The following is a 287,083-nucleotide window of genomic DNA, read 5'->3' as shown; positions in this document are numbered from 1 at the left end:
GGGTGAAGGGAATAGTGGGGGGGACGCTGCGCTCAGACTATGACAGACTAGTTGGCGCATTCCTCAATGTGGAACAATTAAGGACACTGCATGGAGGCCTCTGTTAAGACGTACTTTGAGCTGTGACAACATTGTTCAGGTTCACGTCACAAATGAAGTCAACATGATCAGGTCTGATTGACCGAATAAGTAAATGTCTTATTGGGAAACCAAGATCTCTTGGAAACAGATCTGTTCATGTTGACTTCCATACTGTGCTCACTTTGGACAGATGCTACACACAGTACCCAGCAGAAGGCTACTTTAGTGCAAAATGGAGTGCGAGCGACAAGAACAGTCCGATTTCAGAGCAGGTGGAGACAACTCTTTCTACCCACTTTCTTGTGTTAATTGCTGGAACCTGTGTGTGGTGCATCCTGGGTGTTTGCTGCCCCCTGTCCATCATCTTTAGAACTGCAACCACAAGCTCTTCATTCACACAGGATTTTAACTGTTACTACTACACAGTTGTGCTTGAATTATGACCTTTTGAATCATGAACTTTTCTGAGAACTGTTTGGGCTGGAATAAATATTCAAATGGTGCACCAAAATGTCGCTGGATTTTCCGACAGCGATTTCAAATATTAGGCACTGATTTAAGATTTTGAGGGGGCGCGGAGGCACGGTGGGTTTGGCCTGTGTCCGCTTTTTGGCGGGTCTGGGGTTCGAGTCTTGCTTGGGGTGCCTTGCGATGGACTGGCCTTCCGTCCTTGGTGTGTCCCCTCCTCCTCCAGCCTTGCGCCCTGTGTTGCCGGGTTAGGCTCCTGCTTGCTGCGACCCCGCTCGGGACAAGCAGTTTCAGGCAGTGTGTGTGAGATGTGAGATTTTCATAAGGTGCAAAAAAAAAAACGATCAAAAGGTCAAGAAGCTGTCGATAATCCTATTCACTCTACATCTGCAGGTTTTGAGACAGTGACACACTCCCTCTCTGTCATCCTCCACTTCCACTAAGAACCTCTAGTTATCCTTATGCGTAGTTGTTGTCTGCACTTTAAGGTAAATAACATACGGTACATCTTGCATTTTTACTGTATTTCCTGTAATTATACCTTTATTTCTTATTATCATGTTTTTTTATGTGGGGTATTGGTGAATTTTGTGTATTCTGTGGAGCCAAAAAAGGGAACAAGGACCCATCGCTCATCACCAATACCCTGACCTAAGGTTCTTTACAGGAATTTTTCTTTACACCCTGTTGTAAATGCTGCTGCCAGGAGTAGCAAACTCCTCTTGCCAATTAAGTTCATAAGTCAATAACCAACTATCCCGTTACTGTGCTTATTTGTTTTTTTTGTTTTTTTTGCCTTAATACATCCAGGATACAATCAAAGATATTCTGTCCAGTTTATAAATCATATTTACCCAGTTTTTGAAAATATGTTTTAAGAATGAGTAAAATACCGAGCACTCTAGAAATCTGGGTATTTTGATGATGCAGAAATTGTTAAATTCATAGCTCATTTTAAAAAAGAAAAAAAAAAAAAAAAAGGTCCCTATTTGGGATCTGACCCAGCAATTTTTGGTCACAAGCTTGGCAACTTTGCCACTGTGCCCCCTGCTGTCCAGTTGTGTTTCTAGATGTTTACTCAAGCGGTGCAGCTGATAACACAATATGTACCACTGCTGCCTTTGGATCTGTAGGTGCAGGTTAAAATCCCACCAACTGCTGTATTGCCCTTGAACAAAGTACTTGCCCTCAGTAGCAGCAATAAAAATTACCCAGCTGTATACTGTAAATGGGTAAATAATTGTAAGTAGCTCTACATTGTACTTTGGAGAAAAGTGCAAGCTAAGTGAGTAAAGGAAAATGTCATTGGTGCCCTGGTCACTGTGAAGATTTATGCTCCAAATGGACTCTGTAAATGATGAAGCCAGCTGCTGTTCCATTACCTCCATGCTTCCATCCCAGAATCACCTTTTCAGGTATGAGCACATTTATACTGGAAAAGATGTAAAAGCATACAGCTGGCAGTCTGGTATATTTACTCAGATATTATACAAATAATTAGGCCAGTGCCAAAATCTACAAAGTAATTAGCCATTTCAGATAATCTCTGTATGCAAACTTTGTGGTTGTAGTGTTAATAGAAAATCACAGCTGAAACACCTATTATGCTGTTATTATAAAAGACCTGTTATACCTATTATGCCTGCAGGGCACGTGGTAGTGCAGTAGTTAGTGCTGCAGCATTATGATCAAAAGGTCACAGGTCTGAAAACCACCTCCAGCTGCAGTACCTTTAGCAAGGTACTTATTTTAATACTGCTCCAGGAAAATTACCCGGTTTCTTAAAAATGGTAAACAATTTCAAGCAGCTCAACATTGTAAGTCACTTTGGAGAAGAGTGTCAGCGAAAAGAATAAATGTAATTACAAGAAGAGAATAATACAGCCAAAGCCCCCTGCATTGCAGGTGTTATCATGTTCTCCTAAATCCTGTGGAAAGGAAAGAGTTAAACACCTGGAGGAGGTGTGTAACTCTTGCATGCATTTATACGCAGTCTGACCGGCACCTAGTCAAACATTCCCATGCTGCACTGGGGCAAAGTGAGTTGAACTGTGAGCTTCTGCGCTGCTTTGCCACCTATATGTCTGCGTGTGTGTGTGTGTTTGTGTGTGTCCATGGAAGGTAATAATTAACAACCATGCCTACTGGTTCCCTTTCTCCCTTCCTTAGAGCTCTGGGAGAAGGAGGCCTTGCTAATCACCTCTCCGTCTTGACTGCCAGAGGAACTCGGGTTCAAACAGGTCGCTTTGGTTTTCCCAGCCTGGTCCCCAAACAGGTAAGTTGGTCACTCTACCTGTCTGTGTTTCCAGCTACTGTGGTAACACAAATCCCAAAACGTGGTTATCGACGAAGAAATGTATGGGCATAGTAGTCCTTTGTTTCTTTTATCTATGATAAAAAAAAATGTTACTGTGAATGGTTTCATTTCATAATGACCAGTTCTGCAAGTCCATCAGTTTCAGGCTTAAAGACCAAAACCGAAAATGTGAAAAGGTATATGAGCAGTAAGAAAGGGGTGTGTTTTGGACTTGTTGTTAAGCGCACTGTACCAGGATCGGTGGTGGAGTCGTAGTTACAGCTGCTGCTTTTGGACCCAATGGGTGCAGGTTCGAATCCTTTCTCAGTATATAATAACCTTGAACAAGCTACTTACCCTAAATTGCTCATCTGTATAAGTGGGTGAATAGTTGCAAGTTGCTTTGGAGAGAAACATCAGATAAATATGTGGTCCGTAAGGATTTCATTAAAATATTCGCATTTTGCTGTACGTAAAGTGTTCATTGAAGTTTTAGCTGAAAGCAGCTTTTGTGGCTGAAGTGAGTGTATCTGTAGTTCCGCCACTAGCCCTTAATTTCTTATGAAATCATCAAGGGTGTTTGTTATTTTCCAGCAGACAACAGCCGCCCTGGCTCTCCGCCTCTGGCCATAGATTCCACACCTTCGTTACCTGAATGACATAAAACAGAGAGCGTTTTCCCCAGATTCTTGAGTCTGTTCTCAAAAATCTGTCTGATCCATAAAGTCTTCTTTAGCGTGAAGCGAAACAGAAATTCGGTTCTGATCGCCTCCCCGGCCCAAGAGCGGTGATCTCACTTCTGTTTTGGCTCCCTGAAGCTGCACATTTGCAGAGTCCAGGTTGTGTTAGTGGTTGTTAAAACACGTTCGGGCTTGGCGGAACACACACTGCTCTGCTGCAACCCAAAAAACAAAATCTGAGTGCAGAAACAGCAGCAAAACAGGAGTGACACGCTGTGAAAATATAATCTCAATTCACAGAGACAATGCCTCATAAACCCGTAAAGTTCTAAGGAGACAAACGGTTCCTTTTTCTATTTTGCAGTGGAAGAACTTGGTGTTTAAATAAAATAAAATAAAATAAAATATGTCCCTTGTCTGAGGACTTCAGACACAATAACCCATCTCAAATCAGCTCCCTACATTTGCATCATTCAAATGTCCATGGGCACAGAATGGACGTTGAAGACCAAGAAGGTGCCTCCTCTGCTCAGGCTGGAGAAAAGCAGACTTGAATATCTTGAATTCTTCTGGCAAAAAGAGGACAAGTCTCAGCACTGCTGGTTCTCATGAGTAATAAATGAGCCATGGGCAGCTACCTGTCACTAATCACATTCGAAACATACTTTTGAAATGAATACGTACTTTTGGATGTCAGGATGTATTAAACCCAGAAAAAAACAGGCATCTGGAGAATAAAAAGACTGCATGTTCTGGTTATTGTAATATTTCAATTGCAGTTCTTACTGAAAAAAAAGCAACAAGTTGTTTTAATGTTATACTTTGTGTTTATAACCTGAGCGTTTTCCATGTTGTTGAGGAAAGGACCACCCTTGGAACGTTTTGTGGGATTTTGTTAAATAAATCATTGCAAAGAACATATTTTCAGTGGTAAGTGTGTTCACCTAAACGGACGGATTGCATTTAATCAAACATCTGTGTTTTAATTTATTTAAAATGATGAGACAGTCCATGGAGTGTGCTTACTTTTACATATCACTGTATAATAATTATAATATGCCGAGTATTGCCACTGTACATATGATTGTGTTCTCTGATAATGGAATGTGTGAAGCCACAGTCCTCGGCCATTGATGGGGATTCCTGAACTTTCGGTCTGTTACAGATGTGTACGGACTGAACGAGCCCAAAAATGAACACGTTATCGCTTGTCCGCATCGGAAACAGGACACTTTCCAGGTACTTGTTAAAACGTTATGGTTTTGGTCACCTTCTGCCCTTATTCAGGCTGAGCTAAATGATCAACCCGATCCAAAGTCAGCTGATGAAGGTTTTTATGCATCTACTCCAGATGAGAACAAGGAGGAGACTCTTCAGTCCTACAATGGCCAGCCTGCCTGATGCAGCTACCGTTTAACAGGCATGGTACAGAACAGGGTGTTTACAAACCTGGGTTTACCTTCAGTCAATTTCACCGCAGCGTAGGCTTTGCTGTGAGGCTCGTACCTAAAGCTATGCATGGATGTCCCTCCTGAAGTAAACCTCTAAAAGCCGTGGAGGTCTCATCGGATTTCTTCCATGATGAAATAGTCACTAGTGAAGCCGAGTGTTGCCATTGTCTTGGAAATAATGAACAAATCATGCGGTTCCATTATGTATGTTAACTTATGTTTGATGAGCACGTTGCATGTACACAATGATATTGCTCTTGAAAAGAGTGAACACAGTAGACTGGGCTGCTGAGCTTCCAGTGACCGCACACTGGCTCCACACGGACTTGTTATTGAGCACGTGGAACAGGAAGCTGTCGAGACGCCGATAAAAAGCCAGATTAAAGGCTTGTATCACAAAGCCTGCTGCGTCCAGGCAAAGTTCAAAGCACGACTCAGTGCTGACCTTTCGGTGCTATTGTCTTGAGCGACACCCAGCCAAAACACAACACTTGCAAAACCTGCGCGATGGAGCATACTCATATGACTTTATTTTTACTGTATTAAAAAATATATATTTGACTGATTGCTAAATATGTTTTCTCTCACCATTAAATTGGGTTCATTCTTCTATTTCTCTCAGGGCCGAGTTTTCGTCTTTGCTCAACACTTATAATTGTTTTCTGAAAGACAAGCCGAACCAGCATCTAACTGTATATGAGGTAACCCATCTGTACAGCAGATGCTCAAGAATGTAGTGTCCAGTTGAGCCGGTTAATGAAAAGGGAAACTGAGATTGATGATATAACCTGTTGTTCCTTGAACAGACAGGACACGACATCAGATTGGATGGGCTTCTGGTCATCTTCTGGGGAATTCGGAGACCTATCCGGCTCAAAATCCAAGATGAAAAGCCAAATCCCTCTCCAAAATCACCAGATCCTACCAGCCCCTTAGGAGGAAAAAGGTGCTGTGTCATTCTTACCTCACACAGGGCAGACGTGTAGATCGAGCCATTAATTTAATTGAATTAATAAAGGCACCAAAGTATCTTTCAACAGAAATTCAACTAAATATACAGCTTAGAAGCAAAAATTAGAACAGCAGCAGCAACAACAATGATAATAAAAATGGCTGAAATAAGATTAAATGGTACGTTTCAGAGGTATGACACGATGGGGTGAATTTGACGACCTGCACCACATTGACGAGATGGAGGAAACAATGCAAGAAATACCAGAGCCACTTGCTAATGACAGCACAGGTTATCATCCTGTTTAAGTCCTATTTCTGTAATACTTTTAAAAGGCCTTTTAATCACATATAAATCAGTTAACTGTAGTGGCTGGAGGGAGGTGTGATGGGTTCCAGTATTGCAGATGTTTATGTATCCCCCCACCAGGCCCCAGGGAGTATGAGAGCAGCACCCTGAGGACTCCGCGGCTGAAGGCGGCACTGGAGGAGGCCTCGAACCTGTTCCGCTCTATGAGTGATGCCTCGCTGGTGAAAAAAAGGGTGAAGAGCAAGACAGCAGCTGAGAGGCAACAGGCCCGTCACCATCGTTTCTCCATCAACGGCCACTTCTACAACCACAAGGTCACACACGTGCACTTTTTGTAGTCCTGTGTAGGTAATTTTGTGTTGTTTCATGTAGCACCATGGTCCTGGAGGAACGTTGTTTCGTTTCAGTGTATACTGTACCAGCTGTAAATGGTTGAAATAACAACAAAACCACTTGGCTTGACTTGACACTCTGGAAGGTGAGGGTCATTTCCAAGGATATTATGCATTTTTCCAGTGGAGGCCAGAGAACAGGGTTCAGCAAGTGCCACTTAGTTGTTGGAATAGCAGGAAGGAGTTCTGTGGTGTCTTGCTAATGTTTGGACTGCATCTAAGGGTTGTGAAAATGTGGATTCAGGTCCACAACAGACTCATGTAATCTGCTGAGGAAAGAATTAAAGTTCCTCTACAGCACAGATATGGATGACTTGTACATGTCATGCTTTATACCAGCACACGATACCGACTTGTCAACTGCCAACAAAATCATTGATTGCAAGACTGGGTCTATAGATGTCTTGTAGCATTCTGCATGGCTGCTGATGAGGTTCAACATATTGTAATCATGTAAAGTTTTTACTTTTCTTTTTTTACCTTCTTTAGACATCTATCTTCACACCATGCTTTGGGACGCCAACCAATGTACGAATCAACAGCAAAATGACAACAAACGAAGTCATAGTGCAGTTACTCAAGAAATTTAAGGTGAACTTTTAAACTAAAATGGTTTTTGCCTTCAGAAATTCAATCAAATCAGCCTTGACCTTAACTGGAAACGTTCTTTCCAATTTTGTGTCTTATTGTATTTTTCAGTTATGATTACAATAATCATCTAGTGGTGCTAGTATTCTTGACCAGAGAACGGGGTACATTTATATTGTTATTGGAGGGAAAATTGAGTTGAACCATATCTTTAGGTGTTTACCAAGTGATTAGCGGCACTGTAGTGCAATGGGTACCCATTTCCATTCCTCCATTGCCTTGAAAGCTACACGGGTGTTCACTATGAGTCAGGCTTGACTCAATGGCAGCAACAAGAACAACAGTGCAGTGGGTAGCACTGGTGCCTTGGAACTCCTGACCTCTGTAGAGTTTGCATGTTCTCCCCATGTTTGCATTTGGTTTCCTCTAGGTGCTTTGATTTCCTCCTGCAGTCCAAAGGTGTGTGTCTGTTGATTTGTTGGCTCTAAATTGCCTTTAGAGTGTGTGTGACTGCTCTGCAATGGACTAGTGTCCCATCCTGGGTGTACCCTACCTCAAACCCTGTTTCCAGGATAGGCTCCAGAGAACTGTGACACTGCAATGCACTGTTATAATGGAGGAAATGGTAGATGCATTGTGATTGGGTGAAGATAAATGATATCACTCTGTCAAAATCCATTCATACTGTGTTTTTGTGCAGGTAGAGAATGACCCCAAGGAATTTGCTCTGTACTGCATTCACCAGAGTGGCGGTAGGTCACTTCTCCCATCATAACCCCATCTGGTGCAGCCTGACTTAAAAAAATCCCAAGTGGTCCCCAGTTCATCAAGCACATTGAGCGATAGAAAAAGTACTGCATGTTTGATTTGTCAAAAATGTACCCTACATTAACGAACAGAACTTTTTTTTTTTTTTAAATTTTGAAGTTGTGTAATGAAGTGGTGCCTGAGAAACATCCATGTCTTGATTTGTACTGATGTTTTTCCATCAGAGAAGAGAAAACTGAGTGACCTTGACTTCCCCTTGTGGGAGCGAGTGCTTCAGGGGCCATCAGAGAACATCATGAGGATGTTTCTGATGGATACAGATGAACAGGAGGTCAGCAACGATGTAAGTAGCAAGCAGGTTGCTAGAGCAATCTGACTAATATAAACTATTCTTTATAAAATTGTGGAGCTGTAATTCTTACTGGTGGCTTGTAGGATCATTTTCCAACAGGAGAACAGTTTTTGTATCTTTTGCTACACTTTAATATAGTAGTCAGATTAAGCTGTATAAAGGGATTGTGTCAGCTATGTATTGTTCAAATCTCTGACTTTCATAAAATTTTATGCCAAACTGCCTTAAGGGGGTTGTTGCTTTTTCTATTTGTTATGAACATTATTAAGTTCCTTATTAGAGTTTTGTGATTTTCATACTATCTTGCCAGTTCAAAGCGCTTAATAATATTTTATTGATCCAACTCAATATATGGAAACAATAAAAAGGTACAACAGCAGATTCCTTCTTCGGAGCAGAACACGAAACCTTTCAGGCCCTTAATATTCATGCATGTAGACTTGGTTTGTAAGTTTCACCCTTGACCACACCTACCCTCCCAGGTGGCTCAATATCTAAACCTGGAGTTGCCCCTTTTGGAGGCTGTTCTGCACAGGCTGGAGGAAGAGGAGGAAAGGGAGATAGCCAGGGTCATTGCAAAGTGAGTTTCCACAATTTATCTTGTACTTTTTTCCAGTTTCCTTATTTGATTTGTTGTAAGCGATTTTAAACACCTTTTTTAAGTTAATGACCAAAAATTTAATTCTACAAAAAAAGGCTGGGACTGATTTACATTACGTTTACATTTTTTCACTTAGCTGACGCTTTTCTCCGAAATGACTTACAGTGTTAGTTATAATTATTTACCCATTTGTGCAGATGGGTAATTTTACTGATTGGGCAAACCTTTCGAATTGTCTGCAAACCACAGGTACAATCAGCAGGAGATTCTCCTGTCGCGATGCCTGAGAAGGATTACACCAAAGACTGAAACAACTGTGTAGCAGAGGAGGGCCACAGCACTGCAAACCCCCAGTGCTTTTTGTATTTATTTTTGAACTCTGTTTTGTTTTATTTTTATTTTTTGAAAAAGCAAGATAAACTGCAGAATAACTTTTTGTAGTTGGTTTTTTAATCAAATCAATTTACCATTAACAATATCAACATAAATCTTTTTTTTCTTTTACAATTTTTACAGTAAGGAGATGTAATATGTAAAATCATGATCAGTAAATGTAAAGAATTATCTTGTTGAAAGTGGGATTATCAGAGATCCAGTTCTTGACTTGACCACTTGGATGTAGAAAGAATTATATAGTGTCTTACTGTTCATTTGATGTAACAGTTACATTATGGAATATTTGCTCTATTCTTCACACATTCCTACATTGCAGTCTGTAAAAACCTAATAAGATTTATGCAATATAAACAGATCTGCATCTTAGAAACGCCCTCAAGCGGTTGACAGGAGTGGTGGATATGCAATGCATTTAGCCACTGAAAAGTAAAAATTCTGCTGTCATCTGTCACAGAAACGCACCGCCCCAGAACGCCTGTGGGCTCATAGAAGAGCTGTGTTACACATCACCAGATGTGGTGCATCCGCTCGCTGCCAGGGGCGTGCTGTTGTACCGAGCACAGGCAGGCGACGCTTATTATCTCAAGCAGGAAACTCGATGTCCTGGAACTGCTGATAAAGGACTTTGACTGGAGTCTACCCATGTTGGCACTCAGAGCTCAAGCACTGGCCACTTATGAGGACATTTGCATTCCCATCCCTACTGGCGCCTTCTTAACCATTTCCAGCCAGCGGTAAAAACTGCTTTCCAGTCTTGTAGGCCAGCGATGATGTAAAGGTTGGAACACCCTAGTTGCTACTGCCATCATACCTAAATATTAGTGTGCTGACAATTCCTAACCACTGTAGCCAGGCCTGCTCTTTAGGATTTAGTACATATTCCAGTGTAAACAAGACTGTATAGAACACATGCATGTATGGATCCGGCTTTGTGAGCATGTGAACCACATACCAACTTGAGTCCTACATTTAAGGGCCATTTTTCTCCAAGTTTGGCTCGCAGTTTCAACTTTTTTTGGGATTTGCTGTATTCGTTGCTGCGAGTGTGGGTTTTTATACTGCAGTGTTGCGGTGAAGAATCAGTCTCAAGGGAAAAGGCGAATAATGTAAACAGGCACAATTGTATAAATCATTTTATTTGTCAATTTTTTTTGGGACACAGCCAAAGACATATGCTTCAAAAGGAGTGTTCTTAGCAATGAAAAAGTGATACGGATGTATGAAGTGTGAATTTTAATGCCCTCCATCGTGCTGGTCTGCTCACTGTCGGGGTTCTTTCCTGCACTCGGAGCTGATCACCTTCCGTATGTCATGTCGAGGATCTAAGGTGACCTCAAATTTGCATAAGTGATACTGCAAAAAATGCAAAAAATGCAATTTATAGGAATCTGTAATACTTGATCAGATTTTTTTCACACATACATTGTCTGAACCGTTTGTCCCATACGGGGTTGCGGGGAGCCAGAGCCTAACCTAGCAACACAGGGCGAAAGACTGTAGGGGGAGGGGACACACCCAGGACAGGACGCCAGTCCATCACAAGGCACCCCAAGCAGGACTTGAACCCTGGACCCACCAGAGAGCAGGACCTGGTCCAACCAACTGCGCCACCATATCAAAAGTGAAGTAGTTGACTATTCTGCACCTTATAATAAGGGTAAGATCAGTTACCTTTTTCCCAAAAGCACAGGACTCTGTGTCGTTGGCCTCAGACTTCATGCATTTTGTCTTTCCAATTCTGGCATCTATCTTGTATGAGATGACATTTGTTACCTAGGAAACCACCACAGAGCATTTTATTCACTATGCAAACACAGCAAAGCAAATAACATGAGTCACTAAATATATATATAGAGAGCAAATAATTACACATGTAAAGAGTACCAAAGTATACAAACCATTTTCTGTGATAAGGAGCAATTCACATTTAAGAATATTTATTTTGTCTGGTGCAGAAAGCACATGGTGCACCAGACAGAATGAGCTTCGATATGAATGTTGACTAAAACCTGACTTGTGATTATTTTAATTAGTTGCACGCAGGAGGAACTGCATCCAATCCAAGGATGTAGCATCCAAGAAGGGTTCAGCTCCGATTAATTGACATGCCTGTTTCGAAACTGAGGTCACGTGATGCAGTCGGAAGAGCTTCTTGGCCTTGGATCTGGAATTGAACACCTGTACGGCCATCTCCGCAGCTTCCTGGACCTCAGGGCTTTGAGGATTCATCGCAACCCATCCGCCAAGTGGCTGTACATATTCTGGAAAAAAAGAGGTTTTCACATGTATCGTTTTTGCTGCACAGACGTATGCTCTACCAGCAATCCAAGACCTCACAAAAGTTTCACACATATTTTTATTTATTCATACAGCTAGATGTATTTGAGAGGTTAAGTTTGAGCACTTCTGCTTTTTAGCTGCAAAAGCTTAGAATTCCAGTGGAATCAGTTTGTCATGCGGCTGAACTCGGTTTCGCCGGCGTGTTCTTTTTCAAGCAACACATTTCATTTCAGTGTGTCGTCCCACCTCAAAGTTACACCCAGTTCCAAATGTAAACATACCTCTTTTAAAGTATATACTAACGGGTGTGGTGAGCCATGTAACATTATGTAAAAGCCAGAGATTGGCAGAGGCACAACGATGACACACTCCATCCCTAAGGGAACTGGCCGCTGTCCATTATGTCTGGCTCAGATTCAGATTGACCAGTATACAAATACATCACATTTAACACATGTAATCGCACATAGACTTGAGGTTAAGCACAAAAAAGCTACTTCCAGCGCAGCAGCAGTGGAAGCGCATATTCAAGAAATGGTTTATAAAGCTAGATGCAACCTCCTCCTTCTATATCCTGTGCGGTATTTCTGATGCTGTTCCGAAAAGAGCCTCCACCTCCACTGTCGCACCACATTCTTCTCCATATGCAAGTAAATTCAGGGTAATATATGTATCCTTTCATCTGTTAATTACCTACTAAAAGCTTGAACAAAAAACCCACCACTCAGCTCTGTCTGGTAATCCAAAAGCTACACCCAATAATCTAACAACGTGAATTAAATATGGTTTAAGAAAAAGTTTAACTCTCTGGATTTTTTTTCCCAGATTTTCCAATCCTTGTCGGATTCTCATAGGGTAAGATCAACGCGGGAATTTATTACAATATGTTTATATCTGACAATCTGCATCCCTGAGATGGATTTAATATTAAAATCCCAAACTTTCCTCCCTCATCCCTCATTGAGCGATAAGAGAGTTTGAGGCCCACTGAAGCTGAGTGGCGGATACCACCACTGTGGATGCGATAGGGTGCAAGGGTTCGACACCCTGCATTGATGAAAGGCACTTTTTCCTTCAGTTTCTTTCCACACCCGTCAGCAAACAGCAGGCTGCAGGAAAAGGAGCATGTTCAGCTTACCGGCTTGGATCAGCGCCTCCTCCTCGGGCTGCTGGCTTCTGGAGAGCGGAGCGGCCGACAGGAGGCAGAGGAGCAGGAGAGCGCACAGAGGAGCCATGGATGCGGCAGCCTGCAAAGTGCTGTAACCAAATGACCACCCCTCCCAGATGATGCAGGCCTCTATTTCAGCTCTGGAATGTTTCTCCCAACCGCGAAATCCACTCCCTTCCTGAAAGGGAGAGGCTGGAGTGGCTGTCTGGAGGCGTGGCTAATGGCACCGACTCCGTCGGCTTCTCTGTGCCAGGTGGAACTGCTCTGTGACCACATGACTCACATCATGGCGAGTCAAAGAAGCCTGTCCTAACCCAATCCTGTAGGGGGGGGGGACACATAATCTCTTCCTTGCCTTAATCTGCTGGTGTGCAGACTGTGGGCAATGAGATTTGCAGTGCTGTTAGCCCAAACAGATAATGAGATTGTTAAACAATTAAATTTAAGATCCGGGTTTAAACACCACACACCCTTTGTAAAGGACCCTCCGGGTTGTGTGACCCGTACAGATACATCATTATTAAGGATGAAAATCATGCCTTGTTAGATTAAGGTGTTTCAGTTCACCCCCCCATCATGGAAGTGCATTTGAGTCTTTTTGACTGATTTGCTCCTTTTGGAATTTCACACTTCATTTTTAGCTGCTTTTAGAACTTATTTCAAAGGGTTTAAAGCATGACATTATTGCAATGCTGTTTGAGAAATCCTATTGAATATAACAGATTATTTTTCCTAAGTTAAAATACGAAAAATGATTTATGGGTCTTACAAAAGAGGAAGAACAACGGCTGCCTGTGCTCACCAGTGCATTTAGGTGTGCTAATTGTTTTATGCACTTAAATGCACACGTTGCAGGCATGGGCCAGACTGGTTTGTAATTTGTTTTCCGAAAGAGACAAGCTACACAGACACTCCCCGCTGGCTTCCTTCTGCTCACAGCCCGTCGGCCGCAAATCCACACGGCAGCGGGAAGCGGGTGAGGAAGGGTGAACGAAGGCAAAAAGTCAGTGGTCATTACAAAACAGAGAATTATGCTTCACTTAAACGACACGCTTCCCTGGAAACCCTTTTAAAGACTTAAGAGATTTAGGCCTACTGTAATGGCCTAACCTCAGATGAATTGGTGTGTACTTATGTTGACTGCTGTTCAATGGACTTTAAAATATATATTAGTAAAGGTAAAAACAGTGGTCTTGACATATCGTTCAACTGAATAAAGGGATCATGATTCAAGCCAGAGCTCTTTGCTATATAACGTAACAGCCCCGACCCAAAAATATGACGGTTGGTGTGGTTCAGTTCAGAAAGAGTATGTTGTTTAATCCAGAAAGACTTTTGTTAGAAGAATATTAAAGGCATGTGCTGTAAATTCTGTAAATGTGCACTATGTATAACGTCCATAGAAGAAAAGGAGATTATACTGTAAATAATGTGTGTTTTGGGACTCTGGCTTCCTCATCATTGAACTTCTACTTGTTTTTGTTGGAGTAGAGCAGCTGATACAGAGGATTCCCGTGACTCAGTCTGGCATTCATACTAGAGGTGCACTGTCAGGCTCGCTCAGGTAAAAACACAGTCAGATCCTGTTTGGTTTAATTACTTGGGTCTGTGACAATCTCTCATTAAAGGAGACCTGTGGCCATTTTTCTGTTTGTCGGTCTTGCAGTCATAGCGCATTTAACCCCAAGTGTCCGAGTTTCTCTCACGGAAAAGGATGGCATGCCCCCTCCAGGAAAGGGGAAAGAATTTCCCCCAGGTGGAGGAGTTTAAGTATCTTGGGGTCTTGTTTACGAGTGTGGGGAAAAGGGAGCGTGAGATCGGCCGCAGACTGGGAGCAGCGGCAACAGTAATGCGGTCGCAGTACCGGACTGTAGTGGTGAAGGGGGAGCTGAGCCATAAAGCAAAGCTCTCTATTTACCGGTCGATCTATGTCCCTACCTTCACCTATGGTCATGAACTCTGGGTAGTGACTGAAAGAATAAGATTGCGGATACAAGCGGATGAAATGAGTTTTCTCCGCAGGGTCTTGGGACTCGCTCTCCGCGAGCAGTTCGGACATCTGGGAGGAACTCAGAGTAGAGCCGCTACTCCTCCACATTGGGAGGAGCCAGTTAACATGGTTCGGGCATCTGATAAGGATGCCCCCTGGGTGCCTCCCTTTGGAGGTATACCAGGCACGGCCAACTGGGATGAGGCCCCGAGGTTGTCCCAGGACCTGCTGGAGGGATTATATCTCACAGATGGCCTGGGAACGGCTGGGGATCCCCCAGGCTGAGCTAGAGGAAGTTGCGGGGGATGAGGCGGCTGAGCCTCTCTGCTCTCCCTGTTGCCACCGCAACCCTAGAAGGACGAGCGGGCAAGAAAATAGATGGATGGATGGATGGATGGATGGATGGTGTCTCAGTTGTGATTACATTAAGATGTTTCATAGGTGTCCTCCAGGCTGCTTACCAGTAACTCTTACCAGCAGCTGGGTATTTAGTTGCATTAAGCAGTTTTTCCACACCTCAGTGCATCCTTCAAATACAGTGCTGCTTGAAAATATGTAAACCCGATAAAAATGGTCATTATTCCAGCATAGAATATTAAAATTAACTTATAATGTCTACATCTTAAATCAAACATATAAAATGAATAAATGATTTACACACCTAATTCTACTTACCTACTTGGTTGAACAAATGCAACTCAGGGTTCACTTACTTTTGCACCTGCACTACTTCTATTTTATATGGTGTTGTTTTTACTTCCGGAGAAACATAAAAACTCTCTGCATCTTGAGCTGGCATCAAACGCCACATCCACCAGGAAACTCTGGATCTATGAGGCTGTACCCGCTATACCACCGTGTCCCCATAAGCCTCTCAGCTGCCTTTATTATCCCTGATCCTTATGACGGAGTGACATAGTTTTATACAATTCTTTTTTTTTTTTTTTTTCTTTCTTTCAGAACCGCTTGTCCCAGACAGGGTCACGGGGAACCGGAGCCAACCCGGTAACACAGGGTGTAAGGCTAGAGGGGGAAGCGGACACACCCAGGATGGGACGCCAGTCCGCCGCAAGGCACCCCAAGCGGGATTCAAACCCCAGACCCACTGGAGAGCAGGACTGTGGTCCAACCCACCGCGCCACCGCACCCCTATCTAGTTTTATACAATTTTACTTTGTAAAACACTGAATCATTGGATGTGGCATTTTGCTTTTATGTTACTAAGCATCACACCATATAATGTCTGAGTGAAAAAAATGCATTTCACCATGGTATTTCAATAGTTGTAATTTTCCACTGACAAATGTGTGGAAAACTGGTAGCATAGTAGTTAGAGCTGCTGCTTTTAGACCTAAAGGGCTCAAGTTTGAACCTCACCTCCAGCTGTAGCACCCTTGAGAAAAGTGCTTACCCTAAAACTTATCCAGTAGGATTACCCAGCTGTATAAAGGAGTAAGTAATTGTAAGTGGCTTTGGAAGAACGTGTCAAATAAATGTGTGAGGAAATAAGCATTCTTTCAATGGAGTGTACTCACTTTCTATGAATGTATTAATCATTTACTCTTTATTATTTACCCAATTTGTAGTACTAATCATATTTTTCATTTATGACTTCTGCATTCTTTGTATTATTACATACACTCACCAGCCACTTTATTAGGTACACCTGTTCAACTGCTCATTAACGCAAATATCTAATCAACCAATCACATGGCAGCATCTCAATGGATTTAGGCATGTAGACACGGTGAAGACGATCTGCTGAAGTTCAAACTGAGCTTCAAAATGGGGAAGAAAGGTGATTTAAGTGACTTTGAATGTGGCATGGTTGTTGGTGCCAGATGGGCTGGTCTAAGTATTTCAGAAACTGCTGATCTACTGGGATTTTCACGCACAGCCATCTCTAGGGTTTACAGAGAATGGTCAGAAAAAGAGAAAATATCCAGTGAGCGGCAGTTCTGTAGATGAAAATACCTTGTTGATGCCAGAGATCAGAGGAGAATGACTGGACTTGTTTGAGCTGTTAGAAAGGCAACAGTACTTCAAATAACCACTTGCTACAACTGAGGTATGCAGAAGAGCATCTCTGAATGCACAACACATCGAATCTTGAAGCAGATGGGCTACAGCAGCAGAAGACCACACCGGGTGCCACTCCTGTCAGCTAAGAACAGGAAACTGAGGCTACAATTTGCACGGGCTCTCCAAAATTGGACAATAGAAGATTGGAAAAACGTTGCCTGGTCTGATGAGTCTGGATTTCTGCTGCAACATTCAGATGGTAGGGTCAGAATTTGGCATAAGCAACACGAAAGCATGGATCCATCTTGCCTTGTTTCAACAATTCAGGCTGGTGGTGGTGGTGTAATGGTGTGGAGGAATTTTCTTGGCACACTTTGGGGCCCTTAGTACCAACTGAGCATCGTTTAAACGCCACAGCCTACCTGAGTATTGCTTCTGACCATGTCCATCCCTTTATGACCACAGTGTACCCATCTTGTGTACCCATGGCTACTTCCAGCAGGATAACATGCCATGTCACAAAGCTCAAATTATCTCAGACTGGTTTTTTTGAACATGAAAATGAGTTCACTATACTCAAATGGCCTCCACAGTCACCAGATCTCAATCCAATAGAGCACCTTTGGGATGTGGTGAAACGGGAGATTCGCATCATGGATGTGCAGCCGACAAATCTGCAGCAACTGCGTGATGTTATCATGTCAATATGGACCAAAATTTCTGAGGAATGTTTCCAGCACCTTGTTGAATCTATGCCACAAAGAATTAAAGCAGTTCTGAAGGCAAAAGGGGGTCCAACCCAGTACTGTACCTAATGAAGTGGCTTGTGAGTGTATATTACTATGAACTGCACATTATGGAAAGTTCTAGAATACAAAGCACCTCTGTAACTTGGTGAATTTCCACACACAGGCTGAAAAGCCTTGAATAGCTTTTGTTTTAAGAAGATACTGAAAAGTAAGTGCCAGGCTGTATTAATAGATGGAATAGAGACACACTAGGAAGCACACAGAACAAGCAGAGCACTCACATGGAGCACAAGGGCACGTCACCATCAACGTGGCTGTACATCCTTTGCGTGTGTACATCAGTGATGGATAACACCTGGCGGAATCCTGCAGTACAGTCATGAAACCCTTCCTTTTGTTCCACCGTGTATCAGCACTGAGAAGAGAAGCTCTCTTTGAATGGATGGAAGAGGACCCATCAGGAGACCAGGTGAAACTAGGTTTGAGATCAATTATGTCTAATAATTCGGGAAAGTGAGGAACTGAAGGTCGATATCAGTCGTGTGCACAAGGAAGACAGATCAGAGCAGCTGTCAGATGGGTAAGTCTACAGAGCGACTTTGTGCAAATAAATTAAAATTTAATTGTCCCTCATCATTTTAAACTGAACTGAACACTGAAAATTAGGCCTTACGTCCCTGTGTGTGTACTTCATGTTCCGTTTTTTCGACCGTTCCACTCACTGTACATCTACCCCCACTTTGTCATTGGTCCATCAATTTCCATGTCACGCCTCATTAGTGATGATGTCGCAGACTTTTTTTTTATTCCTACTTTATTCAATACCATAAGAACAAAAAACTTACAACATTCCACATCACAAACAGAAAACATCCTCACATTTCATAAAATAGGTAGCCTCTTGCCTTGCCCAAGGTGAAATACGCAGGCGGGTGCCTATAACCGTCCATCCCTGCAGGGTCGGGACGCAGACGAACTAAAAAGTGTCTCTGTCCAGTCCAGATGCCCAGAAGGTCCCAGTCTTCCTCATGTCTAGGGAGGACGTCTGCAAAATCCCCCAGGAAGGCTGCCACGATGTCCGCCGACACAAAGGAGTCGAAGACATGGACAGTCACAACTCTTCTATCTGTCCTCCAGAGTGGCTCGATGGAGTAGGGGAGCAGCTTGGAATGCATTGCGCTCACCCTACACATCTCCAACACCCTCCGATAACGTTTGTCAGTTGCCAGCGTGACGTCGAAGGACAACGGTCCATTCCTATGGATGCAGACAATGTCCTCTGCCGGAAGTCCCAGGAGTCCGAAGACGATCTCATGAACAAATGGAATGCGCTCGTGAAATCCAACGACGTCGTCCTAGTTCCTCCAGCAGAAGCGGATGGTATTCTTCAATGCCTGCATCCCGCCAGCAATCGTCCTCACAGTCAGTGATGCTCTCTTGTCTTCCCCAGGTGCAGCTGACGTCTTCAAGGAAAACCTACTCTGGGCAATCTGGTAAAAAATAGCTAAAAACAAAATCTCTGCATCACCCTCCGGGGACGGCGGACAAGCCACCCGAAACCCTGCACCTTAGGCATAGCAGGCTACCCAAAAATAAAATCAAACCCTACAAGGGAGCAGAGCTTCGCCTCAGGAAAGCTGCGGACATACCACACAGAGTCCTGAATATGGCTCCACTCTGCTCCCGCTAAAATCTCCGGTACTACACTTTGATCTTAGCCAAAAGGCTGAGAAGCGATGACGTCACACTCACCCCAGCCAATCATCTCTACCGCGGCAAGTTTAAAAGCCAGATGACGAAACTCGTCAGTGGCTTGTTTGGCTTTGATGGTCAGTTGGTCCTGTTTGCGGGTTGGTTTGTGGGGTTATTTTTATTTAACTATTATTTATAAAAACATCACGAAAAGGTGATCTGAATTGTGTGATTTATTTGGTAACTGTTACCATTTTCTTTGCTGTTTTATGTCTCAGTTTGTGTGCTCTGTAAGTCACTTGTGTTGTGGTTTTGATCGTTTGTGTTCATGAATGTGACCTAGTGTGTGTCTCGATGAGAAAGCGAGCAGGTAAGGCGGTCACGACCCACACCTTATGCACGTACATAGGTGTTTATTTAGACCCACTAGGTTAGGGTCGGTGTCGCCGTTGTTTTTCGGTCTAGTCGGGTCAGGTTTCACTATTAATAATAATCTAGATTTGATATTGTAACGGCGCTGAGGGGGGTTATAACAGCTTAGTGTAAACAGTTGATATTTGTGTGTGTGTTTGATGTGCTGATTGGTTGTCGTTCTATTTATGTTCAGTGTTCAAGAGGGGAATTCTGGGGAGTTCTTGGGGTAGCCCCTTAACCGTGGGGCGCAGCAGGGGTGCTGGGAGCGAGCCAGGGGTATTCTCCGGTGTTCTGTACTGTGTGAAGCGTCGTTGTTAAGACTGCTGGTGAAAGACATGTAGGTGTTGAATAAAGAGAGAAAAGAGGAAAAAAGAGTACATGTTAAAGGAAGAACATGTTTCTTTTACTTTGACTCCCGAGCCGATTTGTAGCTCCATGGGTGGGATGCTACAGTATGTGCCTTCATTTAGTACCGCACATGTTCTTTTCGTGTAACAGTGTTTCATATATATATATATATATAAGGGGGGGGGGTGCGGTGGCGCAGTGGGTTGGACCGGGTCCTGCTCTCTGGTGTGTCTGGGGTTCGAGTCCCGCTTGGGGTGCCTTGCGGCGGACTGGCGTCCCGTCCTGGGTGTGTCCCCTCCGGCCTTACGCCCTGTGTTGCCGGGTAGGCTCCGTGTGTGTATATATATATATATATATATACACACACACACACACATCTTCAGAACCGCTTGTCCCATATGGGGTCACGGGGAACCGGAGCCTACCCGGCAACACAGGGCGTAAGGCCGGAGGGGGAGGGGACACACCCAGGACGGGACGCCAGTCCGTCGCAAGGCACCCCAAGCGGGACTCGAACCCCAGACCCACCGGACAGCAGGACTGTGGTCCAACCCACTGCACCATATATATATATATATATATATATATATATATATATATATATATATATATATGCATGCACACACAATTTCATACTCTCAGACAACTGCCTCCCCCCCCCAAAAAAACAACAACCTGCACTACTCACTTTAAGGATTCTTGTCACCTTCATGCTTGGCTCTTTTTTTAAGGACAAACAAAAAATATTATTCAGTTGAATTGCTCGGGTTGACTCACCTTCATGGTTATGGGACAACACAGTCCTAAACATTGCAATATTTGCTGATCAACATCTCACTGACTCCATACATGATTGCATTTCACTCCCTTTCATGAAGGTTAACTGAGCTATGAAGCATATTTAAGGCTCCGCTCCTTAAATGTCAAAAATCGAAACCATATGTAACTTCTTGATATTTATTACTTTTTGCTGCAGGTAGGTGGTTTGTATGAATTATTCATAAATTTAATTTACATGCTTATGTGTGTATCTGCTTATGGTTTCTATTATAATGTTATGATTCTAGTTAAGGGCTTATTTCAAATCAAAGGGGTGGCTAATATTAACATCTACATTTTTAATTTTAAGCACCGATTGCGAGTGGGGGTTTTGGATGTGGTGGTGCACTACACTTTAAATGTCCTAGCGATAAATTACAAGTGAGAACACTTCGTTTACTGCTTGTGTGTGACCCAGATACTTTTGACCAGGCTGAAAACAGGTTTGGTATAAATCGCCATGCCGCTTGTAAATGTGGGACTAAGAGGTCTGTGTCAGTGTGTGCAAGGAAGTGGCAACTGAGGAGAGTTCCGATGGGTAAAATCTGGAGGGGAATTTAGCCCAAATGAACATGTCAAAGCTCTCTGATTAATCACTGCATCCATAAATAGCAGAGAATAATCTCTAAAAAATGCTGATTCTGATTGAACAAATGATGTGATTGCTTCTCTGTTTTAGGAAGCTTATATTATTGAATTGCGTAACTTTGAGTCGTACTCAGCCTACTTTCGACAAAAGCATGGATGTGTGGAGTTGAGGTTGTTTCTACACCACTCCATCTTTATGCAGTACAAACATAACTGTAGAAATGGTAGTTAGTAGTTTACCAACTACTACAGTTGGGCAATTTATGCAGATACCATGCTGGTTAGTGCTTTACTCAAGGGTACTACAGCGCATGTTGGCTTTCAGACCTTTTGAATACAAGGCAATAGCTCTAATCACTGCAGATGATGCTCTGCAGCATAAATCCCAGAACCCATTTACAGGGCTGCAAGTGATTTCCATCAAGAAACAACCTACTTTCTTCAGTGTTTAGTGTTCTTCTATGCTTTAATAATTCAGTATTTTATCAGCTTGGGGCCCTTACGAGCTGAAGGCCTCTTGTTCCAATGTGTTGGTGCTGTAGTACCCTCAATCAAGAAACCTACCCTGATATAGTAAAACACACTGCTGTATAAAGCACATCACTATAAGCTGCTTATTTAACACTATATTCTTTAGCGTGAAAGCTAATTTCTGACATTAATACAGTTCATTAGATGGCAAAGTAGAAATGCTGTGGTTTTGACTGTGAAGAGTCCCTTTGACCAACATGTAATTAATATTTCGTAAGTGCATTCAGGCAATAAATCATCCCTTATTAGTGCATGTGCAGGAAGAGGCTGTATGTGAAACACTTACTTGGAGTGGTCTCTTCATGGAACACATTTGGCTGAAGGAAGCACCCAGTGGGCAGCCCAGCTGTCCTGTTTTCTGCCCCTTTATGCTGTTTATTCCTGAGCAGAATAGGTCAAAATTATTCTGCCCTTCAAAGTATGTCAGCTAAGTTATGTCGAAGAGCCTAAAGCAACCAATGAGACAAATTACTCCCTTTGTGATACTTGCTCTGAAACTGGAAGTGTTCATGTCCTCAGTTGTTCTTGAAAGATCAGTGTACATCTAATGATTATTTGTGTAATGGTTTTGCTTTGAGGGGGCTGCGGTGGCGCAGTGGGTTGGACCGTGGTCCTGCTATCCGGTGGGTCTGGGGTTCGAGTCCTGCTTGGGGTGTCTTGCGATGGACTGGCGTCCCGTCCTGGGTGTGTCCCCTCCGGCCTTACGCCCTGTGTTGCCGGGTAGGCTCCGGTTCCCCTGTGACCCCGTATGGGACAAGCGGTTCTGAAAATGTGCGTGTGGTTTTGCTTTGGTATTTAAAAATGTGCTGCTTGGTTTCCATGACACTGATGGAAGATTAATGAAATGTTCGTCTTTTACTTGTTAAAATTCATGTTCGTGGAAGTAAACTCAATACAGGAAAACATTTGTCAAGTAACAACTTTAAAACTTTAAAGAACATTGACAGTGTATTGAAGCTGTTTTTGTTTCCCTGACTTTTGTTCTTTTAACATTGTTTTGTGTTTGCTTAATCGTTTATTTTTTTAATATAAATCCAATGGAACACAGCTGTGTGGTTACAGTAGAGATGCTGTACTGCGCCATTACATGTAACACGCATGTGCAGAGGGTTTATCATCACAACAGCGCCATAGTGGCCAGTTTTAGAACTTACTGACTGCACCGCATTGCAATATTTTCCCGACCCCAAGGAAAGGTACTGTATCAAAGATGCCGATAAACTTATTTTAGTTTCTTTTTATACTTTTAAGGTGTGTCTTTCTTAGCTGTTGGTGTTCCCATATTCAGCAGATTTTGTATTGATAATTTGCAAGCCACATCCTTGAAATGATACCTGAGGGTTTCTTTTAGATTGTTAATGTAATGTGAAAAGCGGTGTGAAATTAACCGTTCTTACCCAGAATCACTAATGGAAACAGTGTGAATTCCAGGTGTCCTGAGGCTGTGGCGGCTCGCCCACGTGCGCCCGCACCGCCGCACCGCCGCACCCCCACCTCCCCACCTCCCCGGGTGCAGTTCCCAGCATCCTCCGCTCTGCGCGGAACTCGGGATTTCCACAAAAAAATCTCAACACACATCCAACTGAAGCGAGTAAGAGTTTTGAAACAAATATGGAAGAAGTACGTTTTCCGCGAACGAAATATTATTGGTGTCAAACACACCATTTCAACTTTAATTTCAGCGATCTTACAGATAACACTGCATATATATATCGCAGTACCGACTAAGAAAGGATGCAGAGTCATCGGTCTTATTACTAACATTTTTTTAAACAATCTAATCTTTGGCAAACGACTAACAGTTGAGCTTTGTAATGATTTGCCTACTTAAACAGCAGTCTTACTGTATCCATTCGGAGTAAGTATCTTGATCACAGACAATACAACAGCAGTAGTGATACATGTTCTGTGTTTTTCACGGACCTATTAATTGAGGTGTCGCTGAAAACCTATTTTGTACGGACAGCAGCAGAGGAGGGGAGACCCACTGGTCCTGATGCTTATTTTTGGCCGTCCCCCTTTACGTCTTGAATACGTTACTTCCCTAGATTGGCAGTTATCCTAACCAATCCTAGTGGATCCCCTTTGCCCTTTACCCAATGACAGTCGAGCAGAGGCGGGACTTTGCCCTTCTCTGGCCGGTTCAATAACCACATCTTCATATCCAAGCGCGTCAAGAATGTGAGCGACGTGACGGTGAAGAGGTGAGTCCTTCGTTCACATCCGCGCGTGGTTCGTCCTTACGTTACACCTCGTACTCACATTTGACGTATTCAGCCAAACAAAAGTGTCGTGTGGAATATCTGAGGTCCAGAGGGGCGTTGGGTGTCACCGTGGGCGTGCGGCGAGGCTGCATGAGACGTCATCACAAAGAGAACGGGTGGGATCTGTCGCGCGAGCCCCGATGGGGGGGGGATGGGGGGAGCTGTCATACAGGGACCCCCCCCCGCGCTGGGGTCGGGCTTCGGAGCGAGCCGGCGCGTGACCAAATGCGCAGTCGGTGTAAATAGTTGGTCCAGTAGCGGCTGTAGTGTTAGAAACGGTCTTTATTTTTGTTTCCGCGCTCGTGGCTCGGCCGGAGGAAGGAGCACCGCGCGCCGCACTTTTCGATGCTGAACACGTGAAGATTGGAATCGCTTTGATCTTCCATTCATCGGGTATTGCGATTAATAAAATCCTGTCCACACAGCTCTCCGCCAGTGTTTCACCACGCTGAGTAACGATGATTAGAATAATTCATTATTCATAACCATAAAACACTCCCCAAGGAGCTTGATCAACGCCGATTTTGTTTTTTTCAAAACGATCTCGCCGGCTGAAAAAAAATGTTTATTTCAGTCTTTTTCCTATGAAGAGTACAAGACTGTGTGTCCACGGTCATTTCGTGAACCTCGCAGGACCGTTAATCGACCATCACTGTTGAATAATGTGGTTAAAAACTCCAAACTGGAGTTATTACATTACTTTAGAAATATTAAACATCAGCCAAAGCCGTTAATGCGAGGCAAGACACGTGTATCATCTGAATGTGCGGTGCTGTCTGTTCGAAAACATGGTAATACAGTAATGTGGCCATAAAACCTTATTTGTTGCTCTTGCAGTCATTGGAAATATGACCTTAAATATTCAACTGCAGAGAGACTTATAGCAAGTGTCATGGATCTGATGGATCATAAAGTATTTAAACAAATGGAGAGTTAGTAGTATAGTGTTTACAGCTACTGCTTTTGGACCCAAAGGTTGCAGGTTTGATCCCCACCTCTGGCTGTAGTACCCTTGAGCAAGGTACTTACCCTAGAATTACCCAGCTGTATAAATGGATAAATGATTGTAAGCATGTAATAATTGTGACCTTAACATTGTAAGTTGCTTTGGAGAAAAGTGTCAGAAAAATGTAATTTGGGTTTTAATGCACATTTGTTCTAAAATGTATTTATTTGTTGGACCTCATGACCCTGAAACCCTTTGAAGACTCTATGCTCAGCGATCATTGTCCTTTATATGAATTGCCAGAAAATCAATGTTCTTCTAAAGGTCTGGGTGCATTTAAACAGACCTGACCTCAGACCAGAGTCTCTCTCCTCTCGTCTGTCGGGGTTTCTAACAATATTCTGTTGCAGGACAGAGCTTCTGCCCCCACGCTCATCCGCCTCGAGCCCAGGGTCATGTCTTAGACCTTACTTGGTTTGAAAATCATTCCTTCTTCGAGATCAAACCCAAAGGGTAGCATTTTAAGTGGTTTAAGAAATACTGAGCTTTGCTAGAGGCTGGTAACTTCTGTAAGCCTACCTGTCATCTCCAAGACCTTTGCGTTCCTTTTAATGTTTCTTTTAATGTCGTGGGCTTGTCATTTTTTTTTTTTTTTTTTTTTTTTTTGCCAACCGCAGACGATTCTGATGAAAGGCAGAGGAGAAGAGTCCTTGTACCGCTTGTCAGTTCTGCTTTGCAGTCTTATGATAGATTAGAGACAGTTTTCCCTTTTCCGGATTTAAAAATAAATCACTCTTCTGAAGAATGGGAATATCTGTGTGAAAAGGAATGATGCTCAGTAGGTTGTTGGGTCAATTGTAGAGTCAGAGGTGCAGTGCTTTTTTTTATCTTTTTTTTTTAATTCAGAACTTTTGCGTTAATTTGGCGAGTGTTTATCCTGTTCAGAATCAAAGCTAGGGTGATAATTTAATGTGAAAATGCTTCTTTTTTCACCAACATTATGTTGAAAACTCAGTAGATTTGACTCGAGAATCTCGGATTGAACACTGGATTAGGAAAATAGTCATACCCCCTGACGCAAGATACACCGTTTTAAGGCAGGGGAAGCCTGTGTATAACTTTTCATGTTGGGACACACAATGGCTGCATCAAAGTCATCTGTTATATCCTTGTTTTGCGTTGCACTGCAGCTGACGGAGGGCGTCCGTTCTCACAGGCCATGGCTGAAGGTCTCAGGAATTTGAGGTCGAGCTGGAGTCCCCCTCCCTGAAGCATGGCAGGCCCTCTGAACCTGCTGGCGGAGACGGAGAAGGCCCAGGCGCTGCTGCAGACCTTCAGCACCGCCTCCCTGGTTGCCGGTGCCGGTCTGGGCCTCTTCTGCCTGGTGGCCGATCACGTGCTGCAGCTGCCCCTCCTCCTGCACCACCCCTGGCTGTGGGCAGCGCTGGACAATGGAGCACATGCCATCGTGGGCTTCTGGTCATGGGCCATTGTCATTGGCCTGAGAAAGAGGAGTGACTTCTATGAAGTTGTCCTGGCCGGATTCCTCGCGTCAGTTATTGACCTGGACCATCTCTACCTGGCCGGATCTCTGTGGCCCAAGGTGACCTGCATCCTAATGATGTCATGCTTTCTTTTTTTGCCAGACGATGATGATGATGGTGATGATGATGATGATAATGACAACCATGACCTAGTAAGCCTCTGTATCGTTGGCATGTGGGATATGATGTCTGAAAGTGATAAATTGAAAAAGGAGGATAATATTTAATAGTACATGCATAATAGCGGGGTTTCATATTTAAAAAAAAAAATCATTGCAAAATGTAACAGAAATTTTGTATTCAGTTTTGTTAGTCATACTTTTGACGCTAGTTCATACTACAGTATATGTCAGTTTTTAGAAAAATATTCCATATTCCTGAAATGAGCGAATTTTGGCACCGGATTCCAAGCGCTGAATTTTCCAGTATGTTTTAGGATCTGATGCTTTCTAGAATTAAACATACTTTTGGTGTTAGTTTGTACTTCATGTCAGGTTTTAGAAAAATAATCCACATTTTTGAAATGAGCAAATTCTGGTGAATTTTGGCTCTAGGTTCTAAGCATTGAATATTCCATTACCTTTTAGGATCTGATGCTTTCTAGAATGTTCTCATGCCTTCTAGAATTTTCCAAAGGCTTTAAAAGTGCCAAACTAAAACTGACACTCTAGAAGAACTAGGGGTATTTTTGCAATAAGTAAACTTTAACTTATAATCAATGTAGAAATTGACATAACTAAGGATTTAGAAAAATTTTGTTACATTGTGTTGTCTTTCAAAATGTTTTCTATAAGGTGATGTTTTCTTGATAATTATCAGACATGTTTTCTTCGCCTTCAGTTTGCCTTCATCGAATCACTGCATTTTTACCTTGAGACATTTTATTGTCACCTGGATGGTGCAGAACGGAACATCTTGAGACCATGTAACATGAACATGGCCTCCCACGTCCTTTCTTGGCTCTTTGTTCTACCGATGAGTCAGTAGGTCTACAAGTCACATTTAGTCACAGGGAGTACTTTGTTGGCTCCTTGCATCCGACGCTCCTTCTCTGCACCCGCCTGCGCCCTCCGGGATTTTGACAGCGCCGTTTACACACTGATGATGGGCATGTAATTACAATGTGCTTTAGTAAAGAGTGTTGCAAGGGTTGCGTTGATGCTCAAGACCGAAGGCCATGTCGGTCCCGTTCGACAGCCTGCGGTGATGTAAACCGAGAGCTGAACAAGAAAGCCGTCCTCATAAATACGGTGCAGCTGTCACTTAATCACTTCGTTGGGTAATTTGGGGAACATTTAGCATTTTCTTATTTCCCCATGCGAGAAGATCATTGATGCAGGTCTCAATTTAAGTCCTTTACCTTGCGTTGGAATGTTATGTTTGATCCGAGATGGAGATTTGTACATTTTATATTACTGGGAAGTTGTGCATTATGTTCATTGGAAAAACAGCAACAGGGGATGAACGGTCTTTTATTCCATGCATCATTTATGCGGGGGGTTGGGGGGGGGTTCAGTTTCAGAAATTTAGCGGGAAGTTTAGAAGTTTTTTCTTTCTTTTTTTTTTCAGAAAATAATTTCAGCTAAAGTTCTGAAAATGACCCCCCCCCAAACTGTATAAGTGATGAGTGAGTTTAATTTTGGGATGCTCTTTTACAACTTGAACACTTGTGGCTAAAAAAAACAACTCTGCCTGGTACATTTGAAAAGTATGTGTACATCAGTGAACGCTTGTTTTCCAGGCTACAGCATAAGCAATGGCTATGATTTTGTTGAGGTTAGGAGCCATCTGTCCTGTTCCCAGTGTGCCTCTTTTTATTATGCAATGAAACAAAAATAGCTGGGGGTGCAGTGGCGCAGTGGGTTGGACCACAGTCCTGCTCTCGGGTGGATCTGGGGTTTGAGTCCCGCTTGGGGTGCCTTGTGATGGACTGGCGTCCCGTCCTGGGTGTGTCCCCTCCCCCTCCGGCCTTCCGCCCTGTGTTACCGGGTAGGCTCCGGTTCCCCGTGACCCTGTATGGGACAAGCGGTTCTGAAAATGTGTGTGCAACAAGAATCTTATCCTTACTATTTATTTATTGCTGCATTTTCCATTCAGTTTTAGATTAAACATACTTTTGCTGTTTCTTCTAAATGTCAGTGCAACAGACAGAGGCGGAACCAGGTAGGTACTTTTAGTGCTTGTGCTCTTTTATTCACCCTGGTGCAGGGGAGGTGACACAAGGCGGGGGGGGGGAACGGGGGAACCGGGAACAGGTGTTCGGGGGTAGTGCGTCGGGAACCGCCGCGTCGTCCTGGGACTCGGGATCGAGGGCGGGCTCGCGCACGGGATTTGGGGTCGGTGTTCAGGGGAGCGTCTGTGCCTCTCTCTCTTCTCTCTCCTTTCTCTCTCCCTTCACTGGCGGACCCAGGAGAAAAAATAGAGCCAGCAATTAGTCGCAGCTGTGGGTGTCTGACCTCGGGGCCCGCCCCCTTTCGTCGCCGTCTCAGCGTGTTACAGTCAGTTTCTAGAAAAACATCCACATTCTTGAAATGACCAAATTTTGGCAAATTTTGGCACCAGGTTCCAAGCACTGAAAATTCCAGTACCTTTAAGGATCTGATGCTTTCTAGACTGTTCCTGTGCCTTCTAGAATCTTCCAGTGGCTGTAAAGAAGCAAACTAAAATTGAGTGGTATTTTTGTAGTCAGTAAGTTTTAACTTATAATCAACGGAAAGATCAACATAACTGAGGACTTTGGAAAATTTAGTTGCGTTGCGATCTGATCACTGGATTAAAGGATTTTTTTTTTTTTTGTTTCATCTGTCTCTGTCCTCGCGTGACCCCAGAGCGTTCATCCCTCTGCCCCCTTTCTGACCTCGTGTCTGACTACTTGCGTTGCTCCCCCTGCAGGATGTCCGGGCACTGTCCCAGCGGCCGCCTCTCCACTGTTCCACGCTGATCCCGGCCCTGTGCTTCGCGCTTCGACTCCTCATGTGGGCCCTGCGGCTGAAGGACTCGTGGTGCTCGCTGCCCTGGCTGTTGTTCCTTTCGCTGGCATCTCACCACGTGCGCGACGGGGCTCGGCACGGCCTGTGGGTGTGTCCCCTGGGCAACACCGCGCCCATCTCCTATTGGCTGCACGTCGTCATGACGGCCACGCTGCCCCACCTCTGCTCTGTGCTCATGTACCTGACCGGTACCAGGGACATGATTTCCACTAAGCACGGAGTCGCCATAGACGTGTGAGTAGCCTCCGCATTCCCATAATTCCCTGTTGCAATAACTGGAACCGGGAGATAAGATTTCGCAAGACCGCAGACCTCTCGGTGCCCCCGTTTACCCAGAGCGCCACTTCTGCGCGAATGGAGCCCTCCGCTTCCGGCGTCGCGCAGACCAGCGAGACTGTCCAGAACAAGGCCTCAGTCCGTACCCAGGCTGTCTGGGCTTCTCGTAAATGAGGATGTGCCAACCGGCAGCCCCACCCCTCCTCCTCCTCCAGGCGTGTTTGTGGGAATACTTTGCTTTGGCGATGAGCTGTACGTTGAAGTGTTTCTGAGTTCGGTAGGTTGGTGCTGCGCTCGGTGGTATTCTTTTTTTGAGTACGGCTTCTTCCTTCCTTTCTTTCTTGCTTATTCATTTTATTTTTTTGATTTATTAATTCATATTTATCTATTTATTGATTTATTTATTCATTTTTCATTTATTTCTTAATTTAATTCATTTACTTATTTGGTTACGTTTTAGCTGCTACGAACAGAAAATGACTTAAAACACCTTTTTGTGGAGCTGTTTTTTTTTTTATTCAATACAAGATATGTCTTCGTCACGTCAGCTGCCTTGTTGCATGGGCTCCCGAGTAGAAAAGAGTCAGATTCTGCAATCGATTGTCTGTATGAATCAGAGACTCGGGACTTGATGTAATCAGCCTATTTGAGCTTTAGGTGAAGGATTGATTTCTTCATTTAGGAAAAGGTGACACTCTTGACTGACGTCTTTCGGTTTCCATAGCAATCTCTATTCAGTTTTGTAAAACACGTGTTGCACGTTTAAAAAGAAATCATTGATTTTTTTTTTTTTTTTTTTTAAAAGCTGTGAAATGATTTTCTAGAAAACTGGCAGGAAGACAGATGCCGGCTTCAGCATTTCCTTAGTGCTCCGTAGACGGCGTCAACAAAGCTGCAGGAAGTATTTTCAATATTTTTGCCTTTTAAAGAAATCTTTAATGATTTTTTTTCTGTATTTTTTCTTTTGTTTGTTACAATATGTTTTTTCCATATACTAAAATGTATTTATGATAGCAGTTTTAATTAGATGAAAAGTCCAGGTATAAATGCTTTTTAAATACATTTTAATTGACTTAGAAGCCATTGAACAACCACAGTAGTTCAGTTATTAATTGTATTTACTTTAAAGGTCACACACTTTGAATGTCAGCCCTTTATTTTTTCCTTTCACGATTTGCAGCAAATGTAAAATTTTTTCAGTTGCAGATTGGTTTAAAAAATGTTGCCTTTATTTTTTATGCCCTTGGGTCTCTGTGTCTGTATGATATGAGAAAGTAATACGGTACTGTGAGTGTGGTCTTTATACCAGGTCTTCATGGGGTGTTTTTCTAGTTTTCAGTGTGTGTGTGTGAGGGGGGGGGGGGAATTTAGTCTTTTGTCTTATTTAAATCTACATTCTTATAGGTGTTTCCAGCCACTGCTGACCATAATTTCCTACACTGCACTTGTAGATATTGCAGTATTACAGTAGATGAGTAAAAAGTGTGGAATTTATTAATTCTTTGTGATTGTAATTTAATGCACTGATTTCTGTAAAACTGAGCAGAAAGTTTATACGTCAGCAAAATCACAGAGGGGTTTGTAGGGATTAGTCCTTTTTGGGCAGGTGTCTTTTGAGCGGTTCTCTCCCTGTTGCTTTCCATATCCGAGATCCAAATGCCGTGTGACCACGAGCTCTAAAGAGCGGCACATGTGAAACGCTGGGTAGAGGAACGGGGTCTGTAAGCAAAAATGCCTTCAATATTGATGCTGTCATGTTTTATTCATAGAGCAGGAAACGCAGCCGTTTAGGCAAATTCTGCTCTAATCATGTTTGTTCTATGGTTTGGATTCCTGACACGTTGCGTGAGAAGTAACAGGAAGGTTGAGGGAGAAGGAGACAATGTTTTGACGTAATTAGAAATATACGTCCAATATGGAAATGGAACAACTGAAAATTACAGGGAAGATGCAGATGCTGAGGGTCTGGGCTAAACGCTGGCTGCAAGGTGGACATCGATATTATATTATAGGGCACTACTAAAATACAGTGTATCTGTAGGACTGTAGGTTTTCTTGTTAAAATCCCTGTGCAGCTTTTGAATGCTGAGAAAATGGCTGGAAAGCCAGTTTATGTTTGTTTTGGATGGTGGCCCTCAGGGGTTCTCAGCGTTGCTTATTGAAAGCTATGGAAATATGTGATGCTGCCTCTTCCTTTCACTGTAAATGACAGCATCTTGCCCATGTCCTGTGATTTAAGGTTTACGCCATCCAGCCTAAAGCCGACAAGTATTTCCTGTCTAACAACCACGCGTGTATTGCCCATTTTTCACCCTAATTTTTCAACATTTCCACACACCAAGGGATACTCAGCCTGTTATATGTTGCCTGTTTGTTTGAATGATTATTTTTTTAAGGGGAAAAAATAAAAACGTACGATCAGGTTGTTTCAAGCGCATTGGCATACAATAAAAGCAAGTTGTTAAATCTCTCTGGGGTAAATTATTATTAGACATTTGCATTCCGCACCATATGTTTTAAATCCCACTCCCCTAATGTGGTTGGTCATCTCCTTACTTCAATAATACTGGCCCGAGACCATCCTACACACACTAAGTACTTCCGAAGGAATTTTAAAATTCTCCGTGTGCCAATTTGAACCAAGATATTTAGTCTCTTGATCCTGTATGGATCTTTTTGTAACGGTAGCTGGAATTTTTAAGAAGCCTTTAATACACAAGGGTAACTCATGTGCAGTACACTGTTTTAATGCTATACAGGACCTTGTACCTTGTCACGTACTGGGATAGACTTTTTACAAAGATTACCTCGGCAATAAATGTATGGAGAAACATAAGACTGGTTGCATAAAGTTATGCACCCAGCAGTATTTTATTTATTTATTTGCAACGCTGCCCAGATAATTGATAAAAGAGCGGTAAATGTAAATTTCAACAGCTGCACTTCACCACCGGTGGCAGCAGGTGGCAGCAAAGCAGCACGTGCATTTTGTCGGAGTCGTCGATCTAACCGTCCAACGCGCAGAATTTTTCGCCGATCCAACTGGTACCGGAGAGCTGGGTGTAGCTCATCACTTGCGTTTTCCTCAACAAAATGAGCATCAAAGGTTTCTACAGAACCTAGCGTGGATATATCGAGAGACGTCTGCAAAACCTTGGATATAGCTACAATAAATATTTTATGCATTATGAATAAATACGGGGGGGAGCGCGGTGGCGCAGTGGGTTGGACCGGGTCCTGCTCTCCGGTGGGTCTGGGGTTTGAGTCCTGCTTGGGGTGCCTTGCGATGGACTGGCGTCCCGTCCTGGGTGTGTTCCCTCCCCCTCCAGTCTTATGCCCTGAGTTGCCGGGTTAGGCTCCGGTTCCCCGCGACCCCGTATGGGACAAGCGGTTCAGAAAGTGTGTGTGTGTGTGTGTGAATAAATATATACATTCTGACAACTTAATTATATCAGTTTTTGGCTATACTACTGTTAACAGTTAATGTTTGAAATCACCGAAAATAAAATCATGTCTTCATTGTCTCCTTTTTAGCCTTAGGTTTTGACTCAGTCCAGAAACATGCAACACTTGTCATTTTTTTGCCAGCTGCTTCATTTATTTATTTATTTAAAAAGATGCATGGCAACGGCTTGTCTGCTAACGAACGCCAAAATGCATTAAAAGTGCACTGCCCTTATCGGTTAGTGTGCTTTATTGCCAAGAGAAACGCAAGTTGCTTTGGTCGTGCTGCAGAGTAATTTTTGATGATGAACATTAACACAGCGGTGCAGTGTGTAGTGCCTGGGTTGTGTGATGTAAGTTTAGTCCCTAGCTGCATGGAGTTTTGTGTTTCCAATATATTTGTGTGGATTTCTGGTGGGCACTCTGGTTTCCACCCACAGTCCAAAGATTTGTTTCAGGTGTATTGGTGATGTGACTGAACATTTTAATGTATGGGCAACCCTGCAATGGACTGCCATACCACCCATGGATTGGCCTGTGGTAACTAACCTATTTTTTATAGTTTGTTAGTTTAACTTGCTCAAGGATACTACAGCAGCATGCAGTCAAGCTTTACATTTATTAATTTGAATGATGCTTTTCTCCAAAGCATCCTTTGGAAGTTGCTACTTAAAATTATTTACCCATTTACTCATTATTTATTTGCCTGAGCACTTTTCAGGTTACACTGAGGCCTCATTCTGAAGAAAAACATTTTTGACTAGGGAGCACTTAGGATTTAGTCATTTAGCTTCAAAACAGTTTACTAAGCTACTTACAACTACATTTATGAATTTAGCTGACACTTTTCTGCAAAGTGACTTACATTGTTAAGCTACTTACAGTTATTTAGCCATTTATACAGCTGGGCAATTTTACCAGCACAATTTAAAGTACTTTGCTGAAGGGTATTACAGCAAAGGGTGAGATTCAAACAAACAGGAAACCTTCGGATTGAAAGACAGCAGCTGTAACCACTACATTATTAGCTACCACATTCATAGAGCTGAGTAATTTTCATAAAGCGATTCAGGTTAAGTAACGCTTAGGGGCATTACAGTGGGAGCAGTGATTCAAAGTAGGGTCCTTGTGTGGAGGTGATGGCTCTAACCTCCATGCAACCTACCAGTTTCTAGTGCTTTGTCTTGTGCTTTGCTCAACGCTCTGTGTGAGAAAAGCACTCTATAAAAATAAACTGAATTGAAAACATTCCTTGAACATTCAACATTAAATTAGAGTAAATGTGGTTCAGGTTAGGGGGCACGGTGGTGCAGTGGATTTGTCCAGGGCCTGCTCTCTGGTGGGTCTGGTGTTCGAGTCCTGCTTGGGGTGCCTTGCGATGGACTGGCATCCCGTCCCAGGTGTGTCCCCTCCCGCCCTGTCAAGTTTCGGCTCACCGTGACCCTCCTCTGGACCAGCGGTTTCTGATTGATTGATTGATTGATTGATTTTTTGTGTGTGTGTGTGTGTGTGTGTGTGTGTGTGTGTGAGAGAGAGAGAGAGACTAGTGACCCTGAAGTGTATGTGAGATTGTTTTGTGCTGGACTGGTGTCCTGTTAAGAGTTTCCCTGTTCAACAACCTACGATTACAAGATGGGTTCTACACCACTACAGCCCCCATCGAGCAACCGGTTGATGGCAGTGGATGGATGAATAGATAAAATTTTCATCAGAAGCTGCAATTAATCAAGGTTATTTAACTTAAATAATACCCACTCCCTTTTACATATAAGTGTTATACCTTCAAAAAGCCTTTAAATAGGTCTTAGGCCTCTGTGTGTGCTGTACAGGCATAAGGTTTTCAAGAAAAAAAAAGATTCAAGACTTCAAAAAGTGTCAGAAAACTGCTTAATTTGAGAAGTCCAAGAATTACAGTTTAAAGTGAAATGTTTCTAATTTAACACATACAGCATTTGTTGTATCCACTCAAATCTAATGAAAGTAATTTGATAAAAGCAAGGTACACATGTACATAGTGTCAATATTCAGGTTTCTCTGTTCTTGTGTGGGCAATTTTAAAGAGACTGCAGAATAATTATAAGCCCAAGAAACAGGTAGCATACAGTAAGTTTATCTCAAAGTTTCATTTTCAAAATGTTTTACATTAATCTAAACTCTCACATTTCCAGGTTTTGCTGGGATACTATATGGGGCTGTTTATTTTAGTAGCATCTGAAAAGTAACTGCAATGACAAGTAAACATACCCGCACACAAAAACACCTATTAGCATTTAAAGAACTGGCTCTCTTGCAGATAATATTGGCAACATTTACATTCCACTAAGCAAATCTCTTGTGATGGGGAAAGAAAACAAAACAGAAAATTAGTGATAAAATAGCATTTACTTCACAAAAATAAAAACAGGTATAGAAACAAAACAGCTTATTCGTGATATTGGTGTACAGAAACACATACAATATACTATGTACACGGAAAAGGGGCTTATTGTCTTGTTTTTTTACATTATCCAGCTATTACGGAAAGCACTGCGTGAGGCACTCAGTACACAAATAGAGGGGCACTTGGGATGAGGTGGGACCGCAAGCTTTGTTTTTTAACAAATATTTCAATACCGAGCAAAAAGCGTCCAAGGTGAACGGAGGTAAAAGTAATATACTGTATAATCCAATACAACCACCCAGAAGAACGTAAATATTTTTGAGTCCATTTTATAAAAAAATAATTTCATGTAAGACTATGTACTGTATGTATGATTACACACATGTGCATCAGATGGGCAATCATGCCCTACAACTGCACAATACTTACATGGACTGAGATTGGGCAGTCGTGCCATATTGTGCTATACTGCTCTCCTGTAATTTACCTGAGTAATGAAAGCTATCATTTGAATAGAAAACAGCCTCACTAGTCTTTTGCAGGTAAACATTAACTGCTATTCTAACATGTAGCAAATTAACCACATCTGGAAAAGCCAGCTGTCTTTTTTCCTTAATGTTGGTGCATTACAAAAACCTACAGACCCTATAGCTTTAGCAAAGGATAACTGCCCACTCTCTATCCAACTCTGTGTGCATGTACAGCATGTGTAGTACAATATCTATTATGCAATAACCTATAAAACGTATTGCATATTGCACACAAATTGTGTACATAAACATTTTTAATGGACTTTGTACTTGTGTTGGGCGATTAAAATCCAACACACAAATACCGCATAAAATCACTTCCACAAGGCACTTTGACATTCTTTTACTGAAATGTACCAGACAGAAGGGCAGCATTCTTTAAAATATTATTACTTTTTCTGACACAAAATCTGGTTGAGAGAATGCAACTACAAACTTGTACAGTGCTAGACATGGGCCAGAGATTGGGTGTGGGGTGTCCCTACCCCATCTTTAGCTACTGGAAGATAAAACTGCGGCAGGCCACCCCTGAGACCCAGGCTAATGGTGTGATGTCAAGGGACAGGAAGTTGCAAGGGCCCAGCGATGGCGTGGACGCTGGGTCATTCCTCATATTGCACTGAAGCACGTGGACAACTGCACGCTTCCTGTCTCTGGCGTGTTCTCTGTTCAGCGTGTGCAGACCAGTGGAGCTACCTTCTCGGTCACTCTGAATTCATTTACCGTTGTGGAACTGCACTACCCATGATGCCATGGCCAACGCACATCTGTGAGGGTAAAAACTAGCTTCACACCGACTTGGAAAACAATGTATAGTAAAATGTATTATTTTACATGGTACTAGGCGTTTACATGGAACTCTGACACTTACTCTTGGGACAAAATATAAAAGGTTTTTATGAAGAACTCATGCAGCGTGGGTACTGCACAAGAAGAACAGTAAATGTGTCACATTACCACACATGCACCTTCCACTGTCACCCTCAGGCAAAACCTGCAGTGCCCGGCTGCACAGTCTACTCTTTGGTCTAATCCAAACCTGCAGCTAAAGAATTTCCATTTCTTCCGCTGAGATCTGACAGGGCAGACAGCAGCAAGCTATGGCTTTGCCGACTCACATTCATTACCCATTATCCCTTTCGACAAACACTTTCTTTACTTAAATTAAGCACCTTTAAATCGGTCTTCTTTTCCCGTTGTTTTTTTTTTCTTCCATAAAAGTACACTGTACTCACTTTCATTACAAGACTGCAGTGCTGCTTTCAATGCACTTCTTAAAACCACCAGGTGTTATGAAAATGTTGCCCCAGTGTTACACACAAGACTGGCGGTAGTCCACGGGCAACTACAAGTGTACACATGACTTTAACAAGAGGCCCCATGGCAAGCCTGTACATGCAAATAGGTTCCAGAAAGCAAGGCCCCATCATACAGACACTGAATAAGCAGCAGGGAGTATCTGAGTTGAACATCTTAAAATCGTGAAAAACACACAAAACCTTAAACCACACTTAGGACCTAAAAGTGTTATGTCAGCTTAACGGCACTGTGGCAGGATGTACAAAAAGCAGACGGCTCTCTGGGGTTTTTTTTTTTTCTTTTTTTCTGCATTCGGCAAATCTCTGCACAGTAAACGGCTTACACAAAACTAATATATGCAGTTGGCTAACATACATTACACAATGATAAACTCTGATTAATATAAACTGTGCGAATAGCTAAAAAATAACTACAATGATTGCTGCATTTAGTGTGACTCCTTTTATTCAAGGAGGTTTTCTTTATGAGTGAAATCAGAGATTTGCAGTGCAAAGGCCTGGGGGCAGAGCTCTTGACAAGCGGCCCTAATCACAGATGACATCCAGGTGGTGGTGTTACCCAAAATCGCTCTCTTCAGCCCCAACACTGCCAGGACATGCAAACCCTCCAGAAGTCTGTGTGTCTGCAAACATTGACGTCTGACTGGAAAACTGACTGGCCTTCATGGAAGGGTCTCTTCCTAGGGGACAGAACCCTTTTTCACATTCCTGTCTGAGAAAGTCAACCAACCAGCTGACTGAACATATATGAACCTACTACCAGTTGCAGATTGCAGTGCTGCTCACAGTTTTCATTCTAGCAACCAATCAGGAGAGAAGCAGGAGGCCCAACATCATCCCCAAAACAGCATCTCTATGGGAGGATAGTAGTAGTGGGAGGGAGGTGCAGGAAACACAGAGATCCTCTTCCGTCCTCAATGCCGTCAAGGTGAACACGGTACAGTTTCCCAAAAGGCTCATCGATCCTTTTTTCAAAAAAAGTATTTCAGAAAATATTTCAGTATTTAAAAAAAGAAACCAATCACCTTTAACTTCTTCTGTCAAACAGATAGCAGCAGCCTATTGGAAGCATTCCTTCTCTTGTGACTGATGGGTGTCTTTTTACTCCTGTCTTCATGTGCTCCCCACTGATGCCATTCAGAAATAGAACAAAAAACATGCATGTCCATAATGCCCAAAAAATGCTCACTTGCTGGCAGAGAAGAACCAGGTTCTTTCATGGTGTTTTCAGCAGTTCTGAAAAGCCAAACAGTCCATTCTTCAGACCAAGGAGAAACAACATTTAATGTACCTGGGCCATTGGTTAAGTCCAAAAATTGATACTGTGTCATTTGAATGTGTGCTACAAATATTGCAGAATTACTCATGTATCTGAAATCCACTGAAAAGAATGGGTCAATGAGCAGCAGCCACAAGGCACAGGAATCAGGTGGATTGTGGGAATTGTAGTCCAGTATATTGGCTTGTGGGAGATAATGACACCAGCAGGGCTTCTCCTTTCAAAGTTGATATGCTGTCTGCCAAACAAGACATCTGGGTACATAAGAAAAAGGTAAAAAGACTTTATCAGAACAACATATAGTCATCATCTTTAATTACTGCCTGCAACTAGCGCACATTAAAATGGAGCTCTAACATAAGAGCACAGACAGTTCTGACTCTACAAAGTGAATCTGTTTAGATCTTTGCTGCTCCACTGGGAGAGGGCCAGGCAACTCCAACTCTTTAGAACTTTCCATCTGGACTTTGTTGGTGATGAAGCCAAGCAAGACGCGGCACAAACATGAAAAGACAAATTGACTCAGGGCCAAAACACGGTCTAATTTTCTCCCCACCATCTGGCTACTCCTTGCATTTTGAAATCTTTGTGCTTTTTGTGGGAGAAGCCTCATTAAGCTGGTCTGGAGAAGCCCTTATTGACCAGCAGTTCCTCTGTAGTTCACCAAAATAAACACTGGGTAAACAGAGAAGCAGAGGAGAACAGTCTAGAAATTCAGGGCTGTACTGAGAATATCAGGCAACAGACAGCAAGCATGGCAGTGTCTGACATTTGAGAGTAGGTGATGACAAGGCAACGTTTATACAAAGATCTGACCTAGTGAGAAGATCACAGATAGTCTTTCTACACCTCTCCACTCCCAATAAGGGAGATCAGGTTGCTTCGCGGTTTAGTACATGGACTTGTAACCTTAATGGTGCCAGGTCAAGCTTCACTGCCTGCTACTTCTTTAACACCTTTGAGCAAGGTACCTAACTTCAATTGCTGCAAAAAGTGAGCTGTTTAAGTGCAAACACTGCAAGTAACTTTTGGTGAAAGTGGTACAAACCACAAAGTAATTAACAGTAACTTAAGTTGCTCAGCTGCCTCCACCTAGGAAATTACAAATGCTTATCCATTTCCCCAGTAAGGTATTTTTACAGGAGTAATTCAGACTAAATACCTTGATCAACATCACTAAAACAAGTGCAGGACTTGCATTTGTAAACTTTAGATTACAACACAACAGTCTTAACTGCCACTATACTGCAGGTAAACAAAAAAAAAAAAAAAAAAAGGTGTTAGGATGGTGGTCAGTTGGACAGGACAACAACCGTTTCAGTAAATGTATCTCATCCAAACAGAGGCTTGCATGGGTCTGCTTAAATAACGGCTGATAAGAAGCTGTCCCAGTTTCATCCCCCTTCCTTTCAAAGGAACCATGAATAACTGTCCTTCGGGAGTACATCAGTGAGGGGAAAGTAGTGTTCTAGTGCCAGATCAAACAGGAGCAAATTGTTGAAAGAGCTGATGTCTTTTGACCTTTCAGTTACAGGGGAATTACAATTATGCCACTAAGCGTAGTGGCTGAGAAAGTCATGAACATGTACAAGCTTTTAGGGTCAAGTTCCACGAGAACTATATCCCAGAGAAAGATACCTGTTGAGTTCAACTGTTCAAATGTGGAAAATTAACTTCCTAAAGCACACAACATACCAACTCAAAATTTCTGTTGTTTTCTTAACAGGTCTCTGTAACCATGGCAACTTATGCAATGTTATACACAAGGTGTTTTTCAAAGTTAGCTGTTCCAACTCACTCTAGAGCTGCATAGACTTCATTGTCATCATTGAGGCCAGTTCCTGTTTGGTGCCCATGTCTCGCCTTTTCTGTCTCAGCCTATAAACAAGATACAGCTAATCAGAAAAAAACATCCTTTCATTTTCCACAAACTGTTTAACAGAAAGGAAATTAAAAGTAAACAGAACCAGTGTGAGTGAGCCATTGTCAGCTGGTACAAGTGTCCTTACGGCACCTATGTGACATCAGAAAGTCAGGGCTGTGTAAGTTTTATTCACTAAACATATTCGATTTGTATCGACAATGAAATGTGGTATTAACACTCAAATACACACACACACACACGTACGTACGTCTAAAACTGCTTGACCCAAGCGGGGTCACAGCAAACCGGAGCCTAATCCGGCAACACAGGGCGCAAGGCTGGGTGGGGGGAGGGGATACACCCAGGACGGAACGCCAGTCTGTCGCAAGGCACCCCAAGTGGGACTCGAACCCCAGACCCGCCACAGAGCAGGCCCCGGCCAAACCCGCTGTGCCACCGTGCCCCCCAACACTCAAATATCTGTATTATTAATTGTGACTTTTAGCACTACTGTTAGTTTTATATCCTCCTTACAGTGTAAGTGAAAGACTCTCAGATGCTTCTTAAAGGTGCCATAATCACAACAATTTAGTATTTCAGGATCTGGATCAAACAATTTTGTGAAGTTTGAACATGTCTGCTGGGCAACTGTATCATTTAACAATATACAATAATCCACAGTAACCCTGCATGTTCCCAAATTATTTATCGTATTATCACTATCTGGTAATGACCACTTTGTACAAACTGCAGCATTAAGCTTGAGAGATACAGTAAGACTTGTTGTTTTGCTACTTACTAATGTTCCATATTTTGATACTTGGTGGACAAAATCAAAATGTAACCTCACTGAATACCGTTCACATCTCATCTCAGACTTGTTTTTATCGGCACTGTGTGGAAATAGCGGCTGGTATCTCACCAAAGGAGAATGATTAAGGTGACGAGCATGGCAAGGATGAGTCCTGCAAATAGGCCCAGAGATATTAACACCCCTAAATTCCTGTACTCCGATGGCACTGCACCTGTGTCACAAAAAGAAATGGTGGGATGAGTGACGTGATACAAAACAAACGAATGAGAACGAGGCTGAAAATGATACAGGATGGGATTCTTAACCATCATAGTGAAAACTCAAACACTACATAAGAAATAAAGTATATGGGGGGATATTTCAAAAAACAAAATTTCAATTCCAAAATTTCACCTCCAGTGGAAGAAGTATATGAAAGACACATACAGTACAAACCAATTTTATGCATGAGACTTTATTGAAAATTGGGCAGAATGATTACTCAGGACTTCCAATTTGTGTTCCAATGTGTATCTGTTCATTCCTAGTATCAAATAGTACGTGCTCTGATTTTTACATACACATTTTATACGACACTTTTTTTATAATATGATTAAAAAAAATTACATTTATCATTTAGCTAAATATAATCCATTTGTGGTTGTAGGACATCCCAAGCCATGTTCTGTAAGGGATTAGTTCAACACCATTTTAGGATGATCTGCTATAAACACGGTCTGTTTAAAATGCAGTTTGCATTGTTTCACAAGCATCACATACTAAGCAGTCTGCAGTGTATCAGGTCTTGGAGGCTGTGTTTGTGGTTTGTTACGATAATCCATCTTTAGGTTGTGTTTGAATTAGCTGAGTGTATCCAGTTTGGGGTGTACAAAAAATATTTCCAACTATTAACTATTCTTTCCAACTGTACTAAAAACAGCACAGCCATGTAAGAGTAAAATATTAATTTTACTGAGTGGAAACAATATCTAATCTGAGCTTTATATTTCTGGGTGTAGCTGGGCAAAGTTACATTCAAATCAAAATAACAGTCTGGAACAGAATAGTGACGGAAAGTATGTAAGTTGACTTTCCAAGAAGAAGGAATTTATCACACTGGAACTGGTAACAGAATAGCAGAATGGTGACCATGTTCCTATCACACATTTAACATTTGTTTTCCAAATATTTGGAATGTTGAATGACACATACTGTATATAAATCAGAAACTTTATACTAGAAGTACCAATACAATACTCAGGTCAGTAACAATTGTCCTGTAATATTGACGGACAAAAGAAGTGAGTCAAACTGGCTCAAAACCCAACACCCCAAAACACCCAACCCTGCCACATGAACAGCAATGGAGAACCGAGCGCTCCCCATGGCCTCGAATGGAGCTATCATCAAGTGCATAGCTGTTAACCTGTAAACAGAGGATGACGTTGCTGTGGGGGGTGGCTCAGTGCTGCTCAGCCAAGAGCACCTCTGTTTATAAAAGGGTGAGTCTTCAGAATGAAGATGGCAGCCACCCACCTCCAGGAGAAGGTTAAAAATAGACTTGCTCCTTATGGCCGAGAGCACGCATACTGGCACAATCGACCCTGTTCCACCCACGACGGAATGCAAAAGTTTTCTGTCTCACGCGCCAAAACTGGGACGCGCAGAAAAACACATCTGTACATGTGCAGTCTTACGGACGAGTGCGAACAAGGGAGATATCTGTACTTGGCTTTAACCCAAGCTCAGACCTTGATGAATCTAACCCCTCCAATTCATATCTCATCCGGGCCTCTGCACATGTCGTTCACAATCTGGGTCAGATATTAAGCATGACACAGCAGAATTAGTTCTGAGAAAATAGCACAAATAGTACTTGTCCTGCCAGGAAAGCTGTACAGTAACTGTGGTACAGTCAGCTTCAATTTGTTTCCCCAGTTTGTGATGTATAACAGATCACTTAAGAAGCCAGCTTTACAGAATACAGCACGCAATAAGTAACGCTGTCCTTTTACATGGAAACATTGTCCAGAGGTGCACGCAGAAAAGTTACTCATCTTACAGCTAAACAAGATTCTTAAAACATGTTTCAGGAATGGCTCAAAAAGCCTTTCCTTGTATCATTCCATATGGACATATGGACATCCATTTCCTGCCTGACTGCACAGATTTACAACCACTGCGAATGGGAAAGATCAGTTCGAGCGAGGACTAAGTGAGTCAGACTGGCTCAAACCCCAACTCCCCAAAACCCCCAACCCTGCCACACTAACAGCGATGGGGAACTGCATGCTCCCCTTGGCCTCGAGTGGAACGTGAGGACAGCAGCTGTGCCAGACAGATGTATCGAATTTGGTTGCTGCCAAAACGCAAACATTTTTTCCACAAAAAAAAAAACTCAAATGGATTAGATGTGCATTCAGTAAAATGCTTTTGTCCACTGCCAAGGCAACACATTCACAGCGCTCTGAAGATAAAAAAAAATTACACACATTTCAGAATAATACAAATCACACACATACACACAGATGCAGCTGTGCTTCACATTCTTCAGTCCTACATTAAGGTAGACAGTGCGCTATGCTCCAGGTACCTGGACTTTCTGTGTAACTCTGTTCGGTCTGCAGGTCATACAAATCCTCGATTCCAGTTGGATTAACTTCTTCTTTTACTGGAACTGCAGAGAAACATTTGAAACACATGAATAAAAAAATAAAAAAAAATAAAAAACACACAATTCAGCACCTCCATTGAGAGCTGTTGTGAATTTGAGCAATAAGAATAAATAATAGTAGCAAATCCACAGGTCTGTACATCACTAATGCAGGGGATTAAATTTTCTCCATACTGTCACATGACTGTGTGTCCTACCTCTAACTGGGATTAAAACACATACCCCCCTGGTGAAGGGTATCAGGGCAATTCCTACCCACTACCACTGAGGGACACCAGGAAGCAACACCCCTCACCTGTCCAGGGCATGGCGAGCAGTTCGGGAGTCCAGTCACTCCACTGGCCGAAGCTCAGATCATCTGCAGCCTGCAGCTGGACAGTGTGGAGGTGCCCAGCAAGGGCATCCATGATCATCAGGGTGGTGTTATTGGTCTTTACCTGAGAGAGAAAAGATGCACCCTGCAGTCAGAATGTGAGCTGAAACCCCAACATGCAACTCTCGACCAACTGAAGCCAGTGATATGGGCTAGTTCCTCCCAAAAAAATTTTTTTACACTCTTTCTGATATTAAAATTTTTTCAAAGCTATGGGAATATTTTAATTTTAAAAACACTGTGATGGACTGGCATCCCGTCCAGAGTATATGTCTAGTGATTCCGGGACAGGCTGTGGACTGTCATGACCCAGACAGGACAAGCGATTAGTGAATTTGAGCGAGTGAGTGAAATTGAATTTAAAAACCAATACAGACAAACTTTTCTTTTCAAATGCCTGCTCTAGTCAATACAATCCTCATTTCAATTTACTTTTGTGTGAGAAATAATTTCCCATTTCTGCAAAACACAAAACCAGGCTGAACCAGCATTTAGTGTAAAGCAGCAGGGAATGCAAATATGTTTATGAATTCAGACATGTTCACTCATGAGTATATATAGCAAATTTGCTTTTTTATAAAGCAGCTGCAGTTTGATCATCCAGGGATCAAGATGCTGGATTTCACCCTAAGCATAACGCAAGTGTCTTATCATCAAACCTTTGCAGTTTACTTCTATAATTAAATCTGACACAATAAAATCTTGTAAATTTGTTTTGGAAACAAAGAACAGCAAACACAGAGAGAACTTTCTTGCACTACTACATCTGCAGATGAGAATGGAGTCTGCCAATTAGAATGGAAAAGGATGTTTAACTTCTGGAGAACCAAGTGCGTGCCCCTACCTTTTCAAAGAAAACTTAGTCATTCTATTATATGAGAACACAAAAGCATTCAAAACTTCTAGAAAGAGAAAAAAAAAAAAAGTTCTTCTTGATCCTCTTAATGATTACCCCAGAATTTGAAACAAAAAAGATTTTACTGAAGCATTGTACTGGCAAAACACACTTTGCTAAGTTCAAAAACTGTTGACACCTAAAGGTTCGATGATAGAGAAGTGAAGGTGGTTGGAGGATGTAAAGGACCAAGATGTAGGAATAGTCCCTGAGCCACTTACCTCAGACCAGATGCTGGAGCCCATGGGTCGGTAGCGCAGCTGAAAGCTGAGGGGAAAGGCCCTGCTTTGAGGCCAAGTGCTAGGGTATCTCCAGCTAATTCGAAGCCTAGTGGGCTCACCCTCCACCGCCTTGATCTTCACATCCTCAGGAGGGTCTGGTTTCACTGTACATGCACACACACCCAAAAAAGGTTTGGGGAGGAAGAGAGCAGTGAGTTTGGGTGCATGTCTCTACGACACTAACAAAACAGAGAAGAGATGGTAAAGAGCGGAGAGAAACCCATGAGAGGTGGGCAACATACACAGCTCATGGAACTTCACCAGGAACAGTGTGGTCTCAACCCCCAAAGGATTGATCTCCGTGATGTTGATGGTATGAGAATGGTGCCAGGTGGTGGGGTCTAAGATAGTGCACTCGTTGGGCTTGGAGGGCTCCTGGTGACAGGTCTCAACCTTATTCATCTGGTCTCTGTGAGCAGGCACACACAAACCCACTCAGAAACGAAATAATTTTGTTTCCTAGTGTTTACTCACCACACAACCACAAGCATCCCTAGAATGCCACAGCTAGAGCAGAATCCCTGTGTAGATCAGTGTCGACCATCATAATATTATGAATAAATTAAATAAGCCTCAACTCCTTCTAAAAATATTAAATACATCTCTCATCAGAAAGCAGAGGGCAAAAGGAACAGAAAAAGACCCAAAAAAGGGGAAGAAAAAAAAAAAAAAAAAAAAAAAACCCACATCAAAGCCCTGGGTTCTCCAAAGGTCACATAACATGTGGGAGGATGGGAAGGGTGATGTGATGTCAACAGGTGTGTGGTTTGTTCCAGAGAAAGGCAGAGAGGTCATAAAATGGTAGTTATTCGCACTGCTGTTCGAAATAACAGGAACACCGGTTTCTTTCATCTCAAAACAAAAACACTTCTGTGCATGTTTGCTCAGAAACATGTCAGATGTGCACTTTCAGCCTGCAAAAGAGCATACTGGGTTTGGGGGAGTGTGTACTACCTGTAGGAAGCCGTGTATTTGGTGGGAAGATGGGTGTTCACTAATGGCCGCCAGGAACACCGGACACTGTGGTGATTGGCCATTGTGCACTTCACGATAAGTCGCCCTGGTACATCTGCAAAACCACAAGGTAACAAATACAAATGCAATACTGAAATGGACTATAATACATATGGTTTCTACTAGTTGAAGACACTACAACCCCACTGCATAAGAGACGCAGAAGAGCACAAGATGGTGAAATCTCATAACTGCCCTCCTTGTATCAGCGATTCCACCCTTCCTGTCAGGAAACCATGAGGGTTCCGATTTCCCATGCTAAGAAGTACTTTCAATGGGGGGGGGAAATTCACACTGATGACAGAGCTGTTGGCTCTGTCCTGCATAGCCCCACCTTCAGTATTGTCCAGTAATCTTTTACAAAAGTGGAACTCTCTTTTCTTTCTCTTGTTAAATGTTCAGTTCAGATGTGTTCTTCCTACAACTTCCTAAAGGTACGGATACGCGAAAGGTCAGAAATACCTTTCGACTGCTTTAGGACAAGCGTGCCATGATAACTCCAATTCTACACATGGGTGTATAGTGAAACTAACCTTTGACATTAATCCAATAGCCACTGGCATCCAGTGTACAAATTAATCTATACACAGTCCAAGCATCATTATATGTCCACAATAAAGCATAGCTAATGTTGCAAGACAGTTTTTGTACTCCTACAGTAACTTAGTCAACCTTGCTTTCACACAAGTCATCATTGTCAGTGGGTTTTTTTTTGTGACCTTCTATTACTTATATCAGTTTGACACACATATGGAATTAATCCTTTATAAACAGAAATAATTAGTTGTTCATAAATATTAGTAATTCAGTAATTAATAATTTATTTTCTATTTTATGAAGAACACGAACAGTCATGTCATAATCCAAGAATCCTTGAGGGCTCTTAAAGGTTTTAGTTTAGGGCTTTTTAACAAATTTTCCAGAAAGCCAACATCAATAAAAAAGATTCTATATGCGCTTTACAAACCTTTGACATTTTTTGCTTGTGGTTATACATCTTTTTCAGCAAAGCGGCCTACTCTTGTATGACATCACTTGATCTTATTGATTTACTGAATTAATCATTGCAAACACTAAGTGGTAACATACTGAAAACATCCACTTGAGTCGCACTGAGTACAGAGGGTTCTCAGAATTGCATTCTGGAAAGGCACTTGTGTATTTTGTATTATTTGTGTATTTTAAACAATTCCCCCCCCCGCTGGAAATAATGGTAAATGCTATAGTTGCGTTCCACATACTTAATTACAACCTAACTAACCCTATAGATAACAATGCCACCTGTCATACACCAAATACCTTCAAATCATCAACTTAAAATTTGTAGTATAATAAAGATACTTTACTATATTGTACAAACAAAATACATTTTTACATACTTTTTTAAATTGAATTTTACTAAATTTATGAGTTTTGGCTGCAGATGTGGTGTGATAGATGGAAGAGTGGGAGGGGGGAGGAGAAAGCTTTGAGTCACAACCACCACTTTCACTGTTAACAAGACTCTTGCTAGCCTTGTTCATGCACAACAACAATGGTAACCGGGTAACATAACACAGTTAAAACAGCACAAATAACAGCACTGCACTGGACATGACTGTAGTACAGCATGGCACAGACTGAGGCTGAGACAACAGCATCCTTAACACACGAACACGATACTCGTGCCATTAACAAAGCCAAGGGCATAACTATGTCATCTGCATTATTTTGATTTACAACACATAATTAAACAAAAATATATTTGAGGATCTATGATATTATTTTAAAATGACATAGTTTAAACTTTACGTAAAGCGCAAACCCAATTGATTTTGCATTTTACCAAAACTGCCGTATCAAAGAAACAAAATGCAAACTTAAAACTTACGTCCCAAACGCAGTATGACGGTATGAAGCAGCACCCCCTTTCGGTCATAGCAAGTGTAGTTTCCCTCCATGTTACTGCTAGTGTGGACGAGGGTCAGAGAGCCATCTGGTGAAAGAGCTACACGGCCAGGGCCCAAAGCACTCCCATTAAGTCGCCACTCCACCGAGGACCTGTCAAACCCAAAAGGAAATATCAGGAACTTGCACGTTGCATCACTCCATCAGCGGTACAAACAGGAATTCACTGTGCAAGGATGTGGAGCCTGCCACCATATGAGAATTGAACTTACCCTCTTCTAGTGCCCCCACATAACAGTGTGATGTTGGAATTCAGATTCCCATACTGAATGTCTGAAACTTCCAGAAAAGAAAAGAGGGAGACAAAGTCATTGTGGCCTTTGCCCAGTTGTTGCGGGAATCCTGCCACACTACAGATTCTGTGACACTCCAGTACTGCAAAAAGGTCTCAGCCAATGGTCTCTGAAGCTACTAAGGTCATTACGATGACCGAGGTCAGCTGAGACTCAGGGGAGAGGAGTGTGATAGCTATCCTCAGAACATGGTGGCTAAAGCATACAAGTGCTACCACGTGTACACAGACAAGTATATAGACATTTACATACACCTGGAATGAGTAAGTGTACTTTTGACTATAGATGAATACTTCCAAAAGAAGAGAACTAGACTGCTTCACTTTGATCACATTAAAACTGCGTAAAGCAAAGAAATATTTTAATTATGTTGTCGTGTTTGTATTCACAAGATGTCTTGAGCATTAATAATAGAAAACTGCACAATTTGGTCTCGGTTTATGAGCCATAATTTGTGTGTTCGGTTTTATTTGTAAGTACTTTCAGCCAACAACCAAATGCCTATTAAATGTCGTTTTTACAGGGTTAGCCTTGCTAGAAGGCATCTTAAACATTACAGTTCATTTCTCGAAGGTGAGAACGGATATGCTCTTTTCACAGAACCGCTAGTCCTGAAGCAAAGCATTGTAGAAGTAAGTGACCAGAGCCCTTGTTGCCATCCATTTTCATCAGCCATTTGTGACTTACATTTCACTTATATTTTAATAACCCTATTGCTCATTCTGGAAAAGTCTAGCAGCACTCGTTTTAGTACGGGTAGGCAAAAGAACATAAATCCATCGCAAGGCAACCTGCATCAGTCTAGAGAGCCAGATCTTTGTACATTTTGTTATGCTTGTGCATTCTTAGACTGAAAATCAGCACTGTTGATGGCTGTCTCATCACCTTCAGGTTCCACTTGATACACTCTTATCCAAGAGGAAATGGGTTCCAGACGCCACTGGTACACAGTGTTTATATTGTAAGTTGCTGAATAAACAGCTCTCACACAAAAAGTATAAACAGTTAACAGTTTCCAAGTTTTCCTCCATAACAGACAAGATTGAGTTTGTAACCTTAAAATGTGTGTATATACTATTTCAAAATGTTTATGAACCTGAGACTAATAAAATGACGTAAAAAACACAATTTACTCAATGTTTCTTGTAGTGGAGCTACACCCTGTAACAGTTCCGGTTTTAATATAAGCTGTCATTTTCCCAACACAACACAGTTGCAGGAAGCATTGTTGAAAATGGAACAAATTAGATTAATAACACACAATACACTTTAGCACTGAAACTGATTCCACTGGCTGTATTTTCATATCATGCAAATGCAAGAGAAAGAAACTATATACAGTGACTTTGTTCACAGTCAGGTACAAGAGAGCTGTGTCGACATGTCTTGTTATTCGGTGTTGGTATTTCAGCAACAACACAATATTACTCTTAATTATGGACAAAGTTATTAAGACAACCAAAAACTGGACTATTGGTACATATTCATTGACTGAATAATTAATCATTCAGCTAAGCCACATAGCTTCCTGCTTGCAAGTTCTTCTCTGGACTCACACCAGTGACTTACCTTCATTGCTCCATATCTCAGACTTTATATGGACAGAAGACAAGGTGAGGATGGCAATGACTATCAGACCATATGGGTGGCATGACAAGACCGACATCTGCAAAAGACACAGAGGAAGGAAAGCACAGCATTAGAGGACACTTCTTCCAACATCAGCTCCACCCAACACAAGACATGGAAACGAACAGGAAGCTGCAGTGCTGAGAGATAAGGATTGAGGCGCAGCAACAGGAATCCATAAAGTTCTCCTTCAGGGGATGAGGTTGTTAAGGACCTGATCTTATACAAATCCAGGGTTGAAAACTGCTGCTGTGCTCCTGAGAACAGTGTTTGACCAAACACAATGTCCCGTTATTGTCAGCTGTGTGACTCACAATGGGAAAAGCTGTAGGTTATGCAACTGATTTTGACAAGGAAAGAGATAAGTACACAGATCATGTGATGAAATGAATGCACATCAGTGCCCTGGGGCCAGATGGCTATCTGTTTGCATGTCCTCATATCCTATGAATGATCCATGAAGCCAGATCTGCTGGATACATTTCCTCATGTGTACTCCATCAGCAAAAAGAACACAAAGTCCTGAACAGCTCTCGATTTCTGCAAAAGCTTGGTAAACGGCCTTTGTTCTGTGCATTCAAACATGGTCTGTGGTCATTCCTCCCTGAAACCAACAGCCTTGTCTCAATACCAGGCCAGCTGCATGGTCACTTGTGGTACCAAGGCTGAGTATGTATGAGGTTTCCTTTGACAGGAAGCCAGGAGCAGATTAGGCATGGAGGCCCCACCCTTGAGCCAGCAGAACTAAGGACCAATGGCCTAAGGGAAAGGAAGGAGAACTAGACCAAGAGGTTCGATAGCATCACTATGACTAGCGATAAGCCAGAGTGTTACACAAAGCGTTTGTAACAGCCATATACTGTCTCCAAAAATAGACCCTGCATCAGGTGACAAACTACAAAAACATTTTAATATGCAAACACCAGCAAATGTTACAATTCCTCCGTCAAAATTTTTTCATAACCTCACAAAACAACACATTTTACAAACTTTTCCAACTCTTTATGTACTCTGCTCTTTCCAGTCATGTACTTGTAGCTTTTCTAAGTAGGTAAAAGGACAGAATTTCACAAAAGGTAACGTTACCCCTTAGCAACATGCTTCTTATGTTACTTCACTGTCAGTGAAGAAGTCAGGCTGCTCCCTCTTGTTTCTGCATCGGTCTTGTTGCCGACTGCTAGGTGTACTGTTTCTTTCAATGAGCGATCCAAAGTGACGGAGCTCAGGGAGACACACAGTTACCGAGTCCCTTACTCTGATACAGCTCTGTGACCAATAAAGTCCCTTTAGACCCTTCAAACCCCCACCACTCAGATTGACCATCTCTCACCAAGGAGTGAAGCAAATGGGCAGGCCAGGTTCTTGGCAGCTAGTGAAACTGAGAATGACACCTGAGATAAAGATAGGAGTAGGACGCCCACGCACTGAGGGACTGACTGACATGGAGAGTGGCCTCCAGAGACTGCCTCTGACAGGTGAACAGGATGAGGGGGAGAGCCACATTCCAGGTGGAGCAGTCACAAAGCCTTGCCGCTGGGCCTGTTGCCCAAGAGCTTATTCCATCTCTCAGTACGTACTCCTCAGAGGGAGGTACAGTACACCGTGCACAACACAGTATGGAGGGCAGAGCCCATCTGCCAAGGAGCAAAGACCGTCTCTGTCTTCCGTAAGAGCAATCCCTCTCTGAGCAGGACACTAAAATGGAGAAGTATTAATAAACAGTGCCTTGCATATAGGGCTAGATCTGGACTAAACTAGATTGTGGGCACTTTGACCTTTGACAGCAGATTGAGCAAACACTTGTGCACTTTTTTCCTGAACTGTCTGTTCTGTTTGTATGTCAGATGGGCCATAAGTCCTTTGTGGAAAAATGGCTGGTGCAGGAAGACAATCATTTAAAAAAAAAAAAAACTGAGGTTACAATATATGACAGAGCTGTGCTCTTGACAGACTGTCTGCTAATGGAAGTTGATAATGTAGATTGCTATCCTAAGATAGGGCCACGTAGCCATGATCCAGGAGCAGGACTTATGCCTAAATGGTTTTCAATTGCCCAATTTAAACAGACAAATTGTACCTTTGAACAAAAGGTTTTGCCAAGCAACCAAATAGTGTGATGTATAGTTAGAGCGCGCTCCTATTCCGGGCCATAAAAGCATGAGTTTGATGAACCCTGGTGCATCCTGACGCCACCACCCTACCTCCTCCAGCAGGGCTCATCATGCTGCTGTCTAACATTTCATGTAGATCCCAGTGGGGTCTGTCTACAAGTTTAACAGTACAACATCAACAACACACACACACTGCCTGAAGCCGCTTGTTCCGAGCGGGGTCGCGACAAACCGGAGCCTAACCTGGCAACACAGGGCGTAGGGCTGGAGGGGGAGGGGACAGACCCAGAGCGGGACTGACTGACCATCACAAGGCACCCCAAGCAGGACTCGAACCCCAGACCCATCAGAGAGCAGGACCTGGCCAAGCCTGCTGCACCACACACCCCGCCCCAACAACAACTACTAAAAGGAAGGGCACTCACTATTGTTATTAGGTACAGGATTTCCTTGGCACTGGAACAAAGGCGAAAGGAAACAGAGCACACGTACATTCAACAAGAGGTTAGTAAAAGTGACATTTACTAAGAAAAATATTTCTATGGAATTTAAAAAAAAATCAATTCTATCAAGAAACCAAAACAGGAAAGTCACAGAAAACTGGTAACTTTAAAAAGCAGTAACTAACAGCGCAGCAGCATTAGACTGAATAGGAGCTGCTCTAAATTCTTTGAAAGGAACAACAGTTACATTCTAAGTAAGTCGGAGTTCCAGGGACCGAGATTAGTCCCACATGTCTGCAGACTGCGAGCGCTGCAAACGGCCTCGTGGGGGGCGGAGCTTCGCTCCACTCTCGCTCGGTTTCAAAGAAATGTGTCTGGCACAGTCATCAGCAACTCTTCCAAGCGCCAATCGAGACGTGTGGATTACATTACTGAAATCTGAATTACATCTCTTTTGAAAGCAAACTCTGCAAACTTGTGCGGCAGACTAATTGGACTTGCGAAGGTTGTCTCTCAAGCAGTCGTGTTGTCTCTGGAGCAATGATTTGTTGCTATTAGTGACTAAGAAGGCGATGCATAGGGGTTATAAACTAAGCCGAAGGGATAAAGAGGAACTCAGATGTTGACTCCATTCGTTGTCACAAATAAACAAACAAACAAAAAAAAAAAACAAAAAAAAAAAAAAAAAAAAAAACATGGTTTTGCTTCTTTTAAAGTCAAGAATGTTGGCACTAGCATAAGGTTTCAGGCACTCTTCGGCAACTAGGATGGTGCCTGGGCTCGTGGGGTTCTGACCGCTCTTTAAAAAAAATCACTGGCTAGTTGAAAAAGGCCAGGGATCATTACTGCAAGGAAATGGCCACCTTCAAAAGGTCAGCCTAAACCAGCGTTGTTTCTTCCTCGGCGCAAACTTGCTTGAGTGTCTACATGACTCAATTTTTTTTTTGAATGGATACATTTTGACACCTACACTGGAAGTCAACACTTAACTGATGTTACATCCTTAACTGTATTAACTTACATAACCTTCCCTTTCTTTAGCAGAAAAAAACATATTTCAATTGCTAATAAAAAAAAAGAAATAAATAAATAAATTAAAAAAAACTTGATGGCCTCAACAGAACGAAGATGCCAGAAACCATTTCTCAGCTGAGCGAGTAAGAAAAGTCTACTCTATGTTGCAGTGATAACCTCCAGCTCACCTTTTTCCCGCATGCATCTGTGTTTGTGATCACATCCCATAACCATGCGCCCCATTGCCCTGAAAGACTCACCCATCACATTCAGTGAAATACAGTACCATGGAATTCAACATGCAGATCGCTTCACTGTACCCTCACCCAAATACATAAGGCCCAAGCCCCTTACTTGCAAGTGGCTGCTTTGTTCGGTGACCCCTTCAGTTTTGGCCTCCAGCCTTGATACGGCTGACCTTGCTGAGCAAGTGCTGCTAAAAATACTTATCACAATGCAGGGAGGATGGCTGACAGCCATGGGGGGGATGTGGGCAAACAAAACTGTACAAAACAGCAGAACAAAGCACAGTTCTACAGAAACTGGGCACAAAAGGTTTGCAAAAGTCTTTAAAAAAAAAAAAAAGTGCGCTGAATTCCAGCACTGCATTCCACTTCTTGTAACTTAATTAGAACTTTGATTCATTTCAACAGTTTGATCATGGAGACTGAAGCAATGAAAGCTGACAAGTGCACCAGGGGACAGTAAATTCTGAGACAGTCTGGGATACGAAAAACCACAGTGTGAATTTTTTCATAAACACACAGTGCAGATGAATAAACATGCGGTGAGATCCTATAAAGGCTTGTGCAGTGAAATAAGTGAATAAATAGATATTGAGCAAATTACAATGTTTGTGTTTTGATTTGATCCTGGTGTTATCAGATGTGCCTCAGCTACAGACTAAAAGATGCCTAGTTTTCTTCTGCATTCTGAGAATTTAAATGTATGGCAGTTTTACAGGGGAAAAGAGATAAATTCAGCATCCATCTGTTACATGGACAAACTGCTAAAATAAGTACATTGGATTAGTGCAGGAGAAAAAAAGAACCTGGTCATGGACTGCTTGCAGAGGCATTACTCTTTACAGGACAACCAGCTAGCAGATGGATAAGAGGATTTAACTGATTCTTGGCTTGCATTTAAATCGCTTGCCATAAAGCAGGGAAGCAGCTCTGCTCCTTGTGAAGGAAGAACATCTTTAACCTGGAACACATGCAACTCAAAGCAGCATAATGTCTACATGCTTGTGTGGATCAGAACACGGAATGTATATGTGAGATCAGGCACACTGGAGTTTAGAATTTCCCCTTTTATCAGCTGAATGGATCTTTCAAACTATCAGATATTTTTGGGAGGGGGGAGGTGGGGACTGTGCTATGCTCCCCTCGTTCAGTCCCTCCTCCACACAAGTCTGAACTTTGCCAGTCCAGATGACTCATTGGGTAACAAGCAACTACAGAATGGCTTTTTGTAGAGGGAAATGAAAGGAATGAGAAAAACTATGAAGCCTTGAGTCTAAATTACACTGTATTACACAGTGGGATGTCTATGGATTAACCAGAGGGGGAAAACATGACAACATGACAAAGACTGCCACACTGTAAAGTCTAGTGCATATTTTCAACATTAACATGCTGCAAGCTTATACAAGGGTAAGTCAAAAAGATAGTTGTGGATACTTTTTGACTAACTGTAATACTTTTGCTACACATACCACACATGCCTTATCTATGAAACAAAAAAACAAAAACACTTTTTCATCTTGAAAAGAAGGAAATATTATGAAAGACTCTTCGGTAGTCACAAAACTCAATGGGCATGTACAGTATTCTGGTCACACAGGTAAAGCAGGGCAAAAACAGAAGGCAGCTGATTGTCTAAATCACAGCACGAAAATCAGTCACAGTCAACAGTCCCATTCACAGCTGAAAGTGGAGACACTAGAGCATAGGAGAAGGTTTCATGGTTAGAGAACTAGAGCATAGGGCAGTTCATTTTACAAGACAAACACTTGAAAAATGAGCTCTCTGTGATTGCAAAGACATTTACATAAGGACCAATGGGACGTCTCCAAAGTGTTCACAGTCATGAAGTAAAAGCAGCAGGTAGGGATGATGCATGAATGAATGAAATGCATACAAAAGCAGTTGCTGTCAATCTGTATGTCCAGATAACTGGTTGGATCCAAATTATATGTGTGGCTATATCTAAACTAATTAAACAGTGTGATGCTCATCTTCAAACACACTGACTGTGGTTCATTGTGTCATTACCAGGAAAGCTGTAAACAGAGTTGTGGGCACTCTGTGAAGAGTATTCCGAAAACACCCAAAACAAGCAAAACCTCCTTAAATCTGGATGAAAACCTAGCAGCTTTCGTTTCCCAATATAACCTAGCCCAGTCCAAACAACTTCAATTATGCTCACAAGACTTTCAGTCACAGGAACACATGCACTTGCACACTATCACACGGGGTCCTAAAATGTTATCAAGAAATGTCATCACCTTACTAAGAAAACTTGAGAAAAACAGGAAAGTACAACTTGTAAAGATTACTAATGTAAAAAAGAGCCACTCTGGACCTTTCTTATGAATGCTTGGTGAAAGAACTCCCTCTCTCCCTCAGAACTGCCAAATCCTTTCCGGCCTTGAAGAAGGGTTACAGAATATATCCATTTGGTACCAAATTCCCTACCAATATTCTCACATCTTATTAAAGTAGCCCAACACCATCTGCTGTCTATTATCTATGCATTTACTAGTGTAATGTCATTTCTATAGCCAACTATTTAAATAAGTACTAAATCAATGGTATCAAACAAAGATGCTGTGATATGATGACTATACCCGCATTAACTTGTTGCATGCTTACACAAGGATAGAACTTATACCAAGATTTGTATGTCACTTTGGAGAAAGGCATCTACTGAATTAGGAAGACTAAATGTAATAATTCTAATAAAAATAATTATATTAATCCTGTAATTCCCACAGAAAATACACATAAAAGCCCTTACAAGCAGAAGAAGGAACAGAGAACCATTTGGATTGTTGAACTTACTTTCAGTCACGTATGACAATTTATTGATGATTTTCCTGTGACAGCAGAGTTAGTTTAGAAGTTGTTGTGCTGCAGCCAGATTGTTGAAGACAGTGGATTAAACAGCACCACACCAGAACCCCACTCTGCACTACCGTTCCCCAGCCCCCTCACCCTGACTGATGCGCACTGTAGTGTACCTGGCATTTTTACAGTGACCTTATGGAAAATAAGTGATAAAGCAGCAAAGCGGCCTTAACAGAGGGGCTATTGTTCATTTCTGAAGGTTCCCTGGGTCCACAAAATCTTGCTGGAACATGGCCTCACTTCTTCCTGCCAAGAGAGGCCTGGGTCGCTGCAGACTCGAAAAGGAAAACAAACAGTGCAGTAAGGCAGCTTCAATATTGCCTGAAACTCGAATGAAATACAAACTCCATAACTCTTGGGCAGACGGCCGACTGCAGCACAAAAGCAGTCATGTTTAGTCTTACCTCGCAAAATTCATTTGTTTTTTTTTTAACAAGATGTTTTATTCTCCCAGCTTATTACCATCTCACAATGGCACTTATGACTCCACTTAGTCCTGAAATAAGGTATAATACCTATTTGGATACCTAAAAAATGTTTGTGAATGTATATATGTATGTATTGAAAAAGTACATGACCTTTTCACAAAGCAAAGCTGATATCTTATTTCTTTAACTCGCCATTAAGCTGATACTGTATGTCCCTTTGGGCAAAAGTATTAAGCTAGTTACAATTATTTACCCACAGCTGGGTAATTTTTATACTGGGACAATTCAGTGTAATTATATTGCTCAAGAGTATGACAGTGCGAAGCTGGATTTGAACCTGGGTTCTTTTAGTGTAAAGCAATGGCTCAACCACTATGTCACCTGCTGCCCTGTAATCATCTAGTCATTCGCTGAAAACTAGCAGATGGGGTTTTAGAACATCAGATGGGCACAGCGTTCCCTGTCCTCTTTTCAGTCAAATTGAATTTTAGTGGTACATATCTGTTAATCCAAAGCTGTCTTTATACACCGCTGTTACGGACTAAAGCTCCTGGTGTGCTTCACGTTAAAATCAGAAAAAGGTGAGAACTAGAAAATTCAATTAACACCAAGCTGTGAATCTGTTTCCACAGTCTACGGGCAGGTGACCACCAAACTCTCCACCTCATCACCACAAGTGTTTTTTTCTACTGAACCACCTCCTTTGACAAAAAGGGGATCTGGAATGAGCCACCAACCGCTGCCCTTCAGCTGTGGAGACAAGGCTGACAGATACTTGTTGACTGAGTGACATGGCCAAGGCCCCTTGTTCTCCCTGTGGTTGGGGGGGGGGAGGCCTGACCGCAACACTTACCACAGCCATGGTAAGGCGACTCCTTCCTGCCTCATTCTTTAGAAAGCAGTCAAATTTGAAAGTCCTTTTTACATGACTAACAAGCATGATGTGTACTCAACTGGCCTGGGTTTTTTTTCGTCCTTAAAGGATAGAGGGGAGAGCTCTGTCCCATTTTATACACCATTTCCACTAATAACTATTTTGGAACCAAATGAGCAGGAGCAGAAGCAGTGGAAGAAAAAAATGTAACATGGGAGTTTTTAAAATAACATCACTAGTCACAAAAAAGAATTGGACGAGCTCGTTACAGAAGTTTACAGTCAATGCTTCAAGTCCAAACAATGTTGAAGGAAGAACAAACCATTTATCAAATTATTAACTTGCAGGAAAGGGTACTGTTTGGAATTACCCAGAAGAAACGTAGTGTCTTTAGCAGTCGGGTTGTGAGTGAGAACAGCCAGTTCTGGAAGCTGGATTCCAGATTAAGTCGAGCGCAAGAGACAAAAATTGTTAAAAGACAAGCAATGAAGCAAATTCTTGGAACCAAAGTTTCACATTTGAATAAAGTTTGAGGGTAAAATAGTTGACAAGTAACAAACCACCCCCAGTTGCACATTGGTCAGAAATAATGTGGAGGTGCAGATTGGGACAAGACATATTTGGGTGAAAAACGGGTTGATAAGCAATGATGTCAACCTTTTGGCTGTATCGTTGAAATGAAAGCAGATCTTGGCTCAACAATGACATTGCAATGGAGACGGACCACTTCAGACAAATATCACCTAAGTCCAAACTAGCAGGCAATCAACCAGGAGAACAGAATCTGCAGAACAGTCATCTGGTACACATTATAACTTTCCCTGAAGCACAGAACTAATAAGCATTCCTGAGCTGGGGCAATGCCCCAGGGGCATCACCCTCTATTGGTTATTTACTTCCCCTTTTGGTAGCGTTGCAAGACAAGAAGAAGTGGCACACCTCCCTCATCAAACAGTGCCCAAGCTGGCAAACATCTGAACTCTCAATCAGCGAGCAATTCTGTTTTCTTGGTCTAATCAAAGCTCTGTTAAGGTTATTACCATTTAAAGAAAATACTCTATAAAAATAAACCTCATCGATTTCACTGGAGAAGTGGCTTAAGTGAGTCCGAAATCTGCTAAAAGTAAAAATACATTACATGTATACGCATACAATAGACCCTGTCTTGTACTTCTCTTTAGAAGAATCTTAGCTGTCCTGACAGAACAGCCTGAGTAAATGGGAAAATGGTTAACAGCTGTTTAAATGAAAAAGTCAACACTGGCAGTCACAGCCTGAGGACTTCAACGCTGGGTTGGCTGACAAGCAAGCCAGGCCCTGAAATGCAAGAATGGAGATGTTCTGAAGGCTGCAGACTGCTATGTAGCCAAGTGGGGTTTGATAAGCTGTTGTTACACATCCTTCAGTCAAACATACGCATGCAGGGCTGATGAGAGAAGGAACATGACCTCAGGGGACAAGCCTGGGCGTCAGAGGACATGGGTCTGCAAAGTTAAAGTCGACACATCCACAAATAGAGCTATGCATGTTCCCAGAGCCATTGTGAGACCTGGAACAAAGACAGTGGTGATTCAAGGACATCTAAACTATATGCCAGAGTTCCAAAGAAAAAACATTAACATTATGAACTTCTGATGAATGCATAACATCCTGATGAAGCTACTTTCACGATGTGTACAACAGTAGATTCTTGTGCTGAGGGATGCAAAAAAAGCTTGAGGGAAAGAGAAAAATTCTTATGCCTATGCACAACAGATGTGGGGAAAATATAAATGTGAGCTCCAAAAATAAAAAAAAAACCTTAAAAATCTAGTTTGCCAACACTTGTGTTAAAACAGAATTTCACAATTCCCACTCTCCTTTCACGAATTATTATGTGCTTAATGTGATTACGTGCTTCCCTCTTTGTAAAAGCACCTAGCAAATGCTCATTTACAACACCTGCCATGCAAATAAAACTAAAGTTAAACATTATCTATGTACTAGACATTACAAATTTACTAGACATTGTTTGGGCACAAGGCTGGTCTGTAACTTGTCATCGAAGTGACACGATGTAATTCAACGTGCTGTTCGTCACCAAAACCAACCATAACGCTGACGTGTAAAAGAAGAATCACTGTGTGGTGGGGTTCTTGTGATAGCCACACGCAAACCCAGGTGGCGCAGAGCACGTAGATAACCCCAGGGTCCGTCGTTCCACAACAAACAGTTACACAACAACCGTGGCACTCCATAACAAACATTTTGCAGAGTAAACATCAAAGTTCAGTTATCAAGCAGAAAACAACCACCAGTCATTGCTGTCTTACTTGTGTATTTCTCTATGTGATTAGCTACAGAGATGTATATGTGGTATGGCACTGATTTTTTGTTAATGGTTATAGCATTTGACAATCTAGCTACACAAGCAATTCAAAGCAAAATTTATGAGCAGTGACGTATATGAACTACAGGCACCAGCTGCAGCAAGCTGGGTTTATCAACAAACTGCAGGGCGGTCCAGTACCAGCTCTGAATGCCTCCACGGTCAAGCAAACACAGCGATACAATAAGAAAGCCAAAATCAAACCGCACGTTAGGTGGAGCTGGAATATTTACCCTTCAGAGCAGTGACAAATGGGGACTGTGGTAAGTCAAGGCTTCACATCATTTGTCCTACTTTTAGTGCAAACAGAGTGGTCACACTTTGGAGGAGTACTACTACATGACAGCAGGTAGTTAATGCATTCTGTCATCCTTGTGATTTTATCAAGGTTCACTTACCACAGAAACCACTGCTAAGTGGTTTTAAATGGAACACAATATAAATCTAGTTATCAAATGGACCCTCACACACAAAGGAGACACTGTTTTGGTGCAGACTATATAAAGAGTTCATGAAATAGCGACAGCCGAATTCAAAATAAATGGAAGGTGAAATGATGCCAACAACTGTGGCTGAAAACTCTACAGTCATCTTAGTCCTGTATCTCTGCTGAACATGTATGATGGCTCTTAATGTGCACCTCCATAAGAAGTCCGATACGCACTCCGCTGGAATGCAGCATCCTAGCCAACTGGGTTTTCTTTGCCTCTCCTTATTCAGCACGGCAACAGGCAAAAGGGTTCATGGATTGCCTTGTTTGGTGGTCTCTGGGCTATTTGCAACAATGGCTATTTGGATGTAGAACAAGGAATTCTGCAGTTTACAGGTGGATAATCACATCAGCACAGATCTTGGGAATAACAGCCTTGTTTGATACTTCAGCATTACATTACATTTATCCATTTAGCAGATGCTTTCCTCCAAAGTGGCGTACACCTCAGAGAAAATACAATTTGTGCATTACAGTAGGAAAAAAGAGAGACGCAGTAGCAGATATGTGATTCTTACACATATAAAAATTTCTTAACCTAGTTTGTTTCTTTCCACTTTATGCACCGACGTTCATCGCAGGAGTAGGTGCACAAAACTCAGGATAGACTAATCCTGATCACCTTCTTACAAACTTTTTTTTTTGTAGGAAGGATATTTCTGTTTTTAACTAAACATATACAATTTTAAAGGTCTAAATTCTACTGAAACAATGTGCCACACTCTACAGTACAAGAGCAAATAAACCACCAGGAAGGACCATGGTTTCTCAAGTGAAATGATGTGCCGTCCTAGCATACTACGATGCACCACTGCAGGCAGCTGAAAGCACCATCCCTATTGCCACCTGACACCTGCGAGCTCTACCCAGGATCACTGGCATTCCCAAGTCTGATCAATGACCATGGAAGAGCAGAAAAGCTCATGAAAGGCTAGCAATCTTTGTCCTTGCCTTAGTATCCCACCAATATGACACTTGCTTTCACTAACAACCAGTTCAACCAACTTGCCAACAGTTCCCCTGAATGAGTCGCCCTTTGTTAATTCTCTTACAGCCACCTCCCATTACTCTACCCCACCATTCTGGAACTCAATCACATCTCTGGCCCCTACTTCCTGAATATCCTCACATCCGCTCAAAGCATGAGTCATGGTGAGACCAGACCCAGGCCCAGAATTCTCCACCTTAGATTCTCTTATAGTTTCCTCTGACTGTTAACAGCACCGGCCACCAGATGGATGAAGCACAACAGCAGTAATAGGAAAGCCTGGTGGTCAGCCAGCGGTCATTCCATGACACCTGGGTGGGGGCAGAGAAACTCAGTAGTGGCCCTTCTAAAAGAGAAAGCGGAAGTAGACACCCCTCAAGCAAGCAGACGGGAGATTATTTCATTTTCAGGAGTGGCATTTCAGAACATGTAAGCAAAGGCAGAGAGCTCCCTTTGTGAGGAAGGAAAACGACATAAAACAATTACAAATCTCCATATCAATAAAAATTTACAGCTGCATATATTCACTGCAGTGGCACAGGTGAAATACCTTTCACAAGGGCAAAATCTCCAGGCTGGCTGAGCCTGCAAACCATCTAACCACAAGTCCAGTTCCTTAACCAGTACTCAACCTGCGGCATTTTAAAGCAAATACCCCAAAGAAAAAGCCGTGCACAGAGATAAAGATGTTTTACATATGCAAATTACAGACTGGTTCTTTCTTTCACCCATCTGAAGGATAGCATGCATGCCAGGACTGCAGACAGGCTTTTCTCCAGCTACTCATTAGCCTCAGATCACTGGCTTCTTGTTGGCGGCACACTGGCCGCAGCCCCAGGGGCCCCTGGGTGGGGGGAGCCACAACCAGGCCTGACCAAAGGCTGGTCTGGTAACTCAGCCCAATTAGAGCTTGCTCGCCACAGCAATACCGCAGCGATGAGCTCCTGCCTCAAGCAAAACAACGATCTCAAACTCCACAGTCACCGCATCAGGCTATCAGCGCCAGTTGGTGGTGTTCGCATCTCACTTGTGAAGAAGGCTGGAGAAAATGCTTTAAGAGAGACAATAAAGGCACAATTTCATATAAAACATGAGAAGACAGAACGCTACACTACATAATGAATCAAAGTCACATTGTTGTGGGTGTACCCATCTCCGGCTCCCGTGCGCATCCATACAGGGGGCAACTGCAGTGACTACACCCTTCACTCATATTTAACAGATCGCACCTCACTTATCACCCGCAACCACCTACACCCTTCTACATCTCACAAAACCCCTGTGGATGTAACTTCATCTTACACTAAAAGTTCCACGGCTTCCTTTGTATGAACCTAAAACAACAGTCTGCCAACTATTGTTGCTAAAGCCGCAATGAAATGGATGCACTCAAAGGTTTTGATTTAATGAATTCCCTGCATACTGGGTCAAAAAACATGCAGCAAAGTAAAAACTTGTGTTACACTGCTACGTGGGAAAAAACAATAAAAGATTTTCTGCCAACTGCTTCAGTATACTTCAGTAAGAGGCTGTGAAGCTACCCTTGAAGTGTTCCCTACAGCAATAGCTGTCCTCTTGTTGGCAGCTGAGCTTCACTTGCATTCCTATAATCAGCAGGCCCCTCCCCCTGTAAACAAACCCAGATTAGTCACATTCGCCCGGAATAATAGTGCATCCCTCCATTTAAAATGGCCTCCTTTTGTTATAGCCACAGCCCCAGCTGTGGAGGAGAAAAGAAGAGTTTTTTGGCAGAAAAGCGTTGATCGGATCACATTTAAACCTTCTGAACCAGTTAAAAGTATGCAGATAAGATTGCAAGTTAAACCAGCATGAAGACAACAACCCTGGCCAACAGGCTGTGAATAAATGCGTTTTGTACCCATGCATTCAACGTTCACAGGTATATCCAATAGGGGCAGCTGGCACCATAGTGGTTAGAACTGATGCCTTTGGGCCAGGAGATTGCAGGTTTGAGTCTCCCCTCCAGCTGTAACACCCCTGAGCAAAGTACTCACCCTAAATTAATCCAGTAAAATTAACCAGCTGTATAAATGGATAAATAAGTGTAAATAGCTTAACATTGTAAGTTGCTTTGGAGAGAAGCAACTGCTAAATGCATAAATGTATGTAAATATCATAGTGTCTCTCTTTACAGGCAAGGTCAGGAATGTGGCCTACATGGCGGCAATGGACTAGTGCTGAAGAAGAGCTGGTAACTGCATTATCGGAAGGACCTCTGAACAGAGACGGGATACCTTGCTGGACAAGGTCTCTAGTGCACCCAGATGAGCAAAGTGTCAGTTTCATTAACCAGATGTCTAAACAGTATGTGCTTCTCAGTAGCTTCCTTTAGCATTAGCTCCATGCCAAATTCTCTCTTCTTTACAGTTACTATTTTGCCAATCAGGGAAATTTTACTCTACTTAAAGTTCAGTTCAGTGTACTAACAACCCAGGGACGTTCCTGTTCAACAGCGGCGCGACAGTCTGCATTCATCCTGCTCATCGAAGAAGCTGTATCTAAGCAGCGGTTTGGCATTTCACTGAAAACAAAGCTGACTTTTAGCTTCTTCACAGCACACCATGCAGACGTGAGTGCAACAACCATACAACTGTGCACACATTTCTAGACAACTTTTATTTGAATTACTTTTATCAGAATAAACTGGAAACAAAAACATAAAACTTTTTGGTCTAGAGAGCTCATTTTCTACATTTGCTCCACTTCAGACTACCACTCTTACACAATGACACTGATCTCAAATTGCTCAATGTGTACACAGAGCAAAAAAAAAAAAAAAAAAAAAAACAGCAATTTCTAGGCATTCTAGCAGTGATAAGCAACAGAGAATCACCCAGATCGCTTCCCTTGAGTGTAAAATCACTTACAACTATTGCCTCTCATTGCAGAATATGCAGAAGCACATGTGCAGACACAAAAATATATACAAACAAATTAAAACTAGTAAATGTAAATAACAGAGTCATAGCCCACTGACTTCTAACTTAACCTCGACCGAAGTGAAAGGCCAAGAGAAACTGGAAATTTGTCAACTGTTAGAGAAATAAATACGTACCACCTTAATTCAACAGGCTATGAACTTAAGAGTGGTGGTCTCAGTCACAACAAAAAAAGTGGACCCACAATCCAACATACAGAACTACTGTTACTTATAAACAGATCAGACATTACTGTTTAAGTTATTTCAAAACAGACCAAGAATTCAATTCAAAACAATTCTGCTGAGCCTCACAGAAAAATATATTCTCATTAAGCAAAAGTGAAAGTATTCTGTGATTAACACGATTGCATACATATTTCCGACATGACACAGTAAACAATCACATTTAAATTACTAAACATTTCTTTTAAACTAATACATGCTTTTTAAAACCTTAATATCATTACACTGCAGTCTTCTTGCATTTTGAAAATAACAAAAGCAGTACCGCTTGCTTTGTTTTACGTACATTTTCCTGGAAGTACACCCACTTTCCAACTACTGAAATACATTATGAATTTTCAGCTCTAGAAATGACAGCAGGTAATAAACACACCTTAACAGTTTCATGCCTGCAGGCTATTCTGAATGCTGCACCAGGCATACAGCACTAACTCATCATGAAACTTAGAATTATTCCAACAAGGCAAGGAAATGCCAAAAAAAAAAAAAACACAGCCTGAAGCAAGATACTTACATTGGCTGAATTCTGGCACAAAGAAAGAATTTTGAGAATAAATAGACAGAGAAAAAACATTTTGCCAAATATTTCCATCGGATGTGTATACATCGTAGGCCAAGCAGCAAACATAAGCTCTGGAATATGCAATTCTTTTCCCACATTTTCTGCCACGACATCCTCAGTATTTCCCGATTTCCTGCCCGAGCACGAGCGCTTCCGAATTCCCACAAAACGTCCTAGCGCCCTTACCGTGTCACAGAATGCTGTACCTTCTCTGCTGTCACATCCATGCGAGAATATCACAAGACACCGTATGGAACACCGTGTACACCATCACTGACCTGGGGGGGGGCACACCCAGTTCACACACATGGCCAACGGGAAGTCAAAACTGGCCAGTGATGGTCTGCGTGTCTATCGCGCACGCACACACACGCACACCACGTGAACTACTGCCCTGTGACTAATGAGAAGAGGAAAGTGAATGCTTAATTGTAAGGGTCAGCGCTCGTTGCCTTTTGTCCCACCTTTATATCTCTCCCAAAAGATTATGAGTCATAGGTTTTCAACTTTTTCATTTCACCAATGATCTTTAAACAAGCTCATTTGAGTGTTTTTGCAAGCTCTGGTCTTGAGATCAAAGATGAGAGTATCTCAAAGATGGTTGTATTAATAAGACACAGAAAACCTCTGTGATCACAATTCTGAGAAAGAAAACAGGAATACAGCACAACATTGACTACAAACACTGAATTTAAGGTGAAACCGAAGGTGAAAATATGAATGAGTGTTTTGTAAGAGTATGCATCTAACCAGGCTGAAGTGGAACTCAAAGGTCCGTCTGAAGACGCTCTTTTCTCCCAGACCATTTATTTATACAACCAGAAGAGCGCTTTACAAGGTATGTGAACTCTTTCATGTCAGTTCCAGTCCTGTGTTTGCATTCCACTTTTTTTAGACTCTATTTACAGGCACGCTTCCCCTCCAGACTCCAAGAATCTCCTCCGCAGAATGTGAAGCTACTTTCATAAGACATTTTCATGAAGTGTCTTATTCCTTCAATATTTCATGAAGTGTCTTATTCCTTCAATAAAGGCCCAAAGAATCTAAAATATGTCGAGACTGTTTTACCTGAAACTTTCTAACATTGCCAGCAGACTCGTGAATGACTGGAATTACTGAAAAACCGAAGCTTTCACGAGCCGTGATACCTCACCTGACACCGAAATGTCAAAAACAGAGCGAAATGTCGAAAACAGAGCAAAATGTCTCTATTGGATTAAAAAGACGAAGAAAAAAAACCTTTCCGAACAAACTGGTGGATGGAGGCAACGTTGTTCAGTTTACTACATTCTCAAAAAAACTCTTTAGGTGTAAACTTTATTCCCCTAACTACCTACCCTAAATTTATAATTTGTCCTAAAACCTTACTTTAACGATTTTAGTTAGAAACAATGGGGGGAGGGGGAAACTACAGCACAGAAATGAAAGAAAGCAAAAACAAACAAATTCAACCAAAGCACGAAACAAGCCGATGGTCATTATGTTGTCAGCAATGATGACAAGATAATATGTCAGACAGACAGAAGCGCTCAGCTATGAGTTGTGTTTTTAAGGACATGGACTTCTTCTTCTTCTTCTTGTCACTGCGGAGGGGCGGCTGCCAGGGGGTCACTCGCTGTGTAGACAGACGGCGAGGGGACATTGGGACGGTGTCCTTGGCTTCATGTTCATGAGACACACTGACACTGGAGCCATTCCACACACCCACCCACCCACAAACACTTTCACAACACATCACTCCCTCAAAACTCCAGTCTTTCATCAACTTCCATAGTACCCAGAGACTTTCATTAACTCCCAGGCATTAACTTTAAGTTCCATACTCCTCCATACACTCATACTTCCATAACCCTCCGCTCTTCCCTACACTTCCATAACTTAACCTTACCCCCAACGTTCTTACTTCCATAACATCCATGTTGCTACAATTTTTCCATGTATTTTTCAGAACATTCCACACGCACTTTCCCCCCCCCAACATAAACTTCCACACACTCCTCCCTCCCCACTTCCCCGCTCTTCCGAAAACTTCCAAAACTTCGCACACGTTACCCTGCATTTCCACACTCTTTCCCCGGACGTTCCGCACACCACCGCCCGGTCAACAGCGCCGGTGTCCGCCGACGGACTCCTCACTCACCTTACTGAACACTGCGGGGCGAATCTCGGCCCGGTTTACGCGGATAAATTTGTCGAACTCCTCTCCATGGCAGCGATTCGACGGCGCTGCAGCCCCGCAGCGGAGAGTCGCAGACTTCTTGCCGCGTTCGGCGCGAGCGCAGCGCTAGCGGACGCAGTCCATTGGCGGCTCGCGCTGTCAGTAACTGCCACTGGGGGGGGCCCCAGTTGGGGGGTACGGCCGGCGGAGCAAGAGCGTGCCAGAAACGCGCAGACCCCGGAGCAGCGTGAGCTCCGCGGATGAAACGAGCACGGTTTGGGATTCGCGATTTCGACAAAACTGATTCTAGATCAGTGCGCCGGCTCGCCGTGCGCTGGGAGTGGCGCTGTCACTGGGCTGCCGTGCTGGTTTTCGGGAGTTTTCCCCCCCATTCGAAAACCTGCGAAAGCCTGGGTGTGCTGTAGTCTTCATCATGGAAGCTAACAGAGTTATTTGGCTCTTGGGGGAACTGCCATACTGGGTCAGTAGGGCTCGAGGGCTCCGCGTGATGGGAAACTTTCTGTAAGGACGGGAGCAGAAGTCATGATTTTGTGGTCAGTGGAAAAAATGAACGGTTTTGAATGTTGGCCAAAACGCAGCTCAAGCAGTTGAGTTCATGTGCCGAGCGGTTTTCCCGTCTTTTCTTTATCACAGAGAGAAACGTACTGTTTATGTTAGCCATGTAATAGCCTGCTTTTCGTCGTGTTGTGCACTTAAATCGCTAAGAAGATAGTGAGTTACTTTATTCACTGCTGTTTGCTGGTTGACCAGAGGTTTTGCTTTAAATAATCATGATGTATGTTACAGAAATACCTCACACACCCCACGACTCCACTTCAGGCGAGGACTTGACGCCAGTTCAGCTGTAAATAATACATACGAAAGAGCTGAACAATGAAATATAAAAACTCATACGTTGCATTATTAATTGCTGACACCAGGTGACTTACAATCAATATTGGACAAAGTTAACACTTCTTTACGCATTTATACATCAGGGGGTTTTCTTGCTGCACAAGTGAATTAAAGGTAAGTAATCAAGCAAGGGCATTACAGTTACAGTAGGAGTGGAATTAGAACCAGTAACCTTGCTGCTCCTTCTGCAGCTTATAGTTGCAAAACAGGACGCACGAAAAATAAATAAAGCACAGCTGAGGTTTCATGAAAATGTGCTTCTAACCGCGCGAGATTTAATTAAACCGCCGCTGGGGCTACGTACAGATAGCGAGTTAAAAGCGGGAACGCTGCGCGTGGGCGCCGCGAGACCGCACACTTATTGTCAGTGGGCGCTGACTGAGCACGTGAGTTGCGCGCCAAAAAACGGTTAAACTGCAGAAAAGAGACAGTCTTACGTATTCTCACATCTTTAATGCAATTAATATATACTGTAGTGTGTTGTTACTCTGAGAACTGTCTCCTTCTTAGTGTGTGTTACCATAGTCCTTGGGAGAAGTACAGAGTAAGGAATAAAGGCATCTAATAACGCAGAAGGGTGCAGAAGCTGCTTTAGTAAGAGTAACATTACGTCATCCGAACCTGAAATATTATATATAATCTCCAGGTTTAAATGACACATGTGCTCAGTCTGGACTGAAGGGATTACACAAAATATTGTTACAACACTCTATGGGATTTCAGTACACATTTGGTATGAGTCACCAGTGTCACTTTATGCAGTTGGGTCTTGCTCAGTTTTTTTTGTACAGAGTTTTCTTAAATGTTTCTTATTATTATTATTATTATTATTATTATTATTATAACAACAACAAGAGAATATTATTAGAACTATTATAACTGCTTCAGTGCCTGTAGTAGATATCCTATACATGGGCTCTGGTCAGTATAGGAATTTACCAGTTTGATTATTTACTTAGCTGTATAAATGGGGAATAAGAACATAGCTTGAAAATGGGCTTGCATCTCAACGTCAAGACTAGCAAACTGGAAAACACTTGATGGAGAAGAAGTAGTAGATAACTTCAGTCTACTGGGATCATCCATACATCGTCAACAACCATTTGTCCCAAGCAGGGTCATGGCAAGCTGGAGCCTTGCCCGGCAACGCAGGGCACAGGGCCAAAAGGAGAGGGGACACACCCAGGACGGGACGCCAGTCCATTGCAAGGCCCCCCAACAGGGCTTGAACCCCAGACCCGCCACGCAGTGGGCACTGGCTGAAATTGCCGCGCCACCACACCCCCCCCCCCACCTACTTGGATCAACAATTAATTAAGAAGTGACAAGCAGCAGGAAATTCAACGACAAATTGCTCTGAGCAAAACCGCCATAAAGAGCTTTGACAAAATTCTCAACTACAAGGATGTGACTATACAAAAGTCTGACTAGTTCAAGCCATGGTTTTCTCAGTCACGTCATATGGATGCGAGAGTTGGACAGTGAAAAAGATGGACAGGAGGAAAACTGACACGTTTGAACTATGGTGCTGGTGAAGAATCCTGTCTTTACCCTGAACGGTCCGGAAAACAAATGCGTGGGTATTGCAGCAGATCGAACCAAGGATGTAATTGGAAGCTTAGATGACACGGCTTTGAGTCTCTTACTTCGGACACATCGTGCGGAGAGAACAGTCAGTGGAAAAGGACATCATGCTGGGCGAAGTGGAGGGTCGCCGTAGAAGAGGAAGGCCTGCTACGCGGTGGATCGACAAAATCGCCACAGCCATGGATGCCCCATTTTCAAATCTTAGCCGGTTAGTGGAAGACCGGACGCTTTTTTAGGACAAGTATCCATGGAGTCGCCATGAGTCGACATCGACTTGACCGCACCTAACAACAACAACAACATAAATGGGGAAACAGTTGTAAATAGCTTAACATAGTAAATTGCTTTTAAGAAAAGCATCAGCTAAATTAAGTACATGGTATTCTTTTCACATATTTATTTTGTAAAATGCCTGAGGTGGAATAAATGCTATCCAATTTTTTTCCCCCAGAACTGGCAGATTACAGTAGAGACCCCCCCTCAAAAAAAAAAAAAAAAATAGGAGTGTAATGCCATGTTAATTCATCTCCCTTCCACAGTGTTTATAACTGGTGTCTAGTGCTCCTCCTTGTCAGTGATTGTAATACTGCTAGTAAGAATATGTGTACAGCTAGTATGCAAACCAAAGTGGAGATGATAAAGTTGAAAGTGGCAAGAAGCTGAATGTTGTGCATGCTTATTGAATGACTCTGTCAATGATGTACATGGAACAGAAGTTGGTGGAGACAAAATATTTTTGTTTTTGGTCATTTAAAATTAGTTCTAATCTGGAAAGAATTTAATAAAGTTAATAAAATTTTTAAAATGTGTAGTTTTTTGTAATTTATTTCCATATTTGAGGTTTTCTATAAAATCTAACAAGCAAATAGTTTGAGGGATATTCATATTAGGCTTTTGCTGATTTTTATGGACTTTGGATTAATGAAAAAAGGAGCTGTAAGCACCCTTCTGAGCCAGTGTCATTATAAGGTTAGGGGCCACCATAAATTCATCTCTTACGTGACAGGTTCCCATACAATGAAAAAAATTGCTACAACAACATATACCCTTGTTTAATACAACAGGCTAAATATGAATCTTGCAATCAAATCAAGATCATATAACATCAAACATTTGTTAATCACACTAAACAGCACCTCTGCTGTCGATGCCCTTGTGCTTTTCACAGTGAAATACACAGAAATTCACTATTTCTTTACTTGATCAACAAAAATAACCAAAATTTATATAGAAAATGTTGAAAACAGTGCTCAGTGAGCTGAAACAGGCTGCCAATGCAGACAGAAGGATACGTTGAAAGAACAGAACACAAAAGTTAAGAATCATAGTTTTAGCCCAGGAATGGATTATTTTTCTTTCCATAAGAATGAATGGTAATTTAACCCCCGCGCAAGGCTCTGATTTCACTGAATAATGAAGCCCGTTGTGTGAGTAACGTGCACGTGGTCAGTCACGTGTAAGAAACTGTCTTTAGTACTGAAAGGCAGACTCTCCACCAGCTCATTTTGCTGTCAATAAAGGCATTTTGTTTGTGGCAGACTGGTAGCTCAGAATATCTCTGAGTATTGAAAAATTAAAAATATCTCAAAGTTCGTCACTCTGCAGTTTTCCTTTACGGAGCTGTTGAATAATTACCGTCTTTGTCCCTTCAGCATCACTATATAGTATTAACTACATCACTACAGTTTACTGGGCTGTGAATAATTTTTCATTAAACATCACGTTTTAATCAGCCGGTGTTTGAAAACACACTCATTGCCTTGCCCCCCCCCCCCCCCCAATGGCTTTGGGCGCAAAAAAAAACTTTTAGGCGCACATTGTTTCCCTTTCCTTTTGTTGAAATCGGGCTTAACTCCAGTGTATATAGAACTATTGTCAACTTAATTGGCCAAAGTAATTAAATGTTTCTAAATGTGCGCTGTAATGACGACAATGTTTGGTTTGTATAAAAAAAAAGACCGAGGCTATTATGACGGACTTCCTTTTTTTAGTATGAACTTTGAAGCTGAGCATTTTGGCGAAAGAGCGACGCCTGCTGGTTATGTTTGGAATGACAACAATTCAATTCATTTCAATTCACTTCACTTCTACATTTATGTTTATTTACATATTCTGCATTTATCTAGTTGAAGCTTTAATGTATTTATAAAGTTCATGGGTATTTACCCATTTATACAGCTCCATCACTTTATTGGAGCAATTCTTATAATACATACCTTCGTCATGGATATTACAGTCAGAAGTGGGACTCAAACCTGCACTCTTTGGGCCCAAAAGAGGTCATTTCAACCACTTCGCTGCCAGCTGCTTCTTTCAGCATGCGCTTCTCACACAGCGACACAGACCGGTCAACAAAGGATCAGCGGCATAATACAAAGTTGGCTATACATTAAAGTACTGCAATTATTATGCACATATTAAAGCCATAAATAAGCAAATTGGACAAGGAACAAAGGGACAAAGAACTCAAAACCGAAAGGCAAGCACGAAAAAAAAATCTCTGGGGGTCCAAGTAACAGTCAGTTTACAGCTATTTATAACACTATTGCTAAATGCTAATAAATTAAAGCCCAGGTTTGCATACACACGTCTCGTCCACCACGGCAGGCAGTCATCAGTTTCCATCGGCATGTAGCGCTGGTATCACGGCCGGCCTCCTCGGGTCCTGTCATGTGGAAACAATGCTCAGTGAGAAAGAACAAGTTAGAAACTGATGACATCACGAGATTGCAGAGGTTTATACACACACACACACCCACACACACAATAAAAAACAGTGCATACAGAAATGACGTCGGTCATAGATACAACAGCTGCCATGACCTTGTAACCTTTTCTGCTCATCATTATCAAACTGCTTCTTAAAAGCCTTTCATAAAAGCAGCCAAGGGATAATTACCCAGTGGGCGTCGGGGTATGAGAAAGGACCGCAAACCAGACGTGTGGGACAGGCCTGCGAGTGCAGTGACACACAAGGGACGTATTCCTCCACATCTGGATGTTAAAATGCAGAAGCAGTGATGCACCTTTTACCTGTGTCTTTCCTACCCGCCTGCTGCTGTGCAAATCTTTGTCTCGCTGTTTTGCTGCGGCGGAGGAATTCCGTCATCTGTTTGTGTGCACAAGATCATAAGAACAACAACAACAACAACAATAATAATAATAATAATAAGAAAAAGAAGAAGAAGGAATACAGTATTGTGGGGTAACCATTGAAGGGAAATTGTTATATTACAGTATATTGTATTACAGTAACAAATGTTAACTGCTGATGTAATTCTGTCGATTTTAATAGGATTTAGGGATTTTTTTTAGCACAAATAGGTATGAGTTTTGGGGCTCAGGAATGCACAAAAACATTTAGCATTTGAGGAGCACACTACTTCGAAAGGTGGGGCAAAAAAATATTTACTGTTTTTACTGTAATTCTGATCGCTCTGCATTTGTTGCAGCTGGTTAAGAAGCGCGGTTCTGTCTTCACCTGTCTTTGGTCGCAGCCGGTTCTGTTCCTGTCCTCATGGCCACACTCTGCCCACGCACTCCGTACTTTGTCAGGCATCTCTCTGTGTGTCTCTCACACACACACACACACACACACACAGATTCTCAGGCAATCAGGCCTCTCGCACCACATTGCTAATCCAACGCTCGCGGCTCCACCTGCGCTGCTTTCAAATATCTCAAAGCGGTAATTATTTGAAAGAGTAAATAATAAAGGATCATAATTGAAGTTGCAGGCACTTCGAACCCACGTGTTGTACAGACTGGCTGCTCCAGCGAGAGAGAAGCAATTATGAAAGAAGCCAGTTAATCCGCCAGAGGTAATAGTGACATTATTATGAAACGAAGGTAATTAACCCTGGGAACAAACATGGTTGACGGACGGCCTTTTTATGTGTCTGTGTGTGTGTGTGTGTTTTAAGGTGGGTGCGATGTGTGTTTAATCCAGCGCGGCTGTCTTTTTCAAACGCAGGCCGCAGCACACACTGGCGCTTTGGCTTGCGCTGTTTGAAGGGGGATTCCTCGCAACCCGTAATGAGGACCTCGGATCGCTTCCCTTCTCGTCAAAGGAGGAAACCGCCGCGTCTGAACAGGAGCGGAGCGAAGGTGGCGTGCGTACAGTAGATGAAAAAGGGACCAACTTCTGTACCGCACGCAGACGTCGCACCGAGAGAAGAAAAAAACGGACACAATTTCAGAGCATTAACTTTCCATTTCATAAGATTCCACAAGACAAAGGGATAAAGAGCAGTAAATGAATAGGTAAATTCAAAAGGCAGTATGGTAATGAGTGAGAAAAACAAAGAGACTTCTGTGCTCTTCTGCAGGGCAACAATTTTTTAATTTAAACCTGCAGTTCACGGGTTCGCCGGTAGGTGTCAGGGTTTATCCACAGTCGCACAGACAGTGCAAGACCACTGAAAACATCTGGGAACTTCTGTGGGCGCAACTGACAACAGCAGCAAGCAGATATACCCCAAATTTTTTTCTGGGGAGTTACATTTAGAAATATAGAAGGATAAAAGTCGGCGTAAAGCGGCAGAGCTCTTAAAGTATTCCTTCCTACAAAGAATACGATCAAAAACTTTAGTAAGCGCACTGTGCATAACGATAATTGATAGTGATTAGGTCATTCCTTTCTCTATCGGAGGGACTCTAATTGCCTGTTTGACATTAGGAGATGATGAGGATTCATTAAGCTGCGGCGCGCTGCAGTCGAGATCATTTCAGGGTTTGTTGGCCACGGGTTCGCCAAGTGTCACCGGATTGATGCATTGGAATTACTCATTGATTTCTCAGACTTCACGCAGTCTCCTCCCCGCATCCTTTTTCTCAGGAACCTACCCATGTTGCAGAGTGGTTACAAAGTTGTCGGTCTGATCGGCGGCAGGAGGGCCTGCCGTTCCGTTGCACTTAATCTGAATTCCTCTAATTAAAATAATAATTGAATTGCTTTGCAGATCATTTCATCCAAAAGGCATCATCTGCCTTGCAGCTTGAATATTTGTCTTTATAGCTACATTTTCTGAGTCATAACTTATTATGTACCATCCTCCAAAACGCAATAGACGTCCCCTTACTTTTGAATAGAACCATCAACCTTAAACTTTGCTACTAATGGTCAAGCTATTAAAAAAAAAAATAAAAAAATAAGCGCCATGACTGTTAGATTATTCTGCGAGCGGAGACTCGGCACTCAGGTTCTTTTTATAAGCACGATACAGACTTCCACACCGGGCCTGACGTTCTTGGGGTGCCAGTTGTGTGTGGAGTCAACTCCCAGTGCTATTGCCCTCATCCTCGTTCTTCCACCGGGAGACGAAAGCAGCAGCAGACCGAGCTCCCAGGCCCGGCTTTGAAACCCTCCTCTCCCCACCCGTGTCACCGACCTGACCTGGGATCCCCTGCCCAGATCCCCAACCGCTCTCCTTACATTTGCACTTGTCCTGCGATACAGACGTCAGAGGCCTGCGCCGAGTCGCCTCGCTGGAGCCTAGGGACGTCCTCGGGAACGACGCGCCAGCCCATAAATAAGTCCATATTGGAGTCCGCCTGAAGCCGTGTCCCTCGAGACCTTCTTACCGCTGCTTTCCTACCGCGTATGAGGATGAGCTGGAGGTATATATCACCCAAACAGGCCTGATGTTAATTAGATTCTCCCCCAAGGCAGGCCCCTTCCGACCCTCCGCTACTGTACCTCCCGACCCCTCGGCCGCGTTACGGGGAGGACTTGAAAGGGCTGCACAGCAGCGTTCCAATTTACCACGGGCGCTTCTGAGCGCGAGGACGTCTGGCCAGCGCGTGCGCCGAAGGGGTTGCTCTACGAGGCTGGGGTACGAGAACGCATCAGGCTCCCCTCCCTCCGCTCTCGACCTGAAGCCGCCGTTCGGACGCGGCCGCGCCGATTCTCCCATCGTTCCCGTCGTCGGCCGCCGCTCACATTTTAGGCCAGACGTCCCAAGGGTGTCAAACGCGGTGTCAAATTTTGCACCTTTTCGTGAGGGGTGGTGGTGGGGGGGGTCCTAAAAGCTGTACCATTTATATGCATTTACAAATGTGCTGTATTTTCTGTTTGGAACAGAAAAGAGGACTTCCATTGTTCCTTCAATTACACGGCTGCGAAGCTCGGGTAAACATTCGGGTTCCATCTATACAGATGTGTTGGCAGGTGGTCCTGGTCCCACAGGGAGATGGCTATTGTACAGCCTGAATTGCCTCAGTAAATTACCCAGCTGCATAAACGGGCAAACTGTAAAATTGTTAGCTGCGGAATTCCCTTTGTGCCTCGAAATGCGAGGCATCTGAATATGGAGATCGTGCCGCGAAGCAGCTCTATATTCCAAATGGCAGGATAAAAATATGGCCCCGAATGTTTGGCTGATTTGTAAATTCTGTTATGTCTACAGGATCCTCTTTGGTGTTTTTTAGTCTTGGGGACACGTACGTCTCAAAAACGAAAATTCAAATGTCCTCTAGTGCCTGAATCACAGCTCAGCTCGGCTCTCGTCACCTACGTTTGCATATATTCGTAGAACTGACGCTTTTCTTAGCAAACGTTGCTAACGTTGTTAAGCCGCTTGCAATTATTCGCACATTTATGCAGCAGGTAATGTATTTTAGTGAATTTAGAATTTTTTTTAAGTGTATTTATTTTTTTGAGGGGTGAGGTGGCACGGCGGGCTTGGCCTGTGCCTGCTCTCTGGTGGGTCTGGGGTTCGAGTCCCGCTTGGGGTGCCTTGCGATGGACTGGCGTCCCGTCCTGGGTGTGTCCCCTCCCCCTCCGGCCTTTCGCCCTGTGTTGCCGGGTTAGACTCTGGCACCCCGCGACCCTGCAGGACTCGAATCCCAGACCCATGGGAGAGCAGGACCTGGTCCAACCCACCGCACCACCGCGCCCCCGTGCCCCCCGCTGACCCCATTACGAGAAATAAAACTGTTTCGGGAAGCACTTGTGTGCTCTCCCATCTTTACTGCTCTTTACTACACACCTGAGTACCTAAACCCTTTACTTCATTATACTAAGTTGACCTCATCTTCTGTTATTCTCTCATTTTTACTCCATCAATTTTCACATGAGCTCCTTGCTCATGGGTACTGCAGCAAGAGGTGGGATTCAAGGCAGTGACATCTGAGTCTAAAATCAAGAGATCTAATCACCACGCTACCTACTACATCCCCGTACACTATTTAACTCCCTCACCTGGTCCCAGACTTCCACATCCCCAGTGCCCCCAACTTATCGAACCTGTTTTTTTTCCATATCTGGTATCTTTCCATTCCCCCTACACACCAGACCCAAGTCTGAGTTACACATAGTGAAGGTCCAAAAGGCTGTGTCTGCAGCCAATAATCAGAACCCCAATACACAACTACACCTTTTCTGCTTTGAATGGACATTTACAGTTATTTATTTAGGAGATGCTTTTCTCCAAAGCAGCTTCCAACAAACTCTATGTAGTGTTATGAGCACACACACCTACTTACACTGGGTCACTCATCCATACATCAGTGCAACACACACACACACACACACACACACACATACACACACACACACACACACACACACACACTCTCTATGTCTCTCACACACTATGGGTGAACCTGAACAGCACGTCTTTGGAGTGTGGGAGGAAACCAGAGCACCCAGAGGAAATCCACGCAGACACAGGGAGAACATGCAAACTCCACACAGACTGAGCCGGGATTGAACCAACATCTTCTCACACCACTCAGGCACTGTATGACAGCAGCACTACTCACCGTGCCGCCCGTTTGAATTATCTGCGTAAAACAATCTCATTACCTCTGGGAAATAGAGAGGCGAAAACGGACACAGAGGTAGATCAGGGTTATTACATGGGTTCCGAGGGACCTCCTCGTGGCGTGTCATGGGAAATATCTCAGGCCAGTCGACATCTCTGGCAGTTATGTGCGTCACACACGCACAAGAGAGATTATGTGTTTATGTATTCGGAAAGGTCCTCCGTCAACAGGGTATTTCTGAAAAAAAAAAAGGCAAAGGCCAACGCTCTCCGTTTCGTGATCCTTCGAATGAGTCCCAGGTAAAACAGTGCTCCATCAAGTGTGGAGCGTGCAATTTTTTTCCTGGCTGCGAAAGGCTGGCAAGGCCTTCAAGACTTTGCCATTTTATTTGCGAAATGAAGGATGCCATGTCGGAAGCTGCCAGAAGTTCTCTCTGAAACTGTCGCAGCTTTGCGACTCATCAGGAAATCTGGGCAGGAACCGCGGCGCTCGAGTACTTTGTTGGAAAGCTCTTTAAAAGGGAAGAAATTCCTTTCATACACTATGGTGACAGTAGATGCTGTGTGCGGGTGTGTGTGTGTGTGTGTGTGTGTGTTCTCTGTAATTACTCTCTGGCCGGTCTGGACTCAGCAGGGAGGGGATTGCATTCTCCGTCGGCCTGCTGTTTGGGGACGGCTCTTTGTTTGGTCTCTCGTTTCCGCCGGAGTGAAGGACGGCTCTCGTACCCGTCTGCGGGACTCGCTCGCCCGCCGCCGCGTGACCCACCCGCGCATGAATCAAACAAATTTACGGCTCGACTGGACGTGTCATTTAGCACATTCGGGGATCCTAATTACCCGCGTTCCGTTTCTAATGAGTCGTCTGATCGCCGGCGTCCCTGTGATGAAACGTCCTGTCCGTGTGTGCTGATATTTCAGCCTCTCACGGATACACTTCCTTCTGCAATCATTTCAGAAGCACGGCAAGCCTTTTTTTCAGGTAGTCTACAAGGAAGCTGGACCCAAGAGCCCTGCGCTGCTCATTACTCACAACCACAATACAGCGGGTAGCCCCGGGTTTAAGGAAACAAGCTTGACACCTGAAGGTTGTTTGTTTGAGTCCCAAAAGCAGGTTTACTTTTCTCTGGTAGAAGAGTGGTTAAGAACACAGACTTAGATAAGCCATAGATGGCCAATCCCTTTCCAGTAGGAAACCTGCTGTTTTACCCTTCAGCCAGGACACTTAACCGCTTATCCAAGTCAGGGTCGCAGTGGCCTGGGACCTATACCTGATATGCTGGGTCCAAAGCAAGTCAGGGCACACCCGGGTCACAAGGTAGTTACTTTAGCAAGGAATTTAACCTTAATGCTTAAGCGGTCAAGGGGGGCGCGGTGGCGCAGTGGCGCAGTGGGTTGGACCGGGTCCTGCTCTTCTGTGGGTCTGCGGTTCGAGTCCCGCTTGGGGTACCTTGCGATGGACTGGCGTCCCGTCCTGGGTGTGTCCCCTCCCCTTCCGGCCTTACGCCCTGTGTTACCAGGTAGGCTCCGGTTCCCCGTGACCCCGTAAGGGACAAGCGGTTCTGTAAATGTGTGTGTGTGTGTGCTTAAGTGGTGGGTGGGTGGGTGGGTGGGTTTCGCCGGGACCTACTCTCCGGTGGGTCTGGGGTTCGAGTCCTGCTTGGGGTGCCTTCCAGCGGACTGGCGTCCTGTCCTGGGTGTTGCCCCTCCCTCTCCAGCGGTGTGCCCTGTGTTGCTGGGTTAGGCTCTGGCTCACTGTGGCCCCCAATCGGGGTGTGTGTGTGTGTGTGTGTGTGTGTGTGTGTGTGTGTGTGTGTGTGTGTGTGTGTGTGGTATAAAGCTGAATTGGATAGAAGTGTTAAAAGGACAATAAAGAAAGCGGACAAATCTGGCAACAGTGATGACATGCTGAGTGGTATGTAGTAAAGCGTTTGGAAAGGTTCAGTTCACAATCGGGTGGCAGGTGCCAAAGCAACCCCCCTCCCCCAACCCCATGGTGCGGAGTCTGCAGGAACTCATTCACCCACAAGGTGCTCCTTGTCATTCACACGGCGGCTCTTTAAAGGTCAGCGCTGTCGTTGGGCGGCGAGGGCGCAGATAGCTCGGCGATGCCGTATCGATCTCTCTGGACGCGCCGTCTCTGGCTTAAACTTTGTGTCCGAAGGGGAATGTCAAAATGCCGAGGCGCGTAAACGCCTCGGCTGGGGATCGCTGGGCCGAGAAGCGAACGGTAGCGATCTTAACCACACCGGCAAAAGGGCCCCGGATGCAACGGAGCGGCAGCGGTGCTATTTTTAGAAAGGCGCGCTTATGGAAGAGCGCCCTGGGAGCGAATCAGCCAGGGCCCGGGAGGGAGGAGACACATCCAGCACAAATAGCCATTATCGCACACGGAAATAACAGCACATGGAAATTCACAACTTTTTCCAAACCGCATTTCTTGAGCAACTGTCTTAGCTGCCAAGAACCATGTGAACGGAGCCGGTTTGCGTCCGGCAAACCTGCGCGTCGGTGCGGCTTCCGAAAGCGCCGCGGCTCCCGGAGAAAGAACTAGACAGAATGGAGTCATTTTTAATCTGACATTTTCACTCCTTGGAATTTAAAAAAAGAAAAAAAAAAGAAATCTCCCGCATTCATTTTTACTGCTCTTAATTAACTGATGTCAGAAACAAGTATTACATATTTCACTTCACACAAACATTATTGATGCTTTTGTACCACTCGGGGATATTTTCTCCTGATTTATAACATCCGTCTGGATGCTTAATGTCTTCCCTCCTACGTTTTAGTGTATTCACAATTTCCTGTTAAAATATCACGCAGGCCCGGTTCAGGGAGGAGGGATACATTTATCAGAGGACAAATTAGCTGGAAAGAAGAGCTGGTGCTGGAAAGTGGAACCCTGCTCGCTCGCATGGCCAGCTCCGAGAAGAGGCCTCGACCGACGCTTCCACTTAATAGATAAAACTCTGATTCATTTTGCTGATTTGCTTCCTCTGACTTCCCCCACTCTGAAGGTGAACGTCCCCAACGTGACCACTTGTTCCTCTTCGGCAGCAATATCCCACATGCTTTGGGACAGCTGGCAGTGTAGCGTTAGAGCTTTTAGAGCCAAAGGTCGCTGGTTTGAGCCTCACCTCCAGCTATAGTACCTTTAAGCAAGCAAGAAAGGTGGTTATCAGGACTAGATAGAAAAGATGCATCTTCATAGTAAGGGGATGTGGGTATGGGGCAGTGTGCCCCCCCCCCCCCCCCCCCAGATGATTAGTTGCATGAAACCCAAATTTGAGAGGTTTGTGTCACCAAGAGGGTAGTTGGCAGCACCGGTGACGTGCCGCAAAGTGTTGTCGTAATGGCAGTGACACTGAGACTTGTTCCAGGGACAGTTGCTGCCAAGGGCCTGGGTTCCCAAGGAGAGATGATGACAAAGCATGGGAAGTATCTTCAGCCTGGCCAGCTGGTCCATCCTGAGGCAGTGAAAGGCAAGGATTAATTAAAATATCAGAGAATCCAACAGTGGGAAAGAGGAATGTGCGCCAGCACCCCGTCTGTTTCCGCTAGAGGAAGGAGTGGGGGGGACCTAGAAGCTGGGATGGATGTCCAAGGGTAGGGGTTGGAAAGAGGTAAAAACAAGGGTGACTCAGGGCAGGAGAGATGGAGATTCAGGGGCTGGAGGGAAAAAGGATGGATGCATGAGGGCAAGATGCTAAGAGCAGCAGCAAGGAACATCCAGGGGTGAAACCAAGTAGCAGAAAGGAAGGGGATTGATAAAAGTGTCATATGAATGTTTTAATATGAGTTTTAATTAATTTTTGCCTATAGAACCCGAACGCTGCTCACCAGTCAAAGTGCTGCACTCCTAAACTTCTGGTTCCAAGCACAAGACATCCAAAATCAAGAGCAGAGTTCCCTGTTCTGGCTCCAGTGTAGTGTAATGAGCCCCCTCCACCCCTCCACCCCTCAGAACTGCTGAAATCACTCTCAACAGTCAAAGGTCTCAAAATATCTTTGGATCCACTTCAATTCCTGATCTCTTGTCTGCTCCATCAACTTGCACTATAAAATTCTTCAAAAAAGTGCTCTCTACCAGTACTATATGAAACTACTGGTGTAAAGTATACTCGTTAAACAGCGGTACTAGAGTAAGGGGCTGTACTCTGAGAATCATGTGTCAGCATCGATATCGCCAACTGCTGCTGAAATGCCCTTCTCTTCTGAGTTATACGTCGCTTTGTAGAAGACCAACCAATTTCAATAACCGCATGTCCCGAGCGGGGTCGCGGTGAGCCGGAGCCTATCCCGGAGACATTGGGCGCCATGCGAAGGGGTGGGGGACACCCACACACCCTGGAAGGGATGCCACCGCATCGCAGGGCCACAACTAGTTATCCGGGCACACAGCTGGGCGAAGGTACTTGAGCAATTGGAGGGCAAGCACCTTGCTCAACACTGCACTACAGTTGGAGGCGGAAATCGAACCGACAACCTTTGGGGCTGAAGGCAGCTGCTCAGTTTGTAGAAAAGTGTCCTCTAAATGAATAAATGTAAGTGTAAATGCAGGATGGGAGAACAAAGGACAGAGCACCTGACTACCCCTGGTCAGGGACAGTAAAGAGAGGAAAGGATTAGGAAACAGGAGCAGGGACATTCCAGGACATTTGGGGAAGGAGATGCAGAGAGAGGCTTCAACAGAGAAGAAGCCTTTCGGCGTAATGTTTCAATAAAGGAGATAAAGTCATACTTCTGAAAGATAACATAGCAAGATGATTATTTCTGAGTCACTGTGGCTCACAGAGTCATTCCCTGTTACAGAACCCGGAATCGCAGCGCCTCTGCTGCCCACGACTCTTAGAAGCCCTCTCCAGTTTGACAAAGAGAAGGCTGCAGGAGGAAGGTTTGAGCAGCAGAAACACAAAAATGAAACCATTTGACGACTGTGGTGTTGTTGAAATAATACGGTGAGGATCCCCAATTTGCTGTAGGTGGGAAGATGCAGCTGATGTGAAATATTACTCTTGTATTTTGCATTCAGGGGGCGCAGTGGCACAGTGGGTTTGCCCGTGTCCTGCTCTCTGGTGGGTCTGGGGTTCGAGTCCCGCTTGGGGTGCCTTGCAATGGACTGGCGTCCCGTCCTGGGTGTGTCCCCTCCCCCTCCGGCCTTGCGCCCTGTGTTGCCGGGTTAGGCTCCGGCTCGCCGCGACCCCGCTTGGGACAAGCAGCTTCAGAAAGAGTGCGTATGGATATGTATTTTGCATTCTGGGCATACGGCTAATATTCTGTGGCGCTTATAAACGACATTCCAATCAATTACCTTGCAGGAAATAATCTTAACAGTGAGAAAAAAAATTATTTGAATGCTAAACATTCAACAATATCCTCTCTTCCACTTCTTCTCCACCGAGATCTCGATATAATATAGAATAGTAAAATATAAATATAATATGTTCTTCACACGTGTGTTTGGAACGTACAAACGCGTACATGATCTATCCAGTCTTCTCAGCAGTAAAGTAATTTTGGCAGTAACGCTTTCACAGGGAGTGACGCGGTGGAAATAAGATGCTTTTCGAATCGCAGTTTACCGAAATGTGTTGAAATAGTTTAAAATTGCGTGTACGTGTAGGAGGTGAGAGTGTAAACAGGGATTGTCTCTTTCATGTCGTGCTTGCGAAGGAAGGCTTCTGAGAACATCTTCATGAAAGGAATCACTGATGCTTTTCCATCACAAGAAACAGGCAATTCCAGAAAACTGTACATCTTAACAGTTAAATTATATATTTAAATAAATTTAATTTATATAATTAATAATTTAAATATATATACACCCACACACACGTGTATAGGTGTGTGTCGTACATCAAACATATATAAAATCATTTAAATATACATTTTCCAGTCATCGGTCAGCTCCTTAATAAATGATTGGTGATGATAGGAATAATTACGAATGAAATGAAGCGCCTTTCATTGTGAAATGGTCACATTTAATGAACAACTTCTCATTTTATATACATCTATAAAAAGAACCCAGATACCGGTTACAAGAATCTAAAGCTAATACATACATTATTAAATAATAAACTTTTTTTTTCATGTTAAAGATACATATCATTGTTTACAAAATATGATCGGGGGGAATTAAGCAATTATGAGCGCCTGTAAAGCTAAGATGCTATATGTATATTTCATTTAATAATAAACAAATACATAAAGAGCAACAAGGTTTTTCGAATAACATAATATTAAGTTGTGATACTGGCTATTAAAGTAACATCCTGCAAAACACATCTGCAAATGCAATGGAATTTGAAAGCAAAACAGAGCTTATCCTTATTGGCTAAATTCTCTCTTTCTAAGTGAAAACCGGCGGAAACGGCTGAAAACGGTCCATCGCAAGATGATGGGATACGGTTGCTTTCAGCACGGTTACGCTGGATTTATTAACAGCTTTGTATTTACTGTGGTAAACGTACATAACAAAAAAAAAAATTTAAAAAAAAAAAAAATTTAAAGCAACATAGGAAATAATCACTAATTTCCCCCAAAAAAAGGTTAGTCCTCTCTCCTTGCTGCAGGATGCAGGTTCCTGGAATTGGCGCTCTGGGATTCCTCCTTGCTACACAGGCACAGGCACCGGGAAGCCGAGGATTCTGGGAAAGTGTGTCCAAGACAAGTCTTTGGCATGGCAAGTTAGCTGTATGTAGCTGCAAAGAATGACGTTCATCCAGTGTCCAGTGGGGCCTCCGGAACCGTTTCGCTAATTTGAAGTATCAAAAGCAACCAACACACCAACTGATTAAAATAAAAAATTAAAAAAAAAAAAAAAAAAAGAAAATGGAAAAAAAAAAGCCCAGAAGATGTTTGTTCTTGTGCTGCCAGACAAATGTGTCTTTTCAGTCAAAAGTTCCCTCAAATCTTTTGCTTCCCCGGACCATCGTCCTGTGTCTGTGTAGTGTTTTTGTTTTTTGTTTTACTTTTTGTAGAAATTTTCATTTTCCTCATCCGTCAGTCTTTCGTCGTTTTCTTCGCGAGAAATTTCAATTAAATTATCAATGCACGATATCCATTAACATGTGCAAAATAGAAAGAGACGCTCCTCGACTTTCTTCCACAGGAATGAAACGTACACATCTGCGGAACGGGGAGAGCGAGAGAGACAAGCAAATGTAATTACGCAGCAAAACAATACCCTCGTATCTGCAAACAGGATTTATTAACGCTGCGGAATTATGTGAACGTTGCAGCACTGTGCCACTACTGAGGAATAATGGGGAAGAAATTAGACTTGCAATTAAGATGTTTCTTGTTGTTATAACTTGGCTGTATCAGGGAATCTAACACTAAAATAAATGATTATTTCTATAATTAGCCAAATGGATGAGCCTTTGTAAGTACTACTTACACACTTAAATTATTCACTGATCTCCACTTCCTTCACCGCCAAAGTCGCTTCCGCTCTACTTCAAATCAATATTTCACACTGTAAAACCTTAGAACGAGAAAGTTCCTTCGGACGGAAGATGACATTGGCAACAAGGGTATGAAGTTCCAGGGGTTTAAAGTACACGAACTTGCAGTTTTATCTCCCGTGACACAATGTACAGGTCAGCAGAGTAGCACGCCTTCCTGCATCAATAACTCATTTGTGACTGAAATGTCAGGGAGAGGCGTGCACTTCCAGCGCTGAGATTTACGGTGGCCTCTCCTCACGGCTCTTGGCCCTGCTCAGGGGACCTGGGTAGCTGCAGATGCGCACGTCCCCGTCCTCCCTTCCATTTACCCCCTTTTACCTTGCACCGCTCCAGCTCGCACACCTGTAGGGATCGGCAGGTTTCCGCTCCCCGCATAACTCATTGCCCTCCCACCTTGGAACAACGGGCAGTTCTGGGTTGTCGCATTTCAGGAATGCGCAGCAGACAGCTGTTTCATTATTTATCCTCTCATTAGCGATACATCCGAAAACGAAGGAAGCTCCGTGTTGATAATATAACAGGAAGCCGGAGACGCGGCAAGCGCTGTTCAATGGAAATCCGCTGCACCAAGGAGGACTCCTGGACAAGTGAAAGAAAAGCACGTCCCTCAAGTGTTGTGAGGACTGCGCCGTGAAAACAAAAGTCTAGAATAATTGTGTCGGAGAGTAATTTACTGCTAAGATTGTATTGTTCTGGATACAGGTATCCTTCAATTTACAAACTGTCTGCTTGAAATTTTGATTTAATGACTCTAGATTGGCTTTTCATACTCAGTTTTCAATATACAGAAACAAAATAGAAGTAAGGCACACGCGCATATCGCACATCGTCTGAAACCGCTTGTCCCGTGCGGGGTCGCGGGGAGCCGGAGCCTAACCCGGCAACACAGGGAGCAAGGCTGGAGGGGGAGGGGACACACCCAGGACGGGACGCCGGTCCATCACAAGGTACCCCAACTGGGACTTGAGCCCCAGATCCACCAGAGAGCAGGACCCGGTCAAATCCACTGCACCACTGCTCTCCACCACCTCCGCTCGACGTATGGCACTATAGCTAAATTTAAGCATGTTCAAAAAGTTGAAGTTTGCTCCTTGTGCAGGTGAATCAGAAGTAGAGTAATGTACGGTAGTTGACTGACTGCAAATTTCTCAGTCTTTTGGTTAGGAATGTTAGATTGCTGCTTTAAGAGAATTTAAGAGAGTGGGGCATTACGGGGAAAGTATGAAATTCTACAGGTGTCGATGACTTATTTAATTGAAAGATTCGGAGACAGCAGTGCTATTAGCAGAAGTTTAGCTGTTGGTTGTTCAGGTTATGTGCGTGCATTTTAGTAGCTGTGGGCAGTTTTAGAAAGCTGTTCACAATAAAGATGAGGCGCTCATTAGATCCCTGCTTGGTTAATTGCTCATCTTGTGGAGAACCGATCAATACAAAAGAATAATGAGAATTACCCTGGAGCAGTTCTTTTAAATGGGGAGAATAATAATTTGTTACTAGCCCATCCATAAACCCCCAAAAATTTTGCCCCAAATATCTCTAGATCATTGTAAAACTCCTACATAACTACCAATCCTTGATTTCAGCACGATATAAAACACATTTACACACTTGAATCTGCACAGTTTGATATCCACACCATCTTCAGGATTTGATGAATTTAATAAATTAAAGTATTCCTGTAGTTCTGATTATGGCTCCATAGTGCTGAATTTGGTTTTGTTCGTGGAATAAGAACAAAAGTGGACTGAACTGTTGCTTTCTATTTTTGATAGGAAAAAGAGCATGGTGAAATGTCATATATGGAAAGCCCTAAAAAAAAGAGCTTCCCTTAAAAAAAAAAAAAAAAAATCATCCTCCACCATGGTTGGTACAGCCTTTTTAATGAGGCTTTAACGTCACAGTTGAGTGCTACGAAGGTGCGATGGAGAAGGTTCACCTTCCACTACTCACCACATGACTGACAGCAAAGCAGATGCCAGGAGCAAGCATGGTGACCAGACTAGGGTGGAGCATCCGTCCACTGCTGCGGACAACTGGGGCTCTGCAGACGGCGGTGCCGCGGACGGGGTCGTCTCTGAGTGGAGAAGAGGTGTGTCAGCAACACTAAACCGGGCTCGACAGGTGCCGCCAGGGGTTACTGAAGCACAGTAGAACATACATTCAAAAAAAAAAAAAAAACAAATCAAAGCTCAACTCTATGAAACACATTCAATCGACTTGAGGGGGAAGAAAACCATTAACAGAATAATAGTGAATACAAACAGTATATTTTGTCAATGTCACACTAATGGACACTATTTCCACTCTGGGATCCTGGGACCAGTCGGATACACTTAGTCATTTCCTCATAGGTCTGACTGCGTACATGCTGCATAACGTGCATAATGCGAATGCAGCCGTGTGCGCAGTGATCAGCACACGCCGATGCCTGGGTATGCAAGGCCGAGACCAGTCCTACACATGGTGGCTGAGAAAACGCGACCTTTGGCTCAGAAACTCCCATTTGTTAACTTCCCACATATTCCACGCGGGATTACGGATTCCACAGATCGGTCCACTCCGTTACGGCTCTCCTCTCTGAAAAACGTGAAGGAGCCGCTGCTCTGTGCTCTCTTGGCGGAGTGCCGCTGTCAAAAGGCAGCTGTGCAAACATGAATAAATAACACGCTGTTTCATCATGCTCCCGAAAAAGTTTGCGAAATTAAGGTTTCTCTGTGCCTTGTATCTAATTATTGTCAGTTGTGGGCCCATTAGCGGGAGGAGGAAGAGCCACGCTCCGTTACACCGCCGATGCCTTCTGACGGAGCTGGTTCGAGGCTCCCTTTACTGCTCGGTCTCGGGAACGTGCCGCACGGAGACGTTTGCGGGATATCGCGTCGCTTTCGAGAAGGTTGCCGTTTGATCCGTTCGCAGAGAGCCGAGCTGAATACCTAATTCGGCCGCAGAAAATGAGAAGAACGGCACGAGTGTTGCGGGAACGGCCCGGGATCGCTCCGCGCACGTTTGATGTCGTTTGCTGCACAATGCAGCTGGACAAACCAATTAGATATTTTTCGCCAGTGGAAAATGGCCTTACATTTCCAGTTATGGAATCAGCTGTGTAATCAGCATTTCTGAGCGAGTTCTGCAGCAACAGGGCCTCAACACATTCAAACGTCCAATCGCGCAGCCGGTTTCCAGGACGATGCTGCTGCCATTTAGCCAAACAAAATGCAGGCAGAGAACATGGCATCAAAGGACTTACTGAGAGCAAAACAGAGTACATGGCACCATGGTGAGTGAAACAAAACTACTTTCAGCTGAAATGTTGTAAACTCGGTGCTATATGCTTATTACTTTCAATGCATCTGAGGATTTTCTTCTTACAAGTCAGGGATGCTGTACTAAGCTACTTACACATTTATACAGCGTTCTTTACCCTTGTTCAAGGGTATTAGTGCAGGAGTGGGATTCAAATCAAGCTGTCCCAATTGCAAGGTGACATCTCTAGTCGCCGTGCTACCTGTTCCCCCATGTTTAGAGCTCAAACTTTGAATTTCTTCTGACCTTTTGTTTTTAGTCAGTGAATAAACCTCAGCTGAATTTAAAAAAAAAAAAAAAAAAAAAAAAAAAACACTGGGGAGAGAAACTTTACGCTGCCCTCAAAAGTAAAAAAAAATTCAAATGTGCAGTGGAAGAATTACAGCACAGTGACTAATACACCCATAGCTGTTATGTCAACATACATAACAGAGAATATAGATCTACTTTGGGATATCAGTGTCTATAAATAGGTGAATGGAGGGGTTAATAAATCGGGTATGATCACACTATCCAATACATGCAAACGGACAACGGTAATTGGGTTCAATAATTCTTTTAAATAGCCTGGAATATTTTACTTGATTCTGTTTATAGGATGCCGCTCAGTTTTATTGGATTATGCATGCTTAGTTTACTCCAGAATTCTTCAGCAAAACCCGAGTTGACAGAACAGACATCTGCTCTTAACTAGCTGCGCAGCTGCCCTCGTTCCGGGAGGCGGGAAAACACGGGCCGGCCAGCAGGGGCAGCACTGAGCCAATATCGCCAAATGTGTTAAGTCCTCAAGAACCCAGGCCTGGTTTGAGGAGTCTGTGTTGCATAAGTTGTGGGCTGGATCAGTGTGGAGATGCTGGCTCTGGGGAGCTTGGCGAGGTGCTCACCTACGATGACCTCTGCCTCGGTGGTGGAGGTGATTTGCTTGGGCTCCTCCATCCAGGGTGTGGCGTGCACGGCGACGCTCCAGTCGCTCCAGGTGCCGATCTCCATGTCCTTGGCTGCCACTTGGATGATGTACTCCTTCCCCGCGTAGGCATCGGTGATGGTGTGGCTGGTGCTGTCCGACAACTCCACCTGCGAAGGCCGAAAAGAAGGAAACTTTAGGACTACTGCAAGGAAGAGGTCCGGAGGGGTTGGCGGGGCGGAGCCAACCAGCGATCGCGATACCAGGAAACTGTTCTCCCAGTGAGTAGCACGGAAATTTGCACAAAACACGACTAGAGTCTAAGGAAAGCCCGCGGGTGAAGCCGAATCATTTCCGAGATCATACAGCGTCGGCTTGGAGTGTTTCCATCAAAATCCAGTCTGCGCGGTGAAAGTGTCGCTCTTCTTTTCGCGACACGCGTCACGCGGAAGCGCCTGCTTTCTACTTGCTGTCTGCGCGGGTGTTAACATCCTGTATGGTAGGCTACTTTACCTCCATGCGCCCTTAGAACATCAGCACCAGCAGTGACAGGTACTTCTCAGAGACAGTGCGCGGTGTGCAGCCCCGCTCAGGAGATCCGCACCGGTCGCTGAGGTCAAAGGTCAAGGCCGAGCGCCACGAAGGGAAACGCTCAACGGGAAGAGGAAGCCATTTGGTCGTAACTGTTCCGGCAGGATGAGCGCTGCCAGAAGCAGGGACGGTGTTGAAAGCTGGGGGGTGTCAGGATCTGATACTGTCATCGCCGGCAGTCCAGCCTCCCCCAACCCCCCGCTCACTTTGCATCAGCAGAAACAGAAACCGTGAGAAAACTGGATCATCTGAGGGGACTGCTGGATACTGGAGAAGCATCGGTTTGCACCTTTCCATGAGCCCCCCCACCATTAGATTACAGGAAGGTTAAAAACACATCCAGCCCTCTCTCTCGTCACGAGACACCGATGCCGCGAGAGGGCTTCCATTAATCATATTTGGGCTGAACCGCTGACCTTTTCAAGTTCACATTTGAATTCGACAGTTCAGAGTTTCCCTAATACATACAGCGTGGCTGTGTTAAAAGAAAAAAAAAACAAAAAGAGGGATTCTTCGTTTCTACGACACCGTTTACACGGCTTTGCCCCACCATGGAAGCCCGAAGAGCCTGAGCTGTGTTGTACGATTCGAACGCTGCTGGACTGCAGGTGGTAACCGGCCCGTGCTAATTTGCTTTGTATTAGACATGATGGACGCTGAAGTGGATGGCAAAGCACTGCAAAGTAGAAAATTGGCGCAGGCATGCAGAACATGAACCAAACGGATAGATTAACGCAAAGTTTACTCAACTGAAGTCCGATATTGTGGGGCAATTTGCATGAATTTGCATAATTCGTAGCAATGACAAAGGGGAGGGGAACAAACGGAGAGGAAGGAGTTCCACTCGACCACAGGGGCAAAAACATCAAGATTTTTTTTTTGCTGTTTGTCCGTGATGACTGAACATGCGGAGCGTGTCCGATGCGCGCTGGGATCAGCGCTTTCCAGGAACTTTGCGATTTCCATGCAAATGCACTCACGTGTGTGTTTACCGAGTGTTCTGCGTGCATGATGATGATGATAATGATGATGTACACCAACATGAGCACGCAGCGGTTTCCCGATGAGGCCAGCAGGAAGTCGGGACGAGCCCGTAAGAGCGGGCTGTCTGCCGCCCGGCCACCCCCCCGCCAGGCCTCTTCAGCTCCCTTTCACGTGCTGCTGCCGTCGAGCTCCGTCCGAGATCAACCCCACCACGGGGAGGCCTCTGCTCGCTCCAGGGGGCACGAGCACTGTTGTTTGGGACCTGCCTTTACACACTTCGCTCGACTCCACGGCACGCAGAGAGGGATGTCGGTCACCGGCTGTGGGATTCCTTGGGTTAGAAGGAAGGGCCTCTGCTGCGCTGTTAATACATATGGTGTTCAGCCCCTCCCCAGGACAAGGAATTTAGTGTGGAACAGGCTTTAGGTTCAAGAGCTCCCCAGTCAAAACCTCCACCCTTCGGAAAAGACCACTCTTGCTAAAATGTGGAAATTCTTGAATCTGGGAGCTGCACAGTATTATTTTTTTTTTTTAACTGTTTTTATAATAGTAAGTTGCTCCCCCCCCCCCACTCCCCCGCTGTACAGTGGCACTAGGAATGGGATTAACCTTCAGCTTCTCATTTCCTCATGAACCTGCACACCCTCTACTAAGCCCACTGTTCAAAGCAGAAACAGTTTTTAATACTTTTTTCATATTAATGTTATTGTTGAAAGGGAGGTGCGGTGGCGCAGTGGGTTGGACCGCAGTCCTGCTCTCCAGTGGGTCTGGGGTTCGAGTCCCGCTTGGGGTGCCTTGTGACGGACTGGCGTCCTGTCCTGGGTGTGTCCCCTTCCCCCTCCGGCCTTACGCCCTGTGTTACCGGGTAGGCTCCGGTTCCCCGTGACCCCGTATGGGACAAGCGGTTCTGAAAATGTGTGTGTGTGTGTGTTATTGTTTCGTCACATTATCTCTTTATTTTCTTCCACAACAGATAATGAATGCAATGCAGTGACCGTATCGCCTGAGCGAATTTGCACAGAAGTCGGTCACTTCCCATTCCGATCGCTTCATAGTCGCCGTGATGTTTTCTAAATATTGCCTTTTTCTCCTACCCCGTTACAGCTGCGCTCAACATCTGTCTGCACAAGCCGGGGAGAGCGCCGCCATCCGCGGAGGTGCAGTTCCTCTTTCTGACAACAGAAGGCGCTAACAGCCCTGGACATCTTAACTAACCGCACGCTTTTATTAGTATGAGGGATAGGCTATATGTGGGGGAAAACGGCTTGCATAAAGAGGTTCCGTTTCACCGTAACACATACATGTACTTTACGTAATTCTGAAGCCAGCCATGTGGGTATTGTAAGACTTTGCTTCAATGTGACAACGAATTTCTGGCTTTCTCGAGGCGAGAATGTCACAGGGACAAAACGAAGAGCAATCCAACACTTTTTTTTTTTTTTCTTCCCAGGTTATCTGCTGAATGTTTTTTCGTCCTCCGAGTCGAGGCCACGTCGGGAAGCGGTTCCGGCACCCTGCGATCGCGGCGCCGCTTTTTGCCGGAGCGCGGCACCGGAGCTCGGTGAGGTCTGCGGCGACAGGAGTGTCAGGATCCTCTTATCGTCAGCTACGTGAGCTGCGAGACTCTTCACGGCCCATTCAGGGCGTCAGCGGAGACGACCAAATTATTCCCCTCTTTCATTTAGCCCTTTATCTTCAAAGACAGGCTTCTCACTTTGGGGGGAAATGTACGTCTTTATCTGAATGCTCAAGGATTCCATTTGTAGGCCTAATTTCATCAGAGGTATGCCATAACAAACTACTCATTTTGTCATTTCTTCCTCTAAATGTCATTGCTGTTCTCCGCTCGCTGTTCCTTAACCACTTCTTTCCCGGATCAGGGCCAACAGGCCTTTCGTTGCGGACGAACGCGTCTCGTTAAGCACCTTAAATGCAGCATCCTTCGATAAACACGGTGAAGCTCGTTTAAGCTTCAGAACAGGTTCTATTTTTTATTTGAAATTATTTCATCATTGGGGGGCACAGTGGTGAAGTGGGTTGGACTGGGTCCTGCTCTCCGGTGGGGCTGGGGTTCAAGTCCTGCTTGGGGTGCCCTGCAACAGACTGGTGTCCTGTTCTGGGTGTGTCCCCTCCCCCTCCAGCCTTATGCCCTGAGTTGCTGGGTTAGGCTCCAGTTCCCTGCAACCCTGTATAGGACAAGCAGTTCAGACAGTGTGTATGTATTTCATCATTAGTGTGTACTTTATTGCAGGAATTGTTTACATTTACTCATTTATCTGATGCTTTTCTCTAAATCAGCTTACAATGATAAGGTTACAATTATTTACCCATTTATACAGCTGGGTAAATTTACTGGAGCAATTTAGGATAAGTACCTTAATCAAGCATCCTACAGATGGAGGTGAGGATCAAACTTGTGACCTTCAGATTCAAAGACAGTAGCACTAACCACTGCACTACCAGCACTTTCCATTGACTTATACGACCTCCCTGAGATTTCCTGTGATTTTGGCACACGGACTCAGAGAAATAATACGAATGAGAGCAACAGAGGTCAGCATGCCCTGCAAAAAAAAAAAAAAAGAACACTATACAGCAGATGGAAACTTCAAACTTTGTTTTATATTAAAGAAAAAAGTACCCAGTGGACTTTCTGCGAGTCGTTATTGTCTCAACTCCCCGTAAGGCGGTCAAATACTAAGAAATTTCCAATTAACTGACTCTTTTTTCCAGAGCAACTTAGAATGATCAATTTATACAGCTGGGTAATACTTACTGGAGCAATTTAGAACAAACACCTTACTCGAGGATACCGCAGTAGTAGGTGGGATTCAAACCAGTGACCTTCAGATCCGGAATTGGCAGCGCTAACCACTACACTACCAGCTTCAGGAATAGCTTGAGAATTTATGTGTAGAGCACGGAGAGTGCGGTATACGGCTGGACATGCACGCAGAGACCGTAGCGGATGGGGTTCTGACCCCAAAACGTTTTGCTCACGTGCATCCCAGTCTATAGTAAGCAGTGCCAGGGAGCAGAACCATACCCCACAACGCTCATGTGTGCCAAGGCCTGTCCCACTTCTGAGCATGTGTGGAAAAACCCAGCAGGATGCTGGGAATGAGTGTCCCGACAAACACATGTAGGCTCACAGGGTGGCACAGCCAACTTTTTAAAATAAACTCTCTAGTATCAACATTCGAGGGCCTTCATCTTCTGTTCTACCCACCCACTGTGAGCTGTTATGAAATATGCTTGATTTCGCAGTAACATCTGAGTAAATAAATAATTTATATGACTTTGCACATGGACAGAGCGGAGCCCAAAAAATGGGATTTCATGTGTTAAATATATCTAATAACCAGTTCTACTTGTTATAATCTCATTAGTCATTCTTACCCTGTTCTGCAATATTTATATTCGTAGCAAAGCCAGCGTCTGCGTTATAAATTTAAAAGATATATAGCCGCTCGGTGCAGGTAAATTTATTCCACAAAGTCAAGGTTTCCCTAAAAGGTGAGCAAAGCTTTTGCGCGATAACCATAGATGAGGATGCGGAACATTTCAATTTTTCTAACCATTTCTGGAAAACAAAAAAAAAAAAAAAATAAAAAAAAAAAGGCAAAATCTCGCAGAAGACAAAAATCACAATACGAGAAGCACGAGCAATAAATCTTTAAACGATCAAGAGCCTACGCTTCCAAACTGGGCCGATAACTTCATTTCTTGGACGTCGCAACTTAAGACACACGTGCTGGAGCATCCTCGTGAATTCGCGTCGGGCGACATCAACAGTTAGTTACTCCCTGCGCTCGAACCTTTCGGAGGAGTGTGAGAAAAAGCTTCCAACAGGGGCAGCTTTGAGACGCGGCCTTCATTGTGTGTGATCGGCAGGCTGTAGCTCTATCTTCGGCGTTGGACCTACGCTTGAGAGGGGCTTAACCATACGGTGTGGCGAAAAACAGAGAGGAAGGGGAGATTTGTACATTCTTCAGAGATTACATAAGGACAAGGCGATCGACCCAGTCTCCTGCCGCTCTCGGTCCAATTTAACTATAACACCCGACCCTGACTTCAGCCTTTTGGTATGCAAATCAGTGCTTTGAGGGAGCAAAATTCTTTTATGCAGGATTCAAATTCTTGAGCTTCTTGCTTGGAGTCGTGTATCCAGGGACAAAACAACAAGACCCTCAAAAGTGGACGCATGGGTGTTCGGGATCGGAAGGGGCTGGGGTCTGTCTTCAGTGTACAAACATGTAGAGGCCCGCATGCATGCACACACACACACACACACACACACACACACACACACACACACACACACACAATGTGCAACAAAGCCTCAGCAACCCCACAGACATCCAGAGCTAACCTCAGTAGAAGGCATTTGCTGCAAGGTACTTTTGTGCTTAAGGGGGTGTCGTGGTGCAGTGGGTTGGTCCTGGTCCTGCTCTTCGGTGGGTTTGGGGTTCAAGCCCTGCTTGGGGTGCCTTGCGACGGACCGGCATCCGGTCCTGGGTATGTCCCCTCCCCCTCCGACCTTACACCCTGTGTGCCGGATTAGGCTCCGGTTCCCCGTGTCCCATATGGGGCGTGTGGTTCCGACGGACTTTTGTGCTCGGTAATTTGGACGACACCTATGGCTCGAGGGGAGGGAGGAGAAAACCACTCCCCTTGCACCTCCTCCTGTACACATACGTGTGTGTGGAAAGGGGGATCGACCACACGCGACCCGGGACTCACGTCACACGTCGTCTGCTGACGGCAGAAAGGTCAGCACCTGCGCGCAAAGATAAAGAGGCAAGAGCCTCACCACCTCCCACCTCATACCTACAGCGGTTCCCCGTCCAGTGAGCGCGATCCCGCCGCTGGCCAGTATGTAGCGCTGCGCTTAGAGCCGTCGTCTTGCCATCCCAAATCCCTCAGTTTGAATCCCACTCCTGCTGCAGCACCCTTGACCTCGGTACTAACCCTGAACTGATGCGCTGAGAATACCCTGCTGTATAAATGGGTAAATCATTGCAAAGCTCCTCAGCTAACACCGTGCGCCTCCTTGGACAAGGGCGCCAGCTAAACAAAGGTTAAAAATAATGGTTACCATTTCTGCAACCAGCATCAGAGCATATGTGGCTGTAGCAGTGCAGCCCATCTGTCAAAGGGAAACACAGGATTGGATACAGCAGGAGGGAGGTTTGCTTTATGCGTCATTGCGTGATGGATTCATTCATTGTCTGACACCCCCCCCCCCCTCCCCTCCGTCTTCATGGTGCCATTTTCAAAGCCTGGCTGAAGGGATGGTTAGCAGCTGAAAGAGGACGGAAGAAAGGCCTTATATACGTTTAAAGAGAAAAACTCACATTTTCACATCTGGGCTTTGTATAGCGCTGTGATAGGTCTTCGTAACCTGTGTTCTTAACACGTTTGGGTGGACTTCCCATTTCATACCGTGTATTAATACTGAGCTGCAAGCCCACAAGCAAATTTTCCATGAGGAAAAATAAAAAAAAGAAAAGAAATTTGCCAGGAGAGACCGAATCTGAAGACGATCGCATGTCCTGCACAGATTTTCCTCTGTATCTGTTTTTCTCATGTGGCGGATGAGTAAATAAATACATTTGGCCAAGTGGTGTCTGCAGGTGCACCAGCTTCGGGCTGCTCCGCAAGAGCTCTTGGAGGCAGGACAGGACAGCGAGGCCCAGGCTCTGCCACATCAGCGCTGAGTAATGAACCGCGAGCAGCCGGACCGATAACGGAGCCAGGGATCGTGCAAGTAAACGCGACGAACGAGAGCCCTAAACAGACTCCACTCCGCTCCCTGTTTTGCATGCCGGCTACCGAACAAAACCTGCGCCGTTTCGCACTCAATTCAACAAGCATTTTATTTTCAGAAAAAAAAAAAAAAACCCCAAACAAACACGGTATCGCAAAACAGGCCATATGGCGGGTTTCCTCGCTTTCGCTCGGATGTTCTCTCCGCCCGAGTCCCAGGCACAACTGCGTTTAACCTCCCTCAGAGAGGCACTCTGCCTGCAACTTGTAAACACGCAACCTGAGCTAGATAGCAACACTCTGCACCTATTCGCACACGGGAAGAGATTAGCGGAAGCGCAAATCTTTGAGTTCCCCACAAAAGGCTGCAATTTTTAGGCCTAAGCCAGCAGAGGAAATCACGGGGTGCAGAGTTTAGGTAAATTGGGCTTCGCTGCAGGGGCCCTGCTGTTGTAACCTTGAGGCCGGCGGGCGCTTGAGCCGAGCCGCTCCGTCCGAACGGCTGGCCGTCCCGCTCGAAGGGGACGCAGAGCAGTAAGTTGCGTGCTAGCATGTGATGATTACGTAAGAACTGCAGGAGGCAAAAAGAATTCCTTGGGTTGAGCAAACTGTTTCAAGTCACATGTTGCCGAGGCTCAGCTTTGAGCTGTCATCCATGCCCTTTGAGTGCAGACAAGCCTTATGAGAAGCATACCTTGCATTTGATGCACGGCAGGCAAGCAGCTGGAGGGCAGTGCCTACGCTGAGCTCACATGGCACACATTATGTTCCTGTCAGACGCATTAGGCCGCCTAATTTTACCAATTATTGATCTGTGTATGATTAGACTTTCTGCTACACAGAACTCAAGCACATGCAGACAATAAACAGGCAAAGGCCTTCGACTTGGACAGAAATGACTCCAGGATGGGGGAGGGAGGACCGCAGTGCACACTGCACTCCCCATCTTCACTTCATGGCCACGCTGGTCACCCCGGGTTACATCATGTCACACTTTACCATGCCGTGTGGCTTGCAGGCTGTAAAAACAAGCCTAAAGGACCCGTACACAATGTCTGTTGCTCGAAATGCCATACTCTACCCACAATTCCACAGCAGCCGGAGAACACGGATAAACCGATCTCTAAAGAAACCGTGTCCGAGTTCTCCCACGATGGCTTTTTATTATATATATCTTGTATATACATATAAAGTTTATTTTAAAACTTTCTAATAACCACTGCTTTAATAACCACCGCTGTACGATAACGAATCTTGAGGGCTTTCAATGGAATATAAAATGAGTCAAAACACTGTTTTTTTTTTCCCAAAGTTTTCTTTTAATGATTAGCGTGTCTACCACAAAGGGCCCTCAGCCCTCAAGATTTTAAAGTTGCCTTTCAATTAGTGCCTCATTTACACCTGAAGCAGCAGGTGGGGCGACATCCTGCACTGTCATATAGTGGCTCCAGTCATGTTGTGCAGCCTGCAAGTGATAACACTACGCAGAGTTGATTGGAAGTCACAACAAATAAATCTAAATATAAGTGCAACTGGGGGGGGCACGGTCATGCAGCAGGTTTGGCCAGGTCCTGCCCTCTGGTGGGTCTGGGGTTCGAGTCTCACTTGGGGTGCCTTGCGATGGACTGGCATCCCGTCCTGGGTGTGTCCCCTACCCTCCAGCCTTGCGCCCTGTGTTGCTGGGTTAGGCTCCGGTTTGACGCGACCCCGCTTAGAACAAGTGGTTTCAGACAGTGTGTGTGTGTGTGTGTGTGTGTGTGTGTGTGTGTGTGTGTGTGTGTGTGTGTGTGTGTGTGTGTAAGTGCAATGAACACCAGGGTACCATACAGCCCTGGGTTAACCATGTTATTCACCCTCTCAGGGGTAAATCCACAACCTACAATGAAAGCTGGCTCTCTCATGTCCAAGTGGAAACCTTAACTGCGGACATACTTAGTGATGCATGAGTGTTATCCTCGCTTGCATCCTTAAACATCACTGCCAATGTCCATTCCCACGTTTCTGATCGAAACTCTTCCTTTCGTTTTACAGTAATCAAAAGTATGCTTCAGTGTTCTTTCCAGACGACGATACCTCGAAAGATTTCAGCTGTTCGTGGCCTGTATTCATTAAAAAAAAATGCATCATGCCATGCCGAAACATAAATAATGCATCAGATTAACTACCTTGTGGACCAATTAGGCCAAGGCATAGAAATAAACAGTACTGTATGCAGAGCCCTCCAGGGAGGACATGTGAAACCTCTGTCCTAAGAACCATGTAAATGCCTTCCATTCAGAACTAGTTTGACTCAAGGACTGCACTGGGATCGATGCAGAACCAGGGGGCAGCTGACAATTTTTATTTTTTTTTTTTTTAAATGTGATATCAAATTCTGTTTCTTTTTTTTCTGCTGGGAGGCCCATTAAACACTGTCTTTACGGGCTCACATTTCGCTGAAAAGCAGCAGAAGCTAAGTGCATTTTTTGGCTCCTGCTTTTTTTTTTTTTTTTTTTGCGTGAGGATATTTCACGGTTTCACAGCTATGCGATGCAGCCTTTTCAAAAAAACTGCATAATCACCGTGGAGGATATGTCACTGCCCACCACAGTAAAGCAAGTCCATGAATATATTAATGAAACCAAGCCTTCTTTCAGAACTGGTTAAAAAAAAAAAAAAAAAAACAGGACACTGACACTGTAATATACAGTGTAAACATTGTTCAGAGCTAAAGACACTTGATGGGCTTTGGACAGAGAACAAAAAAAATTATTCTTGACGCTGAAAACCACTTTGAAATGAAAGGTACCACCTGTTTTTGTGCCAGTCCGCCTTTTACTGCCTCCCTTGATAAGAGTCTTTATCACTAAAGTGGTGATGTGATTTTACCACATGGCACATCCATGCGTCCCTCTGACCCCACATCTGTTCACTAACTTCGACCTCTGGCCCATCGGAGGTACTGCCACCTCAAGGCCAGCAGCTCTTCGGTCCCTTGTCACACATGCATCTGCAGCCACTTTGAACAGAATGGTATTAAAGAGAGATGGCCTGGTAACTGTGGCCTGCAATTAACCTAACACCCTGCATGACTGTGTGCCAAGCATCTGAACGCCTCCAAGGAGCACATAGGAGCGAATGTCACACCCTCCGTTGGGAAATGTGGGAGAAATATATGATATATAATGTATAAAATAATATGTGACTACAACATGCAATCCCTTCAGTCCATTCAGTCCAAATCTGTAACATAGAGTATGATATAATTTTGCTCATCCATCCATCTATCTTCACTCTCCTGGCTGTCACAACAGATGTCGGGAGACAGGAGGTAGGGTTGGGACCCAAGCGTGGGTGCGTTTATTTGCGTGCCGAAACACAGAGGCTAATCAGGGACGGCGGTCGAGGACAGGCGGGGTCTTCCGATGTGCGGATGTCGTATCGAGGGCGAAGCAAGCCTCAGTAAACGGGGGGGGGGGGGGGGGACAAGCCGAGGTCAAAAGCCAAGAGATCCGTGAACAACAAACAATGAAAGGGTACAGGGAAACAGTGCGCTGAATTCACGAGCCGAGCAGGTGGGCGTTGTAGATTCCGCAACCCATTGCCGTGGCTGCTCTGCCTTAATACCGGGCCGTGCCGATTAGCCACAGGTGCCGTCGCTTGGCTCGCGGATGTGGGCGTGGCATCGGTCGTAGTCGCGGAGGTCCAGAGCCTCTCCCGGAATCATTAGCCACAAAGCCGAGTGATGGTTGCATTATGTTATGCGTCAACAAATAAAAACTGAGCCCAGCATTTTGAAAACTTAACCTACTTTTAATTAATCAAATTGCGACTGTTTTCATGTGCACTTGTTTAGCGTATGTAGCAGTTATAAGACCAAAAGTGGAAAGAGCTCTTATTATACTAGCGGGGGTGTATTTATTAAGGTGCTTAATGTGGGGTATTTGCTTAAATTCTGCCGAGGCTCATGAGAAACCCCAAGCGAAAGGTTCACCTTTGCCTTCGGGCCACGCGTGGCCGCGCAGCACATTCTAATGAGAAGCGCCAGGCACTAATATTAGCTGTTCTCCAGAAGTAATTCTGTTTTTTCTTTTGTGCCACGAACACGAGTCCCGCACCGCTACTCATCTTCACGGTTTTCTACGGAGGGAACGATAAAAGCGCTCAGAGTTCCACGTTTTAGAAGCACGGCATATTAATCAGAAAGTTTTTAACGCTCTCCATACCTAGAGATGATTTTTCATTATGCATAGTACGCAAAGGGACAAAGGGAGCTGTGCAAAAGAGGACGATTTCTTTTGCGTAACACGGGAAGTTACTTTCACGAGATGAGATGTAACTCATCGCAAGTGTCTGCCCCTGTGTGTGTGTGAGTGTGTGAGAGAGAAAGAGAAAAGAGAGCGGCGGAGGGTCGGGGTATTGTTTGTGCGTGTGTTTGCCTAGCGAGTTATCGTGAGGGGTGGGGAGGCTAGATTTTCATGAGCTAGATTTCTGCATAGACAGCTGAATAACCTTTTTTCCTCTCATTTCCTTTGCCATGCTAATGGCAGTGCAATGCTGGGACTATTGATTAATCTAAGTGCTAGTGGGAGGATGAGAGTGACTTCTGGCAGACGCACAAAAGCCTATTAAATACAAGGAGGCGGAGGCGGGGGGGGCCCCGGCATGTCAGAGAAGAAAGGCGGAAGGAGCAGGAGAAAGGCGAGGAAAGCGAGGGAGAATAAATGAATGGAAAAGGGGAAGGTGAAAGGCACGCGGGTCCAGGCACGTTGTTCTGTCTGGCAGCGAGGACGAGGGTTAAACGGATGAAGGCGGCCGTGGCTCGTTGATCACTGGAGATCCGCGGCCCTGGGTTCGAGGGGCTGTGAGAGATTGGTCGCAACTCCAGTAAAGCCAGACAAAGCAAACACGCACGGCAGAGAGGACTCAGACTTCTGTCTTGAAACTCAAATTGTGCTTTTCAAATGTAAGCAGCATCCATGGGTCAGATCTGTTTCACGCTCCTTCAAGTACATGACAAAGAACCGATGATCTGTTACTTCAGCAGTCAGGCGTGAGGGACGGAGGTGGTCATAAGAGCAGACTGCCATTGATCAAAAATGTTCGCAGAGTACAATACCGCGCCCTGTCGCCATGGGTATGGCAATCTGGCTGCACCAAGAGACAGTTCATGGACTGCTAGTTCCATCTAAAGGGAGGAGATGGGAAACCAACCAATGATTCAACCTCCTCTCAAGTCAAACCAGACAATCCTGCGAGCGAACAGCTGGTCACGAACAGCGATACTCCTAAGTTCCGTTCTTTCGTACCGCTGTGTGTTTCACTGGTGTTTATCTTACTTTAAGGAAGACGGCGAGAAGATGTAAGGTAACGCGGTTCGGAGATATAAATAAGACAAATAAGTTCCCCCCGTTACAGAAATGCTTCAGTGGTTGCTGTTTTTTTATGGGTTACGGAAGGAACGCAAAACAAGATATACAACTTAGACTGCAGAGGAAACCATTAGATAGTTAACAGAACAGAAGGAAGAGATCCAGCGGAGTCTGGAGCATGGGCTTCGGCCAGCTATGATTAAAATGAATAAATGATAAAGTAAACTAATTTATTATTATTTTCAGGCCGGTCTAAAGTGGCTCGTGGGGTAGGAGGGGTTTCACAGGAGGAAACGCTGACTGCTCATATGGGGTGAGGAATGATTAATATTTGGGCCATGCAGTCCTCCCCCCAACGCAACAGGGGAGCCTGCGTTGCCTCTCCGCCTCTCAGACGGAGCCTGTGTCCACCTCGCTTTGGTGAGAAACGCAAAAGGGTAGATAAGAGAGGAAAAGCCTGACCCGGAGCAGGTCTGTGGAGAAGTGCAGCTCGACGCAAGAGCCGTCACCTGCTCAGCTGCTTTCGCCCGTTCCTCCTCACGAGTCATCGTCAACGCCGCATCGCTCAGCGCTCACCTCGGCCTTCATGTTGCCGTTCAAGCTCAGGCTTAACCCTAACCCTAACCGCTCCACTCATGCTTTGACAACATCAGCATTGCAGACACAGATCGGCATGATAAGAGCAACGTGACTGATGGTTGTTCATAGCAAACCAATCACCTCAAAGTGTATATAAATTCTTACAGCAGTGTTTGGTGTATGTTTTCATTATTTATGCCAGAAATAAGTCTCAGTTCAGCCAGACGGTAAAGCCTTATATCCGTCCATCTATCCGTCCGTCGCTTGTCCTGGTCAGCATTGCAGAGGTCCAAGGCTGTTATAATACTCGAGGGGGGTGAATTTATTCAGGTGCTTAATGTCGGATATTTGCTTGAGGATTCTACCGAGGCTTATGAGAAATCCCAAGCGAAAGGTTCACCTTTGCCTTCGGGCCACGCGTGGCCGCGCAGCACATTCTAATGAGAAGCGCCAGGCACTAATATTAGCTGTTCTCCAGAAGCAATTCTGTTTTTTTTTTTGTGCCACGAACGCAAGTCTTGCACGTCTACTCATCTTCACGGTTTTCTACGGAGAGAATGATGAAAGCGCTCACCGAGTTCCACGTTTTAGAAGTAAGGCATATTATTCAGAAAGTTTTTAATACTCTTTAAACCATATACCATCCATCTATTTTCAATAACCGCTTGTCCTGATCTCGGTTATCAGGAGCTTGTTCCAGAATCACTGGGCAGAAGGCTGAAGGGGGTACACCCTGGACAGGACACCAGCCCATTGCAGGTAAAACCTTCTGTATATTCAATGCATATGTTTTTAGCATCCTATCATATGAGACTTTGGCACAAGTATAATTTTTGTGCCGGTCCATCTATAGTATACTCTCCTAAGCTCAGACTTTCTCTGATTCATACTGAGTCATCGTGACCATTATTAGACCTTCTTTACTTTGAAGAAATTGCATATAAAAGTGGTTGGACCAGGTTGGGGCCAAGACTGAAACAGCAGCCACACTAATACTTTAAGCACAGTTAAGACACCAAGGCTAAGAGGGCAAACTGCATCACAGGATATTCCTACATCACAGCAAAATGCCTAATCCACAGCCCAGACCAAATGAATTCCGCTGTCAGTATATCATTATAACTATAACAATTGTTAGGAACAGCAATTTCTGCTTCTTAGAGCAGTCATATTTGAATCCCTCTCACTGAAGCAGGAAAAGTTTGTCTTCTGTCTGCCACTAAGAAGCTCAGTGGGTTCAGCTGTTTTGCAGACATATGGGTGAAACACCAGGGAATGGCAGGTGTCTCTCTATAAAATATTTCTGAAAATGTTTCCGTCTGGCCCTTTGGCTTGTTCCCCTGTATCTCACAAATGTATCGTGCTCCCAACCGCAGGCAGGATATTGAAGTCCCTTGTGGTTTAAAATAACCTATCATATCAATATTTAAGTGACGAAGATCCCTCATAAATTAGTCTCACCAGTTATTGGTTTTGTTTGTGTTGACGTCAACGGGGCAAGTGAGGGGCGTTCGCCTTTGCTGATGTCATAATCAGAAGGTGAGAAGCTGAGCTATTATCCTTATCATAAATACTTTGGAATTTAATGGCGAAGCTGCGCCTCTGCTCAGCCAATTGTGACTTCCCAATTTCACAATCAACAGCAGGGGTTTAAGTGACTGTGTGGGTTTCTGCAGAACAGAATGAAGTCTCCGCATGAAGGCAAGACCATCCAGACTCCTGCTCTCTTTTCATTTTAATTACTCTATCTTAGATCAGTGAATATGCCAGTGCTCAAGGGTGTTTGAGTCTATGGGATCCCCAATATTGAGGTGGAGAACGTGTCAAGGACAGGAGATGGGATGACAGCAAGAGCTGAGAGGCATCACCTCTCTCTGGGTTGTGTAAGTGTGCTCTGAACACCGCACTAGTTTTTAGTCCTTCTTCACAACAAATGCAATCAAAGTCTTGAGCAAACTGAGGAGAGAAAGCAGAGGTGCATCCAGCTAACACCCGGACCACTCCTCCTCAAACCCTGAATGACACCAAACTCCAAAATCTCTGCACTCAGCTTGCCCTCCCATGGCAACAGCAGCTGCAGCCCAATTTGACAGTGCCAGTTTCCAAGGGAAACTTAGCAAAGAGATGCCATCAATACTGTTGGGTTAGAACTGCACTGCTGTAAATAGAACCTATTCTTCACCCCGCCTTTAGAAAGTCAAACGATTAAGGGAAAAGCATTTCTTCACTAGTTGTGCAACCATTCCTATCACTAACAATATTAGCAATAAAACCTCTATCATGTACAAAATGGACTGGCGGCTCATGGCAATTTTCATTTTTAGTGGTCTTAACAATAACATATAGATCAGCCTCAATGTGTTGATATAAAGCGATTTCACAATGAGTACAAAATGAGCGTGGGGTGGCTTTACTGAGAGTGGATCTGCATGTATGAGGGTCTGCAACCTGGCTTTGGAAACAGCTACAGAAACAAGTGGCATCAGTAGGACACATTGGCTTTGATGTCTATCTCACTGCATGCTGCAGCTGTGTGTGTTAAATCCCGACACACACGCAGCGGCCAACATCGAGGGCATCCCGGACGCCTGTTAACTCGAGGTGCCGATTGTCACCGCACCGGTATCGTGATTCTGTGAGAGTTGCTCTCTTAGCTCTGGATGGGGGATGAAGGCCCGTAACTCCGAAAGTACAAGAGTGCTCTGTGATTGGTCGGTGAAGAATTCCTCCTTATGTCAGTTTAATATATTAATATATGAACCTCGCTGGCAATATGTTCGGCAAGCATTACCTCTATAAGGAAATCCTTGCGCGTAGCTGATCCAGTCCCATAAAAGAAACACAAAAAGGCGTTTCAGATGATAACTCAAATGACAGAGATAATCAGAAACATACGTTTGTTGTTTGATAAAGCTTTCAAAGCTAATGGACCAGATGCCTTCTGTAGTTAGGTGGGTGACAACAAAATTCGAAGACCGAGGACACACGGAAAATGGCAGATGGCGGAACTTAATTTGTGAACATTACAACTGATGGTGTACTTAACCTGACTTTCAGGTTGGTTGCCAGTTCTCATTAACACAAGTAATTAACATGATGACTTCTGCAAACTGTGAGAAAAGAACACGCATTCTTCACACAACCACAAAAGCACCCTGTCCTCTAGGCTAAAGACCCAGCATCGTTATTTCAACGTGCCTATGTGCCCTTCAACAATGTCATGACTGCTGCTACTCTCCACCAAAAGAGCTACTAGCTTTTACACCAAAGAGAAAAATCCCCAAGAAATCCTCTTCAGCCCGCTTCTTTGCTTACACATTTGTTTACCGTACATGTACTTTGTAATCCCATTCCAAATGAACTGACTTCAGAACAAAAATTGAACTGGAACAGCACACTTATATTTCTGTTCTCATGGCTCTCGTGAAGTTTCCTTGGAAACAGACTCAGATCTTGCTTCCTACAGGAATAATAATGTCATTAATGTAGGAAATAAAGAGAGCAGGACTCACGTGCTGCCACTGCTCCCGGATCAGCGGCCTGTAGCGCAGGAAGTACTTGAGGGGAAAGTTCTCCACATCAGGCCACGTGGACGGGCTGTTCCAGGTCACCTCCAGTCGACGTGCATTTTTGGGGATGGGTGTGGCTACCACCTTCTCAGGTGGGTCAGGTTTCACTGTTGTGACAGTAAAAGGGAGATGGGATTGAGACCATTCTTACACCTCAGCGAAAGGGTAACTAAAGAGAAGAGTGTTTAACGAACTGGGCTTATGACTATGAATTGTTATATTGGTTCACGTTGCGGGAGAAGTGCAGCACATGCCTTTGAAAGCATCCCAACCTGATCTGCACTAATTATGAATAAAACATCCTGCTACTGAAGGGGAGAGAGTGTCCAGTTGTAGGCTTGTCTGTGTGAGTCACTTTGCATAACCTCATCTGCATTAATAAAAAAGCAACTTCATAAAAAGGGGAAAAAAAAAAAAAATCTGTGGTAGTGTCTGGACAAAAGATTCCACTAAAAATAGAATTAAATATGTAATGAAAATGAACTAAAAAGTAAAATCAGATAAGGTGGTAAGGTCACCCATAGAATGGAGAGGAGTAAGAAGAGGCAAGAGGTGAGGGTGTGTGAATAATGAGAGCTATAAGGACATCTGTGTGGAAAACTAGTGGAAGGGGAAATGGGAGCTTCGTGGTCTATAGAGGTGATCCAGTGCTAAAGGTTTCTGAAGGCTTGAGAGGAAACGGGGGTGACAGTGACAGTGCATTTACAGCAAGTCTCAATTCATCTCCAAAATCAGCCCTGTGTTTGGATATCCCAGCCATTAGCCTGCAGGACCCCCCTAAATGGAAGAGCAAACATATCTACTTCTGTCGTGAGCCCCTATCGTTGCACAAATCCACGTCAGCAGTCATTTATCATCCCCGGCACAGGGAGGGAGTCGCTGTGTGGGGGGTGTGCTGCTTGCATTGCAATTTGCCTCCTCCATCCAGCCACCAGGAGGACAATGACCCTGAAATTGTAAGCACTCTCCCAGACCTACAGAGACTGACAACTACCAGCAAACTGGCACCTTCACGGTACCATATATAAATAACAACAGCTCCATCGGAGAATTTGCCCCTACTACCTGCAAAAGCTGCTTCCAGACAAACACGAGATGCCTGAAACTCACAGGCATTTGACCCCAGAGGTCATTTTTATGCAGCATCTTGATGATAGGCATATTATGCATTTACATATGCACACATACACACGTTATACAATTTAAACAACTGGATTACTCTACGCCGTTCAGTATCTAACTGGGTTTTTCAGTGTCCATCACTGTATGATCCAGGACAATGGTCCAGCAGAGCCTCCACAACAAGAGTACCCTACATCTAAAATGTGCAAAACCTTAAACTAGGATCTCAGCACTGGTTCCACAATCCTGCTCTCCAACACTAAGGCACACCCCACAGATCTGCTGAGTCCCAGTGTTTCCCAAGCTAATCTCAGCACTATTTGCATTTTTATGAGCAGCCTGTGTGTATGTAGCCATGCATGTAAGCGCTTCATTTGGCTGCTGTGAACCACATTGCTTCCTTTCTACTGTTTTACTTCTTCCACCCCTGGGACACTGCAAGGCCTCAATGGCTCATTAGGGGGGGAGTCTGTTAGCATAATTTGCCATAAGTGGTTCCCGGAAGTCTCTGTGCTGGACAAGACAACTACAGCCAGATGTCCCCCCCCATGGTGAATGATTAGGGAAAGCCCCAATGTTGTGCATGAGATTGTCTAGCTCCACAAAAGCACCTGAGGGCCCGAGTATGTCTCACTTGTTTCATCTTGCTTGGTACGCCTGTCTTTTTCTACAGGGCTGATTCTGAATGATTTCACACCCCTGGCTTCGCCTACATTTGTGACTGCTTGTTCAAGTGTGATGTTCAGATTATGCCGCTCCAACCGCTGGTTTTGGGTTGGCGAAACAATGAGATGAACAACTTTGTGGGTCATTTCATGGTGGCTGACAAATAAATAGGATTGTGACGGATCATTTCAGTGTACAGCAGCTTTTCTTGTAAACACTGCAGCCCCCTTTACCCATTTCCCGAGCCTACCAAATGCAGCGTGGCTATACATGATGAAAGGAGAAGGTTAGTTTAAAAACAGGAGGGTTCTTAGAAAATTCATCACTGCATGAATGTGAAACTCTGTGCTGGAAGACAACTAAAAGGTGGAAGGCACGTTTCAAAAAAAATAAAAACAAAAAATAGGATTTTTACCAATTACAAATTCATCAAAGGAGATGACGTTGGATGCTTGGCCCAGTGCATTGATCGCTGTAACGTTCACTCTGTACTTGAAGGTGGAAAAGAGTTCTGGGAACTTCACATGGCAGCGGTTCTTGTGGGTTGCATCTCTCTGGACCTCCAGGAACTTCTGGTTGTGCCTGGGAAGAAACAGGAAGGACAGATTGTCATATGGTAAGATACAGTACACACACATTTTCAGAACCGCTTGTCCCTTACGGGGTCACGGGGAACCGGAGCCTACCCGGCAACACAGGGCGTAAGGCCAGAGGGGGAGGGGACACACCCAGGACAGGACGCCAGTCCGCCGCAAGGCACCCCAAGCGGGACTCAAACCCCAGACCCACTGGAGAGCAGGACTGTGGTCCAACCCACTGCGCCACCGCACCCCCTAAGATACAGTATATTAAGTCAAATCACTCTATACTTCAGAATGAGAAACAGTCTAGGACCATGTACAGCTGATTAAAAAAGTCCCACAAAAATGGACCCAAAAAGTTTTTGACTGCTTAAGGTCATTTAAAGAAGCCTTGATGAAACACCGAAGCATGAAACACACACACACACACACATTTTCAGAACCGCTTGTCCCTTACAGGGTCACGGGGAACCGGAGCCTACCCGGCAACACAGGGCGTAAGGCCGGAGGGGGAGGGGACACACCCAGGACGGGACGCCAGTCCGTCGCAAGGCACCCCAAGTGGGACTCGAACCCCAGACCCACCGGAGAGTAGGACTGCGGTCCAACCCACTGCGCCACCGCACCCCCCAAGCATGAAACAGAAACTATTAAATATATTTAAAAAAAAAAAAAAAAACCACACACCCAGACACAGTGTCTGTGCACAATGTAAAGTTACAAAAAGAAATGCCCAGAGCACATCGATGTGAACTGACTTGAGTAACAGAATGTGATGAAAGAAAGCACCGCTGAGCATTACAAGGATCGAACTGAATGTAGAAATCACGAAGATATACATTGCCTTCGGCACCTTGAAGGCAACCCTACTGCAACGAGTGCCCTGCTAAATAATATTTGATTGATTAAGTCACTTCCAGTGATAGATTTGCTTAGGTTTATTTACCTGCCAATTTTGAAGCCAAAGTTTGATTTCAAATCTAACATCAAAATAAGTGAATGTCAACAAGTCTTGAGTCAACCCAAACAGGGATGTAACAAATTGCCTACCAACCCAAATAGGACATAAGTAAAACATAGTCTCTGCCTACTTTAGCTCAGTCTAACTGAGCACCAACCCACAAAGGGCATGAAAAAGCTTAGAATAAGCACTGAAAAGACACCAGGAGAGCTGGAGGCAGTGTGTGTCACCATGGCACGGCACCAGCTGAAGGGGGCGCTGGTAATCTGCTGACAGCCCACACAGAAGCAGAGATGCGTCGGTGCCTGGGGCAAGTTGAAGTGCCACCGGCTCAGTCAGAGACCAGAGGAGTGACTCACCTTTATCTCTGGTTCCCTCCCCAGAGAAGAGCCAAACTCAAACTCCTACTTGAGGACCTAGAGTACTTCGATCGTGGAGCTGCGTATGCCTCCGCCGTGTCACCTGCATCAGCCCTTTGTGCAAAGTGTTTCTGGCCAGGCCTCTTTTGCACTTCAATTATCTCAAGGGCAGCCGCCATAAGGAGTGTTATCAGTTTGAATATTTTAAAGGGGGGGCGGGGGGGCGGAGTGTTATCGAACTCTACAAGCCACCCTGCCACTGTCGATTACTTATTAATGTGCTCCTAAGTGCTCTAATCAAGGCTAAGGACCAGTGTTTGGTGATGGAAAAACACCACAGCCACAAGTAGAAATGTGTAAAATTCACAGTTTAAAGGAATAAAATGTGATGGGGAAAAGGCTCTTCTAAATGCAACAGAACATATTGAACCTACAAAATTCATGAAGTCCCTGCTGTGGAATTGCCCTGTGCTGCGAAATGTCTGGATCTCATTGATTTCTGTTCTTTGTTTTAGTGTAGTTAAAAAAAGAAGCCTAGCTTGTCTTAGCGCCTTCGCCATTCCCGTCATCCGTTCTCGCATGCATATATGAACACCAAAGTAGGGCTTTTGCTCAGCCTACTTCTAAATGTGTTGTCATAATTATTCATCTCTTTGAGGCTGGAAAGGGTGGTGGATTAGGGTGGCTCACCCTTGAATATGCTTCCACAAACTATTTCTATGGCACCATTTGCTGCTGCAAGCTTGACTTTGGATGATTTGGTGATGATCTCCCATTGCGAAATAGGTCCACTGACATTCAACCCAGGTAGCCACCAGAGTAAACTGTGCTTTACTGTGATTTGACCACTAAATTAATAGTTAGTTTTCCTTTGCTTACCTGACTTGGACCTCGAAGTCAGTGGGGATGTAGGTGGGATGCTGTAGGTGCCAGCTGCAGTAGAAGCCCTTGGGGTAAGTGTTCGACCGGCATGTTATTATGGGCGGCTCTTTTGGGGGAACTACAGGGAAACAGAGGATAGTGTGGTGGAGGTGGAGTAGGGGAGGGAGGGAGGGGAACATGGGAAAAGAAAATGAGTACATCTGATTTAGAGTCCCCACTATCATACAGTATCAATTGAGGCCTGACAGATCTCGTCCCTGAGCATGGTCCCACAAGCTCTGTCCTCAGTGCCCCTCCATGACGTCATGCTCATCTCCTCAACCCGTGGTGTGAACGGACGGGCCGCCAGGGAGATGTAATAACCGCCCCAGACCTCCCCCCAGATTAGACCTCTTTCTTATACCTCCACTGGACCGTGCCTGGCGCTGGTGAAATTGAAACCGATGACTTGGACCTGTTGCCCAGGCAACGCATAATATTACTTTATTCCTGTGAAACACTGAAGAGGAATGGCGAGGAGGGGGGCAGTTAACCGTGATGGCTGGCAAACTTCCCCATGTAGTGTCATCAAGCCCGTTTTCCAACAACCACCTTCAGCAGGAACAACTCCTCTACACCGTCTTGTCTTCCCCCCTAAAACGGTTAGCAGAAATGTGACTTCGGCCACTCTTAGTTACCCTGCCCTTGAGGGCCAAGAATAGGGTACTTGACAGCATAATGGTTAGAGCTGCTGCCTGAAATCTGAAGACTTCTGGTTCAAATCTCGCTTATTGCTGTTGTACCCATGCACAAGGTACTGACCATAAATATTGCTCCAGTAACATTTCCCAGCTAAATAGTTGCAAGAAGCTAAACACTGAAAGTCACTTTGGAGAAAAGCATCAGACAAGTGAACAGATGTGTGCAAGTTGCTCACCACGAAACCTCATCCCCCACTAACCCTTCCCAAGTCACCTTCTTCAAAATACTATAAAACCTATAGCTGCAGCCCAGTTTACCATCACCCAAAATCATTTGTCCTTCATGCTCAGATAATTTGAGGAAGATGCTGCAAAACATGGAGACTTCTACTTTTTCTTATTCATGGAATGATAAATAAATCAGATGCGGCACACGACATTGATTAATCACAATCATTCAATTAGATGTTAGCTGTAATATATCGCTCTCAGTTCACTGCAATCTCCGTTAATGAACGGACAAACAAATAAGGGACCTCTCAATCAATCAGTTGTTAAAATCCGTCGCACTACATAACCCTCCCTTAATGATTAGGGTCTAATGATTTAGGGTAAAATGAAATCTAAATTAATGAGAACGATCAATCCCATTCAATCAAACTTACTCAAACTCTGCTGTAATCACATAATTAAAAGTTTAGCTTTGATTCAGCTGGATGTTTGTGAATACACTTAGGGACTGGGAGAAAGTTCATATTGTCAAGAAAGATTTGAAGAGACTAACCTGATAACTCTAGGGGGAAAAAAAATCCTAGAGGAGCGGCTATTGCAACTTTTCTTGTTGGATTACAAACAAGGACTTTCTCACATATTCACTGGCGGCCATTCGATTAGTTAGGGAGTGACGGAAGATAAATCAGAAATCACTGTCTGTCCTCTGCAAAAAAAGGAAGGATGTAAAAAAGGCTTTAACCTGTCTCAGAAAAAAAGGACACAAAGAAATGTTTTTTCTTCATTGAATAATTAAAAAAATGACAATCATTTATTATTTAGCTCGAGCTCTTACCTAAAGCTAATTACTTACATTACAAGTCAAAAATCTCACCCACTTATGCAGCTGGGAATTTTGCCTGAAGTTATTCAGTTTAAGTACAGTGGACTAAATATCTTAAGATCTAAATATATAAAGGACAAATAACCATTTTACTTTCATTAGGTATGGTCCAAAGAACTTGACTGGCATTGGTACTAAATCAAGTTATATGGGGGAACCTTGAATTGTATTGGTTTAAGTCTCACGTATATAGAAAAAAACATACACAGAACACATAATAAAGTGTAACACCATCATATATATGGAGCATCACACGTGTGCAGGTACACACACTCACACACAAGGACCTAGTATACTTGCTTAAAATGCTGGTTACCATGCTATTTCGAGAAGGATGTTACTTGCATGTAGGGTAGGGGGGCAAGCTGAAATAGTGGCTGTCTTGTTTACTTCGAGTTGAACCTGGTCTCCACCCACCAGAAAGCCCAGATAGTGTACCTTGCTCCACTTCATCATACACCTTGCTGGGTTTGCTGTGAGTCTGGACCATCTCTTTGACTTTGGGACAGACCTGAGATGCATCAGATGTCTTGCCAGTCATAAAGATACTGATGGCTAGATGGGCAATGGTGTAGGTCGTGTTCAAGTGATGAATCTTGTCCACAAGTTGGTAACTGTATGGAAGTGGGCCCCATGAAGCCCGAATGGAAGGGTAACAAACTGAGGCAAACCAAATGGAGTTGAGAAGGTTGAGATATGAGACATCTCTCTCTCTATTTCTCTCTCACACACACACACACACACACACACAGTTTACCATACTGCCACCTAACACATACAATTAAACACCTTGCTGCCATGACTACCCTATTTAAACCCATGTGTGACAGTAAGAAGGGTTTTCACCTGGATAGAGAGAGAAAATTACCAGAGCACAAGTTCAGCAGTTTAAATCTCTGCTGTTCTGATTCCCCTTCTCCCCAAGAACTTGACTAGTCTAAGAGGTGAAGAATAAAGCCTAGTTCAATCCAGATACCCTGATTTCGTCTCTTTTTGTGCAGTGAGCCAGGCTGTTTGTTAGAGAGCATTATTGTCCTTTTCAGGTAACATTAAACCAAAAAGATGTTTTCAGCTGTGTAAATAAGTGAATGATCAATCTGCTTAAAATAAAACTACACAGAGACAAAAAGTCAAGCTTTTAAATTGTTCATGTGACAATCTGTGACCAAAAGGCACTTTAACAATCATGTGAAAAGGTAGAGGCCAGTTCCGATTATCTGCTTTAGACCGAAAAGTTAGCATATACTATATAAATCTGAAGACAATGATGCAAACAGAAGCAATATGGGGCCAACTCAGAGCAGAGGATTTTAAGTACACTGTTCTTTTCCAGTTATCTTAAGCTCTGGATGCTTGCAAGCTTTTCTTAGCTGCTTCTCAAATTAGCACTTTCCCGGGGGTAAACCACACAAAGTCACACTTCACATTGCAGGATTTTGATTGCTTTCATAAAAGTAAATACCTGCACAAAATGTCACAAAAACATGAACAGCAATACAGAGGAACAAGTTGGCATTCTTGCTGGACGTCAAGATTTCCTAGTTGGGTAGCAAGTCACTGGTTGTTTTTCCTCCTGAAATGATTTTATGGCCACTCCTTTTATGGCCCAGGAACACACATCTACATTGTACCAATATAGGTGGTGGTGTAGTGGGTAAGGACCTGGAGTGGTGGCCAAAGATCAGCTATTGTGTTCTTTAGGAAAGTGATTCCTCGAGTAAATTCCTTCAGTGAAATGTCCAGCTGTATAAATGGATGAATATGCACGACGGAGTGTCTCTCCTGGGTAGAAACAAAACAAATAAATAAATAATGTGATAATGTGATCAGGCTTGTGGCTTCCATTAGCTGATCCGATGAAGGCTGTGGGGGTCTCGCCAGGGGTGGTGTCATTTAGCATGACCCCTGGGACCACCACACAATGGAAATGCTCTGCTTGGCCTCTGGCTTCACTCCAGATGACCCTTTAATGTCTAAAAACTACAGGGCCTATGAACTGGAAATGCTACTGCAGGACGGCTGAGAATCTCAAGGCTGCTTTTCCGGATGTGAAAATTCCGAGTCCAACTGTTACCACAAAGTGCACTATGGTCACCCCCAAGCCAGAAGTCAACCCCACCTCCTCCATGAGGGGGTTAGCATACTGACCTGCATAGAATGCATCTGCAAACCTGAAATAGACAGGGGAGGAGTGTATCTACAACTACAACTACACGCCTCACCTGTAGTTGAGGAGCCGGGAAGCTTCTCCAGGTGTTACTTCTGGGGGTCATCCTTGTTTCTAGTTGAAACTCACATTTGCAATGACATGGAATTAAAGGTATCTTTCCACTTTCACACTTCTTCATACAGCTGGATATTCCCTCAAGAAATCAAGGCTAAGAATTTTGCTGAGAGGTACAACCTCCTGAGTCTTTGACTGGGCTGCCTTTATGATACAACTTTAGTTATCACCGTGGAATACAACAAGTGACAGTATGGATACCACACAGGAAGAAAAGTAATTTTGTAATCTGAAGGGACACACCCCTTCCTCTTCCGTTTTCAGAAACACCTTGAGATGAGTTTTTAACCAATTGCATAAAACTGACACGGTCTGACAATTTGCAAAATGAAATCTGCCAGCTGGTATGAACATATGTATTTTCCGATTTACATAAATCCAAAGACATAAGTAGAGACCTGAAGAATTAAAACCTGAGATCAACAATAAAACCAATCTTTGCAGAAAAAAAAAATCCAAACTTATCTGCTGTGGAAAAATCTACTAAATGACTGCTGGTATTCTCCTAGTCCTGCAAATTCACCACTGCATCTTCTTGCCTGTTATCAAGATTCCTGCTGTCTGTTGCACGGGGGCTAAATGCCAGGGGTGGGCTGTGGAAGGACCTCAGGACACAGTGCTATGTTCCTTGGAAAACGCCTGTAAATTAGGGATTGGCCACAGGCCTCAGGTCTACAGGGAGGGTCCTGCCGGTTATACCATCACCATCACTGCCTCCTCTCTTCTGCTGCTTCCTCTCACTGAATATTTTCACAGCTACACCTCAGATCTCAGTCAGTCGTTTTCGCAAATAAAATATAAATAACTCCGAGGATGACGAGATTTTCTCTCTTCCTGCTGGTGCTGTGTTTAAGCCTGAGCTCATGATGCCAGACTTCACAGGAAAATGTTGTCGACAGTTGAAAACTGATTGTGGAACAAAAAGTTTCTTGATATATCATATAAAAAATAATAATAAAAAAACATGTGCCGTAAAGTGTATGGTCAAAAGGCAGTATAATACATTTAAACCAATAAATAGAAAAATACAGCTATTACAAAATATTTTTTTGTACAAAGGCAGGTTGAAAAGGATAAAAGTGTTAGCTACACAATGAACCAATGTAATTACCGCCAACTGGGGACTCGTAACTGAAACTTAATGGTTACAACGAAATAGTTCCCACCTGCTTTCCCAGTACAGTAAAAGCCATCTAAATAAAGGAGAATAAAGGATACGTGTCTTATAGACAATACATAGTAATTTATGTTATGATTTCCTCCAAAATAGTTTACAGTGCAAGTTATTGTATACCAAGCTACGTACAGTTATTTACCCTTTCATACTGCAGGCTAGTGGAGCAATCCAAGGTTACTACCTTGAGGGTACTTGAGCAAGGTACTAACCCTGGTACTTGGCAGGAGGCTGGATTTCAAACTGGGGATTTTAAATGTAAGGCAACAGCACTGATCGCCATGCCAGCTGACACCTCTGAATTGAGTATAATTGCTTGTAGACAAAAAAAAAAATATATATATATATATATATATATATATATATGAAATGACCTTTGAACATGCGTACCACAACAATTTATATTTCCCCAGAGACAAGATTTAAGTGACTGAGCACACCACATATTCCAGTTGAGCTGGGTCTATGAGATTCTGCTTCTGCCACTCAAGTTGCATGAGGGTTAGGAAGGTTCTAGGATAGTCTCCTGCCCTCAAGAAAAAGTTCAAGTTCAAGTGGGTTTTTATTGTCATTCCTCTGTATAGCTTGTACACAGTGGAACGAAATGTCATTTTTCCGGTACCATTGTGCAACATAGAACAGTACGCAAGACAGAAAGGAGAGCAGATCGGATGCAATGCTGCAATTTCTCTGTCATATGGATTCCATACAAGCAAGGTCCTACAGCAGTACTGGTTGTTGGATTTCTGTTCTTAATTTTGTGTCTTCCTCCACCACCACCCTTTCCCTGACCTATGTTTTAAGTTATCTCCTTCATCAACTAATTGCAAACACGCAAACACACACACAACTTGATTGGCCATCATTTTGGGGTGCAAAGTCAGACAAACATATAATTATGTTTAACTAGCCTCTGTCTTATTTATCTTTTGAAAACTTATGGTGTTTAATGCTTCCCTTTAAATAGCAGAAAGGGTAAGTAAATCACATGAGAAAGGAGGAGGCTTCACTTAATTAGATTAGTGAACAGCCTTCACTAATTACAAATAATTTATGTCTGCACAGAATTTACCTCAGCAGTTTGCCCATATTACTTTATCCAGTTGGAACAACATTAAAACTTTTGTAGGTACCTGTAAGATGCAAATTTTGAAGCATTCCTATACATACATACATACACACTTCCTGAACTGCTTGTCCCATATGGGGTCGCAGGGAACCAGAGCCTACCCAGCAACGCAGGGCATAAGGCCAGAGGGGGAGGGGACACACCCAGGACAGGATGCCCATCCACCGCAAGGCACCCCAACCAGGACTCGAACCCCAGACCCACCAGAGAGCAGGACCCAGTCAAACCCACTGCGCCACCACAATCCCTAAGAAATGTATTAAAAAGTAATTATTCTTGTCCTTTTTCTAAGGATGTCCAGGTGAGGATTAGCGGGAAGTCTGTGATGGACTTTTCTTGGGGGTTCCGAAAGACTTGGGGGATTGGGGGTATGTTGGAGGGATGATGGTGCTTTCAGGGAATTGGTTTTTCTGAAGGGAGACAAGAAGAGGAGCCAGTTTGACAGAAACGGAGGGAAGAAGATCGATGACTGAAAGGCACGCAGCGGAAGAACAAAAGTGCCGGGTGGGGACTTGGGGGAAGGGTTGTGCTGCAGGCATTGAATGGTAGACCAGCAATGGATTCTGAAGGCCCCAGAGGTCTGGGCACAGGGAGATGTTTGGGTGGTCTTGGGGCTGCTGTCACACTGCCTTCCAGATAAGCCAGGTCTGGAGCTTGGTGCTCCCCTAAATATTAGAACCCTCTTGACAACATGGAAGCGTTTAAAGAATTAATTCCAAAGTGAGTGAACATCCTGCAAATAAATGCAAGGTCCTGTGTTTTGTGTGTACGCATGTATTGTGAACTCTGGTGTGCACATGTCAGTATGTGTATGGAATAAAGACTGGTACGGTCTTGTGAAGATATGTAATTAAAACAGTAGGTATCTGTGTAAAGAAGTGGGTAATATAACAGTGACAGCTATTACGTTTCATTCGAGGGAACCTGGTTCAAAACCCTGCTCCTACTGAAATACCCTTGAGCAAGTTAATTTCTCCGGAATAAATTTCCCTGCTTAATAAAAAAGTACATAACTATGAGTAGCATAATATCCAAAAGTAATATTTTGCTTGGTTAAAGACATTAGCGAATTAATGATTAAAAATATCAACAATCACACCATCTAGAGTTCAACCCCTCTTTCAGACACACTCCATTTAACTGTGCTTTGCGTATGTGTTCTAGGTCCTCTCTCCAGCACCTCTTGAGATGCATACCTCCAGCACATAGAAGATCCACACACCAGGAACAGAGAAAATATAAGTTCACAGCAAGCTTTGAACTGTCCACCTCATAAAACAACACAATTTTTAGCTTGGCGGTGCAGTAGGCATTCTAATAAGCCAAGATTCCTTCAGTACATTAAGCTTTTTAATTCTAGTGGAATAAACAGATCAATAACACGGAAAATAATTAACCTTCTGTGGGGCTAAGTTCATGGTTCCCTCCTTCGGAAGGACTGAATATTGAATGTGAAGTTTTAGCTTAAACAGTCCATTCTAAACAGCACAGACAAAAATCAACATTTATACAGCAAATACTGGTCAGAACTTTCCTGAAGGTCTCTTCCAAAAATTACCTCTAAAGACTAAAAAAAAAAAGGAAAAAACAACCTGTAAAATCTTCAAGGTATTTTTTTTCCTAAGTAGACCTCAAGAAAACCTTGTACACATTTTCCAGTTGATCTTCAATGAAAAGGTTTGTGCTCTCTTGGACTGCTCCACCAACGTGTGTAAGATCATGCTGAATGGTAATTCAATTCATTGTCCTCAGGTTGTCTGCCTTGATGGTGTGGGTTCAGTCACCAGGGGGCTTTAAGAGTCCTCACAGGGCTGTAATTGTGTAATATCAGGGACTGCCTGATGTCTGATTGATGTGTGTTTCATGCCAACAGCTGTGCATGTCCCTACTGGGCTCTACTTACTAGCACTTAAGTTGATTTTGTAGTTTACTCTTGCTGTGCACCTTGTGACTGATTAAGACTCCCGATATGGAGATAAATGATAATTAGAAAACTATTCCCGTGATTCTGTGGCGGACTTCCGTGTCATTATGTGATGATGATAGTCTTGCCGAATGGTAAATTTGTGCTCCGCACCAGAGCTTGTATTGCGAGGAATGCAATATCTTAGCCTGAAACAGGAAGCAGTTCCTCAGGAGTGAGTGGTCCTCTGGGGGCCCATCCAAGGTCGACACGGTGGGGGCTGTCCTGGGAAGCGGCGGGCTGTGTTGGGGTTTCGACGGTGTGCGGACTGGAAGGGGATAAATGGCGTCCATTGTTCAGGGCCACCGCTCCCACAGTCATGCTAATGGTGCTAATCTGACAGGGGGCCCCCCCAATGGGCCCCAATCCCCCCCACATTCCTGTCCCCTGTGTCACCCAGAAGAAACCCCAGCATTACATGCCTGTTTGTCCCTTTTGTGGGTCAGGCAGGGGGTTGGGCTCACTGGGAGGTGGTGGAGTTTGGGTTAAATCAGTAACGGGAAGTTTCTTCTATGACAGCTATGATTGTAATCAAGGAGAGTGGGGATTAGGGTTTGGGGTCCTCCTGAAGTCCCTCACCTGAACCGGAAGGGCCCAAAAAACACAAGACCCTTCAGAGTGACTAGAATGCTAACTGTACCCAAGGACTTAATGCAGGGTAAGACTATTGTACCCTGGAGTAAAACACTTAACCTGTAAATGCTATGAGAGTAGCTTCAAATAAGTGTCTGGTAAGCAACAAAATAAGGCATGAAAGACAAGGAGCAAGAGGGACAGTTACCACGGCCTCTTCAATGACAATAAGCCATGGATCGGATAAGGTCTTTCTCCTCCAGTGATGCAGCAGGAGTAATTGAGCTGAAAATTGAAAAGGCCAAAGCTCCTTAAACCCACATGTGTCTGCGGCAGGGATGAGGAGGCAAAACGGCATACAGCACCGGGATAATCCAGTCCAGCAGACCCAGGCGCTACTGGAAATCATCGCTATGTGGGCGATTCCGAAAGCACGTGCAAAATCCTTGGCCGTTTCTGGGCTGGCTCAGGGCATCAGTGTAACAGAGATAATGGCAGAACCATGGTTGGGTTTAGATCCTGAGTATCAGAGGGACAACATGTAATTTAGTACAACTACTGAGGAGGAAACACAGGCAGTGCTTCATGGAAAAACCCCACATATTTTCCTTGACGGTCCCGGAGTCCTGAGCTGCTCCTGGCAATTAGTTGATAAAAAATGGACTCTCAGAATTTTCCTCTGCTCCTTAAATGAACTAGTGCTTTGATTGATGTACAGACCTCTTTCGCGGTCAGAGGGCTAGTTTGAGAAATTGCATCAGGTAGAAGGCCCAGCTTTCTAATTAATATTCATCTGCTAAGTTTTGATGGATAACCTGCAGCTATCATGTCGTCACGGGCCTTAGTTACCGCAAATGTGTTTTTTGGGATGATTTTTAGAAATCGATTTTCCAACAGTACCTGGGAAGCACCTCTGCAAACTTGAATATGAATGTAGCGTTCACAGAGGACTTAAAAAAATGCTCCACATTTACATCGCAGAACATGACTAATGAATGTGATTCCATGGAGTAGATGGAAGCACCATGTGAGGGTGTTTAATGTAGGCTACTGTATGGAAGTGAGCATGTATCTCTTCCAACGATTCCTTAGAACATACTCTTCTCTGTTCCAAACTGTAAAGGAAACGAAGACGTCAACAAAGCCCTCGGGCCTAAAGCACTTCCCTTACACACACAGATGAGACTGACACCGGTTACTTTGGACTCGCTCCTGTTCATGTTTATGAACAAAAAGCAGGTTGAGGAGCAGAAGCTGATTCTTTCGGAAAGCAGTAGCTTGCAGTTCCTCTAGTGAAAGGAGCTAGTCATCCTCTGTATGACGCTGCCAGAAATGCCTGGTGTGGGAGGCTAAATGAAAAACCCCCGAAGAACCGCAGGTAGACGGACGGAATTTTAATTCCTAATTATGGATTTTGAGCCATATTTTTTTTCCTCAAGTGAGAGGAGACCGGTCCCTCCAGGCCTGTCTGCCACCGGCTGTACACGGGTATTTGTGTTCAGACACACCAGAAAACAAGCATGCAGCACAGGGGGCCAGCATCTCCAATTCCCACAGGACATACAATCCTGACAAATACATTTCTCAAAAATGCATTAAATCTTTCCTATACTGGAGTTTGAATTGTTCCACTGTTTTCAGCTTTATGTTGCGTGCACCATAATATCAGGCCATTTCTGAACCAATAGAAACCCTTTATTGCTTTTGTTGTATACCTCTCTTTTTGCAGGACAGAGTCAACAAGTGCCAACATTTGAAACCCTTGTCATGTGAGACAAAACATCAGAAAACAAGTATATCCCAGAGGGATATATCCAACACAAACCAGGAACACCCAAATGGAGAAAAAAAAATAATTAAAAAAAAAAACAAATACTTAGCCACCAGAGGGTGGATGTTAGGAATGTTTAAATGCCCTGAAACGCTCTCATAAAGAATGAAAGAATTCAATTGTTTTTATGGGCTCCTGAATGGACTTCACAGAAACCCCCTTCCCTTCATTCTAGAAGGAACTTCATTAATCTTCTGCATCTCCCTGAAATAAGAGTCAGACTTTCCACATGGTGCAAACAATATTTTCTATGGAGCATTCTATGGTACTGCTATAAATAGATATCTGTACATGCCCTGACAAACATTTCATGTAGGTGCAAAGTGGAAGATGGGGAGAGAAAAAAAAAAAAAAAAAACACCTTTTTCTGTGGTATATTCTTACTACCTGAAATGCATCTAGCAGCCATTAATGAATTATTGCAGGGTCTGACTTAAAAGCTTTCCTTATACTTCCATAGCAAGCAACAGATACCTGACTGGTACTGGAATGTACAGGGCTCATGGCAATTGCACTGGGGATGTACTCTTGGATGTCTTGGTATTGCCAAGGGTCTTGACATAGTAAGTTCACAGCTTTCTGAGAACTCAGCCTCCTGGAATCCTAACTCTAGGGTTCTTTTCTGCACACGAGTTCAGCCTGGGTCTATCAGAATCATCAACTGGTGTGACAATGCTGTCTTATAGTCCATCTGGGTGTATCCACCACCTCTAACCACTGTCACTGTTAGCATGCTCACCGGGACCCTCAGCGATTGTCCTCCATGGAGAAACAACCATACTAAACTCCTTGCACAGTTTCTCAGCAGGTATTGATCAAACATTTACACATACTGTGGTTCTTCTTGCTACACAGCAGCTTCCTTTTGTTGGGTTTTGATAGAACCCCGTTACACTGCTTTCAGGGTGAAATATTTCATTCCTAAAAATGGTTTGCATCTTCTGGAAAGTGTTCAAAGGGTGTTCAAGGGGTGAAGGGGATGCCTGGCACTCTACATGAATCAGGCTAAATGGAAACTTTCTTCCACCCCTTGCAACAAGGCCAAAGACTAAGTGCTTCAGGCCATGTTGTTGCCATAAATGAGCTGCAACATGTCATTTACAAAAGCTGTCAATTGCCTATTTAAAGCAAAGAAATGTGAAAAATACCATGAGGGATTTTTCATTGTGTGGGAATGAGTATTGTTATTAGCGTTTACTCATGTACCTTATGCTTTTCTTCATTTTGAGATGTAATGTTAGGTTTGTATTCTAAGCCACCTGCAATTATTTACTCATTGAAACAGATGAGTAATTTTATTTGAGCAATTCACGGTAAGGACCTTGACCAGGGATATTGCAGTAAAAAACAGGAATGAAATCCCAGGTTCTTTGATTGCAAGGCAAGCACTAACCATTATGCTACTTCGCGCCCTATGGTAGTCGCCAATGATGCTTTCTTGACCTACAAAAGTAAATATGAGTAAGAGTACAATTACACATTTGTGAATTGTGAAACATGCAGTTTGGTTCAAGCAGCAGTTTGAATTTAAGGAGTCAACTCATATGAGAACAAAAGCATCCTGTGTGTAATTGAATAGAGATCTGCTGTGAGGCGGTAGAACTGGGCCACGACGTGCACTGACATGCAACAGCTGTCACTGAATATTGAATTTGGGAATGGCTTAAGGAGGCAAGGGAATTGATTGTATGGTACACAGTGACAGCATTGGGGACATGTGTCTCTTATTTTCACAAATGCAAGGATTTTCCCCTAATAAAATCAGCTGGGAATTTGGTCTGCATGTGCCATCACTTGGTTAAACATTACCCCTTGCCCTTGGCAAAATGTCTATCAGTCATATGTGTAACTGATGCGCAACAGAGGGAACGTACATAAACACACAGCAACACACAAAACGCATCAAGCCTCTCTGCTCAGTGGTGAAATTTTTCAACTTTGACAGACATTCAGGAGTTGGAAACATGGTTCTTATACTGTGGTGAAACCACACCTCAGTGATGGACGATTCAGGTGTTGGAGTCAAGCTGGTCAATCAAAGGTCAAGTTGCACCCCTATGACAGATGATTCAGAAGTCAGAATCAGACGTATCACGCTGGTGTGAGACTCCGCCCTTATGATGAATGATTCAGAAGTTGCAATCAGGTCTGGCACACTGCTGTGAAACTCCACCCCCATGATAAATGACTCAGAATGGGGATCAGACCTGTCAGCCCATGGTGAGGCTCCTCCCCTATAATGAATGATTCAGAGCCTGGATCAGTCCTGTCACACTGTGGTGAGACTCCGCCCCTATGATGAACGACTCTGGAAATGGCCCCAGACCTGTCACTCTGCACTGTTGGGCAGCCAGGTGCATATGCATTTAGATGCCTTCTTTGCTGACAGTGGACAAAGTGTCTTTATAACCAAGCGACTCAGTCATATTCCTTAACTGCTTGTCCAAGTCAGTGTAGCAGCGCTCCAGAGCCTGTCCCAGAAACACCCGGTGCAAGGCAAAGTACGGCACACCCCGGACAGGATGCCAACCCATTTCAACGGAGCTACTCACACACCCATTCACTCACATATACACATACTACGGGGAATTTAGGGTCACCAATTAACCTGAAATGCATGTCTGGGGACCACGGAAGGTATCTACTGCTACCTACATGCAACTGTGCTTTAACTGTACTGTCCTCCTTTATTTACTCAATGCCTTGTCTGATTTCTAGACCAGAAGGGGATCTGAGTGATGAGGGCCACTAAGAAGATGTTCACCATTTCCAACAAACAAATTAAGGAACAATTTGCACTGTTCTGATTGTATAACTTAAAACATGGACAAAACTCTCGTCACCATACACTTTTGCTGCATCAAGAGAGTTATAAAAAGGCCGAACTGGGGTAAAAAAACCCACAACATTCCGCTGAAAGGCACCTAAATTCTTTCCCCTCACCCACCACACTTGGACTGTTGCTAGAAACGGGTGAAATGGTGCCAGCTGTACCACCATACGTGCCATAAGGTCCTGATTTTACATCTGCGAAAACTGGAGGGGAGGTGGCAACCAAGATTTTGCTTAACAAAGCAGGCAGCCCAAGTGGGAAATCATCCACAATAACTTCAACGACAAAAAACATGAAAAAAATTGTTGGAAATTTAAACACAAAAAAAGTGTGGAAATCTCAAACATGCAGTGTAGCAACAAGTCCTTTAATACAAACAACCAGAGAGTTTTACTGCTTTAGAAAATGTTGATACAACGCCATTTCGAATAGCTGGCCGTGTAACAATTTTGGGTTCTGTCTTAAGTAAACAGTGGAAAGCTATCTGCCGTGGTATATTTCATAACTGGATTTAGCTCAGTGTCATCTGACAGCCAGGGGAGATAAATATCTGAATTCAAACAAGAGCCACTCCAGACAGCGAAGGCCCCGCTCCAAATGATCCACACACAAAACCGCCATTTCTCAGCTGAACCGTGTTTTCTGTCTTGGTTACACCAGAGACCTACAAGGACTAGCTGCGTTTGGCCAAAACGTGGTGAGCACTTAGGCTAAATATGTAGGATCTCATCAAGAGTGAAGCACGATCATCCAGGAGAAGTAGCCGTCCTTCTTTATTAATGCCACCGGCAACTCAAATGAGGACAAATCACCTGTCTGGTGAACACACTCTGTTTCTGTCTCGGGAGATTCGAACAGATTCCCTTTCAGACATCTGGTCCATTTACAAATTGGAGAACATTATAGGAGCCCACGGAGCGCTCTCAGGAGCTTCCATGAAATGAATCGCGTTTCTCCTCCAGCTATTCATTTTGTCTTCCGGAGGATAGATGGAGAATATATTCTACACTTATTATATTGTTTAAGGTTTTAGGTTTTGAAGTTGTTTCTGTTCCAGAATAAATTTACATAAATTTACATTTGAGTCTACCACACGAAAGGTGTAAATTATACGCTTAGAAAGCCTCCATTTGGGGAGGCGGTATATTGAATAACCTGATTGCAACTTTGCAAAATTAGTGAACGGTGGATGGGAAAGCAGCCATAAAGCATTAGTAACCAGGCCACCCATTTGTTAGGGAAAAAAAAAGACAATTTAAATTAACCTTTGAAAACAACCCATTTGTTTATGGTATGCTGTAATTAAGAATATATAGGTTACGTCTGGGCTTGTTTCTAGTAGGAAATTTTTCCAATAATATAACACAGTCTTTCTGCGCCATTTCATTTGAATTCCTTCTAGTGGGCAGCCTACAGGGTACAATCTTCTAACACTTCCAATTTCCTTCAGCCATTTGATTTCTACATACATTTCAGTACCTTATTTGCATTTCATATCCCGATATACTATTTCAGTAGCAATCTTCTCCTCTTAAAAGATGTCACTTAGAGACAGGAGAACACAAAGGGAAAATAATTGACCACTGGGTCCACCATATTACATTCAAGACTGCTTATTGAACAGATGGACAGTTCCCTACATTTCCGTGAAAATTTCAAATACTCTCATGTATAATTTGAAATGAGATTCAGGTTTTTCTTTTTTTTCCCAATGCAGTACGGGCTTACAGCAGAAGGAAAAGACAAGAAAATCAAGACAGTAAACATTATATGTGAAGATGAAAGTTCTCACTATGATTTTCTGTGCCATTATCCTAAAAGGATTTTTATCTCCCAGGGAATTACACCTGTATAACAACTCCTCTTAATAATTAATTGGATTAAGTGATTTGCGCTTCCAGTCAGTGCTATGGACCAGGCAGATCCATGTAATTACGCATTTCAGTTGGGTGGAGCTGACCCCCCATAAAGCTGCTCCCTCTGGGCTACCAAAGTGGCAGCTCCCTGGCCCAACCTCATCATGTTAAGGTAACATAGGCGCATGTGTTGAGACTGCTGTTGCCAGAAGTCATGATTGATCAACTAAACCTCAAACATTAAGTTACAGAAAGATCTGTTTTTATATTCCTCACTGGGATGAAGTCGTTATCCATCTGCTGTATCATTTCCTATTGAATTCTCATCTTAAACCCTATAAACTCTCCTACAAGTCCAAGTCCTTAACCACAGCACTTCCTGGTGTCCTTTTCAGCATTGTCGGTGTTCTCGTCGAGCTTGATGGAAGTATATACTGTACTTAAATTGTAAGGTAATAGAAAAAAGGTTTGTTTAAGAAATAAAACATGGTAATACTACCCTAAAAAGTACTTTGTCATTAGGAGTTAAGATCTAATCTTAGATGGTGGATTAAATCCTGTCCATGAGTAATTACTTAACGGAGTCAGTAATTGGCCCTAATTGGTTGAAATAGGAATTTGTTCCAGAGCTTAAGTGATTAATGTCATAAAACATTTATGATTATAAACGATATAAAAGATTTTCTTGCATCTGGCTTTTCTACTACAATATGCCTATAATTTATATATTAAAAACTTTCTAAAATCCTGTACATCCGTGGCAGTGTGTACTTCTGGGGCTAAATACATTTCCAGACTAATGGGCAGTAGGGATAAGGATGAGAGATGCCCAGTCTAATTGGGTTTTGGGCATTAAAGGAGAGGCTTTGCCAGCTATGTTGTTGGATTCCTTTAGAGCTGTGATTACACTGGATTTCTCATCCCACACCACACCAACTTAACGCGGTATCAGGCTTCGATAAGACATTTCACAAGTAATTAAGATAAAACAGCCTCTGTCTCATTGTGCCAAGACATCATCTTAGGAATAACATGTAAACAAAGATGGCCATAGCATCGCTTTTCCTGCAAAACCAGCCCGTCTTTATGCCAGTTGTACTTTAGAAAAAAAAAGAACATTACTAATCATATTCCGCTGGAGACGGCATGAGCTAAAGGCACATCTAGGCCTCAAAATAATTTCCGAGAAGCAAATTCTTGGCAATTTTCTTCTTGTTCTACACTGCTCACTCCATGTTTTATGTGGTTTAATGTTCTCCTAGTTAGAAATGTGCTTAATCCATACTTGTTCTACAGCGGGCTAATTTAACACCAAACTTAGTCTGCTATGGGCTCACGTTACAATTCATTTACTGCAAATGAAGTTAAATCCACACTGCACTTACCCCACATTTGCTTTGCCCTACTCCACTCCAGATCTACGTCGGGCGTATTGTACACTTGGCTCATTCAGCGGGCTACCGAATGCACACTGGCCTAATGGCTCAATGGCACATTGCCCTTACTGTACACCACACTTGCTCTGCACTGCCCTCATTCTACACTGGGCTAATTTCACTCTAGACTTGCTCTGTATTTTGGCTTGAAAAAGAGCAAATTCCACAGCACCTGCTGAACACTAATAATAGTATGTACATACAATGCTAGTTTTGCCATGCATTGTTCCATGCTGCACTTACTTCTCCCCTACGCTTTTGCTCTCTTTCCGTCATTTTACGTAGCTTGCGAATAAAAAGTACGTAAAATGAAGTCTCCGAAACGTTCAACTTGTCTTTCAAGAAAGCGAACTCGGAGCGATGCTCTCCCATCATCGCCAACCCCTTTTCTTCAAAAGGGAGGGAAACTATTTTTTATTTGTGCCGGGGTCATACGTTTGCAGCAGTGGCAGTATGGGAACAGAGTGGATGGGTTTCGCAGAGCGCAAAGCGTCAGTGGACATCCTTTAAATGAGCCAGACTCAAAGGGGATTACTTCACTTTGCCCAGGGATTGAATTTCCTCTGTTTCTGTCTGACAGAAAGAAAGGGAGCCTGAGGTCTGTGAACTGTTTTAATTTGGAGGGGTCTGGGGGCCGGTAGGGGCAGGTGGGGGTAGGGGGTTGGGGGGTGGGAAGAGCAGGGGTATCAAAGGCAGCTACGGTCCTCAGTGGACAGAGATGGAATGTGACAATGCTAATTATTGCATGCAGGGCCATGAAAAACTTAATTCTACCTGATAAAAGGCCTTTTCTTAGACGACTCACACTTGTCTGATACAGTCACAGTGAAAATCATTCTCACTTTCAGCCCTAGACATAATGATATGGATATTTCTGTCACTGCACTCATTTTTCCCCTCTTTAAGACCGGCAAAAGGCCTTCAAAGGGCTCAAACAATCAAAAGCAAGCCTGCGGACTTAGGACATCAAGGAACAGTCAATGTGCAACACAAAGCCAGAGGTCAGATACCAATGCATATAAAACAGGATGTCTGAAATGCGATATTTGTGAAGGGTCTGTGTGAAGCAAACAATGAGGAATCACGCTTTTAAACCTTTCGAATTATTTCTAATTAAAGAATTAAACATTTTTTACTGACTTTTTTAACAGTGTAAATGCAGATTTTGAGGTTTTGAAATATTTCCTTCTTGATAAACACAACAGCTGAAACGATAAGAGGACAGTCTTTGAATGCCGAATTCGGTAAAATCCAGATCGTATCTTTAATAAGGGACGACGGGGGCCGAACAGAGTGGACTTTTTACCTCCGCTTACTTGCCCGCAGCCACAATTTAAACGCAAAGTTGCAACACTTGAACTATGAAATTAGACACAGCCTTGAGGATTCTGGCAGGTCAACAAAATAGTTGATGCATATCATGCAAATGAAAGAATACTTCTCAAATCCAACGCTTTTGTACTTTGAATGCGAACTAGAAATCTTTCTTTCAGGAACTTATGATCCTACAGCTATGAGCCACACTGCCACTATAAAATCCATTTTCTCCAGAAAATTAGATGCTCTGTAAATACAGGTAATTGTTGTATTACATAATCACTGATAACTAGAATTGAAACACTATAGAGGTATTTTGTATATATGAAATTTTGGCTGTTTAACTTTTGCTCTCAGTCACATACTGTATGTTATGTGTCTAAGGAGACTCAGTTACTGAACCCCCTTGCTCCGAGTCCATTGTCTCTGGGTTCATATTTAAATGATCATATCCCAGGTTCTGATAAATCTGAATTTACTGTTTATGAAAGGATGTGGGGAAAAGGGCCTTAAGGTCCTTCTTAGCTGAGTGGGTTGGAGTTCAGCAAGGGCTAGAGGATGAACCCATGAATGCCCCCCCAACCCCCCCGCTGAGGGCTGACAGTAACTCATTCACCAGCCCATCCCCCTCACACCCCCGTTTTCACTGAATACACAAAAAGACCAGCTGAAAAGTTACAAAAGGGCCAGAAAAAAGTGGATTACTAAAGATATCACAATAGCGTGTCCAGTCCACATGTTGCATTCCAACATTTAAACACACAAAATTCTTTTAAGCTACCACTGCCATTTACTACAACATAGTGCACATGCAGTGATTCGGCAACCTCTCTAACTGGAGGAGAGAAACTAACAAATGTAAATATTAAATAGTGCTAAAGGAAATGTATTTTAGGGCCAAGAAATGAAAGGTTCAAGTCTCATTTGGGACCTTGGTATTGTACCTTTTGGAAAGTACTGAACTGCTTCATTAAAATACCCTTCTATAAAAGGGCAACGCACAATAGTCTACTCATGAAACACCTTGGATAAAAATGTCCACTCAATAAATCATATGAATGGTTTCTGAGCGGCTCATAAAACTTTTTTTTTTTTTTTTAAACCTTAAAAGGTATTTAAATATGCAGTGTGTAACTACTTTTAATGCCACAGTATGAAATTCCTTCTTGGAAAACCTATATCTTGTGCCTTACCACAGACTTGTAAATCTAATGAAAATACTTTGATTTAGTTTTATTCAATCTAATTCATACACCTGGAAAAGATGCTGACTGTGACCCAAGCTTTCTTCATGTGAAAAACTATTTGTTACAGACAGCTCTTTATCTTGAAGCTATTTCTTTATCTTCTTAAGCTTCAGGAAAAAAATGAAACTGTGTTAAATATGCCTATTTCTAACAGCCTGTGCGATGTTCAAGGATGATGAGTAAAATACAGTATACAATTTAATGATGTTGCAGTGATGCTTCACTAAAGACTTTGAAACTACTGAGACTCACTTGCATCTGTTCATACTGTATTCAAAATCTGTACATTTTATAGATTATGGAAACACATTCACTTTTTCAGCAGACACTTTTCTCTAAGGTGACTTGCATTTAGTCACCCGTTTATGCAGGTGGGTAATTTAGGATAAATACCTTGCTCAGCTATGCTAAAGCACAAGGTGAGATTTGAACCTGCAATCTTTGGATCCCAAGGTAGCTGTCCCTACTCTAGTAACTGTTATCTTACATAGCTTATTTATCATGTAGCCCAGCACAGGCGGTATCTCAACATTTCTTTGCACTTCGCTGATGTATTAGCTCAAACCTTACATGGCCACTGGTGACTGTTGGTCATCACCCGTCTATATGGGCAAATTTTCATTAAAAATTTATAGTCACAACTTGAGGTGCCTAGCATACAGAAATTACTCGTATCTACTAAAATAGAACAAAAATGGATACAGATAACAGTACAATGTATTTTGTAAAGTTTTCCATGCAAGCATACTTTAATTTTGAAACCCATCGGCCATCAACTTTCACCACTTAAAAAGTGAAGGTGGGTCATCTTAATTTACAACTTTTCTTATTTTTATAAGAGTGTAAAGTTTCAGGTTAATTAATGGCTTCTCCACTTGAAAACACACTTGGGAACAGAGGTCTGTTCCTAACACTTTTTATTCATAACTGTAAGGTCACTTTGAACAAGTGCGAGTCACAATCAGTATAGACACAATAATGCAGACACCCCTTGATCTATAATAACTTCGATTGCTGGTAATTTTCTATAAAAAAAAAAAAAAAAAACTTTATCAAAGCTACAATAAAAAAAAAAAAAAAAAAAAAACACTTGAAATTAAATTACTTTGTCGTTACAAATTTTGGTTCAATGCTGACTGTTTTCCCGTAAACATGGGTTATCCCATAAACATGCTACTTTCCTTGTTTTTTTGGCACTTTCTACTTTATTTTATCCACAATGAACCCTGTTAACAGCTCACCTCTTCTTGTTGTTACTGCAAGAATCACCAAGCTTGACCAATGTCAGACAGGAGCCTTACACTTTGCGAGGGTTGAACAAAGGTGGTCCATTTACTGCCATCTATCAGCTTGTTGAGTAAACACCAGTTATGTTTACCTGTCTTCAGACAGATACTCAAAAGGGAAGAAGCCATGCAACTAGAAATAACAAGTTGGAGCAACTGTATTGTTGCAAAATCATTCATAGCTTGAACTGCCAAACCCTCGTCACCTCAGCTGGGAGTCACACCTGATTGAGTGTTCATTGATGGGAAACAAGTACCAGGTGCAGCCATTTAACACTAATATCTGTTTTTAATATGAGAGTTTGGGTCGAAGAAGAAAGTGCTTGTTGTATACTGGTCGTTAGGGTTCTGTGGTCTAGTAAGGCTTCATTTTTCAATTTATTGGCAAAAGAGGGGAAAAAGAGAAACAATAAAGCTCATAATTTCACCAGTATCATGTCTGGTCACTGGCTAAACCAGACATGTCTAGTGGAGTAAATCTGACATTAAACTCTTCGACAGAATACATATTGTACTGTATAAATGAATTTTTAGTAAGCCCAGATTTAGGCTTCATTTAATTTTAATTTATTATTTATAAACATCGAAATCTCGGTCAGGTTTATACGTTCATTCTGGAAAAACAAGTCCCGTATTTATTTTCGTTATATTTACAAATCTGGGGAGAAATAGAAGATTTACCCAGACTCTGAGAAGATTTTGTTTAAATCTCAGAGGATGTACATGTGCAACTTTACACCCAGAGCACAAGGCATGGTACATTATCCTTTTCATTTCAAAATCAGACTTGCCTTACATGCGTTCTTACCTCCCGTGCAATTTCATTAAGCTAAGCTTTGACAAGGAATGTCTGAATTATTTACGCACATTGCAGAGAACAGGCAAATTGAATATTTTGTCGATGAAGTGTCTTCCTGTGACGGAGCTGGAACTGAGGAGAACCGAACCCTAATGAGAAGACAATGAGGCACCATGGGAAATCTCTGCAGGACGCAGGCACTGATGCGCTGGTCTGCTTAATGACATCATAAATACTCATATGGAAAAAAAATAAGATTGCACTTGTTTTTTTTTTACTTTTCCTTGTAATAGATTACTTCTCTTAATGGCCCAGGCGTACTTCATTTTTTAAAAACCCTACCAGTCGCAGACCTTTATTTGACATCAGATGATACAGCTGTGCTTGTATTTTAAACCCAGTTAACTGACTATTCCTGTTCTGTGTTGGTTTATGTAAGCATAATGGGAAAAATCTCCTTTACATTTAAGAAAAAAAAAAAAAAGTTTTATTTGGCTTCACACAAATTTAACTAGGTTATCAGTATATGCACATTTTAAAGAGTCTGTCTCAAATGAAGCACGGTGGAGTAGAGTCCAAATGCTCAGTAATTCCAGCAGCGGGTGCTGAGCCTGTCTCTGCCTGAAAGAAAAACCTTAATGATTTAGTGCATAACTGATTATGCATTTATTGTACATTATATCATATGTATTCCAGTCACTATAAGATGCTAGACTTTTTACAATGAATATTCAATCACAATGTCATGCTAAAGGCTTCTTCTCGGAGCTCGGAGGCTGATAATTGAATTTCACATTGCGGAGGACAATTGCTCGCGCCTCCGTGCTCGCTTCAGCGTAATTATTTTTAGTGCTGTCAGTCAATGATGCTGCTGGTTCTCGTTTCACTTTACATTGTTCATGCGCGAATCCTTTCGATGCCATTTTCTCCGGTTCAATGTCATGTTGCCTGATTATAAGTCTTAACAAACACGCAATGGTCGAGCGCAAAGAGCTTGGTCAGATGTCTGGTCTCCTCAATCCTCTGCACTTACACGCATATTGATCTCTCTAATGATTCACATTAATCATATCTCCTCTTAAATGACTTTCCTCTGAGCATCAGGACTGAGGGGGCTACACGATCGATATCCCCCATTCTGTAGCTGCAATGATAATATGATAACCCTAATCAGGTCTGCATAGATGCATTGTCCCTCCAGACATTTAGTTTGTCTTCATGAACATTTAACTCATTCCAAAATTGGTAAGTAACCAATCTTTTGACTGTGGCCTTGTTGGATCTGTGCATGAATGTAGTATTTTCACATTCTGGAATATTGCTGTATTGGCTATTGCCACTGTGTGATACGTCTTGTTATTGGTAGTTAACACATTGTTATGTGAAGCCTTTGGTATATCATACCTACACAAATGTGAGATGTATCACTCCGAAACAATGCCACCGGGGCAAAGGTTACACTGGTGAAACCTCTTAATAACTAACGGTTCAATAGGAGGTTCAGGACCACTGGATTAGTTTAGAACCAGTGGTCCCGTTTCAGAACCCACAGCATCACCATCAAGTTTTCTTCACTGTAGACCAAACAGAGCTGCTTGGAAACCAGTTCTCGCGCTTTTTCTCGGCATTAAAAAATAATTGCTAAAATGATTAATGCATGTGCCGTCTTCTCAAAATAAGAACACATGAATCATCAGTCACGACTACAGAGTGCCCTGGGTGAGAGAAAATTTTGGGAACATTTATCCAGGAATCTCTCCTATTCAGATTCATTCAGCCCAGGATTCTCCCTCTTCACGATAAACACTCTCCGAATAGAGAAGGCTGGGAAATTAATTCCAGTACGGTGGCCAGCAGGCGCTGCGCGGTCTACCAGTGTGGCCCATGGGGACTGCTAAGAGAGGAATGTTGCTTATAGATCAGTCAGCCCTGCTTATGAAAGACTCCCGTTTCCAAGCTCAAGACACTCCGCAAGAAAACACAGCCTTCGTACGCAGCTGTGGCTCAAAGAAATATATCAGCAGATCTGCTCAGTGCAGTAAATTACTATGTTCATGCTTTCTGGGCTTTCCAAATGAATACTACAGGCAAACTGTGATTGGGGATAGATATAAAAACATATAGGCTTGGCCTGAGAATGGGGTGCGTTAATCATTTGACCCCATGCACTGGGAGTTTTCCAAATCCAAGGGGTATAAACACATCACTCCGTACATGTGACATTCTCCTTTTGTTGCTGTGTACGACAACTTTTCTCCCCCACCCAGGAACAGCTTATCCGGGTTTTAGGTCATCTTGCGTCCAGCTGTTGAAATGAATGCCTAAAGCAATAAATTGCTGTGTAATGTTTTGGGAGCGGTAGTGGTGATCCATCTAACGCTGAAAGCATTACGAAAGCTGACCTTTCAAGCTTAGAGGACACAGAAACTCTCTTACCAGCTAAATACTTTAATTTCTTGCCCCTTTTTATTCATAGCTCATTTTTTGCATGAATCGTTTGCATTTCACTTTTTGGTGTAAGGTTAATGTAGAGAAGATGGAAACATTTTTGCGGCTCAAATTATTTTGGTAAATGTTTTTTTTTTTTTTGCCCTTTTTTTAAAATATAAATCCTGTAATGCTCAACTGTGGGTCCAAAGAAATATTGTTCTTATTGATAATCAAGCTGAATACTCAGTGTCTTAGTCATTTTTTTACCCTTCATTACAGTACAATTGGTTTATTAAAAGTTTGATACTCCTTTAAAATTTTTTAAGAAAGAAAAGATTTCTTTTGTTCTCTGCTGTACATTTACAATGCATTTCAATCGCTCAAACAGAGCAGACGTGAAATGGGGTGGGACACCTTCCTCTGATTAGTATTCAGCAAGACACACACACACACACACACACACACACACACACACACACACACACACACACACACACATTTTCAGAACCGCTTGTCCCATACGGGGTCACGGGGAACCGGAGCCTAACCCGGCAACTGAGGGCGTAAGGCCAGAGGGGGAGGGGACACACCCAGGACGGGACGCCAGTCCGTCGCAAGGCACCCCAAGCGGGACTCGAACCCCAGACCTACTGGAGAGCAGGACTGTGGTCCAACCCACTGCGCCACCGCACCCCCTATTCAGCAAGACATTACCCTCCAAACAAGGTACTGATAAATAATTATTTCCTTTTCAAGCTCATGATAAATCTAATCAGTAAACCGTTAAACCTGCAAACTGCTCTACTTTACTTTGGAAGACATCCAGTTTGATTCACTTATCATCCTTTATTGAGTCCCTTATCTAAAAAAAAAAAAAAAAAAAAAAAAAAACTTTGACGTTTTTAAGATATGGCATGTTAAGGACAGAAGCTGAGAAGACATTCGCGGAGCTTTCGTTCGTCAAAACAAACTTCAGACATCAAGACAAAATTAATCGCTGGAATAACTGCTCTTTGAGAGCCAATATCTGATTAATTGTTGTACACTTTCACTGAGTTTGTTTGTGCCATTTGAGATTAATCTAAGAATAAAGAAAATACATGAAGCAGCTTTAGAAATGGCTTTGAGTGGTGCCGCGCCAAAGCCGAAGACAAACTTGAACAGACCCTCGATATGATCATTTCAAAGAACTCCCGCTACACATAATGAACTACACAAGCAGAGCCCATGTGTCACAGTCACAAAGGACACACCTGTCTAATGAGCTCATCACTCTTCTTTCACTGCATGCCCTAGTTTCTGAGGAGCGAGTGGACGTCTGAGGGGGATTTGATTGTGAAAACCAGGATTTGAAGCCATTGATGGTTAAAAAAATCTTGATATGCTTTTATCTGCTGACTGCAAGATCAACCCCCAGACTCAGACCACAGGTATGGCATGGTGCACCTGTTATTAGGGACACCAAAAGCAGAACTAGGTTATAGAAAATTCCCAATGATGAAAAGGAAAAAAAAAAAAGTACAAATCTTTGCATTGCGTTACATGACATTTTGTGAACATCTTCCGTAACTTCCCAGTTTTACAGTTTCCGTGCAAAGCTTGGGTGTGAACGCCGGTTGAGACAAGTTGCATAACTCGCCTAGAATAACCAAAATAAATGTCAAACCAACATTACACTGATGTTGCAGCATTACTACATTATTAAGCTGAGATGTTGATAGGCCTTATGCAACAAGAGGTGAACTGTTTACTCAACAAAGGGTATATTGGAGCAAGGAAATCTCAGTCGTGAGAGAAACCAGATGGAACCACTTGGGGTGAAAAATGTCACTTTATCTTTTGAGTAGAACTGAAATAATTTCATGATACTTTCCAATACCTGGCATTACGAAAGAGAAGTGCTTTGCTTGTAGCCTTTCATGTAGTTTGATTTCTTAAGGAGTCAGATGTGTGCAACACTGGCACCCTCCTCCCCACTACCTACCCTGAAATTTGTGTGGGCAGCATCCTTTTGAAGTTGAGCTGTCGTCAATAAACAGTCATGGTGGGCTGCAGCCAGGATATGTGCGCCCTCTCAGGAGGACGGCTCGGAGCAGCCCAAAACGGAGATGTCTGCTCCGACTGCCAATCAGGCCAAAATCAATAGCCTGATGGTACTTGGGTATAGATATGGCCCGTCTGAGAGAACCTGCTCTTAAGATTCTGCTTTTGCTTTGTTTAATCTTCCCAGAGTTCTTTGTGTCTGGCATAAGGGCTGAAATCCTGTCTCATCTTCCCCCCATTTTTTTCAAGAAATATGAAGAAATTACTCTCCTCAGCCGGGGTTTCTTTTTAAATGTCTGCCGCGCAGGTCAGACAATCGTAAATGAGGATCACTAGCAGCAGATAAGCAATTTCTGACTTAGTATGTGACAAGTATACAAACAAGGTTTTTGACAATTAAAATGGGCAAATGTTGCGCCTTCCAAAGCTGAGATCACTTACACTGTCATCTTTCCACCATCTGACCTTTTGTTGCTTTCAGTCTAATTTGATCAGATTTTATTTACTATACAACAGAATTAGATGAGGTTAAATGTTTCTGGTGCTGTGAACAGAGTACATGGCTGTGTGGGCTCATAACCTCTAAGACCTGTCACTCCCATACTTTGCGGAGGTGGAGGCTTTCCAGATATGATAGCATGTGGACGTGCACACCGATCAGCTACAACATTAAAACCACCTGCCTAATATTGTGTACCGGGAAAACCCCACAAGACCTGCCGTTTTGGAAATGCTCTGACCCAGTCGTCTAGCCGTCGCAATTTGGCCCTTGTCAAAGTCACTCAGATCCTTACGTTTGTCCATCTTCCTGCTTCCAACCCATCAAATTCAAGAACTGACTGTTCACTTGCTGTCTAATATATCCTACCCCTTAACAGGTGCCATTGTAACAAGATAATCAATGTTATTCAGCTGTCAGTGGTTTTAACGTTGTGGGTGGTTGGTGTATATGGCAGTGTGATCACCTATGACTTAAAAATTCAGTCATGCCAAAAATGTGTGCTCATTCAAAGAAAGGCCACGATGAAGTCCACAGCAACGAAGCACTAAGACCCCTGACTGAGAACATCTCCTCCATTAGAGGCCCTGATGTCCACTCTCTCAACATGCTGCTGGCCAGACAGCCTCTCGCCTCCCAGTGCAGCCACCGTGTGGGAGCCCTGCGGTGGAAACCAGCCAGGCCAAGCTGCAGCAAGAGCTCACATCTGCTTGGTCCCAGGAGAGGAAGCTAACAGATGCAATAAAGCCATTCACAGAGAGCACAGTTAAAGAAGACATTTATTAAACAACTTATTTACCCCCCTCAGGCCTTCAGCTGAAGGTATCTGAAATGCCACTGAGAAAACAAAAGATTATATTATTACTTAATAGATGATAGATTATAGTTTGTGTGTGTGTGTGTGTGTGTGTGTGTGTGTGTACATATATATATATATATATATATATATATACACTGTATATATACATATAATATATATTATATAAACAGTGATATGCATCAGATGTGGCTTAGACAATACATTTTCATCTCAAACAGGGCATAGTCACAGGAAAGAAGGAACTACGTCCTTAAAGTCAAGTTTGGATGTTTCTGCTCGTCCTTTCGCCAAGGGATCAAACTTCACAAATGTTTTCCACATGGATGTGTAATTTGTGACTCCGAAGCTGACAGCTCGGTGCAATCTTTTATTTTCATGCCATGCAAAAACAATCAAAACGAACCATTTCTGTTTTGTTAACTGGGGCATTGGCAAATTCCATTGCAGTTATAATTATAGTAAGCATATCTATATATAAATCCTGGAATGACAAGAGGAATTCTGAACTGAAACAAATATTTACAGCTTGTAATACAGTTCTGTGCAGAAAACATTGTGCATAATGAGACGTGCCCTTTTCTTATACAGTGGCCCTCCTTAGAACCTACAATTCATTCAGACCCTGTACATGACATGATATGAGCTTTTTGCACACTTTTTTTCTCATATTAAAGTGCTAATATCCTGTCAGACATAATCCAGCTTAGGCTAATGCTTGTCTTAAAATGTAATAATTAAATACATTCATTTTGACTGTGTTACATTTCCTGTCAGGAGTTTCATTAACTGATCTCTAATACTGGCTCTTTTTTAAATTCTCTCTTCAAGTTGAGAGTCCATATTGATACGATATGTATCCAGGGTTACTAACATCTGTTAAATGCACTATTACAGTTCATGAGATCTTAAGCAAATCTGAACACAGACAGCAACATTCAGTTCTCTTGCCAATGAGAGATTGCGAGTAAAACTTCAGGTATAATCTTGCAATCATAAAATGCTCAGCTGGTAGCGCAGTGTTTCAAGCTGCAGCTTTTGGACTCAAGAGTTGCAGGATTGAATCCCACTTCCAGCTGTGGTACCCCTGAGCAAGATACTTACCCTAAATTGCCCCAGTAAAATTACCTAGCTGTGTAAATGGGTAAACAGCTGTAGGCAGCTTAACATTGCAAGTTGCTTTAGAAAAAAGTATCAGCTAAATGAATAAATGTAAAAGCTGCAGCTGGTCATCTCTTGCCTGTCTCTCTGACGCTCAGGGCAGGTGAAGCCAGAGGTCCTTGAGTTTGTCTCCTAAGGGATGCAGAGACAGCATTCTGATTTCAGCACTGGATGTGACTCTCAGAGTTCCCGTCTCAAAGTATTGTCCTTGCTGTTTCATCCATAGCTTGTTTCCAACCTTTGCTGGCGTAATCGTTTGGCTGAACTCTTAGCCACAGTCCCTAGCGATGCAAACCATAACCAATATATCAATCACAAGCAATTTATCTGACACAGTAAAAGGGTGTAACGTAAATATATGCAATTTTGGGGATTTCCTTTTTGTGAGTCCAAGAAAAAAAACCATAAATAGTTCAAAAAAATTCCTGATGTCATTAAGGGGGCAATCCATCCCGACCGCAAAGTCTTTCGGTCTTATCCGAATTTCATGCTGTCATAGATTATGCATGACCTTGACTTTATTTCCCACTGTACGTTTCAGTCGATAGCCAGAGTTAAAATTCTTTGTTGCACTCCTTTGTGCTTTTTTTTTTGGTTTTTGAGAATTGCAATAGCTAATTTATGCCACTTTGTTGCTTAGGTTTACAGCTTCTACCTACTTCACATCTATGTCACGTGACATAAATCACAGTTCACAAACATAATAACATCACAACACAGTTCCCAGATGTCTAACTATTATTGGGGGCATCAGTGACCAGGCCTTCCAGCCAAAATGTCTCAACACAATAGTCACGTTTCGAGACAATATCTGCACCAGAAAGACGTCTCGTCCAAATCTCTTCCACACCGTAAACAACCAACGCTCTTATCTTGAATACACAAACAGTCAAATGTTGTCAGTCTCATTGTTTGACATCCGCATTTATTAACTTCTCGACCTTTATGATACACTGCATTTTTGAATGTAGCAGGAAGGGACTGTTTATTAAATATTTGCTCTTTCTTCTACAACTAGAAATAAGTAATATATTTATTTTTTAAATGGTTAATATAAAGAGGAATTTTTTTGTTAGTTTAGCAAAAACATAGTATCATAGGTGGATGTAATTATATATGTATTAAATATCATGGGTCCAGTTCTAATACAGGTTCCCTCAGGAGCATCAGAACATGGACCTCTAATAGAATTCTCCTATTCTCCTCTAGTGGAAAAGATGTGGGTATTAGTCTGGGAAAAAAAAATATTTTCCATTTTCTCTGTGTCTCTGTCAAAAAAAAAAAAAAAAAAAAAAAACTTTTGCGGATAAAGTGGATTCATGTAGATTTAGGTGACAATGAGTCTTTTTCTTTTGTCATAACATGAAAGTTATAAGGCGGTCGACTGGTAATCAGTCTGTCTACCTTAAGAACTCTGTGTTTGAGAATGCATTCATTGATTCCAAGTGCGTCAGGTTTCCTCAACATGTCTGACAAGAAAACCATATGGCAGTACCATGAAATTCCTTTATTGCGGTTTTACCCGAGGCAGAACGCAACCGTGCCTCGCAAAGAGAGTATAAATATAGTCCAGACCTTGACAATGGTGCATAGTAGATCAGTGTACTGAAATTATAAGGCAAAGCTATGCTTGTCAGGAAGATTCTGGGTTAGTAACAGACGCAAATTAGAAGAAGAGACCCTCGGTCGTGTGTGTCAAATGTTTCTGCTCGTTGAACAGTCGCGTTACAAATAACATTGCGAGTGGTGGAGGCTGGAGAACGAAAGAAGACACCAACCTGACATAGCTATTAAATATGTGTTAAGTGGAAAGCGCAACATCGCAAAGATGACAAGGTGGCTTTTGACGAAATGTTCCTTGAACTTAAAATAACACTTAATTTAAAAATGTGTTAATGAATTATCGGGACGTTATACCACTGGACGGGGTGCATTTTTCCCATAAAGATTAGGGGTGGGGTGCTCAGGTCCTCTAAGGGCACACTCCTGGTAGTGGCTCCGTGCCGAATGCCGTCTTGACACACATGTGGAAGAAGTCAGCCGACCCATGGGACTTGGACAACGGCACTTTAATTGGAGCACTTAGAGAGAGCACTTATCCTGTTATCCTTTGGCCGGAGACACAGGCTCATCGAGAGCTGACGTAGGCTGGCTAAGATCTGATGCAGGCTCACAAGAGCTGACACAGGCTAGCTAAGATGAGACCCAAACGCACACAGGCTTGACACAGGCTAGCAACAATGAGACTCAAGCAAGCACAAGGATAACGTGGGCTGGCTAAGATCAGACGTGACACACACATAGCTGAAACAGGTTAGCAAAGATCAGGCCTAAAAACACACAGGGCTGACAAGGGCTAGCTAAGATGAGACCTAAACACACAAGGCTGACACAGGCTAACAGCAATCAAGCTCAAGCACACACAAGGATCATGTGGGCTGGTTAAGATGAGACATAACACACACGCACCTGACACAGGCTAGCTAAAATGGGACCTAAGCACACACAGGGCTGACACAGGCTAGCTAAAGTTGGAACAAAGCCCACAGAGGGCTGACACAGGCTAGCTAAAATGGGACCTAAGCACACACAGGGTTGACACAGGCTAGCTAAGATGAGACCTAAGCCCACACGGAGCTGACACAGGCTAGCTAAAATGGGACCTAAGCCCACACAGGGCTGACACAGGCTAGATAAGGTCAGACCTAACCACACACAGGGTTGACACAGGCTAGCTAAGGTCAGACTTAAGCCTACACAGGGCTGACACAGGCTAGCTAAGATGAGACCTAAGCCCACACGCGGCTGACACAGGCTAGATAAGGTCAGACCTAACCACACACAGGGTTGGCACAGGCTAGCTAAAGTTGGAACAAAGCCCACGGAAGGCTGACGGAGGCTAGCTAAGGTCGGACCTAGTTCAGGCCTAAGCGCACACAGGGATGACACAGGCCGGTCAAATTCAGACAGACACTGAGAGCGAGCATGGTCTGTATGAGCTGTCACACAGACTCGCTCAGAGATGACACTAACATATGACGTCCATCTTACTGAAATGTGAAACGTGTCTGCTGAGGGCGGACAGCAGCACAGCAAGCAGCGGCAGCGCAGGCCAGCCGAGCGCTGGCACGGGCTTGGAAACTGCTAATACAAGCGGCCTGAGATGTTGCGAGTCAGCGCATGCTCGCCGCGAGACGACAAGCAGGCAAGCTGAGAGAACGCTTCCGCTGCGGACGCCCATCCCCCCCCACCGGCCTCCTACACTTTTGTTTACAATGCTGTACGGATAAGTGTCGGCGTACGACACACAGGCCTGACATCCTACCCACATTACCCAGTTTCCTGCTTAGTGATATGTTTGTTGATCCAGTGTAGTTAATTATTGTATATGCTTTTTGGTTCATGTAATCATGTGTTTAGTCTAGTATCGGTACAAATGTTTCTGAATCTCGTGTGCACTTCCAAGTGTAAATAAAAAAGCTTCTCGACAGCCGATTAATGACTTGCTATTATTGTTAAATACAGCATGTGTGATTTCATATGATTCATCATGTTTTTTTTTTTCTATTTTTTATGATGAAATCATAAAATGGACATATGAAAACAAACATTTTCATAAGCCATACCGTATATATAAGGTCATCCCACACAGTATACACCATGCCTGAAAAGCCGTGCTGTACAGTGCATGACGTTAATGTGAGAATATTTTATAAGCGTAATTAAAATTCAACCCTTGCTTTCAGATCCTTACAGATCCCGGTGTACAATATGACCTCTCAGTGTGTTCCTCAGCCAGAACCGAATATGTTCCTGCGCTATTCTGCGGCACTTGAGATCAAAACCGCGCAGCTCAAATTAGGGCTCGGCGTTATTTCAGGCACAGGAGTGTAAAAACCACAATGAATGCGAGAGGGGTCCCGCAGCTACGCAGACCTCCACCCCGCTGCACGGCGTTGAGCTGAGGGCTTTGGCGTTCGCCTCTCCATTTAAACGATGAGGCTTTTAATGCACTCTCTCTAATTGGGCGGTAAATCCTTTTCGGCGCTGATGGGTTTACTCCAACTGTGCCAATGGTCTGCCGGATGAGGAGACACTTAGCACTTCCTCCGCACGGCTGTTTCTGTCACCTGACGCCACTGTGGAGTCCTCTATCTGCCACTTCCACATTCCCTGTTTAGCACTAATACAGCAATATTTATATTTCTGCTCAATGCCAGTCTGTTTTCTTAAAAGGCAGGGATATTCGGTGCCAGTGCTGTAGGACAGTCTAAGTTACCAGCGCTGACATCTTAGTCACCGCTGAGTCATGGGCAAACACACGACATGCTGCATACAAAGCCCTGCAAATAAAAAATATTCTGAAATGACATTCCGTGCTCATGCAACTGGCAATGCCAGTGCCTCGCAGGACCTATGTTGCCTGTTTGCACTAAGGTTTGAATCTGGACTGAAGTCTGCATGTTTTCCCCATATTCACAATCCGCTGACATGGTTGGAAGGAGGCAATGGTATATCACTTCTTTACCCTCCGTTACCATGAAAACCGCTCTAATGATCGCTATTAATCCCCTACCCTCAATTTCCATAGAAGTGATTTTCATCAGTAGCCACTGCAACTAGATGAGGAGTTTTTCTTTCCTTTTTTTAACTATTTAACTAATGCTTTTCTCCAAAGCAGCTTAAAGTGTCAGGTTTGTACGCTAAACTCACACACACACAAACAGACACACGCACACATTCACACACACACATTGGCTAAAGCCGCTTGTCCCAAGCAGGGTCGCGGTGAGCCGGAGCCTAACACAGCAACACAGGGTGCAAGGCTGGAGGGGGAGGGGACACACCTAGGACATCCCAAACGGGACTCAAACCCCAGACCCAGTGGAGAGCAGGACCGTCCAAACCCGCTGCATCACCGCACCCCCTCTGAACACGAAACTACTTAAAATTATTTAAACATTTATACAGCTGGGTCATTTTTATGGGATAATTTCATAGAAAGTACTTTACTTAAGGGTTCTATAGCTATAGGTGGGATTGGAACTTGGGTCCATTGACTGCAAGGAGATGGCTAGACTACCTGCTTGCCCACTATTTGCCAGTTCTTTAAAAAAATTGAACAGGTTTCCAGTGATTATGAGACAAAATGTATAAAATATGCTGTTTTTTTTAGGCAGCACAGTGGTAGCTGCTGGAGTGACCCTGATGCTCTCTGGTCATGAGAGTGAAACCGAGACACGTGATGGTTCAGTCATGTGAGTCGGCCCCTGGGACATGAGTTCTCCTCTGCCAAGCAAGAGTCGACAACTTGTTCTTCTGCTCGACCGTCACACATCCCCCTCACTGCAGGACATAAATCTTGTGTGTGTGTACACAACACCCTGCGATCCCCCCCCATCCACACAGACCCCTCAGGGCCAGATGCAAAGCATCTGAATTCTGGAACGCCAAACTTTATGGAGGGCGGAGGTCACCGTTATTAATGACTGCCCCCGAGTGCACATCGGCCATATCCAAACAAGCCGGCTGTGTTTTCGCACAACCGGGACTGTCGGTCCCACACTCGCAGCCGTGTCCCAACAAACGGGCTGCCTTTGTTTACAGCGCTGTTGGAGCTACGCCACTATGTTGTTGTTTCTCTACCCAAGATCAGTTTTCTTTCAGGCAACTGTCATTATGTGCTTCGTGGGGCTATTTAATGGGGGAAAAGTGGAGGCGGGGGGGTTACTCACTGCCCACCCGTAGGTTGATCTGGTCGCGGCGCTCGCCGTTGGGGTTCTGGAAGCAGCTGTACAGGCCATTGCTGCTTAGGTCGACCTCCATCAGAGTGAGTAGGGGCCCCTTCTCCACACGTTGGGCCCTCACGTCTGTCCCGTTCACCTTCCAAGTGACGGAGGCGTCAGCTTCAAGTGCTCCACACTGCATGGTCACATCGCTGCCCATCCGCTCATACTGGACCCTCGCGCCTGTGGGGGGAGGGAGAATCATGGAACGTCACCATGGCAACATGACCTGTTGACAGGGATCATCCATAGAAAAAAGGCAAGACAGCAGCACTGTCGCCGAGAAATGAGGAACAAAGGGATTGTTTAGAGGCAGAAGCACTTTAACGGCTGACGCTCCAAAACCAAACAAACGGCATCATCTGCATGTTGTGTCATGCAATTATTTTCTCTCATAACTCCCGAGTTTGATGTTCACATGACAAACCTGGGTTCCCACCACCGTTTACGAGAAGAAAGAAGGACCAGATGGGTAAGCAACAGAAAACTTAAATCCAAACCTCTTCCTCAACTGGAAATTCTAAATAAGTACACCTTTGCATGGATTATGGCTGCTGTTTGTTTCTTGGAGTACTTTGAAAAGTTTTACAGGATTTACAGAAAAAAAAATCAAATTTTACATTTAAAACCAACTAACTTGTGATGTTCTGGCTTCTGAGTGTTCAGAAAATACACAACATCACGACTGCTTCTCTTACAGTCACAAAGCAGGATGCAAACTACAAATCAAGTCAAAGTTATTCATTTTTTCATGCATTATTTCCATTTTTTTGCCACATTATTTTCCCACGTATAATTTTACCCGTTGGTTCTGAGGGTCGGTTCTCCGCATATAGCAGCAAAAAGCATTTCAGTGGGTGCTGTACTACGTCTCCAGTTCTAACAGCACCAGGGAGTTCCAGCGAACTGCTGAGTTTGACAGTTACCATGTTTGCGTTTCTTAATGTTTTCCTGTCGGTTGTCTTCAATTAAAATGCAGTGATATATATCGCTCTTCCTGGCTTTGAGCCCTTTCTTCCAAACACCGATAACTGAGTCCTTATGAACACTCAACCAGGTCAAAGGGGTTTATCAGCGAGGAGGTTCGAAATGACATTTCTTTCGACTCCACTGCCACCGCAGCCGCTCCAAAGCCTATTTTATGGCGTCTGATTTAACGAGAACATTCCCTCCATCTGAGCGCAGATTGCAGGAAAAGCGCAACGTGTAATTTTTCCTCCCCACCCCCCAATTCTGCCAATACCACCGAAACACAGGACTTGTACTCTGTTTAGTGCCCTTTGAATATTTCCGCTGTGCACACTTGTGGGGAATAAATCCACTTCCTGCTTCCTGTGTTCTTATTACTAGGCCCTGCGAACACGCAGAGAGAGCACTCCGAACCGCCAGTTACAAAGGGCAAGAACAATCCTGGCAGCGCATGGCCTATGTCGGACCCAAGCGTGTTCCTGTTATTTTACAGTACAACAGGTGGCTGCGCTGAGCCCCGTCTGATCGTGCCTTGTTTCCACATACCATTCGAGACACAAATGCTTTACAAGCGGCGGGAAGTCAGAATAAACATTGCTTCGCCGCAGGTGTGAGTAACAATATCTGCAGCAACCCGGAGCTCGGTTCTAATCAGGAATCCTCCAGGGAAGTCCTACCTCCCCTTATGTACCTGTGCCCCTGCAACGGTAATCTGTCAAAGGCAGACGAGCCCCCGCCCATAGAGATGATTCATATTCAAAGGTGTTTAATAGACACTTCATATTTCAGAGGGCGCCAGCCTACACAGGCACCGCTGAGACCCCAGGGATAGATGGGAACAAATCCCATACTCCCACCCAGAGACTAACAAGGGTGTGGTGGGTGGGAGCAGCAACGCCGCTTCTCCCAGGGCACAAGCACAGAGCACCGCGGCGGCTCCGCCGTCCTTGAGCCGGTGGCGGGACACATGTGCCTGTAATCGTGCATGCGGCCGAGCAGATTTATTTTTCCTCGGAAAAACAAATATTTGCGCTTAACAACTCATCCCCTAATTCGCTATGGCTTCTAATTCCATAAAGCATGCCATATGTGAGGAAAACTGGGAAGAGCCAGAACCACAATCAATGATTCATGCGTCGGCGTTTAAGTGCAGAGTCAGAGAGAGGCGCGCTGAGATTTCGTTATTTCAGACGCCCCTCCGCCCCCCTCAAAGACACACTGCAACACAAAGAGAGCTGACTGATAAATTTGGCCAAAAGGTCAAGAGGGTGTTTGTAAGAAACGCCATGTATTCACAAGCTAATGCCTGCTATACGTAGCGCAAAACTGCGCTGGATTGCCGCGAGTGTTGCCATAGAGTTTAATACCTTAAAGCTCCAAACTTAATAACTGTGACTTGAAGCTTAAGGCTCGTGGGACTGTGGCACACGGAACTTTAATGTTACGGTATCGTGCTGTTACACGGTTGGCTTTGCGCACAAACTGCAGGGTCATGCAAAGGGGCCTTTTCCATAAAGGTCAAGAGGATTAGCAGAGGCTGATTGATGTACTAAAGCATCAGAAACATTCGTCCTTCACCTTCAGTTCCAGGGCTTAAGTGCTCTATCTTGGGAATGTGGGCCTGGCTGCTTGGTTTATTTTCTCTGGGATTCGCAGGGCGATGACTAACTGCTACCGCTGGCAGGCCTCTCCCTTCACACGCAGCCTCCCGTGGCAGTTTCTGCGGTTTCTGCAGAGGTTTGGATTCACCACAACACACCTCTGGAACACTAAAACCGTCAAGTCGACCTCTGTGTAAATGTAAGCTGGTAGTGTTGTGGTTAGAGCCGATGCCTCTAGACCCAAAGGTTGCAGGTCTGATTTCCAGCTGTCGTGCCCTTGCACAAGGTGCTCACCCTAAACAGCTCCAGTAAAAGTTCCCGACTCTACAAATGAGTTTGAGTACCTTAAACGTTGCGCGTTGCTTTAGAGAAAAAGCAAGATGAGTAAATGTAAGCAGCTTAAGATCAATTCTTTCACCCCCCCTCCAGGGGGCAATGTCATATTTACATAATTAATATACAGTGGGGAGGAGTGCTGTGTCTTTCAGGGTGACAACATTGTTATTACACAAATGTGTCGTTTCTGCGGATCAGGAAACCGTCAAAGTGGGAGTGGTGGAAGACGACGCGAACCCTCCTCGCTGGCAGACCGACGTTTCGCCTCAACCGGCAGGGATCTCGTGGAGACTGCTCTGACACACGCCACCTCTGTCATGAGCGGCACCGAGTGTACAAAATCTGTCACTTCGATGGAGGGTGCGTGCCAAAGCAGTTTTTTCTTTGCTTATCTTATTATTTTTGTTTGTAAAGCCACAGGCGTTTCCTTGGAAATAGCTTGAACAATATCTCCCTTCAGGTTTGGGAACAAATTATATGCATTAGGTGGGTAATCGCCGAATATTTCAATCTAGAAACACATATTTCTGTATTTCCTTGTGCACTTTGGAAAATACTTGGTATAAATTGAGAAATAAGCAGAATAACAGCAAGGCAGGCCATGCACTTAGTGAGTTTTCTAAAGCTATTATTGTCTGTGAGATGCCTGGCTGCATCTGTAATTTGCAGTGATTTGAAATGAACTTTTTCCTATTACTAAATTGTTTTTATCTCTGAACCCTTTTGGGTCGTGGCGAAAGGTTCCTCTCTTCGTAAGAGTTCAGAAAGCCACTGCCACTGCTGGATACCCGAGAAACACAAATAGGCCGAGATGCTCCAGAGTATAGTTCCACTTCTTTTCGGTTTTGTGTTTTTCCATCAGACTCTGCTGTTTGGGGTGGGGCAGGAATGAAGGCGCGCACAGGAGGCAGGCTCTCGGCATGCTGGGAGCCGGGAGAATAGACAGGATGGATGCAGCCCGTCCGTCGCTTGGCAGTTCTCCCGTCTTTGCTTCCACATTGTACCCGACAGCTGGTTACAGTTCCCAACCCCAGTATTGCATCCACTGGTGAGGAACCCCCCCCCCCCCATAAATGGTGACTGCAACTGGAAATGACTGTTTTATATATTCTGTAAAGTCATTTTAATGGCTTAACATACCATAATTCTACTATGTATACAGCTAGCATCCCAACCAGGGACTTGAACCTGCAACTGTTTTCTCACAATTGTGACTCCGCCATAAAGTCTCTGTGTGGTCGTGTAACAGCAAGGAAGAAACAAAGGGGTCTATAAAACAAAGGCTCATTTCAACCACATTGCAGTAAATCACCAAGAGTATGATTAAATCAGGACCGTAATCCACCCACAAACAACCAGAGCAGAAACCAGTCATGATCTCATAAGGGCTGCTTTCGGTCTCATGCAATTATTTTCTTACATTATTTGCTTGCCAGGTGCTGTGGCCCATTTGAAGAGTTAAAAGTTCCCATTTGGGTACCTTACCATTGGGTACAGCAACAGCCCTCTTATTCACTTGAGTCAATGTCACTCAACATTGTCTTTGTCACGAGCTTTTGCTTGTGCTGACAAACCTCAAGACCACCAGTCGCCAGCCAGTAAGGACACCAGCGATGTGGCCTGAACACAAGGTCCGTGATACCGGTTTCCAGCGGTGAGCTCCAGTCCAAATCCGCTCATTCTTTTGTTCTCATAACCGCCAGTTCTCGTCCACAACTGGGAACGTATTCTCCCAACAGGTGGCCTCACATGTGGGCTGATTAGTGCTCGGTCCGGGCAACCGCATGCTACAGAGACGGCGAAAGACCACGACAGTTTCCGGTCCGTCGCACCAGACGGTGTTCCGAGCGCCTAATGTGCGTGATAGACGTAAACATACATTTTGGATGTGGATATAGTAAAAGCTAGAGCTCACTAATTGGTTCCAGTGGTCTGGCATGATCCTCACTTTTTACAGCTCCAAAATACACAGTTTTCAGAGGTTTCAGACAACACTGCAGCAATGGTGGTATTGTTTTCATTAAAACAGTGGTTAGAAAGGGGACTCGGCATCAGTAATTGGAAACAAATGCAACAGTATTTAAAATGACAATGAACCTGGTTAACATAATCTTGTTAAATATCATTAAATCCTGCATGTCATTGTTTAAACACATTTTAAGTCATTTGACATGCCCCACTGATTTCCATGTTAATGTTTTAATATCCCACACAAAATAAATTGTGTCGATTTGAATTGCCAGTTAAAACTGCATGGCTGTAAGATTATAACATCAGACTAAAAAGACTAATATTTAAGGAACATTTAGTTTAAATAAAGTCCCTGATTTAACTGCCTGATCTGTTATGAGGATGTATATGGGTTGTTCTGTTATTTACTCGTTTTCTTCAATGAAGGTCAAGGGAATGACTCGACCTATTCAAAAAATTAAACAAAGCAGGGAGACTTAATTAACCTTTTAAGATATGCGTTGTGTCCCAATCCATCATCAGGTCCTAATGAGAATCTTGGGCAACGTGTTGTTTGTTGTGCTGCGTTGTTATTACAGGCATGAATGCTGGATTTGACAGAAAACGTGTTAAAAATCACAAGAAATTCATTTCATTCAATCGCTTTTGTCACTCTGAGCTGTTTTCTATTTTTTTCCCAGCCATTCCTGTTATTTAAACAAAATTGTGCAGAACCAGTAATCTCACACTTGTCCTTTACAGGCACCAATGAAGATTTTTTTTAAAAAAATGTTCTGTTATACTTGACACAGCAACGAGCTAACTGTCTCATAAAAGAGATAGGTGTTTTGATTAACGGTTTCTTTGGTGATGCCACTGATAGGAGGGGCTGAAGCAATTTTATCCTTGACTTATTGTTTCTATATACGCATCTGCCGTGATAGTGGTGAAACTAAACAGGCAAGCAAGGAATCGGTTATTGGTTTCGTGGAGAATTTTTGCAAGCCACAAGTATGTGCGATGGCTTCTTTGTTCTGCTGAGAGAATAATGTTCCACATATTAACAGTAAAACATATCAAGCTTACACTACACTCTGTAGCTGTAATAATTCAGAATACTCAAAGAAAGTTAATGCTCCGTTGAACCGACTTCCTTTTTCCCGGGTCCTGGGTGTTCACTGGCTTTACACATGTAGGTTAAAGAATAAGGATTAATGGCAGGTATTGTGCACCTGACATCTATGGGCATATTACCATTTAACACTTGTGCTTCAGCTCAAAGACATCATGCCACCACAATATCATTCTGCGCTGATCTATTTCACCGTAGAACTGGGTATGGAGAATTGTAACATCTATCACCGGCCGCTATGTAGTCATTTGCTCTTTTCAATAAAAGCCCAGACCGTGCAGCCAAGTGACAGGGAGCGACTGTGATGGATTTCCTTTTGAGCATTTCATGCGAAGCGAAACCTCACTGTTATTCACTGAGGATCGCACCATTGTAAGTCATGAGGCAGGAAAGTGTAAACACTCCCTGCTCATGGTAACTGTTGTGGAGGGTCCTTCAGGCCTGGATTCATTGGCCCCGCTGCATTTGACTGTAAGACAGACAAAGAACCCCAGTTCTCCTTACGGTCATCAAGGCCAGCATTCCATGACATCATACAAAGGTGGCCTCACAAGCTGAACATCACTGAATGGTACACAAACCTGTATACACACACACGCACACTGCCAAATGAACCATTGTTCTACAATAATTTACACCGATCAGCCAAAACATTAAAACCACCTGCCTGATATTGTGTAGGTCCCGCTCGTACCGCCAAGAGGCATGGACTCCACAAGACCTCTGAAGGTGTCCTGTAGTATCTGGCACCAAGACATGAGCAGCAGATCTTTTAAGTCCAATGGGGCCTCCGTGGATTGGACTTGTTTTTCTAGCACATCCCACAGATGCTCGATCAGATAGAGATCTGGGGAATTTGGGGGCCCAGTCAACACCTTGAAGTTTTTAACAATTTTTTACAGTGTGGCAGGGTGTATTATCCTGTTGAAAGAGGCCACTGCCATCAAGGAATACCGTTACCATGATGGGTTGTATGTGGTCTGCAACAGTCTTTAGGTAGGTGGTACATGTCAAAGTAACATCCACATGAGTGCCAGGACCCAAGGTTCCCCAGTAGAACATTACCCAAAGCATCATACTGCCTCCGCCGGCTTGCCTTCTTCCCATAGTGCATCTTGCTGCCATCTCTTCCACACATAAACGACGCACACGCACCTGGCCATCCACATGATTTAAAAGAAAACGTGATTCGTCAGACCAGGCCACCTTCTTCCATTGCTCCCTGATCCAGTTCTGATGCTCAGTGCCCATTGTAGGCACTTTTGGCGGTGGACAGGGGTCAGCATGGGCATTCTCACCGGTCTGCGGCTACGCAGCCCCATACGCAGCAAGCTGCGTTGCACTGTGTTTTCTGACACTTTTCTATCATGGCCAGCATTAAGGTTTTCAGCAATTTGTGCTATAGCAGCCCTTCTGTGGGATCGGACCAGACGGATTAGCCTTCGCTCCCCATGCGCATCAATGAACCTTGGGCGCCCATGACCCTGTCACCGGTTCACCAGTTGTTCTTCCTTGGACCACTATTGGTAGGTATTGCATACCAGGAAAACCCCACAAGACCTGCCGTTTTGGAGATGCTCTGACCCAGTCATCTAGCCGTCACAATGTAGCCCTTGTCAAAGTCACTCAGATCGTTACGCTTGTCCATTTTTCCTGCTTCCAACACATGAAATTCAAGAACTAACGGTTCACTTGCTGCCTAATATATCCCACCACTTGACGGGTGCCATTGTAACAAGATAATCAATGTTATTCACTTCACCTGCCAGTGGGTTTAATGTTTTGGCTGATCGAAGTATGTTTACTAGTGAAATAGACAGCTGGAAGTGTAGTGGTTAGAGCTGCTGCCTGTGGACCTAAAGGTCTCAGGTTTGAGTTCCACTTCCAGCTGTAGTACCCTTAAGCAAGGTACTTACCCTAATTACTTTAGTAAAATTACCAAGCTACCTAACCCACCTATACATGGGTAAATAATTGCAAGTTTGTAACTGTAATAATTGTAACCTTAACATTGCAAGTTGCTTTGGAGAAAAGCATCAGCTAACTATATTTTGATTGTTGTTTTATAACTTTTTATTTTCTTGAATGACATGGTATGTATTGTTTTATGTGAGTCCAATGTTGTGCACTGGTCGTGTCATGGTTGTCCAAGACAAATTTCCCAGAAATGGAACAATAAAGTTCTGTTGTATTCTAACTGAATAAATGTAAATTACTCCAGTAAAAATACCCAGATATATAAATGGGTAAATGCAAGTGTCTTAAAATTGTCACTTTTGCAAAAGTTTAAAACAATATCACACTAGTAAATACTTTAAAAGTTAAGAGCAAATACACTGATATGGAATACAGAACATTGTAGATAAATATTGAAAGTTTCACCAGTTAACAAAATATTAAGTTAATATAATTATAATTTATAATGAATATAAATTTAGTATAATTTTAAGTTTATAAATTTAACATCTGAGTTAATTATAAGTACTCAGCTGTGACCGTGACTATGTTTCTACACAGTCTGTAATATTATAATTATAATATAATGTTGAAAATGATTTTCTAAACCAAAGTAACGCAAAATACTGGTGTACTGAGTGCTGGGTATGAAGAATAAGAAATTAAATTATCTAACGTGCTTAGGGTAATTTTGGGTAATTTTGGCTCTTTTCTCCAGTTCTACGGCTGTTTCACGTGAGACATTTACACCGTATGTGGGGAAAAGTCTCCCAGGCTTGATAGAAACACGTTGTTTAATGTGTTTGGTTTAATGATCGCCAGGAGAGTTTACCGTTGCTCAGGACTGCTGCCTGTCTGTAATAGGATACTAATTCCCAAAGTTTTTTCACCATTGCTTGTATGGTGGGGCCTGTTTTCCCGAGCTCCCGTTTCCAACACGCGACGGTCCCCCCGGGACGCTTGGTGCGTTGCGCTCGCTCGCCGCGCCTGTAAAACGTTTTCATTATTCCCCGTCATTGACAACAGCGTGCTCTCAAGGTCACGGGGGTGTCGATGTGGGAAAGTCAGCCTCCACATATCCCAGAGGTTCAGACCTCGTGCACCGATCATGTGACGATGCCCAAATCAATACTCCGTCTGCAGAAATTGAGCTGGAAGCACGGAGCAGGCTCCGGAGCCGAAAGGGATCGTTCTTTTTTTCTCCTCTCCTGGATGCATCTCTTGCTCGTTAGTTTCCTTGTCATTACAGCCCATGAGGTGACAATGCTAAAGCAACAGCGCTGCTCCGGGGCTACGTTCGGCCTTCTTAAGCTGTGCCCTCCGACCGCTGTGAGCTAATGATGCCGTTACATTGGCTCTCCTTGTTTGGGCAGCCGCCAAACGGGCTTCTCAGACAAAGGCGCGATGCTAAGGCAGCTTTCCAACATCGTACCCGTCACACGACTGCGCTTACACTATGGGATGGAAAATGAACCACTTGTGTGAAACGTCTCATCCCCTCAGTCTGCGGAACTGCCCTCCTCGCACTTTAATTCCTGGGCATCTCGGTTGTATCTCTGCACAAAGTCGAAATAAAATCAATCGCTGTCGGTTGACAGGAGGGAGGAGAGGAGGAGAGCGCAGCCGCTCGGCCGAGGTTTTGTCGGTGGCCTGAGTGCTATTGCAGCCCATGGAGCATGTGTGTCAGACACAGGGAGGAGTGCCGATCGCACTGACGAGATCCCAAAGGCTCCGAGGCTGCGGCGGTCACACGGTGGACAACATCCGTGTACGAGTGTTACACCTGAGTGGCGCTCTTCCTCACATCACCACCCTGGGTTGGCTGTGTGTTTGTTTTCGTGCTCTTTCTAGCGCTCTCCTATTTAGGGTGGTTGGATTTATTCGATTCCCCTGCTAAAAGGGATCCCAAGTTGCTGGCCTGGCACTAATAAATAGCTACACCCGCAAAGATGATGACGGGAGCTTTGCTGAGAGTTTCTCCGTTCGTCCCCGCGGCTAGCGCTTACATACTTTGTGTGTGTCGTTGTGTATGTATATAGTAAATGGTGTCCTTGGTTTTGTTTGCGAGTTTGGCTTTGAGTAATTAGCTAGGAAACAGACGACTTTTGTTTGCCGTTGCCACTTTTATTTTCCAGCTAAAGGTTGATGGTCATGGCGTTTTCTCACGTCAGAATGGGTAGATCTTTCCTTCACTTGGAGCACCACTGTGTACAACCCACTTGGATATAGTCACTCTGTTATCACTAACCTTCTCCACAATAAACTCTTGTCAAAAAGGAAGGAATTGCTGAGTTTTTTTTCCTGGAACTCTCTTAGCGCAATATACGTTATTTTTCAAATTTCATGCGCGACCCTTTCACACCCTAGTCCTTATCGATCCTAACATCTAGAAGAGGTCGTGACACTCAGCGCAGACCACCGCGAACCAGGCGGGTCATGGCACAGGGCAGAAACCGGACGAGGACTTCTGGAGGATGCGTTAAGGTTTTGCTGGTAGGAGGAAATGGACTGTTTTACCACAGACGGAGCACAATCAATATGCATCAGCCTCTAACAAGAAGCTTGCCAGGACTGCTGGAGCTAATTAGTGCCTATCACCAGAAATCAAACCCTGTACAAACTGGAAGCCTTTCAGGCCAAGAGCAGCGCCACCAACGCCAACGTAATCCAGGCCGAGTGCTTCGATGACGTATCGCGCCTCATGTTATCAGCTCGGCAGGGTTAATCCGTGGGCGACGCGGCAGGCCTCGCCGTCGAAATGCAATATTCGATACGTATCATTTTTCCCCCCTGCGCTTCATCCTTTCAGCCAAGAGCGCAGAATGCTCTGTATCGCCATCATTTGTCGCACCGAGGGAAAGTGAAAATAATCTGGGGTTTCCCATCACAGAGGAGGCACTGTTCTACACAAAGTTGCACTCGGAGACTTCCCGCTCCAAACACACCATCTTCCTCCAGCTTCTTCTTTTTATTTGTGCCGTCACTTTGCATTCATCAGCACCGTTTTCCACACAAAATGTCCTCTAGCCTTTAATTTTTTTTTTTATTGCGGTGGTTAGGACTAGTCATGTTTCTCCTGAGCTCAACTGGGCTGTTGTGTGTTCTCTACGCTCTGTGTTCTCCAGGCAGTAATACCCCTCCACCACCTAGAAGCTGGGGCAATTCAGTGCATCCTCTCTTTAAATTCGTTTTCAGGCTGGAGTTGGTCATGCTTAGATCATGCTTTTGTAAGGGGTCTGGAGGACAAAAAAATACACCGATGGAATATGTGAAACATTCCCTTCATCTTTACTTTCTGTATTTCAATGGAGTCTGCAGTAAACTGATAACATAAACAGCCTGAATACGCTTGTCCCAAGTGGGGTCGTGGCAAACCGGAGCCTAACCAGGCAACACAGGAGGGAACACATCCCGGGCGGGACGCCAGTCCACCACCAGATACCCCAAGCAGGACTCGAACCCCAGACCCTCCACAGTGGGGGACCTGGCCAAGCCCACTGCACCACCACACAGTAAATATTTAAAGCTATAAAGATGCAGGTAAACACAGTGCCCTGTATCTCACACATCCCATACTTGCTATAGATTCCTTGCTTTAGTTAAAATAAAAATAAAACAAAACCAGACAAAGTTCTGATGCAAGGTTCCACTGACAGGTATAAACTGCAGGCAACTTTCAGTCACAATTAACCTCAGGTTGTGCATGTGTGAAGAAACCAGAGCACCTAGACAAAATTCACACATACAGAGGAAGGACGTATAAACTCCACACAGACTGAGCCACATTTCAACCTTCTCCTGAACATTCCTCATCTTGGGAGGCAGCTTCAATACCTGCTGTGCCACTGTGCTACCTCATGTTAAACCTACCATCATAAAATCAATAGAACACACTATTAATAACTAAAGAAAATGTTTGTGGGGAACTTTCTCTGGTTCTCAATAGATTACACAAGACCCTTAGCATAGATTTAAGACAAGGGCAGGCAAAATATTGACAATAAATAAATATAGTTCACCGGGGTTTTGAATTAGAATCTGCTCTTTCCATGCCTGTATTTCATGCATGAATGTGGATATAAGATATCCCAGTAGATGTTGACATAAGTAACAGGTGCTGGCCCGCAGTGATTTTTTTGATTTTTGACGCATAACAAATCTGATACCCTTGACAACTAATTACTTGTGATAGTTCCTTACCTCCAGTGTGGATGGCTAAACAGTGCACAATTGTGCACTCATTAGTACAGCAGTGGGTGGGTGGAAAGATTACCATTTAATTACAAAAAAAAAAAAAAAGCACGTGGAAAGGTCATTTCAAACAGGACTGGAAAAATTCCTCGCCAGATTATCCCAGATACAGCAGATTAAGTTCAGAAAGCCCCCTTAAATCCCAAATTGTGGCATCTTGGTTTCTTGTTGCCCTGAGGCTTTACTACGGCTTGGAATGTGGGACATACGAGGGGTTGCAATGCTTAATCAATAAAATTATTTTTAACAGCACAAGATCAAAGCTTACATAAAGCAGGGAACAAGTAACAGAATGTTAATTATTGCATTTACACTTTTCATCAGGTCAGCTACACCTTCCCATGGCAAACCATGTATTAATTAATTCCCATGTCTACAGGCGCTTCACTGAAGAGCAAATGCAAATCAAGTTTAATGAATAAATGCAAATAAACTGGGGAATAAAGCCAGCGCTGCCCACTGCATTTGTGTCTTAGTCTATTGTCATTTACCAGGGTTTACTCTGGTCTTAGAGGCCTGGACATTCTAAATACTTTGTACTTTGCAAGACAGTAAAGCAACACTTGGCATCATGTGACTCAGTCACAATTAAACACATGGAACTGAAGTGCAGAACTGAAGGATACCAAAGTCTTGCATGTACCCTGCTGTAGCACCCTGGAGATTCTTCACCTAACCTCAACCGTCCCCTAAAAATGATCTGCAGAAAAAAAAATCAAAATAACTGTCTATAAAACTCTCAACTAAGGCTAACACTAATAATAATTCATCCAGCCGCTTGTCCCGATGAGGGTCGTGGTGATCCGGAGCCTATCCCGGAAGCAATGGGCACAAGGCTGCGGAGGGCACACCCTGGATAGGATGCCAGTTTGTCACAGGGTGGCTACACACACGCAGACAGTCACCCATTCACACACTAAGCGCACTTTAGAATCACCAGTTCACCTGAACTGCAGGTCTTTAGACTGTGGGAGGAAACCAGAGCATCCAGAGGAAACACACGCAGACATGCAAGCTCCTTACCATTTGATCGGGGATTAAACTCACCTTCTCTCACCCCACCCAGAAGCTGCGAGGTGGTAGCTCTACTTGCTGCTACACTGTACCACCCCAATAATAATAATAATAATAATAATAATAATAATAATAATGAATCATCAGACAAACACTCCATCATTTTCCTCTTTATGCTATATTATGCATCTGCTTAGAGACTTGCAGGACTTGCAGCCCCACTTGCAGGAGCAGCTGTCAAAGTACCACCTGGAAGTCTGGTCCTGTGATGGAGAGTCTCATTTCACTGGGCGAGAGCAGAGCACATCACGCTGGCAGAACCTACACCACAAACAGATTTTATGGTGTTTCTAAATAATATTTGCATCTGCCCTTGCCTCAAGGGTTCTGGTTCAATACTCAGCGGGTGCACATGTATACACCTGATTGCCTGGAACAGATGGAACTACGCCGCTGTAATATTTTGGTTGTTCTACATTAAGAATTGATCCTCTGTCTTGCCTTTTAGGATTTACATTCCAGAGCTGGTAGATGTCAAGGTGAACATAATAAACTCAAATACGGTGTTATAAATTCTGACAACCTTTTGCCAAACCATATTACAATTCCCCAAAACATCATAATACACACAAACAAGGTCCAACCTCTCTAAAGAGTTAATTAGTTAATTGAATCTTGTTATATAGTACACTGCCCTGGAGGGGTGGGCCCTGCACCCTAGAGGGTTTTTTCTATAACTTTTAGTCGCTTCCCACTTGTTTTCTCTTCTCAGCTGCCTTTTGCCATTTTTTCCACACTAGTTTTTTGAAAAGCACATCTTGGTTGTCACTACTCATGTTAATTGTTGCAAATCTCTGCTTTTCATACTGGTGTTCACTGTTATGCACCCTGAGGCAGCTTGTTGAGAAGGGTGCAATGCAAAAATAAATTGAACTGAATATTTTTGTGCGATGAATAACATCAGCGCCCATTAAGTAGCTTGTGAGCTAAGTGAACGAAAGGGATCCTGGCTCCCCATTTAAATGTGATGCTAAACAAACAATGCTACTATGATTTGTGTAAAGCCGGCCCTCTACGGCCTGGTCCCCTGAGAGAGCAACCTGAATAATAAGACCAGTGCATCAAAGTGTCCCCAGTAAAAGGCACAGCTAATAAGCACAAATGAAATAAAGATAAACGCATCATCCTTGTATATTGATGCATAATAGCGGAAAACAATAACAATGAACCAGAAGGAATGAGCCGAACACAAACGCAATGACACACCAGTAGCAATAAAACAATTGTACAGCAATTCACTTCACAGCGTTGAAAGTAATACATTTCTGTAGGCATATGGTATTGGAAAAGACACACACACACACATATATATATATATATTCATCTATCACCATGTGGAAGTTTCTCTCTGAGTATGTCGACAGTGATCCCAATACTGTGTTACACCAGCAGCAAGTTACCAGTTCTTATCTTGGTCCGGCACTGTCATAGGTCTTTGGTCCTGGCTCATGCCAAGGCAATAAATGACAGTATTTCGCAGTAAGGCATAGGAACGCGAGATAAGGGCAACTGTTAGCTCCAAGGGCGTGTATATCAAAGCATCCCCCAGGCCCGGGCCTGGAATGGTCCCAGCAAAGCCATCATTCCATGTGGAACAACAGCAACCGCAATGAAAATGGGCAGCAGATGCACTGAGGGGTGGGCAGTCAGCCTCAGGAACACATCCTCCTCGCTGCAAAATCCACGGACAAGGAGTCTCAAAGACTTTGCTTGAAATCCCAACAGAGACCCTGCTGTTGTACCCATGAGCGGGCCCGCGTTGCGTCACCGAAATATCCACGTCCACGTCCGTAAATGAATAAAGTGGATTAAATCAGATAAAATCGTCTGGTAAGAAAATAACCGAAACGGTAACGAGATAACTTTAATGCCGTGAGTGATGCAAAGACTCGAAATACCGGTCCCGGTTCTGGAGTAGAAACTCCGCCTGGGCCAAAAACTTTGGTTTGTTGGTACAATCAGAAATCGGTCAGCATGACTGTAGGAAAACCGACGGATTTCTACTCTTCTTCTTATTCTCTCACCGCACACCCTCTCCCCCCTTCCCTGTGTCTGCAACTCTCCTGCAGTCAATATTTTTCAAAAATATGTCAGCATTCGTGCGATAGACAGCTCCACAGTGTATTTGTATCAGTTCTTGCGATGCGAGTTCATTATTTCAGTGACGGCAAGTTGGTTAATAAGTTTCAAATAATAAAATATAATGAGAAAAGAGCCGGCAGGAACACCTCGATTCGCTGAAAGTTACATCAACTGAAATTGCCTCTCACCCGTGGCCCATCGGAATTACTGCTGGAATTTTGAATGCTCTGAAAATTTGTCAAGTGTTAAAAATATTGCTTAAGCTCACACGTTTTTTTTTTTTCTTTTTTTTAACATAGTGCATATATTCTAGGGCAGTTCAGTGTGCAGTGGGAGAAAAAAACGATAAACTGAAACATAACAGCTGTAATTTTAGCCATGGTGTGCAGTGGGGGTGGGGGCTGAACCTCATAGCAGGTATAGCCACCCCCCCCCAACCAAAGAGCCCACAGGCCTTGTCTATACGCCACATGCAGGCTGCAGCGAGGACGCATCTGGACTTGCGCGCGTTCAGGATCACCTCTCGGTGCCCTGTAAACAGCAGGCTAAAACTGTAATTTGGGACTCCTGTAAATCAGTTGTGCTAAATGACCGCGGAGATTGCACTAAAGAAGAAAATAGCCATTCGCGGAGTCGCAGGAGGTCAGCAGGGTAATATAACTCGGTGGTGGATGGAGACGGGCTTGTAACAGATCTGAGATTCGGTAATGCGCTCGTCCAGGCGTGGCGAGAGACGAACAAGCAGAAAATGTAAATCGGGGGCCACGAGGCGTGGGCATACAGACAGTGCCGATAATGTGCGGCTCAGCCATTTCACACGGCGCGCAGGGGCCGTCGAGCTGAGCTCGTGGATAAACGTGGGCCCGAGGGCTCCGCAAGTAGCAGGGAATCGGCGCGCTGAATCTGCCTTTTGTAGCTGGAAACAGAATATGAGCAGTGTTAGAGGCATGCTTTGAAGCAGCACAAGAGGGCCCTCAACATGGACCTGAAAAGGACCTCTGTGTACGCCATCATCGGTCCTTGGTGCACCTGGGCCTTTTCAAAGGGCTTGCTGGCGACCAGCCCGTGACCCGCACAAATAAATAAATAGATGAATAAAAATAGCTGACGTCCGTGGCTGCATATATTTACTAAAGCAATTTGGACACCTTTTCTTAAAGGTTCAGTGTGAGACTCCATATCAATCAGAAGTCCAGTTCTATCATTACCCCAGTGGGTCACATGAGGTCATGTGACCCCCCCCCCCCCCTTTTGCTGAGTCACATGTCAGAGATGGATTCCAACACATGGCTCAAACGCTGGTAAATCGAAGGAAGACTTTCTGAGGTGCCGCACAGCCCTCTATGTGGATGACAACGGCCAACAGAGCGGCAGGAAATTAAACAGGAAAAAGGTCTGCTGTAGCGTTCTTTTCTGGAAAAACATCCATCTGTCGGACAAGTGGAAGGTTTGTAATCTGGGATTACTTCTCAGGGCCAAAAGTCCATTTCAATCCCGGCATATATAAGGCAAAGCAAGACTGTAAATAAGTACAGACAGTAAGTACACTTGGATGATTATGGGCCACTTCCAGCAGGTCTGCACAGTGCAATAATCCAGCAAGTCTCCACCAAGCACTGGCAACAGGAGCCAGCACAACAAGCCATAATAGGAGCCAGTCCATTATCAGACCCATCTGCTCTCTGGGGAAGAAAAGAAATATTCCAGACAAATTTTGAAGCATGTTCAAAATAGCTCCTTTCCAGTGTCCAGTAGGTCAGTGAGCCAACGGGTTACTAGGGATCAGCAAGTAGAGATATCCATGGTTTAGACAACCAGGGTGTACTGATGCTTCACTGGATGCCCTCGTCCTTAAACTGAGGGACTGAAGTACTTGATGCTGTGGTCCTTCCTATCTATATACTGCATATATGTTAGAAGAAACATTTATCCAATGCTTTTCTCCAAAGTGACCTACTCTTACTTACCCATTTATGCAGCTGGGTAATTTCACTGGTGAAATTTAGGGTAGGTACCTTGCGCAAAGGTGCTACAGTTGGGATTCAAACCTGCAACCTTTGGGTCCAAAAGCAGCAGCTCTAACCACTATGTTACCAGCTGTCTCTTTTCACTTCCCACTTTACATTTACATTCCTTCATTTCGGTGACAGTTTTCCAAAGCTACCTACAACGACTTATCCGTTTATAAAAGTGGGTACTTTTTTCACTGGTGTAATTACAGGGTGAAGAGCTGGCTGTCGAGTATTAAAGCAAGAGGTAGAACTCAAGCCTTAGACATAGTACAGAGGTGCCAGCAATTACCCCTCATGCTACCTGGTACCCCAGCTGAGGTATATTAACGGCATGTATTCCGCCCAATACCCCATTTTCTGCAGCCTTCAGCTGGGAAAAAAATAGTACCACGTATGAATACCATGCAGTCTGGTCCAAATAAGTTATTTTTAAAGAGTTAATCCCGCATTTAGAAAGCGATTTAGATCAATGGAGTGTAATCCGGTCAGCCTGCTGCAATGGAACGCAACATGAAATATTAAATTCAGAGTGTCACCAGCATACCGAGTCCCGACATGGGGAGCGCTGATGTAAAACAGGTCTCCACATTGTGCTCCTTAATGATGGTGCAGGGCCTGTCCTCATAAGGAGGCCATCTGCTCTCCTGTCAAATATGATCACTGACGCCCGCATAGGTCAGCGAACAAGAAGAACCACCCGTTCATTTTATTACCTTTACTTATTTATGGTTGTTATTGTTGTAAGGTGATCTGAGGCCTACATTACTGACTTTTATTTCACAGAGAGCATGCAGTTGAGTTTTAATGAGTTCTTGTAGGACACTGGCTGGGCAGAAGAACATAACGTGAAATATTCTTGCATTTCAGCAATCGTGAGCACCTCCGAGGGCGAGGAAAAGTGAACAGCCTGACATGACGAAACATCTTCTAGTGGGACGCCACTGATCACACCATGTGCCTTGCAGGATTAATACGACCATGCTGGTAAAACAGACATAAAATCTGGAAGGTTTCATGTGGGAGATGCTCCCCAACCCCGGAGGATGGAACCCCCTCATTCTGTGGTCTACCGTCATGTCAGTGGAGCGAGGGATAGTCAGGTGGCAGAAATCACATCTCTTCCTCAACGGATCTGCCAGCACCAAAAGAATGACTCAGGCAAATTAAAAAAAAAAAAGACAAATGCTTAACAGCATGTCACGAAGGAATGTGCAAATGGAGGTCCTTCGCACCTTGCGCTCCTTCATTCTCTTACAAGGAGGAATCACTCCCCAGCCAGTGGTGGAAAACAAGACTGAGGGACGGATGTAGCACAGCCCAGAGCCTCAGGAGGTAAAGCGTGGGTTCTTCATTTAATACTTTGCACCGATGCACGGCGATGACTCCCTAATGATCGGCACCGGCGGTGTCAGACGAAGTTACGTTGAAATTACGCTCTGAGAAATTTTTATTAAGTCACGTCCATATCTGTGTTTGTGTTAATGTAAACTCCCTCGTGCATGCATGCTTGCCACTAATTGTGATTAATAGATTAAGCCTCGAAGGAGAACGCAAGCAAGTAAGTCCCCAGGGCCAACGTGCTGTCATCTCTCCCGGCTCCTGACGGTCAGGTGAGCGCGGCACGTGCCACGTACTCTCAGATCAAATGAACGCTCCCTTAGCGCTGGACTGCTGGCTGATGGATGTGAGCTGGATGACGGGAAGCATCGCTGTAGGTGACGTGAGTCTGGCTTGCATCACGTAGTGATGTCATCGTGCGCCAAAGGCAGTTGCCCCCCAGTGAAAGACTGCGGCACATGCAGTGGATGTGAGCCAAATTACCACGAAGGGGGCAGCCCTGGTCAGCCAGCATCATTAAGACCGTGACATCAGCGGTCACGTTTCTGAGCCGTCAACTTTCCCCTAACCCTTTAATACCACTGATCAATGCCTTCCAACCAAGACAGCTGTATTAAGGCAGATTTCTCTTAACGTTTCCTCAGCGTCGCGAGTCTCCCGCATGGCTTCAGGCTTGAGAAGTCTTCACTCATCTAGAGGAAGTGTTGCAAGATACACACCTGTGTTTTCCTGGACGCATTGATGCTTCACACTATTTCCTCACTTAGAAGCTGACACTTGGAATCAGTGACCTGGGCAGCTTAAAATAGTGCAGCTCTTCTGCAGAGAATCGGAAACGACAGCAGTTCCCTAACCGGGACTCATCACAAGTCAGTTTTTTAAAGTGCAGGTAGGAAATGATGACACAGACGGATCCACGTCTGCCACCCGTATTTAACCCCACTCATGCATCACTGTCACAGTTTGACCCCAGCCTGGGATCACGCTGAACTGGGCCTGTAATCTGACGCTGTGAGTCGAGGCACATGACAGGTGGTTTGGTATGGGGCCTCTCTAACTGATGGGCCGAGGGTACCGAGAGTGCAGATGACATACCGAGCGGGACGGCAGAACATGTCAACACCCCAGAGCAACACGGACGTCCCAGATCAATAACCACTGGAAGCGGGAGAAGCACAGACGAGCGAAACGCAGGCACCGAGGTGAGCAGGGGCAGGGAGGGGATGTGGCTTACCTTGCAGACCGCGCTTCTGCGCGAACACGACCACGGCGGCAGCCAGCACCACACAGCAGAGTGACGTTACGGCGTTGGCCATCTGCGGAGGGACACACAGATTCGTTAGCAGGGGCTCGTTGGAGCTGGCCCGAGGAGAGCGGCGAGGACCAGCGGCACGCCTGGTAGGGAGAGGCTCTCTTCCCTTCCTCCTTCCTCGTCCTCCTCTCTGCCTCTCTCTCTCTCTGCCTTGAGCAGCTCATCAGTGAAATCATCTTCCTAAGGGACTGCCATCTCTTCTGCTGGGCTTTAAAGAGACAGGCATCCTGGCTATTGCAGCGAACCAGGGCCCTGCCCATCCCTCCGAATGCCCCTCGATGAGCGCGGAATGTCCTTTCGCACAATGCCCACCTCTGTGCGCCCGTGGGCGTGAGGGAGGCCTGTGTCTCCGCAGAGACAGAGGAGCCCCTGGGCCACCGCCGCTCACACAAGGCCCACTGAGGGAACACGGAATGACAGGACAGACACCGGAATGTTTGCCTAAAGTAAGTTATCGACATAGAAATCTTCTTTACGTTTTCGTTTCCTCTGAGAGTAAATACCGAACGAGACACCCAGAAATGGGACGCAACGGAAAAGTCCAAGTTATGAACGATATACGTGACATCGATAAACGAAGTTTTCATAGACCGAACTTGCTGATTCCAAATTCTCACTCTGCTGATGCGGTCGTTTTCTCTCAGTATGAAATACGTGCTTTTAATGAACCCTTCCATTATCCGCTTCCTCGCAGCTTTTCAATAAAGATGGGAAAAACTTATATCTGTTTTAATATGATCTTTTTATATTTTCATTAATGCAAAGAGACATGGAGAGACGTTAAATAGATAATTGTGTTATATCTCGGACTCATTACCTAATACCGTATTTCTGATAAACCAGATATTACCCTTCAGTGAGACGTTATGAGCTGTGTGGGGGCGATACACACCTGTGCCTGCATTGAATTTTACAAATAATGTCCTTCCTGCAAGCTCAAGGCATTTCCTTTCAAATTCATTGCTGAAACAATTTTTCAAATAAAGAAGTCTGCAAATTACATTGCTAAATAAGCAATCGGGTGAAGATTGCAATTAATTCAGTTCGGCGACCTTCCCTGCATAACACATCTCATTTTGTGGTCTTATAGTACGCTATTGCAACATGTCACCTATACATGCCACCCCCTGGGCTAAATCCCATCAGCAAGAGTATGATGATATGTAGCCCAAGGTTGCTATGACGTTCTGCCCTCATACATATTAAAATGCCTAATTTCTAATTGGGCTAAATGTACCATAAAATTTTCATTTAATATTGCCCCCAAGCACAAGCTGAAGAGATACATTTGAAAAAATAGTTTTTGGTTGAATTAATGGGTATATATTTTATGTGTATTATGTTCAAATTCCCAAAATGAAACGAGCTCCAGGATTGTTAGTCAAAGCCTAAATGCATTTACAGAGCTCAGTGCTGAAAGATGACAAACATTAAAGAAAAAACATGAGTTTTATAAATGACAACTTCAAGGCATTTCATTCGGAGCACGCTGATATCCCAGTAAGCTAGTGTGTGCTTTCATATTTTTCGATGAGACTTTAGTCGGACAGAAAGTTGGGTGTGTCCTAAGACAACACCATGCAGGAAAGATTTGTTTCAGGATATTGTAGAACTCAACTTCTGATGTGTGAATAAAGAAACAGTGCTGGAACTTGTATCACTCTCCTGGAGGGATTATCACTCAACTCAACTGTATATTTGGGATAAATCATTACAATAATTAATCACACCAAAGTAACGGACTGAAGATATTGGCAGCTGAAAAGACGCAGTGTGATATTCAGCCAGAAAGGATGCAGCAGTCAATGAAAATTAATGAGATGTCAGGTTCATACTGGATGGTAATTAAAGCAGGCCAGTAAAAATGATTGATCTCTGAAAAGGTACTTAGGTGTAGTTCAGTCTGTCACAAATGATATTGCAGGGTTTCAGAGTGATGGTCCCAACTGAAAGGGTGAAGTAGTCACTGCTGGGTGTTGCATAAATCAGGGTGTGAAGAGGAACGGGTTGACAGGAACTCGTGTCCAACGAAGCTTTCAGTCACAGAGCAGAAAGCAAACTCATCGCTCTTGTTCGTTGAGCTTTTTGTTGACGACGCTTCGTGCCGATTTGTACGTAGCAAGTGAACTGTGTCCAATTTCTGAACCTCTTGTAGAAATCGCGACACTGTCACCACCACAGCCCACTGGAGAGGGACAAAAGTGACCATACTTTGAATACCCATCTTCCTCTACTCTGTCAACTTCATTTTAGATTCCTCAACAAACTGGACTAGATCCAATGAATGAAAAGTACTTCAAAAAGGCATTTGAAGTCTCTTCCCAAAAAGTATCTTTCGGGACAAAACATCAGAGGGAAATCTAAATCTGAATGTGCCAAGATCTAGTTGATTTGACATGGAATTAGCCTAACTGTTGTTTCCTATTGAAAATTGATTCTTTGCTGCCAAGAAAGGGGATTAAAATTTCATGGGTCCCATGTTCTCCCGATGCCTTTGTTTCTCCTCCTGGCTGGGAACAGCGAGGCTCAGCTGAGCGAAACGAACATCAGTCCTCGGAGCTGCAAATAAGCAAGACCTTCCCGGCCACACCGGCCACGCGGAATCGAGGGCGAGAGAGAGCGGCAGGCATGCCGTTGGTCCGCCGGTGGGCAAGATCCTCCATTTATGCGATGTCTGTCCTCAGCTGGGCTTTCAGTCTCTTTATCCTGAGTCTGCCTCAGGTCACAAACAGGCACAATGGCATTTCCATCAGCATGTTTTCAGGGTTTCTAATTTTTTTTTTATTTTTTACTTGCACAATGGCGTTGACCAAAGGGCGGCGAGCAGCAGCCTGTAGCCAGGGACGTTTCCTTCGGTGCGGGGGAGGAATTCTCTGCTTTGCCCACATTAATTTTGTTCCAGGCGCTGGCTGAGGCTCGACAGGAAGCTGACCTCACTTGAGGAAGAGTGTACAGTGATGCTTCCACTTGGGCTAATCGAAGGTGATCGCAGTCGGGGCCAAGGCCCTTTTGGCCCCCCGTCGGAACACGGAGATGCTCTCGGAGCTTCATCAAAGTGCACGTCTCCCTTTACGCGCTTCTCTCCTTTCCTACCACAGGGTATAATCGGAAACCCAATAAAACTCATCAACACTGGTTCATACGAGAGCAATTGTGTTTTCGCTCCATAATGGAAATTGTTAATATGTTCCCCATGCCCAGCAGAATGCCCCCGCGGATAGATGCAATCAAATACAACCCTCCAACAAGCTTTCTTTATGGACTGCAAGCTGCATCAAGTTATGCAAGGAGGTCCTGTTCTGACTGGAGGAGAAGTGCTTTTCTCGCTGTTGGGAGCATGTGGGAAGACCAATCACAGTCTCACATTCAAATTGACACAATGAGAAAGGGGTGGGGCTTCTAGCCTGGGAGTTTTATTGCTGCTGTTGGAAGCTTGACTTCTGCCAGATGGTAGGTATCTTGCCAGTGACATAGTCAGGGCCTTTTACATGTCCCAGTTCTTCTTAGACAGTTACTTGGCAGACAAAAAAAAGAAATAAATAAAATGGCATTATGGGTGGAAAGCACGTGCTTTTATTTCTTTCTTCAGCTTGAAGAGGTAGAACGATTAGGGCAATAGTTGGGCTGTGTCCCTTTTTTTATTTGATGCAGTGGCCAAAGATCCAATTAAAAAAACAGCTTTTATAATGCATCACAAATGATGAAAGGGCTCAGAGTAAAGAAAGCAAATGTTGGGACCAGCACAGGGAACACAGAGGCTCAGGAACTCAAGGACAGGCAAAAAAAAAAGTAGGAAAACAGACATTTCATTCACAGTTATTCATTATAGTGGAAACAGTAAAAGGGAGAAGGTGACCATCGGTGCTGAAACAGAGGTCAGAACTATATTAGTATGGGGAGGAAAACTCTGGAATCTTGAAAAAGGATTATGTTCCTTCACACAATTCCCCAGAAACAAAAACACATTTAAGGATTTTCCTCCAAAGGCCTATTCTACTTCATTTCTATTTCTTGGTGAGATGATGTAAGATATTGCTCACAAACACTGATGCTGAAGGACTCACCTTGTGGGGGTGAGTGTTTGCTACCCCAACAGCTAACTGACCAAATGGCATTATGAAAAACTTTAAATACTAACTAGTTACTTGTTCTCAGCTGGGCTGACATTGTTTCAACACAAAAGGCTAGTTAAGCAGTTAAGATGTTCTAATGTGAATTAGTGTGATAATGCCTGGTTCTATCTATCTATCTATCTATCTATCTATCTATCTATCTATCTATGTCTTTGTTACTATATATGTAATGTCCAATTATTGCGCTCATCCATGTCTGTCCATCCATCCATCCATCCATCATCAGTCTGAATGGTTTCACCGAGCTAAAAATCTATTATGTATGTGCTGACAAAAGAATATGTGCAACACATTTCTATGTTGCAGTAGATCTGTCATTGGGGAGCTTGTTAATTACAAAGCACGATTCATGGCTGTGACAGCTGTATGAAAGCAACTGATGACTGCCCACTCCTATAAACTGGCTTCCTTTAATCTCATAAATAACTACAGATAATAAACCATGACAGAAACATACCAGTTTAAACCTGTTATAGGGAAAGTTTCCAAACAACATCTGCCTTTGGCCAGAAAATGGTTGAGTGACGTTTCTATTTATTTCCACGTTACAGAAATGAAATGGAGTGACAAGGGCGAAATTAAAATTGTATCCCAGGTCTTGGTTTTATCACATCTGTCTGTCTTTTCCAGCCGTTAGTAAATGGAATAGTGAGTTTCGTAAGTGACAATACGTCTTCTTTTGTTGGCGCTGATAGCCCTTTGTTTCACAATATTAATCTAAAATGTCCTCATTTCCCTTTTCTCTTGTTTTTAATTTATATCCGCTTTCCTTGTATTTTTGCGTTTTGAAAGCACCGATTCTTAATTAATTTAAACATTTACTCAGATATCTGTTGTGTTCAGCGACACTTTTATTTCCATATCATGTCCAATGGATGTTTTCATTTATAGGAGGAATTTCCACGTGCAGTTCAGATGCTGGTGTATCTAAACAGCATCTTTAAAGGCTTTCAAATGGCACCATCCATTCTTTACAGATAAATCACTGAAAGTTAAATCGAGCTCTACCAAAGGCTCTATAACGCACTGGCATCTCTGTAATGCTACCGTTAAAACATTATTAGAGCATTTCTGTGACATTCCGAGAGGCAGCACTCAGAGCAGTATAACCTTTGTAATTACCAAAATGGTCAAGCTAACCTCAGGGAAACCAATCTGTTTTTTATCATGTTTCCTGGTCTACACAAGCCTCTGTATCCGTGTGGCCTCCCATGAGTGACGCTGGATATTTCTTTGATGATAAATTCCTCTGAACATTTCGGACTTTGCCAAGAACGAGCGGTGAGGTTCTTACAGCCATGGCCTGGCGACAAAACAAAACGATTTCATATCATTTTAAATTACCGTTTGCTTCTCTGGCATCTGGAAGACATCTATCAGTCATTTTAGTACTCTGTGTAAAAATAGTAATAATGAAGTTTTTCCTGAGCGGTAAGTATAATGAAAGAGGAAGCATCCTGAATATTTGAACAAAGCAGAGCAAATGATGACAGCCCATCGCACACTTTACCGTTTCAACATCAACCAGTGCTTGGAGCAAATACTATAAAAACCCACAGCTGCTTAAAACGGCAGACAATTTATACTTTCAAATTCCACCCTCCCCACTGTAAATTGTTTGTGAATGATCCACAGCCAGAAGAAAGGTGTTTAATTTTATGGAAATAATCTGTTCTCTTTTCCGGAATACGGTCCACTCTGCTTTTATCCTCAGTTTCTGAGAAGATTTCCCTGAATGTGTGTCTTTCTGTCCCAGTTGTGAATTCCTCTTCCATTTCCTTCCCGAAAGTCTTTGCCTTGGCAACACCTGCTATCTCATCAATCACGCTGTGTCACTGTCAAACTGGACAAATGGACAGGAACGTGTGGGGTTTGGCCAAGCACGCTACCTTGGTGGGCATGACTTGTTTCGCTCACATTGGCCTGTAAGCACAAGTAAAAGATGATGTCAACTCCTTTACTGAAATGCCACGGTCCAAGTGGAGATCAAGACCCCTAGACAGGTGAGTCTAATGAAAAAGGTGAACAGATTACAAACTACAGACATGAGTCGCTCAGTGACGGAGATTGGTTCTGAGAAATTCGTCGTTAGGCGATTTCGTTGTTGTGCGAACGTCACAGAGTGTATTTACACAAACCTAGATGGTATAGCCTTGATCATAGAGTGTACTTATACAAACCTAGATGGTATAGCCTCGATGCAGTCAAGTGGCATGGTAAACATGAGATTTACGATGCTGCTGCCGGCGTAACACAGCATACTGTTTTACAGTAAACTTTTTTATAAGTAGAAAGAGTAAAATAACGATTAAAAAGTGCAGTACAGTAAATACATAAACCAGTAACATAGGTGTTTGTTATCATTATTAAGTATTGTGTACTGCACATAATTGTATGTGCTATACTTTCATATGACTGGCAGAATAGTAAGTTTGCTTACATCAGCAACACCACGAACATGTGAGTAACACATTGCGCTACGACGATACGATGGCTACGACGTCGCTGGCCGATAAGGATTTTCCAGCTCCATTATAATCTTATGGGACCACCATCATGTCTGCGCTCAGTCGTTAAGCGAAACGTTGTTAAGCAGCAGGTGACTGCACTCAAAGAGACAGAGATTTGAGATGGAAGCACAGCTGAAGCAAATTGTCAGGTCTTAACATGTTTATTAAAATAAAACATTTTCTAAGCAGCTGGTAGCATAGTGGTTCGAACTACTGGCTTTGGACCGAGAGGTTTGATTCTCACCTCTGGCTGTAGTACCCTTGAGCAAGGTACTTACCCTAAAATTACCCAACTGTATAAATGTTTAAATAATTGCAAGTTGCTTTGGAAAAAAGTGTCAGCTAAATGAATAACTGGAAGTACCACTCACATTTTAGAAGCAAATCCTTTGAGTGTTTGCAGGCACAGCCAAGCTTAATGTATTGCAGTGCAGCTCTGGAAGTGTGACCAAGTCAGATCTCAGCTACTTAGATTTGAGTCAGGGTGCAGGGGTAAGGGGGGAGGAGGGGCTGCTGGAGTGGGAGTTAGTATCTGACGGTCAAGCTCAGTGGCAGGTACTTGACCCTTACAGCCTGGAAATCGGTAGCAGGATAAATATAGCCGCTCCACCGTACTGTACACCGCTTCTCAGCTGCAGCTGGGAAACGGGACGTTTTCACACCCAGCACAGCATGTCCACTGCTGTGTTCCGGTTCTGTTTCGTAAATTTTTTAATTAAAAGAACAAGTTAGCTGAAGTTCTACGTAGTCTCTCATAATATCTCATTTTTGCACCTCATATCCCACTAACAGGTGGAAAAAAAACTCTTTAGTATCTTGTTCGGGACATTTTAAAGCACAAATCTGAAACAGAAACAGAAAAGTAAGACGGGATACTTGGCTTATTTTTCACTCATGTTCGCTTCCAAAAACTCAGAACACACACCTATATATGTATTTATTTATTAAATAAATATATATTTATACAGAGAATGTTTTTTTTTTTCTTTGAAGCTTGAAAAAGTACTAAAATAAGACCAGTGGGAATGACATAAGGCGTATGTAACCACACTGCAAAGGTACAGCAGCCTGCTTCAAGACAGCCTAAAGCCACACTCATTGCACACAGACACACACTCACACACACACACAAAGACAATTTCTCAGTTTCCAGCTGTGATGAAAGGCAAACGCAATTCGAAGGAGTGATGGCCTTTTTACGGCATGACCGCTATCAATGATAGATCGGTGTTATTGCTTCATAACTGCACATTGATTTGTTTATGAATAAGACACATTGATCAAGTACATGAATTAGAAATAGGGTTCGACTGCGTTAACAGATAAATCTTCAGCTTTGGGCTACTATTTAGACTCTGAAGAAGCCCTGCGTGTCTCACTCATACACACACACACACACACACACACACGCACACATCACACTATGCCACATTTTCATCCTCTATAGCGGGCACAGAAAAGCACAAGAGAGAGCTCCAGCTCTGACCGCGGCACCACACTCCCAATATTTGCCCATGGTCCAGAAAAAGTCAAACCACAGACTATCAATGAGTTTTTGACGGGGCATCCAGTGGCCACAGAGCACCTCTGTCAGGAAACAAACAGAACCGTGTTTACTTTGCTTCCACGGGGTTTAAAATGCTGTATCCATACATGCTCCCGGTCCAGGCCACCCGGACTGCGGACCACAGGTCTGAGTCGTGCCTATTAGCCGGGGTAAAAATAAGCTGTGCAAAGCTCCTTTCATGTATGAGGAGTCTGTTGCGAGAATGTCACAGAGAAAAACATCTCCGCTTGTTCACTGAGGAGCCCTTATGAGGTCAACGGATACGTCCCACAACATTACTCCCCCTCAGTGACTCGCCTACTTTCTTTCTGCTTTCATCTTAAGGGGAATGGTACATCTAATATATCAGTCAGCAGGGAAACAATGGAGTGCTTTAACTCGTTCCATTTCTGATGTTTTTCTCCTCTCGGACATCCGGGTAAATAAGAGAACCTCAGTTTAGCTAAATATTCACCATGCATTATGTTAGATGCTCGCTTTTGTTGACGTTGGCCTTGTGAATTCCACGGTAGTTATGCGTTATAGAGAGTTTAATACAGGGATATGAAAACATTAAGAGCTTAAACAATGTGTAGAACGTAAAGAGAATGGAATATGAATGTACAACACCAGTACAATGAAACCCTTTGCTATGCCCCATGCCGCGCTATTACGCAAATTCCGATATCATGCATTTGGTGATTGGCTCGCATCCTCCAGTCGCCCCTGTTCAACAGACTCAACTGGCCGGAGATGTTAGGGTTAATGAGTCTACTCTAAGAGGGTGAAAAATGAAGAAGAAAACTTGCATTGTTTGCCTTGTGTTTTAGAAGACGATACTGGCTAATATGGAAAGAATGTGAAGTTTGCGAACATTCAAGGTTGTCCAAGCAATGATTTAGTGCTGTATTTGTTATGTGCATGTTGTGTTTGTAATAATCGGTCTATTTCCTACACCTCTAATAAATGAAAACAAAGAAATAAAAACAGCTTTTTTCCTTTTCTTCCGCCGCAGCTTGAAGACCGACTGAAATATATTGTAAAAATTGTGAAAAATATTGTCAATCCTGAAATAACACTGCCCAGCATTTTACACAATTGAATTTTTTGGACCCCATTTATTGGGTTGTTTCACTGTATATGCTTCTGTCTGGTGTAGCAGTGTGTTCAGTTGCACATGCTTCTGTTTTTTAAAGCATTACCTCCGACAGCCCCTGTTGCGTCTCCCTGGTCGGGCAATTGAGTTCTACAGTTTTTTTCCTCTACTAAAGAATTGTTCTGGAAAATATTCTAACTTACATAAGAGCAAATTGAAATTCACCCCAGAAAATGTACGAAATGTCATATTTAATTTCACAGGTCTGTGGAAGTGGAAGCTTTCTGCTGATGGCTTTGGGGCTGTCCTCACAGAAAGGCCGGAGCTCTGGAAGTAGCCCTTCCGAATCATGACGGACACCGGTTTGTCGTGCCGGTGGCGTTCCTTCATCTCACTGAGCCGTCCCATGTGCTCTCCACACACACTCGGGGAAGAATAAAATTAAAGTAGCCTCTCGTCCGCAGAAGGATTCTCTCCACCTTAGGAAAGTCTGATCATCCGTCTGCTGGGCTCAAAGACGGAATCTTCACAGACAGGCGGTGCCGATCTGTTAGCCTGTCTCTGGCAATCTATCTGCTAGCCTGTCGGTAGAAATCTCTCCAAAAGCTTGTTCCCAGCAATGTTTCTGTAGCCTCCTGTCTGTTGGACTGTCTCTCCCTGCAGATTTGTCTGTCATCTTCTTGCCCACGGGCAAAAGGTAACTGACAGAAAACAAACTGACCTATTCACTGTTCAGGTGGCTTCCTTTGGTTGGCTTGATGATGAGGGAAATGTTGAAAGGAAACGCGAGGCCTTAGCGGCAGCCCTCAAACTAGGCCCACAGCTCGATTCTGGGGATCTGGTAAGGCAGGCCAGCTAAATCCAATTATGGGAACAGCGTGGCTTTTGTGTCCGACGAAGGCGGTCCGCCCCGAGTCCCCCTGCGCTGATCCATGTTGAATTCCCACTTTCACAACCCCCCCTACCCCACAATTCACTTCCCTGCCATCTCAACAGCTGCAGGCAGAAGGAACACAGTGCAAGATGCAGTGCAAAAATTCATATGTTTGTGTATAAAAACAAACTCTCCCATATTTTCAGAAGCATTATGTACAAGTACAAAAGTGTAAATGTACATATTTATGCACAAACACAGTCATGGGTTTATACATACCAGAAATACAGATACATAAATAGATTCTCTACCTGCTGATCCAGACTTAGGGGTGTGTGGTGAGTAATGGAATCAACTTTGCCTTTGAGGCCCTGAGAGGACATTCCCCATAAAAAGAAGATGCCAACAACATGAACACTTCTGCCTTGGATCTGAACAGATGAAATCACTTTCGGTACTCTGGGTGACCCACAGGCAGCCCTGGGCTGGGATTTGCATTCAGACCAGTTTGTCAACTGGCTCAACTGGAAGGGACTTGAACTTCAGATAAGCTAATGAATTATGAACCCAATTCTCACTCCTCCCCTTCCTTGTGCAACCAAGACCTCTGGGAGGCGGGGCATCATTTGCTAATGAGATGACATGTGGATATGAGACGTATTAGTTGATATGAGGTTGTGCCCACTGAAGCATCTGCTAGCAGGTAACCATCCTGCCACTGAATGGTTGCCCAGGGATGGAGCAGCAGAGGGCAGTGGGTTCCTATAGTATCGAAGGGGCGGATATTACCTAAGCAAGGGGAAAGGGGGCACTCAGCCGCAAACGTGGTCAAAGAGATGCTTGATGTGCACTGCTGGGTCCTACTGCCTTGGCCACATTTCTCCAGCAGAACGCCTAAGAGATGTCTGCAGGTTCAGCATCCACCCCCTCACATGTCCCACCTCTAGCCCACTTCCTGTGACCCCACACCGAGCTGTGGCGCGTGGCGGGGCGGGAGCTCTCACCGGCGCGTCTCTCATCGCAGCCCTGACAGAGTCATTAGGATTCTATTCCCAGCTCCCCCAGCCCTTTCACTGCTTATTAGCCAGGCAATCCATTACAGACCAGGCTCGCGACCCGTCTCCCGCCGACTCCCAAATTACACATGCTGGGCGGGGGTGGGGGGTTGGGGGGAAATATTCCATCAAACCCAGTGCATGACCAGTTGGGCTTCCTCTAATTCAGTGCCAGCATCAAACAAGGTGGAAGGGAAGACGTTTGATAGGAAAACAGTAGATAATGAGGGCAGCGCAGCAGCACTGACTGTAAAGGGCACAGTGATATATACTGTATTCACATTTCTTCAGCTCAGAAGCAAAGCAGTAACCCTAGATGGAATCAGCACACACACAAAGACAGACACCTTTCTATAACAAGCATGTTGTTTTTAGTTGGGTTGATTCATCAGGTATGCCAGATATATCACAGATTCTGAATATACACATGGATCATTGTAATGATACCATGTATTTGTGCTGTACCCGCATATCATTATGTGTTCCATCATCATCACTGTCGTCAAATCCAAATGAAAATGAAATTAAAACTACTCCCCGAGGGGTCATAAGAATAGACACTGGATTGAAAAAGCCTATTAAATGTGAAGGTTAGATTCATTAAAAGGGGAAACACATAATCAGTAACCATGGATGATCTGGTACCCAGAGATTAAATGCGCCTGAGGGATGAACAAGACTCCACAGCTGACCAAAAAGCACCAGTTGGCATCTCCTAAATAATCACTTGCCCTTGGGTGATCACCATATTCAGCTGAAACCATCAAATTTAGCGGATTCATTTAGCCTGCCCAAATGAAGTTTGGATAATTAAAATTCCAGGGCATGAGGTTGGACTCGCCAACCCGTCTGTCACGTTCAGCCTTTGTGCGATGCCTCCCCACAGGCCTCCTAGCTTTCCGAGGACTGTTTCCCCCTCGCGTTCCTCTCTGACTCCCATTGTGTCACACACCCTGCACCCTGATCTGCAGCAATGCCCCCTGCTGCCTTGTACTGATAACATCCCCGGCTCCCGCCAAGCTCTGCGTGAAAATACAATTAAAGCAAAACTGCCCCGAACACTGCTGACTCTCCTCTTTCAGATTCTCAGCATGTTCCTCAACACCTGCGGTTGACCTCCAAGCAATTGACATCTGTCAGTTTTGGTGGTGGGTGACGGGAGGGGGAGCTGTAAATCTGCATGCTTCTGCTGAGCATTCAATAGACTCCCCCTCCACTTTTCTCGACCGCTGGCTTGGGGCCACACTCAGCTCACTGGACAGTTCCTCTCTGGGGAACCGTCTGTCCCTCTAAGCTAGACGTTAGAGGAGGCTCATGGGCATTAAAGCTGCAATATCCTCTTTCCTCACTCAGCTGATGCTCTTACCCACAGCCGCTGAATGCAGAAACCTGGCGCCTCAGAAGGGCACCGAGCTGCTCCAGGTCATGAAGATCGTGAAGTAAGAATCAGGGCCCTTCTTGAACCGAGACACTTCAAAAGTGACAACTATAGAAGAGGTGGTACAGAAAACACTTTTTTTTCTTACCACTAAACCCCCTAATAAAGCTGTTGTCAGTTAGCAATCAATGCCTGCACTGATTTGGTAGGGACGGAAGTCCTGTGCTCATCTCCTTCACCTCCTTCCAATGAGAGAATGCAAGCCCCATCAAATGAATTTCTTCTGCTGGCCATGAGCATCTTTCTGCTGTGAACAGCGTTGTAACCATGCACAGTCCCGTCTTGTCTATACCTTGCTAGATCTGGTCCCATGCAACTCAGCACTGAAAGGCGTGTGGTCCTCTTCTGACAACGCTGCAAAGTTGCGACGGTGGGCCCACCATGCAGCGGGGTGCCCTGGCTGTCATTATTCACCCTTGCTGTCAAACGCCTCCTCTGAGATCTCAAAACGAAATTATTGATCCATCTCCTCCCTCCAGCCTCTGCTATCACACTTGTCTTGAGTCTGTATTTCCACAGTTATATATTCTGACACATCATTTGCTGTATGAAAATGTCTAAGAGATGTGATGGGTTTAAAGCAGCTATCTGGGGAGACACCGAGATAATTCTTGTTTGCCAACTTAACCGTCACATCTGGGAGATTGTTTCTCATGTGGCATGCTTTTATTTTTACATATAAACACTAAAGAAATTTCACAGTGAGAATGACATAATTTTCAAATTCCGTCATTTCTGACGAACATATTTTTAACTATTACCGCCAAACAGAGTGAACCTCGACACGGATGCCGGAGGCTGTTTGATATTAAATCATCATTTAGCTCAAAGAGTCTCTGAAAAAGTGATTTTGCCTCACTGCGGTTATTTTTGTTTTTCTCAGCAAAACAAACTTTGACAGGCAGAGTTAAACGAGAGCCGTCGGGTTATTTTTCCCTCTCTCGTGGAAGACTCAGCAAAAGCCTCATAATTGCTAATGGCGAGCTAATGGGGGCCGTTAATGGGGTTTATTTCGGGATCCGCTGTGTGCATCAATCGACTCAGAAAAGAAAAAAAAAAAGCTGAAGCATCAGCGTTTGCTATTCCTTACACCTTGTCACTGAGACCACCGTCTGGAAGCTTGTACATTTTGGGCTCCGGTGATCTATTGATCTACTTCGACTAAAGAACTTAAAAAGGTACTTTTCAAGAACATGCAAAGGAGAACTCACACGGTGCATTTCAAGGTTAGAATATGTTTAAATTTTATACTTGAAGGAGCACTGTCTGCAGTAGCCCACATCAAGGGATATGCCTGTGTCACTGGGTCCACTTCAGGGATGGGGTCCCACAGGCGCAGAACGGGCATCAGAATTGGATGAATACATGACTTTTTGTTACACCCAGACAATTTTCCCGGTGTATAAAACACGATTTTAGCAATTCTGGTTAGGTGTCTTACTCATCTGAACAGCAGCAAGGCTCTTGCTGGTGACCGAATCCTCTTGAAAGGTACCGTATGGTGTCAACGTCAAGCCTTTGGAAATTATTCCAAACCTCAGTTTTATATCTGATCATCCATTCAGCCTTGACTCCTCCATAACCTTACTCACCAAAAATGTATGTTTTCGACTCAACAAAACATCACTACTGTGCCCATTTCTTCATTTAAAAATCTTAATCATCGCAGCTGGATAAACGCAGTCCCCTGTAAATGGCACCCTCTCAAAATTTAAGCCAGTTGAAATATGTGCAAAATTCAGCCTCTCACACCCTTCAGAACATCATCTCATATCACCTACACTGGTTATCACTGCCTTCCCACATGCAATACAAACTCACTCATCACTGCTCCTTATAACATTTCCGCCTTCTCCAGCTGAGCAAGGTTTTGCACCACAACAACCTTTCATGTGAGATCAAGTCCTCTGGGAATGGAGTGCTGGAGGTCTCTCACACCCAACTGTATTCTGAGAGCAGCAGCTACTGAAAGACCATGTTGACTTTTCATGTAATGGCATGTATCTCACACAATGACAGGCAGCTATGTACTGAAAACTTAACTGTCAGCAACTCTTTACCCAACAGCGCCTCCCTGTTTCTGAATTTTAAGCTCCCATAAAGCTCCCTTTTCATCCTAAGACATCCTACGAAAAGTGTACTTCTATACATATTCTTATGTGCCTATATATATATGGTGTAAAGTGATTTTATGTGGATTTGAGAAGGCTGCTACTTAAAAATGTACTATATATTAGGTATAATGTGTATTATTATTACTACTACTACTACTACTACGATTATTATTATTATTATTATTATTACTATTACATTCAACTGATACTCTTTAGACTGCAAATCTATGGCTTTCTTCCTGTGCCACTGCATTAAATTGCTGACAGCTCTCGGTCTCTACATTTTGGTTATATAAACTTACATCTGTGAATGCATATAAGTCCTGCTTTCTATCTCTTACTCCCAGCATGGCTCGCTGAGATGCTGTCAGGTTGAGCGATATCACCGCGAAACACATTAGCTGCCCTGGCTGATGAAATCCCATCGATCCCATCTGCGTTTGACTGCCAGCAATGGAGATCCCATTTCAAGCCTAGGTCGCTAGAAGCGGTCAGAGAGGAGAAGGTCAGTGGGACCGGAGGAAAGATCCATTTACCAAGCCTGACGAGCACGCGGCTGCTATGTTGGTGTCTCGTGTAATTATTCCAAAATAACAGATTGCTGTCAGTGGGTCAATAACTGAAAGCAAGCACCTTGAGACTTGAGACCGTAGGGAGACTAATGAGAGTATTCAAGGATATTTGAGGGGACCAGAGATGTGGAACATTAAACTTCTCAGTAATGTGCGAAAGAAAGAGAAATATCTAATAATAATCTAATAATCCCTCCTATGTTAAGAGATTTAGCAGCTCCTACAGCAATTGGTAATGCTGGGTAGTCAATGCACAAAGTAAGCATCCGATGAAGATCATGTACTACCAAGAGACTCAGTTAAGACCCAGCTGGCTGGCAGGTCTCAGGGTCACTGTAATGTCATGGTTCCAATGATCCATTCTACGCTCAGGTCATTGTATTGGTCCAGTTCCACTGTCTGTATTTGTGAATGAGTCCAGCAGCTCCTTTCCTTTAGCCACACTCAAGTCAAGTCAAGGATACTGTCATGGGTACATAACACAGGTGTACATCGCACCATGAAATTCCTGCTTGTGTGTCTCCCACAGAGAGGGAACAATATAATAAAATCACAAATGTTATAAATGCAAAGTCTGTCATTACTTTAATGTTATGTTTTCCTTGATGGCACTCAAGGGTCAATCTGACAGTACATTTCCACTCCTTGCGTGCTGAGTTCTTTCTAGCTAGATGTTTCCATAGGCCACACTTAGGGATCCTTATAACAAGATGTTTCCATTGGTCTCACTCTGGGATGAAAAAGCAGTCAAACACACCTCCTTTCCTAGTGTTTTGGTAAAGCCATTAATTATTTTAGCAGTGTGGGATGCAACCATTGGCATTGGTATGATGTTGTTTTCCAACATACAGGTGGTTTCTTCCAGGAAGAAACAGTACGTGTCACGACCCACAGGGACAATACCCCTACGGACCAGAGAAGGCGCCACTCAGTACCACTAGCCCAGACCCATGCACCAGTTCACAATCTGGTGGTTAGTGAGGTATAAAAGGAGCAAGCAGACGAGGATAGATCGTGAATTCTTAATCAACGTTCCTTTTGCGATTTCCTATCAGACCTTAGTTGCCTGTTCATCAAGTCTCGAGTGCCTGTCCTGTCTACTCCTGCCTTTTGTGTTCCAGTCCTGGTCCCATCTTCCAGTCCGATATTTCATCACACCTCTGTATTCAAGTTCTACTCACAGATTTGCACTTCACTTTTCACCTTTGTGTGAATACACTGTGTCTCTTTGTCCCGAGTTCATCGTTTCACCTCTACACTGTGCTTTACGGTTTGCACTGTGCACTTATAAAGCCACTCAGCATGTGGGATCATTTTGCTTTTTGTCCGTGTTCGGACATTACAGCAATCCGTGTCCTTGTCGGACTCTCGTACGGACGCTACAACATGATTTCACTTTAGATGGTAGAATCCTCCACAGTGATACGGCAAGGGGGAAGGGAAGGAAAGGGATCCTTCCTTAGAGGGATGATTGAACCAGGGGAAACAGGTCCCACCACCATCTCAAGCAGCTGGGAAACATCCTACTACTGTACCACAGAATTCCTCATCGTGTCCTTCTAAAACCATCTGAACATTACAACCTTCATATTATACCTTCCAAAAGCTTGTTTTTGTGGGCTCGTGCTTTTGTGAGCTGCGTGAAATCAAGAATTGTGGAAACACCATTTGTATAGAGAATATAAACAGATCGCACCTGCTAATGCAACAATAAATAAATCACTGCCCAACAACCCATCAGCAGCAAGACAAAAGGGCAAATGTTAGAAGAAAAAATGATTCGTGGGGCCTCATATTTAGACTTACATTAACTTGTGAGTCAAACTTGCATTTTTTTGAAAACAGCAGTCCAGCATGATCTTCTGCCAGGCCCACGTGAAAGCAGGCACGAGAGAGCGGGTGACAACAGGGGAATTATGAGAGGGTGGAGCCAAAGCTTTCCGCAGTGCCCTTCAAAGTCTCCCTGCATCCATCCAGGTTCGTGTTACACCAGCATTTTGGTTTTTGCCTGAGACAACCAACACCAGAAAGCCTGCAGTGCAGCTTGCAATTCATTGTGGCATGAAGAGAACAGAATTGCTTATGTGCAGGACAGCAGAAACTGCATTTCGAGTGTACGTGTCTCCCCCGCCCACCCTTGTCCTTTTGAAGCAATTGGAGGCAAACAGAGCATTGCGAAAATACTTTTTCTAACTAAAGATCACCCTTAGATTGAATTTAACTTTATTAAGCGGATGCCACAGCGGTTTGACAAAATATTACCGGAGCAAATATTGAGTCCGCTTCGGGGACCTTGTTAGACGTGTTCGGCTGCCGAGTGCGCCGAGATGAACATGGATGAACATATCACAAAGGAACAATGTCAGAGCTTTGCGACAAATAGAGTAATCAGCACACAAACATAGTGGGATTGTCGGATGAGCCATCAGTGATCGCTGTCCAGAGGAAATAGTTATGAATTCCCAAGCGACCAAACGTTTCTCCTACTTGCACCAGCCGACGTGCCTGTATGGTTCTCATCAAAGATCTGAACCTCCAGCGGTTTTAGGCAACAGGGCTTATATAAAGAATCAAGTGTTAAGACTTGAACTAATAAATAAAATATAACTGTTGGTCAGCTTTCCATTGCAGAACTGAGCATTAGGCTGACTGGAAAAAAATAATTCACTTGTCAGAAAGAAATTATAATCTCTGCGTTAGGGGTTAGATTAAGTCAACTATAATTAGCTCCTGGACTTGAGGAATGGAAAGACAAATCGCTTAAGCCAATGAAGAAATTTCAAACTCTTACCAAGCTAAATCTCATTTGGAATGTGGGGGTTGTAACCTTGGCAACCATTAACAAACCCTCTTCACAGCTCCAGGTTCAGGTCTGCACCTATGAGCCTTAAAAAAGCATCAAATTTAAATCTCCCAAAATTTTGCATTCGATGTTACGGCACTCTCTGGAAAGTGATATTTCAGTTAATTCCAGTAATTAACTAACCATGAATATCAAAACCTGCCAAGATGATTTTACTCCTCACGCTAGGGAAAATACAAGAGAAATAGGAGGAAGGCTTTTCAGCCGCTTGTTGCTGGCCCTTAAGAAAGGGGTAAGTGGTGAGTTTTGGAGGGATGAGGCTGGGGGTGGGTTAAGAAGTGGATTATGAGTAGAATACTCCACTTTATTCCACACAGTTACACGTTGCAAGACAGCCCCACATTCGTGCAGAAGGGATTTTATGGATGAGGATTAGAAAGGGATTACAAAAGGAAGCCACTGCCTTTTGGAACAGAACGGATCGCCTCTGTGCCAGATGTGTGAAAATCTATTGTTTTGCTTTTCCAGCTTCACATGTTCACGCCACTTCTGACATGACCATATTTCAAGAACATGGTCTGTGATAAAGAATCTCATACCTATCACAGGTGCTCAGAAATCTAAAGTCAAGCATCTATGTATCTTCTATCTCATCTGGACATGTACAAGATTTTAAAAAAAATAAAATGTACTTTAAATAAATTAAATATGATAATTAAAAAAATTGCAAACCCAGGACTGACCTCCCACTTTTCTGCATATTGCACCTTTTTTTTTCTATATCTGAGTTGTATATGTTTGTTTTAAGAAATCAAGCTAAAATCAAGTTGAAAAGGAATCAAGGGAAAGGTATTTGTTTATGTGAAAAAATACGTAAATACACTTTTTCTTTCTTTTGAACTGGTTTATGATATCCCACATACTTCAGAATTCTAACTGTGAAAAATTCCATGATTATTAGTCTTGATGAACCCAGATACAAAGAATGCATCGTCAGTGGGCACTGTGGGTGTGTGTGCACAGGGTTGGAGAAGCTCCTGGATTTGACCCCTCCCACTCTGTACTGTTAGCAGTTCTACATGAGCACACACACTCACCATTTCCCTTCTTTGATCACAATATAGAGTGAATTACAACCATTTTTACAGTATGCGTGCAGGCATGTCATGGGAAGTTTTTCCTTTGGTGATGAAGGACCTTTGGAGAAAAGGGGACATGGTCATTTGGGTTGTTCTCTGAGCTCTGAGCTAAATCCGGTCCCACACGGTCATGCCATGTCTATTGGTGTTGTTTAAAACAAGAGCACGACGAATCGTCCAGCTCAGAGAGCTTCCCCGCGGGAAAGGGGAGTTGGGTCCAAAAACAAAAAAAGCAGTTCCGTGTTTACAACTCGGACTTTGCGAGTCATGAAAGAACTAAGCCTGGAGGGTGAGTGCAAGCGGGGGAACATGGGAGTAGGTGGGGAGCTCAGGAGACTAGAGGTGTCAGCAGGGTGTCCACATATGTGGAGGAGAAGGGTGACAGGAGTATGTGCCCCCGTAACCCCCACCTTGCATGTGACACGGTATAGAGCTGAAGTGTTTGAGTGGAAGATTTGCAGTGTTACTCATGGGGTTTGAACCTCCCGATGGAGAAGGGAAAAAAAAATCTTTCTGAAGTGAAACACAGAGCATTAAATAGATTCATGCAACAAAGCAGCAAGACAAGACGGGGATTAAAAGATGGGGACTTTCATTAATTTAAGAAGTGAACAGACTGCACACTTCAGTCAGGTCTACCAGCATGGAACAATAACTGTGGGGATTAGGAAGGCGAAAAGCCTGGGAAGAAGGTATTTTGGCCAATCTAATTAAACTAAAAGTAGAATCCATTGAGTTAGGCGAGATGTGCATGCCAGAATTCCATCATGCTGGTCCAAAACTCCAGAGATAATTGAACACTGCGGTAATGTTTAAGTAGATGAAAAAAAAGTGCTTAATAGATAAATACCAAGACTAATTTACCACTGTTCATGTGATATTGATTTGCCTTTTTGACCTGCGGATGCTTGTTTTCAAATTCATTCATTATCCTTATCGCACGTCATTATGCAGATCACCAAAAACAACAGACTGTGTTATTATCAGCCAAACTGCTGTATATATACATATAGTTCTCTGACAACATGAGTGCTATTAAATAGATGCATAGATCGTAATTTTAAAATTAGTCACTAGCCACCATAATCAGTAGCTACCACAGTAGCAGGCAAAGATACCAATTTAACACCTCCCACACTGATTAGCCAGTGTTGATCTGCCACACACAGAGGGAACGGTTCATCACATATGTAGGGATTGCTGGGCAATTATGAATCAGAGCTCTCAGCTTGCAGCAAAGGAGCAGAACCTGCCAGGACACTAGTACCAGGCGATGTCACAGCGGCAGAGAGATGGACGACACACTCCAGGAGCTCCGTAGTCTGGTCAGGCAGCAAACCACTTGATTTAAATTACCTTCTTCACTTAACCCGGTTCATTGCCATTCTCGCAATCTGTGGTGTAAAAACACTTGAAAACGTGTACTTGGCTTTCCAGCACGCTAGGAATTCTTGCTTAAGCAGAACTTGCAACCATCATTCTGATGCGTCGTTCTCCTTATGATGTAGTTGGAATGTACAATGATGATAAGCTACGGCAAAGACCTGCCTATCAAAAAAAAAAATGTTCCATTCCCCCAATGATGCAAGTTACCGCACACTCAAATATAATAAAACAAGCTCAAAGTGCATGCAAACTTGTTTAACTCCACGTGTGCATGCATGCATTTAATCGTGTGCAGCGCGCCACTGTCAAGTTGCCAAAGAGCCAGACAAACATGCCATCCTTGATGAGCATGCTATGCATTTCTACCCTCGAGACTCTTCTGCACTGCTGAATACAAACGGGCCGGTTTGATAGCTCCCGTAACTCCTGCTCCCACTTTGCAACAAGTCCACCCGTCCGAAAGCACTCCGACTGTTCACTCCCACCGTCCAAGGCGAGCACGCGGCCGGCAGATGTAAAAGGATGAGGGACATATGTTTGGTCAGTGCAGTATCTTGCATTAATCTCTTGAAAATAATAATAAAAAAAAAGTAAAACAGTTGTTTGAAAAAAGTGGTTAACGCCCGTTGTGCGTTACCATCGATGTGTGTTGGCCATTGTGTGCGTACGTGTACTTACACCTATTTCATCCTTGAATCCTTGAATCCTTGACCCTACCTGTGTATCCAGGAATAAAAGCTAGAATTTGCCTTTGAATACTTGATGTGTCCTCTGTTGCAAAACCCATGGATGTCTCTGTCTGCCCCTTCAATCTCATTTCTCTTGCTATATAATGACCGGCCATATTCACCCTCATCCCCCTCCACACCTGGATGACGTTCAGTGCAAACACACTCAACCTCAGCAACCGTTCGCATACAAATATTTGGATGCACAAATTTGTTGTTGTTAATTAGAGGACTGTCACAGTAAGTGCGGAGAGAGACGTGGGGCTTTGTTTCGATGACAGCCTCCCGGAGTCGTCGCAACCAGCGGGAATACTGGCTGCGATGACGGCTTCGATGGCGTTCAAAACAAGTTCACGCACCTGTTGGACCTGCCCTCCCAGCTCCGCCGCTCCGGCGCTCCGCCGTCTTTTCATCCAAAACACACGTATGACAAAAAATATACTGATCGGTCTTGCATGAAGTCTAAACTCTGAAGTAATAAAAAAGGCAGCGGAAGAGAGAAAGATGGTTACGCTCGGGATATCAAAAAAGAGGTTGAACATTCATCTCGGCTACAAAAGAGATTCAGAAGAAATATGGCCGGTGCAAATAAAAAGGGAAACCGATAAACACGCACTTGACAGCACTTTCCATCTAAGCCGCACACATTTCTGTTTCTGACAGCATGCACTTCTGTGCCGTTAAGACCTTTAAAAGCAGAGATAATGTGTGGTTAGTCCCCGAGGGTCTCTCCCAAACTGACCCATCCACTGTCATTAGAGTAACAAGACAGTGATGAAGCAGGCAGGCACAGACGGCCATTAAATACCAAATTATTGCTCCATAACCAAATTGTTCTAGCTCTATTCCCGCCCCATTTAGGCCGATTTGTCACAAACTGATTTCCTTGTTGTATAACACAAATTTTGCCTTCGCAGGCCAGTGTGGCACGAATAAGGAGAAGAGCGAAGAAGACGGTTGCGCGTGAAGACCGGCTTGAGATCGGTGAAGTTTGTCGAAGTGGTGCCTTGAGTCCGGCACAGACTTCAGAGTGTGAAGCGGCAGCAAAGGGCAGCGCAAGGATGTGGTGAAAACGCAGTTCGGCTGCAACTATTCCGCCAGCGCGTTGGAGGCCTTCTATTTCTCCAACAGGCTCCTTGGTTTGTCGGCTGTCGGTGAATCATACGGTTCGGGCCTGGGACGCGTCCACCTCCGTGAGACCCTTCCACCGGTCAACGACCACTTCAGCTGCGCTCCCGGGACAATCCACCGGCCCACAGAAACACAGCCCAGAGCGGGAAGCGGTTGAGGTTGCCTGGACAGCGGACAGATGGAGCCCGATGAGCGAAGGACAATAGGCAAGAGGAAAGCGTGGATGTTGTTTGAGTCGTCAAATCCCTGTTCCTTTTATCAAGAACCAAAGCCCTCTACCAGATATTGGTTTGCACGCGCTGTCTCAGAGGAGGGATGCTGCCAGGAAGTAATGTCACACAGAGCATGCTGGGAAGGGAGCGCTTGGCAGTCAGCAGGAAAGCCTCAGTGTGTCCTCTGTGACAGAGGAACAGCCGTGGACCGGGCAGCCAGGCCCACACCACCTGGACACACAGGCTGCCTGCCTTGTTAATTGATTATTCATTAGGAATCAGAAATGTAAACAGGCGCTCGGGCTCATCTGCATGGACATCGCAAGGTGCTATAATAATATGTTTCCCTAACATTCAGTGAACATTTCCAGGGGAAAACAAAACGTTATTTCCACTTTTAATTTTCACAATGCAACTAAAAATAACAATAAACTGAAACAGCCAAACAGCAGGCTGGCATAAAGCAGCATCATCTCAGTAAAATAAATGTTCCTCTTTATTGCCAGCTTTCTTTATAACTGATGGCATTACGCTGAGCTTAATAATTTGTAAACTACACTAGAGATAACTTAACAAAGACATTTGGAAAGGATTTGTGACTGCATTTGTGATGTAATGCAACACAATAACAAACCTGTCCTAAAGTCTTCTCATGGTTTTTTAAAAAGTTTTTTTTTTAACCTCTTTGCACCTGAGGACAGTGAAATAGATGGTTTATAATTAGTATCTGTTTAATAATCCCTCCAGAGACACAAGAGCATGAATTTAGAAGAAATGTATTAACCTCCATCATCACACATGCACACACACACACACACATACACAGGCACATGGGGGGGGTATCTTGCAGAAACACAGAGAGCATTTCAGTCACCAGTTCTGAGCAGCATTTCCGGAGCACCAGGAGGACACCCACACATGCCCAACATCTACAGACAAATTGGCACTCAGATTAAATTAATTTCTTAACATACATGACATTATTAAGAAATAAAACCCATTCATTATCTTACAAAGTCTGGGCTGCAGTGACCAGGCTTGCAAATATGTAATTTGATCATTTGCTGTATCCACATCAGCAGCCTCCCCTACAACTATATTGTGTCGCGTTAGACACGGATCAGCCATCGGGTCAACGCACTCAGATCCGTGCGCCGGCTCACACGCAGATGTGTGTCATGAGAGAAGCCCCATGGTAAATCCCAATGTTTACAAAACAAGCATTAGGACCATAAAGACAGCATTAAAGAAAAGAAACGAAGCGAAAAAGGAGGCCTGTCTCCATTCAGTGGTAGCAATCTCTGCAATTGGTTCAATTACCACAAACAATTTGGCACTCTGTCCCCCGAATTTAACATATGAATGCTGCATCAAAACAATTACTCACTCTTTCAAAAATCTACGCGCAAAATGCCTCACGGTGAGTTCCACTGCGAAGTTCTCCAGCAAAATTATGACAGAAGCAATTTAAACAAAATAAACAGGCTTGTTAACCTCGTCGAAAATCCCGCCTGTGTCAAACATCCAGGAATTAAACAAACAGATGGGGAAGCGTGTACCTAAAAGGCTACGCTTTGTCTCAGGCGACGTTGTTGTCAGGAAGCTACATCTAAACCAAGGGCCTGAATTAAACACCCAGTCTATTAACCATCTGGTGTCCCAGGCTGTGGATGACACCTCTTTACTCCAAGCCTTCTTGGGCTCCGTGTGCCGGAGGAGTCAGCAGTTCTTGGTCCGTTCGCCACATGGACGCCCTTGCACTCAGGTGTTGCGCAATATCTCCCATCGACATGGGTCATGCCCCCTACAAACCCATCCCCCGGCAGGGCTTCGTGCGACCCCCGAGGTGTCAGAAAGAAAACAAGAAATCCGGCACCCTCTACGAAAGAGAGGTGCTTCACCCCATACCCCAAGCACACACACACACTTATCTTCCCCTTGCAGATGCCCACTGCCTACAGAACCATATATCCCAGCCTGTCAATTCTGAGCCTTCATTACAGACAAATATTTCCCCTCCGCCTGCTCATGTGTCGCGAGGATGGGATTTCCTGATCAATCTTTCAAGGAGATGGCTGCCCACTGAGAATGCAAATGCTTCTGCCTCCACCGAAAAGGGGCCACACAATCAATCTGAAATTTGTTTAACCGAGCATTGTTCCGTTTTCTATTTGATTTCCTTCTCAAACAGCAAACTTTGAGGGTTCCTTTCAGCAGCTTGTCTCCGATCTGCACGTCGTCTTCCGCTCCGCCTGTACAGGCCAAACGTTACGAAACCGTTCCACAACATCTCTGCCGACCGCACGCCTGACCCGCCTCATGGCTTCGAGTTTATTTATCCAACAGTTTCATATGAGAGAAGGAGAGAGAAGTGCCAAAGAACTTCTTGTTCCTGTGAGTGTGATGTGCGAAAACACGGGGAAGGAGCTCACCTGAGCAGACACCTTTCTATATGACAAGACCCACTTAAAATTTTCATACTCTCTTACACTCAGACTCAGGTGTGACCAGCCTGCATAAAACATCAAAAGCTTCCTGCTGGTTAATATTACAACAACTTGCTTTCTCACCCTACCAGTTTTCTTCTTTTCTAAGTTTTCAGAATTGCTAACATCTTCAGACATCTGGTATCTATTTTCCTTTAGGGGCAAGGAGAGCGATGGTGAAAGATGGCACCAGAAATAATATGAGAACAACAAGAAGGGCCTGTTAGTAGCAGTACGATGATCGGGTTTCTGCGAGAGAAGGGACGTTTTTACTATCATCATCATCATCAAGATGACCACAGTCAAACAAAGTGACCATGACCAAAGCTACAACATCATCAGCCCATCACAGTAGTAAAAATGTGGCAGTCGCTTTAACTTTGAGCCCTTCCACAGACCAGAGGGCATATACCCCCCCTCCGCCCCCCATGCTTTATCTCCCAGGGTTTGATCTTTTTCCCAAGTGGAGGTGCAGGGCTGCATACAGACAACAGACCCACCCCATGTAGCTGATGGACCTGCTCAAAAATCACCATTTGGTCACAAATTCTGCAAAACCACTGTGGTCTAAAAAAAAGAAAACAAGATCAATCTCCTTACCTGACCCTCAACTCCCTCAAACAAGCAACCTCTCACCCTTTCCATCCAAGTACAGACTGCAAGAAGCAATTCCACATGTCCCTGGACCCTCCGGCCTACACAAGTGTGTCTTGTTTACAGAAATTGGCGAAACTGCTTATTTTTTGGCTTTTTTTTTTTTTTTTTCCAGACACCAGGAAAAATATTAGGATGTATTACAGAAATGAGAAATGAATGTTCTGCATTAAGATATTCTAGGGTATATGATGAAGGGCCTTATTTAAAAAGATGGCACCCACCTAATCAGTAGAAAGAATGAACTAATCCATATCTCATTATCATCACCCACTTGTTTAACTGGATATTGGGCACCTTGGTCATTATTCTGACAAGTGTCTGATTAATGACATATTTTAAGCTCTCGGTATTCATTGAATGGAATTGTTCTTGATTGGTTATTCATTAGGGTTCTTTCACGGCCGTCCTGCTTTCACCATCCTAAGGATTTTATTGAACTGCCCACTTTTAGCAGGAGAAAGTCATAATCATACGACAAAAGAACTTAAATATGTCGAGAGAAGAAAGGAGATACATGGGGAAAAGAGGTGTTAAAATAAAGATCTATTAAAAATAAATAAAACAGTTTAAGCAGTTTGTGCCGTTCTGATCCGTCTGCTTTACATCAGCACAATCAAGACGGGGGAAATTTTGAAAGATACGGGACTGACGCAATAAAACTAATCTCATATTCACAGGGTAAACATTATCCCTTGAAATCCACAAAGCTTCCTTTTCAAAAGGGATAACCAACAGTCCTCTTTAGGTAATCGCACTTGAGAAACTTGGGATTATCTATCATGTGTTCGGTGTATTTGTACTTTTTAATTAACTTTTGATTGATCTGCAGGGGTTCATTTTGGGTATGCAAAGGGGAAGACAATGAGCTTTTTTTTAAAAAAAAAAAAAAAATATGAATAATATAAAACAAAATAACTTCTGAAAACAATTGTATTCCTCTTTGCATCCACACACACGCACAGAAACGCATATTGATTCCATACCTGCCAAGTACCCTAGCTGACCATCTCTGAGCTCCCTGACTATTCACTGTCGGTCCGTTTCCATGGCGCTATGGAAGCTGGGCAGCAGAGGCAGTTACGGGGGGGGGGGGGGGGGGGTCACTTAAGCAATTAATGTTCCAAGCCTTTGAGCTCTAACAGCCCCCCTTCCCATGAGAGAAGGTATCACTCACACACGAAGCCTTCCGCCCACCACAGCTGCAGGAGGAGCAGGTAGCTGTTTTTATCTGCTAGCATCTTCATCCCCTCTAACTCTATGTTTGTTCACCTGTAAACGGCAATGGGAGACATCATGGGATGATTGTCTGCGGTAGAATAATTGGATTTCCCCAGGGCCTCATCAAAATTTTGGTTGTCTACAAAGTACTACAACTTCATTGCCGAGTGTGACTAAGGGGACAGGGGCGTGATGTAGGACTGGTGCTTCATGGCAACAAAATGACCCCTCCGCTGACCTTAAATATCACTGCGTGAAGGAGCTGTAGTTGGTCTAGACCCTGTCTGTGCGCAAGGTAAAAGGCAGCTGTTACTCATACCCACCAGGCCCCTGTGCCATTGCTTTAAGCAGGGCACCATACATCATTTTCAGAGCCATCAGCCACCACTCCATGCCGCCGCACTGCGATGGCCATAAAAGCACGATCGCTGTAAAGAGCTGAAATAAGATCCATCCGTCTCGCACTTGGGGTCCCCAGTCTTGGGTTGGACGGCCCTCTCCTTGGGGCCGTCTCGTTTTCACCTGTCAGCACGGTCGTCACAGAGACCGGAGCTTGCGAAACACGTCCGATCAAGGAGGAAAAAATAAACCCCCAGCATGCCTTTGCAGACCCCAGAGATATCTCGAACAATGCAGAGCACACATTCCAACATCCTGTTTGCGCATATTCGCCCGGGTTTGCGGGGAGAGCATGCTGGGATTGGGGCTGATTACACTAGAGGAGAGTAGCTGTGAAATATGAAGCCTGAAATTTATTTACACACATCAGCTAATGCATCGGGGCTCCGCAGCGCGCTTCACGGCCATAACTCAACCTGTAGATATCGCTCGCTGTAAACGGCACAGGAGGCGATCGCTGCCGCGTCCGCCAGAGAGGGCGTTACGGGGCACTTCCTCCCTGGGGCAGGGCAACGTGGCAAGCGGGAGCTTCGACTAAAAAGTGCGATGGGGTGGAAGAGTTTGCCTGGATTTTCCGTCTGCAGTTCTCACCCCTTATTTGGGGGGTGGGGGGGTGGGGGCAACGGGTAAGGTGTCAGGAGCATGAGCACCAGTGAGAGTCAGTCAGGGTGGCGAAGGTACACATGGCTCATATAAAAACGGGATGCGGGGGGGCGCACAGTAGAGAAATGCGAGGAAGCACTTCACCAAAGGGGTCCGAAAGACATCAATAAAGCCTCACCGTCCAGCAGAGCCCCCAGCACTAAATTGCTTCCTCGTGTGCCCCTGCTCTGGTATGTGTTCTTAAAAATAATATGTAGTATCGCATTGCCGCTCTCCCGGCATTTCATGTCGTGCGGGAGCAGCTCAGCCCAGAAGGGATCGACGCCGCCTTTGGTGAACGGAGAAGAGAGGCCGGCGGTATTCCCTCAGTCCCGATACACCGGGATATAGAACCATGAGAATGAGACCAGAGGGGAGATTGACAAGGGAGGTGGGGGGGTAGGGCCAAGGAGGGATGTAAGAGTTTTGTATCCTGATCTGGTGACACCTCATCGCCAGGTGACAATTTTTCCCTTTGTGTGTGTGACATGGGTCAGGAACCTGGCTGACAGACGGTGTGACGGCATACATGCGCACCCCGGTCAGTAGTCCATCGCGGATGCTGATGTGGAGCTGGGCATGAATTATGCACATGGCTGGACAAAAGAGTCATCTCTCTGCTTTGATTAAGAATTTCGTTGTGCCCAATAATGACAGTAATTTATTTGTCTCAATTATTATTATCAGCTCAGCAGGACAGAAAATATTATATTTTTGCACTTCTTCCGATGCCTGCAGCTGGATCCTATCAGTTTATTTACATTTACCCCTTTACACTCCTAGTAATGTACTGGGCTAACGTGGCCGGATAAGTGGATATCAAATGTTGGTGCTCAAATGCATGAATGACTCCTGGCAGTGAGGTCACATGACCCATTCGGCCTTAAGAGCTGGCTGTAGCCTGAACAAATCTAATCAGCTCCTGCTATCAAGAGAGAAGCAGCATTATTAAAAAAAAAAAAAAAACCTGTGCTCAATGACCTACTGTAACGGTTGCATTTGCTAGCTTGGAAAAATGCAACATATTCACATCAATACACACTGGCTGTGAGCTGGAGCCTGACCTAGGAGCACAAGGTGCAAGGCTGGAGGGGGGAGGGAGCGCACCCAGGACGGGACGTCAGTCCATTGCAGGGCACCCCAAGCGGGACTCGAACCCAAGACCCACCAGAGAGCAGGACCGGACCAATCCCGCTGAGCCAGCGCACCCGCCCACGTTCACATCAGTAATTAAATATAAAATAAAGGAACTTCAAACTGCTTTCAGTACAGCCTTTTTTTTTGTTTTGTCCTATGCATCTGTTGCCATGTACTCCTGTTCTGTGTTGCACCATGGTCTCCGGATAAACCACATTTTGCTCCACTGTATACAAGCTATGTAGAGGAATGACAATGAAAACAACTTGAACTTGATTTATTATTATTATTATTATTATTATTATTATTATTATTATTATGGTTTTGTAGTTATTGTTTCTAATGCTCCCCCAGCGATATTTTGTGCAATTAATTTCAATAAATATTGTAGTACATAAACACTAATAGAGGGTTTTGTCAACCTGATATAGCTACTAACATGGCTTTGATGCACACAGAATTCTGTTACGAAGATCAGTTTTGGAACTGAAATACATCTATAAATATATATGCATTGATTTTCTGAAAGAGCGTCCCCTTTATGGGATCATGGTGGTAGGGCTCAAGGCTGGGAGGTTACGCCATCTCAGGGCATTCACAGAGTAACAGGGAGAAAAAAAAAACGTATAACTCCCCCACATAACTCCTTATACCACAGTGTAACTGTTTTTCTTTGAACTTTGCGCACTTTCTCCTTCATGCACCAGCCAAGGTAGTAAATCAGCAGCCGGTCAGAACATTGTGTCCGCTGTGACTACCGGGAAGTTTACAATCGATAGGTGTGTGGCTGCATAATCTCTGTGGGAAGGTCAGTGCTCAACAGCTGTCACGTGGGAGTCCTGTTGTCCACACAGCCAATGAAGTCATCTTGTACCACAGTCTTAGGCAATGTCTCGCAACCCCCCCCCCGACCACCACAAGTGTGATCATGAATGTATAGATACATGAATGTTCACAGAGTAGATGTCAGCAAGGGATCCAGTGAAAGAGAGCAAAATTAAGAAGGCTGAGGTCGGGGCTCATTAATATAAACGTACTATTTGTAATCCAATTTATTAGAATTTAAGTTCAGGAATTCAAAATACTGTTGAGCTGAATATGGCTGAGGAACCTGGCAAAAATTGTTCTACTGACAACTCAAATTGTCAATGGGCAAAAGTTTAATTTAGACATTTTTGTTATATAACTGTAAGGATTTCTTCAAAGATTTCAGTTTTTTGAGTACATCCAAAATGCATTTGTACATTTGTATTGTGACAAAAATGTCAAATTTTCTGTACTGTAGTAATAGCATGTACAGTACATGTTGCAGTAAATCAGTGCAGCATTCAAGAAACACTGGACATCCTTTAAAGTAAATATTGTATCTCAAGCACTTACTTGATAATTAAAAATTAATATTATAATAAATAATTTAATGAATTATAGATTAATGGAGTATGTCCCTTTAAATAAAGGAAATAAAGAAAAACTACATTTAAAATTTTTGAACAGTGAGACTAATTTGTCATTAAAAGTAAATTTAGAAATGATGTCACTTGCCGTACATTATACATTAACCTGAAAAATCAGTATGAACAACAACAATTTTCACAAGGTTACAATTTATTTCTTACATTTTCCGTTACGATAAATATTTATTAAATAAATCCAAAATCTCAGTTATTTAAATTTTTTTACTTAACTCTCCATGTACAGTTTTATAATTTTTTTCACATTTTGCATTAGCAACATGATAATTACGCTAATTATTATTTAATACATCGTTATTATTTTATTGCACTTGGAAAATGGTCACGTTGATGTGGATACACTTTGCAGGAATGGGGTGATGCTTAGGTTTCGGTGGGAAACCACAGGCTTGCTGATTTATTACCGTGAACAGATCAACACATTTACAACACAGAACAAGAAAAAATCGTCATCATACTGCTGCGGCTCGTTATTTAGGTTTTGGACTATGGGTCCGTGAGTTCAGCATTTTTTTTTTTTTTTTTTTAACAAAGTTGATTCGAGAGGGGAAAAAAAAAGCTTGAGGAATGATTAAAAAGTGAAGCAAGACAACAATGATTTAAAATGCAAAATAAATTATGCATGGCTGTCGTTGGGCCACTCGGCTATCTTTACTCGAACGTTTCTTTTGGAGCATCGGGATCTGCTTGTTAGATATACATGATTGCTTCCCACTGCCTTTGTTTCTGTAACATGAATTATTCATTCAAGATTGAAATGCCAATTTTTCAGAGTGACTGGCAAATAAAGAGCCCACAAGAAAAAAATATAAAAATAAATAAATAAATCCTTGCTGCAGATTAAGAAGAGGGGGATAAAATGAACATGCGTACTGCTTACTTGCAAGGACAGATATTTTATCATTTCACTGCTACAGTGGAACAGCACAAAATGAAAACAAGCATAAACTGCCTAACAGGTCCATATTTCATAGTGTAAGGAGGCTGACTAATCTGTGAGTGGATGCAGCAGGTTACACAGTGGTTCAGGCTCAGATCTTGTAAATAGCAAGTGCCAGGGACCTCCTGTTGTACCCTTGAGAGGGCACTTTGCATTAAACACTCCAGTAAATCCCCAGCTGTATAAATTAGCAGTTTGTAAAGCTCTAAGCCAGTCTGCTAAGCAAACAGACAACTCTGAAACCAGACCTCCAGCGAGCACGAGGCAATCACGCACGTTTCTGTCTGATTACCAGTTCCTCACAGTAAACCGCACCTTCACTTTTTGGGCATGTGCCTCTGATTCAGGACATTATAACCTTTGCAAACATGAATCAACGGGAGGTGCAAAAACATGCCACGTGACTTCTATCCGCTATAATCACTGATGACGGAGGTGTCGTTCAGCCATTTATTGCGCCATCCTGTTTCTACAAATGCCCTTAATTTAACACCAGGGGGGAAATAAATGGGAACGCCCTTTCTGATAGTTCTCTGCGGGGGGGGCGTTCTTTCAGGACATGCTGTTTAGTTTATGCTTGTGTAAGTCTTCAGCGCAGGAGGGCTATCCTTCCGAAGCATAGGGTTCATACCTTACGACAAATTCTCTGGTTACCGGCTGCACGTAGGTCTCTTAGGTTGATGGATCACCCAGAATTTGATGGAGCAGCTTGAAGCTTTTGGTGCTTTACAAACTCATAGCACTTCCTGGAAATACTGGCGCACCCTGAAACTGATGGAACAAGATGAGGTGTATGGCACGATATAAGGCCCGTGGAACACCCTGAAGCCGAGATTCAGTTTAAGCACATTAAGGCTGAGAGAACCTAATAAGGCTGATGAAGCTAGAACGCTGTTAGGCTGAGAGACCTCACAGCAGATTATGGATTTCCATGAAGCTGATGGAATAAGCCAAAGAAGGTAGAACACCATGAAGGTAAATCAGCTCCCAAAGGCTGATAAACCTCCCCTTGGACTGAAGAAGATGCATGAAGCTCATGGGGTTGAATGGATAAACACTTGTTATGGGCCTGTTAATCAACTGATTATTTAAAACAGCTTCCTAACCCTGATTCAGGGATTCAGCACGCACATTGGAATACCTGCCAAACAAGCAATTAATTACGTTCGTACATGGCCACTGCAAAGTGCTGATGCAAGATGTTGCATTTAATATCAGACACAAAAATGTTCTAATATATTCTGAATTTAAAGATATTCAGATTTATTCAAATATATTCCCGTTTAATTTCTCAAACAAAATACTTAGCATTGAAGTTTAACATTTAAGTAAGTAAGGAGGGTGTATGCTTAATTTCCGGAAGCTAGTAAAAAACAAATAGTTAATTTGCTGTTCCTAGCTACGTCCTCGTGACGCGCTATTAAAGAAGGAAAAAAGATTTTGGGAAGTCGAGATCTGGTCAGAGCGTAACAGTCCAGCGAAGCGTAATTAATGAAGAGCTCAGGTGGAAAACAAAAGCCAGCATGCATGCTGAGTCCTCTGGATGTGGGATGAGAACCACTGATGGAGGTAAAGGTTCCCAGCCGTGGTCTTGGAGGTCCTCACAATGGACAGGCTTTCATTCAACCTGAGCGTTTAAGCACTTAATTGAGCTAATTATTTCCCTTGTTGACCTCATTTAGCTTCACCTCTCTCAGCCCTGGAGGCTGTTAGTAGTTATTGGAAAAGAAACCTTGTACCCCCTCCAGACCCGCGTGGGTGGGGAGTCCTTGTTGTTGCGACCACTGACGACTGAGTCACCCGCTCGGAGGCCCACTGGGGCAGCCTGTGTTGTCTGGAAAGCCAAAAGTAGTCGTAGACTCCAGGAAATGACTGTTGCCTCACCCCATTATGCCCCTGCAATAATTTTGCGACATTGCAGCAATAATCTGACAAACTGAGTTGAAAAATCGCTTTTTCCTTTACCGCACCTCAGTGACAGCCAGGGTTATTCGGGTTTTATGGAATGCACCAGGAACACTGGCCTATTTAAAAGTTTCACCATCCTTGCTTTCTCTTTCGAATGGCGGTGGCAGTGTCATGCCAGGCGGCATCGGGAAGCCTTGGCACGGTTCCCTAAGAGGTGTCATGGAGGTACAGAAGGAGAAGAGCTGGGCGCACCCCTCCCCAGCTAAATCGCTCGCGCCCGTCTTGATTGCCATCAATTAAGGACCCGCAGCGGTGTGAAGACCGCCGCTCCCTGGTAAGGAGGGGTGTCGCGTTCGATTAAAATCAACGCCTGGCTCAGGATAAGGAAAGATAACGCAAAGAGCTGACCTTGGTGGTGAGACGTCGCCACGGAAGGAGAGAGGGGAGACAGAAGAACGGAGTTGGAAGAGCAGAGACGGCGGAGGAGGAAAACAAGTCAAAGACGCTCATTTGCCGTCACCTTGGGAGTAGCGCTGACACCCTCTACATTATTATTCTCCATCTCCGCCTGCCAGCCATACATGCCAATATACTCTCTGACAGCATGGTAATCACGGTGCAGAAATTGGTCTCGTTTTCCTTTGTATTCCAATGTGACCGCAGAGGCCATAAACATGGTCCTGGAATGACAAACAGCCTGTCGCTGCTAATGTGCAACGATGTCTTGCAGCTCTCCAGCTCCGCACAAAAACACAACCTTTTGAGTTTGGACTGGGAGTCATTTTTGCGTCACCGGTGGTGCAGTTCAGCGCGGCAGGCAGCTTGGGAATTCTGGACCGCGGTCTGCCCGGTGCTACGGCTAGGCCCGCCGTTGGTTAGCGGAAGCTACGCCGCACGTTCCAACCAAACACAGCTGAGCCAATCGTCAGGTCCTCATTGCTCATTAATAAAGCACAATTCCGAATAACCATGTGCAGCGCTCCAGCAATGCCTCATAAACATGACAAAAATACTTTCTTAAGTAAGCTGAAATAAGTAGAGGTTAAGGAAAAAATAACACAGCAATTAAAACTGAAATAAGACCCAACTGCGCTGCAACTAATTAGATTCAATGCACGCTTTCCATCTCTAACAGCCCAGTAGAAAATATTCTGCAGTTATTACAGGTTAGCAAGGGCGAAGCCAACGTCTTTACCGTGCTACATGTCGACTCCCATGCTGCACTGCCTTGCTTTTTCAAATGTAATGTTTTCATCTTCTGTTTATCCACAATAAATCCAGAATGTTTCTCCCTATAACATTGTGTTTCTACATTGTCGTAAGGATGTCAAAAAATATTAAACGTAACCTCGCTGGCGGGGGAGAACTATGTGGTCAGAGGTTGACCGCGTTTCTCCAGGCGAAGGTTATTTACTTCTTTTTCCTTCTCCCTGCTTCCCAGGAGTCCACACCCAAACACTTCTTCCAGCCACTGGCCAAGAGACATTGGAGATGCTTTCAAGGGGTGCGGTTGGTACTTGCCCAGAAAAGGCAGGTCCCCTAAAACCATCACAGTCAGGAGGTCTGGATGGACAGCCTTCTTGGGGATCGAAGCTTTGATGGACAGATGACAGTCTGATGCTACCGCGGAACGGCAGCCGTTTAAAACACGTCATGAGAAGAGCGGAAAAAGCATGGACATCAGGCAAGGAGAGAGCTTGCCTGTTTCCTTTCATATATTTTCATATCCCGTTACTAAAGAGCTGTTTAGGTGGTTAAAAGGGTATATTTCCTGCTCCATATTTTAATGTCAAACCATAAAAAAACAGCAAAAGCGACGGACGATTTCAAGTCCTCGATTCGGTCGAATTGAATTTCGCAGCTTCGAGCTAAAGCAAGAGATCTGCCAACTTTGTTGTTCATCAGAGGTGGGTAAAGACTCCTCACCATGATTTTGGATTTTTTAAAAAATTTTTTTTTAAGGCCTTTTTCTCAAGATTATATTTTCAGGGCAGTTCCTAGGATGTCCCCCCTCCAGTGTAAATTACGGTGGGCTGCGGAGATGGGAAGGGCCTTTCGTCAGGGAAGGGCTCATGGGTGAAAACAAACAAACTCGGATTACTCCCGGCAGGACACGAGAGCGGAGAAGCCCGAGTTCTTACATTTACATTTATACTTATTCATTTAGCAGACGCTTTTGTCCAAAGTGACGTACATCTCAGCGAAAGTACAATTTATGCATTACATTCCCCGCACATGATGCGCAACCTCCTACAAAGAGCCGCCGACCTGCATGCCGTCTGGGCGATCCGTCACGCTGGGTAGCGAGCCTGACCCCGGCTGCATTAGCAGATTACGCCCCCCCCCACTCCACGGCTCCTTGGCCATCAGAGGATGGGAAGAAGCACAATAAGCAAGCAGATACAGGCAGACATTTCCAGTTGTTTTGGTTTTTTTTTTTTAAAGAAAGTGATTTACAAAACTGACAACCTATTCATACAACCGCATATTTTTTCCACCGCAGGGAAACGTCTGCATTCACTTGCCCCTTCCGGAGGGTAATTTAACCAAATGAGTCTCGATGACTGCAGTCAGTGGTCTCCCGGCCAGGCGGCTGTACAGAGGAAGGGCAGCATACTTGCTCATCTCCTTTCCACGCTGCACGAATTTGGTTTCGCAACGAAATGGTCCGGCAAGAATATTGCCTTTCGGGCAGCAGTCAGCGGATCATTCGGAGAAGAATAATGGGCGCGCAGAGATTGCGTGGCGTGTCAGTCTGTAAAGAAATGTTGTTTTTTTTTTTTTTCTTTTTTTTTATAGGCCAGTGTGCAAAAAAGGTCGAGAACAGCAGAGTTTATGGATGTTACCAAATCACAAATAAATATTTCTCAATACACTTCATGGACTGTAATCCAAGTAAACACTGTCTTGTTAACGGAAAAACAAGCTGCACGTACAGGATACTCAGGGGCCAGTATTACTGGTAGAAATAGAGGTGCTTTTCAACAGCGGTACCAGAAATGCACTACTGTCGATAAAACACATTTTTAACTGCCTTTCGCCCAAATCAGTATGCATCATTTTGTGACCCCCCTACCAACCTTGGTTTTAATGGCAAGAAATACTGAAATAAGCTCGGTTTTATAGGCAGGAATTGTACATTTTAAATGGATACCCATGGCCGGAACCCAAACTGTAAACAGTCCCGTGTTGCAGGTGTCTGGCCGGGCAACGTGAGTCGAATGCCGAACGCCCCCAACGACATTGTGTACGTCAGGTGCGGAAAACACCGTTATTTATTACTCTGTTTGCTGGCTCAGCAGATTCCCCCATTGCCGGTGAATAACAGCTTCCATTTTACGAACGCATGCAACTGAGTGTTTTACTGGAGCGATTGAGATTGAGAGCCTCGCTCAAGGGTATGACAGCATGGCCCCACCTCAGTCCCGCACCATTACCTCACCCCGCTGTCCTTCGTCGCTTACAAATAGTAACTGCAATGAAAGGAAAACAAACGTGAGCCTATGAGTGCGTGCTGGGCGATAAAGCCTGGCAATAAGTAGGCGAGCTGGTTTGATCGAGGCTTTTCATATTCAGATTACGCAATGACGGCGCAGCCAGTTGCGAATTGACAAGTTTGTCGGAAAAAACTTCTTCTGTATGCTTGTACTTATCCTGATTGTTTAAACTGACAAGAGTGTTCATTCATTTCCATTTTCAGGAATCATAATAGATGCTGGCTGTGATATCTCTGTCTTACATGCAGCTCCATGGCAGCGCAGCAAATTCCCTATAAATGATTCCCATCACCACTGATGAAGAGGGTCCAGACTGTATAGGAAATGCCCATTATGACCTTTGTTAGAATGTACACCTTTAGATAAAGGATTTCATTTATTTTACAATGGCATCTGTAAGTGAAGTCTAGGTGGGGAATTAAACTGATTAAATAATTGAAGATTCTCCGGTGTTTATCGAGATATAACCCCGACTTCAGATTTGCATAATGTTAATCACTTAGGTAACAACATCAGGTGTACTTGATGAATGATTTAAAAACCTCCACAGAAGTTAAGGAGCAAGTTAATTTTTCAGCAACGCCGTGCAGCGCAACCATCTCGGAAAAATATTTCAGCGTAAATAATGTAACGGTTTACCTGCTTTGTTATGATTTTAATAACCAGCCGTATTTAAAATGAGTTTTACTTCAGTGCTGTAAAAAAACTAATTGTGTTTTGCCAATATAAATCTGACATGTTTCACGTAATTGAAAAAAAAATGTGTACATTCTGTTACTCACTTGTTATAAAATGCCAGTTGCTTTTATTGCATTGCATGAGGATATGTGTTATAAGTTGCATAAAAGCATAATAAGGGCGTTTCAGCTCACCACAGGGCAACGTAGTTGAAGAGCAGTATACTTTAGCAATATTTCATTCTTATATATATATATGTTTCCCTGCATTCAGCCCACTGACAGTGCCTTGTTAACATATACACACACACACACACACACACACACACACACACATCTTCTGAACCGCTTGTCCTATACAGGGTCACGGGGAGCCAGAGCCTACCCAGCAACACAGGGCGTAAGGCCAGAGGGGGAGGGGACACACCCAGGACGGGATGCCAGTCCGTCGCAAGGCACCCCAAGAGGGACTCGAACCCAACACTCACCGAAGAGCAGGACCCGGGCCAACCCACTGCGCCCCTGCACCCCCCGCCTTGTTAACAGTCCCCTGGAAAACTAAAGTCCATTGAAATGACCGATGACTCAAAAGCAGAAAAATTAACTGTTGTCCATTTCTGAATGACAAATGAGAAATGTTGTTTGTATAAATACACACACACACTTGTCCCAAGTGAGGTCACAGCAAGCCAGAGCCTAACCTGGCAACACAGGACATACGGCAGGAAGGGGAGGGGACACACCCGGGACAAGACGCCAGTCTGTCACAAGGCACCCTAGCAGGACTCGAACCCCAGACCTCCCAGAGAGCAGGACCCAGCCAAATCCACTGCGCCACCGCACCCCCTTTACTTGTATAAATAATAGGAAAACATAATTTATATGATTTCCTATCACCCTATCAGCCCCCATAAGCGTGGAAATATAAATATTTCCTCCAGTGTTACATGTGGGCTTTTATCGCCACCTTCCCATAACAGTCGTGGTACATCTGTGTCGGCCGATACCGCTGGACGGAAGAAAAGACACCCTGGGAGACAGGGACGTAAAACTCTCCACGTTTCCCACTCCTTTATTCCCCCACAGGAAAAAAATGCAGAAATGCTCATAGAAATGCTGAAAAGGCATTTGATGTGCAATGGGAGTCGGGAGAGTGAGGAGAAATGCTGATATCTCCAACTTTGTGGCATTCTCAGCTGTGCGCAGTGGCCGGTGCCAGGAGACCTGCCTCACCCTTCATACCAGCTGCACTTTTCTGCCTGGCTGCTTCTGCATACATTCCCAGGTTTATTTTGGCTGCGAACGCACCAAAACAAACAAACAAACAAATTATCAGCTGGGGGGGGGAGAAATCCAAGCGCCGGCAGTGAGCCGAGGTCCTCGAACTTTAGTTAGTTTTCCATTCAAAACTCTTTCACGCTGAAGTGTCCCAAGCAGGCACTGGAGGACAGTTAAGTGTCTTTGCTGTGGACTTCTTCAATTTACATCCAATCATTTAGCAGACACTTTTCTCCAAAGCAAAGCACACCGCAGAATAAACAAAATTTCATTTTACCACCAGAAGAGCTACATATGCAGACACGTGATTCTCACTTCTACGCATTTCTTGAGCAGCCGAGTATAGAATTGGAAGGAAACGCAAAGGAAATTGTGGCAGATGATGTACAGAAAGTTTATGAAGCGGTTGAGAGATCTGGAAAGAAGTGTGTTTGAAAGAGAGGCATTTCGAGACCCTTCTTCGGTGCGGAAAGGGGTTCAGCACTTCTGAGGGAGAGAGGACGCTCGCTCCGTAGACACTGGAGCGAAAAGTGAGTACCGAGAGAACTTCAGGTTTGGACATCTCAAATGTAGGACCTCAGTTATTATTTAACTTGCTGATATTTTCATCCTCCATGAGAGGAATGCCTTTCGTGGTCTGTTACATTTATTTATTTAGCAGACACTTTTGTCCAAAACAACTTCCAATGAACTCTATGTAGTGCTACCAGCCCACACACCTTATTCACCGCGGTGACTTACACTGCTAGATACACTACTTCCACTGGGTCACTCATCCATACATCAGTGGAACACACTCTCTCTCTCTCTCTCTCTCTCTCTCTCTCTCTCTCTCTCTCTCTCTCTCTCTGTCACTCACACACTATGGGTGAACCTGAACAGCATGTCTTTGGAGTGTGGGAGGAAACCAGAGCACCCGGAGGAAACCCACATAGACACGGGGAGAACATGCAAACTCCACACAGATTGAGTGTGGATCGAACCCATGTCCTCTCGCGCCACCCAGGCACTCAGACAGCAGCACCACTCGCTGTCCCGCCATTAACCCTCCAAGGTACAATACAACGGTACAGTAACCAGGTCTCCCAGAGACAGAGCTCACCCCTTCCCACTGAACGAAATACTACTGTTTCTGAAATGACGTAAGGTAGTTCTTGTCACTTTACTCAGGTGGAAGGAGCAACAGCCTTATGGCAAACTGTGTCCTGTCAGTGCCAGATTTCACAGTCTGTACTCTGCTCCATATGGGCCCCTCAGTGGCCTCCCTTTACACCGGGAGCTGGTGATGTGGTTCCAGAGGAGCAGATGGGAGGGGACGTCATTAGCAGACCTGCGGGACTGACAGACAGCAAGCCGTCTGCTGGGTGGAGGTTGCTAGAGGTCAGCTGTGCGGCGTAATTAATAGGCCTGAGTCAGCGCTCGGCTATTAAGCGGTGGCAGTCTAACAAGTTTACGACTCGGCTGGATTCGAAGTGCAGTGCTGGTGGCGGGATGCTGCCTCCTGTCTCAGCAACACCGCTCCTCGCCAAAAACAGGAGACCGGACATAGGGTGGCTCCTCATACCAGCAATCAGCGTCGCACTGCTATGTACACTTACATTTGCATTTATTCATTTAGCAGACGCTTCTCTCCAAAGTGGCGTGGATCTCCGAGAACATTGCAAAAAGTGGAAGGAGAGATATGGGCGCAATACAGTCCATTTGTCACATACCGCCATATAAACCAGTGGAAATTACACAAGTACCCACCAATAGGTTCTTTTTTCCATTCAGTTATGTTTTTACATTTAATTTATATTTATTTATTTAGCAGACACTTTTCTCCAAAGCAACTTCCAATGTACTCTATGTAGTGTTACCAGCCCGCACACCTTATTCACCGCGGTGACTTACACTGCTAGATACACTACTTACACTGGGTCACTCATCCATAAATCAGTGCAACACACTATCTCTGTCACACACTATGGGGGAACCTGAGCAGCATGTCTTTGGACTGTGAGAGGAAACCAGAGCACCCGGAAGAAACCCCACGGGGAGAACATGCAAACTCCACACAGACCGAGCGGGGATCGAACCCACGCTGTGAGAGGACGTGGGTTCTATTTCCCCCCCCCCCCCCCCAGTCTTTTTAAATTATTAATCAGATAACATACAGTGCACATCCACATTTATCGAGTACACAGGAGATCGGGGGAGAAGTGAGTTCAAAAGAGATGTTTTAAGATGCTTCTCGAATGTCTCGAAACGTCTGGAGCTCAATTCGCCACATTAGAGTGAGAACCGAAAATCTTACTGCTATTGATTTTGGACCCTGTGTGGGACCACCAAGAGGACAGAGGTGGAGGAGCGTAGCACCCCGGTTGGACACGTCCACATTAAATTCAGTTGTGCCTTAACATTCCAACAGGAGAATGTTGGTGGTGGTCCACAGTAAAACAGAAAACATGCATTAAAGAGTCATAGGTATCGGTGTCCCACAATTCCAGTGAGAGCCACTGTTACACACACCAGAAGACAATATCATAAACCCAGCGATGAAAAGCATCTTTCTTTATACCCAGAGTTTCCGCCTGATAAAAGCGTATTCCTTTCCCAGTCTTTCCTCCGGTGAAGTTCAAAACAATGCCTTGTTGAAAAGTTCATCACGGAGCCGCAATAAGCGCTCAGTGGGGGGTAACATCCTAAGCACAGCCACCGATCCACAGAAGATCTGTCTTATATGATAAGAAAAGAAGGAAATAACATATTTTCAAAAGATTCTGAATTATACATGCTTTGTGAATTGTTTCAGAAGTGCTATATGGTTTTTATGGTTCTGGTTTATTTTATTTTTTCGGTGTTAAGTATTAAAGTGGGCTATCAATCTTTAATTTCTGCATGCCATGCAGCACTGAGATTAGAGCCAAGCTCAGACTGCTGTTATTCTCCTTGAAACTACCGCGAAAGGTTTGGTGCTTTTTCTTTGCTGTTTCGCAGCTCCCAGAACGCTCAGATGAGGACACCTAATGAGCTACTGGGTGGTTTTTTTTGTTTTTTCTCTCTCTCTCTCTCTCTCTCTCTCCTTGAAACTAATTAGACAAACTGTTTTACTCCAACAAAACTTTAAGTACGGCCCCTACTTTTACCATTTTGAAACCAGAATACGGGGATTCTTCTTCGAGGAAAATGACAGATTATTTTAAAAAAGCGGGCAAAATTGAAAACTCGGTAAAATCAAACAGAATCAATTTGGCCTGACATCTGTGAAGAAAAGAAAAAAAAAAAAAAAATGAAAATACATCCATTGTGATGAGTCACTTTGAAACGGATTGCTGCTGACTGCACTGATCACCGCAATTCATCATTTTTTCAGTAATTTCCTAAAGATGGTTGGCAGGAGAAGGCCTTCGTACACATGTGGCTTTCTTGTTGGGCCCTCGCATTACTTTGGGAAGGATTGGAACTGGAATAAAAGCAGAAAACAGGCTGATGGTACTACTTGCCATTGTGATGGGCAGGGCAGCACGACGACGAGTGAGCAGCAGGTCAAGCCGGACATGGAACCAACGCAGTCCGGACTTCAAGGGCATCTGCAGTGCAACAGCTGTTATCGCTGTCAAACTCGCCCCGCTTGGGTTTGCCTTGGTGGACACGACTGCCGAACGACCATCCGCGACACAAGCAAGCAGATCGCTGGATCCACAAACCAACCGCCTGTCCCCATTTTACTGTCACCCAGGAAAGTGACATGCAATATCACATATGACAGGATGTCACCGCCGACTGGATGTCACTGCGCTGAATGGCAGAGGGTGAAACGAACATGATGTTACAATACTTTTTACAAAAATATAACCAATATAAGATTTCGATGTTAAGACTTTAAATTGTATTACTCATTCCAAAAATGCGCTGCCCTCCACAGGTAATAAAAGTACTCTTCTGTACAATCTAATAAATGCAAGTTTTGCCATTGTACCCCACTGCTTTAGGGCTTAACAGACACTCTGCTAAATTATTCTCTGAAAATGTGTTTCAATACTTGTACGGTGGAAAGCAGAGCAATCCAATTGATTTAACTTACTAAAAACAGGGCCCACCAGAAGCTTTGTGAACATGCACGGAAGGCCGTTCTTGGGTGGTCGGAAAGCATACGTGACCACCAAACCGAATGCTTCGCTTCTGTTTCGTTTCACAGTATCTTCAACATTGGAACGTGAACATGTTAATGGCCATTACCTCCGTTTTTTGCGAACGCAAGTTTAAGTGTTGTTCATTTAAAGGGTGTCTGTCCCAGAAAGACCTATTTTTGTGAATGAAAGAATACCTGTTATTATTTAAAATGCCCTATGGCACCGAGTTATGTGCCAGGGACACAGGCCTAACCACACATTTGTTCACGCATTAGTGGTTTTAACAAGCACGGTGCTCAATGGACTGCGCCCTGCCAAGACCTTAATTCGAGAGCTCCTTGTAGAGAAGGTATGACGCTTCCATGATGCTTGTGCTGTGCGGTTGGGTCTAGCTGCCAGCATCTCTTTGTGGAGTCAAACCTTGCACTTTTTGAGACTTTAACCTGAAATCAAAACTGAATGTGGTAAGGTATGAAATTCAGAGTATTCTGTCTTTGCACTCTCTACTATCTATTGTCTTCATCTATCCATATATACAGCAGTCATCTCCGCCCAGGTGAAATGTAGCTCACCGAACACCTCCACCTCCCTACCTTTGCAGTTAAGACCGCTGCCTTCCAGGTAGAAAGATGTGACAAGACAACTAGTTGCTGCTGAAACCTTAACAACCTTTATCAATGAAAAATTCTGCAAATAAACAGTGTTCGTGTTGACAGGGATCTGCTGCTCATGCTAAGGAAAGGACATCAGTTTGATCTTCCAGGGCTTGCAGAATCTGGGATAATTATAACTCAGCTGCCCGTGTCCACAGGAGCGGCTACGGTAATTTTTCACAGAATACTTTCATAGTTCATCGACTGCAGGCCCTAGACCACATGACACGGAGGATAAATGCACAACATACTGTACATGCATCTGTGCCTCCCACCCCCCACACAGCAATAGAGAGAGGGGTGGAAGAGCAAGTGTAGCGTTTGGGTTGAACATTAAGTTAAAGGAGTGAAGGATTCAGTGTTAGGCACAGTCAAACCCTGTCCAAATCAGGACAAGAAGCCATAGAGACATGAAGAAAAATCAGCAAGAGTGAATTCTTAGAAACATCTTTCAGATTGTGCCTAAATGATTGCACATACAGGAAACAGGCATAGCAGTGTGTGTGTGTGTGTGTGTGTGTGTGTGTGTGTGTATATGTTTGGTCACAATGAAAAAGTCAGAAGGTGTGGCTAAGGAGCTGTTTGATCAAAGAGAAGTCAAGCCTTGTTCCTGAGTTTCCCCAACATATAATATGGGGATTCAAAGGTCATACTGGGACCAAGACTGCACCTTCTGCCCCAGAGACCCAGAAGTTATCCATTGATTCTACGGTGATGTTTTAAGCCAGGTCCAGTACGAGAAACCCTGCAGGACCCATATGGCCTAGCAGGGCCCGTTCGCTCAGGACTCATGGTGAACCTCTATGATGGACTAGCTTCAAAGCACAGGCATTTGTAACACTTCACATCTCTTTTATTCACAGACAATCCCCAAAGGAACTAAGATAAAAGACCAGTAAATATGATATAAAATATATGCAGCGCAGGTTAATTCTAATCACTCAAAATGCAGGTAAAGCCTTCGACTGGAGCCACATTCAGAAGCAAATCCTGTGGGCCCTGCAAAGCTAGAAGGGTCCAACTGCTCCGGTGTCTCAGTCTAATCCCAAAACGGGCATCCAGGACTGGTTCACCTGTCAGCCAGATGACAAGCAGCAGAGAGAAAGGTGTGCAAATGTACCACCACAAATCTGCTAAAGAGACAAAACGCAGCTGACAGAGCTCTAAACACACACACACACACACACTCAGAAGCGATGGTTTTCCCCACACAAAGTGGACATTTAGCCCACTTCCGTAGGAATATTACTGATTTTTCTGTCCCCCGATCGGCAAAGCCATATGCATGCTGCTCCCGTCTTCACAGGGATCTCTTGCCTTCAGCGATCAGACCTTGCGGCGTTTGAAATCCCCAGATTACACTTCTGTGGGAATCAATGGATCAGCGGGGCCTGTGATGTCACAGGGCAACAAAGTGGCTCAGTGTTCTGGTATAACTGTAGGAGATGTTATTTAACATCCCAGGGGTAGCATACTCCAGCTCAAGGACAGATTTGTTCTCTCCTTCTTCCTCTCTCTACCGCTCCTATCTCTTTATCTCACTCGTGTCTCTTCTCTATCACCCGACTTTCAAAGTGTATGTCTCTCAGCGTGTGCCTCACTCTGCTGGGGTCCCAAACTGAGGTTTTATTTTTAATACCCCTCTGACGCTTCTTGCACTGAATTTTCCCCGTTACGGTCTATGAGCAGAATAATTATTGACCACTTTCACTGCTGATTTCTAGCATTATTTAGGTCTGATTTGGAGACAGTGCTTCAAATAGTCGCAGGAGGTGAACTCACATCAGCACTCATCACCTGCCTGCATACACCTGCGTGTCTGCGGTCTCCCAGTGACGGCAGGCATCTGTGTATACAACATACAAAAACGAGCAACCGGTCCAGAGAAAATATTTAAAATCCCCTTTTGATAGCCAGGCTTCGGTGGAAGAGAGACTATACCCCTAATCACACCCCTAAACACTGAAACGGGAAGAGATAAAAGCGAGTTGCCTGCTATTTGCCCTTTCCTTGCCATCGACAATTCCCTGTGAATGTAAATTGAAGAATAAGAACTCATCCATGTAAGAGCCCAAGCATCAAAATGCAGAGAGGAAGTATCCTAGGGCTTTATAAGCTGTTATAACTTGGACAAAATCAGCCCATAAAAGCACTAAAGTGAGACGTGTAAGTTTGTCTTGACATCTGTGGTGTGCATGGACCAAGTCTGCGACTGTCCATAACTGCAAGATAAAGTCAGTGGTGACCCCCCCCCCATGAATAAACAGTAAATCCTGATGATGCTCACAGCTCTAATATAGGACATGTGAGCAAGGGATTCGTATCACATTGTGTGACGGCGAGTCGCATCCAGTCCCTCGGCCGCAAGGGCAGAAAACCACAAGTGATGTGGCTAAACGCTCCGGATGCTCACATGGTGCCAAATGAGGAGCAAAGAAAGTCGACGTTGCGGAGATCAACCACGGATGAAAGGAAGAGCTTGCTGTTCCCTTAAAAGAATCCATATTAAAATGAGACAACGAGCTCCGCCGAACCCCCGGCACCCTCTGCGGTGTGCGGCACGCACTGAGGATATATGAAAGTGAGAACATGAGTTCACTCTGAAAGGCTCCCATGAAGTAAAACCGCATCCTTAAAATAAAACGAGCGGCCCTGCCCCTCCGAATGAAGTCCTGCTGGATGGGGAGGGAGAGAGAAGTACTGCCAGTGGTAGTCGAGGGACCTCTCGGGACAGACGAGGGGGAACGCCAAGCCTCCAGGGCGCACTAGTGATTTGGCGACTTTTCAACTGGCAGCCGATTTGCACCTGCAGCCCCACCTGGAGATGGGACATCCTTGCCAAAATAATGACCCGAAGGAGAAGGAGGAAGACAGGCTGGTGAACCCTGTGATCGAGGACACAAGATCTTACTGCCTCTTCTTCGAGAGACTGCTCTGCTTCACCAGCACTTATCCCTGTGTTCAATCGAACAGCAATCATACAAGGGGAACATTTATTGGCCATTTTCTCAGACAGAATAAACCCTCCGAGGCAGCAATACAAAACAGTACAGCCTCCCATAAACCTTGTCCCATTTTCTCTGTTCACTAAAGGAGCTGCATATCAGATGCACATCAGAAGCTCCAACTTAGGTGCTGAATTGCTGTCGAACATTTGCAACACTTCAGATCTCCCATCTCCAAACAAACCCCAAAGGAAGCGGGATAAAAGACCAATAAACTTCATTTAAAAATGCAATCAGGGTGTGTTCATTCCTAATCACTCAAAATGCAGGTAAAAGCTTTGACTGGAGCCATATTTCAACGGAAACCCTCTGAGCCTCCCAACATAAGGAAGGCCCACCTGCTTGAGCTCCTCTAATCCCAAAACGGGAACTTAGGACTGGTTCACCTGTCAGCCAAGTGACAAGCAGCAGAGATCAAGGTGTGCAAATGTACCACCACAAATCTGCTAAACAGACAAAATTCAGCATTTCTTCCCACAGCTGACACAATGGTAAATGCAAAAGCATTATCATTATATATATACTATATATTTATAGTGTAAGGGGGGGCGGTGGTGCAGTGGGTTGGACCGCAGTCCTGCTCTCCGGTGGGTCTGGGGTTCGAGTCCCGCTTGGGGTGCCTTGTGACGGACTGGCGTCCCGTCCTGGGTGTGTCCCCTTCCCCCTCTGGCCTTACGCCCTGTGTTGCCGAGTAGGCTCCGGTTCCCCGTGACCCCGTATGGGACAAGCGGTTCTGAAAATGTGTGTGTGTGTGTGTGTATTTATAGTGTATATATTCAGTATATAGTATATGGATATACATTTCACCTCTCCCATCCACAAGGCCATATACATGCTTCCCCTTGTTGCCCACAACCGTGGCCTTCAGTGATCGGACCTTACAGCACATAAAATCCAATGTTCATGCAGCTATGGGAGGCAATGGATCAGCAAGTGCTGTGATGTCACAGGCCAACAGAGTGGTCCAGTGTTCTGGAATAACTCTGAGATGTTATTTAACCTCCCAGGGGTATCGCAATCCAGCTCAAACATACGCGGGGTTCTCTCTCCCTTTCTTTCTCTCTCTCATATCTCTCTATCTCGCTCTCATCTTTTCTCCATCCTACGTCTTATCTTTGGCTTTCAAAGCACGCCGTGGTCTGTTAGACCGAGCCTTAGTGTGCTGGGACCTCAAACAGTGGTTTTTATTTTTAATAACCCTTCAACGTTTCTTATACCTAACTTTTCCCCCGGTAAAATAAATGGAAAACAGAAAGTGTCTGCTTTGATGATTTGTTGGTGCTATTTAGCTGGAGAATAGAGATGGTGTTTCGTTTTGCCAGGCAACGCAAAGTCTCATTGCAAACAAAAGCAATCAGCACTCATAGTCTGCTTAATTACACCTGCATGTTTGTAGCTTCTCAGAGACAGAGGGCATCAGCATCTCCAATGTGCAGAACTGTCAGATCAGCCTGGATGAGATCCTTTAAACTCCTACCATTTCCACAGGCTTCGATGGAGGAGAGGCTAACTCCCCCTCCAAGCACACCCCCAAACCCCAATCTTCAAGGAGATACAAGCATGTCACCCCCTTTTTTGATCCCCCTACAACAAATCCTTTGTGTCCCATGAGTACTTCGCTCTGACTCAATTGCCCAGAACTATATTTTACAAAACACAGGCACCCGGGCTGTCAAAGCTGCTAAATTATGATCTGTTTAATGCATCCCTGTCAGATGTAATATTTCTTAAAGCCATTGCCAAGTTTGTTTGCCCCCATCTATCCAGGCTTACTTTGCCAATTAATCAGACACCGTGTCTGAAGTCGTTTTTCTCGAACATGTGAAAACGGGAAGATGGCGATCTTTGGGAAGGTGGTTATCAATCTCCCCCCATCCCTCTCCAGCCCCTCGGTGTGAATCTCCTCCGTCCTGGCTTCCCGATAGGAGCGCTTTCTAAAACCTGCTAACTGTAGCATCAAATACAAAATGCAACTTTTCTCTGGTTCTGGCACTCAAGAGTTCAGTTCACCGAGGCTTTGGGGGGTACGAAGGAGATTAGCCCCAATAATGTGGTCCGTGCAATTTTTACAAAAGCAAGCCTCTACTCTGAAAATATCACATCCCAGCAGGTTCTGCCATCTCAGGTACATCGGTATGTTTATTTGCAAAGGTGGCTTTCTGTTTTCTCACACTGTAACCTTTGGAGTCGCGGGTCATTTCAGCCATCAGGAAAATCAGCTCGTTTCTTAACTTTTTTTCCACAGACAGAAGTGAGACCCATGAAATGTGTTTATACTATTAAGGTTCATCCAAACTCAGCTGGATGACTAAATTGATGAAAAAATAAAAAGTGTAAATATTCTCAAAATGAAGGGGGTGCAGTGGGTTGGACCAGGTCCTGTTCTCCGGTGGGTCTGGGGTTCGAGTCCCGCTTGGGGTACCTTGCGATGGACTGGTGTCCCGTCCTGGGTGTGTCCCCTCTGGCCCTACGCCCCGAGTTGCCGGGTTAGGCTCCGGTTCCTTGCGACTCCGTATGGGACAAGCGGTTCAGAAAATGTGTGTGTGTATTCTCAAAATGATATTTTGTACTTAGTTTTACGCTGTTTTAAAGAAAAAACATGAACAGCTCAAAAACGTCTTCATCTGTCACATATACCAAGGAATTCATCTACTGAAACACAGAGCACCTGTACATATGTATATCTTCAAAAGTCATTGTCTCTTCAGTTTTTTGCTTTTAATATATTGCTGAACACTTTCATTTTTACAACTTCCAAGGAAAATAATTTTCTGCTCCACTTGTGAAATAAAAATTGTAATACACCTGCAAAGAACAGCAGACAGAACACTTATTTGTTCAGCATCAGAGACAAGAAAAAATAAAGAGCAAGAACTCATCCATGCAAGAGCCCAGACTCACGCATAATTTACAGCATCGAAATGCAGAAAGGAAGTATCCTGCTAGCTGTAGCGCTTCATAACTATGCTATTATAACTTGGACAAAATCAGCCCATAAAAGCATTGAAGTGAGACATGTAAGTTTGTCTTGACATCTGTGGTGTGTGTGTGGACCAAGTCTGCGACTGTCCATAACTGCAAGATAAAGTCAGTGGTGACCCCCCCCCCCATGAATAAATAGTAAATCCTGATGATGCTCACAGCTCTAATATAGGACATGTGAGCAAGGGATTCGTATCACATTGTGTGACGGCGAGTCGCATCCAGCCCCTCGGCCGCAAGGGCAGAAAACCACAAGTGATGTGGCTAAACGCTCCGGATGCTCACATGGTGCCAAATGAGGAGCAAAGAAAGTCGACGTTGCGGAGATCAACCACGGATGAAAGGAAGAGCTTGCTGTTCCCTTAAAAGAATCCATATTAAAATGAGACAACGAGCTCCGCCGAACCCCCGGCACCCTCTGCGGTGTGCGGCACGCACTGAGGATATATGAAAGTGAGAACATGAGTTCACTCTGAAAGGCTCCCATGAAGTAAAACCGCATCCTTAAAATAAAACGAGCGGCCCTGCCCCTCCGAATGAAGTCCTGCTGGATGGGGAGGGAGAGAGAAGTACTGCCAGTGGTAGTCGAGGGACCTCTCGGGACAGACGAGGGGGAACGCCAAGCCTCCAGGGCGCACTAGTGATTTGGCGACTTTTCAACTGGCAGCCGATTTGCACCTGCAGCCCCACCTGGAGATGGGACATCCTTGCCAAAATAATGACCTGAAGGAGGAGGAGGAGGAGGAGGAAGACAGGCTGGTGAACTCTATAAATACAGACACAAGAGTTCACCACCTGGGGGATGCGGTGGTGCAGTGGGTTGGACCGGGTCCTGCTCTCCGGTGGGTCTGGGGTTCGAGTCCCGCTTGGGGTGCCTTGCGACGGACTGGCGTCCCGTCCTGGGTGTGTCCCCTCCCCCTCCGGCCTTACGCCCTGTGTTACCGGGTTGGCTCCGGCTCCCCGCGACCCCGTATGGGACAAGTGGTTCAGAAACTGTGTGAGTGTGAGTTCATCACCTCTTCTTCAAGAGACCGCTGTGCTTGACCGGCATTTGTAAATGCATTCAGTCGAACAGCAATCATACAAGGGGAACATTTATTGGCCATTTTCTCAGCAGTCCAGCCTCCCATAAACCTCCTCCTCTCTCGTTCAGTGAAGGAGCTGCGTTTCACACAAAAGTAGTTTACACCTCAGAAAGGCTGAGCTGACCAGCCCACCCTCAGGTGTATAGAACTGCGAGACAGTGGTACAGCTCGGCCTCCTTAGCAGCTTCCCACTAGAAGTTTCCGGAAATCTCCGGCAGAGAGGGCCAGCTGCAGGGTGCTGGGTGTTTGCATCTGCGTCCGGATACACCTATTCGGGATGGCCGTGCAAAACAAGCCAATCCGAAACTGACAAAAATCTAAACTTCTCTAGGAAGAGCAAACAGAAGATTATTTTCGATAGACATTTATAAATGTAAATAAACGATTTCACGGAACTGATTGAAAAAGTGCTGGTGCATGCCTGGGCGTGGTAAACATGACCAGATGCTTTCGTCCGCAGTTCTAGCTGCTCTCCCGTACGTTGAGCTTCGTCCGGAAAGCGTAAATTCAACAAGTCGCTCTGTATTGTAGCATTTTCCCCTCGTGTTTGTTGGATGTTTACAGAACGGTGAGAGGAGAGGAGAAAGACCATCTGGACAAATTTACTCACAGACGAACACGTACACACGCACACACCGAGCTGGAGCGGTTAAACATCCAGGTCTGCACAGAAACAACTCAAAACGTGCAAATTGTTTACTTCATATGTTTAGTCAACATGCCAGCCTGATAACATGTTCTTGATTTATTTCAGCAAACAGCCAAATATTTCACCTCTCCCTTTATTTATTAGTATTTATAGGTTCTTTTTTTTTTTCTTTTTTTCTGAAGGGTGCATTATATGTGTTTATGAGGAAGAAGACCTGCTGTGCCGGAGGCGGACCCGAGTAGGTTAATCGATATCGCCGACTTGAAAGGGGAAGTCATTTCTCACGAAGGGTAAAAGAGTGGAAACATTGCCTACCACAGGCACACTGTAAAGGGCAGCCTTAATCTTCCGGAAGAAAACAGTGTTATCGCGGCTCGTCCGTCAGTATTACAGCCCGTTTCCAGTCCACCTGGAGGGGTTAAAGCGCAGAGGATAACGCAGCGCACTTTTAATTAAAGGCCTTTGCCGTCCTTCCGCGAGGGATAGCGCGATTCCTCGAACCCGTGCCCAGCAAGTTCCAAAAAGCTTAGGTCCGCGTGGGCGGGGGATCCGTCGGTGGAAATCCGCCCTCTGAACAGGCGGGTCCCGGGGGGCAGTCACGAAGCCGAGCTCGAAAAACCACAGGGGAAGCACAAGGAAGCCAGGTGCCCGCAAACTCTGGCCTTGGGCTCACTCGCGGTAAATCTGTCCACAGTCCATGTCTGCTCCACGGTGTGAAGCCGCAGCGGTCTGTGATAATTACACGCTTCTGATCTCGTGCACCTACGTGTAGGACTAAAGAGAATAGAACAAAACGGTTAGAAAATTTTGGTGTGGGTCACCGAAGGTTTGCGGTGGGGCTCGTAGACAAAGTCTTTGGAACCCCCCCCCCCTCCCTCCTTCTCCTCTGTTGTTGCAACTTCGATAATCCTGCAATTTCCTGCCCCTCATTTGCTTAACAAAATGCAGGCTTGGCGACATGGCCGTGGAGTGTGGAGACAGCCATGCCAAAACCGTGATTAGCGCAGATAGCGGCTGGAAGACATTTAACTGGGGGATTAAGTAAATTCCACATGGAGCGCATTTTGCAAACATTAACTTTAAAAAAGTTGTACAAGTTGTTCAACGCAATGTTTCACGAAAGATGCAGTAAAAAAGAAACATCTGAATAATTTCAGTGTTTTGGAACAACCTCAATGGTTTGCGCAAGTTCCATGAAAACCTCACCTGAAGTCTAGAAGGACAGAGCGACAGCTGAGGCTCCGAGTCCCACGGCACCTAGTGCCATGTCAACAAGAATATTTTTCTGTGGACATTCAGAGCTGGTGGTCCTTTGGAACAAGAGCACCTGCCTACCTGGGATTTAAACATGAACGTCTTCCATCAGAACCTCAGTTCCTCGACCAATGCAATACAGTTAAGTGAAGCATATGGGCGAAGCCTCCTCATCCTGGTCTCAAACAAATGAGATTGCGCTCGTGATGAAGAAAGGGCAATAAGCAAACGTAATTAAGGGGCCTCCCTGCGTCTTTCTACCAGCCTGGTGTGTGCGGTACCAGAGCACGAGCTACTAACAGCTGGGGAAAGTAAGCGGGCTGGTCTGGAAGGCTAACGTGATTACTGGAGCTAGGAGCCAGTGCAGGGGAGCAGAGAGCCACAAAGCTTTCCAGAGTGGGGATGTCCGCTTGGTCGGCAATGATTTATTCATCCATTTCCCTCTTCCTTTTAATGGAAATATAAAAGCCCCCATTGATTAGTGTTTAAGGATTGGCCGTTAATAGATTAAAAGCCACTGGAATCCCAGGGAAAAGGCAACGCTTCCGACCGGGCTCCCTCGCCGCGTCCCCTGATGTTTGATCCTTTTATTACCCTCCGTCTGCCACCCACCTCCTTGCAGTTTCCAGATGCCTTTTGCTGATTGGCCGATTTAGGGTGCAGCCCGGTCCCATCCTTGGTCCTGTAAAATTTGGCAGCCCCAGTTTGTCCATCAGTGAAATGGTGTCAGGTATACAGTTTATGTGTCAGAAGTCATTCAGCAGGATTCGGAAGTGGATTGTGGTTCATGGGGTCTATATGAGGCAGTTCTATGCTGGACAGACGCATATCTAGCGTCTGCAGAATTTGTTGCATGGAGAGGTTTGTCTCAAAACTGAAATTGGGAAACTTGTTTCCAGTGTCTCCTTGTGGGTTTAGTAAACACTCTACGCCCAGTAAAAGGTGAACTGTTTACTAAATCACAACTGTGGTGGACACGATGTTTCAGGGAGTTGCACATAACTCTGTAGTAAAGTGCTGTACGAGTATCTAAGGAGACGTTGCCATAATGATCAGTCAGTTCACTTCCTGCCATCCTGTGGTGCAGTCAGGTTCCATGTTCGCGTGAGTTTTTTCAGTTCAGTTAACTTACATTTATTTGTTAAGATGACACATTTCTCCGAAGCAACTTATAATGTTTACCCCATTTAGACAGTTTCTAATTTTTACTGAAGCAATGCAAGGTAAATACCTTGTTTAAAGGTAGTACAGCAAGAAGCGGCGTTCAGATCTCCGTCCATTGGCTGGAGTACTAACCACTACATGCTGCTCTTCCTGCTGCGGAACATCAAATGCATATATTCACAGTTCACACTGAGATAGACAATGAGGATAGGCACTATTATGAGCCAAAATTCTGCTTCTACACTTATGGTGTAAAGTAATATTTCTTTGACTTTTTTTTGTAGACATATAATATTTACTCCTACCAACTTGTGCTGCTCGATGATTCTTGATCACACAAAAATAAGTACTTCTTTGCAGGCGGCAGGACGAAATGTCACATTCAAATACATTGGAGGGAACGGAGAAATTTAATGCCCTTTGTCGGACTTTGCAGCAAAACTTTTTTGCTCCCCAAGTTTGAAATGTGTGATTTTGCCGTTGCCGCACACACGCACACGCACAAAGGCCATTTTCTCTGATGGGTTGATCAACACGCAACAGGGCGAACGCCACCTCTAAGGAACACATACCAAACACACTCCCAGGAACACCCACCCTCTGAACCCCCCCCTCCCACTCCAAATCCAGACAGTTTGTGATGGGAAACTAACTGAAGCGCAGAAAACGAATGTGACATTTGCTAACCGTCTCTCCCATGTGGAGGGATTCGGGCCGTGAGGGCTTGGGGGGGGGGGGGGGGGGACAGCTTGCACCAGCTTTCAATTTGTAGAATTTGTGTATTTTTGGGGGGGACCAGCACCCCCACCCCAACCCCTCTGATCAGGCTAAATTCTGACATCTGTTTAAGAGTGTTTATGCAAGGAATAAGTATGCTAAGGGAAATATTGTGCTAGTTTTATTTTACCTTTCTTGTGTTTTAATCCCAAACAAGGAGGCGGGGCGCTCCTGCAGTACAACTGACACGCACCGAGACGAGTGCCCCATCCAGATCGGAACCCGAGTTCTCACCGGCTGCGCTCAGCTGTGACTGGCAGCCAAACTCCCTTATTCTTATTTAGCGGCAGGCCGGTGACAAACTCGGGGACGAGAGCAGCCTACAGGGACAGCGGAATCGTGCTCCTGGGCTCCCCAGTATCCCGTCCAACTCCCGCTCCTCTTTTCACACAAAGACACAACAACAGAAGCGGCTCAGATGATTAGATGGAAGAAGTGAACAGAAGAAGTGACCGAGAGGGGGTGTGTTAAGCCCCGCTGGAGGGATTTACAGCTTGGCACGTTTCGAAAGGAGAAAAAAAAAAAAAAAAAAAAAAAAACCCTTGTTTAAGAAGCCGAGTCTGACATCTTTTCAACCAGGCATGAAGCAAGTGATCAGAACAACACAGGCACACTGAACACCTCCTTCCCCCACCCCAATCCCCATCCCCTGGCCCCTGCTGGCCCCCCTCCCAGGGACCCCCTTGCATCCCATGGCGGGAAAAGCAATCTTTTCACGTTCATATTTACGGGCTAAACATCTTTAAACGGAGGTGGCAAAAAATGACCTCCTTGCCCTCTCGACCATCCCCCTCGCTCATGCGCCTGCATCCCAGAGCCTAACAGGGGGCTCGTGACAGCCCCCTCTCCCCCTCGCTCACCCCCTCCTCTGGGGGCAGCGAGGACCATGGGGTGTGCAGAGAACAGGGAGATACGGCAGGGAAAAAAGAACAAAAAGCAGCAGGGAGGAGACCTGGGGGGGGGATTTCCGCTAAAACTAATCAATCAGGGAGTGATAAAGGGCTCCGTGCAACAGTGTTGACACAGGGTCAGCTGTCCCCCTGACCTGCGGCTCCGGGGCAGGGCTTCAGAAAGGCACAGATAACGGGAATCCTCAGCTAATTGTCCCGCCACTGTCAGCGCCTTCAATGCATTCCACTTTCTAATTCCAGCGCTGCTCTCCTCCCCCCTCTCCGCCGCTGCCCAGACGGCACGCTACATCTTCCCCCCGACGCACGTGTGTCGAGCCGGACCGCCGCTTGCCAGCGACCGGGGGTGGGGGGGGGGATGGGGACGGTCATCGATCGGGAGGGATGGACGTGTTGAGCGAGAGCAGCAGCTTCTTTGACCGGGCCGGCGTGGCGCAAACCCCGAAAGCGCAACTCCTCGCCGAATCCACGCAAAGGATGAAGCGACAAAGAACTCCCTTCAGATGGGTGCCGGAGATGAGCGCCGCTGGAGGAGCGAGGAGGGCAAGGAGGCGAGCCTAGCATCTTCTGGCCGCGCTCGACGTGACAGCGCTCTCTTCCCACACAAGACAAGCCCAGCAGACGAGGAAGGAGAAAAGGCAGCAGAGCCCCCGGTACTCACTGAAAGCTTTGGCTTGCTCCTCTGCCCGACACGCTGCGGCTCCCGTCCTCCTCAGTGGCAGCACCGCGCGTCTCTGCGAGCGTGTGCCTGTGCGTGTGCGTGTTCGTGTGCGCGCGTGTGCGTATGTGTCCTCGACGGGTACGGCTCCGGCGAGCTCGGTCAGAGAGTGCGGCTAGCAGTGCCTTGGCCAGTGGCTCGCTTCACTCTGGCTGAGGGGGAATGTGAAGCACTTTTAAACTCGCACGAGCCGCCCATGTGACCAGCCCAGCCTCCAGCACCGAGCAGGCAGGAATACATTAGCCGGCCAGCCTCGTCCACAGTACGCCCCCTAGCTACTGTTTAAAGCAAGCAACTGTGCATGAACACACACACACACACACGTACAGACACTCGCGCTCGCTTCTCAGTGCAGGGATTATGGGACCGAGGGGTGGGGCAGAAATGCATCTGATTTTAATTTATTTTAATGAAATATGTATTTTTATTGCTTTGTTTCGTGCACATATTACAGAGATATTGCTGCCGCATTGTATTTTATCTGCAGGGCAGTGTAGTAATAGTGACAGACTTTGTCTTCATTTCCGACTCGTGTTACATATCGTGTCACGTCATATACAAAGCTTTTCTTCTGCCTTTTTGCTCTTGTTCTTTTCTCATAACGCCCACAGCCTTCTGTCTTTCAGCACCTATGTGAAGCACAAAAACAGACACAAATGTAGAGTTAAACACAACAATCACTTCACATTTGCCAGAGAATAAGATGACTTTAAAAAGTAAACCAGCCAAAACAAGCATGTATGATAAATCACAGATTCCACTGGTTCAAAGACTTCGCCAGGTTAACTCTCTGGCAACTGACGACTTTTTGCTTCAACTTGTTCAACTTATTTGAAGAAACATCTCTTCTCAAAAGTGTTGCCTGCGGAGAATGGTCACCGACTCGTGTCACTAGGAGGCCTCATAGCCACCAACTCCTTTAACCTTCTGTGAAGAAAGAGATGAACTTACTGAATCACAAACCTATATTATTCTGCAATTATTATTATTATGCTGCTTGCAATGATTTACCCGTTTATACAGTTGTGTAATTTTTTCTGCATCAGTTCAAGGTGAGTAAATTGATCACGGGCACTACACCAGGACTGAGGATGCAAACCTACCTATTTTTGCATTTATTCATTTGACTGACACTTTTTCTCCAAACACTGTTGAGCTTCCTACAGTTATTTACCCATTTATACAGCTGGGTAATTTTCACTGAAATAATTTAGGGTAAATACCTTGCTCAAGGGTACCACAGCAGTCGGCAGGATTCAGACCTGCAACTTTTACATCCTACACTACACTACTACTCTACCAGTTAACCCCTGTACGGTCACTGAATGAGAAGGTTACTGAACGGCGTCAGGACTTGTCTTATTGACCCTACAATGCAAAGCACTCTGCTCCACCATCGACCATTCCTACATCCTTCCGGCTTTGCATATAGGCGAGGGTCTTGCACGCGATTAAAACCACGGTGAATGGCCCGACGAGCACAGATTCAGAAATCAGTCCCAATGTCCACTCATCCCTGCATTAAACATGAGCTCGTCGGGGCCTTCTGCGGCCCCCCTCAGGCCTCCTATCAAACCCTGGCAGGCCCTGGACTGGGCTGGCACTGTCCTCAGTGTGTGCATCGAGATCTCATAAATGACTGGGGAAGTGAGGCAGAAACAAGCAAAACACACACAGCGCACACACATGAGCACACATCATACACAGACACAAAGACACAATGACATGCATACGTGGTATACGCATACCCAGTCCTGAGCACAGACATACATAGAACACAGTTATTGACTGCCTAATATTTCCATTAAAATAATATGATAATTACTTTTGGCTGATTTAATCCTCTCTGATGGTGAAAAAAAAACAGACTGAGGGTCCTATTGTTGGACAGGCGCAACAGGGGAAAAGTCTGCTGTCACGACTCCCGTGACGCAACAGACACGCACACACCCAGGCCAACATGGTCAAACCCAGAGGGGAGCTGTGTTCCCTGCACGCAAAGTAGAACAATCATGTTGTCTCTGAGCGAAAGACCCAGCCACCCCCCAAGACCCCTCCCCACTCTCTCAAAGCAGGGAATCCTGCATGTCCCATTAGGCCCCGTGCGTCTGTCTTACATCCGCAGTCCCGAACTTTAATAACAAGTAGAAAGTAGAAGGCTAACCTTCGAGTGTGTCTGCCCGCACTCAACGAGCGACAACCCAAGCGGAACGAAACCCACGCAGCGGCCGGAGAGACGGCGTCATGGACGGCTACCTTTATTACACAAAATGTGAGCTTAATTATGTCCATCTGGGTATCATCTGGCCATAAGGGCAGCAGGTGGTGTACTGGTTGAGGAACTACCCTAGTGATCGGAGAGTTAGAGGTTCAAGTCCCAAGATGGAAGGCTTGCTGTTGAACAAGATACTTAACCTGAAGTGCTTCAAGTGAATATCCAGCTGTTGCTACAGCGCTGAGGATTACAGGTACTTGGGATCAGGAAGTCTGTTAAGGAGATAAATGCTGGCAGAAGCTCCAGAGTTTGTCATTCTGGCTTGAACCACAGCGCAGCGACAGTTTTGGGATTTCCTTCACAACTTTCCCAGCTCTAGATATCACTTGGCATACAGTGATCAAAATTGAGAGGAAAAACCTTTTTCTGCAGGAGTGGGATCAAGTGTGTCAAAGGCGGTAAGGAGGTTCACGGCGAATGAGCGAACTCTCTGGGAGTTGATAGGGTTGAAGTGAGACGATCCCCTCACTCGTATATCAAGAAAAATAAGCAGAGAGCCTCACGTTGCTCCACAAGTATCCACTGGGAAGGTGGGGGGAACCCAATGTGCTCTCATTTGCAGGAGGGCAGGAGTTCACCATATGCTGGAGTTATGTTGCTTGAAGAAGTGCTTGGATCAGAAAGGAGACGGCATGCTTCATGTGGTTATGTATTATGTATACATTGCCGACATGTCAATCCTAGGTGACGCTACCAGGGCAGCTCGAGCTGTTTATAATTTAACATCTTAACATCTTTCACCTAAATTGAATGCAACTGAGCAGTTTCTTTTTTCACAGATTCAGTTTCTTTACAGTTGGATACAGATAATGGTCAATGCCAGCTGCACACTCCCACTTGGCCATCACCTTAGAGCACTATTCAACTTTAGACCCTCCCACATCTCACATATTAATCTGTCCAATCATGGCCAGTGACTCCTCCCATGAAGCACACCTATAGCATGGCCTGGCTCAGCTCCCTCCGTAACACCACGAACGTGGAGTATTCTGAGTCAGCAGGTGACATAGGGAATAAGGAACTGAACTGCAGATAAACCAAGGTAAACCAAGATATTAGAACTATACAAAAGCCCACTTTGTTCAGTCACTTGACTGCCTTTGTTGGTGAAGGACTCGACTATTCATGTGCTTCGAACTCTGCTACTCAGGGTCAACAATTCATTTTGCAAACAAAATTGCTGATTTTTAATTTTGACACTATCGCTTTCATTCTGTAATCCCCCCATTCAATGCCCACCGGTTCCCTGTAAGCTCCTGGAACCCTTGCAGGCAGATGCAACATTTTGCACCTCTTAACACACTGGTGGATTATGGGATAAAAAAGGATGCAGCCAGTGGTACCCCTATGCAGTCTGTCATCTGCACTCATTTGTTATTTGTATGTTGCCATGACAGCCATGAGTGATGCTTCTGGATAAGTGTCAGCAAAATGTATAAAATATAACATGTAGGTCTGATGCCCAGATGGGAATGGACTGCGGCTGCTGAAATGCGTGCATCTTCAGATGTTTAAATTAATTCAATACCCAAGTGCTGCACACGTGACCTATATCGATACAGGTTTTAGGAATTGTTTTCGCAAGGATTTTTGTCATTTACATGTCGTTTTAACGACAAAGGAAATCTTTCCTATGTCTCTGTTCACATTTTATGCAGGTTTTCATAACATAATCAGCCAAGTCCTGAAAATGATATCTCTGTAGTTTTTTACCGAAACAAACATAAAATCATCTCTTGTTTTGCTCAGATCCTTTCGTGCATGCAAACAGCCTTTTAAATTGGCTGAAAATGCTTAATTTCCAAGTTTGTTAGCCTGTGAGAGAGTAACTATGCAAATCATTCTTAAATTGGCTGAAAAAAACAACAATTCCAATTAGGTTAGCAACTCAGATAGCACGTAGATGATTATACTAGGAGGGCACGTACAATTTCTTGTTAGCAACATTGTCTGTTTAAACAAATGTTCAGTCTCTCGTTAGTTTGATGTTCCTCTGCCTTCTTCGTGTAGAAGAAGACAACGGGTTTAAAACTGTCAGTTTGGTAAAGTGTTTGTGGAGGACATCAAAGTTTATTGTCAATTGGCTGACCAGGATACATCCAGTGATGTGGATCCACTTCTGCCCATGGTTGATCCCCCCCAAAAGCTACAAGCCCTATGATTCCATGTGAAAATCCTTCCTCGTGCTCCACCCTAATCCCTCCGTCATGTAAACAGTATTCAGCACATTTGGTGGATATAAAGCCTTTCTCTAGGAGTGTTTGCTCATATGATAAAGCCTGATAAAAGTGGATAAATAGTAGACAAACAGCTCTGCTGACTGATGACAAACCAGAAGATTTGCTATGAAAGTTTGAGATATTCATAAAAACATGACCATCTTTAGCATCAGGTTTCCTAAATATAACTTGACCTTCTTCTGATGAAAACTCTGAAACCAAGGAAACACAAGGGGCAGCACAGTAGGGCCACCCAGAGCCTGGATTGTGTGCTTGAGCATGGGTTCAAATCTTGCTCAGTCTCAGTCAAATGTACATCTTGTCTCCATCCAGGTGCTCTGGTTTCCTGCCTTAGTCCAAAGACAAGTGTTTCAGATGAGCAGATGACTCTAAATTGCCTTACAAAGGACTGGGGTCCGGTCCGGGTGTCCTGTGCTTCAGGAACAGACGCTGAACTGGCACGGAGGATAAAAAGTTTATGATAAGAACGTAAGATTAAAAAAAGTAGGATAAAAACTGCAGCAGGGGATGGATACTTGCTCCATCTTTCCTAGAAGTTTTGAATCCTCTTTGTGGCGTGTAACAGTTGAGGCTACTGGCACTCAGATCATTTTTGAGAATACACAGAGGAACGGACAAATGCAGTTAGACGACAAAGCCCTTTCAAACAGGAAATTCAATAAGTTACACAGGAAGTGATGTGGGAGTAGAAGTCAGCATATCTGGAACGAGAATATGAACAATTTGGGACCATTTATAACTCACTCACTACACCGATGCACCTTAATGGCCTAACCAGATTTTAAATGTGACTCCTGTACATTTTTGACTTATGCATAGACCCCAAGTATTGCATTTAATGATAAAGCCATTTATACCACAGTCCAAAGGTCAGGGCAGGGGTATAACATGTTCAGACCAATGAAATGACCTTTGTGGTCTTCTCGTGCCTGTACATGAAAACGAAGATGAAGTTCACTCCTCATCCCCAGGAGGAGTGATCACAAGAGCTCAGGTAGTAGAAGTTTCCTCTGTTATAAAAGCCTGACATCTCACAAAGGGTAGATGTCCTTCAAGGAGAACTATGGGCAAGAACATTTCACATCTATACCAGGGATACACTTCACACTAGTTGGTTGACAGTACTCTTTATTTATATAACCATTATTCTTCCTCTTGAGTACCAGGCTTGTAGAGTCAGTTCCAAGAAGGTCTTCTTTACTCACCTGTGATGAATGATAAACCCAATTTTTCCCAACTGCCTAAGACAATGAGAACATCTCCCAAGGGACTCTACTGTACATGACATGTCAACTAACAAGGCAGTGGCCCGAAAATATGACCATTTCCACTATTTTCCAAAGTTATGTCCATCTCTTACCACCATTTACTTTTATTTTTTGAGTTGCAAGGTTCCAAAGGAGAAGAAAATTAAGAGGCAGAGTTTTAACAGCACAACATGATCTAGTCCAGGGTCCCTGATTTTTGCATAATTATATAATTAGTCAATTGTGACATCTTTTTTTTTGCCAGGATTAAAATGAACAACGTACAATGTTTTCTTTAACTGAACTGAGAGAGATTGTTTTCTGTGTTTCTAGCTTGAAATTCATTCCATCCTCGACGCAAGGAGAATAGACAACATCAAAGGCGGTGATGTCTCGAACGTACGGCACACAGGAAACCTAGAACCAGCCGCTGTACCGAGGCTTCACACATACCACACAATAGACCCTGTGTGAGGGAATGCGTCGCACTGAAGGGCTCAGCTATGAAAAGATTAAAGTCCTGGTGAAAGATAAAACAGCCAGCCTGTAACCTCAGCAGAGCATCGAGAGACAAGCACGCATGGCTCACATGGGGGCGGCTTCACCGCTAACTGTGGCCTTGCAAAGCACTTTTCATAAGACTGCTTCTGCATACGTTCATGCGACTCATACAAATCCAATCTGGTTTTCTCACTTGCATTTGACTAATGAACGTCAATATTTTGGTTCCGCTGACTTGTGTCTAAGACAGAGTTTTAAAGTGGTTGTCGAAACGTGTGGCCGAAGGTTATTATACTGGTGCTCTGTTGTTGTATTTCTGCATGATTTTTTTTTTTCCATGGCAAATTTTAATTTACACCTACATCGATTTCACAGCCCATCTAACACAGCCACATCTGACCAGTTTCATGATGTCGCTGAAGCATTGTGAAAATTTCATCACACTGCTCCAGAGTCACAGCAGCGCTGTGGGTTTTAGAGGGGATTAAAACCACTTGAGAGAATTTGTAAACTGGCTCAGTGAAATCCTGAATGGATCCAGGAACCCTAAGAGGAATCAGGTCTCACGGGTTGAAAGGAACCCTTAAAGTAATGAGTTTGTTCTGCTCCTTTTTCCAGCCAATGAGTATGGCCCAAACCTCAAGTACCTTAGGTCAATGTTAAGCATTTATAATTGGATCAGCCAACACATGTCCATTAAGACACTGCAATAAAAGCTGCAGTAAATATTTAATAAGGTTCTCATTCCAAGACAAGTGCAAATTAAAAAATAAAAAAAATTAACTTCACAGAAAGAAAGAAAGAAAAAGAAAGAAGGAAAGAAAGAAAGAAAAATCATGACACCATGTCTGTAAAAAAAAAAAAAAACTCAGGTGTCAAACTTCCAAACAAATATATTAGAGAATCAGTTGAACTCAAAGGGAACTGAAGGGTGACAAAGAATGACTTGACTGAGGCCAGAACCAGTGTATCGATGGAAACCCTGCAGCACACAAGTGAACAACAAATCTTCGGTGCCACGCCCCCATGAAGGTCCAGGGAGGGGGGTAAGGACTACATGGCGGGAAGCCATTCAATAGAATTCTTAATCTTATTTCCAAAAGTGAGATGGAAAACAGGAATCACCACATGAAAATGTCCTCTTCTATAGCAGAGTAAAAAAAAAAAAAAAAAAAAAACAGTTCTGTGGAAATCCTGAGGATTCTGGCCTTGGTTACACAAATCACACTCTTGTTTTATGTACCCATGTGACGGAATATATAAGTAAGAACACAAATGAAATTGCAGATTCTCGATGGCATCTCTTCAACAGTACTATTAAGTTTTACGACTCGCAGAAAAGCCTTTTCTCTTAATTTGCTCTATTATGTCTCCATTAAAAGGTGATCTGCAACACTGCTGTGATCATGGATACCTTATTGTAGATAACAGCTATTTAATATATCCTGAGAGAAACATCAGTTCTAAGCAAGTTTTCGAAAAAGACCGTAGCCAAATAAGCGTTCACAATTTAAAGAGCTGACAATGTGAAATAGTGACACCGTGGAGCACAATTAAAGAAAACTGTTTTAAAAAATGTTTCTTCTACCTTGTTTCTGCGGAATGCATCCAGCTTGATCGATGGAGCTAATTACCAAAAAAAGAACGGGCTCTGGCGCCCATCCATTCTAAACCACAGTCTTTTTCACAAAAGATGTTTTTACTTTTGTTCCCGACACGTAATGGGGACACGTGAAATGTTGCTATTTTCTCCTTAATGCAAGGGCTGACGAGTCTGAAGCCGACCAGGCCTCCTTTCTGTGGAGATTTTTGTTGTTGTTGCAGCTGATGACCTCTCGAACTGAGTGGAAAAGTGCATCGCTTCCTTTAACATTCGATGGGTTGCGTATTAAGAAAACAGGGGAGGAAGACATGTGGTGTAAATGAAAACGAAATACATTTAGCATAAAAAGCACCTTTTAAAATAAAAGCACAACCACTGTCAAGAATGAAGCAAAGTGAATGCAGATGGCCTTTAACAAGGACGAATGTGTCATTTGGGGCCCACGTTTCCTGGTAACTGTGTGGTACTGGGAATATTTGTACAACTTTGGGGTTAATTCTATCCATTATCAAAAGGCTTTCACACCAGAGGTGCATAGCTTGAGGTCCTGTGTAATCTCTCTCGTTCTCGCACTCAAAGGCCCAACTCCCACCAACCTTTTCTCTACCGACTAACATCCCATCTACCTTCTCCCGAGTATCCGGGCATAAATACATATTGACAGTACGCAGCAGCACCTTTCAACGTGACGGACAGCTCTTAAATTCGCTAAGGAAATTCTAACGGAAAATTAAATATGCAACTCACAGATACCATGTGGGACGAGGCATAATTTTTGGTTATTGAGAGTTTCAGGTTGTTTCGTCTCCGCACGTTAGAACAGAATGTAATGAACACATTAATTTGGATGGAGGATTAATTTGGAAGTCAACAGTTTCAGTTTGGAAAAATTAAAACTATTAAAGTTTGCCTTTGATAACTTCCTTTGGGGCATTAGGGATCGTAGTGGTTAGAGCTGCTGCTTTTGGACCCAAAGGTTGCAGATTTTCATCCCAACTCCAGTTGTAGTATCCCTGAGCAAGGTTCTTACCCTAAATTGTTTCGGTAAAATTACCCACCTGTTTAAACGAGTAAATAATTGTACGTAGCTTAACATTATAAGTCGCTTTGGAAAAAAGTTAGAAAGTATATATTTACTAAATATGTAAAGTGGTCACTGGGTGATACCCAGCACCTTCACCAGGAGCATGTGACACAGTAATTCCGATTTTATTGAATCGCATCTAGTCCATGTTTCACCTGTGACTCACTATCACAGGATCCCTCGTGTGTGTGCGTGCGTCACTCGCCCAACACGTCGCTATGTGTTTACCAGCGATGACCTCAGAACTCATCTGCAAGCCAAACATTTGCTTGTGCAGCACAAAGGAAGAAGAGGCTCAACGGGGACAGCTGGATCTGGCCACCGAGAAGATGAAAAATGTAACGTTGCCAGAGAACCGCAGAACCTTGGGTCCGACCAAGCAGCACGTAGTGCTAATGGATCAGGCTACTTAATTTGCAGGACATCTGGAGGGCCTTCTCCAAGAGATGCTTTGATTGTGGGTCTGCAAGGATGTCCACACATGGACTGTATTTACAGGAAATTTGTCTTGTTGGGCTGATCTGCCACACCAGGAAATTTCCATCAAAGAACAAAGCGTACAATTGATCAATTACATCTGATGTGGTGATGGAAGGGTCACATTGACAAGGTCCACATTTCAAGGAGCTTATTCAAATCTTTTGGTCCTGCCTTTATGGGCTCTTGATGATGACTCATGCAGGAAAAGGTCAAACAGAAAGCTTTTTAAGCCTTTTTGTCTATTGTATTATTTTTTTCACTGTTTTGTTTTTGTTAAGAAGGATATACTGTATCCTGAAAATGACATATTTAGGATACAGGACGACATTTTGGTAAAATAATGATCTACTTAGAGGCAATTGTGGAGTTTTTCCTAAGTTATGCTGTGATATGCAGATTTTGTTTTGGTTTGCTGGAACTGTCATTTATTTAAATCTTGAATTTTAATAGTTTCAGGTTTTATAGTTTTTTTCTTCTTTCTTCCCTATTTATTTAGCTATTTGAAGGAGAAATTCCTTCAGGGAATTTCTCACTATGTGTGTTTGATCACAAATGCAAATATTTTAAACTTTCTCTATTCAAATACCCAGAGAAAACTACCCAGGACAATACCTGCAAAACAAGCCTCTGAAAAGCACTGAAACCTCTTGGGACCTGTTGGGTGCCGCTTTCCCACGCACAATATCTGTAACCTCATCAGTATCAAAACCAGAAAGATGAAAAAAAAAAAAAATCACCATTAAATCAAATAATAAAAATCAACATTTTAAATCAGTGTTTGGTTAATGAGTGCTTTGTTCACTTAATATTTTGCTTTTAATCATGTTATCTTTATCACACACATTTTTTTTTTTAGATATTTAGACATTTACTAACAATTTTTTTAAAAAAATAATAGCTCTAAGGGTAGGCTAAGGGTTGAGTTCAAGTCTAAGGCACAAGTCCCATGCTGTTCTGGTTTAAGTCCTCGCCTAGCCTGCTAATGTCACTGTCCCTTTCCAAACTCAAGAGATTTGCGTTTTTTTTTTCTGGCCATGCAAGACATTCTGGAAATCATGTTTATTTTTTCGTATTTCAGCCAACATGACGTTCAGCACCAGAAGAGCCGTTCAGTCAAGGTCCCAGCAGTGAGCGAGATGTACCTGAATGGTCATTCCATTGAATGGGGAGGTATGGCAAGAATATCACTCATGCTCGTTCTCTGGCTCATTAGCCAACAGTTACAGAATTTAAGAAAAGTTTAGCTTTTCCTTTTTTAGTTATCCAGGAATATTTTTCTGAGCTTTCCACTTTGATACTCAAATCAGGTGTAGTAGAGTGTTCATCATTTTCCCCAGTATGTTTTTTTCTTTCCCCAGATTTAGATGAAGTAACTTCTCTCTTCCTGTTGTTATTGAACATTATTGAAATGCATTACCTCCCATAATGACCATACTAGAAACAGGACAGTTCTTTCGTGACTCATTCTGAAAGCATACTTTATGATTTGAACTTTGGCCCAAGCATCAAAGCAGCCCTATTATAAAATTCTCCATCTTACCTAACACATTGCATCACTTTATACTTCCTTCCTGAGTTGGAAAATTGGTTTTGGTAAGGAAAATTATGACCAGCTCACAAGCTTTAAGTTAATAAGTCTACCTACTTCTTTTCCCAAAACTCCAAACAACTTTAGTTTTATTGCATCCTTATGGCTGTCACACCTTGTGACCCCTGTCATAACCTTGTTAACACCAGTGAGCTGTCTCAGCCCCCTGCCATTTAAGTTTCACAAAACCCTTTGGCTGCGGGATCATTTTGCAAAACTGGCTTAAAATTCAAGGCATTTTACAAGAAACTGAAGGGCTTTCATCGTAGCTGTGGAAACAGCTTTTAACGCTGCAATAAATGGTAGCTAAAGTCATTAGAAATAAAGGACGAAAAGGGCCGCTAACCTTATTCCCCCAGTTTTGGTCTGCGTTGCCTTACCACTAAAGCTCATTTTCCTTGTTCTGAAGGAGGGCAAACAACATACGATTATGCTGAGGCATCATATTAGAAATGCTGTGTTTGTGTGTGCGTGCTTGCGTGTGTATTTTTGCATAAGAGGGACCTTTAATTGCCTTATTTGGCCCATTTTTTTTTCCAAACAAGTAAATATTGTAAATAAATAAGAGGAGATGTGTTATGAAAGGCTGATGCCCATTTCAACTTGAGAACAGTATGCATTTCTTTGTCATCGTCAAAATGACCTCCATTATTCCAGAAAGCAGCCATTGTCAGGTCCAAGGGATGATAATGGCAATAGCACTTTCTGATTGGATGGACTGTCCCTTCGTGTTTGGACGAAATGTCCTCTTTCAAGAAGGCCAGTTCTGGAGATAGACTGAAGAGCTTCTCCCAAAAAAAAAAAAAAAAAAAAAAAGAGTACTCTGGTCTTTGTCCAGGCTCCCTGGCGTCTCCCCATTACAGCATGGCCGCCGCCGCCGCCGCCGCCGCCGCCGCCGCCGCCTCCTCCTCCTCCTCCGGGTATCTAGGCATGTTTAACTCTGCATGAGGCTCCTTCTCAGCTTCAAGGACCCTTGCAGGCCACAGAATGTAAAGTTTGGGCTTTCAGCAGGAACACATGGTTGGCAGTCAGGCTGCAAAAACTCTGAGAGACTCTACTCTTGTCTCCAAACTGGAAAACTGATGGTTGATCTTTTTAGACTAAGCTGGAGAGATCCGATCCCAGCTTAAACATTTCATAATTGTTTTCCAAAGAAGGACTTGGTGCGTAACCGTCATCAGACAGTGTGGGGTGGAGAGAATAACATGTATAACAATGTGTGTCACGTTCATCGCAAGTGAATTGTCTGAAAGAGATGATTTGGCAGATGCAGACCTTATTGGTTTGTTTTAATAATTTTTTTTTTGCCCTACACTAACCTCAAATGGTATTTATTTAAAAAAAATAAAAATTAACAGATTGTTTGGCAATGAACAACTACAATGAACATGATGAAAGCCAAAAACAGCAATATCCTCAAAGCAGAATTTAGTATTTTTAGTTTAATAGGGTTTAATATAATTTCTACTATGTTTGCAGGTTTTAGGTATTACGGATAGTTCGGAATGATACCCCATCTTTGTTCTTTGTACCTTGCTTTTGAAATAAATTGATCCAGTATTGATTTTTCTGCCATGTTCAGGTTTGGTTTCAGTATTTAATGTCATTTTGACATTTAAAAAATGTCAATCTGTTCAAGACCAGTGATTATGAATAATTTGGTGATGTCGTGTAGATTTCAGGAGGGTGGGTGACTGAGGAGGGGGATCCTCAGAAGCAGTCGTTATAGCTTCCTTCCCATGAACACAGTGGTCCATTGGCCTGAGGCCTGACCTTACTTCAAGGCATTCAGAAACTTTATAAATCAAACTGTCATTCCAAGGCTACCTGACTAACTTTAAGTGTGGTTCCCCACTGGCTGTGAAGGTAACAAGGTCCACATGTACGGAGGAAAAAAGTGAGGTCCCTTCATCGTATCACCGAACATTAAAATTAAACTAAGTAGCTAGAACGATTAGAAGGAGTTGACACGTCCTCATCTATGAACACGCTGAGTAATATTGTCTCTGTCCCCGCTACTGATTTTAAACCTGTAACCCATTTTTCACGTTTGATTTTTTCCTCACAGGTGCAAACAGTTAAGCGGTCATTAAGCATTCCGATAGACACGTTGGTCAACACTATCTGGAATGTGGGCTTTGGACACCCCTGCAAGTTGGCCGGATGTTCCCTTCTCACATTTTTCGACACCAGTCCATGATGGTTGTTGGTAATGGGGTGGGGGGAGTGGAGTGGGTTCACCGGCAGACACACCCTAACCCTTTTTTTCTTCCAGTTGCCCAATTGACAAGGACACAATGGCGCCACCCAGCGGAAACTCGTATAAAGTCACAAATGTAGCTTTATTTTGCTGACAGGCTTCTTTATATGTATTCATTTAGCTGATGTTTTGTTCCCCTCCCCCCAAAAGAAGTAATTTACAGTGTTAATCTACATAAGATTATTTACTCATTCATAAAGCTGGATAATTTTGGAGCAGGGAGAGTGGAGCAATTTAGAGTAAGTACATTGCTCAAGGGTGCTACTGCTGAAGATGAGATTTGAACCTGCAACCTTTGGGTCCTAAAGAAGCTGTTCCGTGCACTACGCTACTAACTGTCCCTTGTTTTTCTTGCTACATCTTATTTTTCCAACTCTTATATAACAAGTGGGTCTTAAAGGGCACATATTACTGGTTCGGACTGCCAAGGTGTGCAAACCATCAACTTGACATCTCAAAAAGCCTTATTTAACATGTAGGTCAGTGTTTTATTTTTTTTCCCCTCTAACACACAGATCAAAATCCCAATTCTACAATTAAGAATGCTCTCCATGCTGCCCGTGAAAAGGTTTTTGACATAAAGAGTATATGATATTGAAAATAGTCTCCAGTTTTAAAGTGCTGAACACACATTACAGTTAAACAAAGCTTTGGCACTAATCCTTTGAGCTTATTTTGCCTTCTATTATGGCATAAAATAAGGCATGCATTTGCTAACTCTTTCCATCACTTTTTTTTTTCTCCAAGGTAATTAGCATACGGAGCAGCGGTTAAGGAACTGGATTGTAGCCATAAAGTGGTTAAAAACCCAGGAGGGACACCGTTCTGTGAGCAATGCGGTCAATATGATGGATTTAGGCAAAAATTAAAATTTTTACACCAGAACAGATGTACTTTTGTTTTGTTGTCCATCCAGTGTACCTGTTGCCAGTTGATTGGCACAATGAATAAAGCTGCTATGTTTTATTTATTCATTAATTCATTCAAAAGTTAAGCAGCGGTCTGTCCTCGGCCTTCCACCTGCAACCTTTCAGCCGCAGGTCCTTTAACTACTTTGCCTCATGTGGTTCCACACCTTTACTGCAGTCCAGGTCTGGCAAACAGATGCCTGCAATATTCACTCTAGAACGCAAACACACCGCCCGACGTGGCGAATGCGACAAAAAGAAACTCTTCAAAACATTTGGTTTTGCCAGACTTGGAAAGGAGCCTTGTTTATATAGGGGCCATTTTCAGCATGTGAGCGTTCCAGCTTGTTGCCAAGTGAGGTTAACAGCAACAACAAAAGAAAATTATGTAAAGAGTGTTTCGTTCCCCAAAAGCTTTTACAAATCTCATCGGGTGTCCTTAAAAGAAAAGAAAAAAAAAAAAGGAACGAAAAACTTTTCATGCAAATGAAATTTGACCTTGAAAATGCGCTGTATTCGAGGAGTGGAATATCGTGGGAAAATATTTTAGAAAAAGCACAGCTAGGACTGGTGAGTAGGTATGAAAACTAACCAGTCCTTCATTAGCGGACCAGAATCTGGCTTTAATATCTATCACATCTTGTGGTTTTTTTTTTTTTTTTTTATAGCTATTCTAACAATACAGGTTGCTCTGGACCCTTTTTAAAGGAGGTCTACAGCAGCAATCGCAGTGAGCGAGTGTTTATCACAAGAGCAGCTGTACCGCTACCCTCCAACACTAATACCTGGACCATATATTCAACGAAGCAAAGTCTCCGTTCACATTACAATGCTGCCTACGCCAAGGATATTACCTTGAATGAGTCACAGAAAATTAACTGTGCAATATGTCCAGCCAGAAAATCCAGTATGGAAATGGGGCGGAACGCTGTTCTGGAAGGGAAATGTGAGAGCAGGGTGCATTCTGGGAAAAACCCTCAGTAAATGAATATAAATTAGAAACGCTTTTCTGTCTTTGATGACATTCCTGGCATATGTTGAGAAATGGCCATCAGGAACACACGAGCTCGGCAAGCGAGCGTGCTGGGGGAAAGGAGCGGGCAGCGGTCTTCATCCGCTTTCAGTCTACGCAGAACGCGGTATGCGTTAAACATCGGAAAGCAACTTAAGTATTTTGACAAGTCGATACAGAAGAAAGAAAATACAGACCTTTTCATGGTGTCTGCAAGCCAAGGAGTACAAATTGCTGAGTATATTGCGACCAAGCTATGGCACTTTAAACTGTGACCCTGTGCTGCGAAGTATCTCTAACATCCGTTTCCCGAGAGGTGAAATTGGGGTTGAAGGATGGTCAGCTCAACCGACGACACAAGAACTCAATGGAAAAAAAAATCCAGCGTTAATCTTCCGAAACCATGAACATCAGGAAGCCAAACACAAGTCAGCAGCCTTCACTTTCACTGCAGCTAAAGTCAACAATACAACGTGTAGCAAGCAGAATCGTTCAGAATGTTGTAAAGCATACCGATGTACCCAAAAATGCGACTCGAAGACAGTCGTGTCAATTGAGCATGCCGAATCAGACCGATGTCCCCAGCTACACGGTGTGTACTGAATAGTGTCAAGCAGAGCGTAATCAATCATCCACATTAAGCCCAAAACGCAGAGTTTAGTAAGTGGACTGTGAACGACCAGAAGAGCGCATTAAACCACATCAATGTACCCAGCAATGACAATATGGAGAGAATTGCATCTTACAGCACAGTGATGTACAGCTATGAATCTGCAGAAAAGTGAACAAGTCCCTCATCGCTCCTTGCTCTCCTGCACCTCCCTGGCAGAGAAACGAGTGTGGAAAAAACCTCCACTTGACAGGAGTCTAAGTGGGAGCACCAATTAGGGGCTGATCAAATGGACTCCTTTCACCCCTGCATCTGGTAATCCAATTAATATCCAGAGTGACACAGCAATCTTGGGTTGGAACCCAATTTGGGAAGGAAAACAAGAGAGAACCTTTGGGTTTCTCTGCTTTCCGCAGACCGACTTGACAGCTGCTACAAAAAGCGGCCTCACTCATTTTATTGGCTTTCTTTGGGTCATTTAACCTCCTGAGACATTCTAGGGGGAAAAATTCCTTCCTGTAACTGTACATATACACTGCAAATGTCAGACTGAAATTTGGGAATAGAAGAAAAATAAGTACGATGCAACATAATGATGAACTGTATGCATTATATATCGTTTATGGGATGTTGGGAATTACGGTCACATGAAAGAATGTCCTCTCCGCACACGGAACAGCCCCTACGGAGACGTTTGGTCTTCCGTGCCAGGTGAGGCGGCGTGATTCTGTATTATTCCGTTTCCGTTATAACTATGAAAAAATGTCACTGGTACGAAAAGATAAGCCACGGGCAATTTACACACGGTAATTGACAGTACACAGAGGGCAAGATATTTTGGTGCCGACGGAGACAAAACCGCTATCAGCATCTGCACAGCATTTGAAACGTATATGTGGCGCTCGTCTATACCGGTCTTCGAGAAGCTATTCATGAGAACGTTCGAGTAAGTAAAAATGAGAACAATGTCCTCCTACCATTAGGAAATTGCTCTGCGGTGGAAAATGACAGAACCGCGCTGGAGAACAGGCTGGAATATTTAAAGTGAGCGACAAAAGAAGACAACCCTCTGTCTTTCTCATGCTCGCAGTTTGATATTCACGTGCTTTCGGCAGAATGTAACCATTGTTTGGTTTTATTTACGTGCTTTTCGAAACATATGGAAAGCACGACATCCCCGTGGGCTACGGTGCCACAATTATTTTCGCTGGAATAAGGAAAGCTCCGGCAATGTCAAAGGTCACCTTGTTTTGCAACGGCGCGTAATTAAGAGATGAATGGGAGTCCGCCTCCGCCACGAGCTGGGAAACGCAAAGCAGAGTCGACAACGCGACCCCAAAGCAACACGGGCAGGAATTGCTCGATGGAATGACCAGCCATTAATTATGTTAATTACGGAGAAACGAAGCATGAGCGCAGCACTGCTGCACTACTCTGTATGGGCGAAGTAAAACTGACACGGATGGAGTGCGCTCACTTCTTCCTTGAAAACACGGGAAATTGGTTTTTGCCACCACAGGGGCAAGAGAAATAGGTTTTTTCCGCTTGTTTTTTTTTTTTTTTTTTTGTTGTTGCTGTTGTTGTTGTTTTAAATTGTGCAGAGCGTCCTTCCTTCATATGGCCGGGGCTCACGCATACTTTGTTCGTCTTCCGTCAGCATTATTTTGCAAAGAAAATCCTGGCTCATAGTGGCACTTCACTGGCCTGGAGTAAACAAGGTCTCTGTCTTATTCATTTCACAGAAATGCTCTGACTTCTGGCTAGGCAGAACCGACTGAAACAATGCTGAAGTCCTCCGTTTCGTCTTCCTCGAACCTTGAACCCGAGGGAACCCCAGGCGTCTTTGTGTCCAGATGGAGGATTTTTTTTCTTTCACCGGGCACCAGCCTGCAAATTCGCGGTAGTGAGCTAAACGGTTCTGAACTCCAAAATGTATGTCCCAGCATATTCATGTGTCTGTTCTATTTTTACATCCTGGAATGCAGGCTTGTTGCAGCAACGCATGAGTCAGGAAGAAATTTATTTATTAATTTATATACGTGTGAGTGTGTGTGTGTGCAGAATCAATGTGGCACTTTTTAATTACACACCCTTAAGTGAGAAAAATGTATTTTATGCTTCACAGTCTTGATTTCTCTAATGGATCCATTTTTTTTTCATTAAAAAAGGAAAACCCGGGGATGGTGGTTTTCATCAAGTCTCAATGGAGAGACACTTAAAATGTTCCTCGATTATCTGTCGGTCCCTTCCAACACTGCAGGTCTGCTCCTTGTGGACAAGAAAGTGACTGGAGGTTCCACAAAAGCAGACTGCTTTGCCATCCTACTGATGTAACCGGACCCACCATAGACGGCTACTAGACTCTTGCGCCGAAGCTTCACTCTTCGATGGGTCGCTCACTTCGCTAATGTGGTTTAAGCACCCTGGACACTGTTTACTCGTGCTCTATTTCATCAGTCCTCTAATGTCACTTAGGTTTTATGAATTAGGAACCATCTATCTGTGGAAGTCGGCACCGGTGTAACGGTGAATCTAATAAGGCGTGGAGTGGATTAACACATCTAGATGTCCGCGGGGAGATCACAAGCTCAGCCTGGGGAGAACATCAACTCGTATTGCGCCTCGCCTGTTCCCAATTAAGCCATAAATCATAATTAATATCGAAGCTGCTGCCCCCATCTTCTGCTTTTCCAGGCCCTGGAATGTTCGCCACATCAGTATGCGTGTCTCATAAATTACCTGGCGCTCCCGTTTCTGTCCTCATACAGCTCTGCTTGGGCACCTTACACTAATGCACTCTCTCGTTTTTCTGGGTGTTCCTGCTCATCGCCGGACGGAACTGAAACACACCAGATCACTGCTGCTGATGGATGCTTTTCCAACTGTTCGACGTCGCATTTATCCGCTGAAGCGAAATGCTGACTTTTAATCATCCTCTCTCATGAATACAAAAACAGGCAAGCGGTATAAAACAGAAGGAGTGTAAAACAATATGAAATGCCATTAGTCATTACCATGACAACTGCCTGTTAACTGGTGCTTTCATTTGCAAACTTCATTCAAAATGGAAAAAAAAAAGAAAAGAAAAAAACAGCTTTTTCTTTAAAATCCAAAAATGACCCAAGCCTAGTAGTAGGTTCCGCGTAGTACCGTTATGATGAACGTCTTCTCGTCGAAGTTAAGCAGGGAGCTTCGACGCATCTACAGACACTCAACAGCTGGATCCAAAATCCATCGTATTCAGGAATCCGCTATGTTTTGCTCTCCGCGAGATGGGTCTCGGTTTAAATAAGTGTTTCGGTAGTTTTCCTACTGCACCGTCTCACCATGCCATACATTGCAATTTCTTATTTCTCAAAATCTAATAGTTCTCTTCACTCCCTGTCTCTCAGATTCTCCGGGTTTCCATGTTTGCACATTGAGGAACAGCCCTACCTCAGTGAATCGGTTCATGAAGGATCCAGCTGTCCCCTTTTTTGGAAGCAAAAGCTGTTTATCTTTTGGCACTTGGGATGAGAGCTATTTAATTACATTCACTGTAGAATAAGGGTGTTTTTTTCTCCATCCCCGCTCCGAATCCGGCAATGTGAAGAGGGGGGTAACCGGATACCCAAAAGCAGAGTACATTGATTTGTGAAATCCCATTTAATCTTACATGTAGAAATGATTACCTGGTTCAGGATGAAGCACAGCCATGACAGCAGCCTTGCAGTGAGAACTATGGCAGATCACACTCTCCTTCTTGGGCGAACATTATCACGGGATCCATTTTACTCTCCTTTTAGTATTACACTGAGCCTAAATAAAGACACAAAATTACAGGCTTGTGACAGCGCAAGTCATTAAAAACAATTACAAAGGTCTTACCTGACTCTGAGAACAAAATTATTCTGCCAAATTACTGTCAGCCAGAACATTTGCATTAGAGAGTAATTGCTTTGTTAAAGTGTGTGATTGGCTTTTACTTCCTTTTCTTCCCGCAGTTCTGCAGTGCTTCATTAAGGTCCATAACCATCTATAATGACCATTTCAGCTGGTTTCATGTTCCGCCCTCCAGCTACAGCTAGTTCTTACTTTCCCTCTCGCAGCGAGGACCTCGCGCCATAGATGTGCCCAAAATGCTGTCTTTGATGTTGCGCCGTTAGTTGAACACAGTCGCGCCTCGAAACGCGGCCGTTCGAGTTACGAGGATCCGAGTTCGGGAGGAGTCTCGCTCAAAAGCCACACTTTGGCTAAAAAGACATTTTTATGCATTTTCGAGGACTCAGTTTGGGTTTTGCGCGCATCCCAATTTCCAAGTGACGCAAGACTTTTGCATTTATTCATTTAGGAGACGGTTGCTCCAGAGCCGCTTGATTATGATTATTATGGAGTATTTAGCTGACACAATTATCAAAGGTGACTTACGATGCTAGATATAATGCATGAAATCCCTTCAATGATCAATCTGCAGAGCAATGTGATACACACACACACACACACACACACACACACACACACACACACACTACAGGAAATATAGAGTTTTTGAAGTTTTTCCAAAACCCACGCCTTTGGACTGCGGGAGGAAAGCAAAGCACTTGGAATAAACCCATGAGAATACAGGAAGAACATGAAAACTGCACACAGACTGAGCAGCTACTGATTCCATATCAAATCACACACCCCAGGGGCTGTGAGACAGCAGCACTACCTGCCCAGAGACCCACACCACTGTGCAGTATTCTTCACACTAGTAGTTTAGCCGATGCTGCGTTAAGTTCTCAACTTCCATTAACACGAGTTTGCCGATTTCACCCGATATGGACACCATATCAAACTGCATTGTTATGTTGTATGATAACTTATGTTAGCTATTAAAGAAACCATCTCCATTACAATGGGATCTGGTGATATTTTAGCCATCGATCTTTTTTGCCAAACTAATTTTAGTTATGAATTCACTAGGGCTTTTTAGTACTGCACTACCTTCAGTACCAAACATACAGGAAGACAGTGCAGTTGTTATTATTATTTCTCGAATACCTCAGGTAGTAAATGAGATCAAGCTGCAACCATGTCATCTTTAATCAGAACATACCTACACATACAATGTCAATGACCGCTTGTCCCAAGCAGGGTCTCAGTGAACCGGAGACTAATCCGGCAACACAGGGCGCAAGGCTTGGGGGGACACGTCCAGGATGGGATGACAGTCCATTGCAAGGCACCCCAAGCAGGACTCAAACCCCCAGACCCCCCCAGGCAGCAGAACTTGGCCAAACCCACTGCACCCCCCCCCCCCCCCCAACTTATACATAGTACACAGCAAAGCTTTGTACGATTGAAAAATCAAATCCTCAATGAGTTATACCAGAGGTTCTGAACCAGGAGTGCAATGTGTTGCTTCAACAAAAACACAGCATTGAGCCATCAAGGCTCATACTCATATCTACAGAAGACAAAACAAAATCTAATTATTCAAATGGGGGGATTTTTTCCTCTCTATGCAAATCGTCCCAGTCAGGCTAAATGGTATCTTTTTCCAATTTGCCCACCTTATGCTCCTGAGCAATTTGAACGCTCTGTGGTGTAGGAGGGCGATTTCATTTCACCCGCCCTCCTCGCACTGGCTGCTGTGCCACGTCCCCCCAAAACATGACCGCAACCATAAACAGGTTCCGTCAGATGTTGCGGTTTTTCTTCCCTTCTGTGTTAATCTCAGAAAAGTTGTGCAAACAGTGGAACGTATTCACCTCTTTGATTATCATTTTAATTAATCTTGCTTACTTAGACGTGTAATTTAAACATTTGAATGTTTCACCCGGAGAGTCACTCATCTGATTTAATTAAGTGAGAATTCAGAGCTATGAGGGGCAATGCAGTAATTCAGCAAAAGAAAGTGATTTAGGCCGCTTGAGAAACACAGGGCTTAGATCCACTCTTTATTACCTCTATTAGGCAGAAAATATGTTCTTTTCCTGAGCAGGGTTCGCATACACACGCTGTTCTTCAATCCTTCAAATCGATAAACTTCCATTGCATGAAAAGGCCTGAAATGAGTAATTATTTCACAGACAAGGAATAAGAGATTAGGTATTCACTTTATGAGTCCAACAGGAAGGACCAGCACTTTCCACTATAAACCTGTGTAATATTGAAATAGACCTCCTCATCAAGATACTATTAGTACTTCCTAACTCATACCCTTGCGAGTCGGTGGATTCACTCATCAGTACTGAGCTGTGAAGCAAGTGCCATATGGTGAAGTACAGCAATTAGGGCTTATTACACTAATTAAGTCTAGTCCATCGATTGTTGAGTTTGTGGGCCATCCACAGCTTTCTGCCGACTTTTTATTTGTGTTCCCAGCTGTGCACTCATGCAGCCTAGCTTGTTCGGTGCCAGTAGTTGGGTTGTGCTGTCATTCCGACGGACCCACTTATACTTTGGAATGAGCAGATGGAAGTATGGAAATAGAACTCAGAAGTGGTTCAAGGAGACAAGAGTAGGCGGTGCAGGCCACTGACTGTTACAGCAGTAAGATCTCTGCTGTTGAGAGGCTGAAGTGTCATGGTGTTTCACCAGCTCTCGTCATCTCAGCTGTTCCACCTCAGGAATGAACAGCTCTTGTCACAGCCTCTTTGGGCCTCTACTGTCTACATCCAACGGTCACTGCTCATCAGCTACCCCAAGGATGTAAGAACTGCACTACGCATCCCTGTACCAGTCAATTATAGGTGTTTGAGCTTTCACCCAGTTCAGCTACTTCTGTTTGCAGCGGTCACATTTTAAGCCGTATACAAGGACAACCGATTAGTAACAAGCAATAAAAAGTTAGAAATAAGGACTCCTCTTCCTAGATTCTCTTCATGGGGACTATTTAAGCAACCGTTTATTTATTGACTTGTTGCGTATTTCGGTTTGCATGCAGAGTAGCGTCTAGCAGCCATCACGTATAAGAGTATCTCTTCCACCCCATGTTGATTGTAAGTTGGTTGATTTTGTACCGTGTCATGCAGCAGACCCCCCCCCCCGCATGCACTTCAACTGTTGTTTCCGATCCCAGGAGGATATTTTTTTGTGCCCTGGGAGCAAACTCCTTAATGTTTTGTTTTGCCCCCAAAATACATTTAACTATTTTGTTTGATGTTACAACGCACTCTTTCTGAATGTGTTGTTTTCAAGATTTTTTTTCCCCCCTCAAAACACAACCCATACGTTGCATTGGTGCGGCTTTATTCCAACCCAGATTGTTTACTTCATTGATCACTGTGCCTCTAGACACAAGAAAATACCTGCTACGAGGACGTAAGCAACCTTTCAAAAGCCACGACATAAACCAGCTTCCACAGCCATACAGTTCTTGTGTAAGAGCTTCAGTAGTCTTGAATAGTGTCAAGTTTCAAGGTTTGTTTACCATGAGGGAAAGAATGCCCATAAGAAGGATAGCCAATAAAAGGCATGAACTTCCATGTGGTGCTGGCTAAATTGAAGCCGTGCTTGCTGGGAGCGATTTGTCATTCAGCGACCATGACCACTACCTGCTTGCAAGGTTGCTCCAGGTAGTAGGGTGTGAACTAAAACCCCCGGGAGACCTAGCGGCAAGCCAACACAGAACCTGTGCAAACATTCTTTGACATGTAAATTTGAGCTCCCCAGTGCCAGCAGACAGGACCTGCTCAATGTGAGCGAGTCAATTGTCTTCAGCTGCAGGGCTTCCTCTCTGTATGTGGAAAATACAGGTAATTCATACCAATTAATGGTGAAAGACAATCTTGAAAAATCTTTCAAATGAAGGTTCACTAAAAATCAAAAGTAGTTTCATCCAAAGTCTTCTGAACATCAATATGCATCCAACTGACATTCATTCTCACCAGGAAGTCCAGCTGAACCTTAACATTTATTTATTTAGGAGATGCTTTTGTCCAAAGCGCCTTCCAATGAACTCTATGCAGTGTTATCAGCCCACACACCTTGTTCACCAAGGTGACTTACACTGCTAGATACACTACTTACACTGGGTCACTCATCCATACATCAGCAGAACATACTCTCATGTCACTCACACACTATGGGTGAACCTGAACAGCACCTCTTTGGACTATGGGAGGAAACCCACACAGACACGGGGAGAGCGTGCAAACTCCACACCGACTGAGCAGGGATCGAACCCACACCCTCTCGCACCACTCGGGAGCTGTGCCACCCTTAATGTGTAACTACTTTACCAAATGATCAATTTGTAAGCTATAAAGTTGGATCCAGAAGTAAATTCCAGTTCTCGTATGACATACTGCAGAAATCTAGTTAATCATAAAGTAGAGCGAAGCATGGGGTCTTGAGCCTATAGTGTCTTCAGGGAAAATTCTAGCGATCCTAGAGCACTTGTAGAAACAGTAATACAGGCACTTTAAACAAACCATGAGAAATATTCAGCATTTTTCAAACGAAAGGAAAACCCTCAGTATTCTCAACAATGTCCAGGAGTAATCAATTCAGGTCAAGCCACTTCCCCAAGGGTGCGACACATAGGATCTTCTTAGGATTCGTGCCAGATGCTTGTGTCTTTGCTTCAAAGAAGAATCAATAATCCACTGTAACTCATAATAAGGAGAGTCTTAAGGTGCACGGTGTATCAGAGAAACCATGTTTTGGGACATCTCAAGGCACTCACAAGCAAATCAGCACGTTCGGTCTCTCCTTGCCAACATGAAAGTCGGATACAGCCGGTAAATTCCAATTAATGTGATGATTCTTCGGCTGCGAAGCGAAGATGGGAGAGTGGAGACCGAGGGAGGTTTTCAACGCTTCGGAAAAACTTAAATTTGCTCGGTGAGAGTCGGGGGACTGAGACCTCTGTGTGCGTCATCCGAAATCTCCTCGATGGCAACGGACGCAAACATAACGTGTGATGGACGCTCTATGAGCCATTTTACGCAGAGAAAGAATAAAGCTTCATATTTTACTGCAGTCTAAGTCCTCCTAACAAGAGAGAAGCATGACCCCTACTTATTTGTATCTAATTATGGGCACTGTTTACCTCCGAAGTGAAACGACAGCGTGGAAGATGAGGCTGAACACTTCAGTGTGCCCTTGAGCTGAGGTGTCAGAGTTAATTAGGCTGTTCATTACCAATCGCTGATCATGCTATACACTAAATCCATTTATTCTAACATGGCTTTGTCTTATATACCAGCCTCCAACTGATAAAACTGCTCCGGAGAACAGAAAGGCAGGATTAGGGCCTTCTTATATCAGCCTCCGGGAAAGAGTTCGTTTGGTTACCGTAATAATGTCAGATTAATCGCGAGATTCTCCATCATCTTCATCGGTACAAACATTTAGCTTAGTCAGCGGAATCTCAACACTACGTGCCACATCGTTTCCAGATTTCTGACATTATCACGACAAAGCGTGCGTGACGATCGCAGCTATTCGCCATTCAATAGCTTTTGTAGCTCGTTACATTTTCTGGGAGAAACACTCGGGTTTCAACAAAAAACTCAATTAACTAACGGAAGGAAAAGTTCGGCTAGTTGGAGGGTTCAAGTGAACTTGAGGACGCAGCCCCACAGGAGCTGACCTTCACAACACTGCCATGAAGGCATGGGTGTGAAACACGCAGCTCTGGCTGACATGATGAGTGCGTGGGGATCGGGGGGCACACCTAAATACTGTAACTAAGTGCTATCTGAACTAGAATTAACACGCCGATGACTAAAATCAGTAAATCAATACATCAATCTGCCTATGCCAAGACAGATGGTAAGTAAATCCATCTATTACACAGCCATGCTGTCAAATACCTGACAATACCTTACTCTAGGGATCAGGATTGTAACATCCCACCCCGACCGCATTGTCGGTGACGGCGTTACTAATGAGGTGCTCGGGAAAAAAAGACCCCGGGCACACGTGCTTTAGTGCGCCTCAGCATGTCTTGACACACCAGCCAAAGACAGAGAACACAAAGGACCGTGGAGGGGTCGATAATCATGGCACAATTCCCCCAGCAGCTTCTACGCAAACACATATTAATAAACCCCTAACTAAAAACAAATTTGCAAGAGCAGCCGGCTTTTCGACAGCCTTTTTTCACCTTCTCACTGTCAGCTGAAAGCACGGATGTAACAGACACGGCTGTTTGCAGTTTTCATTTGCGTGTTTGATAAACATATGCGCAGAACAATAAAGCTGTAACATATTATTATGAGACATGTAATACATGTAACATAATGAAAATGTGATGTATGTAACATTTTATTGCTTGACAGATTCAAAACACCCCATATTGATGACTTTTGCTTCGAGAATTATGTACATATTTGGAACAACTTAGATCGCTGAACAGCTGTTTATGCTTATGAATAAGTGAGAAAAAAAATGTAGCAGTGTTGCCCCCCATGATGCATTGCCACTCAAGTTCAACAGTGTTTATATAAAGTTTAATGCTATTTGCCATTATGGCTGTTAATGTAGAGATTTGTGAAGTAATTTATTGTGTGTTTGTAGTTTTGCATTATGCATGTGTGTTGGTGAGTGTAGTATCCGTGCGGGGAGTTGTGGTGCAGCGGGTAGCACTGCTGTCTTACAGCACCTGGGTAGTGAGAGAGAATGTGGGTTTGATTCCCCCCCTCAGTCTGTGTAGAGATCGTGTGTTTCTCTCTGTATTTGTAGGGTTTCCTCTGAGTGCTCTGGTTTCCTCCCACAGTCCAAAGACATGCTGTGCAGGACAGAGTGTGTTCCCCTGCTATATGGATGAGTGACCCAGCGTAAGTAGTGTGTCTAGCAGTGTAAGCTATCATGGTGAATAAGGTGTGTGGGCTGATAATACTGCATAGAGTTCATTGGAAGTTGCTTGGGAGAAAAGTGTGTGCTAAATAAATAAGTGTTAGTGACCCTTATATAGCTTTGCGTGTTTTACGGTAAGTGTATGTGTGCACTCTGCTGATTTTTGTTGCTAAAATTATGGTTAAGGGTGCAGTGGGTAGCAAAGTGGTTACAGCTATTGCCTTTGGACCCAAAGGTTGCAGGTTTGAATCACATGTTGAGCAAGGTTCTTACCCTAAAGTTACTGCAGTAAAATATTCCAGCTGTAGAAATGGCTAAATCACTGCAAGTAGCCTAACATTGTAAGTCACATTGGAGAAAAGTGTCAGCAAAAGTAAGAAATATAATGTAAATCTAAAATGTACCAGGGGGCACGGGGACGCGGTGAGTTTGCTCTGTGCCTGCTCTCTGGTGGGTCTGGGGTTCGAGTCCTGCTTGGGGTGCCTTGCGATAGACTAGGGTCCCATCCTGGGTGTGTCCCCTCCCCCTCCAGCCTTGTGTCCAGTGTTACCGGGTTAGGCTCCAGTTTCACCATGACCCTACTTGGGACAAGCGTTTCAGACAGTGTGTGTGTAAAATGTACCAAAGCACAATAAAATGCGTGTTTCCAGAGCCCTGCCTCCGGAGCTCTTCATCAGTAAGACTCCTGCCAACAATGTCATTGAGGGGGAATGTCAAAATATCCTGTTCTGCTCAATGATGCTAATTCGAACGCTTCCGAGGCTCGTTTCCTCTCACTCGCTTCTTCCAAAACTTAAATGTTGTTGCCCAAGCTAAAAGGTTCTCCAAGTTTTAAAAGCTCTTTTGAATGAAGTGCCCTCACTAAACCATTAAGCACTGAACAGGAGGCCAAGGTATTGCAGAAAGAGAAGGAGGGCCTTTGCATATGGAAACATGCCAGAATAAGACATGGAACATTTCAGTGGAAGGCACTGTAGACTGCTGCACTCCTCCACCTCTTCTTGCTTGGTGGTCCTATGCATGAAAGGTGCAAAACCAAAAATCACAAAGGTTTGTAGTTCTGACTCCCGTGTGGTGGACTGAGCTCCCCCTCTCACTCAGAACTGCTGAATCTCTCTCTACATTGAATAAACGTCTCAAAACACACCTCTTCTAAACTCACTTCTCCCCGATCTCCCATGTGCTCCATAAATGTGTACTATGTTATCTGTTCAATACTTCAAAAAACCCCAACATGCAGCTACTCGTGTAATGTTCTCTGGTGTATTACAGCGGTACGTGACAAATTGACTGTGCTCAACTCGTGTCTTTGCATCCGGATCTCTTTTTCTGCAAAGCACTTTTTGCATCTTTCTCTCCAAGATGTGCGTTGCTTTAGAGGAGATGCGTCTGCTAAATGAATAAACGTAAATGCAAGACAACGTCAGAACGCAACTCCGCACCTCTGGTTTTGCGTTTTTCACCAACAATCTCCCCGGCACCGCGTGAATGTGTGTGCGCACGGCAGCATCCTTTTGATAATACCGCTGAAGTTCAAGCCTGGAATCTCCCAGGGATTATTCTATCCCACACCTCCCCCCGGGGACCAGGGACCTTTGTTGACTCTTTGCATTATTGGCATCACGGAGTCGCAGAGGCGTCTGACTCCGGAAGCCCCGGTTTCGTTGCCATAGTCCTCGTCGGCAGGCAATCTTCCCGCAGATGAGAGGCCCTGCTCTCCAGCCATATATAAACACCATCAGGGTGCAGCAAAGAGCTCCCCAATCCTGTCAAATGGGAGCCACACAGACTAGCGGTGCCAAGTCTAAATTTAATATTTTTGTTTTCATTTCTCCTGACACGGGTGCTGCTCCCCGCACAGAGTTTTGATTTATGATGCGTAAGCGTGCAAGACATATATTGCTTTGGAAAATATGAGATTTGTTAGTGCTGGCACCTTCTGTGGGCTTTCATTTTCAGGGTGAGTTCTCTTTCTCTCATTTCCATCATTAACCAAAGACGACAATCGCTTTTAATGGTACCAAAAAAGCTTATTATGAAACGGAAGCGCAAAGCGGGGTTGTTTCCTGGTGGCGGAAAATTTCCTGAGTACCAGTAAGTTTTTCATGTGCAGACTCGCTTGAACTCCATCGAGGTTCCCTCTAATTAGCTTTGGTGAAACGCTGCACTGATCTTTTAAAATTCAGCTTTGGTTTCGGCACAAAAACAAACCTCCCGAATTGAGCTGCGATTCACCAGTCGCTTTTCACTCATAACGGCAAGCCAGTGCTCCACCCCCCTTCCTCACTGGAAATTACATTTATTCTCGTAGCTGAGGCTTTTCTCCAATGCGACTTACATTGTTAAGGTACTTGCAATTACTTACCCATTTATACAGCTGTACAATTTTACTGAAGTAATTTAGGATGAGTACCTGGTTCAAGGATACTACAGCAGTAAGGTAAAGGATGGAAGTTCTCAGATCTGGCTCCCTTGTGGTAGAACGACTTCCCTATGTCACTCAGAACCGCTGAATCTCTGTCCACATTGAAAAAGAGTCTCAAAACTCACCTCTTCTAGACTCGCTGCACCCATGATCTCTTAAGTTCATGTAACATGTAAATGTTCAGGCACTATAACTTTAAGATCATGCCCGGATCAACCTTTACACAGCTACTCCTGTAACGTAACGTAAATGTTTACATGTATCTCAAAAAAAAAAAAAAAAAATATTACTAGGAAGATGATGAGATGTATGTCGTTTTGGAAAAAAGCATCTGCTAAATGAATAAATGTAAATGTGACGGGGGGGATGTGGTGACGTGGCAGGCTTGGCCTCTGCCCGCTCTCCGGTGGGTCTGGGGTTTGAGTTCTGTTTGGGGTGCCTTGCGATAGACTGGCATCCTGTCCTGGGTGTGTCCCCTCCTCCTCCAGCCTTATGCCCTGTGTTGCCAGGTTAGACTCTGGCTCCCCGTGACCCCGTATGGGACAAGCGGTTCAGACAATTGTGTGTGTGTGTGTGGATGCTGCTTTGGAGAAAAGCATCTGATAAATGAATACATGTAAATGTACAGCAGTAGATAAGATTCAAACTGGCAATGTGCCGATACAAAGAAAACAGCTCTAACCACTACGCTATCAGTCGGTTGAGTACGTAACGGAAAAGCAAAGCAACACTTTATTGAACCTGTTACAGTGAAGAGCAATGCATTACCCAGGCTCACTTTCTCTTTGACAGTCCTTTGCCATTTTCACATTGACATTGTGCCAGTCATGCAGGCTGGCTGCACCGAGCAACAACAGCCACAGGCGGCACAGAAATTTGGCAGAAAAGCAGCAGAGGGCCGATATCTCACATCCGCATGTTTGCTAACCCGTATCAACATTGTATCTGATGCGTAGAGGGCTCTTCCTGCAATCGCCCTCTCCGGCGACGAAGGCAAAGCCGTGAATCATCATCAGCCGCTGACCCTTAGGTTAGTCATGACATTAGTGTGAGGAATACAGAAAACGCAGTGCCTGCCTTTAAGGAGTCCTTGTCGTTGTTTATGTGTATGTGTGGATGTGGGGGATGGGCTTTATACATATAAATGTGCGTAGAGGGACGGTGCTTTGGTATTCGTCACCCCGTCATTGTGTAATGAAGGTAATGGTCACTTAGTTTGTTGCTGGCTTCTTTTCAGCAGCCTCCTTCCCGCTAGATGACATACACCGAAAAGTCTCATTCACCCTCAAACCTTACCAGGCACACTTTGGTGCCTTTCCTTCAACTACAAGCATGTGAGCCCCCAGGTGTAGCCAGGTAGCAGCAGGCAACAAGAGGCAAGAAGTAAGTAGTGTCACCTCCTTTAATGGAGCTGAGGAGGAAGAGAGGGAGGCTGCATGGACTGTTTGTAGCAGGAGCATTTACAGGTTTACAGTGGGGGGGGGTCACTCCTACAGAAGCACTGCCTCTGGTCATGTCTCAGACCCTTCGCACGGGTGCATCATGGGCCTGGTTATGTCATCAAGACCCTCTTCTGACATTCAAAAAAAAAATCACTGCAGTGATTCCCACAGTCACTGCAAGAAGTCCCACAATCACTACTATAATTTGCCACATTCACTATAACAATTCCCACAGTCACGACAACAGTAACTCCCACAGGAACGACAACACACACCCCGAGTGGGTACAGTGGAGAACCAGAGCATAACCCAGCAAAACAGGGCGCACCACCACAAGGCACCCCTGGACCCACCACAGAGCAGGACCCAGCCAAGCCCCACTGCCCCCCCCATCACAACCATAGTAACTACAATAATTAACACAGTCACTACTATAATTCCCACTTTGACTACAATTTGCATAGTTGCTGTAACAATTCCCGCAGTCACGACAACAGTAAATACAATAATTCCCAAAGTCACTACAGCCGCAGCCTGCGTCAGCAACGGGATTTTGAGTTCGACCACAGTTGTGTCGAAAGGCTTGAAATGCCAGTGAAATTTCCGAAGCTTCTTCATTTTTTTTGCTGCATAACAGTTTTACAACACCGAATACAACGTAGTAGAATAAAAGATGTGAAAATCCTCCATTATATTATAGCCTGATAAAAACCGAGCTCAGCTCTCACATGTGGCATTTGCCAATGAAATTGCTCACCTTGGAAACACAGAGATCCTTACAGTCGCTATAAGGATTTGAAGATATTCTCTCAAGCAGTACAGAATCTTACCATCACTCCTGGGATTTTGACAGCCACGACATGGAATTTCAAAACAGCATAAAATACGGTAGCATACTTGTTAGAGCTGTTGTACTGGGATCTGAAGGACATAGGTTTAAGTCCCCCTCACTGCTGCTGTGCTCTTGAGCAACATACCTTGAATTACTCAAAAAAACAGCTCCAGAGAAGCGTAAATCACGGTAACTACCTTAACACTGTACGTTGCTTTGGAGAAAATGATGTATGGGTGAGTGACCCAGTGTAAGTAGTGTATCCAGCAGTGTAAGTCACTGTGGTGAATAAGGTGTGTGGGCTCATAACACTACATAGAGTTCATTGGAAGTTGCATTGGAGAAAAACATCTGCTAAAAACAAACACAAGTCAGCTCAGTAAATATACAATACATTTATATTTACGTTTGTCTAGCAGACGTTTTCTCCAAAATGTCATACATATCATAGAATACACTCTCAATGTGAGCTTATAATAGCAGCAGAGAAGGAGGAATACGGCAAAGTAAGGGGTAACAGTTCTGTCTTCCCAGCAGCATGTTTCATTACTGATCTAATAAATATGCATGTTTTATTTCTTTCTTGGGAGGTGCGGCGGCACAGTGGGTTTGGCTGGTTCCTGCTCTGCGGCAGGTCTGTGGTTTGAGTCCTGCTTGGGGTGCCTTGCGATGGACTGGCGTTCCGTCCTGGGTTCGTCCCCTCCCCCTCCAGCTTTGCACCCTGTCTTGCTGGGTTAGGCTCGGGATCACCGTGACCCCGCTCGGGACAAGCGGTTGTAGACAGTGCGTGTGTGTATTTATTCCTTTCACACGTATCTGAAGGAATACATATAGCAGTGTAATAAATGTTTACTCAGAAATTGTTTGTGTGTTGTAAAAGAAAGTTCTCAGCTAATGGTCCATATTCTTTCTGAGCATAATTGTGTAAAAAGAGCATGTCTCCAACATGTTTGACACACCCTGATTTTATCTGCAAATTCAAAACAACTCAATTTTCCGCTGTGCTGTCCATGGTCCTGAAGTAACTGGTAAGAGATTATCACCTCCTACAGAAATCCTGATTCTGACTTTACCTTGTTCATTGACCTTTTCTTTACAAATAATGTGAGCGAATCAACGAGGAGGGAGGATTAGAAAGGAAAAGGCATATTTTGTATTTCAAATCGTTTTGGTCTCTCGCAGAAGGCATGAAAACATGGCTGCAAATGAAATCGCACTCTTTTCTCTTGTAAGTCAAGGCAATATTTGTGATTATATTTTCAAGGGACCACAGTGCTGGACTGCTGGTGAAGCAACTGCTCTAGTGATGGAGAAATTGGACCTACAAAAAGGTTGTGTGAAGTTTCAGAGTGGGTCCCGCTGCTTTACATCTGAAACCCAGGAAGGGCTCATAGAGTATAAGTGAAAATCTGTATAGTGAGCGATTACAGAAATAGCCATATCTGCCAACTAGACCTAACAATCTAACAATGTGTAGCTTGCTAATTGGTCTCAAAATTGAATGCGCTTCAAACCGTTTCGAATGAAATCAATAAAACAAGTTTAAAAACATTGTTTACTTTGGAACCAAGCACAAAGGTAAACATTTACACCATGTGAAGTATGGATAATTAGCAAGGGCAGTAAAGTGGTAAATATGTTGGATAAATAAAGTGTACATTTGGTCGCTTTTCGTTTGTCAGGCTTGCTGAGTGGGTCAGCTGAGCAGCAAATGAGATGTAGAAACCTAAATAACTCACTTTTCCCCAACTGTCACCATTTGAAATCAAATGCAAAATGAAATGTCAGAGCAATATTTCACAAAGACAGACAGCTACATTAGACAAATTACCTGTACAACTACTAAACTTTTGAGCAATCAAAGTGCTGGAGAATAACAACAGATGTTGAGAAGTGAACTGCCAGGAGTTCTTTTTTAACCTATAATAAACTGTAGACAAGCAACAAATTTAGTTTGAAAACCCATCGGGACAGGAACTGACACAATGCGCATCTGATTTTTGAAAGGTGGAGGAAGAAAATTTTCTTGAGGCAAATTTGTATGATAAAAGTATCAATAAAAAATGGCACATTATTTCTGTCTGACTAGTGTTATTGCTACAGCAATAAATACTGAAAAAAAATAATACAGACTGCAGAAACAAAGGACACCTGGTTGTGTAAAGGTGAGAGCTGTTGCCTTTGGACCCAAAGGGTTCAGGTTCAGATCCCACTTCCAGTAGTGGTATACTTGAGTAAGGTACTTCCCTGGAAACCACTCTAGTAAAATTACTTGGGTCCATAAATGGGTAAATAATTGTAAGTGGCTGAATGTTGCAAGTCTAGTAATCAGCTGGCATGGCGGCACAGTGAGTAGTGTGGCTGCCTCACAGCACCTGGGTGGTGCGAAAGGATGTGGGTTTGATCCCTGCTCAGTCTGTGTGGTGTTTGCATGTTCTCCCCATGTCTGTGTGGGTTTCCTCTGGGTGCTCTGGTTTCCTCCCACACTCCAAAGGCATGCTGTTCAGGTTCCCCATAGTGTGGGAGAGTGTGTGTGTGTGTGTGTTCCACTGATGTATGGAAGAGTGACCCAGTGTATCTAGCAGTGTAAGTCACCATGGTGAATAAGGTGTGTGGGCTGGTAACACTACATAGAGTTCATTGGAAGTTGCTTTAGAGAGAAGTGTCTGCTAAACAAGTAAATGTTATTGCTTTGGGGAGAAGTGCCAGCTAAATTAATGAAGGTGTCATAATCTATTAACCTTAAGTTATTTGTTGAGCTTCACGAAACCAATACTTCGGACCGTCTGGCTCTTGTTTGAAGTGTCTAAATTCAGAGAGGATGTCTGAAAACAAATCATCTGTCCACACAGGTCTGAGGCTAGTCGATGTCAATAAAGCGTTCAAGAAGTTGCAGGTAGTCTTTAATGACTTTGTGCTGTTCGGAGTCTGTTGGATTGTTTGTTGCACCAGCCTCCTAATCACATGTTTACATTTTAGGTCACAGGGATTTCTAGTGCTGTTGCTATGGAGCTCGAAAGAGCTGCCGGAGATAGGCACTTTGTGAACAACAATGTGGGCAATCCATCAAACCAATGACAATGACTATGGAACAGACATGAGTATAATAGTTGGATAATTCTTGAACAAAAAAAAGAAAAATGTTATCAAATACAAAATATACTGTAGCTTTCATGCAAATGTGAACAGTTCAGAATTTTTTCTTGTATTTGAGATGTCCAATGCCTGCATGCCTGATGTGATACAACAAAAGGTTTCCATGCTGACACCAAATGAAACTGACAAATGAAATGACCTCATGTGAGATGAAAGGCACCAGACAAAATTCACAAGGCACTACTTGACTTCCTGGGAACTGGAGGAGGGTCTTCAAATTCATTTCACACCTCCTCTAAGGTATTCATCATGAACAAGTGAGGTGGTCCTCCTAGAGCTCCGAGTCCCATGCTGCTAGCAATATCATCCCTGTAGAAGCATGTGACATTTATCTGATGCATTTCTCCAAAGTGACTTACAATGTTAAGATTACAATTACTTACCCCTTTATACAGCAGGGTAATTTCACTGGAGTAATTCAGGGTAAGTACCTTGCTCAAAGGTACTACAGCCAAAGATGAGGCTTGAACCTGTAACCTTTAGGTCCAAAGGCAGTCACTCTAACCACTATGCTACTAAACTAGATGCATTACTAATAATCAAGCTTTCATGTCAACAAAACCACATTCTTGGATAAATTTTGACTGATGTAGAACCAATGAACTCCTATACTGCTGAGATGCTACAAATAAGTCTCACCTGAGGAATCCAAAAGGAGCATTGTGACATGCATCTCTCCTACACAAGATTAATTCTAGTACCAGGTGTCTGGGGTTTGCTCCATGTACAGGTGATCCCCGACTTACGCTGGGGTTACATTCGGAAAAACCCATCATAAGTTGAAAATATTGTAAATCCAAAATGCATTTCATACACCTAACCTACCAAACACCATCGCCTAGCATACATGCAATGGCCATTGCGGCCTTGCCGCCTTCATGGTGGGCAATTATCTTGAGTCTCTCTTCACGAGTAATTGCCTTCCTCATCACCTTCTCACCAGTAGCAGGAGACACAGATGGGAGTTTCATAGACATGATGGATGTGCAAAACATAATGTAGATACAGGGGGGTATCCAAAAAAGCTCTGGCAAGACAGAACACTGTAGAGTATCGGTTGCATACATTAGCAATTCGGAGATGCAGATCGCTGCCGCTGCCCACCATCACAATAGAGTATCGTATCACATGCTGCTTGCCCGGGAAAAAAAAAAAAAAAAAAAAAAAAAAAAAAATCTACATTCAGAATTCAAAGTACAGCTTCTAATGAATGCATATAGCAATCGCGCCATCGTAAATTCGAAAAATCGTAAGTTGACTCTCAGTAACTCAGGGACCATCTGTATTTCATGGCATGATATTCTACCATTCAGATGTTTCTTGCTTGGATTTTTTCACATTTCTCAAACAATACTGTAAATGCATTTTTGCTGGATTATACTATTGTATGATGTGTTGATGCCGACTGGCCGATAGAATCTTTTACAACATTTTGATTTTTCAGATTCAGAGACGAAGATTCACTCACCATTCATGGCAGCACCTTAATTTTGACATTCAACAGGTAATCATTTCCATTTGTCAGAAAAGCAAACCAGAAACTGAAGCCCTGGAGAGATGAACAGGCAAATTGAACCGCTCTTTTTTTTTTTTTTTTTTTAAATATAAGAACCTCTCGCCAATTGAGCCGATAGCAGAAGCTTGTATGTTCACTTCACATAGATTTTCACCTGCGAGAGATATCTGAATAGAAATATCCAGCTGTGAAAATGTTCTTGGGTGGTGGTATTTATTCTTTCTCCCAAAATAAAAACAAAAATATTGTTGAAAAAAGTGCCACTTCAACTGTTGTTATTGTCATCCCCATCAGAAGTGCAAAGTCTGACTGTAAATTAACAGCTTGTTGAAGAAGTTATACGAAGTAGTTACAGTTAGGACTCTAATTACAAAGTTTTGACTATCAGCTTGTAGCAATATTGTTTAGACCACATTGCTTAAAGTGGATTTCTGCAGGAATTGTGCCAAATCTATATCTTTAATGTACCTGATGTGCTGACTTTTTGTCCCTTTGCACAAACAATAAAAGAAATATGTCACATTTAAATTTGTTTAGCAGACACTTTTCTCCAAAGTGACTTCCAATGAACTCTATGTAGTGTTATCAGCCCACACACCTTATTCACCGTGGTGACTTACACTGGGTCACTCATCCATACATCAGTGAAACACACACACAGTGTCACTCATACACTATGGGGGAACCTGAACAGCATGCCTTTGGAGTGTGGGAGGAAACCAGAGCACCCAGAGGAAATCCACGCAGACATAGGGAGAACACGCAAACTCCACACAGACTGAGGGGGTTCAAATTCATACTTTTCACACCACCCAGGCACTGAGACAGCAACGCTGCTTACTGTGCCACCATGCTGCCCATCACAAACTGGACCTTTCCAGCAGAACTCTGGTGACGTGCATGGAGTGAGCAAGAGTTCATTTAAAGGTACTCTACAGAGGGTGCAGAGGAACTCCTGGGTGGTCAATCCTGGCAACAGCATAGAAGAAAAGAGGAGGGAACCCATGATCACATGGTGTCTCTACGTTCCTTCCACTAATACGACCCCAGCTGGGCTGTGACAGTGCAGCTGCTCTGCTGTCAGTTAATGTTGTGCAATTTCTTTCGCTTATGAAATCTTACAAAGTGATGTCAAATTTGTAAATCCACCTATTGATCTTGGATTTACTTTGTTGTTGTTGCAGCAAATCTTGATTTGGCAGACAACACCACTGCACTGGACACATTTTGCATTGTGAATTGATCAGTGAACTGGACATTCTTCCATTGATCAGTCCCCCTGAGGGGGGGTTAAACATTGACTCGCGTGCACATAAATTCATTTAAATGGCCCCAAAAGTTCTTTTTTCCTGTAAGGATGACTGCAGCATCCAGAACACATCTCAAACTGGGTGAGCTGACTGACAAGCAGATGTACAGCATGAACAGTTCTGGCAAAGTGGACCTTCTGCTTATAGGAAGCAATTTGGCGCTGAAGACCGTCAGGATTATTGCCAAAGCTCACGGAGGGTTTGAACCAGCCATCCTGTTCTAGAATGTTCTGTACTATGTCGTCTGCACAGGCGTGAAGGCGCAGCAAAAAAAAGAAATAACAAGCATGTTCTATAAATTCTGGTCAAAAACACAGCAAGGGTTCACACCTTAACACTCACTGAGCAAATTTAATTTACCGCCACAAAAACTGCATCTTTCGGTTTAAACCTAAAGCTGAATTTGCTGTTGCTATGCACATAATAACGATAGTGGACTAAGGGTCCCCAATGGGCAGCTTTCTGTTGAAGGCATTGTGCTGAAAGGTGGTGGGAACAAATCAATTAGGGGAAGGGAAATCAATATTGGTGCAAACAGCACGGCACAGAAACGACCCTGAATCCAATCAGAGTTTCTCCCTCTGGTCAGAGGAATCAATCTGAGAGCGCACCTCATCTGTGAGATACATTGCAGCAGGTGGCATCTCCGTGCTGCTATGTTAATAGCATGACAACACAGTGCCGAAGAGTAAGAGCAGGCTGAGATTTTTCAGTTGTCAACATACAAAAAGCCAGTTACGCTATTATATTTATCTGACGTTTCCCTCCAAAGCAGCTTACAATGTTAGTCTACCAACAATTCGCACACGCGCTGGCTGAAGCCACTCGACCCAAGCGGGGTTGCGGTGAACCAAAGCCTAATCCGGCAACACAGGGTGCAAGGCTGGAGGAGGAGGGGACACACCCAGGACGGGACGCCAGTCCATCACAAGGCACCCCAAGTGGGACTCAAACCCCAGACCTGCCAGAGAGCAGGACTCGGCCAAACCTGCTGCACCACTGTGCCACCACACTCCCCTCCCTACCAACAATTATTTACCCATTTATATAGATGGGTAATTTCACTGGAGCAATTTAGGATAAGTACCTTGCTCAGGAACGAAGCTGAAGCGCCGGCCGAGGACTGGAAGCGGTGGAGAGACCTCGTCGTCCCATGTGCCCAGCGGCACGGGAGGATCTAAGACTAAGACCTTGCTCAGGGCTGCTACAGTCTAAGGCGGGGATAGAACCTGCAACCTTTGGGTCCAAGCACTAACCACTACACTATCAGCTGTCCTACATGTCCTACTATGTAGCAAACATACAAATGTACACTATAGAATGGAAGTGCCCTTGAGCAAGGTACTTACCCTAAATTGTTTCAGTAAAACCACCCAGCTGTATAAATGGGTAAATAACCGTAAGTCGCTTTTGAGAAAGCATCAACTAAATGAATAAATGGAAATGCAGCCCAGCTGCATTGTAACAGGAGGAAAAGCTTTTGACTGCTGTGGAATTGGATTAGAGCAAGTGTCACATAAAGCCCACACAAAGGGAAGGCATAATTCGGGGGAAAAAAAAAATCCATACATTTACAGAATTCATTTCCACCGAATGATTGCTGACGCGTGATTTCGGCGAGAGCTGGCAAAACGCTGCGATGAACTCGTCCGACCAACAGAAAAATCCGTCAGAATAACTTCAGCTGCTCATTCTGCCTCGGTATTGTTAGTCTTGACAATTAAATGACTTTTGCGTGGATCACCTGAGCTGCTGGGGGGATCTGGAGCGAGTCACAGAGAGCCATAAGAAAAACAGCTGTCACCAATGGAAACAGTCGCAGCTCGGCGCTAATGATGAAACCCCCCCTGCATCTTGCATTCGCACGCTGTTGAAAGCCTAGTTTATCCAAGAAAGAGGCGACAGCTTTGCAGAAAAAGCTTGTAAATATGAACGATATATAAAATTGAAGACGGATAGAAGATGTTATGCCATACAACTAGATGCTTCTCCGGAGGCTTGCTGGGAGTGTGATAAGTTAGGGTAACAAGCTGAACCGGCCTGCTGTCTATGGTAAACTGCTGCAATGTCAGGGAGCGTGATTCTGCTCGCTTATATCGCGTACTCGGCGTCTAAATATACATCTGCCTCGGAAGGAAAGAGCAGAGCGCCTCTCGTGACTCCTTGTCTTTTTTGAGGATCAAAAACACACGCGTAACGTAAAGCACGCATGTGAGCGAAACGGCATCTCCGAGGAGCCGAGCGTCGGAAAAATGGTGCTTCTCAGTCGTCGTGGTCGCGGCAGGATTTCCGTTGCCAGCATCGGCCTGGCGAGGTGTTCGGAGAAACGACCGACGGGACCGACAACTGCCGCTGGAGAAAACGTAAGCGAGCAGCGCAGGCTTCAGAGAACGACTGCGGGTGTAGAATAAACAATCGTGGATTGCGGTCCCGCCAGCAGACAATTAAAAGCATTGGTGGGACTGTAATTAAAAGCAAACATGAAACAACCATATTTTTGGATGCCGATGTCTACGCTTTTCTATCGAAATTTTTTGAGGCCTCTGATGGTGCCGAAGAGAGCAATTAAAAGGCAAGAAGTGCTCACCGTGAGCACAAATCAGCAGTCCCGTTTACGACTACGGCCTTATTAACGTTGTCACATTGGACTCGAGCGTTTGGACTGCCTTTCCTGGCAGCTTCTCAGAGCACTGGTCTCTCCATATGTCCACTCCAACCCTCTCCCCAATTACCCTAATTAGAGCCAGGTGATCCCTCCCCAGGCATCCGGTTCACACGTTTCCGCGAGGACGGAATCCTCCGACTCGGCCGACCACAAACAAAGCCACCCCCCGCATCGCGAGTCCGTCGCCGCACCTGAACGGTTTGGGGCGACTCGCTCAACGGTCATCGCTGTCGGGCACCAACCTAGCAAGGTATCAAACCAAAAGTTTTCCGCTGAAACCCCAAGTCTCAGAGGCAGGTGATGGCATGAGCATCGCTGCGCGTGTCATCCTGCGAAAAGCGAGTTTTTGGATGCGTCGTCTCGTCGACGATCTGACAGGGAGAGATCTGAGGGCGCGGAGGCTGGATAAATAAAGCAACATGTGTATTAACCGCGAGGCCTTCGCTGGGGAAGAGGTATCTGGGCTAAATTTCAACAATAAACGCCTTTAACTGAGCTCAAGAGGTTGCGGGAGGTTCGGGGAAAACTCGACGAGGATAAATTAAGCATCGGGTGCCCTCGAGCAAGACACGGCTTTGAAGTCGAAACTTTGCGTGCTCTCGGAGTCTCAAGTCCAACAGAGACGACAAGCGCCCGCGCCGCACAAATGGATGCCACCAGTGACACATACATGAATAAAAATGTCGAAAAGGAGGAAAAACAGACCGTGCGGCGTCGGCGCCGATGTCATCTGCCATCTCCCCTTCGCGTGTGCTGCTCGGTGTCATTCCTCATTCACGCTGGCGTTCTTCACACCTCGTTTAGCACACGCGCGCTCTCCGTACCGCTCAGACAGAGGTAAATCACGGTAGCGATAAAGCCATCCCTCCACCTACTCCACAGGGGCGCCTTAATGAAGTGCTTAATCAAGTAAATTAAAACAAACTGTGTTAAAGGCAGAGGCTGGGAAAAGTAGTTGATTACGGTGGAAATGTTAGACACTTATCTAAATTAAAGCTGCAGCTTGTATTTTTCGGAGAGGAAACGAGAAACTTACGAGTTTCGTCCAGCTCCCCGGAGCTCAGGAGGCCTGTTACTCAACCCATCAGACAGAGAGGTTCGAATTCACATTCCAATAACGACCTGCTTCGATTCCCCACTTTTTGCTCACGTGTGACACATGTCGCTGGTGTCATTAGAAGCCATTAAGGGGTTCTCGCAACTAGCTAGTATGATAATGTGAATTAAATCAGTGCTCTAGCTCAGATCATCCAGCAAGTGTTAGCTCACGGGTGGGTTATGGCTATAATCTATTGGCTAGTGCTCATGAGTTTCGCTGGGCAGGCTACCGAGCTGGCAAAATATCGCAGATCTACATCCATCCTCTAGACAACGTCGATAGAACATCCACAACGTCAATGAAGCATGAAGTCATATTTTTTTTTACAGCCAATTATACCAGCGTTTTCAGCGATTACAAATTACTGAGTTCTAAATTGCGATATTTAAAATACAATCAGGGAAGTTTGTTCTCTTTCAAGGTGCCTCCCACTTGGCCTCCAAGAAAATGAACATGCATGTTTGTGAAATAAAGGCAGCTTTGTACCTCTGTATTTTGCCGAAATCACCGCTTTGTGTACTCTGCTTACGCTACGCTACGTGGCGCACGGGCTTCTGTCCCCTCAATTTAAGGCTGTTTGTGACATTGCTGAATAGAGCGATGTGGCTATTCAAGAAAAGATTGGTGTGTGGCAGGAACAAACCACACAGTCATCTTCACACCAAAATCACCTCCGCCAATAAGGCTCAGTGTTCCAGTTTCCCCCTGCACTTACATTTATTTACTCAGCAGAGGCTTTTCTCTAAAGTGATTTCCAAAGAACTCTATGTAGTGCTATGAGCCCACACACCTTATTCACCACGGTGACTTACACTGCTGGATACACTACTTACACTCAGTCACTCATCCATATGTCAGTGAAACACACTCTCTCTGTGACACTCACACACTATGGGGGAACCCAAACAGCATGTCTTTGGAGTGTGAGAGGAAACCAGAGCACCCAGAGGAAACACATGAGACACAGGGAGAACATACAAACTCTGCACAGATTGAGCAGGGATCAAACCCCCATCCTCTCGCACCACCCAGGTGTCGTAAGACAGCAGCACTACTTGCAGTGCCACCATGCCACCCAACACTTGGGGATTTGGGATATATGGCCTGTCGTTGTCATCGGAAAGGACACGGCTGGGATTACCCCATACTTGCAATTCACCAGCGAGAAAAGCAGAGGTATTGTGATGGCCTGGGAAGCAGAGGATTGTGGGATTGTGGACTCTACACCTCCCATAATGTCCTCCTCCCCAGACATGCAGCGGAGGTGTGAGGCGCCACTGAATGATGACACTTGTCTTCCTTTTCTCGCCGCTTCCCTGACAGGCGGTGGCCATCCACTGATCAGTCCCTCAGAGCAAACCCGGTTACATATTCCAGGTGACTGTCCCCGTTTCCCTTCGGTGCATGATTACGCTCAAACGGTCGTCTGATTGTCGGGGGCCGCCCCTCCCCAAGACACAGTTGCGGCAAACAAGGCATCGGCTCGTGTCTCGTTCCGCTTCGCCGGCACGCAGGGATGTCAACCCCACAATGCCGACAGCTGTCAGGGGGCCATTACCATCAATCATCCGTAACGCCCACTGCCCCCTCCCACCCATCTCGCCCCAACCCTGTCACCTGCTGTCCTCAATGACCAGGCATCATTAACGTTGTTAAAAGCCTGGTTTTGTGCAGCCGCCATGGAAAATTGGGCTCCTGCGTTGTCAACTATATTTTTCCTATAAAAGGCATTTAGCATCCTGGGCAGCAAATGGCTATTAATTTCAATTAATGGAACACCTTGGCATGAGATGCGATCGAGGCTCGAGCACCGCCCGTCTGGGTCCGGCATTTAGCGCAACGCATTAGATGAAAACCTCTATGAATATCATTATAAATCCATTGTTACTGTATGTTCCGTTACGTAGAGCAGCCTTCTGCCTGCACCACCAGGGCTCCCGGCTGCGCGGCACGCAGAAGAATAGAAGCAGCGAAAAATTGAAATAAGCATTGTTAGCCTGGTGACGCACCATACATGTTTCTGCCCGTTACCTAAATTAATCAGACAGCCCCCGTTTGCATAAGAACAGATTCAAAATAAAGGAAGCCCGGCCCTCACATTCATTTATCAGATGGGTTACATTTCTTTCCTTTATTATGCAGCTGCAGCTGTCAACATAAATCTTCAGAGGCAACTGTGATGAATAGGGGCAAATATTCAGTACTGTGTGCAAAAATTAATTTCCTCGCCAAAGATGCAGCCAAGCATTACTGCGGGTTTGGGGAATTATCATTCTGCCAATAGCTCTGCATCGCTATAATTCAGATGTAAAAATAAAAACTAATTGCAAGTTTGGGGTCCAGAGTTAGCGGATCGCTCACCGCTCATTTTTTTTTTTTTTTTTTTTTAATCTGGATCTAATTTGACCGTTAACGGAGCAGTTGCAGTCAGAGGCAGAGAGACGCGCAACAGAGATGCACAGATTCTCCCCCCGTGTTTTACAAATTGCCGCCCAACCGCCTTATCCTGACGCCTGCTTCACAGTGTGGATTTCCACATCTAACATCGCGTGTTACTAACAAATGGAAAACACCAAATTCTTCTGATGATATTCCCAGAAAGGTCACCCCTCCGCGGTACAGCGAGAGACGAACACACACACACACACACACACACACACACACACACACAACATCCATCAGAAGCGCGAGCAGGATGTCGAATCAGCGCACGACAAAAAAGGCAGATATCTGACATGATCCCACACTTAAAAGGCCGCCTTCCACAAACTTTCTACGTAACTTGTCCAAGGGACGCGCGAGAATCGACATTTTAGTCGCGTGATTTTAACTGACATCGTGGGACACCGTGCCACCCCCAACGAGACATCTGACTTGACAGCTAATAGACAAAGGGCGCATGTGACACGAGACATAATGAATTTAGCACTTGCCAGTGCATTGGAAAAATCCACTAAATGCCTTGATTTCCACTGTATACACATTTCACAAAGATTCAGTTCAATCAGCCCGGCAGCTCTGCGCTTTCTTTCACACGTTCGCAGCTGGAGGCCGTACCCATATCTCTAGCAAAGCGGCAAAGGACACAAAGTAAATGAAGCCAAGTGATCCATCTGTAGTGTTCGCCCTCCTTAATAACTTTTCACTATCAATTCATGCGGAGGCAGAAGCGCGGCTCCTAGGCCGGGCAGGGAAAATAAACACACAGCATGTGGAGAGGACAATCTATTACCTGTTCCTCTCTCATCCGCCAGTCCAATTCCGCAAGAACCCCGACTCTAGTCCCTACGATTGCTCTGTCTCTGTGCGGGTGTGTCTACGTGTGTCTTTGCAGGAACTGTGTGTATGCCGGGGGGGGGTGTGTCTGTGCCGTGACTGTGTGTTTGTGCAAGTTTGTATGAAAGTGTTTGTATTAGTCTCTGTGTGTGTGTGTGTGTGTGAGTGTGAGAGAGAGAGAAAGAGCACTGCCTCTTTTTTTCAGCACAAGATCTGAAATGAAGCTCAATAATCTGTACCATCAAATACAGTAATTACTTTTCTGGGTAATTCACTCTCAAGGTGACGGTGCTCCGTTTAGGATAATTAAAAATACGGACGGAGGCGCAGTGCGGAGAGCCGAGTGGAGATTAATGACACGCGGAGAGGGCTGAGTTACGGAGATGCCGGGCGGCTGTGCGCTAATGTCACCGTGCTGATCTCCTGCGCGAGTCCCACCAAAACCCAGCGGTAAGAAGAGCTGATATCAACGTCAGCATCGCAGCAGCGATATGCTGTGTGCTGGATGTATGAGCAATGAGATTGAATTATAGTGACCAGCAAACTACATCTAAAGTTGCGTAAATGATATGAAATGCATACGATTACTTTTGGAATATTTCATTACCCGGTAGTCTTTTGTAAATCGACCTATCAATAAATCGTGGGTATTTCAGTAGAAGGCCGCTTAGGATATTCCTTTCCCAATACCTTCAGCTGTGACCATTTCTGCAGCACTCCGAAGGAAGCAGGTTTTAAGAACCGCACCAGAAAATGAATTTACAAGACCCAACACTGCGGTGGCTCGATTGTATCTCAGAATCAAAATTTTACCAAGATATGCCATAAACCGCAGAGTACGAAGAATTTCTGATTCTGTCTGCAAATCTCACTAGCGGAGACGATGATTCCTCTGGAATGCAAGTCCGCAGACTCGCCTCCTGCCCCTCCGTGCTCACGATGACGTCTATAAAGCTCAAATATATCCCACGTCTCAACGTCATGGGAGGTCCTACATAAGTACCCTAATTTTGTCCAGTGTTTTACAGTACATAACTTTCATCTTTTTTTATGGATAAACCTTTTTTAATCCTATAATTTGTTTCTGCCTGAAGTGCGCTGAATGAAGTGCGCTCGCCACAAGGCCCAACCCCCCTTTTCATCTGGCTATAAAAAGGCCCAGAACTTCCTTCATGCACATTCTGTTGGGAAAGCTCAGTTCCTGCCCCTTATGCAACAAGAATCCTTGCTGAACCACACGCCACTCAAGCTCCGAGCAAGAACGAATTGGCCAAACCCAAAACTACAGGTTTGCTTGATAAAAAAAAAATTGCCGGAAGCCGTCTAGGGTGCACAACGTGAAGGATGTAGAGCTTGGCCCAGGTTGCATTATCCTGTTCTTTCTTCCTATGTGACCTGGGAAAAGTCCATCTAGATACAAAGTCAATGAAAGTGAAACTGCGTACAAAGTCAATTTGAGATACTCTCAATAGACTTAACAAGGAGGTTATTGGATGTGTAAATGCTGAAACATACCTCCTAGATACACCTTCCTCAATAAGCTAAAAGTATGGAAATAAGTGGTAATGGGATTATGGCTGATTCTTGTTTCTCCATTGAATAAAATCAATGTCAACAACCACTTGCCCAGAGTGGGGTCATGGTGAACCAGAGCCTACGCAGCAATGCCGAACAGGGAGAGGACGCACCCAGGACGGGACACCCGTTTATCACAAGGCACCCCAGACCCCCCACCCAGCGAGCACTGGCCAAACTTGCTGTGCCACCACACCCCCCTACCCATCAAGCACATTTTGGAACAATTTCAATTCCACACTCCTCTGCAATTTTTCTTTTTTTTTTGTCGCAATAACAACCATTTTCCACATAAACGAGTTGCAATTGCACTCTTTATACCCAACAGTAATATAAAACTGAAACGAGCCTTTTTTACCGCCACAGACTATGAAGTGGTTAAAGTCACACTGAACCATAGCACATAGGTAGCTATAAAGCTTGTTCAGTGTTTTCTTTCACAGGAGCCTATTTCTTTCCACAGACTGTAAAATGTGCCTTTCTAATATAATGTAATTAGTCCATAGCAGAGGATGAACTCATGTTGATACTGTGCTAAGGAATTTTGTACTAATCTGTAGCTACATGTTCACTTGTATACAGGGTAAGTCAAAAAGTTTTCACATTATATTTTACATTTTTCATTTAGCTGAAGCTTTTGTCCAAGGCAGCTTACGATGTTAAGCTACTTACAATTATTTACCCATTTATGCAGCCGGGTAATTTTAATGGAGCAAATTAGGGTAAGTACCTTCTTCAAGGGTACAACAGCTGGAGGTGGGATTCAAACCTACAACACTGGGATCCAGAGGGAGCAACTTTAATGAATATACTATTGCCTGCATTTTTTTTAGTAAAAAAAAAAAAAGCATTAAATTATTGCAGCTTGTCTTTGACTTGCTCTCGTACAGTGCTTGGGAACGGATTCTGTTTTTGACCATTGTCCCCATCACCTAGACAACACTGAGGGCACACTGTGCAGTTTGTGGCACTGGCTTGCCTGCCTTTCCACATTCCACCACTTTAAGTGGTGATTTTATTGCTGGGTGCAGCAGACAGGCAACCGATACCAACTCTAACTGGGTGGTCTCTCTGATTTAGACATACAGTCTCTAGACATCTCTGTCCTTCAGACTCAGGAGGTGCGCACACACCTCTCGGAGTCAGGCTCAAAAAGTCTAAACACAAACAGTAAAACTATACGTATCTCTACATATCTCTCAGGAAGCAAACGAAAGAAACTTCTCTTCTTGCGCAGCAATGAAGTCTCTCCACATCTGTCCCATAAGACTCTGTTCCTTTATTGAACACATAAGAAAAAAAGGAGTGTTTTCATTTTTTATGCAGTTCGTTTGGAATAACTGCTTGTATAAGGTAGCTTCACAGCGATCCAGAACCCAGGAACACACGGCACAAGCTGGGAACACCCTGGACCGGACGACAGTCCATCACAGGACGTGCACACACACTCATTCACTCACATATTCATACGCTACTGGAGCAATTTAAAGGCACCGGTTCACCTGAACTACAAGTCTTTAAATGGCAGGAGGAAACCAGAGCACTCAGGAAAAAAAAAAAAAAAAAAGCCCACATGGATATGTGAACTGCATATGAACTGAGCCCAATTGAGACTTATGCCAGAACCCCAACCGCGTGAGCTGTGAGGTACCAACTCTCCGCTGTGCAAAAGAAATGTTGTGTTTGGTTAAACGAACAAACACTTCTCCCTCAGAGTTTACTGCAAGCAACCTTATTTCCCCATAGCCAGCATAGCAGTAAGATGTTTTCTACTGAAGGTGTTTGACAGAAGGTAGCCCGATGCCGTGAGACAAAACAGAACAATACCGATTTGCCTGGATCGTTTTGTACGGACGTTTAAACATCAATCACGGTGTGACGATAGCAGTTCAACAAATAAAGAAGAGCTAATGCAATAACAAAGGCCACATACAGGCTTTGTTCCCTTACAAAGTCAGCAGGTGAAATAGTGACACAGGGATTGACTGCTAAATCCCTGTCATTCCTTGTTACAAATCCTCACCTGCAACTGTTCAGAAGAACAATGGAACTACTTAGGGGCTTTACCGCGCTGATTTATTCTTAAAGCGAGGCTGAACAATGCTTCTTATCTCTGTAGCATTTGAAAGAATTTTTTCCCCTTTACCCCAATGGGCATCAGTCAAGAGATGAATATTCAGATGAATTCTACCTCATAATGAGTGTTGTCCACATCCCAAAGACCAAATCCCAAGTAATTTCATTATTAATCAAGGCTGCCTCGGAGACAAGTCTTAACTTAATGAACTGTCAAACTGTAAAATCCAACTTCATTTAGCATTTCAAAGAAAAATTCTGACCATCTGAAAGTTTTCAAATATTTCCGGATTTCACACATTTATTTCCCGCTACTATATTAAAAAAATTAAGAAATTATTTGTTATCAGACATCCATAATCCATCGACAGTTAGAAAACAAAATTCAAAATGTGAAAACATCCCGAAGTGACTGTGTGTTAATCATACTATCTTGCTCTTTCTCTCTCTCTCTCACGACTTCCTTGAGAGATGAAGAAGGTGGTAATCTATTTTGAGCTCTGCACTCCAGAACTTTCCATAAAGGACCAGTGATGTTTAGATCTTCCGACCGGGGAGGACATGGGAGGACTTTGACTTCATCCTGGTCTTCGTGGAACCGCACTTGAATGTGTTTAGCAGTATGTTTGGTAGCAGTATCATCCTGGAATACAGTACCATCATGTGGGAATAGTCAAGCCAAGTGAATTTATTGTCATTTCAACCATATGCAGCTGGTACAGATTACAGTGAAACAGAACAATGTTCCTCCAAGACCACGGTGCTACATAAAACAACACGAAGCTACCTACACAACAGTGGTTGCACCATAAGGTACAACTGATCCTGTAAAATGACCTCATATTGCTTACACGAGAAATCATTGGACCTAATGACTCCCAAGCAATGGCTGCCAATGTCATCAACGGATCCGTACAGTATTTAACTGCTGGCAGCATACATTGTTGGTTGAAAGTCCATCACTGAGTCCAAAGACATGTTGGTCAGGTTCCCCCATAGTGTGTGAGTGACAGAGAGAGTGTGTGTGTGTGTGTGTGTGTGTTTCACTGACGTATGGATGAGTGACCCAGTGTAAGTAGTGTATCTAGCAGTGTAAGTTACTGCGGTGAATAAGGTGTGTGGGCTCATAACACTACACAGAGCTCACTAGAAGTCACTTTGGAGAAAAGCATCTGCTAAATAAGTAAATGAATCCTTGAGGTCAACAAAGAACTTGATGATAACCATCTAAACTCTAAAAAAAAAAAAAAAAAAAAAAAAATCTTTAATTTAAAAAAAAGAGTAAAAAATATTTTTAAAAATAAGTCTTTAATATTCATGCTCAAACTGTATTTGATAGAATGGAGGCATGATTGACAATTCAAATATTAAAATTTCTGTAATTTGAAAAATGACATGTTCTGGAGTGCTTTTCTAATTGCGCCCTGTACAATACATTTTTTTCGTTGCTGTGTTTTTCACTTGTGCAAAATAATTTGAGCATCTAGCAAATGCATTTCTAAGAACATTTCAAAGCATCTCTCTCTCTCTCTCTTTAACACGCCGGAAGTAAAGCAGTGCTCAAGGGGGCCGTTTTTTAAAAAAGGTTTTTTTCCTCCTTCTCCTTACTGGCTTGTTGCTTGTTATCTAAACTGTTCTGACAAGTTTGGACCGCGGGGGGAACTGTCAAGTGTCAAAGTGAGAGACAAGAAAGAGAGAGCGGCCTGCTGTCGTTTCACTTTGCTGGAGTTCTGATCTGAACATAGCAGCTTCTCTACACCAATTCATCTGCCCGGTTGCAGGCACAGACCCAGAAAGAAAGATAAAGCAGAAGAAGCACTTTCCTGCTTCATTTTGGATGACCAAACCATCAATCTAAATAAAACCATCGACCCAGAGCGGCTGCATCTTCTCTCCTGCGAGAGTGGGCCGTCGTCAGAAGAGACTGGCCTAAGACTTAAGAAAACTTTGAAAAAGGTTGGTTAAACAGCAGCATAGTGACAGCTGGTAGCATAGTGGTTAGGGTTACTGCCTTTGGATCTAGAGGTCACATGTTCAATTCCCACCTTTCACTGTAGTACTCTCAAGCAAGGTATTTACCCTAAAATTGCTCAAGGAAGACAGATTATTCAGTTGTATGACTGGGTAAATAGTTGTAACCTTAACATTGGCAGGTGTTAATAGGTGGCATGGAGGTACAGTGGGTAGTGCTGCTGTCTCACAGTGCCTGGGTGGTGTGAGAGGATGTGAGTTTGACCCCTGCTCAGTCTCTGTGGACTTTGCATGTTCTCCCCAATGTCTGTGTGGGTTTCCCCTCTGGGTGCTCTGGTTTCCTCCCACAGACCAAAGATGTGCTGGTTGGGTTCCCCCATAGTGTGTGAGTGACAGAGAGAGTGTGTTCCACTGATGTGTCAATGAGTGACCCAGTGTAAGTCACTGTGGTGAATAAGGTATGTGTGCTAATAACACTACATAGAGTTCATTGGAAGTTGCATTTGAAAAAAAGTGTCTGCTAAATAACTAAGTAATAATTAACTTGATGGACTCCAGTGACCGTTAAGAGCCACATTGAACTTATAAAGTCAGATTTCCTCACGGAGCCATTCAGGAGAAGAGCGGCGTCTCTCCTGGGATTTAAACTGACAACCTTCAGAGCGTTCACACTGATTGTGAGAAATTACAGTAAGTTAACTGCTTCTCTTTATTTCACATACATAAATTTAATACAATACCTTTCATAATGAGAATTACAATAACATTTTAAAAGTTTAAAACCTTTGTGATTTGTTTTATTTTAGGAAGTACTGATTAATAAAACCATTTAGATTTGCCAAGCTACCCTTTCTCTTCAGTGATCAGATTTTCTTTAATCTCTCATTGAGGTAATGCACTATTAATGCATTTTCCACAAACACAATGAATAAATTATAAAATCGTAGCCAAGAGACATAATTATAATAATAATTGAACATTAAGAGTTGTTAAGACTCTTTGTAAAAGAGGATGTTTTCATGGCTGCTCATCAAGTGCTTTATTATTTCAGCATGGCAATAATTCAATAATTTGGAGGGCAAAAAATAAATTAAGTGAAACTGTTAAACAAAGGCTTGATCAGTGAATTAAGTCACCAAATGCAGATTTTAACCACTTCACCTCTAAAAAAAAATGCACACAACGATCACTTCCTCTTTGCCAATACTTAAACATTTAAGTAGGTGAAGCACAAACTAAATTGTACTGCTACAGAATAAATGTTTTGCTGAACAACAAAACAACGGTGTGTGTGATTACTGCTGGAATCCAGACAAGGTGTTCACCAGAGGTGGGTAGAGTATCGTAACACTTTACTCAAACAAAGTACTAAAAACCAAGTAAAACTAATTGTCTCAAACTTTACTAGAAAGTTTAATAATAATAAAAAAAAAAAAAAAAAAAAAAAAATCTGCCAATAAACCCACGTCTATCCCTCATATAATGGGGCCTTTCATAGTGAAAACTCATGACAATGGCTTGTTATGCAATAAATTCAAGTATGTACAGAAACTTAATTATGCTGAGCACAAGGAAACATGGAAAAACAACTTTCTCTGGCATTCGTCAATGTCACTCTATTATGACAACCAAAGTATTATTATTATTATTATTATTATTATTATTAGTAGTAGTAGTAGTAGTAGTAGTAGTAGTATTATAAGCAACCTACAGTGTTAAGTTATTTACAGTGATTTACCTATTTATACAGCTTGGGAATTTCAAGTGGTTCCAAGATAGGCTGAGGACCACTGTGACCCTGACAAGGAAAGCAGTCAATGAAACTAAGTAAGTAAGTAAGTAAGAAAGAACGTGAGTGAGTTCAGCCATAACCCTGGGCGCAGCCTTTTTAGTGAGGGAAAATATATGATTTGTCAAAATGAAATAAAAACCTGCTAACCATTGCACTCACGTTCAAGAGACGTGTAATTAGCAGATTAATTACCATGAATCTAACAGAGCAAAAGTACATTTTTTCTAACACATATACTTGACTAAAAAGTATCAATGGCAAAAAGTGCAATTTTCCCAAAAATGTTCTTTAATAATAGAGTACATGAAATACTTGAGGAGCCACCTCTGGTTTTCACTTCTGAACTTTGTAGCCAGATGGGAAGCTGTAGCACTGGTTCATCTTGCGGGTGTCCGAAGGAATATGCCAGACATCCTAGATGTCAAACTCTCACCATGGTAACAAACAAACTGGAACTCTCATGGTTCTCTCTCCTCTTTCACAGCACCATCTTTAACGTGAGAATAAAAAAAAGGTATTGTCTCATGATATTTATTTGCCAAATAACAATGAATGGAGCTGCCTCTGACATTTATGGTACATATTTCATGAGGAAAATAATGAGCAATAATCTCCCTCTATCGCTCATGCAACCTTGCGCTCAACCTTTCTATGCAGATAAAAAGGGGCCACATTCTGAAGGTGAATCTGGAGAGATAAAAAAGGAAGTATCAATTACATTGCCATAGAAGTCATTTTAATTACAGTGATATTTTCACATTTTCTATTTCATATTTATTACACTTCCCTACCTGAAGCTGATCAGCAAGGAGAAAAGAACCTGATTGCTGAATTGTCTTGGGAAAATTGTTTGTCGTTTTCCTTTCTCTGCAAATAGATACAGCCAGATGCAGCCAGAACGGAGCCTCTCCCACAATGCAATGCACTTGTACATACTGTCCTTGACTATCTTTCATGTGCCCGACAACTTCCGCATCACTTTGCCCCACACCAGATTCTAGAAGGACATCCAACTGATTAAACGGTGGAACTGAAGCCAGGAATTCAAACTGCTTTTTGAAGTAGGATCAAGCTTTGTGGAACACCTGCATGCCAGGTCCGGAGGAAATTTTTTTTTCCGTATGCTGACTCTGAACAACACCATCAGGTGATCGAAGGAGTCTCCACATCTGAGGGTGAGAATCGCATCTTTACCCATCGCTGACCAGACCAAAATTATTCCCCCTGAGGCTCCTCCCCTTCCTCTAGGCTGACTGGCTAATCCTGTCAACTAACAGTGAAAACCAAGGAACGAAAAGCTCTGCTGTTAAATCATCTCTGCCCTCCACCCCAAACCATAAAGGACACTGACCTCCAAGATGCCTTGTCTGTTAAAACAGATTTGTTAGCATCTCAGTGGTGGAAATAGTCTGATGTGACCAGAGCTGGAGGACTGAACACCCCGGAGCCGTGGTTTGGCCTTGTTGCCACAGAAACCAGCTCCTGAGCTAATATATGCTCTCTTACCTTCTCCTGGGAAAGCAGTCTCTGGAGCTCACCATCTCCCTTGTCCTAATGCCCGAGAGCCAAACCACGGGAAACGTCCGGCCAGATCCTGACCGTTGGAGGCATCAACAGCATCAGACTAGCCCAGGTCAGTGGACTAACCATCCACAGTTAGGCCATAGCTTCGACTCTCAATCCAGCAGATTCGAACCGTGATGTAAATTGAATTTGATGTCTCTCAATCAATTGTCCGAACTGTCTCCACTTCCCATTTCCTTTCTCATGTCTCTCTTGCTGCAGTAAACAAAGAAATAAACAGGCAGGGGAGATTTACAGCTCTCTCCTTGAGAGGGGGGGGGATTTATGACTTCTCAATTAGCCAGTTTGTTCACAACCTGACACTTCATCTCAACAGGTCTCTCAGGCCATGAATGCAAATGCCCTTGTGATTCATTGCCCGAAAATTGCCATTACAGCTTAGATATTCAGGTTCACTTAATCCGGGCACATTTTTCACAGGTACCCGATATGTCACGAGATGAGATACACGAGACACGCAGAGCCCGAGAGCTCAAAGTGCGCAGAGCAATGGTATTCAAACGATACGATAGGATACGATAGAACGTTGACGGATTTCCCTGAAATTTCCTTTGCATCGTAGCAGCTCTACCCTTGAGGAAAATTACAGCATAAGGAGCAGGGAAACACACGAGGATGCTCGAGGAAAGAAAAAGGATAATTAAGCATAAAAATCAGAAAAGAATAAGAAAATGAAATAAATAAATCAGTAGATGAACGAATAGATAAGCAAATAAATAATTTGCATGGAAATGACAAACACTCTCGACACAAGACCTCAAGACAACACAAGCCTCATTACAATGTCACGGATAACCTAATACAGGGAAGGACTCGAAACAAACTCCTATCCATCATGGACGATGAGTCTCACCCTTTTAATGACACCCAAACTCTAACCCTGTGTGTGTATATTCTTTTTTTTTTTTTTGCATTTATATAACATGTACAATAGACAATACGCTGCATACTGTATTCTGATTGAGCGAGAGGATGTGCGGAGGTAAATAACAAAGTCTCTGAAGTGCAGTACACCATGGCGCAGAGGGCTTTACAACAAAGGGATTGAGGGAAAGCGAAGCCCAGCGAACACAAAGCACTGACAGCGATTTGCTTATCTCAGCTTCTGGAGCCTGACAGCCCTGGCAGGAGCACACAAGATCTTGTCTTGTGTTCAGTGCTTACAAGCCTCCTTTTCTTCTCAAGGATTGTTCTTTCAAACTATTTCCTCACTCTTGTTTGAGCAGAGGAGGAAGGCTGGCAAGGACATTCTGGAAAGCAATAGGAAGTAGGATGACTCCGTATTTGGGTCTTTGGTAGGGGGACTCGTTCTGCGTGTACTTTTCATGCATATGCAGCTGGTTGGGAAAACGAGACGAGGGGCTTAAGAGTGAGCATGTGGAAGTGCAGCACATTCAGATGAACTGAACTGGTTCAATTACATTTAGTTATTTAGCAGACACTTTCTCCAAAGCAACTTCCAACAAACTCTATGTAGTGTTACCAGCCCACACACCTTATTCACCGTGGTGACTTACACTGCTAGATACACTACTTATACTGGGTCACTCATCCATGCATCAGTGGAACACACTCTCTCTGTCACTCACACACTATGGGTGAACCAAAACAGCATCTCTTTTGACTGTGGGAGGAAACCAGAGCACACGCATACAGGGAGAACATGCAAACTCCACACAGAGTGGGGATCGAAGCCACGCCCTTCCGCACCACCCAGGCTGTTAGACAGCATTGCTACTCGCTGTGCCGCCCACCAATACCTGTCTGAGTCAGATTGCCTCACCACAGGAGAAAAAAACACACTGTCTCACCTTTGATTTAATTCAATAACAAAATCATAACATGGTATCTTTGTAAGTGAAGGTCAGAGGTGACCAAAAAAATTTCATACGTGGTATCGAACCAGAGCTGAAAACATCAAGTTCTGCACAACCGCACAACCCTTTTTTCAATTTGTATTTTTTTTTTTTTTTTTAGCAGGAACGTGACATAGCAGTGTTAAAGTTCAGATGCTTTATTGTCCTTACACTGGAGAAGGGGAGATAAACTGTCTAAAGAAAAATCATGACAGTTGCGTCCACATGTGATAACCTAACCCCACATTTTGTCCTAGCTGAATGTTCAAAACACATAGTACATCGATGGTTGATCCTTCCTGGGGGGGATTCTAGTTAGTATTATGTCCTGTCCATCTCCTTGCATTGGTGTGGAACAACTAGGCTATGGTTAAGGAGCAAGCTGGGAGGGTGCTTGAGCATAAGTCAGCATCTGCAGGAAGAGTATTATTTGCCTCTTCCTTTCACTGTGTACTGAGTCAATCAGTTGGAAAAGACACAACAACTGATAAGGCCTTTTATTCCACTGCAGCCAGAAGACAATCTGAGTGTCTGCGATAAGACAGGAGCTCTAAGTGTTCCAGGTTCACCTGTCTGTAGTGACAGAATGGTGAGTCCTCTCAAGTTAAAGGTAATTGTTCCATTGCACATTCAACCTTTTTTTTTTTTTTTTTTTTACCTAATTGTCTTTTGATTACCATCAATTTGAATGGGACGGTTTTCTTTCTCCTCCCCACGGTTGGCAGGTCACATCTTCTCAATGCTTCGAAACCACATTTTATCTCCTATTTATTTTATTACTTGCTCATTTATGTATTAATCCAGTCATACACTCATCCATCCATTGTCAATAACCGCTGGTCCCAAGTGGGGTCACACCAAGCCAGAGCCTTCCCGGCAACATTGGGCGCAAGGCTGAGGGGCGGGAGGGTACACCCTGGGTGGGACACCAGACCATTGCAAGGTACCAAGCAGAACTTGAACCCCAGATCCACCAAACAGCAAGGAACTGGACAAACCTGCTGCACCACCACACCCCCCACCCATTCATTCATTTACTTATTTAGTTTTCCTGAAAAGTGGTTCTCCAGTTGCTGAATAGTCTAGTTTTGTACATAAATTTAACTCCCCTCTCATCTGATGCTCAAAGCCTACTGTTTCTGCAACTGTTCCAAATGAACTATGAAGATTTTTTGCTGAGTTTTCCACTTGCGTTTAATTGATATTAATATCTATGTTGCTCATTTGGTCTCCAGCAGAGTTTAATTTAATTGCTGGCATTCAGCAAGCCAAAGGAGGGCCTTCAAGCATGACACTTGTTAAACCAGCTTTGCTGCCATTATTTAGTGTCTCCATAGGTTCTTCCCTTTTCTGAATCCACAACCAGATTGTGTTTCAATCCCCTTGTAAAGTGAGATTAGTGCAATTCTGCTTGCACTCATTTCCTGGTATTTTTTGCCACATCTCCACCAGGTGCTCTTGTGCACCACAAAAACCCTGATCATCTCTAGACAGTAAGCATTTGGCAGGGTGATGTTGGCTGTTAGTAGTGTCTCAACCGACATTTTTTAGACACAACTTTGGTCAACTGTAAGTTTTCTGATAGGTCCCAGCAGAATGGAACAGAGAACCCCCAACAATGGGCTAAAGGTGGTTCACGATGAAAAATTTGGCGTGGTTAACGGACACCACAGAAACATTTCGGACCAGATCTCGCAGCTTCCAAAAAAAAAAAAAAAGGTTTTCAAAAATTAAACCAAAATCAGTAAACTGCCATTCTTTTTTGTACAGGGCTAAATTTTTACATGTAATACCTACAGCTATGTATGCACGTATGAAAGTAAATATAATGAGAATATTAAATGTAATTTTAGGGAGAAAAATTAAAACCGCTCACATTCAAATGGTTCATGAGAAATACGTGAAAAAGCAATGCTTTATAGCAATGTGTGAGTCGGGCTTCTCAACTTGCACTGTATTTATGGAAGTGATTTGGTTGATCGACAAGCTTTTGACATAAGACAGTTCATATCGGTTGTTATTTTTATAATCCTGACAGTTTGATAGGTCTACAGCCAGGCAATATGGTTCCCGTTGGATTAGGTGTGTAAATGATAGTCTGCCGGGCACAAGGGCGGGAGGAGGCGACTTCGCAGAAAAATGAAAAACGAACTTGCTGTGTGGCAAAGCAGTACAGCAGACACTGTAGAGCGCGTTTCTGTGCAGTTTGAAATAAGATCGTTTTAAGATTTCTTGTTACTTCATGAAAGGAAACATTGCTTAAGTTCCGGGCTTCGACTGAACAACCTATTGAACTGGAATGTCAAAAGATAACAGCACCGTATGTCATTATACTCCTCCAAGTTTGAGATTCTCTTTGAGCATAAACGTATAACATCCTACCTTATTGATCACATTTCTCTGCCACATGGGTGTTGACTCATTGCTGGGTTACTGAGACATTACTAGCTATTTTGGGTTTATTTGGGTTTGTGCAACTGAGACGGCAAACAGATTTTTACTGGAGGGCATAGATCAGAAGATGAGATCTGCCTATGCCAAGCAACGTTTGGAAAATAGAGCACGTCGACGCTTCAGTTTTAACCACCAGAAGTCGGAGAAGTGATGCTCTTTAGGTTCTGCCAGATACATCCATCTTTCACATAATGGGGATAATTTGTTCAATGAAATCACCCCGTCAGGTGAATTCCCATTGTGAGGGGATAGAATTACCAGTCTCAATTAGCTAACTATAGTGTGAGGGTATTCAAGATACTGTATAAAAGATGTTTATATGGAATATGTGTTTATATAGTGCTTTAATAGTCGCTCACTCACTACCATTAACCGCTTGTCCAAGACAGGATCACAGTGATCTGGAGCCTTTCCCAGCAGCACAGGGTACAAAGCACACCCTGGACTGGACACCAGTCCATCACAGGGTAGGGACACACAGACACGCACCGAGTCACCCACACGATAGCCAATTTAGAATCACAATTCCACTTGCAGAGCATGTCTTTGGCTTCTTGGAGAAACTTGAGAACATCCACCTGAGCATGCAAGTTCTACCCAGATTGAGCCAGATCCAAACCAGATTCAAGATGGACTCAAACCCATGCCCACATAGCCCCAGTACTTTGAGACAGCACCACTACCTGCTGTGTCTCCATTCTGCCCTTAACGGATACATGCTTGTAGTTTATTTCTAAAAGTTAGTATTTTCGGGTTGCAGTAGCATAACTGTTAGAACCTTGCATTGAAATGACATGGGTTTAAGTCCCACTCCTTCAAAGTACTTATCCTGTGTTGCCTCCAGTAAAATTTAGCATGTTATAAATGGGTAAAGAGTCATAAATAGCTTTGAAGACTATAACCCTGTAAGTTTCTTTGAAGAAAATTGCTATATAAATGAAATAATAAAACTGTACCTGCTTTCAAGTTGTGATTTGTATCGACCATAATAAATAGTTGTGACTGTCAATGTAACAGGGAGGAAGTAGGAAGTATATGCTGGGTTGTGTTACAGAAGAAGTATGAGCATGGTAATAAAGTGCTTGAAGAAATATCTCTATCCATCCTTTGCCTATAATAAAAGAGAGGATTTCGGCCACCACCATTCCAACACCACTGATACAATTGTCTCCAAGGTAATACAACGGATAATAAACTCAGTTTGTCCAAAAACAAAACGATATCTAAGAAGTAGCCAGGAACAAACTTTTGGATTTAAAGGACCAAGGGTGAATTTTTGATCAAAAATGTTTAAATTTACATTTATTTATTTAGCAGACAGTTTTTCTCCAAAGCGACTTCCAATGAACTCTATGTAGTGTTATGAGCCCACACACCTTATTCACCGTGGTGACTTACACTGCTAGATACACTACTTACACTGGGTCACTCATCCATACATCAGTGGAACACGCTCTCTGTGTCATTTACAAACACTATATTTCTATGTTTGATACGAGTGTCTGATACAAGTCTTTGGACGGAACAAAATACACTGTTTATACAGAACAGGTAACGAACAAAAATGTATTTGTGCTGAACGAAAAGCTCATTGAATGAAAGGGGTTCATATTTTCGTAAGGCACTGAAATGATTTTTAATTGTACAGGATCTCACACTCAGTGACGTGTATATTCTTCCCACACATAGATTCAAACAGGTCGTTTTTTCCAACACCGCTCCTAGGAAATGCGTCGTGTGCGCGGCCGAGTGTGTTCTCGGAAATTTTCCCCATTCCAAATGTCACACGGAAACAAACTGAAGGTTTGAAAAAGCTTTTTTTTTGTGGGATGAAGAAAGGAGAGAGGAAGAGTTTGGGGACATCTAATAGGTTTGTTTACTACTCCAGCTGTTCCATGTGTACAGCATCTGGTTAGAAAAAGAGCAACTTCGTTATAGCCCTAATAAAACAAAACCCCCAAAACGGAAATACCTAAAGCTGTAAAAGCAGTTTCCTCTACGTCCGGCCACGTTAATCAGCGGGTGACACATATCATTGACTCATCTGGCTGTAAATATTTGCATTGTGTCATAAATAATGCCCCTTTTGCCTGCACCTTTTTACTGCATGCATCAGGTCCGTTCGCTTGTCATACACATGCATGGAAGACGAGAGCAGAAATGTATCACGGAACTTTTGTACACTACATTACAGGTCTGCCTGGTACATCGGAAATATGCGAAACCTTTCTTTGACAGTCTCCTTAACAGATTCTGCCACCTGTTTCCTGCTACCCTTCCTCCCCCGGTGTCATAAGCATCTGCCTTATTTGTTCTTTATACGAGCCATTCTAATTATAAACTCAGAATGACTGTCTAGTGTATTGTCAGATTTCTCAGCTGTATAGAAGATTCCCATCTGCAAATCCCAGCACGAAGGGCATATTAAACTGTAACGTGAATGCGGTAATGTCTGAGTCAACAACACCTTATGCATTTTGAACTTCTGTCCCAAGTGAAACTGCGCGCATAATTCATGCCGTGTTCTTCCGCTTCATTTCTCTTTGAGGGCCGTGTACTCCGTTCTGTAATCTGAACTCGCTGACAAAACGTATTACGATGTTTAATTTCAGAACCTGACAATATTTGCGAGTCGCTTGTGTACTCCTTTGTTGTTGTCGTATTTATCCCCGTACTTCCTATAGCCTGGGAATGTTTGTTCAACATTATTAGATTGCATCGTCAAACAAGCCTCAAAATGTTAATGAAAGCAGATGTATGTGTGCGTGTGGGGGGTCTGCCTGTCAGCAAATGAAATAGGCGGAACCTGAGCGCACTGAGAGCTACAAAATTAACCCATTCTGATTATGTAGTGGTTACAACTACTGCCTTTGGACCCGAAGGTTACGTGCTCAAATCCTGTTTCCAGCTGTAGTACCCATTAGCATTTACATTTTTTTTATTTGGGAGATTCTTTTCTCCAAAGCAATTTCTATTGAACTATATCTAGTGTTACCAACCCACACACCTTATTCACCGAGGTGACTTACCATAGCGCACAGCACCATGGGTTTGGATACGGCAAAGAAAGACACACGGGTAGCGTTCATGACGAACAATTTATTACAAAAACAGCACCAGGAAAATGATGCTTTCGGTCCGAGGACCCCGTTTCTCCAGGACCTGCGCTTACAACCAGCCTTCCCAGCCTGCTTAACACCCCCAGGCTCTCTCCTAACACACTGGTTGACATAGCCACTCCATTATTTTCTCCGTAAGTGCCCCCAGTGGTTACACATATATTTAGCATTATTTCCCATAATGCAACTATTTATATTAAGCACACACTCCCTCCTAAAACAGTAACGCGGGGTCGTTACATTACACTGCTAGATACACTACTTAAACTGGGTCACTCATCCATACATCAGCGGAACACACTCTCTCTCGCTCTCTGTCACTCACACACTATGGGGAACCTGAACAGAATGTCTTTGGACTGTGGGAGGAAACCAGAGCACCCAGAGGAAACCCATGCAGACACAGGAAGAACATGCAAACTCCACACAGAGTGATCGGGGGGTTGAACCCATGTCTTCTCACACCACCGAGGTGCTGTGAGATAGCAGCGTTACGCACTGTGTCACCCACGCACGCAAGGAATTTACCTGAAATTGTTACAGCAAAATCACCCCGTTGCATAAATGGGTAAAATAGCTGTAGGCATCTCAACATTGCGAGTCACCGTGGAGAAAAATGTCAGCTAAATGAATAAACGGAAATGTCCCATCAGCCCTTGCACATCTTCCCTGCCCCTGTATGCATGGATCAGCAAGACACTCTTGTTGTCATAAGTGGCAGCTCACATATATGAATGTTTCAATCCACCTTCATCCTCGCACAATGCGTGTGCTGCTCCCAGAAATCCTGGTGAGACTGCGAATTTGAGTTGCTCTCCTCCAGACCGGTGTCATCTGTGGTTTATGCCGTAATTGTGCGACGGTCCATATGTTTTGCATCAATGCGGATGACCAGGGGCCCATAACAGTGTTTATATTTCACCGTGCACTGACAGTTAACGGCAGGAAATGTTTTTGGCAACTAAGAGGCAAGGTATCTCCCCTGTCCCCCTCCCGTCCCAGAGAGGACGACCGTGCCTCACTTTACGGCCCCTCGCTGACCTCCATCTGAGCTGCCATAGCCAATAAAAAAAGATGAAAATTACGAAGCGGCCAGTGTTTTCCTTCCCCGTTTTAATTTAAAGATCTTCACAAAGCTGTAAAGTTTAAAGAATTACCTCTTATTATTTACAAACCTTACAGACTCCGCTTACAAGACTGTTCTTCTTGTCAGAAAACGGGAGGGACACACAAACGCAGAGAACCACAGACTTTGTCCGAGCGCGCTTCACGGGCCGTAACCACGGCCATCATTTAGCTCACCTGCACACGAGCCACGGCGGAGGGCAGTCGTATCGATTTTGCCAGTAACTGCCAAGAACTTGGGTTGGAAACAACAAACTAACCTGATCATCATTATACATCTACATTTATTTAGCAGACACTTTACATCATCATCTGAAACCGCTTGTCCCATGCAGGGTTGCCGGGAGCCAGAGCCTAACCCGGCAACTCAGGGCGTAAGGCTGGAGGGGAGGGGACACACCCAGGATGGGACGCCAGTCCGTCGCAAGGCACCTCAAGCGGGACTCGAACCCCAGACCCACCAGAGAGCAGGACCCGGTCAAACCCACTGCACCATCGCACCAACCGCTTCACATTATACATCTAAATTTATTAATTTGCCTGACACTTTTCTCCAAAAGCAACTGACAATGTTATGTTACCTAGAGCTATTTACACAGCTGGGTGATTTTACTGGAGCAATTTACAGTAAGCACCTTGCTCAAGGGTACAACAGCAGTAGGTGAGATTCAAACCCGCAACCTTTGGATACAAGGATAGCAGCACTAATTACACCTTCACCAGGAGCCCCTTATAGCAAAACTGGATCCTTCTGGGACAGCTGGTAGCGTAGTGGATAGAGCTGCTGCTGCCCTTGGATCAAAAAGTCACAGGTTCCATCCCCATCTCTGGCTGTAGTACCCTTGAGTAAGATACTTACCCTGAATTGCTCTAGTAAAATTACCCAGCTGTATAAATTGGTAAATAATTGTAACCTTAATATTGTAAGTTGCTTTGGAGAAAAGCCTCAGCTAAATATAAAATGCATTCTTTCGCTGTTAGGGCAAACCGCCCATGTTTTACTCTTTCTTCCCTATGTAATCCTTGTTTCAGTTTCTGTGCAATATTTCTCTGTACCGGTGAACTGATGCTCCATGTCCTCGTGAAATACAGCATTTGCAGACATCTCTTGACGCCGAGCGATCGTGCTTCGGAACGGAACGGTGCGGGCTGAGCGCGGCTGCACATAAAGCAAACATGAAGAACTCACAATGATCCGGTCAAACAAAGGCATTATCTTCCCGCTACACCACGGCTCTAAATTGCGAACACATTCGGCGAAAGATGAAATCACGCATTTAGGCCACGAAAGATGAAAGCTGCGGAGAAAAATAATAAAACCTATCGTTCCTCCTATCAAATAATTAGCTGATGAAATCAGTGTAAATGTGGATTCAAAGGCGACACTTCAATCGTAATACCGCGCTGTTGCAAACGTTCCCAGTGACCCCCCCCCAACCCGCTCTCCCCGGTTCCTTGGGAACAACATCAGGGGATACATTTTAAATTGAGTTCAGAGATGTTGAAAGGAGATGAAACATTAGATTGGCATGTGACGGGGGAGTTTACACATTGTAGCCTCACAGCGGTTTTTGTAAACAGCACCTGCGTTGGGTAGCGATGGTATTTCTCCGAAGTGCCAAAGCCTCTATTACACACCATCGGTTTGGTTTTCGGTCAAACCGAAAGCCTTCTCTGAGGACAGTTAATTTAACATCATTAAATCTAAATTGAACACGATCTTTTTCTCCCGGAGAATCGCACGAATAGGCTCCGGGCAGTGGCGTCGCCAGGGCTGGTGTCACCCAGCGCGGTAACTCATGGTGTCACACCCCCCCCATGGACCTCCTCCTGTACCAGACCATACAGAATCCTTAGTAATATTTCGTGTACTAATGTTACTAATGTTAAATCGTAATTCCCCTATATCACTGAATGTAATGGCAATAGTAGTGACATAAACAACTAGCAAAATTATACCTTTAAATGGCAATATTATACACACAGCCTAAATGTGTTTACAGTTACATAGTTTCATGTGGTTAAAGCGAAAATTCGGTAAGAAAACCACAGAATTCGAAGTACTAAAGAACGTTTAAGAACTACATCAACATTATGTTTATTTTAACGTTATGGATGTAGGTTCACAAATCCCAGTTACCGCAATATTGTAGCTAAAACACCAGAAAATTTGACAAAATCAGCAACTATGGAAACAGGAGCAGCGACGAAAACGGAAGATGATCCGAAGTGTCACCGTAATTGGGTAATAATGAGAGCTCTGCGAAAAGCGCACTGGAAGGTTCAAAAAGTAAATTAGCATCGAGTTTTACCCTCGTAGGTATATTGATACATGTAAGCTGGGATTTATTATGAAAGATGTTTTTGTTCTTATAACTTACTGCAGGGATATTTTTATAAAAAAAAAAAAAAAAAAACATTTCTGCTGAAACACTGCTCACGAATTTTAGACAGTCATTTTGGTGTCACCTCCTTTTACGGTGTCACCCGGTGTGGCCCGCACCTCCCTAGTGACCCCGCTGTCTCCGAGAGTCCTTAAATGGCCTGCTAAATTAGACATTGAAACACGATTCATTATTATTCATTTGCATGCAAAAGTTTAGGCACCCCTGGCCAAGTTCAATGTTTCACTGAATCTCTTAGTGAATAGAAAAAGTCTGCAGGATACAAATTTAAACATATTTCTCCACATTTTTATGTGTACAGGCACAAATGCACAAATGCACAAATGCTATTTATTTGTTGGATTTAGGAGATTAAAAAATTAAACACCTCCCAGGGCGTGTGCCAAAGTTTGGGCATCGTGTCAGTCAGTAACACCTCC

General features: G+C 43.9%; 4 protein-coding genes and 1 long non-coding RNA gene across 11 annotated transcripts; 2 read left to right on the top strand and 3 right to left on the bottom strand.

Moving 5' to 3' along the window:
* Window positions 1–2,572: 2,572 nt before the first annotated feature.
* rassf6 (Ras association domain family member 6) lies at window positions 2,573–9,983 on the top strand. 3 transcript variants are annotated; one of them, XM_018750507.2, is made up of 12 exons: window positions 2,573–2,588; window positions 2,719–2,824; window positions 4,691–4,764; window positions 5,599–5,677; window positions 5,783–5,922; window positions 6,119–6,219; window positions 6,358–6,551; window positions 7,119–7,220; window positions 7,918–7,969; window positions 8,210–8,328; window positions 8,820–8,917; window positions 9,789–9,983. In XM_018750507.2, exons 3-12 carry the CDS (start codon window positions 4,718–4,720, stop codon window positions 9,961–9,963), a joined length of 1,107 nt encoding a protein of 368 aa, XP_018606023.2. In that variant the 5' UTR covers window positions 2,573–2,588; window positions 2,719–2,824; window positions 4,691–4,717; the 3' UTR covers window positions 9,964–9,983. The 3 variants fall into 3 exon arrangements, with proteins under 3 accessions (XP_018606023.2, XP_018606040.2, XP_018606032.2); XM_018750524.2 differs by having other exon boundaries at window positions 2,574–2,600; XM_018750516.2 differs by lacking the exon at window positions 2,573–2,588 and having other exon boundaries at window positions 2,622–2,824.
* Window positions 9,984–24,254: 14,271 nt separating this feature from the next.
* tmem267 (transmembrane protein 267) lies at window positions 24,255–30,167 on the top strand. 2 transcript variants are annotated; one of them, XM_029253066.1, is made up of 3 exons: window positions 24,255–24,315; window positions 26,336–26,748; window positions 29,582–30,167. In XM_029253066.1, exons 2-3 carry the CDS (start codon window positions 26,419–26,421, stop codon window positions 29,915–29,917), a joined length of 666 nt encoding a protein of 221 aa, XP_029108899.1. In that variant the 5' UTR covers window positions 24,255–24,315; window positions 26,336–26,418; the 3' UTR covers window positions 29,918–30,167. The 2 variants fall into 2 exon arrangements, with proteins under 2 accessions (XP_029108899.1, XP_018605585.2); XM_018750069.2 differs by lacking the exon at window positions 24,255–24,315 and adding an exon at window positions 24,526–24,592.
* Window positions 30,168–35,762: 5,595 nt separating this feature from the next.
* Window positions 35,763–68,536, bottom strand: il11ra (interleukin 11 receptor subunit alpha). 3 transcript variants are annotated; one of them, XM_018752781.2, is made up of 12 exons: window positions 68,404–68,536; window positions 50,611–50,707; window positions 48,961–49,027; window positions 48,672–48,841; window positions 46,742–46,856; window positions 46,030–46,196; window positions 45,728–45,891; window positions 44,534–44,675; window positions 44,158–44,241; window positions 41,694–41,796; window positions 40,706–40,785; window positions 35,763–39,161 (listed from the first exon to the last, which is right to left on the bottom strand). In XM_018752781.2, the coding sequence occupies exons 2-11, from the start codon at window positions 50,705–50,707 to the stop codon at window positions 40,707–40,709; spliced, it is 1,188 nt and encodes a 395-aa protein (XP_018608297.1). In that variant the 5' UTR covers window positions 68,404–68,536; the 3' UTR covers window positions 35,763–39,161; window position 40,706. The 3 variants fall into 3 exon arrangements, with proteins under 3 accessions (XP_018608297.1, XP_018608303.1, XP_018608311.1); XM_018752787.2 differs by lacking the exon at window positions 68,404–68,536 and adding an exon at window positions 66,450–66,520; XM_018752795.2 differs by lacking the exon at window positions 68,404–68,536 and adding an exon at window positions 50,885–51,695.
* Window positions 68,537–84,746: 16,210 nt separating this feature from the next.
* On the bottom strand, window positions 84,747–222,536 carry cntfr (ciliary neurotrophic factor receptor). Of its 2 annotated transcripts, XM_018750889.2 has the most exons (9): window positions 222,349–222,536; window positions 165,970–166,051; window positions 145,984–146,217; window positions 111,774–111,894; window positions 109,409–109,575; window positions 107,149–107,312; window positions 90,343–90,532; window positions 88,109–88,232; window positions 84,747–85,817 (listed from the first exon to the last, which is right to left on the bottom strand). In XM_018750889.2, coding segments are annotated over exons 2-9 (1,083 nt in total). In that variant the 5' UTR covers window positions 222,349–222,536; the 3' UTR covers window positions 84,747–85,816. The 2 variants fall into 2 exon arrangements, with proteins under 2 accessions (XP_018606405.1, XP_018606399.1); XM_018750883.1 differs by lacking the exon at window positions 84,747–85,817 and having other exon boundaries at window positions 88,023–88,232.
* Window positions 222,537–222,996: 460 nt separating this feature from the next.
* LOC108934230 (uncharacterized) lies at window positions 222,997–263,209 on the bottom strand. Its single transcript, XR_001966110.1, has 2 exons — window positions 263,038–263,209; window positions 222,997–223,034 (listed from the first exon to the last, which is right to left on the bottom strand). It is a non-coding gene; the product is annotated as an uncharacterized LOC108934230 (long non-coding RNA).
* Between the last annotated feature and the right edge of the window lie 23,874 nt (window positions 263,210–287,083).

This window comes from Scleropages formosus, chromosome 6, assembly GCF_900964775.1.
Source record: "Scleropages formosus chromosome 6, fSclFor1.1, whole genome shotgun sequence".
Lineage (NCBI taxonomy): Eukaryota > Metazoa > Chordata > Actinopteri > Osteoglossiformes > Osteoglossidae > Scleropages > Scleropages formosus.
This window is presented reverse-complemented; position numbering and strand designations above follow the sequence as displayed.

Excerpts from the sequence above, each read along its gene's own strand:
- il11ra (XM_018752781.2), bottom strand. The coding sequence starts at position 50,707 with ATGTCGGTCTTGTCATGCCACCCATATGGTCTGATAGTCATTGCCATC. Across the intron at positions 48,842-48,960 it reads TGTGGGGGCACTAGAAGAGG|GTCCTCGGTGGAGTGGCGAC; the intron begins GTAAGTTCAATT and ends TGGGTTTGACAG. Across the intron at positions 41,797-44,157 it reads GAGTTACACAGAAAGTCCAG|GTGCAGTGCCATCGGAGTAC; the intron begins GTACCTGGAGCA and ends TTTGTGACACAG.
- tmem267 (XM_029253066.1), top strand. The coding sequence starts at position 26,419 with ATGGCAGGCCCTCTGAACCTGCTGGCGGAGACGGAGAAGGCCCAGGCG. Across the intron at positions 26,749-29,581 it reads CCGGATCTCTGTGGCCCAAG|GATGTCCGGGCACTGTCCCA; the intron begins GTGACCTGCATC and ends CTCCCCCTGCAG.
- cntfr (XM_018750883.1), bottom strand. The coding sequence starts at position 166,051 with ATGGCCAACGCCGTAACGTCACTCTGCTGTGTGGTGCTGGCTGCCGCC. Across the intron at positions 146,218-165,969 it reads GCAGAAGCGCGGTCTGCAAG|GCGCGAGGGTCCAGTATGAG; the intron begins GTAAGCCACATC and ends CTCCCCCCACAG. Across the intron at positions 109,576-111,773 it reads GACTTCGAGGTCCAAGTCAG|GCACAACCAGAAGTTCCTGG; the intron begins GTAAGCAAAGGA and ends GTTTCTTCCCAG.
- rassf6 (XM_018750507.2), top strand. The coding sequence starts at position 4,718 with ATGAACACGTTATCGCTTGTCCGCATCGGAAACAGGACACTTTCCAG. Across the intron at positions 5,923-6,118 it reads AGCCCCTTAGGAGGAAAAAG|AGGTATGACACGATGGGGTG; the intron begins GTGCTGTGTCAT and ends GGTACGTTTCAG. Across the intron at positions 6,552-7,118 it reads GCCACTTCTACAACCACAAG|ACATCTATCTTCACACCATG; the intron begins GTCACACACGTG and ends TACCTTCTTTAG.